This window comes from Gadus chalcogrammus, chromosome 9 (assembly GCF_026213295.1).
Source record: "Gadus chalcogrammus isolate NIFS_2021 chromosome 9, NIFS_Gcha_1.0, whole genome shotgun sequence".
NCBI lineage: Eukaryota > Metazoa > Chordata > Actinopteri > Gadiformes > Gadidae > Gadus > Gadus chalcogrammus.
In genome coordinates, this window is record NC_079420.1 from 7,544,336 (window position 1) to 7,801,835 (window position 257,500).

At 45.6% G+C, this 257,500-nt stretch overlaps 22 protein-coding genes and 1 long non-coding RNA gene across 37 annotated transcripts; 15 read left to right on the forward strand and 8 right to left on the reverse strand.

The window, feature by feature from the left end:
- The first annotated feature begins 12,569 nt into the window (after positions 1-12,569).
- tmpob (thymopoietin b) lies at positions 12,570-18,813 on the forward strand. Of its 2 annotated transcripts, none has more exons than XM_056598505.1 (6): positions 12,570-13,477; positions 13,678-13,795; positions 14,200-14,283; positions 15,291-15,394; positions 15,645-15,751; positions 16,799-18,813. In XM_056598505.1, the coding sequence occupies exons 1-6, from the start codon at positions 13,241-13,243 to the stop codon at positions 17,226-17,228; spliced, it is 1,080 nt and encodes a 359-aa protein (XP_056454480.1). In that variant the 5' UTR covers positions 12,570-13,240; the 3' UTR covers positions 17,229-18,813. The 2 variants fall into 2 exon arrangements, with proteins under 2 accessions (XP_056454480.1, XP_056454479.1); XM_056598504.1 differs by having other exon boundaries at positions 14,122-14,283; positions 16,799-17,255.
- A 2,222-nt stretch (positions 18,814-21,035) lies between these two features.
- ldhbb (lactate dehydrogenase Bb) lies at positions 21,036-26,047 on the forward strand. The gene is made up of 8 exons (XM_056598512.1): positions 21,036-21,143; positions 22,628-22,764; positions 23,141-23,255; positions 23,480-23,653; positions 24,084-24,257; positions 24,767-24,884; positions 25,131-25,254; positions 25,340-26,047. Exons 2-8 carry the CDS (start codon positions 22,636-22,638, stop codon positions 25,505-25,507), a joined length of 1,002 nt encoding a protein of 333 aa, XP_056454487.1. The 5' UTR covers positions 21,036-21,143; positions 22,628-22,635; the 3' UTR covers positions 25,508-26,047.
- A 240-nt stretch (positions 26,048-26,287) lies between these two features.
- LOC130388917 (spexin prohormone 1-like) lies at positions 26,288-28,117 on the reverse strand. Its single transcript, XM_056598518.1, has 6 exons — positions 27,644-28,117; positions 27,364-27,426; positions 27,239-27,284; positions 27,035-27,088; positions 26,685-26,773; positions 26,288-26,574 (listed from the first exon to the last, which is right to left on the reverse strand). Exons 1-6 carry the CDS (start codon positions 27,647-27,649, stop codon positions 26,551-26,553), a joined length of 282 nt encoding a protein of 93 aa, XP_056454493.1. The 5' UTR covers positions 27,650-28,117; the 3' UTR covers positions 26,288-26,550.
- Positions 28,118-28,306: 189 nt separating this feature from the next.
- Positions 28,307-30,727, reverse strand: golt1bb (golgi transport 1Bb). The gene is made up of 5 exons (XM_056598517.1): positions 30,572-30,727; positions 30,153-30,244; positions 29,781-29,959; positions 29,594-29,675; positions 28,307-29,081 (listed from the first exon to the last, which is right to left on the reverse strand). Exons 1-5 carry the CDS (start codon positions 30,594-30,596, stop codon positions 29,043-29,045), a joined length of 417 nt encoding a protein of 138 aa, XP_056454492.1. The 5' UTR covers positions 30,597-30,727; the 3' UTR covers positions 28,307-29,042.
- A 498-nt stretch (positions 30,728-31,225) lies between these two features.
- Positions 31,226-34,966, forward strand: slc35b4 (solute carrier family 35 member B4). The gene is made up of 10 exons (XM_056598511.1): positions 31,226-31,500; positions 31,757-31,870; positions 31,984-32,086; positions 32,184-32,233; positions 32,357-32,438; positions 32,600-32,660; positions 32,830-32,939; positions 33,244-33,319; positions 33,462-33,537; positions 33,958-34,966. Exons 1-10 carry the CDS (start codon positions 31,424-31,426, stop codon positions 34,211-34,213), a joined length of 1,005 nt encoding a protein of 334 aa, XP_056454486.1. The 5' UTR covers positions 31,226-31,423; the 3' UTR covers positions 34,214-34,966.
- Positions 34,967-35,140: 174 nt separating this feature from the next.
- On the forward strand, positions 35,141-42,919 carry chchd3b (coiled-coil-helix-coiled-coil-helix domain containing 3b). Of its 2 annotated transcripts, XM_056598497.1 has the most exons (9): positions 35,141-35,332; positions 36,086-38,348; positions 38,843-38,936; positions 39,233-39,413; positions 39,954-39,968; positions 40,200-40,283; positions 40,418-40,488; positions 41,017-41,155; positions 41,583-42,919. In XM_056598497.1, exons 1-9 carry the CDS (start codon positions 35,252-35,254, stop codon positions 41,604-41,606), a joined length of 2,952 nt encoding a protein of 983 aa, XP_056454472.1. In that variant the 5' UTR covers positions 35,141-35,251; the 3' UTR covers positions 41,607-42,919. The 2 variants fall into 2 exon arrangements, with proteins under 2 accessions (XP_056454472.1, XP_056454474.1); XM_056598499.1 differs by lacking the exon at positions 39,954-39,968.
- A 9,377-nt stretch (positions 42,920-52,296) lies between these two features.
- Positions 52,297-63,054, forward strand: LOC130388914 (secretory carrier-associated membrane protein 5). Of its 2 annotated transcripts, none has more exons than XM_056598514.1 (7): positions 52,297-54,047; positions 56,993-57,061; positions 57,283-57,402; positions 58,245-58,401; positions 58,798-58,899; positions 59,383-59,500; positions 60,265-60,510. In XM_056598514.1, the coding sequence occupies exons 2-7, from the start codon at positions 57,055-57,057 to the stop codon at positions 60,493-60,495; spliced, it is 735 nt and encodes a 244-aa protein (XP_056454489.1). In that variant the 5' UTR covers positions 52,297-54,047; positions 56,993-57,054; the 3' UTR covers positions 60,496-60,510. The 2 variants fall into 2 exon arrangements, with proteins under 2 accessions (XP_056454489.1, XP_056454488.1); XM_056598513.1 differs by lacking the exon at positions 52,297-54,047 and adding an exon at positions 55,911-56,065 and having other exon boundaries at positions 60,265-63,054.
- Positions 63,055-63,194: 140 nt separating this feature from the next.
- On the reverse strand, positions 63,195-70,414 carry LOC130388911 (ubiquitin-conjugating enzyme E2 Q2-like). 4 transcript variants are annotated; one of them, XM_056598509.1, is made up of 13 exons: positions 70,169-70,387; positions 68,568-68,672; positions 68,328-68,450; positions 68,183-68,239; positions 67,901-68,044; positions 67,671-67,755; positions 67,320-67,380; positions 67,133-67,223; positions 66,974-67,032; positions 66,694-66,742; positions 66,460-66,555; positions 66,242-66,308; positions 63,195-66,150 (listed from the first exon to the last, which is right to left on the reverse strand). In XM_056598509.1, exons 1-13 carry the CDS (start codon positions 70,325-70,327, stop codon positions 66,119-66,121), a joined length of 1,128 nt encoding a protein of 375 aa, XP_056454484.1. In that variant the 5' UTR covers positions 70,328-70,387; the 3' UTR covers positions 63,195-66,118. The 4 variants fall into 4 exon arrangements, with proteins under 4 accessions (XP_056454484.1, XP_056454485.1, XP_056454482.1 ...); XM_056598510.1 differs by having other exon boundaries at positions 63,199-66,150; positions 67,901-68,041; positions 70,169-70,409; XM_056598507.1 differs by having other exon boundaries at positions 63,199-66,150; positions 67,886-68,044; positions 70,169-70,386.
- LOC130388909 (neuroplastin-like) lies at positions 68,710-83,059 on the forward strand. Of its 2 annotated transcripts, XM_056598502.1 has the most exons (10): positions 68,710-68,725; positions 72,315-72,344; positions 75,682-76,029; positions 77,000-77,174; positions 77,755-77,849; positions 79,145-79,278; positions 79,954-80,227; positions 82,395-82,416; positions 82,712-82,788; positions 82,962-83,059. In XM_056598502.1, exons 1-9 carry the CDS (start codon positions 68,710-68,712, stop codon positions 82,770-82,772), a joined length of 1,155 nt encoding a protein of 384 aa, XP_056454477.1. In that variant the 3' UTR covers positions 82,773-82,788; positions 82,962-83,059. The 2 variants fall into 2 exon arrangements, with proteins under 2 accessions (XP_056454477.1, XP_056454478.1); XM_056598503.1 differs by lacking the exons at positions 68,710-68,725; positions 75,682-76,029 and having other exon boundaries at positions 72,060-72,344.
- A 3,459-nt stretch (positions 83,060-86,518) lies between these two features.
- LOC130389091 (potassium/sodium hyperpolarization-activated cyclic nucleotide-gated channel 3-like) lies at positions 86,519-98,017 on the forward strand. Its single transcript, XM_056598756.1, has 8 exons — positions 86,519-87,180; positions 91,175-91,598; positions 92,367-92,528; positions 93,020-93,238; positions 94,566-94,712; positions 95,049-95,289; positions 96,088-96,252; positions 96,414-98,017. Exons 1-8 carry the CDS (start codon positions 86,519-86,521, stop codon positions 98,015-98,017), a joined length of 3,624 nt encoding a protein of 1,207 aa, XP_056454731.1.
- A 2,533-nt stretch (positions 98,018-100,550) lies between these two features.
- On the reverse strand, positions 100,551-110,891 carry LOC130389288 (pyruvate kinase PKM-like). 2 transcript variants are annotated; one of them, XM_056599001.1, is made up of 11 exons: positions 110,758-110,891; positions 109,510-109,664; positions 108,655-108,746; positions 107,296-107,427; positions 106,799-106,985; positions 106,219-106,489; positions 105,941-106,091; positions 105,564-105,716; positions 103,675-103,841; positions 102,305-102,486; positions 100,551-101,995 (listed from the first exon to the last, which is right to left on the reverse strand). In XM_056599001.1, exons 2-11 carry the CDS (start codon positions 109,652-109,654, stop codon positions 101,889-101,891), a joined length of 1,587 nt encoding a protein of 528 aa, XP_056454976.1. In that variant the 5' UTR covers positions 109,655-109,664; positions 110,758-110,891; the 3' UTR covers positions 100,551-101,888. The 2 variants fall into 2 exon arrangements, with proteins under 2 accessions (XP_056454976.1, XP_056454975.1); XM_056599000.1 differs by having other exon boundaries at positions 110,754-110,876.
- LOC130389289 (ribonuclease P protein subunit p25-like) lies at positions 110,832-114,572 on the forward strand. Its single transcript, XM_056599003.1, has 2 exons — positions 110,832-110,971; positions 113,803-114,572. Exon 2 carries the CDS (start codon positions 113,881-113,883, stop codon positions 114,340-114,342), a length of 462 nt encoding a protein of 153 aa, XP_056454978.1. The 5' UTR covers positions 110,832-110,971; positions 113,803-113,880; the 3' UTR covers positions 114,343-114,572.
- Positions 114,573-115,280: 708 nt separating this feature from the next.
- Positions 115,281-117,515, forward strand: LOC130389368 (cytochrome c oxidase subunit 5A, mitochondrial-like). Its single transcript, XM_056599119.1, has 5 exons — positions 115,281-115,447; positions 116,061-116,177; positions 116,822-116,943; positions 117,144-117,261; positions 117,357-117,515. The coding sequence occupies exons 1-4, from the start codon at positions 115,285-115,287 to the stop codon at positions 117,255-117,257; spliced, it is 516 nt and encodes a 171-aa protein (XP_056455094.1). The 5' UTR covers positions 115,281-115,284; the 3' UTR covers positions 117,258-117,261; positions 117,357-117,515.
- Positions 117,516-117,610: 95 nt separating this feature from the next.
- LOC130389367 (AT-rich interactive domain-containing protein 3A-like) lies at positions 117,611-128,074 on the forward strand. Its single transcript, XM_056599117.1, has 9 exons — positions 117,611-118,781; positions 119,379-120,038; positions 124,160-124,237; positions 124,355-124,427; positions 125,065-125,248; positions 125,697-125,938; positions 126,206-126,451; positions 126,586-126,675; positions 126,811-128,074. Exons 1-9 carry the CDS (start codon positions 118,755-118,757, stop codon positions 126,939-126,941), a joined length of 1,731 nt encoding a protein of 576 aa, XP_056455092.1. The 5' UTR covers positions 117,611-118,754; the 3' UTR covers positions 126,942-128,074.
- Positions 128,075-134,307: 6,233 nt separating this feature from the next.
- LOC130388606 (uncharacterized) lies at positions 134,308-134,740 on the reverse strand. The gene is made up of 3 exons (XR_008896441.1): positions 134,721-134,740; positions 134,538-134,607; positions 134,308-134,352 (listed from the first exon to the last, which is right to left on the reverse strand). It is a non-coding gene; the product is annotated as an uncharacterized LOC130388606 (long non-coding RNA).
- Positions 134,741-138,596: 3,856 nt separating this feature from the next.
- On the forward strand, positions 138,597-143,628 carry edc3 (enhancer of mRNA decapping 3 homolog (S. cerevisiae)). 3 transcript variants are annotated; one of them, XM_056597913.1, is made up of 7 exons: positions 138,597-138,777; positions 138,996-139,162; positions 139,413-139,639; positions 139,938-140,285; positions 140,931-141,084; positions 141,606-141,823; positions 141,940-143,628. In XM_056597913.1, exons 2-7 carry the CDS (start codon positions 138,999-139,001, stop codon positions 142,272-142,274), a joined length of 1,446 nt encoding a protein of 481 aa, XP_056453888.1. In that variant the 5' UTR covers positions 138,597-138,777; positions 138,996-138,998; the 3' UTR covers positions 142,275-143,628. The 3 variants fall into 3 exon arrangements, with proteins under 3 accessions (XP_056453888.1, XP_056453887.1, XP_056453889.1); XM_056597912.1 differs by having other exon boundaries at positions 138,603-138,777; positions 138,978-139,162; XM_056597914.1 differs by having other exon boundaries at positions 138,603-138,777; positions 138,978-139,162; positions 139,413-139,579.
- A 230-nt stretch (positions 143,629-143,858) lies between these two features.
- On the forward strand, positions 143,859-154,255 carry LOC130388563 (tyrosine-protein kinase CSK-like). Its single transcript, XM_056597915.1, has 13 exons — positions 143,859-144,249; positions 148,351-148,417; positions 148,524-148,637; positions 148,829-148,941; positions 150,376-150,595; positions 150,920-151,013; positions 151,330-151,395; positions 151,566-151,665; positions 151,758-151,848; positions 152,067-152,140; positions 152,281-152,476; positions 152,575-152,661; positions 153,091-154,255. Exons 2-13 carry the CDS (start codon positions 148,403-148,405, stop codon positions 153,256-153,258), a joined length of 1,338 nt encoding a protein of 445 aa, XP_056453890.1. The 5' UTR covers positions 143,859-144,249; positions 148,351-148,402; the 3' UTR covers positions 153,259-154,255.
- A 24-nt stretch (positions 154,256-154,279) lies between these two features.
- On the forward strand, positions 154,280-158,191 carry adal (adenosine deaminase-like). The gene is made up of 10 exons (XM_056597917.1): positions 154,280-154,421; positions 154,499-154,629; positions 154,893-154,953; positions 155,046-155,133; positions 155,220-155,301; positions 155,477-155,603; positions 155,684-155,764; positions 155,858-155,996; positions 156,357-156,457; positions 156,614-158,191. The coding sequence occupies exons 1-10, from the start codon at positions 154,377-154,379 to the stop codon at positions 156,803-156,805; spliced, it is 1,047 nt and encodes a 348-aa protein (XP_056453892.1). The 5' UTR covers positions 154,280-154,376; the 3' UTR covers positions 156,806-158,191.
- On the reverse strand, positions 155,777-165,191 carry nat10 (N-acetyltransferase 10). Its single transcript, XM_056597911.1, has 29 exons — positions 165,078-165,191; positions 164,765-164,888; positions 164,552-164,643; positions 164,291-164,462; positions 164,069-164,191; positions 163,918-163,979; positions 163,594-163,708; positions 163,386-163,493; positions 163,039-163,172; positions 162,649-162,742; positions 162,435-162,533; positions 162,125-162,261; positions 161,786-161,910; positions 161,478-161,628; positions 161,113-161,209; positions 160,882-160,998; positions 160,593-160,694; positions 160,258-160,332; positions 160,046-160,162; positions 159,518-159,651; positions 159,373-159,421; positions 159,146-159,242; positions 158,919-159,026; positions 158,289-158,461; positions 157,868-157,987; positions 157,653-157,751; positions 157,496-157,569; positions 157,266-157,346; positions 155,777-157,185 (listed from the first exon to the last, which is right to left on the reverse strand). Exons 2-29 carry the CDS (start codon positions 164,876-164,878, stop codon positions 157,071-157,073), a joined length of 3,084 nt encoding a protein of 1,027 aa, XP_056453886.1. The 5' UTR covers positions 164,879-164,888; positions 165,078-165,191; the 3' UTR covers positions 155,777-157,070.
- Positions 165,192-165,394: 203 nt separating this feature from the next.
- On the reverse strand, positions 165,395-173,527 carry caprin1b (cell cycle associated protein 1b). Of its 5 annotated transcripts, none has more exons than XM_056597921.1 (18): positions 173,372-173,527; positions 172,737-172,901; positions 172,496-172,558; positions 172,313-172,399; positions 171,868-172,106; positions 171,681-171,763; positions 169,263-169,481; positions 169,103-169,152; positions 168,886-168,969; positions 168,591-168,770; positions 168,393-168,501; positions 168,213-168,274; positions 168,028-168,120; positions 167,627-167,740; positions 167,308-167,482; positions 167,000-167,188; positions 166,529-166,638; positions 165,395-165,959 (listed from the first exon to the last, which is right to left on the reverse strand). In XM_056597921.1, the coding sequence occupies exons 2-18, from the start codon at positions 172,899-172,901 to the stop codon at positions 165,873-165,875; spliced, it is 2,109 nt and encodes a 702-aa protein (XP_056453896.1). In that variant the 5' UTR covers positions 173,372-173,527; the 3' UTR covers positions 165,395-165,872. The 5 variants fall into 5 exon arrangements, with proteins under 5 accessions (XP_056453896.1, XP_056453895.1, XP_056453893.1 ...); XM_056597920.1 differs by having other exon boundaries at positions 167,320-167,473; positions 167,627-167,764; XM_056597918.1 differs by having other exon boundaries at positions 167,627-167,764.
- A 3,280-nt stretch (positions 173,528-176,807) lies between these two features.
- On the forward strand, positions 176,808-182,281 carry lmo2 (LIM domain only 2 (rhombotin-like 1)). Its single transcript, XM_056599409.1, has 3 exons — positions 176,808-177,380; positions 178,388-178,603; positions 180,018-182,281. Exons 1-3 carry the CDS (start codon positions 177,340-177,342, stop codon positions 180,241-180,243), a joined length of 483 nt encoding a protein of 160 aa, XP_056455384.1. The 5' UTR covers positions 176,808-177,339; the 3' UTR covers positions 180,244-182,281.
- A 17,625-nt stretch (positions 182,282-199,906) lies between these two features.
- Positions 199,907-216,927, forward strand: alx4b (ALX homeobox 4b). Its single transcript, XM_056598309.1, has 4 exons — positions 199,907-200,589; positions 207,831-208,147; positions 213,351-213,479; positions 213,786-216,927. The coding sequence occupies exons 1-4, from the start codon at positions 200,253-200,255 to the stop codon at positions 214,104-214,106; spliced, it is 1,104 nt and encodes a 367-aa protein (XP_056454284.1). The 5' UTR covers positions 199,907-200,252; the 3' UTR covers positions 214,107-216,927.
- A 5,910-nt stretch (positions 216,928-222,837) lies between these two features.
- On the reverse strand, positions 222,838-254,803 carry tspan18b (tetraspanin 18b). Its single transcript, XM_056598310.1, has 9 exons — positions 254,550-254,803; positions 237,728-237,811; positions 230,368-230,463; positions 228,021-228,215; positions 227,270-227,344; positions 227,053-227,151; positions 226,473-226,649; positions 225,213-225,296; positions 222,838-224,919 (listed from the first exon to the last, which is right to left on the reverse strand). The coding sequence occupies exons 2-9, from the start codon at positions 237,728-237,730 to the stop codon at positions 224,872-224,874; spliced, it is 777 nt and encodes a 258-aa protein (XP_056454285.1). The 5' UTR covers positions 237,731-237,811; positions 254,550-254,803; the 3' UTR covers positions 222,838-224,871.
- Between the last annotated feature and the right edge of the window lie 2,697 nt (positions 254,804-257,500).

A 257,500-nucleotide genomic window follows, 5' to 3' on the forward strand; every position in this document is an offset into this window, starting at 1 on the left:
TATTGCTGTGTGTGCCGCTGTTTAAAAAAAAAAGAGAAAAGAGTGTATAACTTGGTCTCCATGGGCGATGACGTTTGGCCTTTTCGCAACATTGTTCAGCCAAGATACACCAGGTGAAATGTACATTTTTATGATGTGCATAACCGTTTGTTTTTCTTCCTTTAATACAAGGTCGGGGTTTTTTCACTTCATAATTGAATTAGAATGCCCAGTCACAACCGCCTCAGGAGCACATCTGACCAACTTTGAGCCCAGATGCTGTCAACCAGGTTCTGTGTTCCAAGCAACACACACACACACACACACACACACACACACACACACACACACACACACACACACACACACACACACACACACACACACACACACACACACACACACACACACACACACACACACACACACACACACACACACACACACACACACATAGTTCATACGTGTATGAGCCACCGTGAAGATCACCCCCATTCCCCTCAGACCTCAACCCTCTTGCTTTGATTACAGAGTCAGCGTCATCCTTGCCGAATATACAAAAATATCTTCAAACGGCCGATTCTTTTTACGTAATATTTGATTCTGGGGTTACTCAATATCTTGGTGACATGGAGTGTGCGGATCACACACGGTCAACACTCGGTCACCGTACCCCTTAACCAACCAGTCCCAGACCTGCAATGTGCCAGAGCCAGGCTCTATGTGATCAGAGAGAGGTGATACGAGTTGAACGGTGGAAAGGGGTCGTGACACTCCTCCAAGAGAACAAAATATGGGTTTAAGATCGACTTTGCTTTATGTCTTTAGTCATGGGTTTTTATCCCCTTTCAAGGGCTTGGCGTGAGTGAAATAGTGGCTCCAGTATGATTTTACAGGTTTTGGATGCAGTTGCTAGGTTGTGGATACACTGTGATCTAGATCAGTGACGGTAATTCATTTAACAGGGAGGCAGTGTTGAAGTGATAGATAAATTATTTTGTTTTGCAACCTCGTAAATGCAGTTTTTGAATGTAGCTGGATAGATGGCTTGCTTTTTTATATTGGGGTGTATATTTTTTCCAGAAACCAGAAAAAAATACAAATAAAGTATTTTGTTAAACATTGTGGCATTCAATATTTTAAATATATTAAATAGGATAACTATTAATGTGAGTTAACTGGCCTACATCACCACAAGAAAATGCCATTTTGTCTCAACCCTTTTGCGTGTGTCAGGTAAGTGTGTCAGATAAGTGGGCAGACTGAATTAAGCTCCTTACTTACCAGTATTAGAACTGTAAGTGTAACTTAATGATTTGCTGCTAAATAAGGTTTTCCTGTCATGGGCAGTTTTCCCGTCTTTATTTTCTTTGCCCAAAAGTCTCCCTTTCCAAACTCAACATCTAATCCTAGTGAAACTAAAAAACAATACCACAGGTCACTGTGTGTCGCCATGAATCCAATTACAATTAAGACCAATTACTATTAGTTCTGCACAAGTTCCGCACAACACATCATTGTGCAACTGATGGCTGTAGCTTCTCTGTGAACATCCTGTTGGTCCAAACTCCTGCCCGGTGAAGAGCTGAACACATCCAATCCTAACCCCCCAGCAGCAGTGGCAGTGCCATCAGAAGACCCCGAGCTGTGTTGGACTATAGAGGCAACACACAGGAGGCCGTCCGCTCCAGCTAGGTTTTCTTTACCTGGGCCCTCCGCTCTTTAAAACACACAAACCCTCAGGCTCTAAATGACCTGTTCATCACACTGTGACAGCAGAGGTGATTCTGGACTCTTGGTGGGCCTGCAGGTGTGCATGTGTGTGTTTGTGTGTTTGTGTGTGTGTGTGTGTGTGTGTGTGTGTGTGTGTGTGTGTGTGTGTGTGTGTGTGTGTGTGTGTGTGTGTGTGTGTGTGTGTGTGTGTGTGTGTGGGTGTGTGTGTGTGTGTGTGTGTGTGTGTGTGTGTGTGTGTGTGTGTGTGTGTGTGTGTGTGTGTGTGTGTGTGTGTGTGTGTGTGTGTGTGTGTGTGTGTGTGTGTGTGTGGATCAGGACAAGCCTGTGCCCCCCCGTTGCCAAGGCCTTGTTGGCATGGCGACGTGAGGACCCGTGGAAAGTTCTGGAATCTGTCGCTGCTGGCAGGGTGCTCCTGAGTAGGACCGGTGTTGGCTTTGCCTCCAGCTGTTTCTTTACAGACATGATGAACGCCAGCCCCAGCCGGGGGCCAAGATCAACGCAGCGCACAGTCTGGCCACACACAGGGCACTTATGCACACATATACACCACCCATTTACATAAACACTCACACAAACACACAAACATCTTCTGCAGCCGCCCGCCTGTTTCGGCGGCAACAAGCACACAACAGGCATGTGCGCATGACGGTGCACACACTTACGGTAATCTTTTGCGGTGTTTGTCGAATTTTGTGAAAACACAAACAAGGTCGTTTGCAGGTTGTAAAGGTATTTCCTGTAGTGCATGCGTTGCTTTGGTGTGTGCTGTATAGGGGCACAGGTTTTCTTGAGACGATGTGTGTTTTTTTATGAACTCTCACTCAATGGCTGCAATAACGAACTTGAGTAAATAAACTTGAATATTTTAACGCATTGAGTCAACTTATTAAATCTTATCCAAATGCACCAGGATGATATTTATTTTATGAGTTTTTTGTTGAGATGATTTTATACTTTTTAACGGAAAATGTGTCCATTGGTAACAAATGACCAGAGCAGGGTACAATAAACAGTATTCTTGTATTCACACTCTAGTCAACCCAATGGCTCACCAAGCCCCTGATTGAGGAAAGTTTGAAGGCAGTGCCGGTGAATAATCGGCCCGTTGAAATGGCTGCACCACAGAAAAATAAACCTGCCATCTTTGTTTTAATTGTGTGGTGGATGGTAATTCATTAAATAAAGAAAAATGTAAGGGGCTTTTTGGGGGGTTGCTTTTGTTGTTATTGCTAATTCATTACATTCTTCTCATGTGGGAAAGTGGTTGCGGAAATTAAAATTTATTGAAATGTGTTTGAGCAGTAAGGTTGGCTTTGTGCCGTGGATAAGCCCGTTTTAATCAGGAATGTTGACTTTTAGGCGCTAACTGGGGTGAACTCTCTGTGTGGCTGTGACTATGGTCTGTCCTGAGAAATACAGATGATTAGGTTATTAGTGATTTTGTGATTTTTGGTGATTTGCTCCTGATAATGCTTTCTGTAAATGAAGGACTAAATAATACATTTATGGATGAATGTGCATATTAAAAGTAACATGTAACTTAAAATACATAGGTGAGTTGACCAGTGTTGAGGAACATTTTTTACGTTGCTTGACTAACTTTTGTTACTGTTTACACCAGAAGGGAACAAGTTTCTTAGTTCTCTGTATTAGAAAGTAATGGGCATAAAGTTACTTAAGACAAGGGTTAGTAAGGTTAACCCTAACCGTATTAAATGTACGAATGAACTTGTAGCGTTAACTATTAACTTTTAGTTCATGCTTATTACTGCATTAACTAGTAGTACTTAATGGTTAATTAAAGTACCCTTATTGTAAAGGGTTACCGTATAATGTTTATCGTCAGGGACAACGGCTCCCCTGCTACTGGCCCATGATACTATGTTCAGCCCTCATGTTAAATAAAGGTTTGAAAAATAGATCTTTAACTTCGTTATTGTTTCCGCACTTTGAAGTTCTCTGCCTTATTCATCATGTGGTCCGTAGTTCTAATAGTCTTATTATCTTAGTATTATTGTCTAAGTATTTATGTATAGTTGTATTTCCTGTGTTACTATCCTGTCCTTCTGTGCCACCCTTCATTACCTTTGGATCAGTGAAGTCCATCGTATAATATTTCTATTGCCCTGATGGCAAACGGCAGTTCCACCTCCTGTCCACCAGGGTGGCAGCCTGATAGCCTGCTGAGATGAAGTACTGCCAGACAGACTCCCAAGACTTCCTCTGCTCTGTCCCTCCTCGCTGGGCACCGAGTGGGCGGACACGGGCCGCGGCAGTCATAACAAGCATTATTCAACATGAGTTTCATTTGATGACAAGCGCGGACATATTGAATGTCCTACAGGGTTTCTTTTTTGCTCCGAGCCTCTGATGATCCCGTCCAACAAAGACTTGCTTCAAAAAAAGGGGGGAAATGGAAAATATGTTATTGGAAAATGGTGCAGAAAGCACTGTTGTGTGTGTGTGTGTGTGTGTGTGTGTGTGTGTGTGTGTGTGTGTGTGTGTGTGTGTGTGTGTGTGTGTGTGTGTGTGTGTGTTTGTGTGTGTGTGTGTGTGTGTGTGTGTGTGTGTGTGTGTGTGTGTGTGTGTGTGTGTGTGTGTGTGTGTGTGTGTGTGTGTGTGTGTGTGTGTGTGTGTGTGAGTGGGTGGGTGGGTGTGGGTGCACATACACCCTGCTTTGCTTGCATATTCGTACAAGGCACCTTTCATTGTGTTCACCTCAGGTAGTTTTGTTTTCAAGCTACTGTTCGAGTGATTTATGATATGAAATTAAGTCTCGAACGTCAAGTCCCCCGTGGCTCAAGGGTTTTCCCTCTCCCTGTCTATCAAGTCCTTTCACGATACGAGGCCTTCCATTAAACCACACATGCTCTTAGAGAGCCTTGTGTGCCTGTTTGTGTGGCTTCTCTGATGCCACGATACCGTAATACAATATTGATGCAGTATGTGGGATATCACCACAAACATATTTTCACTCATATCTGATCTCTCTCTCTCTCTCTCTCTCTCTCTCTCTCTCTCTCTCTCTTTCTCTCTCTCTCTCGCTCTCTCTCTCTCTCTCTCTCTCTCTCGCTCTCTCTCTCTCTCTCTCTCTCTCTCTCTCTCTCTCTCTCTTTCTCTCTCTCTCTCGCTCTCTCTCTCTCTCTCTCTCTCTCTCTCTCTCTCTCTCTCTCTCTCTCTCTCTCTCTCTCTCTCTCTCTCTCTCTCACTCAGTCCTTTCCAGTTTAAGCGTGACTTGACCACCCCCCTGGCCCTGTTTATCCATTACATCTTCTCATAATGGCCAACCTAAAAAGAAAAGAAGGTTGCCATGGTGAAAAACCATAACAGCCATAGCAAGAAAGAGGTGACAACGGTTTCCTCTTCCTGGTTTACCTCCGTGACAAGCCGGTGAAAAAAACCCGGCCGGGTCACATTGCAGAAGAATGTGCAGCGCCTGTGTGAGTGCGCTATCCCCTGCGGGATGCTGTGGCATGTTTGGTCTGGCTCTTCACAACATCACCTAAGTGTTGCCATTTAGGGGCGAGCAGGGTACGAGCAGGGAAGAAGAAGAAGAAGAAAATGAAGAAGAAGAAACAAGAGCGTTCCTATATTTACACTTGCAAAAAAACTAAATGCCCGCCAAAACCAAAGAGTAGCAAGGTAATCAGTCTCCCTCCCAATGCTAACAGTATTAGCTGACCTTAGAATCTGTTTTGCTTTAGTCGGGCATTCGATGTCCCGCGCATAATTAACAGCAAGGGCTTGTTTTAATGTTTTACTCATAGTTTCAGTATTCTGGTAAACGCACCCTTATTGTAAAGGGAATGTGGAAATATAATGTTTAGTAGCAGGTGTGAATCCAAGCAAACACACATGAACAACCTCAATCAATACCCTGCTAACATATAGTTCCTTTGGGTACTTTGGCACTTGGTTTTTCATTTTAAACTCAGGTTAGGGAATTTCACTGAACTGGCTTTTTTCTTTTATCAAAACCATACGTACCGGTGATATCGATCTCAAACGGGTGTGTGATACAGTTACATTTGTGTTGAGAAACACACGCTCTCGCACGCATGTTCAAAACAGAAACCAGAAGACAATATTGGTCTGTGTCTCACGCACTTTGTCCCGTTCCCTAAACTGCAGCGTTGTTTTGAAATATATCGCCTATGCTGAATACGCAGGAACCGATTCTGCTCTCCTGAAAGAAAGAGCGTGTCAATAGAGCCAGGAGACGACCAATGCCCCATCAAGCCACCCAGTCTGCTATATTCTGACTGTGAATTAAAATTAAAATTGATATCCCCAACCAGGCCAATAGTTTTTTTTTTCAACCCTGCCGCTGAATGTCAGAGATTTATCATTCAAACATCCTAAGGTTTTGTGTAGGTACTTTTGGACCTCAGATTCAGTGGGTTTGATGCCCGGCCAGGGACAATATTGTACCCTTGCCAAGAGTCCAAGCTGTGAACGCTTGTCTGAGAGTTACCGTAAATCCTTCTGCTTGCACTGCTAAGAAGCTCAGAAAGCCACAGCCCTGCTATGCACCACCCCTGTGGTCCTTTCAGGTAGCCACTGAGACTCCCCAAATTATGATCTCCATGTGTAGGGGGGGGGGGGTGGGGCAGGGGGGGGGGGGGGGTAACACGCGAACAGAGCTCCATGGATACCAGCCTGCATGTTACCCCTTGTGTTCCTCGACAGATAAACACACAGGGTTCCCCTCAAACCAAAACCTGTTACCTTAATGACCCCTCCAATGTTCAATATGTCCTTACCTTTGTGCAGGGGAAATATGTTACAATCTATTAAAAATATATATTTATATTAATATATATTGACAGACATATACAACAATATATGACAACATCAAAACTTTATTACCATACTGGCAAAGGGATAGAGATTGGAGTGTATGTAGCAGAATACTAGTGTAGGCTAGGAGGTTATATGTAGCCGTATCACAGAGGTCTCACAGCAGGGTGAACACAGGTGTAGCTCATTTGATTCATTTGGGATATCTTCCTTTCTGGAATGAAGGTGCGATAATAGAAACTCAAACTAGTCAGGATCCAATACATTGATGATGTTGGTTTCTGATGTCATTCAGAATTCAAAACAATAAGGTCGAAGGTTGTATGATGTACAAATAAACACAGAGACCTCCCATTAGGCTTGAAGATGTATAATAAAAAGTTAAGGGAATGTCAATATTAATTTATTTACAAATGTTATCAAAAATATATAAACAAATGCCTTGCTCTTTACCAAGACTACGAAAACTGGTAACAATCCAAAACAAAGTCCACCTTCCAAATCCAACATTTGTGCATCAACTATTACCATAAAATACATATACCCCGAAATCGCTAACTTCAATTAAATGCAATTTTACTGAGACCGTTTGCCAGCTGGAGATCGCCAGGCGCCCAACACTGCCCCCACCAGGAGTTCCCAGGAGGCTCCCGGGTGCACACATCAAGGCCTGTCACCGGCCCCCCGACCCCTGCCCATGGGATGGTGGGGCGGTGGGTGGGGGTGGCAGGGGGCGGGGGGCAGGGCGGGGCTGGACGGAGGGAGGCGGAGGGGACAACACACCGTACCTGTGTGCGGCTGCACAGTGAGTCCATTCGCTGGTTGCCACGCTGCAGTCGACCGCAGGATTTCTCTAGTGTTTGCTTAAGAGCCGGTGCATAAGAGAAAGGTGGACCACCGGCGGTCCCCACCCGCTGGGGGCCCCGGGCCCCGGGGCCTGGAGCTCATCTTTGTTGAAAATGGCTCCGGAGCCGGCCACCTCCCACCGGGGGACTGGCCTAAATTTAGCAACAAACTGCAAGAAACCTCTTCATTCTTAAAACGCTGTTTAGGTTTCCACTGGGGGAGGGGTTCGGCGGAGGGGCTCAGGGGCCCCGGCGTGCCGCTCAGGGGCCCTCTCTCTGCCGGTGTCTCACGCTGACCTGCGCGAGATGTTTGTGTTTTGTCTGGTCATGGATGAAGTCCTCCTGAGCGAATCACATTTGACACGGTGAAACCATGTCACGTCAAAGTGTTTGTGTTTGCGTGTTGATGATTTTGAAGCCATACAAATGCAAAATAGGTTGTCCATGCATACATTTTTTTGTGAATGCAATTGTAGGCTACTAAGGCCTTTTTTCAGGCCTGTTCTAACGTGGCTGGTATCACAGTCACTCAAATGGGATCTTTTTTTTGTTCAACGTTCATATTCACCCAGTATTAGGTGTGATAGGCCTGGTGATGAAAGAATGAAACGTGATACATGATGAGTGGTGAGGTCACAGGCACACAAATAGGCTCACAAGTTCTAAAATAACCCTGAGGGATATTGTTTTCAGGCCATTGTTTACATAATCAGTTTGGAAAAGGACACCACACATTAGTCGAGTCTCACATAAACAAAAATATAAACCAAGGCACATGGTTTAAACATATATTGAAACAAAAGCAGTGCCAAGTCCTTCTGAGTGAACCGGATCACAGTATTAAGTCAACGACAAACATATTTACTGGTTATTTGCAAGTATAGCCACTTCGATATATACTCTCAATGTATTTAATAATGTTAAAGAAGTGCAACTAAACCAAATATTTTTAAACCATTTCTACAAACGTATTCCAGTCGATAAAATGTTAATAAAAAAAGTCTAAATCCTCCAGTGGCTCTTCCCTTCTGAAAATAATCAATTTGAATGTTTACGTCCCGAGAGCTGCAGTGATACTATCAAGGCTCAGCTGATTCTGTGTTTTTGCACCACACATAATGTTTTACTCTTTCCCCTTCTCTCAATGTCTCATTGAATCCAGGAAGGAGGGCAAACTCAGGGGAGTGCATTCGTATTACATGTTTTCATTTGCCCTTACATTTGCCTCAATGGTGAAACAATGCCTCTTTTTATGCCCTTGGTTCCACCGGGAGGGTGTTGAGAGGAGTCCTATGATTGGAGATGAGGGAGCAGGGAGATTTTTTCCAAGGTGAGTACCTCATGGGAGACTACTGCTTTGCTGCCATTAGCTTAAGTACAGGAGTGTCAGCTAACCCGACACTGGCACACAGAAAACGTACTGCCAGATGGGGCGAGCTGTCCTTGAAGTTTTAACAAGCAAAGCGCAGAGAAACAAGCCTTTTATTCAGCGTCGGAGCGAACATAGGGGGGAGGAGGGGAAAAAGATAACTTAGCAGGGTTACCACAAAGTGTATGTTAAATCCCTCATAGGAAAGAGGGGGATAACGGAGATTGAGGGGGGTTTTGGGGGGGGGGGGGGGGGGATTTGGGGGGGCTGGAGGGCCAAATGACCTAAATGGACGAAAGCTCAGTTTGGGTGTTGCTGACTGTATTTTTTCTTTTACTATATATATATATATATATATATATATATATATATATATCATTGCTATTCAAAATAAGCAGGGAATATAAAACAAAGCGGCGGTTGTCACGCTAAAGAGTCCTGCTGCTTAAGAGGTGTCGAATTATTGTACCTCAGCTGGATACCTCAGGTGTTGGAAGTCAAGGGGGCGAGGAGCGGTGCCAAGATCCTGCAGCTTTTGGCACGTTTTGACCTCCACCGCTGGCACGAGTGAACCACACACTGAGGAGCCCGTCTCCAGCCCCCCCCTTCCCCCACCCTGCGCGGTCCTCTACCACTCAAAACCATGAGTTAGGGCGACTCTAAGCCCATCAGGCCCACCGTCTTGAAGGACAGTAAACGTGACAATAAGTGGCGTTGCCAAATACCGCAATAACTCAAGCCGCAGGTTGTGTTGAATGTTCGGCCAAGACGGGCCGACTGCCCCAATCCGACTGTTCAGGTTGAAACCCAGAGATGGAAGTGAAGGGTTTTTGTTTTAGATTAGTGCCTGGTGGTTTAGAGAGAGGGAGAGCTGTTCGGTCACTTAGTTTAGCGGCCGAAAGAAATATATACATCCACTCCCGTACTGTAATAAACTCTGCTGCTCTTTCAATATCAGGCCCCAGATATAAGAAAAGAGCCCATTATTTCAGTGTGTCGGGGACATTACAACGACCAAACACCTCACACCACGGCCCCAGAGGGTTGCCCTGCAGTACGGTTCGGTTTGATCCACTTACCATTCTTTTCCACGCTTAATTGAAAATTAAACTAAAGCTGCGCCAACAATCGCACAGAAAGGCTGAACGCATTAGGCTATTGGCCCGCGCCTGGAACTGGCAATCTGGGAGTCCAGGGAGTGTGGGTGGGTGACTGCCGATTGTCTGTTTTTCCATTCAAAAGTCCTGGTTAATTACCTGTCTCCTGCTCACAGGGTTGAGCTCACTTCCACCCAACAGGGACGTGATCTCAGGGCGCAGACATCCGTGACGGAGACATCTTCTCTGCGGCCTCGCGACGGTCCCGGGACGGACACACATCACAGGAGGCCTTCTGAGAAGCAGCGCCTCAGCCGGCGCCGGCCCGGTACCGGCGGTTCAGCCATGCGGACAGAACCGGTCTGAGTGGAGGAAGGTCTGTCGGGTGGCTCGGGCCAACTCAAGCACGGAAATATCCCTTTCCTGTTAACTCAAGAGTCTGGCAGTCACCTGTGTGATGTTACCCTCTGGGTTCATCCCGAGCCACTCCGACCATAAGGGACACTCACAGACATCGCGGTTCCACAATGAACTATGTTTAATAAGCCCTGCGCTTTTATAAAACAAATTGATAGGCTGTTTTATAGTTTTTATTACGTTGAATCTCACACAAGACAGAATCTCAGGCCATTGTCGAAAGTGAAACGAGAAACACTTTCCCAGTTTGATGGATTTTCTGGCTGTATAAAAGCGTGCCTGTTCCACTAATAGTTGAAGTATAGGGTTGCAGGTAGTTCCTGAAGGCCCTATGGTTGCAGGGTCAGGCCCGAGCTTGGGGACAATGGATGGATTACTGTTTGGGCAGGGCCGCTGATTGTGTTTGGCACACACATGGACACTTGCTGGCAACGGTTTTGCTTCGCTGTGCACATAGCGTCCGTGATCTCTTGAATTCCAAGGTGGAGAGCACAGATCTACAGCAGCGTTGAAGCCTCCCTCTCGCCGCACGCAGTGCCTGTGTGCAGGTCACCGTAGCTTGGCGCTTTTGGCGGTGGCGGCATGTCAAACATGACTTTATTATAATTGTATGTGACTGCATTACATTAGGAAGAAATGCAGGGTCAACATGAAGTATTCCTCTGAATAATCAGACATGGCACCCCACGGGCACCTCCGGAGGGACTTTTTTCCCTCACTACACAGTTACACACACAATCGCACAAAACCACACACACACACTTATATTTAATCCAAGGCTCTGCGAAGACATGAGCAGTGTTCTCTGTCGCCCATCGCCAATCAAAACGGCCGAAAGCTCAAATCATAAGAATAATAATAACGCAAATATTTTTGAGGACTACTTAGCTGCGATGGCAGCGACAGGCCAACCGTGTGCCAAATGGGCATCAACCAGGAGCCAGAATGGGGTCTCACTTTCCCTTCCGAGAGTAACGTCCACAACTAAGTGTGTGTCCTGTGAGCGCCGTTTGGATTGTCAACGGCTGAAAATATACTGTGTGAGCACTACTATTGCTGTTCCGAAGCCAGGACACACAAATCTTAGCTCCCAGAGAAACGCTCCTCAGCACCCGCTGGTCCCGGACCCTGCCCAGCTCCTGGCACAGGAAGCCCGGCAGGGACTGATCTTAATTAGTCTGGCACTAAGGAATGACATCCGCGGAGGATTAAAGATTGTTGTCGGAGATTACGGCAGGCAAAAGAGGTAGCCACCTTTCTCCGTATAAGAGCGTTTACATGTTACTATAGGGAGCCTTGGTCTTCACATGAAGGTCTGTGCATTCAAACAGGAAATCTATGTAGCATTAAAATCACAACAAACATGGCCTACATGGTTACGAAACATGTTTGCTTTTGCGTTATATTTTCATGCCAGAGATGTATTTATTTTTTCCTCCTCCCCTTGATTTAATAAATCAGTATTTAAACCGTGTGCAAGGTATACTGCCCTTTCCGGCTATTTGTGTGTCATTTCCATTCTTAAATAAACTTATCCTGAGAATGTGAATGTTGACGATTAACGAGGGAACTTTGATCATTTTTCAGAGGCCATGACTGTTATGCTTAAAGAGGCACTTTCTATGATTCTTGGCTCAGGGCTTATTTTCTGTATAAATTACACACAAAGAAAGCTTAAGAGGTGTTTCTCGAGGGCTCCACTTTTTTTTATGCTTGCGCTCCATTGGCAAATTCTCTATGGAAAAAGCTGAACTATACTTGAAGTGCTGTGTTTAGTGTGGTTTGGAGTTGAGGTAGGGATCAATTGCTTGGTTTCTCCAGCAGCATCCCATAAAGTCCCAGAGAGGCAGGTCTGAGAGACAGGTGGGCCACGCTGCCACCTCAGACCTGTCCCAGAGGCAACCAGAGGCCCGCCACAGAGTTCTTGACGAGCCTGCTTAGACCAAAGATACTTGACCGGACTCACAAGTCTGCAGAGGGGGAGGTAGTCAGAGTGAGGAGAGAGAGTGTGAGAAGAGAGAGAGTGTGAGGAGAGAGAGAGAGAGAGAGAGAGAGAGAGAGAGAGAGAGAGAGAGAGAGACAGAGACAGAGAGAAGAGGGTGGGGTAGAGCGAGAGAGGAAGCGAGAGAAAGACTACGTGCTTGCGTGCGTGCATGCATTTGAAAGAGATAATAAAAGATAAAAAGAAGATGCACACGGTTCAAACGTTGTAGTCCTATCGGATTGGGTAAAGAAGTAGTTAATGCTGCCCTCCTCTGTACAAAAGTAGAATGTCTATCCTAAGGTCCATGTGACTTCCTCAATATGACTGCATTGATAACCACTAAACCAAAAGTGACAACATATTTCTCCAAACGTCAGCTCGGACTAGATTTATGAAAAACTACTCGGTTCATAAGGTTTTATATTGTCAGGCTTGCTCGGTTAATTTACATCAGATTTTTGGGGTTTTACTTTTCAAACAAATGTTAATGATTCACCAATAGTAAACACAAATCTCGTAAATTGATAGGAGCTGTAAACCGCTACTGAGTGTGGTTTCTTTGTGGCGACAGTCAGCCAGGGTTCCATTCATAGCCAACCAATCAGAGTGCAGTTTGTAGGGCAACGCGGCCAATAGCAGGCGCTGTTATTGTTTAGCTCCGATGCGTCTACGGAGAGACAGTAGCAAGTGGGCCGCTTTGTTGCTAACACAATTCATTCATGTTTTTGCTTATTTTATTATTAAATTAAGATAAAGTTTCGCTCGCCGGAGACGGATTTTGTTCGAAATACAGCGCACGGGTTTTTGTTTAGCGGAAAATTAAGTGAAAGTGGCTCTTTAATTAGCTAAACGTGTGTTGTTGGGCTTGGGCTACATTGTTAGCAACTAGGCGCCGTTTGACAACAGCGCTATTCGGGCACGTTGTCTGTGTTGTTGTCTGAGAGAAGAGCCAGGTACGCTTTCAACATCCTTAAGCCCAAAAAAAATCAAAATCAAACGCAATCTCTAAGAAGCCATGGCCGAATTCCTTGAAGATCCGTCGGTCCTCACCAAGGATAAGCTCAAGAACGAGCTGCTGGCCAACAATGTGGCTCTGCCGAGCGGGGAGCACAAGAAGGAAGTGTACATCCAGCTCTACCTCAAGAACCTGACCGCGCTGAACACCAAGAGCAGCCCGCCACCCCCGGACCCCTTCTCCAGCGACGATGAGCTCCCCACCCCCGTGGTCTCCAACAGAAGCCGCTCTGGGAGAGTACGTTGGTGTTGTCTTTATATTGTATTGTATTGTATTGTATTGTATTGTATTGAAAGTGGAGACGGAATCACGTGTGTTTATTTGGCGCCGTTTTTTTTGATGTGTGACATGCGCTCCTCCTCTTGTGTTGTATCGTGTTGAAGTGGGTTGGTGTGTTCACCTGGTTGGTGTCTTGACTTGTGAATGTCTCGTTTCAGAAGGCCGCAAGGAAGACGGACAGGCCTCGCACTGAGGAGACAGACGTGACCGAAATTACGGATGAGGACTTGAGGGAACAGCTGGTAAAGCATGGCGTGAATACTGGACCCATTGTGGGTGAGTTCCGATGGTATTTTCAATGCCTACCAGTTTGATCCTTAATTTTCACTGATGATCAGATATGCAAGGTAATTATTAACTGTATTTAATTTATAATGAGGCATTATTCAAATGTCAACATTGACCTTCGGTACTTAACAATGATTGTAAGATAATTAAAGATGTAACATGATTTATACATATATTTATTTACCTGTAAATAAAGTATACAATTAAGGTAAAATAAACTGAATTCTCAAATGTGTTCAATGGTCAAGCAAGTAATGCATCGAGAGGATATTGCTTGTGTGACAACATTTCCTGTGACTCATTTCTCTGTGCAGCTTCCACTCGTAAATTGTATGAGAGGAAATTGCAGAAGGTTTTGGATGAGCCCCCATCTGACAGTCCCACTGTTACAGAGGCTGTCCCAGAGATCACCGCCCTGGCAGACACTAACCAGAACGGCAACACCCATACTGACCAGTACAGTGACAAGGAAGACGGTAAAATCCTCAATATGTATACATTGCACCTGTTGTCATTGGTTTTATTTACATGATCTTTAAAATAAATTGAGTGTTGTAGGAAATTATCCTTTTCTTTGGTGACCCACTAGGCCAGGGAATATTTTACTTGTGAGAGAATTTGATTTAACTGGATTTGTTTTAAACAATTTAACTGGAAGCACCAAAGAAAGAAAAAAAAATAGCACAACATGCATAAACAAAGCAGAGCTAGTTAACACAATGTAGCGCTTTGCATAATTTGCATAAACGATGGGGTTTACTAACTAAGTTCCTTACCTGGCTTAAGGAAACTCCTAATTGAAAGATGCAGGTACCCTTGTTCAAATCAAATGTACTTCATGCAGTACCTCTGCTGGCCAAACCCTCTTATGCAAAGTTACTTCTGCTTGGGTTAAAGGGAGTAGCTATGCTTATTTGTATATTAATATTGACTCGCTGATGCCTTTTTTTTTTTGTTGCCCTATAGTTCCTAATATATATATGTTTATAGTAATGGAACTGTATATTTATACACATGTAATAAGAGCAGTGATGTGCACTACGATTGCCAGCAAGGGTAGGGACATGGTTCGTGGGGGTGGAGGCTCAGACTGGGAGGCCCATCGATCGGCTGCAGACAATGGGGTTTAAACCTTTTGTGTGAGAGTCAAACTTCCTGACCATTTCAGTATCCTACTATGCCCAATACCTATACGCTCAATAGGGTTTGACCATCTTTTGCCTTTCTGCCCTGTGCTTTAATTGATGGGTACGGTAGGTATTCAGTGTATCTGTGGATACCTATTCTTATTGTAGGACTTATTCCTAATTATTTTCTAAATGTAACCGACACTTGTTAACTGGCCATTAACGGATAATAATAAATGTGCTATAAAATGGAGAAAACTCGATGAAATCCGTAAGTCATCAAAGACGATCCCCAGTGCTGTTGGATTACTTAATTTCACCATGCTGTGTTTTCTGTTGCCCTTCATGACCACCAGAGGAGATGGGTGCTCCTGAGCCTCCGCCTGTTGTAGAGAGAGCCATAAGGAGCCGCGGCAAAATCCCCGTCACCACCAGGACCAGCAGCAGAAGGCAGACCAAGGTTGGAGCCGTTCTGGTGCCTCTCTGCCAACGGGAAACTTTACATCATGTGATCTGGAGTTCCAAAAGAACATTCCAAGCCGCCATCTTGGAACTTCTCGACCAGATATTCTAGAATAACCAAGCATCCAGTTGGTTTTATCGTGAACAATGACTAAGATTGCGACGTGCACTGTACATCATGTTCAACCCTCCTGTGGTGTTGTAGGAAGATGCCTTTTTGAATCGTATTTTCTTGTATGTGTTGAAAGGTGGTGGAGGAGACCCTGGCTAGCGGGGACCAGACGCCTACCAAAGGCAGCGAGAGTGTGGTGGAAGATATCCTTGCCAATGAATTCAGCACGCCCATGGGCATCAGGTAATGAGTTCACATATGCTCGCCTTACCTCATGTTAAATGTGAAACCATGCCAGACAGTTATTTCATCACTAAGAGTGGACTGATTCAGACAGATGGTCCATGTGTCAATAGTAGGTGTGGAGCAGAATGCACTATTCGGCAAAGCACAAATAGTGGGTTTCAGAATATTTATTTTATACAAATATATTGGTTTTCGAGAAGAAAAACAACAACAAAGATTGGTCAAAAAGACGGTGTTCCTCCTAACTATGAGTGTGGTGGGTATTTAATATATTTATATTAACGTTGATTCTCTTGTTTTCCTGTTGCAACCTGCACTAGTAGTAGGAGTAGCGGATTAGCGTTGCTCTGGCAGTGTAGCTGGTTAGCCTCCGCTCTGCTCACTCCTCACTCAGCCTGTGTGTGTCCCAATGAGAACACTTATTCCAGACGGAGGAGATTAGGCCAGCATTTGCCTGTTAACTCTCTAATTTGGCTGATACAAATTCCGTATTTAGCGCCGTTATCTAATTTTGGTCGTTTAGTGTGTAGATGGAAACAAGTTTTTGATTTGGCCGCCATGGTTCCTAATTGTTGGAATTACGTATATTTTATTTTTTTTGCAAGACCTCTGTCGGGGGTTGATTAAGGTTTGGTTCTTCACATAGCGTTCTGCAGAGAGAACCGTTTTAATTGTAATGACACTTTAGTTTAGTTTCAGTATTTAGTCTGTTCAGTGTCCTCCAATCAGGGCGGGTGGTGGCGGGGTGCACCTGTTCATGGTCACCTAGTCGTTTATAGGGTTTAGTTTATTGGTTTATGGTTCTGCATGTTTATTGCTGGGTTTATGAAAACCATAAACCAATATTGCATTTAAAGGTAGGATAGGTGGTAGCTTGCAATGATTGGACCAATCACTGCCTTTCCTACCTTTTTTTTAATCTGTTCATAACAATAATTGTTTATTGTAGAGCGCTTATATTGACACTTTAATATCCTAAAATAAGAACAACTCCTTCTCCGTGCAGCACGTTTAATTCCCGTGTCCTTTTCTTCTCCCGCTCAGCGCCACCTGCAGGCGGCCCATAAGAGGCGCGGCGGGCCGACCGCCGAAGCCCAGTGAGTACTGGCTGGACGAGTCCCTCCTGAAGCGCAGCGCCCAGAGGGAGAGCCGCCCCTTCAGCTCCGAGTCCCTCTCCAGAGGCTGCGGGGACGCCGCCTCAGAGGGCTCGGGCGGGAAGGCGGCGGCGGCCTGCTGCGGCGGCGGCGGCGGCTTCCTTTGCGGCGTCCTGCGCTCGCTACTGTGGCTGCTGCTCCTGGCGGCGGTGGCGGGCGCCGTCTGCTACGCCTACACCCACCTGGACGCCAAGCGGGTGGGCACGGAGCTCAGGGGCCTCCTGGACAGCGTGGTCACCCCTCTCCAGGGGGCGGTGGACCACGCTGTGGCCCACCTCGGCCTCGGCGCCGCCAGCACCGCGGACGGAGCCGGCAAGTAAGGACACCAGCACCCCCGCCCCGCCAAGCCCAGCCCAGCCCAGCTCCCCTGCCCCCCCCCCCCCCCCCCCTTCCATCGCCACGCCCTGTGTCATTTCCTGCCATGCGTCGACCGCAGCGCAGCAGTTAACCTGGATAACCTCATTTGATAAATCGTTAAATCAAGGACACCGTTTTACGCGGGTGGACTCTTTCTCACGCCGCTAATTTGTGCAAGCTTTTTATTTTTTCATTTCTTTCTCCTGTTCTCTCTTTCAGCTTTTGGTATTAAAAAAAATAACAGGAAGGGGGAAAGAACCACATATTTTAGGATGTTTTTAATCCGTGTGAATTGTTTGTCTTTGTCTCCATCTTACCCGTATGTGTAGAAATAGGCGGAGAAGGAAAATGGCAGTTATTATTGCATGTTTGTATTTTTTCGAGATGCCATCGGTCTGTAACGGCCGGGGCTGAGGCTTATTCTTTCTGACTGCGCGACGCCGGACACTGTGGGCAGCACCTGGTGCCCCCCCCCTAGCCCCCCACCCCCCCACCGCCTCCTATTTTCAAAGCACACCGTGATGCTACTAACCACAGCGTCTCTACCACATGTGTTTTCTATGTAGACCATAATTTGAATCTACTGTGTAGTTGTAGAGCTAGATAGAATGCCTCATTATCGCCGCCGGGCGCAGGCCGGCCCCCCTTGACCTGCGCCCGGCGGGGCACGGGAGCATACTAACCGATGTACAAGATGTGATGTTTTACGTTCGGTGACTAGTCACCGGCAATGCTCGGCTGAACGCTGGCCTCAAGGCTAGCCTGATAGAACGAGCAGAAGTTAGGACGCGAGCATCGGCGCGTAGGGCTCGAGATTTTACACTGCCAAGAGGCGATGCCGTCGAAATCTCGATTTTGAATTGAACGCATACATTCTAATAATGTGCCCAAATGCCATTGGTTAAAGGAAACGCGTTTTTGAATCCGTACCAGGCAGCGGTACGTACAGGATGTGCAGCCCTGCCCGAGTGCCCATGTGAGTTGACATGCATTGGTTTTAGTGCTTTGTTGTGCTTTTTGAAAAGGTTTCTGATCCTTCAGTCCCATCGGCAGGACTGGCTGTGCAGTGCACCCACATAATCCATCTCCCTGCCCACAGAGCCACGGAGGAAGCTCCACACGGTGGACTTTCACTTTCACTCTTGACTAAGGCTGCCTAATGTAAATCAGAACAATTTTAACAAATTGTCGGCGACACGGGTCCTTGACCACCACAAAGAGGAGAGCTTGTTTGGGTGCACGGAGGGTGCGTTCCAAAAGAATAGGTATCTTTGTTTGTATTTTCATAATTTTCTAATGCGGTGCGTTGAGACCATTTTATAAAAGCCATGTACTAAGTGAAAGCAGTATGTACATGGACCCGGAGAAACACATTTGATTTGGTCTTTCATATGGCAGCTAATTGGGATTATGTGGGTAAGGATTTCAAATCTGTTTTTATTTATGATGATGTAGATGGTATATCATGAAATAAACTTTGTAATTGAGATATTCGTTGCCATTGTGTCTTTTTGCTGCCTAGATGTAAGGAGTCCATCAAATGATAAACAGGAAAGTTGAACAAAGGCAAACATACAAAGTAATATGTATTTAATATTAAGAATCTAAACTGAAATCTCCATATTTACGGTTTAGTTTTGACTTGGTTTAGAACAGTCATTACAGATTACATAATTCAATATAGTTAATGTATCCTAAAATTGAATCATGGAACAATTTAAATATATATATATACACACTGCAGTGTGTTCACAGTCCAAACACTGGCCATAAAAGTAATATCTTGATCAATAAAACAAATACTGCATTTGACAACCACTGCTACAATGGGAAATATGAACGGTAACAAAACATCATAGAAGGTTACGCTAATCTGAGACTTGAGCTAAAGGAAATCCTCTCAGGTTTTAAGAAAAGAGGCTCTTCAAGCCTTGATTGAAGCTGTTCTGAGGACCCCCTCAGCAGTTGTGGAGCTTCTGGCCCTGGTGCCTCAGTCTAGGCCCTAGCCCTGCCATAGTACAGCACAAGAGGCCTCTTTACTCTAGAATCTAGGGTACAGAGGCCTATCGTGCTGTACTATGGTTTGTGTTTCATTCCCAGTTGTTATAGTCACCTCATCTTCATGTGGTTGGGATGGGTCAGATGATTTGTCTTTACCCTTTGATTAAGTGTGCTTTGAGTTAGGATTTAAGACTCATAAAGCTTTGTTCCTGGATATGTAGAAAGTAAAAATATAAATTTATTCTATGCTCCTCACAACACTAAATCCACCTATGCAGATTCTACCTGCAAAAACATGCTTTTGCGTTGCTGAAATCCACACCCTCGTTAAGGCCACCAGAACGTGCTCCTGAGATTATCCAATAGAGGGCGCTCTTGTGCTGTCCGGCGCTTGAGCCAAGACCTACAGTCTATTGTCCCAGAAGTCTGTTTCTCAGCCAACACACTGTGCTGACCAAGGTGCTGACCCTGCACTGGCCACTGATCAGAATAGAAGAACTCACTGATCCTACATGGATGAAAAGGCATATTTCTGGAAATGTGTGTTTGGAAGATTACGGCTATGTAATGATGAAAAAATATATATATTTATAATGGCTTTATAGACGCTGTTATACTGCTACTTTAGCGTGACGTTGTAGGTCTATACAGCTTCATTTGATTATTCTTTGATTTGTCCTTTTAATCAAATTCCCTGTCCTAGCTCAAGTGTTGTCAAAGTCACTCTCTGTCACTCTCTCTCAGCCCAAAAGTGCCTATTCCTGCAAAGTTTCCTTTTCAAAGTTCAACCGGACAAACTGGCAAGTGACCGAATGAGACACCTGCCCAAAACTCATATCTGTTCAACCAACCCCTTGATCACATTGGTTTCCGTCTAACGGGTCCATCTGGTGCCCCCCCCCCTACCAAAACCATGATTGCATGACTCCCTGAGGCCTTCAGGAAGCCAGAGAGGTTTTAGGTAATTTAAGGGACATTCCTTAGGTCCAAAAAGCAACAGCTCTGGTCATTGTGTGTTAGCGAATTTTTTTGCATGCATGCCGATTGAATTGTGCTAAACAGACTTCATTAACGGATGACTCCAGAAGGCTCCAGCATCAACCAGGATACACAGGAGGCAAATACAACATTAAGGGGTGAGTATCACTGTTGTGCTATTGCTAGTGGAAGAATAGAACTGATACATGCTGTTGGTTTGAATAAGTTTAGGCCATATGGTAGTATGTCACTGCCCTTCAACAAGAAGTCCCCATGGCAGATGTTTGTCAAGTAGACTTGAAACAACACTAAATTAATTGTAACCCCAGATCTCATAAAATGTATTCACGTATAGTCAGTGAAAAAACCTGCCCCCGATAATATAACTTCCCCAGGCCTAGGGTTGCAACAGACGCAGTCGTGTCTGCTGACTCTGTGTATCACGTTGTAGCAGAGTGGAGCATCTGTGCTCGCATCTGCGCCGTTTAAAGTGCAAACACACCTTTTTAAGCAAACACAATTCATGTGATGCCATTGGTTAGCCTACTGTACCACAGATCTGCATTTGTTACTATTGTCGGACACTTACGTTTGGCTAATACCATGGCAAAGAAAGATATAGTGAAGGATATTCTCATGTCCCCATCGTGAAAGTTTTACTTCCAAAGTGCATTAAAATCGTGTTTCGGTCTTCTGAATAATGGATGAGCTAATGTATCAATGCGTCAGAGTGATGACATTATGTTATCAATGGACTCAAGGCAAACAAGCTCAAGGGTCTTATCAGCTGAAACCCCTGCAACCATTTGTCCACAAGCCAGCCGTGAAGAATAAAAGTGTCCCACCACCACCGTCCTTTGCAGAGTCCAGCAGAAACGGTTGAGAGAAGAAAGCACGAGGTTTGTAAATAGCTTTTGAATAATTTGAAGACTTGTTAACATTGTTCAATGAAACATTAGATGGTTGTGATGACCCAGGCTACTAATCTACCACGTTAGTAAGTAACTGTCATTGTCTTAATCTGTTGGAGCAGCACTTGCTTTCGCTTGGTAGATTAATCCATTTTTGCGCGCAGCCTTCTCAATGCACTTGTTGCTAAATGGCTATATTTGAGTTTTTTGAGATTGTGTTTTAATTTTTGTTTTTATCAGGGTAAATATAGTGTTATTATTGACTAATATTACAAATATTGGCCTCCAAAATCAAGTTAGATCTATTTGACAGAATGCCCAAATATTGCACAACTTTCTTGGCTTGGATTTTACTTTTAATCTCAGATAAATAATAATGTTGGTTTAATATAACCCAATATTAAACACAGCTTTTGAGATTGAACGATTGTTATTGCATGGATATTCATGCTTTCCTCTGCCAGATTTCATTTCAAGTGTGTAAACAAACAGTTGTTTAGTGTACACACACTTCGGGAGCGAATATCTTGGGTCTCAGACCCTGTATTATACCACTCCCAAACCTGGATGCATGGTGCACAGCAGGTGGAGGCAGATGGAGGCCGGGTTAAGAGATTACACTAACTCCTCTAACTGTCTGTGGGCGCTCTGTAAAGTTCGGCCTCAGATTACAGCCTCCCTCCGTTTGGGGAGGACGGCAAAGTGAGTGTGGCTCACACACGCTGTTTTGCACGCACACTTACACATCGGCTTTCCTTGCCCGGGTGCTTTAATAATCTTGCCAGGGACCTGGACATCATTCTTGGCCCCGCCAACGTGCTGCCAGGGAGGGGGTGATGCGAACGCAAAGGGGGGAAGCCTACTGAGCGCTGTGTGTAGCGGGCGAGGCAGAGTGTGTGTGCGCGCGTGTGTGTGTGTCTCTTAGTCTCTTGGTTTGCCATGCTGATTACGGTTTGGTGTCTGTACATCGCAGCTCGGAGTATCGCCAGAGAAAGCAAGTATAAGTTGTGGCTGTCGTTGTCGAGGGAGAGCCAGGGGAAGGGGGTGTCTGTGTCTTCGTCTGCTGCAGGGGACTCTGCAGTAGATGATACTTTGTATGTGTTTTGGGTATCGGTTTCATACAAGCTGGTGGCTTCTGGCAGTGCAGGTGATCTCGATTTGGGATCCCGTGAGGTTTGCTTTAAAGCCATATGCTTAACATTGGCCTGTCCTTCATCACAGGACACGCTTTTAATGTTGGGCGAGTCGGGCTTTAGATGCGGAAGGTCATCTCTGCTGTCCGGTCGTTTGTTTTTTTTAGTTGCTTGCTTCATTATCTCTCTTCTGCTTCCCTCTATTTTCTTACTTAACTATCTCTCCTTCTTCCCTCTTTCTCTCCGTCCCCTCACCTCTTTTATCCTCCCTTATCCCTTCTCTCTCCCCTTCTCCCCCGTTTCTCTATCTCCTTCTCCCAACCTCTCTTGTCTTTGCAGCACTCAAAATGTCCTCCATTCTGCAAAGGCTGATCACGCCGCTGTTCACTGGGCCGGCGGAGCCCCCCAGGAACAAGGTGACGGTGGTGGGGGTGGGCCAGGTGGGCATGGCCTGTGCCGTCAGCATCCTGCTCCGGGTAAGAGTCTCTTTCAACCAGGGCTGAGATTACAGGACTGATTACCGCTGTGGTGTCACTTAAAGGGTAATTCCCCGGGGATCTGGCCTGCTACAAGGGAGACAGGATTACCTCTCTGTCTCTGTCTGTCTCTGTCTGTCTCTGTCTGTATGTCTCTGTATGTGTCTCCGGGTCTGTCAATGAGTTGGTTATTACACAGACACTGTACAATTGTTATATAGTTACGACAGGGTCATCCTGTGATTCAAAGCTGCGATCTAAAAAACACTTTAATCTACTTAACTGACCATACTGGCTGTGCAGCAATGTATGATACTGATTATTAACTCTGTGTGTGCGTGCGTGTGTGTGTGTGCATGTGCTTGTGCATGTGCAGGAGCTGGCTGATGAGCTGGCCCTGGTGGATGTGATGGAGGACAAGCTGAGGGGGGAGATGATGGACCTGCAGCACGGCAGCCTCTTCCTGAAGACCAAGATAGTCGCAGATAAAGGCGAGTGGCTCCCCGATATGGCCCAGCACCCAGCTGCTGGTGTTGGGACTGTTAATACCAGTGAGGACCAGTTACTGGTTCCCTGACTGGCCTTACATACCGGTATACACAGGCTGAAGGAGAAGACTGCTAGCAGAGGAAACCAACCACATTTGTCTGTGAATGTCCAGAGATGAGTCTGAAGTGTGACTCTCTCACTCTCTCTCCCCCTCTCCCCCTCTCAGACTACAAGGTCACTGCCAACTCCCGCATCGTGGTGGTGACGGCGGGCGTGAGGCAGCAAGAGGGCGAGAGCCGCCTCAACCTGGTGCAGAGGAACGTCAATGTCTTCAAACACATCATCCCTCAGATCGTCAAACACAGCCCCAACTGCATCATCGTGGTGGTGTCCAACCCAGGTAGAGTACCAGCTTCTCGTCACGCGCTGGGGGGGTTTAAACGCACACGTTGAGGTTTCTATCTCTGCCTCTCTATTTGTCTCTCTGTTTTGTCTGTCTTTGTCTTTTTAGTGTTAGTTTACTAGGAGCCATTCAGCAGAATCTTTAATCCAAAGCGATTTACAGTGACTTTCATAAACATGTCAACAATGTGCTGGTAGGAGCAATGCCTCACCTCTGCCTAGAATGTTCACATTACGGTTCAAAACTCAGAACCTTTTGACTTGGAGTCTAACCCCATAACCGCTATCCTACAGAGAAAACAAAAAATAAACATTACGGACGCAGTCTCCCTATTTCCGCCACCATCAGAAACACAAGAGAAGCGTTAGACTGCACACAGTACACCTGCTGCTATTAAACCCCAGCTGGTGTCGCCACCTGTCCACAGTGGACGTGCTGACCTACGTGACCTGGAAGCTGAGCGGCCTACCCAAGCACCGCGTCATCGGCAGCGGCACCAACCTGGACTCGGCTCGCTTCCGCTACCTGATGTCCGACCGGCTGGGCATCCACTCCAGCAGCTTCAGCGGCTGGATCCTCGGGGAGCACGGAGACACCAGCGGTGTGTAGCGTGTGTGTGTGTGTGTGTGTGTGTGTGTGTGTGTGTGTGTGTGTGTGTGTGTGTGTGTGTGTGTGTGTGTGTGTGTGTGTGTGTGTGTGTGTGGATGTGTGTGTGGAAGGGGGGATAGGTGTGTGTGTGTGTGTGTGTGTGTGGGTGTGGGTGTGTGTGTGTGTGTGTGTGTGTGTGTGTGTGTGTGTGTGTGTGTGTGTGTGTGTGTTGTTGGGAGGGGGGATGGGTGTGCGTGTTTGGGTGCGTGTGTGTGCGAGATCATGGACACGCTGTAGAAAGTGTGAGAGACGATCTGTAGGATAATCCCTAGTCACATTGCAGCCCCAAACCACCGCATTGCTTTGTATTAGACCTTATGTCCCTGAAACTCTATTAGAGACATGTTAGGGACTCTGCTTCTGCCTCTCTAACTTAATGTATAGTTACCTTACATTAACAGAGGATAAAGGAAACTTTCATGTAGCCACTAGCACTGTGATTAACCAAGACCATGCTTCCAGTTCCTGTGTGGAGTGGAACCAACGTGGCGGGGGTCAACCTGCAGACATTGAACCCTAAAATTGGCATGGACGGCGACACCGAGAACTGGAAGGACACCCACAAGATGGTGGTAGACAGGTATCCTAACAATGCTCACAATGCTAACTGCTGTTTAGAAATCTAGTGTATGTTACAAAAGTCCAACCTAGTATTACCTAATAGTCACTGTTGGGTCCCGTGCGCACACAAGCTCAACTGCTCACTATTTTTCCGCCCTATTGACGTAGGTTTGTCGATAAGTTTAATCCTACCTCGCCCTTCAGAGTTCAATCAATACAGCCGTGTTTGTGGATGACATGTGCAGGGGCTGTATGTGTGTTGCAGTGCCTATGAGATCATCAAGTTGAAGGGCTACACCAACTGGGCCATTGGACTCAGTGTGGCTGACCTGGTCGAGAGCCTCATCAAGAACATGAACCGGATTCACCCCGTCTCCACCATGGTCAAGGTGAGGATCTCACACACACACACACACACGCACCCATGATGTTGGTTGGTTGTTCTTGCTCTAAACGGTTGGGGTTGATCAACAGGGAATGTATGGCATCTCTGACGAGGTGTATCTGAGTCTGCCGTGTGTGCTGAACAATGGGGGCGTGTCCAGTGTGGTTAACATGACGCTGAACACGGCGGAGGTGGCCCAATTGCAGGCGAGTGCCAGCACTCTGTGGGCAATCCAGAAGGACCTGCGGGACATCTGAGTGGACACCAGGGGGCAGCCTAGCGCCTCTTGTTGGATTGTATCGCCAACACAATCGCAACTTTCATTTGCCGTCTCTTGTAGAATATAAAGAACAAGTATTAGCAAGCCATAAGGGTTTTTCATGTGTTTCATTGCGTAAAATATAATGTGTACAAAGACTTTACTATGTAAAAATGTCTAAGCATGTCATTGTTGAAGCAAGAAACTTTCTATCAGAAATTCTTATTTGATGTCGAATAAAGTGAATTTGTGAAAGATTGAAAGTGTGCGGTACGCTATTCATTTGGTGATGCGCCCACTGAACGCAGCATGCTTTAAGTTTCTATTTAAATGAATGGGTTAAAAGAGATGAATTCATGAACTCAGAGAAGAAAACATGACCTTCGTTTGATACAAACAGTTTACGTAGATGAGAAGGTGTCAGCCCAACTCTATAAAGGGAGAATCACAACTACAGTATGAGGCAGCAGAAGCAATTTACAAAATCTTAATGACGTAATAATCATCACTGTTGATGATGCCATTTGAATAATTTAGGCTCTAGTCTAGGGCATCCCGCACACATCATTGGCTAAGTGTGCTGGATCTACTCTCTACTTTTACAATTTTGAACATTACTTTACGATGGAAAATGGCAATGAAATGGAACGATATTCGTCAAATTGCCTCAAAGGCTTTAATAATACAATACATAAATAAATAAATACTACATCAAATTAATTTGCCCCACAGCACAGTAGGCTACATCATCGATATAATAAAATAATTGAATTTATGTAATTCAAATATTTAATGAATGGTACAATCTCATCAGGAACCCTAGGTTGCCACAAATAAAAAATTTACTTTGCATATTAACACAATATATGGACCTTTTAATAACCTCACAATAACAAACCACAGCGCACATGGTTTTGCTGGCAGTAAAACACACTTCAAGTTCAAGTTGTATTCATGATGAACATCTTATTTAATGTTTGAAGTCTAGGCAGGATGTACAAAGGCTTTGTTCACAGTGATTGCTTTTCAATTGCAATTGATTCAGCCGGCTGGAGTTTTCTCTACCTAAACACAAGAACAGGAATGCATACCAAATCAGATATAAGTTGACACACAATCATAGTGGAAGGTGTCAGGAAAAGAAGGATCACTATAATCTAAATATGATTTTGTACCTTTTTGTGGTACTTAGAATGCAGCATATCAAGAAGAACGGACGAAGTGTGAAACATCGACAGTGTATTTCTGTTCCAACTCTGTTTGACTGCAGAGAGAAACACAAAAACATGTGAAAACATAAAAAGTATGCATTCACTCATACATATTTAAAATTCTTAAGATATATTTTCTTCCTCATAATCATACTATTTCCAGTTATTAAAATTAAGTTTTTCATAGTCCTATTAGTTATTCATTCGTATTGGTTACTGTGTTGTTCCTTAAGGTAAGGTATTCCTGGGGTTTTTAAGGTGAACATGAGTCCCTGAACTGCAAAGATTAGAGCTATACATGACCCTTTACCTACCTGGCTGTACTACATCCTCTCTACCAGAACGCTGCATGATTGGCCGATGTGCCGCTGAAAGAGAACGATCATGATCACTCTGTCCTACAACGTCCATTTGTTGTGACTCTCAAGGTCTGTTACAAATACAGTTGCCAACTGGGACAATTGCTTCATCTTGTTTATATGAAAAATACCAAAATAATAAATTAATATGTAACTTACTTGCTCCTTTTAGATATAACATTGCTTGGGGAGGCCAGTTCCTCCACTGAAAAGGGTGGAAGATACTTTTACATGATGCTGTAACTTTGTTGAGCAATCTATTAATTGATTTGTGAGTCAGTCACCTGGCGGGCAGTCCAACAATTTGAGACCAATGAAGCTAAAAGCAAGGGAACCATTAGGGCACTCTGTAAAAAATACAACAAGAAACCTTTAGGAAATAGCTGAATTGCAGGATTAATTTAAATTTGCAATATTCTTTAATATATTAACTTTAACAAATCACATCAAACACATCAGTGCAGCAAATATAATAGCCTAATAAAAAATTGTTTTATATAGTTTTATGAAATAGATGTTTGAATTAGGATGCAAGAATATAAATTAAATGATGGCTGGGTTTACCTTCATTTCTGTCCAAGTATTCCTGAGACGCAGGTTTGGTTTGATGTTGCATCCACCTGCTAGTGCTAGTACTGCAAACGGGGGAGGGGGGGGACGGACGGCTTATTTTAACAAGACCGGGAAGTTTATATTTAGACGCATCTCGTACGCAATTCAAAAATAGGAATGAAAGGTGCTGTTAAAAGCGTCATCCTTCATTCATCAACTTTAATAATTTATCGTAAAAAGTAAACATCATAGGCCGAGTGATGAACAGAAGCCAATTATCAATTTTTCACAAGTTTAGCAAATGGCGTCATGGGGGAGTGTTTTATGAATGGAACAGATGTGATGACAGAATGTGTGTGATTGTTCTGTATTCTGTCATCAGAAGCCCAAGGGCTCCACACCACATGGTTGATCTGGCACATTGACAGATTATAAAAGGGCTCTCCTGGTAGATTAGATGACATTTAAATAATATATATTAATTGCCATGTAGTTCAATGCGATGAAGGGAATTCTTAACATAGTGACTTAATAGCGAAGACGATTTCTTAGATAAATATATATTGATAGCATATTATATACTTCTATATATATATACACATTAATATTGTGTAAAATGCCTTATTACTGAAACATTACTCTAACCATGTACAGGGATGAACTGGTCATATCTTACAATAAATATTAACATTAAGACCTGTTTTGTTTGGCTTCCCCACCTATATTTGATTGGTGGATATTTTTCCGCCCTATGAATGTAAAACAAAAGGCTAGAAATTAAACTTTGGGCTGCACATCAAAGATTAGGAGTTACAACCCAAATACAAAGGAAATAATACACTTTATTCCAAACAGGAACTTTACAAAAGTTACATCAAGTAAAACAGTTCTCTCCGACAGAGCTTTTGTCATGTATTTAAATAGAAAATGTTTGAAAAATGTCAACAAAGGAATTATTTTTAACAGTGGTCACAAGCAGGATAAAAAAAATAAAATAATAATAATAATTGCAAATCCAGTAACATGTCTTGTCGGTAACAGGCATCTACAAACGCTGTCTCAGTAACTTGTCTATTGGTTGTAATGGTGGTCACAGCTCCCTCCCGCCCTCCTCTGTTCCAGCCTAGCCTAGCGCTTGGTCCCAGCAGTCCCATTTTAGTGTACAAAAGACAATTGCCATCCGCCATTAAAAACCGACTCCTTTTTTAACAATGTCCACTGGCAGTAAGATTATGATCCAATTTCATTCAGTGGTGGAATCTCCTTGAAGACATTGCAAAGTGTTTTATGAAAAATGCCTTCTCCCCTCCTGGACTGAGAGTTTTGGCATTTTCCTGCCCTAGCAGCACTTGGCTATAGCTATGAGGATCAGTTACATCATAATTTACTTTATACATAAAAAGAGACCGTGTTATACCATAGTGTTGCTCTCTCCCACTTTGTCCACCAACTGAAGGAGAAAGAAAAGTCAAATATTAATGCATCTTTCATATATTGAATGACAGACATCCAAATTGTATGTTGTATTGGATTAGCTAAATGAAAAATTGATGTTTAAGAGACATTGAAGGCAAATGAGAAACAGGAAAATATAAACATATCTTTCAATACAACCATTGTAAGATGCACGGGAAACAATGAGATGAAATGATATGAATACAGACTTTGAAAAATGACTAACATGCCATAATCTTGGGTCAAAGACCATAATTCTCAGTTCGTTCAACCTCAACTACCTTCATGTTTCTCTACGGCAATGGCTACAGCACTTAACTTGACCCTCGCTCATCGGCCAAAGTTCAGTGCTAGATTGCTCAAGGCAAATTCATCACATTCGCACTGTAGTGCTAATTGACTTCTAACATCCGCTTAGGCCTGCCCATGTGATGTGTGACCTGGGATGATAACCGTAAAGAAGAGCTTGCATGCATGATTCACTGGGGAGTGGGGACGTTTACTTACAGTACTAATTCCTGGTAAATTTAGTATGGATCCAAGGACAGGCACCCGCCTGATGAAGCCTACAGCCACTGGGAAGAAGCCCCTGTCAAGACAGAACAAGAGGACTTAAAGCTAGAAGAGGACGCTAGTACCAGGTAGCAGAAAATGTCATGGGACAACTTGAATGATACATGATAAATAACAATACCTGAATAAGAGGAAGAAACCATAGATCTCTAACACAACTCCAATGATTGGCCAGCCAATCAGAACCACTAACACGCCCCCGAGAAAGAAGCTTGTGGCTTTTATTTTGTGTTTCTGGAAGAAGAATCTGAAGGTCCTTTCCCAGCCGATGACGAAAGACAGCCCTGCGACAAACAGGATCTGCAGAAGAAAGCAATACACGTGCACTGTCTGTCTGTACGACTTCCATCAGTGAAGCGCTAAAACAATTCTAGATTAAGAAGCAATAAATAATAATGGTCTGAAAGCAGATCTCCTTGGATTAAATATATATGACCGATACAATATGCTGCAGTGACGTTATTCAGTTTGAAATGTTTTGATTTTGACTCACGTTTCCAATGGCAAGAAGAGCTTTATCAAAGAACAGCATCATGCCAAAGAAGAGGAAGAACACACCGAACCCCGTGAGCCCCATTCCAATTTCTGTAGATTTCATGGAAGAGAATCAATTTATTACGCTTTATTTGGCAATTTCGGATTATAAAACTGCAATGTGGACGTAAAACAAAAAACTACGTATGACTATCAACTTTGTTTAGCATCTGAGGCTGATCAGTTAAAATATCAAAGCACCCAAAATGAACTATCCCTTAAAACAATAAGAAAATAAAACCAATTGGCGTTGACTGCTCCATCACCACACACAGTCTCATTTATTCATTCATTCATCACTCGGGTTCATAATAAGTTAGCATCACACTGTGCATTTGTAACGAATAACACATCAGGAACCAGGCAAATTGATCTTACTTTGCGAATCTGTGAGGGAAATCATATTGGACGCGATGGATAGGCAAATCACAGAAATAAAACTATTATCAAGTTACAGATGAAGTTCTCAGCCACAGTACACAACCAACTAGCTAGCAAAGCTGGCGCCACGTCTTCCGGAACCACAGAGACTCGCACTGCGGGCCAGCAGCGCCCCCGGCTGGCGTTAAACGTGTTAACTGCACGTTTACCTTCAATGTATCCACATTGAAGGTAATGTACACATTGTTCCATAATTCAACTACCATTTCTGATTCATCTATTATTTTATTGTAAAATGTCGTTTTAATTTCCCGCTGCTTCATGAGAACGTGAAATTATTTGTGACTTGTTTGCGATATATGTTGGAGGAGCCATAGAACTACAACTCCCAGAAAGTATGGCTACGAAAGAGATACTTACGGTTTACGGCATTTCTCGGCGCGTACTTGTTTGTAGTTCCTTTGCGCCCACACGTCAAATTACGATTTATAGGTATTGTTACGGTTTATGGGTATTTTTCTAAATAATTTTAATTGTCAAACTACAAACTGAGCTCGTATTAAGGTTGTTTTATTTTCCTTAAATGTTAAACTTAACTTAATCATTGCTCCGACACATGAACGTGCATCGTGAACTGGGGTCGCAACAGAGTGCACGAGCACGTCAGCCGGACGCAAGCTCCATACGAAACTTCCGCGGATTTGGACGAAGCTACACTCAGACGTGGACAACTAAAATAAATTAGTTTTTCATCTTGGTGTCCTCTTAAGATTATGTGTTGTATCACCGTGCACCGAACCAACCCTTGTTTAATAAAGTAACTTTTTACAATAAGCTTGTAAGTCAATTATGGGTACCCTATTAGCGATACTTCTGGTTTTTGTCGGTTGCTGCACTAATGTTGTGTTTCTGGAACTACTTGTAAGGTCAGTGTGGATTAACGTGATCATATGCATTTATTCTCTGCCCTATTATGCATATACCAGCTATAACTGTATGCAATTTATCAATATTTAAAATTTGACGCTGTGTCGATTTGTATCTACTTGTATCCCTTCTTGTCAGGGGACAAGAAGAGGTAGTGCAGTGTTTCAAAGTGCAGTCTTGTAATAACAGACTGTTCCATAATTGTAATAGGTTATGTGTAACACCCCAATTGACACTCTTATGCTATTCACACAGAGATTTTCCAGGATGTGGGAACATCGTGACCTTTGCCCAGTTTGCATTCATTGCATTGGAGGGGTTCATTTTCGAGAGCAACTTTGGGAGGAAGAAATCCACAATCCCGATGCGGTATTAAAGCCTACTGATTTTAACCAACAAATCCACCTGTGCGATTGTATCTCCTTGTTGCACAACGGATATGCTAATAATTATTCTTCTGTTTCATCTATTTTGTTTTTTAGAAATTATGTGATCATGGTTACCATGTTCTTCACAGTCAGTGTGATCAACAACTATGCCCTTAACTTTAACATTGCAATGCCATTGCACATGATTTTTAGATCCGTGAGTATTTGTTTTTCTGGTCTAAAGAAGCTTTCTACCATCCATAACTAATATTTAGAATGAAATACTGTAATTAATTGCATGCCTTTGTTTACAGGGATCTTTAATAGCAAACATGATCCTTGGAATTATCATTCTCAAAAAAAGGTATTCCCACTTCGATCTCAATTGTAATGATTTTACGTTTTTGAAAAATTAGAACTTCAGAGACTTAATTAGTACCATCATGGCTCATTCATTTAATCTCACTGTTTCTTCCACTCCTTGCAGGTATTCAGCAAGCAAATACATGTCAGTCGCACTCATCTCTGCCGGGATCTTTATATGCACCATAATGTCTGCTAAACAAGTGGTGAGTCTTCCACAGACGTTGTTGTTGTAGTATATATATTACATGCAAATCGTCCTGATCGAAAATCACATATCCCTGATCCTGACCCTGTTACCGAAGTGACTCTGGATATTATCTGTTTTGTATTGTATGCTCACTGTTGGGAAATGTTGTGTTGACAGAATGTAGCAAATAATCCTTCCGATGAAGAAAGTGTCCACACCTTCATACACTGGCTGATAGGTGAGGGGTTTTAATGTGGTCTCATCATACTTTTCACTCTATTTGTTGGTTCATGGTTTATGTCGACTGACTTGACATGTGTCCATGGAGCGAAGTCTTAACAATGTCAAACCGTTTTGAAGGATTCAGATCACACTGACATGCATCTTCTGAATCATTCTACCTGCAGGGATTGCCATGTTGACGTTTGCTCTACTGATGTCTGCCAGGATGGGCATCTTCCAAGAGACTTTATACAAACAATACGGCAAGCACTCCAAAGAGGCCCTTTTTTATAATGTGAGTTAAACTTTCTCTCTCCAGTTCATTCCTCCAAAAAAACATGCCTAAATCAAATTGTTGCTATCAAAGGGATCGCTCTTACATTTTTTTGTATGAACATGACATGGTAGTCAAATAGGCCACTTGACTGAATAAAACAGCATTGTTGATTATTCATTAGTACAAATATTCTGCTCTCTTTCTCTTGGATCCCTCATGTTAATGAGGATTCAAGTTTAGAGGAGTTTTTCAAATCGCTTTTTGAAGGGTTCCCCTTGAGACACAAATAGATTAGGCATATGATCTGTTCCCCCCCCCCCAGCACTGCTTGCCGTTACCAGGGTTCCTGCTTCTCTCTTCGGACATCTATAACCACTGCATACACTTCAACCAGAGCAGTGAGTCCATCTGTTCTTTCACACTCATGCTCAATATTCTTCTGCCGTACTGCAGCAGATAGACATGCAACCGTGTGTCTCTTTGTAAATCATCATGTAGCGACTGTAGGTGCGATGTAAATGTCAATGTTTCTTTCCTTAGCTCCTGCAGAGATCCCTGGGATCGGGCTTACTGTACCTGTGATGTGGCTATACCTCCTGATTAATGTCATCACCCAGTATCCTTACAAAAATAGCATTTCAAGTGGACATTTAGTTCGCCATTGCCTTTCGTCGGGGCACTGTGGATTTGACCAGTGCATAAATGTGTCCTGCAGTTGGTATGTGATGTTGACAAGCTAAGGCTACAATACTACAGTACTGTTTTGTTAAGTACTGTGTTCATTCCAGAGCTGAGCTAACATGACAGTCCAACTACAGGACATCAAGAGCAGCATTATTATTACCCATTTTAATCGTGTATCAATTCTGCGTCGCCCTGCGGCCTGAATTTTTCCTTTTGAACATAAAGTTATCTAGAGGTTCCCTCATGTTCATGGACATTACTGTCTACGTTATATCAAAACGATAGCTTTCAAATAGCCCTTCAATGGTCCCTGTACTTCCCCAGAGTGTGTCCCCTGACTCCCGGCCCTCAGATACGTGTGCATCCGCGGCGTGTTCATCCTGACCACGGAGTGCGCGTCGCTGACCGTCACCCTGGTGGTGACCCTCAGGAAGTTCCTCAGCCTCATCGTCTCCGTGTGGTACTTCCAGAACCCCTTCACGGTCTGGCACTGGGTGGGCACGGCGGTGGTCTTCCTGGGAACACTGCTGTACACGGAGGTGTGGACCAGCGTGCGGGCGGCCCTACGGAGGGCTGACGTCAAGGGGGTGGAGGCGAAGAGGCAGTGATCAGGCAGCCTGGGACTGGTCGTCGCTGACCTGCGCTGTCATGTCCGGAGATTTGGGAAACCAGATACATTTTTTTGGAGATTTTTGTCTTTTTTTGTTTGGGTTGTTCCATCATTGGTTTTGGGTTTTAGCTTTATTGCACAATTCTATTATTGATTTGTAGCTACAATACCTCACCAGCACTCTGTTTACAAATGTGCCAATTCTTATTTTGGTTCTTCCTCATTTGCTTGTTGACAGTTGGTTTCTTTTGTTGTGGTAATATTTATTTGGATACCTGACTTTTGAATGACACTATTGCGAGACTCTGAGATTTGTTTTGTGTGAACAAGCCCTCGTCTTTACAATTGCTATCAGATTAACTGCCAATATAGCTCCTATCGTGTCTTCTCTTTGTAGATAGAGGAGGCTGCTGGAAGGAAAAAGGCACACTGTAACGTGACAACATTTAGACATGGCAATCTGTTTGGACCGCTGGTCATCTGTTGTGTCTCAGAGGTATTAGACCATACTAAATGCCACAAAGGTTAGGCCATACTAAATGCCACAAAGGTTAGGCCTTTTGTACATGTGAAACCCTTGTATTTGGAATAGAATAAAAAAAACATGACAATAGTCAATAGAAGAGTTCCTTTTTGTATGATCAGTTATGGTAAACATGAGTATATATTCTGGGGTCATGTACCGGATTATTTATAATATGCAAGTAATACAAGAACGTAATAAATTGCAATTGCGTGCAGAAATTAATCTTAATTTATTTATAAGTACACAGAAAGGATTATTAGGAACACAATGTACGTTCACAGACTCATCCGTCATCACTGCGACTATCGACCAATCAAGATGGATGTTGTTAAACACCCTCTGCAGTCGTCCAATAGAAATGGGTCATGCTTCCGATATTGAGAAGTGGGAAGGGCTGTTTCACAGCTGTATGAAGAACTCGTGTGGACGCTGACTGCATGGGTTTGACCTATGTTGCAAAAAACATTTACATAGTCTTCTGTCAACGATTTTTATTTATTTCGGGTGAATATGGGAGGTAATGGTCCTAGCCAATTTGCACATGAAGGCGATGGTGAAGGCGGTGGAGTGTCTTTTGTGAAGGGCATTCGGGTGAGTTCGTTGTGAAAACTAATGGCAAAATGCTCGTACAGTAAAGTAAAACCCAACTCCCAGCAGGAATAATGTGTAGGGGGCTACTGCTCTGACCTTGTGCGTAGCATCTTGCAATGCACTATCATTGATATGCACAATCCTATATGTTGATATGGTCTATGTTCCCCTAACTAAAACAAATAATACAAAAATGAACTATAACCTCAAATTGCTGAATGCTTCGACATTCCATAACATGCCACTAAACCAACCAATGCTTTGCGTGGTCGAACCCTATTCCTTCCACTTGAATAATCCAGAACCGTGGTAACTCCCTAAGTGGAATGTCTGACCCTTTACGGTGAAAAAGTTAACTATCTATTAACTATAACTATTGAGGATTAAAGGTGCAGTGTGTTGGACTTCGTGAAATCTAGAGGAGAGATAATAGATTGCAACCAAGTGAATACTATGACGCATGGGGATGCATCATAGTGGGCTCTGTTGTAGATATAAAGGGCTCATTCTAAGGTAACGAAAACACAATCCTTATTTTCATGGGATTATAAATTTATTAAAACATGCTTATGAAATAATACCAAATCTCCACCCACCAAATTATGTTCCCTTGGATGGCAGTACATTTTACACCCTCAAGCTTTTAAGGATAATAAATAAATAAGTTTCAACTGAAAGATGAATTTCTTTCCCTAGCATTCGATTATTTATGTCCCCCATAAGCCAATCTGACGTCCTCTTCCATTTTCACAGCTGTCAGACCGAGTTGTCCACAGAATGAAAGAGTCTCAAAAGGTGGCCAGACCTCATCCATCTGATAATAAACAACAAGCGCCCTCACACCCTGAACCAGAAGCAACAGCGCCCACAGCCCCGGCACCTTCTGCTGAGCACGTCTCAACACCGCCGGAATCTCCCATAGCTCCACTCATCCCCACCCTACCTGCCCAAGAACCGACGGCTGCCTCAACACCTCCCATCGCCCAGCCCATAAAACTCACCACTCCTCCGCCTGTGAAGTTCCATTCGGCCCCTCCCCCTGTTGCACACCAAGAGCCTATAATGGAAACCACGACGGAGCCTGTTGCCATAACGATGACCTCCCCTGTCCCCGAACCCGAGGCAACATCTAAACCGCTTTCTGAACCTGAAATGGTTCTTCCCACATTAGTGGAACCCATCACCCAATCTGTACCTCCTCAAACTGAAACTGCTCTTCTTACCCTGGTGGAACCCATAGTCCAATCTGTACCTCCTCCCCAAACTGAAACATCTCTTCCAACCATAGTGGAACCTACAGTGCCTCCTCAAACCTTAGTGGCTCCTCCTACCCTGGTGGAAACTATAATCCAATCTTTATCTCCTCCTCAAACTGAAACAGCTCTTCCTACCTTGGTGGAACCTACAGTCGAATATGTACCCCCTCCTCAAATTGAAATGGCTTCTCCTACGTTGGTGGAAGCCATTGTTCAATCTGTACCTCCTCCTCAAACTGAAACATCTCTTCCAACATTGGTGGAATCCACAGTCCAATCTTTACCTCCTCCTCAAACCGAAACAACTCTTCCTACATTGGTGGAACCCATAGTCCAATATATTCCCCCTCCTCCTCCAACTGAAATGGCTCTTCCTACCTTAGTGGAACCTATAGTCCAATCTATAGTGCCTCCTCCAACTGAAACGGCTCTTCCAACCTTGGTGGAACCAAAAGTCCAATCCATACCTTCTCCCCAAACTGAAATGGTGCTTCCTACGTTGGTGGAACCCATAGTCCAATTGGTACCTCCTCCTCAAACTGAGACAGCCCTTCCTCTCTTGAAGGAACCTATAGTTCAATCTATAGTGCCTCCCCAAACTGAAATGGCTCTCCCTCCCTTGGTGGAACCTATAGCCCAACCTGTGCCTACTCCTCAAACTGAAACCGCTCTTCCTATGGTGATGGAACCTGTAGTCGAATCTATAGTCCCTCCTCAAACCGTAGTGGCTCTTCCTACCTTGGTGGAACCGGTAGTCGAATCTGTACCACCTACTTTAATTGAAACAGCTCTTCCTACATTGGTGGAACCTATAGTTGAAGCTATATCCTCTCCCCAAACTGAAATGGCTCTTCCTACGTTGGTGGAACCTATAGTTGAATCTATACCCTCTCCCCAAACTGAAACAGCTCTTCCTACCTTGGTGGAAACGGTAGTCGAATCTGTTCCACCTACTTTAATTGAAACAGCTCTTCCTACATTGGTGGAACCTATAGTTGAATCTATATCCTCACCCCAAACTGAAATGGCTCTTCCTACTTTGGTGGAGCCTATAGTTGAATCTATACCCTCTCCCCAAACTGAAATGGCTCTTCCTACTTTGGTGGAACCTATAGTTGAATCTACACCCTCTCCCCAAACTGAAACAGCTCTTCCGATCTTGGTGGAACCCAAGGTTCTCCTCTCTGCTCCAGTTGAACCTCCAATCCCTACTGAGGCTGAAGTCACTACTCCCTCTCCACCTCATCCCCAAACATTGCAACAGTGCGCCATAGTCGAAGAGCAACAGGAGACCCCATGTGCTACTCCAGTGGCAGAACCTACTCTCAATGTACCTCCCATTTTCCTCCCGGCTCCAGTTGAAATGGAGACCTCTCCCCCCAAGCCTTCTGAAGCCATCCTCGTTACCACCAGCGTCGCTCCATCTGTGGGAGACAACATCACTGCTGTTCCAGTTCTATCCTTTGAATCTGTTGCTCCTCCAAGCCCCGCTTTCATCGATATCGAGCACTGTGTGGTCTCTCAGACGGCAGTCTCCGAGCCTCCAACCCCTGCAGATTTACCCCAACCCTGTCACTCCATGGAGGTTTCTCTCTCAACCTATGAATCGGCGGCAGCAGAACCCCCAACGGAGCCCATAGACATGGAGCCGCCCCCGCAAGACGCCGAGGCCGAAGTCCAGAGCTCAACTTCCCTTCCTGTTACTGAGGATCTGTTTCCTGTATTCATCTTGCGCCCGCAACCTGTGCCTGATGTCACAGGTGCGTCTCTCTTTCTTTATTTTGTATCACAAACCTGTGTAAGGTAGCAACAATGCAGCAAAAATCATGTTGGTTTCGACACGGGCCCTGTGAAGGCTGCCTTGCATTCCTCACATCTATACTGAACCGGCTTGTTATATTTATACATTCAACATCCAATGCACACACACACACAAACCAATTCAAACAATTACCACACTGCTTTTGTTTCATGTAACGCATTTACATCTTTACTGATATTGTACATGGTTCTGCAAAAAAAAAATTGCACATTTTTTTTGTGGGAGTTGTAGAGTTATGTTTGAGTTACGCAATGTTTACTTTTTGGAGGTTGCCATTGCTGGTGGAAGCCATCTTGTTTCCCGACACCACAGTAGTGGTATCCATCAAAGACTCCATGTTAAATTAAGATAGGATGTCACTAGCCCCATAACCCTGTGGACTCTTATTTAATCGAATGCCCTGGCTGATGATGTCCTCTTGTTTATCCTCAGTGGATGAAGACGAGCTCAGGAGGAAGGTCAAAGAGGCGCTGCAGGAAGGTCTGGCTGAGGAGATCACCCAGAAGAAACAGGAGCTTCAACTACAGTAAGGAAACAGTGGGGCACAGACCAGGGTCTTGTTCACGAGTTACTTGTTCTCTTTGACCTTTACATATGAACACATGTCACTCTATGTAAAGGCCTGAGATATTTTGCACATGCATCAATCATGTGAAAGTGGCTATGGTAATGTGTAGTTTGGATAATTCTAAAGGCCAAGTCAAGTGCAAATGCTCTTACACAAAATCAAATACGTTGGAATGCAATCATAAATAATAAATGTTGTTCATTTTAGACGATGGTCTTAACACTACGTGTCTGGTTTTCACGTCTCTCTCCCAGGCTGGAGGAGGCCAAGGCAAAGGCCAGGTCCGAGGCGTGGGCAGCAGCACAGCTACAGATCCAAGAGCAGGTGAAGCAGACCCTGGAGGCAGAGAAGGCCGGCCACGTGGAGCAGCTCAGAAACGCTCTCCTGACCGAGCGCATGAAGTGCGAGGACGAGCGGCTGATCGCTCAGGTGTATGTAAGTACACAGGGGTGAGGTAGTGGTGTTCCTCAGACTGGTTCAGGCAGGGTGCAATATGGCAACCCGCCCCCTTGTGGAAGTGCATGTCGTATTTCATAACCTTTTTATAGGTCGTTTTTTGTTCAAGACGAAGCTCTGCCGCCCTTATTCTCTCCCTCTCCCCATCTTTGTTTTAATTATGTCCTTGTGCAGCTTTTTCTAGCTCTTCGCATTTGGCAAGAAAGCGTGCTAGCACCATTCCTAAGATAGCACTGCTCCTAAGATAGCTCCGTTCCTACTGGCTGACCTAGGGGGCGGTATCGTTGTCTATAGCATTACCCTCGCATAGAATGGAAGCCTCAGAAGTGTGTCAGTTGGTGTTTCTTGTTTCATAATTGCAGGGAATTGGATGTATCCAACCACATTTAACTTACTGCACCTAATATAATTTGTAAAGGTCTACTCCCTGGTGCGTGTCTGTGTTCTGAACTGGAAAGCTGCTCGTTTTCATAATCTCACCACCCTCCTTTGTTTCTCTTGCCATGTTCCATGGCTCAGTTGTTGGAGTTGAAGGTGAGCTTCACTCATGCATGGCTGACTCCTTCCGTTTTTCCTTTGTCAGATTGCAACCTTGGTAGGGTACTCTTTGTTGCATCATGCGTTTCATTTGCAGAGCGTTTTCGTTTTAATCCACACGTTTATCCAGATTACTTTTGGCTCGAGGTATTTTGAGGTGTGTTTGCATGAGCCGCTTGTGATATAGTAATCTCATAACTATAAAACTGTTTTATTCCTTTTTTTTAGGCCCATAAACTCGATGAAAAAGAGAGGGCATTGAAGGAACAAGACCAACGCTTCAGGGAACATCTCGACAAACTGGAAGAAAAAGTAAGTGATCGTCCTCATAATATATCCCTGTGTCTATTATTCTCTCTGTCTAAACTGAACGTACACATTCCCTGTCTCAGTGATGTCTCATCCCACTCAGTAAGGGTTTTTCGTCTGCGTCTCTTTTTACACAGAGGTCTCAGTTCTACAAAGTCAGCGCCGAGAACTTCAAGAAGGGACAAGAGGAGACTCACGCTCGTTTTGCGTGAGTACATAATCAAAGACAAAGAATTCTCCATTATTCGGGGGGACGATGCACGTTAAACGTGACATATTATATCATGTGTGAGTGTGATTGGCCGTTGCAAGCCGTTTTGTAAATCGGACTATTCTGATATCACAAGTGGGAGTGTCTACCTAGATGTATGACCGATACACGGACACGCCCACTTGTGATGTCAGAAGAGGCAGATTTTCACAAGTGAGTTTCTTAGTACAATTTATCTCTTATCGTGAGTTGCGTCTCTGTCGAGCCAGGTTTTCCCAAGAAAGCCTGGGTATGTTCAGCGAGTTTCGTAGTATACCCCACTGGTGGTATAATATGTCACCTTAGATATAAACTGCATTCGTTGTACTTACTTATGCAATGGCAATAAAGTTGAATCTAATCTACTCTTTAAGCGCTACGAAGCTCAGTCTTCCTGTGTGGCTGTTTTGAAAGTGGATGCTGGTCGCCTAACAAACAGCGTTCTCAACCTAGAACTCCCCCCCCCTTCTTATCTTCTGCTGGTAGGCGCTACAACGTCAGCCCGGCATGCGGTGACCTCCAGAGTCGTGTGATGAACTGTTACCGGGACAACGCGGGCCAGGGCCTCGTCTGCTCCCCCATCGCCGCCGCCTACATGCAGTGTGTGGCCGACGCCAAGCTGCAGGTGAGCCTTCCCCCACGCCCCCGACGTATCTCCCGTCACACCCCAACCACTGCCGAGGTCCTCTTGGGTCCGACATCACACATGGAAGACTACTCTGTCTTGTACCCTCCCTGATGGTTGATCAAGGGGCCGGGTAGTGGATGGTTTACATCGCAGCTGAAAGCTAGTGGGTCCACAGTCTACCTGTAGACCTCTTTGAGGTCTACAGGTAGACCTCTCTCACCTCCCCCCCTTACCCCTTACCCCTGCTCTTTAATGTCATGCATCTGAATCCCCACGTTTGTCTCTTTTGATCAAACCAACCACTAAATGACTAGAACGAGCAGTGTTACATTGCACGCTCTTCAGTGTTACCATCTTGTTCTCACCGTATTGTTTCTAACCTTCTTTTTTTTTTTTTTTTTTTTTTCTTTCCTTCCACCATTAGAACAAGCTGAGCACCGGAGGTTAGCGCGGTCTGTGGTAAGGACTTTGCATATTGTGTCACTCCTTGCGTGCACAAGAAAAAGAACAAGCACAGGTTCTCACACCGCAAGGGAAACGGAGGACACGCATCCACAAGACGGCCGACGGCGAGATTCTTTTAGATACAGAGATAGTGACGCACGCCGACCCAAAGACTTCTATCCACTCGTCCATCAGTCCCAAGCGTTCCTGGGGTTATTGTGTGCAGTGATGACGGTGTGCTGTTAACTCTCACTGTAAATATTCAATACACTCCATGCTAATGACAACATCACCCTTATCACCTGTTACATTGAGTGCTACGGCCGTCACAAACACGGCCCTCGACAGAAGAAAGTGAGAATGATCAATTGAAATTTAAACCTCAGTGTCATAGAGTTTTAGATTGTAGTTTTTCTTTCTTGTGTGACTTAAGATAGGCATTTATTTTGTTTGGCTGATGATAATGTAATGAAGTATGTGTTTATGTTTTGTAATCCAACATTTGCACATGTGCCTTATCCTCTATTATGATCAATGTATTGGAAACTGCGTTTGTTGATTGATTGAAAATGATTTGAAACACCTGCAGCCGTGTTCTTTTTTGTCTTTCAAAACACGGTCAATGTTATCAATCTATATTTATTTTGGTTTTATCTTGAATATAACGTCAGATAGTACTGCCCTCTTGTGGATCTGAAACAACTCGTGGAATTGTTTTTTGTTCAGAGCAAGTAGCCTGCAATGCCGGTGAGTGAGGTAAGGTTTGTTAGTTATCCTGCGGCAAAGGGCAACACTTTGATAACGTTCAACATTATTCAAGAGGATAGTGTGTATATTATTATATAGTCGCTTGTTTGGGTTATATTTGGGTCATCCTGTTGGGTTGGGTATTTGTCGGGTTGTTTTCCTGTCGGGGTTATTCAATGTTCTAGTACATATGGTCGCCAGATTGTCTCCAATGCCAGCGTACTCTTCCTGCATACCGCCGCGGAGGGCAGAAGCACCTGCCAAGGAAGCGCTTGTGCGGTACAATGACAATGTAAGTTTACATATCGACGTGTGCTGATCTGTAATCTGCTAGATTCAAGTCCAGGTTGTGAGATTCGAAGTTAGGGAAAATACGACATGTTGGTTATTTGGTTAGTGAGAGAGGGACCCAACCTGTAGATGATCAGGATCCAACAATTGTCAATATTGGTGTTCAGACCGAATTTCGTGGTGGATGTTTGTTTGCATGCTCGCCATTGGTAGATGGTGGATATTCATTTAGCATTATAACCTCATTCTGTTATTAATCCTTCATTTATTTATATATATATATATATATATATATATATATATATATATATATATATATATATATATATATATATATTGAACAGTAGTCTCAAAGAAGAAAATAATTTAATTACTTTTGGATGAATAGGCTAACGTGGAGCTATTGTGATCGACGTTGAACTTATTTGACAATATCTATCTGAATCTCATTTGTTAGTCAAAAGGTTTGGATAGGCCAGACTATGTTGTTGTTTGCTTGTTGAGCATTATGATTAGTATATGCATGGATAGACAATGATATTAGAAAGAAAATTGAGCATATGCAGGATTTGCTAGAATTGGGTTATGTTTTAGTTTTTATGCATCTAGTGTGGCTGTTATATAGTGCTTCCATATGGGATCACTTTTCAATATAAAATGTCATTATTCAAGGATATAATCACATCCATAATCCTCCATAAATGTAAAGGCCCACAGAACACTCTGGATAAGCAAACTGTATTAACCTCATGACAGGCTTGAATGATTCATGATTATTGAGGTGTTTTTTTGTTTTGTAGAAAAAGTGTTAGATATAGCTCTGACTCATGGCAAGCCAACATTTAGGTGCTGCGTATGCAGTCAACGTCACACGGACATCTTTCCAATAATAATCAATTATAACAGTGGGGGTGGACTGCAGCTTTCACAACCAGTGCTCATGGACCTATTGGCAGCCACGCCTCCCTCGTCTATAAAAAGGAACTAAAGTTCCCCAGTGATCTGATACAAACAAACCCAAACACCTAGCATGTTAACACATGCTAAAAATACCATAATGTTCCAAGCCTTACTTCCCCTGATATTGTTTGTTGATTCTCAGCCTTGATTTGATTGAATAGGGACCAATTATCTAGTCTTAGCTGAATATGTAAGAGCTGTTCTCAAACAGCTCTTACATATTCCATGTCAACATTGGTTCAAATTATGTTTAGATAAAAAACTGTTTGTTTACATGATGGCCTTGTGTTCCTTGTCTGATTCTAGTGAAAAAAAAACATGTTATTTGAAAGTAAGACAGGATGTGTGTGTGTGTGTGTGTGTGTGTGTGGGTGCGAGTGTCGTGGGTGCGAGTGTGTGCGTGTTATGTGAGTGTTACAGTTTTTTGTTGGGGTTTGTTGAGTGTGCGTGTAGAGCAAGACAAACGGATAATGGTTTGGTAATCATTGCTCGCTAGTATAGAGTCTTGACTCATCCTATTTCCATTCCAAGTAGGCCACTTATTTAACCTATTTTTAAACACCATGTTTGACTGTTGGTTTATATATATGATTTTATGTGAGTTTCTTCTTTTGCTAAACCATTTGGACACAAATGACATTGACGTCTAGACTGTATAAGATATGTTCGTTTTGCAGCTCGTTACGGGGCAAGCATTCAGGGAAATTGAGTTTGAAGTTGGAGTATGTAAGTAAGTAGTCAGTAGTAAGAATGGACTTCAGGTTCTCCAGGTTCCCAATGGGGTATAATATCCAACTCACATTCAGTGTATTGGTATGTTTACAGGGTTAATTCAATGCAGTATGTATTTGTACCAGTGTGTAAACCTCTGATGTTTTTGGCAATTTCATTTGAAAAAGGTCTCCTTAGAATATATTGTCCTTTAGTGAGCTATTCAAACCTTTTGAGCTTTATCTTGCTCTCTCAAACCTTTGGGATGGCTATAAACCACATTGAAATCCCTTAATCTTTTGATTCTACGAACAGGGGGATATTGTTGCAGCCAGCATGAACGTGTTGGACAATGCAAGGTGTTTGGATGGGGTGAGAGTGTTTGGCATGGCAAGTGTCGGTCGTGAAGCAGCTCATAGTTGGGGAACGTTTAGCCTAGTAACATGAGTAACATGAGAAACCTAACAGAGATCTGATGAGATTAATGGCGCCAGTGTCGCAGAGGTTGTAGACGTTGAAAACAGGCATTTCTCAGGTCAGTGTTTTTCTTGGATGTTTAAGCAGATATAAGTGATGAAAAATAGGGGCTGACTACAAAACAGCTTGTGAATTTATATTTTTTAAAACGGGAAATAGCACTTTTTGTCAAGTTGTATCAGCATTCATTGTATCTGTATTCTTCTTTATCTTTTTACTTTCGTGCTGCAGGTTTCCATAGTTTTACATGCATTTCTTCATAATCATAAACAGAAAACCTTGATAAACTATAACCTCACATTCAATTACATTTGAATTTCTATAACATAATATGGAAGTTGTCTTAGATTATGGTTAATCGACTGTAATTTAAGGGTAAAACTTTAAATGACAAATATCTGTAAAGCCGCCGTCATTTCAACGTTTTATGGAAAAATCTGTAAAAATATATATTTCTACAGTGTAAGCCAAGTTCAAAGGACATTTGGTTCATAACAGGGATCCCAGAGTCATTAGCAGCCCTCCAGGGCGGCTGTCCCCGTGGTACTCTGTTACCTTGAATAGCTACCTTCTGAAGGCATTGAATTAGCTGTTACGCAACCCTGTCCCTTTCATTGGTGGCTATAGTGATTGTTACCAAGGATGCATCCAAAGACTGCATACCTCCTGGTTGGCAATCACATAACACCAGTGTTTGCGGCTCTTCGTCTAGCCTGGCAGCGGCGACAAGTGGAGGAAGTGTTAAAATGGTTATCAGTATTATTATTGTTGATATTTAAGATGCTGTGGTGGAATTAGGAGCTATTATTTGAGAGTAATTTGTTAGAATTGGCATATCCGTCTGCAAGCTATTAGTGAGTGAAATGTGCTGTGGGAATATCTGTTTGAAGTAGACTGAACCTGTCTCGATGAGCCAATTTAGATTTGACACTGCTCTTATGTCATTACTGACAAATCGGGGATTCTCGTCTCTGCCTGTCCATCACAAGTATGTGAAAGGCAACACACTCACTTTACAACTCTCGAATCATACCTACAGGGGGTTTAATGCATATTGGAGCCTAATACATTGAGATTCAACCACTTTCATGAGGACAAAATGACAGTGACAAGATGTCACCCTCCCCCCCCCCCCCGTATACATAGATGACACATTTGAACGTATAATCACACGAGAAAGAAACACCTTTCCGGTGGACAAGCAGAGCCCCCTGGCTTCCAGGCAGGCTCTAATCTAAACGAGGTGGTGGTGAACACATTGATATGCAAATAGTCAGCGAGGACCCAAACACTGCTCGATTATCCCCTGCTTTACACACACGCTGAAGACCCGAGCGGCCGCCGACACATAGATCCCTGTCCTCCTGGCACACGCACGTCACCGCTGTTATGTAAAGAGCCGCTGATGCTGCTGCAGCCGTCTGAACGTGTGTAGTCCGACCCTCCCCCCTCCGATACATCTTGTCTCTGGGCACGCCGTGGCGGGCGGACGGCGGGGCTCAAAGACGGATGGCGTACGAAAACGGGGAAGCACGTCGGAAACGGCTTCCCCTTCCCCTGACTGAGAGCTCATTCCGCACAGTTGCTCTGGAGGAATTATCGGTCGCAGGGCTGTCAGAGAGAGAGGTTTCACCGCATGGGACGGGACATTAACCACCAGACAGGTGTTATCCTGGGCAACCCTGTGTGGCTGAGCCTAGATGGGAGGAAGTGGAGACGGCACAGCGGTAAGTTGGCAGCAGGTATAAACAAATACACACCAGAGCTGGACGGTGTCACAGCACCCACGCTCATCTCATCCCAGTATATGGATGACTCAAGACTCACCTGTTCAGAGTTTAACCTAGACTCTGTATAGCCAACCCCTCCCGTCCCACCTACCTATTGTATGTTGTACGTCCTGGCACTTAATGTACGCACTCATGGTATGTCCGACTTAGTTATAGTACTGAGTTGTGTAGCATCTTATCCTAGCCATCTTTGTTGTATATATCTTACTGTAGCCTACCAACAGACATATATTGTTTCACCTTCTTCTGACAAATGTACTTATTGTAAGTCTCTTTGGATAAAAGCGCCTGCCAAAGCCCTACATTTAAATGTAAAGATGGATGTGTGAATACACGGATAACACGGATGGATAGATCTATAGTAAACATGGCCGTGGTAAAAGCTGACAACCGAGGAGGATGGGATGGTTGGGAGGGGTGCTACAGGGCTGGAGAGTATAGCGTGGTAGGGGCAGGGGGGGGCTGCGATCCGGGCCAGAGGTCAGAGGGGGTTCTGGAGCTGCCTCTGAGTCAGCCGGCAGCATCCCGTCCGAGGCGTCCTCCCGTCGGAGACATGAAAGGAAGGAGGGGAGGGGGAGTAGAGGAGTCATGGAGCTGTGGTCAGCTGACTCACCGGTAGGAACGGCTGAGGAGATAGAGGGGAGATAGAGGTGTGTGTGTGTGTGTGTGTGTGTGTGTGTGTGTGTGTGTGTGTGTGTGTGTGTGTGTGTGTGTGTGTGTGTGTGTGTGTGTGTGTGTGTGTGTGTGTGTGTGTGTGTTGTATCCTTGTGCTCCTGACGGATGCACCAATTATTTAATTTCCTTTTCCCGGTGTTGGAATGCCGGAGCGAGATTCCTGTGCTCTGAGTGTTGGCCGCGTCACCTATCTCCACCACCTAGATCCTGTTTCATCCTCCCTGCCCCGAACCCGGGACTTTCCCGGTGTTTTGCGTGGCCCGAGATTGAGGAAGTGAGTGAGGTTTGTGGGTTTCTTGAGTGTTGAGTGTAAGCCCCGGATAGTGTTTATTCTGAAGAATGAACTGGTTGAATTGTATTTCTAGGGAACCATCACCACAGATTGTATTTTCTGGGGCTGCTTACAAGAGCTGTGGTGTAGAAGGACGACGTGTGGATTGGAGCACATGGTACGAGGCGAGTGGGCATACTGCAAGTGTTTTAAGATGGTGCGGTAGAGAAAGGTGTTTTACAAAGGTAAATCATGGTACGTGTTTGTTTGTGTGTGTGTGTTAAATAAAAAAATAATAGTAGGTCACTAGGTGTGGTGTGTGTGTCTATATATGTTTATTGTTATTAATAATAATAATGATAATAATACATCATAATCATAATCACAATATAAGGTGTGCAGTGTGCTTGTCTGTGTGTGTGTGTGTGTGTGTGTGTGTGTGTGTGTGTGTGTGTGTGTGTGTGTGTGTGTGTGTGTGTGTGTGTGTGTGTGTGTGTGTGTGTGTGTCTGCGAGGAGAGTGTGTGCGTGCAAGAGGAACTAATTTCTCCCGCACCTCTTAATGTTAAACTTTTTAGGGTTAATACGCCGGCAAACACACCCAGGATACGCCGGCTGTGGGTACACATGGGTGTGCTTGTGCGTTCTTGACGCGCGTGTGCACAGCCGATGCACCGGCGTGGTGAGGTGAATGAACAGAGGAGGAGGATGTAGAGCACCGCGGAGGCTGGCTGACTCACCACGAGTCACGGTGATCGCCCCAGACAAGCGACTCCCTTTTACTGTAAAGAGGTGACAGTGGGTGGGGGCTGTGTGTGTGTGTGTGTGTGTGTGTGTGTGTGTGTGTGTGTGTGTGTGTGTGTGTGTGTGTGTGTGTGTGTGTGTGTGTGTGTGTGTGTGTGTGTGTGTGTGTGTGTGTGTGTGTGTGTGCATATGTGTGTGTATAAATATGCACATGTACCATGTGTGTGTGGGTGTGTGTGCACGTGTACATGTGTGCGTGTGTACATGTGTGTGTGTGAAGGGGCAGTGCTCTCCCCAGCACCTTTATCTCATAACTCTTGTGCGTGTCAGAATGCCGGTCCTCACAGAGGAGGGGAGAGGGAGAGAGCAGCACACAGGGAGGGGACTGGGGGCCCTGTGGATGGAAGACCGTCGCCCACCGACGGCCAGCGAGCAGGAGGACGTCTCATGGGTCAAAGGAGAGGACATCTTGAGGTCTAGAAGTAAGGTCCAGCTTGTGCATGTGTCTTCTGTGTTTGTGTGTGTTAATTGTGTTTTATGTTCCTGTTTGATTTTGACCCTTTGTCAATATTTCTGCTTGTCTACGTTTAGGGAATGTATTGTTTGGTTGCTGCGTGCGTGTGTCTGTGTCTGTGTTTGTGAGTGTGTGTGTGTGTTTTGTGTATTAAGCCATTTTTATATTTGTATATTATTAAAGTGTTATTGTTGTCCTATTTTCCTACTAAACCTTAAAATGCAGGAGCTTTCAGGGAATTCTGGTCCCCTTGACATTTGTAGCTAAGAATCGATGTACATTGATTGGTCTTTCAGCACGCTTGCGGTAGAGTGACGAGTGACTAATGGCTTCATGGAACGCCGCTGATGTGTAAACATGTCGGATAACACTTGTGTCCGACATGCCCCCCCCAACCGCCCACCCCCCTCCAGAGTGCTTCAGGTTTCATAAACATCTGTCATCATGACCAGTAGCCACCTTCTCCCCCCCCTCCTGCCACTTCCCTCTCCCTCACCGCCGTCAACAAGCTCCCATTGAGGCCAGCCATGTGGAGCAGGATGTGGTTTACAGCCTCTCCTCTGCGTGTGCAGTAGAATTCCTCAGCAGGAAATCCACTGAGCCCGACTCCTGTCTGAGTCCAGTTCAGGTTGTGTGTCACCGGACGATTTCATCACTGGTGACGCAGACACATGCGCACACCCCTGAGATGTTTTCCTTGTTCTCTCCCTCTGGGCCTGTGTGCTGTATTTGCCTGTGTTTACCCTCAGTCGCACGCATAGCCCCCGCCTTTCCATTGGCCGGTGGTTTAATCACAGGTATGACGTGTGTTACGCGAGAGAAAGTGTTTAAAAGTAGTGAGTGGTTATGGTTCTCCACACCCTCACAGAAATTAGTTTGTCGCACTTTTTTGATGCTTCAAGATACACAACGCCACAATTTAGATACAAAAGTAAAACCTACAGATATATACAGAGTGCAAAGGTACACACATGTAAACATTGGTTACAAACGGTGTCAGAGGAAAGCCAGTCAAATACTAACCGGGGTTACCACACGCAGAGTATGATGTCGTTGACACAGGGTGTCATATTTTCGGCCTGACCGCTCGTGTATTTCTGTAACATATGTTCTGTGACAAGATATTACGTTTCGTCCCAGCCTTGGAGGTATGTGAGATTTATGGCCGGCGAGCTGTGTCCCCCCCCCTGCCCCCCTCATCCCTTTGCTCTGCATGGAAATTAACCATTTTCACTTTCCCTTTGACTCTCCCCTCCTCTCCCCCATTCACACTCTCGATTCAAGCGTGTGATGGAGGTCTACGCTCCCTCTCTGTTCCCCCTTTCGTGGGTTATGTATTCGGTAACAACTTACATGCGCATTGGGATCCATTGTAGTATATAATTAGTCATTTTGAAGATGGTTTGTGATGATTTCTTGGGCGAAAATGAAAAGCAGCTCTTGGGAACGGGTCTCATCGTGAACAATGGGCCGTAAGGACAGCCTGGGATTATTTCCAGGAGGTGGGGGTTGTTGCTATGGCGTTGATGGCTCATCTCAGGTGGAGGAGGTGGAGGAGATTCTTGCAGGAGATGAAGGCTACACCGCTCTAGTCTACAAATACCCCTCCATCCACAGCATTCATAACACAAAACCAGCACACCCAAGACTTCTCTTTTTGCGTAATTATGATCTATTCTACCTCTAAAACCCTATTCCTTATGATATATACTATCATAATCCACTTTTCCTCAATGTGACCCATGACTTTAATCGTACAGAGTTGTATGATTCTGTTAATTGGGGTCATAAACACTGTATCTCACATTCATACGTGCAAGAATTAGCATCGAGAGAACTCGGCGCCAATACGAGACATGCACCCGGGTGATAAATGCCAATGCTAAATGCCATTCTTCACACAAAAGTTCCCCAGAATGTGTGTCACTGTGTCTCTGTGCATATGTTAAGCGGCTGGGTGATATTTAAAATGACGCTTGATGCGAGACAAAAAAAATAGAACTCGCATTAGCAGATTAGCAGATTCTATACACATCCAACCTCTCCACGCCCACCCCCCACCCCCACTTCCCCTTTCTCCTTCTCAAGGTCCTCGTCTGTCCTCTGTCTCTGTTGTGGACACATACACTAACTAACACACACACGTGTACATGCCCATGCATATTCATAGCGCTATCAGGGCCCCCATTAAGGATAATCGCTCTAGTTGGCCCATGTATGAACTCGCCGGTGCCACAGCTATTGAGCACTAACTTTACACGTGGATCGAGACATGCACACACGAGGAACATTACCTTCGGGATGAGCTATGGCCAAAGGTGCATGCAGGATTCATAATCCTCCGACGCTGGGGACGCCCATAAATCGCCTTTAACGCGCCCCCCCCTCCACAGAGTCGCCTCTGGTGCTACTGCTAAAGCTAGAGCCCGTAGGGGCTTCGTGTTGACAGACTCCCGTACCTCTCAGGGCTGATGGGGTATGCCCCCCCCCCCCCCCAGCCGAAGGACACAGGCACAGGGAGAGCAGGGAAGATGGGTTCACTGTGCTTGTAACCATTGGCTTGATATCTCCAGGAACTCTTGTGTTTGTTAGCTATAAGAAAGGCAATCAGATATCTGTATTCAGTTAGAATGCCAGCCATTGCTCTCTTTTTTTGTGGTTTTGAGAATACGACCAGAGTTGTTTTTTATATTAATGTCTCCTCTTGTGGGTCCTTTTTCGACTTATTGTATTGTGTGGTGCAGATGCCAAGATGACTGCATCAGAATAAATGTTTTCCTTGAATGGGCAGTAGTATAATTGTGCTAAGTTAGATCACATTACTCATTGTGCGTGCCGTCAGTGAGCTGAGAAAACCTTGCCAGCTTACTGATTTTGCTCATTAAAACAGATGGCAGTGTATTGAAGATGTCTTTTGATAAACCCTTTATCCAAAAGAATACCAATCCGAAACCACATAGTGGTTATTTTATTAATAAAGGAAACAAAACCTATTCTCCATCCATTCTCCTCCATGTATTTCTCTGCTCTGATTCTTTTTTGTTATTCCTTCATCACAAAGTGTTATTATGTTGATGATGACGACAATAAGGACTATAGTATTATGATTAGGTTATTACTCTCTTTGAGGCAAGCTGAGCAGTGATGCTCCATTTGTAGCAAGGGGGAAAAAAACAACGGGCCCCTGTCTATTTCCAGAAGGAGCCATCGAGGAGGTGAGCCATATAATGATATCAGCGTTGGACATTTGCCCTCCACCTTGGTTGCACATTAACCCCCCTGCACTATGACCTCCCTTTGACATTTGCACCAGCAAACAGGAACTAGCAACCCATTGACCTCCACAAGTATTGGGACATGAGCAGCACAGGTATAGAATTTGTGCTATGCATTTCCATAGCAGGTGCAGTACCCAACAAAGCCCTCTGCACCCAGAACCTGATTTCCTCTGGTGGTTTAGGTGTTGCTAATTACAGTCTAGCACCATATGAAATCAGTGTTCTTGGCTGCCGGACTATCAGCAGGTAGCGCACATGAATGTTAATAAGTAAAGGCTACACATTTATGTTAAGAAATGGATGTATCCCAAAGAGAAGCGTGTTTGCATGATATGATATGCTGTTGGTTCTGTGCTTAGTCTGTGTTTTGTTGCAATGGATAGCAGCTCAAGGAGCAGTAAGCTAGCAGCAATAGGAAGGATTTGGAGGAAATTCCACAAACCGACAAGAATTTGAAGAGACAGGAGCCAAAGGAAATAGAGAATTTCCTGATTGGTAGGTACAAAACCAGCCCTGATGGTAGAATCATGTGCCAGAACATTAGATTGACAGATAGCTGCTGGGACGTGGTGGCTGATACACCTTTAAGGAGAGCACCACCCCTTCAGCCAGTTCCCAAGCAGGCTCTAACCTCACTATTTGAGTAGCAAATTATGTCCTAAAAACACTGAGTTTGGGTTCCTCTTTCACATTGTTGAGACACATGTATCCTTTCTATTTAATTTGCATCTTCTCAAACCATTAATTAATTAAATAATAGGAAATCTAATGAATAAACTTAATTTGCATCAAGTACTGTTTGTAATTACCATATCACCTCAAGTAATTCAACAAATCGTCAAATAAACATATCAAATAAAGCTTTGTTAAGTATGATGTGTCTTTGTGTGTGTGTGTGTGTGTGTGTGTGTGTGTGTGTGTGTGTGTGTGTGTGTGTGTGTGTGTGTGTGTGTGTGTGTGTGTGTGTGTGTGTGTGTGTGTGTGTGTGTGTGTGTGTGTGTGACTGAAAGGCTCCCATGACAGTAGAAAGGGCCACTATGCTCGTAGCATGATGTCAGCCACCATCCATCAGGTGAGTGACAGAAGTCCTGATTAAAGTGTAACATGTGGCCCTGGCTGGGAGGAGGGGCCCCTCCCCTGAAGGCCAGGGAGATGAGCTCCAAGGACACCCTTCATCTCATACCAGGCCCTGCCCCCCAGATGACGAATCTTCAATTGTCAAGAAGAACGGTCGATCAATAAATGTGGATGGATTAGATTTAGCAGCCTCACAATTCACACTATTGTTTTCGTTTTTTAAGAAATTAAAATTATTATGGGTTTCAATATTTGATTTAGCACCACCTGCTTGGTCATGAATGGAAATGATCACATCACATAACTTACCTTATGTATATAAACTAAGTTCATGTTTTTTAGCTCAGAAGAAATTGATAGAATATATTATAACTAGAAAATTCATATCCTACAGAAAATGCGTTGAGTGCTGTATACAAAGTGAGGTTGAAAATATTTTTTGAATAAAGCCACATAGATTAAGACATAAAGAAACGTTAAATGGCTTAAATCAAGTGAAGGGATTTGTCAAAAGTCTAAATGTAGTGAACAATGTAAACATGCACACCATTTTAAAAAATGTAAATGGTTGGAAACAAATAACACAGCTGACAGCTGAATGAAAAGCGCAAAGCATTGCTAAAAATGCAGAAATGTAAAAGGAATTGAACTGAAGAATTGGAAATAGCAGAAATTGTATGTACTCGCCTTATGCTCATTTTCCAGCCTAATTTATTAAAAGTTGTCCAATTGGGCGGGAAAATCGCCCAATCTGGCAACGCTGTCTGAACGTCGTAAAAAGTAGTCCAATTGAGCGAGAAAAACTGCCCAATCTGGCAACACTCCCTGCACGTCCTCGCGCTCTAACCTCAGCCTAATGAGACCAACTGAAAACAAGCCAACATGGAATTGTGATTTGAAAAAAGTATAAAGGTAATCGAAAATCTGTTTTCAGATTATTGAAGATACAAGTGTTGGTTTTTTAAACCTTGGAACGAAGGTTAACGATAAAATGTTGACCAATGTACGTGTGAGAGAAGGGGCGGACGGCTCCGCCGTCCTCCCATTGACATCCATTGTAAAAGATAGTATTTTAAAAGTAGAATATCTTAGAAAGTATAAAATATTTTAGAAATCTGAAAAACATTGCGGGATTCCAAGCTAATATGAACATTTTAAAATTGGAATGGAGTCTCTAGGTGAAAGATTGAGAAAGGAGATTTTGTAGAGCGAATAATAAATAAGAAAGAAAGAAACAAACAAACAAACAAACAAACAAACAAACAAACAAACAAACAAACAAAGAATAAAACTTAAGAACAATAGTAGAGCGCTAAATGCAGAGTTCACCTAACTATAATAAGTATAAAATATGGAACACATTTCCATCAGGCTGTTTGTATTGTGTAACTGACACAGTGATTGTTGCATTATATTATCAGTGTGTAGGCCGAAGTATGATTTTGTTCATTGTTTTCATGAGAAATACGTAAAAATGTATATTTTGTTGATGTGGGTATTAGGCGCGTTCATCGTCCTGGTGTAGGCCAGACGGTTCGCTGATGACGCTCACGCTTAAGCGTGTTCCCGACAGCGACAGTTCATGTGCACTGCGTTGGGAATCTAAAAGTTCTTCACAGCAGGATTTTATAATCCAATAAAAAACATTCAGAACTAAACATAACTTAGTAGGATCAGTTTTAAGTTTGCATGCCTTTATTTCCTTGATGCCTATCACCTACTATTCCTTTTGCTTTCAGTTATGAGAAGCACATACAGTATTGCCACTGTATTGAAGGCAACACTTGCCGTTATCTAAAGCTGGTTTACCAATACACAACGTTTACAACTGAGCAAAGTCGATGCCAACAGACGGTTACAACGTCAATCAATAGTAAAGTATGTGATATGATGGTTGATTATTTTGTATTGAGCAAAACGTTAATGTTCCGCCATGTTCATGCAAATGGAGTTTTTTCAAGATTCGGACAATTTTAATTGTAATATTATCCTTTATTGAAATAATGACTATAAAGTAAAGTTTGAGTATTCGCCAGGCCTCCATGTAGGCTGTCTGGCACGCCCCCTTGTGGAGAAGAACGAAGCAACAATAACCCAGACCGTGGTCTGTCCATCTTAAAAAGAATACACCAAATACCTAATAATATAGAAGAAAGAAACGCACTTTGAAGGTATACATTTTTATAGTGGCTCCTGTATATGCATCTCAAAGATTGTAGCACTATGACCTACAATGACTATGCTTGTAATTATTTTGGAGGTGGTAGTTTTTATTTACCCTCAAGCCCCAACAAAAGGAAACCCTAATATCAAAACATAGAACTAAAAACCAAACCCTGATAAGATCCCTAACCCCAACCAAACACTAACCTGACCCTATAGGAAACCCTGCCCCTACAACCAAACCTTGAGCTTATAGCCTACTTAACTGTATAGAACCTAACTCTAAAACCTGACCGTGAAACCTAACCCTTCAACCGAACCATGCCCTAACCCCTTACACATACCCCTTAAATCTAACCCCAAACCAAACCCTAAAATCTCACCCTACAAACTAAACCCCAACCCTACCCTGACCCTTAAACAACTCCCTTAAACCTAACCCAAAAACCAATCCCTTTAACCTGACTAATACCAAACCCTTATGGGTCTATTGGGCTGACATGAAGGCCCTCTCTGAAGCTTCAGCACCGTGGAGAGCATCGGCGAGGCAGCAGAGGGTGGAGTCTGCAGCTCCAACATCCTGATCTCCTCGTAGGAGGGTGCGTACACGTCACGTGACCGTCCTACTCATCCATTCCGCCAAGGAACAGATTGAGTGGATGCGAGAACCGAGAACAATTCCACGAATGCATTTCCTACAAAATATCGCATCGAATTCAAGTCCGAACCGCAGAAACATTGTAGCACCAAACCGCTGGATCATTTAGGTAAGATACATTTTTGCGATATTTTTACAATTATACGGCCTACTTGATTTCTAGGGCGCGAACGAATGGTTGTGGCAATTCTATATTATTATTATTCGGTATGCATTCATCCCGAACGATCGATTCACCGAGTCACGAGAATGCAAGGGCTCGATTTGTTAAGCGTTCAAAATATAGATGGTATATAGGTCTACACATTCCCGGTCGCAGGCTGCTCCTCTTGAAGGACGCTGCTCCATTGACACCAGCCTGCACGATGCCCTGTATCCCATTGCAGCATCACGACAGCAGCCCTTTTGGAAAAATGCATTTAAAACCGGCTCGTTCGTCTATGAAACGATCCCTTCATCAACTGTCTTCTAAAAGATCGTCGTGTGGCGGCAGATCCCTCCTCCGATCAGTGAACATTACAATGTCCTTGATGGCCCGTGGTTGTAGTAGGCTATAGGCTACATACTCCATCACTTGACTAGATTTGGGAGATTATTCGATTGAAAACAAAGCTCTTTTTTTAGCTCAGGCCTGTAGGTTTACCACAACAGAGGTGGGCTTATACCAATCGAAGAGGGCATAATGATAACCCTCTGGTTATTTAAACAGCTCTTAGATCTATCTGTTCGTGGTGGCGAGAAGGCCATAGGAATGCATTGCATGAGGCAGCTCTTGTGCATGGTGAAATATAATGTATATGTCATATCGATTCTATTTTTAGTGTTTTCTACTAAATGTCCTATAACGTACTGCATAAAAGTGATATCACCGATTTATTGGGTGTAGTTAATGCTGGAAAAAAAGGAAGAAATGTCGACCAAATGAACACACATTCATATATGTGTGCTAAAGGCCTGTGTAATGCTATATGTGTGTTGTTTACTACTGGATCATGTGGTAAGGCATGGCTGTAACCAATTGTGTAATTCTCTGCAGTTTAATCCAACAAACTACCTAAAGACAGAAGTGGCCATTTCCACAAGTACACGACAGGCACAATGGCAGGTAAGCACAACCGTGAAACAATAATTGGAACACTATTGATGCTTTCCATTAAGCCGAATGTATGGATTTGGAACAGTACTGTTCTAAATACCTACACACTTGCAACTCATGTTAAGAATGTTAACCAATGAAAGTCATACGTGTAAATGTTCTATGTGTGTGGTGTTAAATTGACTTTGGCTCATCCTAAGTTCCATACATGTTGTGTTTGCTGCCCCCAGAAAACAACTTCCCACCCCTGCCCCGTTTCATCCCCCTGAAGCCATGCTTCTACCAGGACTTCAACGAGATCCCGGACCAGCACCGGACCATGTGCAAGAGGCTCTACTACCTCTGGATCTGTGAGTTTATCCAGCGACAACTCCATAGTCCACCGGGCCTGTTGTTGCCGTTTTGCATTAATGAGCCAGTATGGATGATCTATGTTTATCTCAGCTTGAGAACTGCTATCGTCCTGCCCAGTGTCGGCAAATGCTCCCTCGCTGTTTTCTGTTATGCAGAGCATATTTTTTGTTTTGCCCAAAATATTATGAAGCGTAAACAGTAGAAACATTCTGGTATAGCCAGTTTACCATGTTTCAGCAAAGACAGCAACATAAGATGAGATAATATATACTTGATTGATCCGCACATTGATTCCATTTTTCTTATGTATTTCAATAAAGGCTGTGCGGCTTTCCGTTATTTATTTATTGAAGTAGCTGGCACAAGAATCCTTAAACATTTGAAATATTTGAACATGTTTCAACATGAACATGAATTTTGAGGCCAACATTGTGTAACCTAAGACTCTCTTCCTTATGATTTCCCTGGATTAGTAGCAGATCAACCTATCATGGATTACATATGTGTAGAACACTTACATAATGCATTCAATATCTGTTTCATCATCACATAGGTTCCACGATTCTATTCTTGAACGTAAGTTTAATGTTTGACTGTAGAATTAACCTCAGCGTTTGTTCGCCTACTGTAGAGTACTTCTTGTTGCGTGTACAAAAGGTAGCATGTAGCACTAGCATATATACACCTAACTTAGTCATGTAGTTATATTCTAGTGGTAAATCTAGTAGTATAATAGTGGCAGACTTACAACCCTTCTGTAGTTTTAGCTACAGATAACATATATGAATATGATCAAGCACACTTAATCAATTTGTCTTTCGGTTTTCGTCCTCCATAGTGAACAGTGCCACACTGGCCGTGAATCTCATTGGCTGCTTGGCATGGATGTGCGGTGGAGGCGGAGCAACCAACTTCGGCATGGCCATCCTGTGGCTCATTCTGTTCACTCCCTGCTCCTATGTGTGCTGGTTCAGGCCTATCTACAAGGCCTTCAAGTAAGTCTTCATAGGACTTACTCTGTGTAGTAGTCTGTAGTAACAGTCCGTTCGATTTTACGGTTTAAACTAGCATCTGTAACAAAGGTATATGTTATTCATAGCAGCGGTCTGTTATTGAGAAATAACATACAGAAATGGACCAATAAGAATCTAGCATTCCACCAGGCAATGCAGAAATGAGTAATAAAGTTGCAGATATTATGTCATTTCTAGGTCTACGTAAGCCTTACACAAACAAACATTATTGAATTCCTTAATGTTGCTGACTCATGCGAGCTTAATATGTAAAATAACATTTGCCATTCTAAAAACGATATCCCTTTATCTTTCTTAAAATATGTCTCTTGCAACCCTTTGTGATATTGTTGTATGTCTGCTCCCCTCACGTCGCAGGACGGATAGCTCCTTCAACTTCATGGCCTTCTTCTTCGTGTTCATGGCCCAGGTTGTGATCAGCATCATCCAGACAGTAGGCATCCCAGGCTGGGGGGTTTGGTAAGCACTCAGACCAGACACTGGTCTCTGCATTTCCCTGGTGTTGAGCCACTAGGCTCAGTGAGAGAACACTCGATGATTAAAGGATCAAGTAATTATGTAAGAACATAACATTTCAGCTGTGGTACCAGTGGTGAGTCTAGTGGTGGAGGGATGAGTGGAACCTGCGCTGTGTGGATGTTGTAGGGTACAATGAAAACATAGAAGGAAACATAAGACTACTTCCAAAAGGGGATGTTGTTATTGCCCTTCAAGATCAATACATATATTAAATATGATATTAAAAAGTACTAGGCGTTGCAAATCATTATGTGTCAGTTGGTTTGTGTGTGTGTGACATACACTGAAATGTGTATAAATAATAAATAATACCCATTCAAAATAGGCTTACACAAGTAGTGTTGAATGTCGCACCATCATTAGGTTTGGTAATGTGCAGTCTTGATTCTCACGCCTCCCTCCTCTTCCTCTTCTGTTCCCCAGCGGTTGGCTGGCCACCATCACCTTCTTCAGCACCAACGTGGGCTCAGCTGTGGTCATGCTGATTCCCACCATAATGTTCACTGCAGTGGCCGTGTTGTCTTTCATCGCACTCACCAGGGTACGGGCATCGCTAAATACCTCTTAACAAGATCGATGTTGGCCATGGCTGAAATGTACCGTCATACATCGGCGCAGTCATACAAAACTCGGATCAAGTTTCGTCGATTGTGTTGCAAAGGCTCCGCCTACTCTATTGTGAAGGCCGTTCTTCTTTTCAAAACAAACAAAACAATTTTCCTTTATTCGTACCCGGAGCAGGGTTTAGTGTGCCTCTGCTAGAAAGCTCTATTCAACTCATTCAAGCAGTGGGACCACAGTGGTTCCAATGCATGTACTTGTACACGTGCATACATCGTTTAATAATTCACCACTAGATCATTTACCGACGCTTTAAAAACAAAGTGCATCCCTCCCCTTTTTGTTTGGTCTTTGATGAGCAGATACGTCTACAGCGTCTAACTCCTGCACTCTGATGAATGATGTTCTAAGGAATTTAACTATTGATAACTGATGTATATTTTTGATAAGGAATTACACATCAGTAAGTAGGAAGCTGATAAACCATTATTGATCAATAATATAGGGGGAAGGGGTGAGATTAAACAAGTTTTTCTTCTTCACACCCCTTTTTGAACGGGTAAAGCAAGTGTTAGACAGTTTCCTTTCATTTGTGGTTTTCATTGTTTGCAAATATTACCTAATTCTAACTGTCCACTTGTTTCATCATTTTATTTTATGGTTTATTATTGCTTCTTTTTTTCTTTTACTTCAAAAATATATATATTTTTTCAATGAAATTAAACTCTCAATGCCTTTGCACAGGTCCACAACCTATACCGCGGCAGTGGCGGCAGTATGGGCAAGGCCCAGGAGGAGTGGACCACGGGCGCCTGGAAGAACCCCCACGTCCAGGAGGCCGCCCAGCAGGCAGCCATGGGAGCGGCCCAGGGCGCCATGCAGCAGAACATGCAGCAGCAGAACATGCAGCAGCAGAACCCGCAGCAGAACCAGTACTCTGCCGCCCCCACCTACAACTACGACGAGCCCATGTAGGAGCGGGGAGGCGGAGGGGGGTGGGGTCGTGGCGGGATGTTAGGGGCAGGGGGTGGGGGTGTGGTATGGGAAGCCACAGCGGGATCGATTAAGAACACCATTCACAGTTAGACCCCCCCTTCATCCTGACGATGTAGAGGCCTCCGTGTGAACGACACAGGTAGAGCAGTGGATATGCATAGAAGGGGATGCCAAACGTGTCAGTCATACTTTACTGGGTTTTGTTTTGAAATCGACTGCTGGTTTTAAAGGGGGACAGGTGGGGGGGGGGGGGGGTCGTCCTTTCGCCCCCTACACAATACTTAGGTTTACTGTTCTACAACTACAGGTCATTTAGTCCAACGCACTCCTTGAATGCTTCACAGTGGTAATCCGTTTTTTTAATCACAACGCTGTAAAAAGAAGAATGTTTAGTAGCATTACCTACTGCCAAGATTAGCATTTATTCTCTGTGTCCCCCCTTTAAACACGCGTCCTCCTTCTTTCCATTTTGTGAAAATCTGGAATCTAAATTTTCAATTGTAATAGAAACTAGAGAATTTATTAAAAAACGTCTCAAATTTGCAATTAGTCTCTTATGAATACATTAAGATGTGTAAACGATTCTAAATTTTGAGTCAATACATATATATATATATATAAAGATTGACATTTCTCTTAATGTCTCTTATTATAGGATGACCAAGTTAGATCATGTAGATGTTCGACAGCTAGGCTGAAATTGGCTCACTATTTTAAAGCCATTTAAATGTGTTAATTCTGTACCAATAAGAATCGTCCTAGCCCTAGTATTCCTCTGTTTTAAAGCATCAATTACTTTCTCAGGAAAGTGTGTGAGTTGGTTTTAGATCTACATGTGAAGTCACAGTCTGTCATTGTCCTTATATTCCAGCCCTGTGGGCTATTTTTTTATAGTTTGAACCTTGTGATTACATAGTGACATGTTTGTCTTGACCGACGTCGTACACTGACTTTGTGTTCGGAGCAAGCATGTCAGGATGTAGACCAATGACAGTTGAGAATCCATCCAAAAGTGAGGCCCACAACATGTTGACGTGTGTAGTTCCTTGGATAACATTCCAAATTAATGTTGTACAGTTTGAAGTTGAGGAGTAACCAAGACACTTCTGCCTTCTGAATGGCAGTGGGGTACAAATAATTGATGTTGTGCGTGGTCCAAGCAGTGTATTAAGTGATGGATGTTATACTTGTTGACTAATTCTCTCTTAACTCCCCCCTAAAACCCCAACTGTAAATTATTACATGGCTACTTATTTCTCAACCTCTGGATTTTTTGGGCGTCTATGTATGGCTGTTGTTATTCCATGAATAGATGTAGTATGGTATATATGATAATATTAAAGGGTATAAATCCACTAAAATATACAATTTTGGTCCTAAAAACTAGAACAGGTGAAACTCGATTCTTTAATTTCAAGACTCTACGGCTATTCTTTGCAGTGAGTTAATAGTTAGACTCAATTCTCTTTGCTACCAAGTTGGCTTGGAGATGTGTTTTGAGGAGTTCATGATTATTACAGTAATCCAGTGTTAGGCTCGACACAGCTGTGAAGCGACATGTCGGATTGCTAGTTAATTCAAAACCTTTAAATTGTCTTGTCTGATTGTGCTGTGGTATATAAACAGAATTTTTATTTTTCCGTTTCTCCACTTTGTTGTTTAGTATAGACTTTGTTATGTGTTACGTATGATGTGTGGGTGTGTTTGTGGCACATGTCCTGTGTGTCTTCCCATAGCTACCTGCTACAGATTTAAAGCACCTTTTAGTTTTTTTAAAGAATTCATGCTTACACTGAGTGAACTTAAAACTGCTGATCTCAGTGCCAACCTAACTCGGCATGACCGCATATGCAGTAAAGGAATACAAACCGAAATCTATATTTAGAATAATACATGTAAGGATAAAATAATAAATGTCCTTTCCTGTTGGGGGTATAAGTGTATGAAAATGTATACGTGACCAGAAATATGGCGCTAATATTAAGTTTGTTTAACATGCTGTGCTTTTAGGTGTGAAACTGTGAACATCATGCAAACGTCACATAGTATTTGCACCAACAACAGTACACAGGTGAATAACTCATAACTTTTACTCGCACAAAGTTCATCTGACGGTTATAAACAAGCCGGTAATAAACATCTGACATGCACAAGGAGAACCTGGTTATCCGTATGAAGTAAGATAATTCCAGACGTAAGAAAGACGCATTGAACCATTACACCACATCTAAACGTGTGTTAACGTCGGTACGCATCTCTCATTCTGTATTGACCCGTGATGTCACCGAACCTTCATTGTTTTCTCCCATCGACTGTGTGGTTTGGTATGTATTGCAATGTAAGAGATGAGTTATTGCCATGGATAGAACACACTGTAAAGGAACACGATCCCCGTGGTTGGGTTGGTATGAGGAGATTGTGTCTCCAAGCCGAATGACGTAAAAAGGGAATTACATTTTTGTGTATGACTTTTGTATAATTTGGTCCTACCCTAATAGATATTAAACAGTTCTTGTTGCATCCTGTCGTCTAGACTCTTTATAAACTGCAATATCTCAGACATGGGAAGAACACATTTTTTCAGTATGAATAATACATGAAAAATGTGTATATGAATTGGGTTACTTGGGTTAGGTTTTATTGGGTTAATTGCCTTACTAAAAATCTGTTGTTTTTCCAAGTAAAGGAATATTCACATGTTTAATGCTCAATAAAGTAATCCCATAGCAACATTTCAACTAATCCATAGAACAATATGAATACTTTTTACCCAAAATCCCTAAATTGAATGATCAAATTAACTGGCATTTGTCCTCTTTCTGTCATGAAGCAACCGTTACACTGCATTTGTGTCATTAATTATGGCAGCTTTTCAGAATACAAAAAAATAGATACAACAGCATTAATCTTAAAATTCTTTATTTATAAACTTGATGCAAGTTTACAAATTACTGTACATGGTCAAAATTATTTTAATGGAAAATGAAACAAATGAAAATAAAACAAAAACCAAAGCATGCCAACAGTGCCAAACTCAGTCCATCGTCCCTACGTTGGTGCCCGAAAAACGATTTCACAAGAGAATGATTAACCATTTCAAATACACTGTCCAGTTAAAGAGAAGCGTGCAATTCTATTCATCTTGGCATGAGGATGAAGAGTGAACAACATTTAATTATTCCCATGAACCCGTTTTGGCATTTTGGCAAACTGTTATTGTGATCGGACTTGTAACAAATAGATGTTAGCACATGGAGCTGGGGAGATTTTTCAAATCATTACACTGCCTCTAAAAATTGTATTGACTTCCATAGGCACATCCTTACCATGTGTGCAAACTGGTTACCAAAGCAAAAGGATCCTTTATATTTAAGACCTCCCAGACTATGAAATGCAACCATACACAACCATAAACAGAAACAAAAAGGAAAAAGAAAATACTACAGTGGATTTCAATGAGCCATAGCATGGGTTACATATATGCTTATACAATCCCGCTAATGTTTGGTCACTCGATAGAGAAGAAGAAATGCTCTGCAAATGCCCACCATCTTATCTTATTTTTTACAATGCATGAAACACACCACAGGAAACCTCGGGTGAAATGGAACCCATAACATTAAGATTATAAAGGTCTGACAGTCAATTCTTTGAGGAAATAAAGGTCTAACTCAGACGAGGTACAGAGCATCATCTTATGCATCAAATGAACTGTGATCAGACCTTTTTATTTTCTATGCACATATTACCCCTCCATAACATGGTTTTATTTACCTGAGTTATCATTTAAAACAAATTGTTGCAGACAGTGTTAAATAACTGCAAGTGTTCATAAATTGATACAGTATCTGCCCTCGTTTTAGAAGAACCAGCATACTCATTTTGGGTTATATTGCATGGGGAGAAGGAGGTTAACGTCAGACTCGATAGTACAGGGCCGATTCGCCTTGCTTACGCCACAATGATCCATCCAATCGCTCACCGATAAAAGCCAAACAGCGCCTTGGGGACACCCAGCTCATGTTTCCCTTGTGATTTTACGTTGTGTATATTTAATAAAAAGGTATCCTCAACTGAATGTCCAAATTAAAACAAACGGGGGGGGGGGGGGGGAAGAGAGAGAGCTGACCCATTCCCCGCCGGCGGCCTCCAAGCCAAGCCAAACGCCAAGCTTCCTGACCACAGGATCTTCTCGCTCTTGGTCAAATCACGCCATGGTCCTCAATAAAAAAATAAAAAATCGTTTGAATAAAGCCGTTGCTGCAGAAATGACCCACGACATCAGGATCCAGAGTGAGCGGTTACGGAGCGGTTGGGTTGGGACAGAATCGAATGTAAGAATGCAACAGCAAGAAGAGCTAAAACCGTAAATCGGGCAAACCACTACAACCGTTTTTTTTTTACAGAATTGTTAAGAGTTCAACATTGTGTTGTGTTGGCGGGATTAGGCGAACACATCCCGGATTACTCTTGGAATCTTTGGAGAGGTCAACGTTGGAATCGCCAACCTACGCTGTTGGTCTCCCTGGTGGACAAATATGAGACGGATTCTTCTATCTTTGTTTTAGGCTTCTTTATCACTCAAAGATTGCCAACATCTGAAGAACTAGAATTTATTTGAATTAAAACCCCACTGCACGGTGGGTAAGTTCTAGAGAGATGAGCCCTCCACCTGTCTGAGGGAGCACACCAGAAAGACAGCATTTGCTGTCCTAAACCCTTATCTACAGCCAGCCTATTTGTATGCTCTTATGAAACAGGATGTCCATTCATTCGGCTCTAGTGAACACAAGTTGCCGTACTCTTAGGTACCATGAGGGCCTCACTCGACCCAATAACATTTGTGTCCGAAAAATAGCTTAAACCATTAGTTATAAAATGGCTGTATTTATCTGGGCAAACCATATTGGCCATTCACCCAAATCTTCCTTCTGAAGCAGAGCCTACATTACTACAAATTTCCACAAAAAAAAAAAAAAGAGGGTGGAGGGCGGTTCGATAATGACAAACAAGTGGCGCGGTGACGTGTCTCTTTAAAGATCTTCCATAATCAACCTGTTTATATTCGGTCAGAAGCCCATGCTATGGCTGCAGAGGTCTGGGGTGTTGCAACTAAAAAAGATTGCTTCTCTTTGGGGTCAGCACTATGAGTCCAGAGTTACGCCCCCACACCCCCCCTGGCCACGAGTCGAACGGCCAGTTTGTCACGCCCACCAGGTCGAAAGCAGAGGAACCAAACCAACACTTCTCCACGCCGCAGTAGAATGGGGAAATGAAAAGGTTTCGGGTTTTTTTTTGGAAGGACGAACGATCAAGGACAGAAGTGGGACTAACATGATGTGTCCCTCATGTTATATCTCCCCCAGGGGGGGACGGGGGACGGGGGGGCAGAGTACACAGTCCCATGGTGGAAGGGGAGAGGGTGGGGGAGTAATACTTGTTTATTGAGACAATGAGATGGGGGAATATTTGCCAGTTGGTTCCAAGCGACGAATGTTATATCCCCAATGAGTCAGAAGGAGCAGGGGTGGGATATTCCAAAGAAAAGCAAGATATTTTGACCTGCTGACACGTGTTCCCAGTGCATAGTGGTGCGAGGTCCTTATCCGTCCTCTTTGGGAGGTGTGTACCAGCCTGCAATCAAGAAGGACACAAAAACACAACAGCTCTATACCACTAGAACCATCACAGACACAGAGTACAAAGTCATCCTAGAAGTACTTACCATTTTTCTCGTGGATCTGCACAAGAGATTTGTATGACTGCTGTGCTCTGGCAAGATTGTACTGGTTCTGTTGAAAAATAAAAAATAAATGGAGTCAGGTTGGAGTGCTTGATATTGTTTACAGCACAGGCAATAGTGAGATGATCCATGAGCTTCTGAATATGAAAAGCATCCGCATGACATGGCAAATTAATTTATGAGCGTAAAAGTGCACGTACCTTATTGGCTCCAAACTGCACCCTGGCTTTTCCTTTGACAAGGGTGGCATTAATCTGCATGATGACAGATTCTATGGAATAGGCACTGCTCCAGCCCTTATCAAAGGGAAGAGAAACCAGGAATTACACCACGTGATGGACATGAACAAACAACGATGTACCTAACGTACCAATAGATATCATCTTATAAAGACAAATAAGATCGACTTAATGTAAAATAAAACATCAACATACCTGTTTTGTTAAAAGTTCCATGCAAAGGGCCCCTCCTCCTAAAACATAGCTGAAAAGGGAACAAGGAGCATTAGACAATAATAAAAGATTTTAGTTTTCATCCTCCTCATTTTAAATCCCATGAGGAACATTGTCCTTATTTCCGGAAATTAGGACCACAATTCCAACTACTATTAATTATCTTGCCACCGAGAGGTACCGTGGCTGGGGCATTCGCCTTGAAGAGCAGCAGCGAGAGCCACTGATAATAAACTACTGCACAGATCTTCAATGTACTCACCCACCGGAGAGCACAGGGGACACTACCCGCACGAAAGGGGGGTCAAAGGGAAAGTTATCCTGAAGAAGGAGGGGAAAACACAGGGTGGTTAGATCCCTCTTCGTCGAGATGTGGGTCATCAGTGAATGTGTTTGTTCTCATTTCAACCGCAATACTCACTTTATAAGAGAAATTGAGGAGGATGTAGTCCACCCCCTCCTTTTCCTTTAAGACCTGCAAGTCACTATGCAGGGGACTATCAGGGTCTACCCTGGGGTTGAACAAGGAAGGAGGGAACATGTTAGACATGAGCTCGCTTGGCAGCTTATAAAATATGGCTACGCTTATTATCCGCCGAAAAACTTACGTCCTTATTTTGACATGCCACTCATAAAGGCTGTCGTTGACTAGCTCCACTGAATAAATACCTACAAGGGAGACAACAATTTTTAACTCAATATCAAACAATAAAACAATAACACTGGCCCGACAATTAATATTATAATGTACGTCAATCATTAAGCAAACAAGGTCAATCTCAACTAACAGATTATAATATTTTTTACTCATACTGTGTATAGATACAGATCATTAAATATTCCTATTACTATGCATCGGTCTCTTTTTAATACTTATTGTGGTCTTATACTACTGCACCCACATTTCTCATCTGGGATCGATACAAAGGATCAATAATGGAGCAGGTCTGCGCGCTCACCTGTCTTGTAACTTTGTGATCTGTAGATTTCCCTGAGTTCCTTCATGAGGCGGTCTGAGGCCTGTACCGAGCCAGAGACTGCCCCCTGTGCCGGGGCACAAGATGACACAACGCACAATTCAGAACCACAGATGCCAATTAAACCTGCAAAGGAAATTACGCAATTTTTTGTGTGTATGTGTACGGGAAAAACAAATAAATAAAAGTGCACCTACCGAATGAGCACTTACGTTTAAGTGATCCTGCCTCTGGTTCTTGCGGATCTTCTCCAGGATGGCCAGGTTCTCCTTCTCGATGCCGTCGTCCTCAGACTTCTTGCCGTCGACCGGCTCCTCCTCCTTCATCTCGTAGTGATCGAGGTCTTCGATGTCCTGCTGTCCGGGAGTGTCGGGGGCAAAGACACACGGACACGAACCATTACGATCGACTTGGAAAAGCCGTATATCAAGACAGACTCAGCCGCTAATGCTGTGGATCCCAAGAGCGATCAGAGAAATGTAAATATTAAGCACCTCTCCCATCTCTTCCTCCTCCTCTTCCTCAGATGTCACCTCATCCGCTGGCCCGATCTGTTGTGTGGGCAGAAAGCACGGCGGGATTGAGAGGGCCGACGTTTAGAAGTACGTTGCATTGTTTACATCGGGGCGCCATGCCTACCTTTCGCTCGGGGTTAATGGGCCCAGCGGGGAGAGGCTGGTCGAGCATCTCTACATCGGGATGTTGGGGGAGGTTATAAAGCCGACAGAGATCACAAATGAGACGCTTCAGCTGCTGAAGAAGCTGTGGAAGGAGACGGGAATGAAGAGTAAGAAAATCCATGTGAACCGTCGTAGTGCGATACGATTCTTACGTTTGCATAGTTCGGGAATCAAGTTTCCCATTTGGTTACAGACTTACCAATGTGCTGCCTTTCCTCACATCTTCCAGCCGCTCCAGAACTTCAGCCAGACTAGGGTCATCAGAGTCCACAAACCATATCGGCGGAGTAGAGGGGTAGGATTCCTGAAAGGGTGGGTAAGCCGGACAAGAACATTTAACAATGGTCAACGGTAACTGTTAGGTCATTAAAGATGTAGTGAATAATAGAAACTATACCCTAACCTAGAATGAAATACATATTGGGTTAATTCGGTATAATATGAAGTACCCACCCGAAAAAACAATTTATTAAACTTGTTGACTGCTTGCTAGAGCTGTTAAAGTCGATATGTTGCCGTAATTCCACACCAATTATGAATAAAATTAGCTACTGCATTTGCTAAATTATAAGCAATCAACGTGATAATTACACATCTCTCTGATTGCAAAGCTGAATGTGGGCTTAGGATTTGTTTTGCAATGTGGAATAATCACTCAAGAATAACAAGTTATCCATTCTCCTCTGCAAACACTATGCAAAAGATGATGCTGATCGAAAATGATTAGTGCGTCACCCCACAAGATGCGTAGTGTCAGTGACATGCAATAGAGCCAGAGAGGACATGGACTGAATCTCAAGATGCATTCAGGTAAAATCGGGCTGCTGCCCAAAATATGTAGTCGGACAACTTAACGTAAGCGCAAACATGACATCATTTTATTTTTTATTTATTTTTTACATCTCTTGTCAATAAAGACTAAAACCCGGAACAAACATTAGACAAGAGGAGAGAGTGGCTTTAAGTAGAACATAAAAAGCGTCACTGATGTGTCCTGCCGCGAAAGGCTCCTAAAACATGGATGCAAGTTGCATGACCCTTTCGGTGGCATTCTGTGATTTTGCATTGAAGAAATCCAACCAGATCCTACAAGCTAGAAAGGGATTTTTCTAAAAATATAATTAAAACGGAGGATCCAAACACGTTACATGACAATAACCACAACAGTCATCCACCAAATGGTCATGAAACACAGTGGGATATGGATTACACGCTGGCGCACGAAAAGTCGATGGTGAATTGTAACGCACACAACACGATGTTTACATCTTTAACGATAAGACACACGACCCGTCACGGGACGAGTCTATTTACTGGAGGATAAACGCGTGTATGGTACAACTCTTCCTCCAAACATGTTCATCTGCAGCACACCGTCCCTCTCTCCGTGAATCCCTCTTATACAGAAGACCCATGTACACCAAATCCACCAGAGTGCGGGTTAAAAGAGCTGCTGTCGTGGGCCGACATCAACCCCGCAACAGCGACGCAGTTTATTTCCCCAGCTAACCAAACTTGTAGCGTCACATTTTCTAGCTAGCGGGGAGCTAATGTTGCTACACGAGAAGAGCTAAGGCACTGAAACGCAATGTTTTAAATGTTGTACAGTCATTTTTATCCCAGGGGGAGGTCGTTTGATCTTGGAAAATTAACCAAAAAGGAAAGCGCAGAGGCCCGGAGCCCAACGAAACGAGGGGTAGAAGGTGTAAACAGAGCGGTGTGTGCGGTGTTTTCGTGTCGGTGGTCGATAGTCCGGGATTCTCGCTAGCTTATGTGCGCCACTCGCCCTGCCGCTCTTACCGTGATGTTGCAGTGGATGATCAACAGCTTTTCCCCCGTCACGTTAAATTGGCAACTAAGCTCATCAGGCTTCCAGTCTATAATTCTAAATCTTTCGTGGTTTGGGTCAAAGATTGACTCCAAAAACTTCAGTTCGGCCTTCAGCCCCGACACCGACATCTTCCACTCATCTCCGACCAGGCCGCGGGGAGAGAGGGGGAGCTGGGGCGCAGTGCGACCGCGCAGCCTGCGCACGTCAGCGTGAGAGCAACAACAAAGGGCTGGCTGGATGTTTTTTTTTTTCTTTCTTTCTCTAACATTCAGCCCCTTCAGCTATTTACAGTAATATTATTATTACTTCAGCCAGGAGACCAGTTTGATAGCATAGACTATGTAATAAGGTTCGTCCATTGATTTGGGGGTGGATACAACAGCTGACTATACTTTTTGGATTAAACAATGGGTGATTTGATTGAGTGGCAATTTTGTTTAATCCTTATAGCAGATACAACCCAACGTTCATTGCTAGTAGGTCCCTGTAAAACTATGATACATATCCCTGTTTGAAAATATTGTTTGTGTTACAGAACTAGTCTGTCTCTCTATGTGTGCACAATGGCTTGCTTTTCATTTCATCAACACAGACAGTAACCAAACCCTTTAACCAAACTACAGGGACAAAAGCAAACCAAACAAAACACAGGTCTGTTACTGATTGGTCGAAAATAGTGCTAGGTGTCATACGGCTCTCACTATGCACTACATAAATACCATTGGATCTGGTGATATATATATTATATTTAAAAATTACTATTTTACAAACCAGCTGGTCAGAGTAATATAACTGCACGGTTTTCCTCAACACAAATATCCAGTGATGGAAAACCAGGAAGTCAAAGAAAATAGGTTGGGAAAACATTTATAAACACCTACATCTGAAGAAGAAACAATTATACAACAGTGAACACAGGGTATATGTAAGAATATTTATTTACAGATTTTGATAGGGACAAAGATTATTTTCCTGCAGAATTTAGAAGAAAATAACGTTTTCTATTGCGACATATGAAAGATCCCACATTGAAAAATGTCATCCAGAATCGGCCAGTAGCCAAATAATGCCAATGTATTCATGTATGTGTCCCTGACCCCCCTCCAGCGAGTCTAGTAGTTATTCCACCAATCTTTTGTGTGCATATTTTTGAGGCCAAGTCAACAAATTACCTATCTAACAGATAGACAGTGGCCGCCAGGCTGTCCATTCCCGTTGGTACTAGTGGCGTCGATCTCTGGTAATTTAGTGGTTTGAACAGAAGGGGGCAGTATAATGTCGTGTAGAGTCATAGTCTGCGATAGAGAAATTCATTATAATAATAGTCACTATTTATTAATGCATTAATAATGCTATTACTTTTTTTGTAACTATTTTTTGTCATCTTTCAACAATAATATAGACCAAAAAAACATAAATTTCTACATGCACTAATGTAGCTTTAGAACTTAAACTTTCTTCTTTCTTTTTTAATCTATTTTTTAAAACCACTTGATCGGAGGTTTAGCAAGGTAGTATGTATTGGTCGGCTATTCCTTGGTTGTTGTCCCCACCATATTAGCCCAAAGCTGGTTCAAAGCGAAATAGGATTTAAAGTCTTCTTAAATCCAGAGTGGCTGTTGAGGTCAGAGTTTAATCAGGTGTGCTGAGTGACCTACAGTCCTACACCATAGGTCTGCTATTCCTTAACTACTGTTTTAACCTATTTATTAATGCAAATGTACACACGTCACACCGGCGCGTCATAATAAAAAATGTGTGTTTTGCATCATGGATGTATGTAAAGATAACCATTATTGTACACGCTCATGGTGGAGGCGTCGTAAATCTCGCGGGATTTGACTTCAGTTGAAAAGGTAGCTCCCTGTTGCACCGGGATGACAGAAGACTGTAGCACAGGTAGCTAGCTAAGTACTACTTTACCTAGCGACGCCTTGCGTGACCCGATTGGTCACATCGGCTGCCTGCTGCATTCAACCCCTCACCATATCTAGTCCGGGATCACGTCGACAGCCTCCTCGTCCGTCGACAGCCTTCACCATACATTATCGAAGATGTTACCTGGCAAACGGAGAACGACGATCATGTCTTTGGCGGCTGCGGTATTCGGAGCAGTGATGCTGCAGTCCGTTTCTTCACAGAACGGTAGGGATCCGCACTCAGCCTGCACACTTTGAGCGCAGTGTTCTCACCGGGGCACCAGTGTGTGTGTTTTTAAACGTGGATTCCATCCATAATCTCAGTTATGAATGATATTCAATAAAAAATAAATCGATCTCGGGCTGCTCATATATTTGATTATTGAGAGGGCTATGCATCACGAATGCAAGCTGTAACCACCAATCCTCCGTTTACCGAAAAAATACATAACTGTACTTCTTATACATTTTTGCATATACAAAGAAGACATTTAACAGGGGCGCTATAAAATGGAATGCATCTTACATGGATATATTAATATTATGAAATGGTCCCAAGAGCCGGAATGCGTAGACAGTCGGCCGTCCATCGTGTACGGGACGCTATAAGTGTGAGCGTGTCCGCGCGCGGGCCTGAGATTGTCCCTAAAATGTCCTTTGAAGTGTGGCGCTGGATGCCGAACTGGGGACGGGCCCTTCGCTGGGCAAGGACAAGTCCTGTACATAAGGTTAGGGAACGAGAGGGCGGGGGTGGCGGTGTCGTGTGGAGCCTTGAATAATCCGCTCGTTAAAATCTCTGTTTTCATTTTGAGCTGATCTACACAGCCATCCAGCAATGGTTTTCAGCCTCTATCCTACGCTCGATGGCATTCATAATCAGGTCGCGGGATACGGAGTATGAAACGTCAAGTCGGACATTCCACCAGAGCGGCCTAACATGAAAGCAATTAGATCAAATAGACCGTGGCTCTAAATAGCACCGGTCCGTTTTGCGGCATGTTTCTATTTTTAGAGACGAAATGCTGCACCGTGAAACCCTGGCTTTAATGTTGCTTCTTGCAAGATTGAATCTGTGAACTGAATCTGTGTCATTATCCACCTGGTATCGGTGGATAATGACACTGGACTTCAAGGATTGACAGGTGAACGTGAGCTCACGAATCAAGACCCCAACGAATAATAGGACAGCTGCTGTTCTGAACTAGTTCAGCTAAGCGCCCCTTCTCTGTCCCTCTGTCCCTCTGTCTCTCGCTCTCCGTCTATCGGTCTCTATCTCTCTCTCTCTACGACTCTCTCCCTCGCTGGCTCTCTCTCTCTATTTCTCTCTCTCTCTTTCTCTCTCTCTCATCTCTGGCTCTCTGTCTTTCTCACACTCCATCGCCTTCTCAGCTAGTGAGAGAAATAATTCACCCTTGCCCTATTCGGATCGATCCGTGGTAATGAAACAGTAACATATATGAAAAAAGGAAATCTATTCTTGAACATGGAGGATCCCGATGTCCTCTGGCCTGCATTAATCGTTTGATGTAAGGACCACAATTCCTTGACCGTTGCATAATCATGTAGAAAATGTTAGATGACTGCAATAAGTTAACTACTGTTGGCATCCAAATCTGGTGGATATCTAAGCCCTACATTCAATCTAGTGTGTGTGTGTGTGTGTGTGTGTGTGTGTGTGTGTGTGTGTGTGTGTGTGTGTGTGTGTGTGTGTGTGTGTGTGTGTGTGTGTGTGTGTGTGTGTGTGTGTGTGTGTGTGTGTGTGTGTGTGTGGTCACTAGCCACCAGGGATGGGTCATTTTCTGTGTTAATGGCCAGTGATTTGTAAAGTAGACATCCTGAGGATGTAGGTTTGAGACGTTATCATGAATGCACACTGATAGACTTGGTATTTTAGCCAAGGGCTGTGCGGGTATGTTTGCTTCAATTAATTACACATTTCCTGCTAATCTGAAAGCCATTAACAAGTTGTTTGCGCATGTGATCGTGTTGCTCAAGAGACAAGACCTCAACAGTGGATTTAAATTAAGTTACTTTAATTATCTCCAAGTATGGAGGGAGGGAGAGAAAGAGAGTGAGACAAAGTTATTGTTTACTTAAGTTCGATTCTTCGCAGCATTGATATGAATCCGTAGTGTCAGTTAACCTATCGCCTTTTGTCATCCACATTTACCTTACTGGCAACCGTTTCAGGTTCACTCTGATCTGCTGTAATGGTATACAGTACGTTGAAATTAAATGAATCCTATTCATTCATTTCACCACAGGTTAGACTGCTGTCTTGCAACAATCATGTAATAACAGAATTCATTGCCCAGCCTTAACCAAAGTAACAAACATAGTACAGACATGTCCCTTAAATCAGTTCATATTATGAGTCTTAAAAGCATGGCAGACAGGAGCATGGACGCACTGCTGTGATTCCGACAGGTGTTAGGACAGACAGGCTGCACTGGCTTGGGTGTGAGGGGCCTGGCCGGCCCGTCGGGGAAGGTGTGTAAGGAGGGTGTTGTGTCATCCCGCTAAGGCCAGAACGCGAGCAGAGCATTCCGATTATTTTTATTTTAAGCTGTCAAATTTTTTTTATCATCAAGATGAAGCTCACCGGTTTGGCACAACACGGCTCTTATGGCGCCATGTGGAAATGGTGACGTGGGTATTTCCCCCTCGCTGTAATCCTACCAGACCTGGCTGGTTGACTCTCTCTGGCTGGCTGTGGAGTGCTTCTATGGAAACAGAAGGGTCTATTGCCATGCGCCCACACTCTCCCCAGGGACCTGGATCGGCAGCCTCTATAAATCTTCCCCTCAATCTAATGCCGCGTCCACTCTGCCTATATACACTCCCCGCCAGGCGTCTAATACGCTGTGCAAAAATTCAAATGATAAAAGCAGGCCCTTTTATTGTTTGGTTGCCGTATTACGTGTTCATTTTAGATGGACTATGCTCTAATTGTCCAGTGTGAATATAATATATTCAAAAAAGTGAAAAAACGTTTTTTTTAATTATGGGATGGACAGACATTTTGTACGTTTTGTTATAAGACAAGGTCACTTGAAGGACATAGTGGAGGATCCGACACATGAAAATGTTATTTGACTGAAGTTAGAGGATATTATCACGCTAAAGGAGTATAACCTCATGTCAGGCTGCAAGAGTCTTCTCCCTGTTGTCCCCCAGCCGTGGTGATGGGTTGTCTTCTGGCATCCTGCCTCTGACGTTGCTTTACCCTGTTTGACATTCTGCTTGGCTCAACATTTTCCCGACACACGCAGGGTTGTGTAACAAACGATCCAAGACACTCCCATCTATCGTTCGATATCATTTCTCCATCACTGTCCTGTTTCTTTTTAAATTGCTTTGCTTAATCTTTCTTTTCTCCTCGTCGAATGCCCTCCTCTCCAACCGCCCTACTTTTTGTTCACATTTTCTGATTTTGTTTCTTTCTGTCTTCTACACCATCCCGCTCGTTTGCTCGGTCCCTCGGCCATGCTACCGACACACCTGCCCACGACCCCCCCCCCCCCCCCCCCCCCCCCCCCCCCCCGACCCCATACCCCCACCAGCGGGCTTCATCAAGTCCCCCATGTCCGAGGTGAAGCTCACGGCCGACACGTTTGAGCTGTACTGTGACGTAGTGGGCAACCCCACCCCGGAGATCCAGTGGTGGTACGCCGAGATCAACCGAGCGGACTCCTTCAGGCAGCTGTGGGACGGCGCCCGCAAGCGACGGGTGTCAATCAACACGGCCTACGGCGCCAACGCCGTCAGCGTGTTGGGGGTCACCCGTCTGGGCCTGGACGACTCGGGGACCTACGAGTGCAGGGCCAGCAATGACCCGCGCCGCAACGACCTGCACCAAAACCCCGCCACCACCTGGATCCGAGCGCAGGCCACGATCACGGTCCTGCAGAGTGAGTGGTGTCAGTCTAGGGGAGAGACTCCACCCCCAGGACCCGTAGCCCTCCCCACCCCTCCCACCAGCACCTGTTTCGTGTTGACCCCCTCCCGCCCGTCCTCGTAGACTAGAGCTTCAATCGTCTCCCCCCCACCCTGAAGCAATGTGCTGCCACCACAATGCTCCTAAGTGAATATCCACCTGTCACCTTCACCTAACTAACTCTACCCTTCTTCTCCGGATTAGAGTTGTATTAGGTTTGTCTCTTTTCCTTCCATTTCCTTATTACCAACGCTCCCTTTAGCCTCCTTTCTGTTGAACCCGTCCTGGGTATCCTCTCCCGTTGGATCTCTTCCTCCGTACTGCAGCCATTTCATCTAATACCTTACCTAGTTTTTGTGACTGGTGATGTACTGTGATGTACGTTGTATTGGAAGTAGCTTGATGTTGTGGTTCAAGACTACAGTTACATGCAATCGATATGTATTCTACGACACCTTGTACATTATTGAATAGGTGTGTGTTGCAGAACTTTTGCATCAGAAGACAAACCTTAAGGGATCCACTAGGAACACTTTATTATTGAAAGCAGGTCAGAGAGATGGAAGGCTAGGCTTACCTGTTTTAAAATATTATGTTTACGTTTGCTTTATTCAGTGTATACCACAAAATATTTTTTATATTGGATGACATATTTTTTTTTAATTGTTTTATTGGACAATCGAATGACATGTAACTCAAGTGTTCAATCTTTATGTGATTTTATGTGTGACTCCACCAGTTACCGTGCCAGTGGTATGTAACAACGTCTCTTTTACTTGACCCTTTGGATCCAATCATGGATCCAAGGCCTAGCTGTACATCCCGACCCTTGCAATCCTCAGGGCTGCACACTTGTCCTTTTTTTAGTTCCCCTCTCAACGTTTTTCACTTTTCTCCATCGAGCCGCAGATCCGTCCTCCAACGGCCTGTGCTTGACGTTTCAGAGCCGACCATCGCCTCCTCAGAACACACCACCCTCCCCTCCGACTCCCACAGCCCCCCCATCACCCTGCAGTGCAACCTGAGCTCCGCCCATGGGGCCCACGAGGAGAGCTTCTGGATGAAGAACGGGGAGGAGATCGAGGAGACGCGCACCGCCAACAGGAACACAGAGTACAAGTGAGAGCTCGGGGCCACTACCGCAACCCTACGGAATCCCACACGATACAGGCTGCGTCCTATGGTCATACGTTTAGGGGTTGAACTTGCGAGTGTGTTTTCCTCCAAGGGGGGTTAGAATTCCCAATTTCTGATGCATGGTTCCTGTAGGTGTGCTTGAGAAATTTGACCTATAACCACCACCTGCTGTGTGTAAATATCCCAATAATAAATTGTATTGATTATGCCATCGGCATGATAATGTCCCAGTGTTCGCATGAGGCAAATGAAACGTTCATAAGCAAGCGGATTCCCACCTATTCCTACTGTTTAACTTTTGTTAAAAACTGGTATGATAGAATACCTGTTGAGGAAACCATATTTTCAAATTCCAGTTTCATTGCCGTACATAGTCAGATCAACGTTTAAAAAATGCATCATAGCCGTTGTTTGCTATGCGTTAAGGGATTAAGGGGATAAGCCCCGCCCACTAAAAAACCTTATTGTTTCACAACATAAAGGGGTCTTATGTGTGAGTGATTTAGCACTAGCATTCAGAAACGTGTCTGTGTGAGATTTCCTTTGGTTTTGTCCTGTGCAGGCTAGTGAAACCAAGGGGAGACGACGCCGCGAGCTACATGTGCGTTTACACGTTCGAGACCGCTCCTCCGGCCAACGCCACCATTGAGGTTAAAGGTATTAAGGCTGTGCACCACTGTTGTTGGTTTTCTCTGTTCTCTATTGAAGAGCAGCCTGTTGTAAATGAGCGGGCAGTGCTGACACCTTGAAGAGGGGCAGCCGAGTGTCAAGTGCAGACCTTTTTTATGTATTTTCTTGGAATAGGGGGCATCTCATCGCCCTTGCCGCCTCTCGCTGACCACTGTGCCTGGCTGTCTGGTGCCAGATGGTGCCTTGTCTGTCTGATGGCCAAGGGATTATGTCTCAGTGGTCAAATCTGCCCGGCCTTTTTTTTTTTCTCCTGCAGTCAGACGTGCACTGCCTGCATTTGGAGGCAAATTGGATTTCTGATAGTGCCAGCTTCCATTTTACAGACTCTTCTGCCTGTGCATGTAGAAAGGGTTTTGCAAGGGTGTATTGTTCCCGATAGCCATAAAGGAAATATTATACTATTGTATTCATTTATAATATTGAAGGATAATTCAAACCATAGTTCGAATGCTCATATTGCATGTGAATAGGTGAAAAGGGTATTTCAAATGATAACAAGGCAGTTATTAACATGATAATATTGAGAACCGCAGTCCATTCCTAAAGGATTTGGCCGGGTTGTGAAGACCATTGTTTATTGTTGACATTATGTCGAGATGGTAAATCAGCCATGATTTCTGTTCATTTCACCCCCTCTCGCAGTGTACACGCGATCCAAAATCGGGCAGTTGGCAAGCGCTGTCGTCCATTATATTCCAAACGAGTGTTTAGCGGCTACCATAGCTGTAACTCGGATTCAAGCAAACAACAAAGCAAACACTGCCACCATTTGGCTTCAATTCAAACCAAATGCTTGAACGGAGTGACGTTGTCCCACCCTGTAGTGTCCCTGTGTCATGTTATTGTGGGAATAATGTGGATTCCTCATTCTTGTTTAATAAATAAAAACATAAATGGTTACCGTTCCAATCAAAATGAGACCAACCAAAATGTTAAGCACATTCTCCAAGTCCAGCTGCTAATTATAACCTGCTTTATTTACCTATTCACCATTTCCTGATTTACCAAGATATGCAACTCCTTCTAAGGAAACCTTACCGATGGTTGCATTGCACTCCAAACACAAACAAGACAAGTTAGCTGGGTCCTCTGTGTCCCCAAAGATGTATGAGGTGTATTGCAATCATGCTGATGAGGATCACATAATCACGAAGAACTGGGAAAATGTAGTTCAATCCAAATGAACGAATTGCACCCCGGACATGAAATGAAACCTCATCCTCAAGAACCAACATGGCTAATCGCGACGTTCCTCGTTTCAGCCGCCCCGGACATCACGGGCCACAAGCGCAGTGAGAACAAGAACGAGGGCCAGCGCGCGGTCCTGTACTGCAAGTCGGTGGGCTTCCCCTACCCCAACTGGACCTGGCGCAAGCTGGACAGCGGAGCCTTCATGGTACGTCCGTCCTCCTGGAAGGGGAACATGCTATCCACACTGGCCTCGATCTATCGCTGCTAAATAGATGTTCCCTCTTTTATGTACCGCGAGAGGTGTGACTCGGCACACTGCGGTGCAGGTGCCGAGGCAAAAATAAGTATTTTTGCATACACATTTTGAATGCATACACAGTATGTATTCAGTAATATTAGTTGAGGTGTTTTGTTTCAAATTTCAAATTAATGCGTGTTCGACGCTGGAACGGTGCAGCATAATGATAACGATTTTCTCATGTTTAAAGTTTGACTTCTTTAGAAGACAACACAGAGCACTTCTCTAGTAGACCGCAGTAAACTGGAGTCCAGCTGTGTTGATGTCGGAAGCTCAATTGGAAAAACAAATTAAGCAGACACACTAACCATTTGATTCGCTGCATGAAATGTAGGTAAAACTAAGTGGATCAAAAAAATCTCTCTAAAGCTCAATGAAATATTTGTATATTGGGTATTTATTTTAACAATGACTAATCAACCCTGACACACACACACACACTGACACGCACACACACACACACACACACACACGCACACGCACACACTATTGCGCTTCCCAGAGAAACTCCCAGCTGATCCAAGACTTTGCCCCCAGCTCCCTTTGAGCTACCGGCGTTAACCTTCCTGCTCCTCCTCCCAGGACATCGACAACTCGTCCGGCCGCTTCTCGGTGAGCAATAAGGACAACTACACCGAGCTCCGCATCGACAACCTGGACATCAGCCTGGACCCCGGGGAGTACCAGTGCAACGCCACCAACATGATCGGCACCTCCTCCATCACCTCCATCCTCCGGGTGCGCAGCCACCTGGCCCCCCTGTGGCCCCTGCTCGGGGTCCTGGCCGAGGTCATCATCCTGGTGGTCATCATCGTGGTCTACGAGAAGCGCAAGAAGCCCGACGACATTCAGGACGGTGAGTGACTCGTAGCAGACGTCACAGCGACACGTTTAAAGACGTAAATGTGAATCACACAAGTATGATATGTTGCGTAACGGAGGGCGTTGCTGGCCCTTCTGGTTCCGAAGCATGCGGGGTGTGTTGATTCTGTCGGGCCCCTGGTGAGGCCCCGGGCGATGGCGCTGCTCCTTATGGTGTCTGCTGATGTAATCTCCTCCACAGCGGAACACCGCCTTACCCCCGTCACCCGATACACACTCCCCGCGCTGCACTCAATCATCTAGTCTGACCATGTTGGCTAAACACACACCAAGCACGCAGCGTACACACACACACACACACACACACACACACACACACACACACACACACACACACACACACACACACACACACACACACACACTGGGAAACTGGGATAAACACACACACACACACACACTGGGAAACTGGGATAAACACACACACACAGGGATCAACACACACACACACAATGACACATACAGTGTCACACACAGGGACGCACACCCACACAGGGTCACGCAGTGACACAAGCAGTGACACACGCACATACACACAGGGAGAGACACAACACGTGTATGCACACACACAGAGGGACAGCGGCATCAGGTCATGCCTCGTAACCTGTTTCATCCATTTAATATTCATCAGACACATGACACCCCACGGTAGCGAGAGGCGGACAGAATTCAATTATTTATGGCTTTCAAGGGACTCGTTGTCTCCCCCCCCACCCCCCTACAAGTGATCCAAGTGGGACCGCGTTCTGAGTGCGCTCCGCCTCGCCAGTAGGCCCTGGGTGCTCCAAGCCCCGCCCCTCAGGCCCCTGGCGGTGTTTTTAATGTATGCACTAGTGATATTTTGATGACCTTTTCTCTTCAAACAGCATTGCAGCGTTGTCACATGTTGCAGCGATGAGCAGTGGGTAGGAGACACAATGCATCACAGAAGATCTGATTCATTGTAGTCCTCAACGGAATTACTATTGATTTCATGGGCAGCGCCAGTTTGTTGCCAGATTGGTAGACTGGATTGCTTCGGTTTGGCGGGGGTGGGGTGGGGGTGTGGTGGGGGGGGGATCTTCGTTGTGTTTTTCTTCTCAGAAGTGCAGCACATTCGAAAGCATTCTAGCTGTGGTTCTAGGAATAGTAATCAGGTTATGGCTTTGGGTGTTGACATTTTTTTTAACAGATTACTATATTATTTCCCATCCTCCCCCCTTCCCAAATCGCATAACCCAAAACTCATTTTTGTGGTAAGTGAAAGATTGTGCATGCCTCGTGAATTTCTTAACAAGCCTTCAGTGTCATCTTCTGCTCTCAACTGACTGCATTACATCATAATCCATACAACTGCTCTTAGCGCCTCAGAAAACAGATCCCACTTAAATTCCCTTACATTAGTGTTTACATGTTTAGATAAAATGCAGCACACACGTTTATTCCAGACCTGGATACATTAGCGGCTTCTCCAATGTTTCTACATCTTCTCAACGTGGTAGCATGCTCATTCTTGTAAGCCGCAAGTATTTTGCTTTAACCAACTTCCGTATCGATTCACTATATCTATGGTGACTTTTGTAAGAGCGTCGTCGTCGATACAAACGGCTGATCGCTTTGTGAGCAATGAGTGTCTGTGCATGAGAAAGAAAAACGACTTCTAAACGTCTACACCTTCTTCTGCCTGCCCTGAGCGTAATTGTGCATAACATGCTGATTGGTTTCTGACATGTGCTTTTTGTGCTGGTTTTCCACTCATCCACGGCGCTTGTGTGTGACTTCATGCCAGTTTTAATGGTGTCTTCATACACAAGGCCTGTTCACTGTACAGCCTCTTCCTTTGACCATTGTCCTCCCATGAGCATGAAGGCAACCTCTGAGTGAAGGAGGGCATTGAGCCCAGGTGTGCGCCGTTACAGCCCCTGCTGTAGCATGCTGACGTGTGTCATGCTTGAGCTAAAGTACAGAAATAAGGAGTCAATTCATGCATACATTGTTTTGGTTTTTCATTATAATTATTATTTATATTTATTGAGTTGTTTATTTTGACGTTTGATTATTTCTGATTATTCTAGTTGTTTCTTTTGGTAACTCTTCTATATCCCCTTTTCTGTTTGTATGTGTGGTCTTCATTTCTCCCTGTGTTCCCTCTGTTGCTTCAGATGACGAACCAGCCGGGCCAATGTGAGTGTAACCAAACAGTAATAACCTGCTTTTTAATATATTTTATCCGTGACGGTTTATTTCTGTCGCAGTTTGAATTGCTCTTACGTTTCATCTGCAGTTTGGTCAAGCAGCAATAATGTATTTATTTCATTCCTTTTTTTTCTTTAAATTGTTTTGAATGAAGTTAGAACCGTTAGTCGGAGACAGACATTTCCCAGAGTATTTTTTTCTGCTCAGTTTATCACCGACCATTAGTACCCACTTTCGGTGTTTACGGATTGTTGAAATGCGTATCGATGGCTTCTGGTTTCAGGAAAACAAACTCCACCAACAACCACAAAGACAAGAATCTCCGTCAGAGGAACACTAACTGAGCCGAATGTCCCCCATGTAAGGCTCTCAAACCTCCCATTGCACCGAGACACATAAACCCCACATCCGCCTGACATGAACCGGCCCTGGGTGCCGGTTCACCGACGGTTGTGGTTGAAAGCTTGGCTGGTGATGTCGATGTAACACACTATACTAACGTTACTTTCTCTCTTCTCCTGGTTTCTTTACAGATATTATAAAATATGTATTGACCACATGAAGGTAAACAAGATGAAAGTGCATAGGATTTTTAAGTTAATAACAAATATCTGCCATTAAAGTATGGATGTGTGGGGGGGGGGGGGGGAGATTAAATGGCTGTACTGTACGAGGCATGCCTTATGAGTTTATTGAGTGAGGTGGGGGGGCTACTTTGTCATGACGTTGTTCATGTTCACTCCATGGTTGCTGCATGCCGTTGTTGATGTTTATTTATAGAGTTTTCTTCAGGTTTGCTTTTCTGTCACTCTTTTATTTTCCTAATTTTTATTTTTTGGGATCAGTCCTAAAGGAATAATGCATGCAAGATTTGGACCTTCTGTTTGATACAGAAAAGGCTTTCTTATTTATTTATTTTTTCGAGAGTGGCTCATTTAAGATAATCTGTACCGGGCAACGTAGGGGAAGGTCAGCTCCGACCGCGTGAGAACACAAGGCCACCGTAACTTGGTATGACAGCTGTGTACAGTTTTATCATTTCACTGCATACCATTTTATAAACTTCTAAGCTACCTGTTTCATTTTATCATACGATTGTTACCTTTACATTTTAAGGGCTTTGCATTGTCCCTCTGACCATCGTTTGTTTTACTTCATGAATGCACTGTATGTATTAAGTCACTATAACTATGTCGGCGGTTAATATGAAAAGTACGCAGGTAATGCACTTAAATGTTGAGACTAGTAGAAAACAGTATAAACTTAAGAAAATCTGTACTCATATCATGCAAACATAATGGGTTTTTTAAATCATCTGTATTGTATAGCATGGCGATTATCCTATGCAATTAGGGCTCATATCAATATATTATAAATGACATTGCAGCTTTTAATTATCCGTGATAAAGCTTTAAACTAGTTAGGTAGAGCGTCGCCGACATACTTCACGGCTGCATGACTTCTCTTTAGCTATAAGGAAAGAGTTTTAAGAGGACCCGTGTCTGGGCTGGCAAATGTAAATCATTCCCGAGATCTCATTTTTAAAAATAAAACATAACAAAATAGATTGTGTCATGTATTCTCAATGTGTGTGTATATATGGGTGATGTTGTTTTGAACGTTGATATGAACATTTACTACACTCTGCACTGGGAAACGAAAACAAGAGCTGTCTGTCCCCCATTAAAGTAGCATTGAGTACTAACTTTTAGTTTAAGCTATTTGTGGAAACGGCGCCCCCTAGGCCAAACATGTGTAATTGAACATGCATATTTCCTAAGCAAAGGGGAAACCATTTTGTTTATCGATATCCAAATTTCTAGGGAAATATAGAGAAGTAAAATCGAGTCTCTGAGCAATAATATTATCGAACAGCTAGTCAGCTATAGAACAAACATTGATCCTACATCTTGTTCATTTTAATTGTGTTTGTGGTGAATGTATCTTGCAATTATGCTTCTCTGGTGAAATTACTTTTCTAAATTGCAGATAAGCCAATTTCAAATTGTTGAACATTTGATGTAAGAAAACAAATTATTATTGTTATGTTACTCGGGTGAAGAGAATTGTCATATTATACTCTGCATTCATCAATTTATCAATTAACAAACCTAAACAGTGTATATATGTATTTAGTAAGGGCATTAGATGTTAATATGAAGCAAAACAAAAGTTTACACAATTCTCAAGACTCAGCAGACAAATTTAAACAATCAGAAACAAAGATATCCCAGGCCTTTTCAATTATTCAAATTTTATATAATATATTATACAATTATAACTTTAAAATGTTTTTTGGTTTAAATCTCCTCAATAACACATTGGTTGGCATATAAGGAACATACGTAGGCCTACTAACACCAAATCAGAAGACCATCAGCATTACATTCTGCAAGTGGTAGACCTTTACGCTAACACAATCATTTGCTGTTATTTACCACTAGAGGTCACTATTTAGGCCTTGCCTAAATGTCTCAAAGAGCCGAAGTAGTTATACATTTGGTTGTGATGCATGGTAAGTAACCGATAAGCCAGGATGAAGTGTAAACAAAGGTGTGAATTGTATTGTGCATAGCATGCAAACCTGACTTGTCTTATAATCGGTTTTAGTGTAGGCTTGAGCTTAGGACAACATTTGGTGATATGCAAAATAAGACACATGCTGTATATGTATATATATATATATATATATATATATATATATATATATATATATATATATATATATATGTGTGTGTGTGTGTATGTGTGTTAATATAAAGGAGGTTCAGGAATGAGCAATTTGGAAATATATTTCTAAATAAATATCCATCTTATCATTCAGATCTATTAATACATGACATCTAGAAAATATCCATATAACATATATAGATCTAGGCTTATAAATATCCATAAAACATATGGATCGCTATTTATCCATATATCTGACACCATTTAGTTCTGTTCAGAACGAAAGGTATTTTTATGGCTGATTACCATGGATGAAAGTATTGTTTTATAGGTTATAATTGTTCAATCATTATTGCCATTAGAACATGCATATCATTGTCATACACATATGTAGATTTGTTTTTTTCCCAGGAGTGATAAAATAATCTTTTGAAATGTGGGCAAGCAGCCTATAGGCCTAATTGATAAACCTGTGTTATAGCCTACTGTTTATTTGTACCTGAACACTTCACTTAGGCTAGTGTGGGCTTTCTTGGTCTAATCCAAATGATTTTCAAACGTCTCTGATAAACTACCCTGACTACATTGACTTGCCAGATCATCGGACACCAGTATGTCTGCATGAGCTGATATGTGACAGCAGATGTCGGACCACAATTAAAGCATAGTTTCTAAAGATCTAGACCTCATCCTTGAAGCATCCTCTCAGACGGCCAGGTGATGTGCGCGCACGTCTCCTATGGCAACCCGATGGATGAGAGCTGCTGATATTCACGTTATTCTCTGGAGGAGCTACCAGGTTGATGAAAGCAGCGTTGTTTGAATGCCGATACCTGCGTGTGTGTGTGTGTGTGTGTGTGTGTGTGTGTGTGTGTGTGTGTGTGTGTGTGTGTGTGTGTGTGTGTGTGTGTGTGTGTGTGTGTGTGTGTGTGTGATTTTGTACGTGCGTGATTGTGTACGTGCGTGATTGTGTGTGAGTGACAGTGCTGATGACAGCTCTCAGCTCTGGTATTTGTGCGGGTTAGGAGAGGGGTGGGAGGGGGTGGCGGGGGGGATCATGCTTTGTCATTGAAGTCCCACTTCAGCACGTCCGATGCTCAGCATGCTGCATCCCGATGCGCTCGCACGCGGTTCGGACTATACACCTGCTGCTGGATTAACATGCGTTCCCACTGCCGCCGTGTCCAGCACTACATGACCAACGTTCAAGATTCAGCCAGCCCAGCGTGCACTGGACACATCTGCACGTCTGAACTATTTTTAGGGTAGACAGAGGGGTGGAAGTGTCCAGGAATATTCGACCTGTCCTGCGGATGCGCCGTCACTGTTTGGTGCCTCAGTGCTCCCAGACTCAATTCATGATCGATCACTGTGTCTTCACAGGTTCTCCTTAGGGTCGCTCGTGTCCGTGGTGGCAGAGATGGAGAAATTTCAGAATAACATGCGCAAACGGCTTTATAGCTTGCCGCAAAATATTGGGCAAAAGCCCTGCGTGGTGTACGAAGGAGACAACGGCGACAAGGACATGAAGAGGAAAAGTATTGGTCTGAAACACATGCCCTCTCGGTCTCCCGCAAGCAGTTGCAAAAGCAACCAAGAGACCACAAGTGTAGACATGGAGACAGACGTCAGTGTGAGGGCCAACCTGAATGGAGACTGTCGCTTTTTCAGAGCGAGCATCTCTTCAATCTCTGGACGGCACCCCCTCGGACCCGATCCGGCAGAGCACCGGCGCCTCATCCCAGAAGCAGACGCCAGCCTCACCGAGGGCTTACCGGGGGATCACGGCCCCTGGACCCATGGGCAAGAGGCATTGGGGGACCCGGTTGCAACGCCGGGTTCGTCGTCTGTATTTGACCAGACGTGTTTCATCAAGTTGGAGGGGTCCGAGCAAAACATCGCCGCCGAGGACGAAAGGTTGTACCAAGCCGGCTTCATGCACCGGCAGTTCGGAGCGATGCTCCAACCGGGAGTCAACAAGTTCTCCCTGCGCATGTTGGGGAGCGAGCGGGCCGTGGAGCACGAGAGAGAACGCGTAAAGTCTGCTGGGTTCTGGATAATCCACCCCTACAGTGATTTTAGGTAATTGGTAAAGAATCATATGCAATGTAGTGCAGTACATTCGCTGACATCAACTCTGTTAACAGGTGTCAGGGCTGCAGAATTATTGCCAATTGGTTTTATTGCCTTAAAAAATATTCAGTGTGACTTCTTTTATTTGACCATGGTAAAGAATTTACCTGCCCTGCTTAGTCACACATTTATAGCCAAACTATAGCATTTCCTTTCCATTACGAGTTTTGTTTGTTTGTGTGTGTCTGTATTTGTGTCCGTGTCTGTGTGTGAGTGTGTGCGTGTGTTTGTGTGTGTGTGTGTGTGTGTGTGTGTGTGTGTGTGTGTGTGTGTGTGTGTGTGTGTGTGTGTGTGTGTGTGTGTGTGTGTGTGTGTGTGTGTGTGTACATATATGTATTTTAGTGTGCATGTGTTTCCATTGTGTAATTGAGCATGATTCATAGTGATATTGAATGAGTGTGATATCCGCCTGTGTGTGTGGGTCTGTATGTCTATGACTGTTTCCATTTGTGTGTGTGCGTCTGTGTGTGTGTGTGTGTGTGTGTGTGTGTGTGTGTGTGTGTATACTTTACATATATTATATATAGATATATATATGTTTGTGTTTTAGATTACATGTGTGTCCATTGTAGTATTGAGCATAATTCATAGTGATATTGAGAGTGAGTGTGATATCTGCCTGTGAGTGTGACTCTGTATGTGTAGGCATGTGTCCATGATTGTGTGTGTGTTCCTGTGTGTGTGTCCCTGTGTCTGTGTGTGTGTTTGTGTGTGTGTGTGTGTGTGTATCTGTGTGCATCTCTGCTGTGCTGTTCTGTCACTATGCTTGCATAATATGCATTGCTCTACAATCTCCCATGAACTACATTTCGTCGCATGCTGCACAGAATCCCATTGCATGTTTTTTTTCGTTTATTTTTTCATGGGTGCCATGAAGGGATTTTTCATAACATTTAACCTTGAGGCCATCCTCATCATCATCCTCATCATCAGCATCTTCAGCATCATCATCAGCAGCAGCATCATCATCATCATCATCATCATCATCTTCTTCATCATCACCTTCAGCATCATCCTCATCATCGGCAGCATCAGCAGCATCAGCAGGATCATCGTCATCATGTACCGCTGGCCAGTCGTACATGCAGATGTGTGTCACCACCTGCACAGTTGTCAGTGCACTCATCTCAATGAGACTTCTGATCATTCTGCGACTGCCCGGGATTACAGTGGGAGACCAGGGGTGGGCGGGGGGGGGGGGGGGGGGAATGGGGGTAATCAAAAGAGGGTAGCATGACCATCGGAGATATTAGAGGCCAACATCAGTGCAGATTATTAGGCCGCAATTAGTCTAATGGAGCAGAGATGGTGTGGGGTGGAGGTGGGGGGGGATGCAGAAAACACACACACACACACACACACACACACACACACACACACACACACACACACACACACACACACACACACACACACACACACACACACACACACACAGAAGAGGGAGAGAGATGGATAGAGAAAGAGAGAGAAAGAGAGAGAGAGAGAGAGAGAGAGAGAGAGAGAGAGAGAGAGAGAGAAGAGGAGAGAGGAGAGAGAGAGAGAGAGAGAGAGAGAGAGAGAGAAGGTGAGAGAGAGAGAGAGAGCGAGAGAGAGAGAGAGAGAGAGAGAGAGAGAGAGAGAGAGAGAGAGAGAGAGAGAGAGAGAGAGAGAGAGATTGAAATGATAACGAGAATTCAGGACGTCCAGCTGACCAGATGTTGAGTGTGTGCGTGTGCGTGCCCTCATGTGTGAGTGTGTGGTGTCATTACTTTACCTAGTTTCGGGTCATGCTTCACAGCTGAGACCCCAAATGTCTTCCCGGGGGCTAGGCTGTGTGTTAAGTGCTGGCTCATCAACATTATGTATTTGTTTTATTTCACATGCATGCATGTATATTTTTTAATGCACTTTAATATGAATGATATGAGTAGATGATTGTAATGTAAACAGCGTTCATTCATTTGTGGGCAACCACTGTCCATTGTTAAGTGGTCCCTTGCCTGCAGCCAGCACCAGTCGCGGCGCTCCGCTGGCACACTAATGCAAACATTGTTAATGTGATTGCTGGTCAGCTGGGCCTGTCCAGGTGTGTGGTAAGCCACTGAGCCGACTGCAGGCTGTCGTGCTCTGACTGCTCTCTGGCAGCCCCAGTTAAGTATCTCTTGTACAAATGTGATCCCTTTTTCAGCTGTCCTGATTGATCTAAGCTCCTTTTCCCCAGTTTTAAGCCTTTTTGTTTTCACTTCACTTGTTTTAAACGGCCTTCTCTGGCTGCGCGCCCGTACACTCGGAACAGAGAAACGCACTCTGTTCCGCAGTAGCACGTAACAATCTGTGGTTCTGCGGTGACCGGTCCATCGACAGACACCTACGTCTGGATGTCTTGCTCAGTGCAACCAGTCCTCCTGCGTACGGCAACAGCGGCAGGTCCCACTGATGCTGCTGAGCCTGATCCGGCCTTAGTCCGCACAGTGATGACGAGTGGCTCCTACAAAAGAGCAGGACAATGCGTGCTGTCAGCGGATGTCCCCGCATGCCAGGGCAGACTGCCTGGGACATCAGTATAATGCACCCTCTGGCCCCTCGCGGAGCTCCAGCTGTTCCCGTGTGTGCCGTGGGGCACGGTGACGTGGGCGGGGCGGGGGTAATGCCGCTAACTACCCAACATCTGGCCGATGGCGGGCTGACTCTTGGAGATAACACGGGTTCCCGAGGGAGATAACAGTAGATTTAGCCAAAGAGGGGATGTGCAATTAGGACCAGTGTGTCACCACAGAGACAACGGGTCGGATGAACGAGAGGCAGGACTCCAAATGCTTTGTTTGGCAGTGGACAACAGAAAGCTGATTAGCGCTAATGGAAGCCCCCACTGATGGGGGGGGGGGGATAGGGGCAATCCACATTAAATTAAGTTTTAATGTGGTGGTTTGAACATCGAGGTCCGCATTCTAAATGAGTGCTTGACGCTTTTAATTCTTAACTCTCGGTTGTTTTATGTCTCAGCGCAGGGAATAAAGTCCAATAAAATTCGAATCCCTCTGCGTTATAGTACACTGGTACATTGTCAGCACAAATGTGGTTAAGGTGTGTGTGTCGACACGGTTGCTATCGAATTACAGTGAACCAGATTCATTGAAACCCTCTGATAGGTCAGTATCTTGTCTGTTTACCGCTATCACCGAGGCTCCCGGTTAAATAATATAACTAATAACAGCTCACGGCCGAACGCAAAGGCATGCATTCAATCGAATTAGCTTTCACTGGGGCTGTCGAATTACATTTTAGATGCCTTCTGATGAATGCATTGATTCATATATTGTTGGCGTGCAGGCTCAATGCCATTCAACACCTTAAGTGATGAACGGTTTGGATCATGATTGCACGGCTGTAGTGAAATTCATGCTTTTATGAAGGCACACATTTTGCAGTCAAGCTCTTCCATATCAGTTACAGAATACGAAAACAACAGCTCTCCATGAGACAAGTTCAGCATGATAATGAACCTGTTGGCTACAGAGTAGGCCTACATCAATGATTGTTCCCCTTTTGGTTAATCTTCATGCCTTCTATCTCAGCGATTATTAATAAGGCCAATGCTAATAAACAAAGGCTCTCAATGTTTGAGACGGGAATAGACGACATCTGGTCACCAAATACTGTTGAGTTGTCTCAAGGCGTGAAGTTTTGTGTTTTATCACATTGTGTTTATTTGTGTGCACCACGCGACTGACTACCAAACATGGCAACAATACTTAGATTAATAACGCCTCTTCTTCTTCATTTTAACTCTGTGGATACGGATGATATCAAGCCGATGACCTAAGATCACTTATCAAGCCGAATGTTTTACAGCAAAGTACAGCAAGGACTGCTTTAACAGCAAGTACAAAAATGTGTAAAATAGAGAAAGAGAGAAACCATGGCGCTTCGAATTCAGAGTGTGTGTCCCTCTGTGTTGCAGGTTCTACTGGGACCTGATCATGCTGCTGCTGATGGTGGGCAACCTGATCATCATCCCCGTGGGCATCACCTTCTTCAAGGACGAGCACACGCCCCCCTGGATCGTCTTCAACGTGGTGTCGGACACCTTCTTCCTCCTGGACCTGGTGCTCAACTTCCGCACGGGCATCGTGAAGGAGGACAACACGGAGATCATCCTGGACCCGCAGAAGATCAAGATCAAGTACCTGAAGAGCTGGTTCGTGGTGGACTTTGTCTCCTCCATCCCCGTCGACTACATCTTCCTCATCGTGGAGACGCGCATCGACTCGGACTTCTACAAGACGGCCCGGGCGCTGCGCATCGTCCGCTTCACCAAGATCCTCAGCCTGCTCCGCCTGCTGCGCCTCTCCAGACTCATCCGCTACATCCACCAGTGGGAGGAGGTGAGGGGGGGGTGGGGGGGCCCTGGGCCGGGGCGTCACAGTGGAACTCGCCGTTTAGTCGGCCCCTGGGGGTTCTGTTAAACAGTGACAGCTCTCGTTGTCTTGCCCCAAGATGAATAGCTCAACAACCGCGCCTTTTAACCGGGAACACTGAATCCTGTGTGAGAGTGTTATGCCGCTGTGTACCGTTACAGGGAAGCGGACGTATTTTATCTGAGGCGCCTTACAGTTCATTCAGATAGATATCAATGAAGGGGCAGGGCTGGCTTTAAGTACAGGCACAGGGAGGCCTGTAGTGGTAGGCGGCAGACATTGGAGTCGAGCTCCTTAGCCATGACACTGTTAGAGCTATAATCTTTGCTATCCCATTCGCCCTATCCCTTTTACACGACTATTGCTATGCAAGTTCTTGAAAGAGAGAAATGCACCACTGAGAGTAAAGGTGGGAGTAAGGATTCCCCATTCAATGGAACTAGTCACATGATAGTTCTTTTATATTGTACTGTCTGTCTCGTATCTCTCTCTAGCTCCCCCCCCCCCCGCCCTACCCCGCCTCCCTCCCTTTATTATCTTTCTATAGGGTCTCTCTAATCAAACGCAAGCAGGGCGGCCATTAGTGATGATTGCAGATGATTATATAACATCTGCGACACAGCACAGAAGATGAACACGATTTGTTTAATCTTGCGTCGCTACACGCTGGTCTGATTTGTGGTACGGTTGGTATTAATCTTGCATTCATCTGTATGGTCTGCGACTGTGTCCCAGGTATTTCACATGACCTACGACCTAGCCAGCGCCATGGTGCGCATCATGAACCTGATCGGGATGATGCTGCTGCTGTGCCACTGGGACGGGTGCCTCCAGTTCCTGGTGCCCATGCTGCAGGACTTCCCCGCCGACTGCTGGGTCACCAGAAACAAGATGGTGGTCAGTGTGGATGGTCACGAGATGGCCGACTCCTGAGCATGTAGTGGTTACAGCAACAGCCCTTTTCTTATGGCGCACTATGACACTGGCGATGCAGTTCTTTGCTATAAGCCTCTTGTGTAGACTAACAGGGTTGCAGGAGTGTTTCAGAAACAATCAGGATCCCCAAGGAAACCCATGAAACAATTCATTTGCCCACATATCATACAATATCAGGCAATTGCAATTAAAGTGTGGTTACCACAACCGACGAGCTCAACTAAAGTGACCAATTTTCGGAGCACAATTTGAAAGCATCCAATTGTTAATCTTAAGCTTTGGTTGTAATACAATACAAGCAGTGCTTTTCAGCTTAGTGGCATTAAGAGAACCAACAGTCACATTCAGTCACTTTTGTTCTGTTGGAAAGTAGCATTAGTGCAAAGACAACCAGAGCCTCACCCTCCTCCTGTCCGCCCCCTCTCTCCCCACCCCGCCCCCTCTGTCCGCAGAACGATACGTGGGGGCAGCAGTACTCGTACGCGCTGTTCAAGGCCATGAGCCACATGCTGTGCATCGGCTACGGTCTCTACCCCCCCATAGGCATGGCCGACGTGTGGCTCACCATCCTCAGCATGATCGTGGGCGCCACCTGCTTCGCCATGTTCGTGGGGCACGCCACCGCGCTAATTCAGTCGCTGGACTCATCGCGGCGTCAGTACCAGGAGAAGGTAGGCCTCTGGGTTTGGCCGTGTGGAAAACGTGGCCAATCAATATCCGACATCTAGTCCTTGTTGGATGTCACAGTGAGAATCTTTCAAGACACCAGGAACACTTTATTATTAAAATGTCATGACCGTGTTATATCCCTCACTCACATTATATATAAGTTGATACTTGTTTCATAGTTCAATAAATAAATGTCAGTGACTCAACAAATGAATATGTTTGTTAAGACCTCTGTTAGGACCTATGATTAGCCATTTATTATTTTTTAATTATCTAGTTATTTAGATGTGTCCAACAGTTGTCTGGAGATAAGCCACTTTTTATGGAGGTTTTCTGGGTAATAAATCAACTTTATTTCTGCCAAATAGGAACGATAAACATTCAGCCAATATCCAAATGAAATCCAAACTCCGACTGGATTTCCATAGCGATATGCACAGGTGTTCTTTTGGCTGTCACTCATGCCATTAATTATGGGTCTATTAATCTGCATGAATCTGTGCGCACCTTCCGTTACACCAATATGAAATAGGTCCAATTTGGGTAAATGAGACATGAATTTAAATGAGGCAGGCTGTGGGATGCCTGTCAACAAGGACAGAGATGTATAGAGTCTTAGTAAGGAAGGAAGGTAGAGCAAGAGGAATACTAAGACAATGGTACCCAACCTTGGGGACGGGGCCCATTTGGGGTCCCCTTATATGCTTATGGGATCGCATAATTTTACTCACATGAGCTAGATTTTGAATCTCCATTTTAGCAAACCATTTATTTTGATTTCAAAGGTCTCACAGATAGAGTGTAGTTGAGCGATTACATTCGCCAGAACATTAATATTAACGTCATGTGTTGATCCAGCAAAAATCGAATTGGGTCACAGGCCAAAAAAGGTGAAAGTGAGGGAACCACAGCTGTTAGGTCTTTACTGACCCGAGTGAGGCTGATGAACGCGGTGGTGAAAGCCGTCTGCCAGCCACTACCAGGCCTACATACTGTGTTCAAATGTCACCGGAGCACACACCTAATATAACAGATCTCTTCCTTTCTCTCATTCATTGTTTCCTTTAATCATCTTTTCTTATTTTTTCAGATTCTCAATTAGCATTTATTCCTCAATATTAATTCTAACATTAATTATAAAGATATATAAGATACATAATTATATCAAAATATTTTTAACAAATATGAATACAAATATTCATTATTATCAATGAATGAATTCATTCTCAATTTATATTATTATTTATGTATATATTTATGTATGTTTTTTCAGATGGTAAAATAACCATCAACAACAAACATTTCAAACGACGTGTTGTTGTGCTTCAGTACAAACAGGTGGAGCAGTACATGTCCTTCCACAAGCTTCCCGCCGGCATGCGACAGAGGATCCACGACTACTACGAACACCGCTACCAGGGCAAGATGTTCGACGAGGAGAGCATCCTGGAGGAGCTGAACGAGCCGCTGCGAGAGGTCCGATGTCCTCCATCCATCCACATCCTCATCTTCTTCATCATCACGTCATCCTGGTCTTCTGCTGCACAAGAAATGTTAGCGTTGTTTGGACAATTGTATCCTAGGAGACTGACAGTCAACTCAGACTCATGACATTAAGAAGCAGGTAGGCCATCTTTGATCAAGAAGGCCAACAGGTAAAGCTGCAGAGATCTGTGATCGACCCCGGTGTGTATCGGGCAAGGTAGCGAGCTCGCTAGGTGACGCAACACTCTTGTGTAGGAATAACCTGATCTTATGTTAACATTCGACTTAACTAGTCTGTCCCCACATTAACCGGGTCTGTCTCCGCAGGAGATCATTAACTTCAATTGCCGGAAGCTGGTGGCGTCCATGCCTCTATTTGCCAACGCTGACCCCAACTTTGTGACGTCGATGCTGACCAAGCTCCGCTTTGAGGTGTTCCAGCCCGCCGACTACATCATCAGGGAGGGCACCATTGGCCAGAAGATGTACTTCATCCAGCACGGGGTAGTCAGCGTCCTCACCAAGAACAGCCAGGACACCAAGCTCTCCGATGGCTCCTACTTTGGAGGTATTTGACTTGTCTTTGTCTGGCCTGACTCTGCAAGAGTTGCAATCCCGGTTATCTTTGAGCGAGGGATTTGATCCACGGGGTCTTGTGTGGCCTGCGAACAGGGGCTAGGATTCCCAAAGCCTGCAAGGGGACTTTCCTCCCATAGCATAAGCCATTGATTCGGCAGATTAACTTCTGTCGGACTGTGGGAAAACAGCGGCCATCATCTCCTTAAAAGCGGGATTTAGTGCAGAGTGAAGCTTTGTGAAGTCTCTCTCCTCCATTTGGGTTCAGAATGTTAACACTGTGCATTTAAGCTACTCTTCACAGGCAAGTTGTCACACGGTATTGAACAAAAAAAACATACTGCCTAAATGTACAGCATTGGTGAACATAAATGAAAAAAGAGAAAGCTCATTTTCGGCTTTATCCTTTCTCTTTAATACATATCTGTCCTTGGAAATGTTTCCGCGTTTCAAAATAGAGCAGTCTTTCATTAGTTATTTATTTATTTTCTGAGCTGGCTGGACAGATGAGGTCAGGACAAACTGTAAGCTGTTAAAATTGTATTAAGTGCTCCATCTGCGAAGTTCAGGAGCAATGGCAAACGATGATGAAAAGTTGACGCCAAAAAGTATTTCGTGAAAAGCACTGACGACACTTTAACAGGCTTTGCCTCGCGTTCGCCGACTCAGAAGTATGAATAGGTGCTAAGGCATACCGACAAAATATCGAGAGAGAACATTCAGTATGGAGAATGTCATCTGTCATGTCTTTCACTATTTAACCATTAAAGATAACCCTTCCTCAATGCAGAGATCTGCCTGCTGACTCGAGGCAGAAGAACAGCCAGCGTGCGAGCCGATAACTACTGCCGCCTGTACTCCCTGTCCGTGGACAACTTCAACGAGGTCCTGGAGGAGTACCCCATGATGAGGAGGGCCTTTGAAACCGTGGCTCTCGACCGCCTAGACCGCATCGGTAAGATCTCAGCGATAACATCACAAAGCTTAGCAGCTGACACTGCTGATCCTTTGTGGCGATAATGCCTCCCAACAGGCCTGATTGCAACCAAGCTAGTAATACCTATTTTTTAATAAACCCCAGTTTAAAAACGTGTCATTATTTTTCTCTTTCCACAGGTAAGAGAAACTCTGTGCTTCAATCCAAAGTCCTGCACCACCAGAGCGCAGGCACCCTCAACCTGCAGGAGAATGAGATCATCCAGAGGATCGTCCAGCACGACCGAGACATGGCCCAGTGCACCCAGCTCATCCAGAAGGCCACCGCGGCCGCCCAGAGCCTCAGCACCCTCCCGGCCTCCCCCTCCCCCACCTCCGTGATCTGGGCCCCGCTGCTCCAAGCCCCCCTTCAGGCTGCGGCGGCCACCACCCCCCTGGCCCTGGCGTTGGCCCACCACCCCCAGCTGCCCCCCATCGTGTTCCACCACCCCATTTTGCAGGGCTGCGCCTCCTTCGGGGACCCCTCGGGACCCCCCAGGAGGTACCTCACCGGCGCCAACGTGGCCGCTGCCGCCGTGGGCTCTGGGTCGCCCCCCAGGGTGAGCGCCTCGGTCCTGGCCTCCCTCGGGGTGCAGCATCTCTCCGCGGTGGCCCCCACGTCGCCCACGCTCCCCTCTCGCCCCGCTTACACGTCCGGATCTCAGGCCTTTACCCCTCTATCGTCGCCTCTACCTCAGTCCATCCACCAGGCCTATCCCCACCACCCTCCGGCCCCTCAGTGCAGCATGCCCTCAGCCTTCCCCGTCAGCCAGGCGTCCCTCTCGTCCATCTCCTGCACCGCTCAGCTTCACCCCCATCCCCGGCCCTCGGATTCCTTCCACCTGCACGGCCCGCCAGGGAGGCTGCCGGGGAGGTTCCCCGCCCCCTCGACCCCCACCGTGACCCCGCTGATGTCCGGCCCGGTCAGCCCCGTCCTGGGCCAGATGCAGCACAGCCCTCACCACCAGCAGAGCTACCACGCCAGCGCTCCCCCGACGGCCGCCTGTCACGAGAGGGCGGCCAGCAGCACGTCCAGCGGTCCGAGCGTCTCTCCCTTCCCCATCGTCACCAACGTGCAGGACGCCGCGGGTGGACACTGGGTGGCGGCAGAGCCACCGTTGGCCGGATCTGGGAACGTGTACGGGGCCTCCGCCTCGCTGACGCACCAGGGTCTGACGGGCCTCCAGTCGGCCTTCCTGCCCCAGGTTCTCACGGAGCACTCGGCCCTCGCCTCGCTGGCCCAGTACGGCTCTAAGGAGGGGTCCCCCTGCTGCACGCCACCGGTCCCCAGTCCCAGCATCCAGAGCCCCGTGAGGGCGAGGAACGGGCCCCCGGCGGATTCCCCCTCCAGCCCCGCCAGCTCCTACGGCCCCCTGTTGACTCCTCAGACCTTATCCCCCTCCTGGGTGGCCAGCGGCCCCAGAGAGAGACCAGAGTCCACTCTGGTGGATCTCCACAGCCAGGAGATAAAGACCATCTCGGGCTCATACCAGGGGGCTGTCGGTCCGAGCTCTTTTGCCGACGTGTCCGGGGGTCCGTCGTACATTACCTTCTCTACATCAGCAACAGCCAGCAATAAAGCTCAGTTCAGCGGTCAGGCGAGCCCCGTGCGTGGAGCACTCTTGGAGCCCGGGGCCGAGCCACACAACCAGTACCTGGGGGTCCACCGGTCGCCCGATCGCACGTCACCCTCAGAGACCATAGAAATAGAACACACACATTCAAAACTGCCCTCCAACTTGTGACGTTGAAACACATCCTCCCGTGTCGTGGTGAGATGTTTCGTTCAACTGTTTTTGGAGTTTTGTTTTTAAGGACGTGGCGGGAAGGTGGGATGTGAACTATATCACAGAGCGACGTTGGTCTTTTTTTCTACACAGAGTGGTCGGACAGAGGAAATTAATGGACAATGCTGAGTATTTTTCTACAGGATATTGTTACTTTGAATATGGTAATAAGGTATATAAATCGAATCCCTCATGAAATAATGTATTGACTCATAGCCAGCTTATGTTGTATGTTATTTGTTAAAAATGCTCTTGTATGATTATTTTTTGGTGTAAACTTTAAGCTACAGGTGTTTTATTTAGGGATGATCAGGAATCCCTGCTTTCCTTCCTCAGTCCTCTCATGTCGTGTGAATGTAGGTTCAAAGAGAAACAGACTTTTGTGCACCTCTGCTCCAAAACTTCAGAGCTCACCCACTGCGACTCTGTTGGCGATGGTATGTCTTCCAACGTATTGACTGCAATAGCTGTGACGCAAATGCTTTGGTAGCGCATTCACTTTTCAAAGACCAACGGCATTGAAGTTTTGAATGTCACATATTGTCGACAGATGGTTATGCACTTTAAAAGAGAAGAGAAGTGGTTTCTAAAGGATGTTTTAGAGAGGTGATGGTGGGTGTATTTCCGGTTGGGTTAATAGATAGAGATGATATGACAGAAGATGTATTATAGAGGCTTGATGATAGAGGAAGTGTGAGAGAGGTTGTATGATAGAGGCTGTATGATAGAGGCTGAATGGTAGAAGCTGCATGATAGAGGCTGTATGATAGAGGCTGTATGATAGAGGCTGTATGATAGAGGCTGAATGGTAGAAGCTGCATGATAGAGGCTGTATGATAGAGGCTGAATGATAGAGGCTGTATGATAGAGGCTGAATGATAGAGGTCTGAATGATAGAGGCTGAATGGTAGAAGCTGCATGATAGAGGCTGTATGATAGAGGCTGAATGATAGAGGCTGTATGATAGAGGCTGAATGATAGAGGCTGTATGATAGAGGCTGTATGATAGAGGCTGAATGGTAGAAGCTGCATGATAGAGGCTGTATGATAGAGGCTGAATGATAGAGGCTGTATGATAGAGGCTGAATGATAGAGGCTGAATGATAGAGGCTGAATGGTAGAAGCTGCATGATAGAGGCTGTATGATAGAGGCTGAATGATAGAGGCTGTATGATAGAGGCTGAATGATAGAGGCTGTATGATAGAGGCTGTATGATAGAGGCTGAATGGTAGAAGCTGCATGATAGAGGCTGTATGATAGAGGCTGAATGATAGAGGCTGTATGATAGAGGCTGTATGATAGAGGCTGAATGATAGAGGCTGTATGATAGAGGCTGAATGATAGAGGCTGTATGATAGAGGCTGAATGATATGAGGTGGTAGGTTGATGGCAGGGAGGTCACTTGCACACGTCACCTTGTCGTCGGGCTGAAGTGCTCTCTCTCTCGCTGTAGCGTGGGAGATTACTCCATTACTGTTGCTAGGTAATGTCCCGGTGGAAAAAGAAGGTATAGAATATATACGCCTGAACCAAAGCTTGGTGTCCAGTGAGCACTGTATGCAATAATCAGCATATTTATGTTTTGGGTTGTTTTTTCGAATTAAAAATGTGTTATACTGTGAAATGAAGCACATTTCCTTTTAAGAGGGAAATTGTAGAGGGGTCGGTGCGGGAGGAATGGAGGAAAGAAACCGTCCGGTGGCTGCCAGCTCTTTGCACTGTGAGTGATCTGAATAGTTTCTCGCACCAATCTTAAGGGCTAGTGTTGGTGACTTAGTGACGTAGCGCTCATGAGAAAGGCCCCTCTATGAATCATCCTGCTGCATATTTGTATAATATTGTTTCCATCTTACAAAGTTGAAATCTGTAAAAAAAAAAAAAAAAAAAGACGCCTGGCAAGATATGTTGAATCTATACTCCGATAGCTTTTTTTTTTTACTTTGATTACTATTTTTCTCAAGGAATCCCGCTTTCCCAAAAACTGTTCACATCCTCAACACCTTTATGCTAGATCTTTAATTCCATGTGGTTAACGTTGCGTCCGTTCCGGCGCCGCTGATTGACTTAAGGAACCGCCATCCGTTGGTCAAAAGGTCAGGCCTCTCTCTGGGGAAGACCCGCCAGGGACCGACGGCTCCTGGTTGCTAAGCGACGGGGCCCGAGGGGGCCGGCGGGTGACCCTGCAGTGAATAGAGTGATCAAATCAGTCAGGAGCTGGTCACCACCAGTGGACCAGATCAACCCCTCACTCCTCATTACCCCCCCCCCTCCATGCCCACTCTCTCTCTCTCCCTCTCCCTCGCTCTCCCCCCTCCTCACTGCAGCATCTGGAGAGGGCTTTGGCATGAGTTTAATATTGTGTTACATTGAGCTCAATTTTATTTATTTATTTATTTATTAGTTGTGTTGTTTTTTTATTTCAACTGGGAGAGTCTGCCCGTGTCGTGGGATTTGGCTTTCGGCATCAACAAGTCAACATCTATTTATTTATTCAAGCATTTATTTCATTTGTATTACTTTGGGCTGCCTTTTTGACTTACCAAATCACATTATTCCATCACGTGTGTGTTGTCGGTCTTATACATTTATTTTAGCTATTGAATTCAATGCAATAAAATAACATATGGTACATACGGCTGCCGAACCAGATTTTATTTGGTATTTAAATACATCGACATGTGTATTATAACATGTTACATGAGAGAGAATCATGTATCATGCGGAGGTCCCTAAGCTTAGGGTGGATTAGGAGCAATTCACAGCTACAGCATTGTCTATCATTAACATGGACAAAGTCTGGGTTATTCCATGCAATTTCCTTTTGTGGTTTATTACAGAGAAGCTGCTCGGACACGCTACCACAGCGATCCCCACCGGGGATTAATTTACAGAGCTGGTTCGTACAAATGCTGAGGCCTTGGGATTCTACCGACTGATCCCTGAACTCAACACTAGATGGTGTGTTTGTTTTAGGTTCGGTGGATCCGGTGTCTCTCTTAATGTAGAATCAATAGTCCGCAGGGTGTAGTTTACTCAAAAAATCAACCATGTATTTCAGATATAAACACTCACTAAGTGTGTTGTCTAAACAAGACAGGAAGATAGATAGCTAGATAGATGGATAGATAGGCAGAAAGACAGATAGATAGACAAGACAGACAGACAAGACAGACCGATAGATATATAGATTGGTAGACAAACAGAGAGATTGATAGATCGATAGACAGACAGAGAGATTGAAAGTTAGATAACAACAAGAAAGCATTTGATGTTAATGTTTATTTTTAAATCCATGTCACGTCACTTCCACAATCCAGATGGCCACTGAACTGAACAAATGTCTGCATTAGAACTCAACCACATGTTCACCTCAAGTACCCAGCTTCCAAACCAAAAGGTCTGACATGGCGTTCTGTGGTAACAATGCAAAATCAATCAGACACAAACTAACATGACAAAATAGAGATGACAGAACATCATAAAATAATTTGCATGTATTTCCCTCAGGACAGACACACACTAATGGAAGAGGACCCAGACAGTGAGTAACACATCTGTAGATCACACAAGTGGAATCAGGGCGGGTAGGTGGAGGAGGACTGCGGGTTACAATCGGGTGGGCCTTCGTTCTGCTGTCGTTCTGTGTGGGGTGACTGTCTCAGAAGGCTCGGGGACCGGCCTTGTGGAGGTGGAGGTGACCAGTGGTCCTCTATAGAAGTTGGACTGAAGGGGGAGGAGAGACGGAGGGCTTTTCTAATGCCCCAGGAGGGGGCGTGTAGGGTGTGGTGTGGGGGGGGGGGGGGGGGGGGGGGGGGGGCAGGGCGTGGTTCAAGGCACCAGGACAACACGCATGGTGTTGGTGTACCCTGCGCCCGGGCGCCAGCCGGTCACTACCAGGATGACGTCGCCGGACTTCAGGAAGTGGTGGTGCTTGCCTGGAGGTCACGCAACAGAGGAGGAGAGTTCAGAGAGATGTTTACAACGCAGTTAAAGATTCCCAATTTAGACATGTTAGTGTCTCTGCTACGATGTTCGACCCACGGCCGAAAGGCACAGGGTTTGATCCCGCGTGGCTGAAAGCAACTTGCTTTTCAAATTAATTATCTCAAGTATCTAAATTCCCTGTAAGTCGCTTTGGTTAACCAAATTCCGATTAATTACTGAATAGCTAATAGTAAAACCATTCCCCTTCGCACAAGCTGCATAGGACAGCGGTGGTGGTTGTCATGGCGACGTTCGCTCACCATACTCCAGGGCAAAGTTGACCCTCAGGTCCACGTCCTCGGCCCAGACGTCGTTGGCGGGCTTGGTGTAGAGGACGGGGTAGATCCCGCGGTATAGGTGGGCCTGGCGGGCCGCCTGCCCGCACCGGGTCACGGCGATGATGGGGGAGCGGGGCCTGTACCGGGACAGCAGGTGGGCTGACCTGTGGGCCAAACCAGCCAATGGGAGGCACTGCTTAGATACACATTTTAATCCATGTTCAAATATCTGTATTTCTATATATATGTAATGATATATGTTTGAAGGAATAGATTCGAGGCATTTATGTACCATATTCACTGAAACAAAACAAATGTATGAAGCAGTGCTTAGATACACATTTGAATGTACAAAATATTTGTATTTTTACATATTTGTAACGTTTTGCAGAAATAATTCAAAGCATGTATGGATGTTGTTCAGTGCAACAAAACAAACGTATACTGCAGTATCTGTCCTTGTGGAATAACGTGTACCAGCAGGCTGGACAGGCTGTGACTGCATGCGTGAACTCAACAGGGAGGGTGATATACAGAGGGAGATAAAATTAGCTTGGGGGAAATGCTAGGGTTCAGATCTCCAAAGGTCAGCGAGGGAGCCATGCAGCAACTCTCCTGTGCCAGCCGCCAGGCCTTCTGTTAGGGGGCCTGGGGACTTATGATCGGGCACTCAGCAGAGGAAAGACTGTGACTCAGAGGACGGCATTCCAACAAGGCTCGTACAGCAGACTGCATCATGGGACTGCTTTTGGCGATACTGCGCTATTTTCTGATGCCTCGGGGTGTGGTTGTGTGTAGTAGTAGTAGTGTAGTAAATAACCTAGGCTAATTAAAACTGTTTTATTTTACCATGCTTCGAATGAGTAACCCCGGGGCGCTTTCAAACACAACAATGTCTCCCCATAATCAATCAATCACTTCAATGTTCAAAACACAATTATTACCGATAACATTCCTATGCTCCTATACATCCGAAATGGAGGCGGTCATTATGATTTTCACGTCCCGTTTTACAAGCCCTATAAGTGCTTTAATGTTACTCTACGGTTTATATATTCCCACACAGAAAGTGTTTTGGGGATCTTTCAACCAGGCCATGAAGAAATATGGCCATAAAAGAGTCTGAAAGTTGTCCCAAATCGACAGCTCAGCTGTCCCAATTCCAAGCTGCTTGTTCTACTTTACCTACCACTCCGCTCACTGACTGCTCCTACACTCGAAGATAAAGTGAACGAGCCACAGGGAGCGAGAGGTAGGGAAACGTTTTGGAATGGAGCCGGAGGGTTAGCGTTGCCATGGGAGTGGGTGTGGGGGTGATGGGGAGGGGGAGGGGGGGGGGGGGGCGTACGGACCTGCCGGTCTTGGTGAGCACCACGATGGCGCTGGCGCAACACTTGAAGGACGCCTCGACGGTGCCGATGGCGATGGCCTCTGTGGGGTCGCGCGTCAAGTGGGAGGTGCGGCGGAGCTCCTCGAACATCTGCCTGTGGTACATGGCCGCCTCGGCCTCACGGGCGATCTGAGGGGGAGAGAGGGAGAGAGAGGGGGAGTGGGGGGAGGGAGAGCGAGGGGGGAGGGAGGGAGAGGGGGGAGGGAGGGAGAGAGAGAGGGGGGGGGTGGTGAGAGAGAGGGAGTGAGGGGGGGAGAGAGAGAGAGAGGGGGAGGTGAGGGAGAGATAGAGAGAGAGGGAGGGAGAGAGAGGGGGGGAGTGGGGTGAGGGAGAGAAAGGGGGGGAGAGGGAGAGAGGGGGGAGAGAGAGGGGGAGGGAGAGAGAGAGAGAGGGGGGGAGTGGGGTGAGGGAGAGAGAGGGGGGAGAGGGAGAGAGGGGGGACAGAGAGAGGGAGGGAGAAAGAGAGAGGGAGCGAGATAGAGGGGGGAGAGAGAGAGAGAGAGAGAGAGAGAGAGAGAGAGAGAGAGAGAGAGAGAGAGAGAGAGAGAGAGAGAGAGAGAGAGAAGGGGGAGAGGGGGAAGAGAGAGGGGGAGTGGGACAGAGGGGGAGAAGGAGGGGGAGAGATAGAGAGAGAGAGGGAGGGAAAGAGAGGGGGTAGAGAGAGACAGACGGACGGACAGGACTTGTGAATTACAAATAAACCCCTATCTTAAACTTATTTAGATGTTAGTTTAATACAATATACCAATGTAACACACTTTAAAACCTATAATATGCCTTGTCCTGCCTCAATCCCACCCCTGTTGTAGTTGTCCTTGTATTGGTTTTAGTGATGCAGCAAATAAGGACAGTTGGTGATGAAAGAGTTAGGTTAACACAAAACAGTCAGCCAGTGCTGCTGGGGACACCTGCATACCTGGGATGCACAGCGGGCCCTGAGACTAACGTCCGGGTAGCGCTGTGGTTCTGCGCTGCGGATCCAGAGAGCCACACAAAGCCAACGAGCAGCACAAAGCCACACACAAGCATGGGTGAGAGGGGACGCATAGGTGGGGTGAGGTGGTGGTGAGAGAGAAACAGAGACAAAGCTGGTTCAACACATCATGTACGAGCATTGAGTCATAAATCCAGTGGTAAGCATTAGTCAACATTCCATGCACGCACGCACCAAGGTGAATAACGATGATGCGTTTTTTATCACATAATCTAGAAATACAAAACATTTCAGCAAGAAGGATGCAAATGTCTAAGGATTTATTTTGATGCATTGTTTGGTTTGTACATCGTCTTAAAAATCTTCGACCTTGCACCTTTCATCAATAGAAACAGCCCATGCCAAAGAAATGAATCATAATGATGCATATAGTTTCTGAAAATCATTTAAAACAAATCTCCCAACCTCACTTCCCTGTTTCTCATAACCACTCTGCATTACGTCGACTTGTTTTTAGATACATGCTCATGCAGCATTCCCGTTGTATGAATCGATTGATCTCAGCCAAACATCTCTGCTTAATGACTAATACCACCTCACCACCTACTGACAGTAGTCATTAATCAGCACTTTTGCTACTTCTGGGTGCCCCTGATTCTGACATGGTTGTGTGTGTGTGTGTGTGTGTGTGTGCGTGTGTGTGTGAGTGTGTGTGTTTGTGTGGTAGCGTACCCTTTGCTGTGTGATCAGCGCTGGCATGCGTGTGCGTGTGTGTGTGTGTGTGTGTTCGTTTGCATGTGCGTGTGCGTCAGAGTGTGTGTGCACTAGCGTACCCTGTGCTGTGTAAAGCGGCGGTGGTGTGCGTGCGTGCGCGCATGTGTGTGTGTTAGTGTGTGTGACTGTGCGCCCTAGCGTACCTTGTGCTGCATCATCACGGCCTCCAGGGGGTAGTCCCCCTTGGCGGTCTCCCCGCTCAGCATGATGGTGTCGTTGCCGTCCAGCACGGCATTGGCCACGTCGCTGGCCTCGGCGCGGGTGGGGCGGGGCTTCTTGATCATGCTTTCCAGCATCTAACAGAACCAGACACGGACAAATGCATGTTCACAGCTTAACCGAGCCGAAGTGACATCACAGTGACGTCACACACTGTTAGTCTCTGGGGTTTGTGTTTTAGGACAGCTATGGCCATCTTCAAATGAGTGCAGCTCATGTGTCTTATTCTTTGTACGTCGTCATCTTGTCCTCAGCCAATCGGGTTCCACTTTCACAACAGCGGAGAACGTGGATCACACACCTGTGTTGCACACGTGATGGGCTTTCCGATCCTGTTACACCGGCCGGTCATCATCTTCTGGGCGATGAACACCTTCTCGGTGGGGATCTCAATGCCCAGGTCGCCGCGGGCAACCATGATGCCGTCACTGACCTCCAGGATCTCGTCGAACCTTTGCAAATCGATAAGCAATCAAAGACGTACGTTGTCATCATCTTCCATTCATCAACTCACATCCATATTCATGTCACAAAGGAGCAGGTAGGGGGATGGGCGTCCATCTTGAGAATACCCCTCACCTGCGCACGCCCTCGTGGTTCTCCAGCTTGCTGATGATCTTGATGTTCTTGCCCTTCTCGCCCAGCACCTTGCGCACGGCGTGCACGTCGTCGGCCTTGCGGATGAAGGAGGCGAACACCATGTCCACGCCCTGCTCCACGCCGAACTGCAGGTCCTGGACGTCCTTCTCCGACACGGCGGGCAGGTCCACCGCCGCGCCCGGCAGGTTCACGCCCTTCTTGCTGCCCAGCAGGCCGCCGTTCTCGATCTCGCACAGCAGGAAGTCGCTGCCTTGTAGTCACAGGGACGTACACAATATTAATAACAATAATGTCAATCAATGTCCCACTTTTCTGCCGTTTTTGCACTGGAATCAATCGTGGCTGGTACCACTTGATCACTTATTTTTACATATATTTACATATTTTTATCTATTTACTTTATATTGAATTGTTGCTGCTATGTGGCAGTTGAGGAACGAAGCATAATCATTTGACTCTGTATATAAGATATAATGAAAGCAATTACGATTCTGATTTGAGTGGAATTGCGAAAGGGTTACAGCTGCTTCGGCTAGGAATGGGTTTCACGTGAACCTACCGATCTCCTTGACCTTTAGGGACATCAGGCCGTCGTCGATGTAGATGTGGCTGCCCAGCTCCACCACCTTGGTGATGTTCTTGTAGTCGAGCCACAGGTGTGTCTCGTCACAGTTGTCCATGTACTTATCGTCCAACGTCAGCTTAATGGTCTCCCCCTTCTTCAGCTCCACCTCGGCAGTGCCGCTCTAAACCATTGCACAACAACAACGTTCAGTCAACAGAAGGCTGCGGGTAAAAAGCTCAATGTTTTCCACGGCACGTCCTGGGCAACATTTGACACCATTAAATGGAATCATTATTTTGTATTGTTTGTTGTTATTGGTTCCTCTCTTAACAGAACAAAAGAGGGGTAAGCCATCGGACACAGGGACAGTGAAAGTATTTATTTCTGAGATCGTGATGAAGATCAGCATCAGGCGTGGTAGCTGTGTGTAGCTAGCTCAGGGGAGCTATCTCAAGCAGTGCTCTAAGTGTGGTTGTTGATCACTAACTCACCCCCTTGATGAGTCCGGTCCTGATCTCAGGTCCCTTGGTGTCCAGAGCGATGGCCACGGGCCGGTACTCGTTTGAGCCGGGGACAAAGCTCTCTGCTGCGTCACGGACGTTCTTGATGGTTTCGGCGTGGTACTAAACGTTTGGAGAAAGGATTTATTCAATTGCGTGCTGATTTGTTTTTTGCACTGACTGCATAGATTATGTAACGGTTCCATTTTGAATCATGAGCACTATTAAGCTTTCTTAAAGACTCATATATGAGAGAGAAAGACATATGTACTGTTTAACTATTTAGAAACTGACTCAAGAAACTGAAAGTTTCTTCATTAGATGAGGAACAGACACGGCTGCTCAAGGTCATATCGCGTGACAACATACATAAAAACGCTAGCCTAGGAAACTGCGACACGTGACATTGGCACGTGCCATTGTCTAATTTTAGTACTCAAAGAACAGCCTTCAACAGACTCTATGAGGTGTTGTTGATCCCTTTGTGTGGTCATAAGGCTAAACCTCAGATCACAAATAATTGCACAATGCTAATTTACAAAACTGAAACTAAACCTAATTAGTAGTTTGGAAAGAGCTCATAATGTCGCCGGCTAATGAGGGATAGCCGCTGGGTCCACTGAACACTGCTTACCCGCTGAGCTAGGCTAATAATAGCCGTGCCGACAACTGACACACCACGGAAACGGGGGTCCAATTTCATCTGGCCTCCTTTAAAAACTTTTTCCTCGACTTTATTGTGGGATCCTAGACTGATACTTTCCCCCATTCAGTTGTGCTTCAAATACGCATAAGAAAGCAAGGGTTGGAATAAAATAATTAACAAGATAACAGGGGTTCTCAGTGTGCAAATTAGCTTGGCCAGATATAAATAAAAGGATAATAATTGATTATACTTAATTATCAAGCATAATACATTAAGTATCATGGAATACAAATGGTTTTGGAGAGGTGATGATCAAGTACTCAATGTACTCTCTTTAGTAGTATCACAGCTGGTGGTGGTATCATCATTTCAGTGTCACCCCGTTTAAAAAGGTAAAAAGGCATGACTTTTAAAGGCTAAAGGTGGGTGGTTTTAGATCCAGATACTTGCTCCTATCCAATTGGATAGTGCTAAGCTACAGCCAACACGAGACGCTGAAGGGCAAATGTAAGAATAGCACTCTCAATCGCAGCCACCGATTTGGACTCTGGGACGTGCTTAAGGTCAACTTGGGAGAGAACTTCATGGAGAAATGATACTAGTGATGATGCAATTGATGACCGACGGAAATCAACAAACTCGTCGACAAAATGATGCTTGAGTTGATAAATGTCGACTGATAAAGTGTATCCCTCCAGACTGACCTCATGGGTTCCATGAGAGAAGTTCATTCTGGCGATGTTCATCCCAGCCTTGATCATCTTCTTGGCCATCTCCACGGACCGGGAGGCCGGCCCTGTGTGGGGACGGGGAGGAAAGGTCAGGTGTCAGCAAATAAAACACACTCCAAAACCCACCCCGACCCTGGATGGGGGCAGGGAATGTAAGATACACGGGCATCCTTTTTGTCCTTTTGTCATGAATCAGAATGTATTTATTTACCTCTGTATATTGCATTAGAATTATTTTGCACATGGCGTTTTGTTTGCCAATTTGAATGTGTGTTCTTATTTTATTTAATGCTGAGTATTAAAGTGTTATCTTATGTTATGTTAAGTGTGGGTTTATTATAACTGGGTACTCAAACAGAGGAGGGTGTGTTTCCGCGCGTGTGCGGAGGGTGGGGGGGGATGGTCTGTGCGTGTGTGTGTGTGTGTACTACGTACGCGTGTGTGTGTGTGTGTGTGTGTGTGTGTGTGTGTGTGTGTGTGTGTGTGTGTGTGTGTGTGTGTGTGTGTGTGTGTGTGTGTGTGTGTGTGTGTGTGTGTGCGTGCGTGTGTGTGTGTGTGCGTTCGTGTGTGTGTGTGTGTGTGTGTGTGTCTGTGTGTGTTCGTGTGCGTGTGTGTGCGTGTGTGTGTGTGTGCGCGTGTGTGTGTCTGTGTCTGGTGTGTGCGTCCGTGCTTGCTTGTGTGCATTTGTGTGTGTGTGTGTGTGTGTGTGTGTGTGTGTGTGTGTGTGTGTGTGTGTGTGTGTGTGTGTGTGTGTGTGTGTGTGTGTGTGTGTGTGTGTGTGTGTGTGTGTGTGTGTGTGTGTGTGTGTGTGTGTGCATGGGGGCGTACCGATGGTGCAGATGATGCCAGTGTTGCGGGACACAGCCGGCTCTGAGTCGATGTCCAGGAGGCACATGTGTTCCAGGTGGGTGTCGGCCATGGCAGCCAGGAGCTGCTGGGTCTTCATGATGGCGGCGCCGGTTTCTTTAGCCATGACTGGATACCTGGTGGGAAACAGGAAGACCTCAGGGTGCCGACAGACCCACGGTGTGCTGAGCTGAGGCCGGTATAGGACTATTTGTAGACATGGAACGATTGAAACCTTGATATCTCAGGCCTTATTGGCAGGCCCCTTCTTAAAGGCTTGATGTTGACAGTGACAACTACTATGGCTTTCTATCTAAATTCCCAGTCCAGGATGTGACAGAAATGATCTCAGAGGGAAATGATGGCATTATGGCATCCAGCAGAGACCAGAAGACCAGGGATGGTCGAGAATGAGTTCGGAAAGATCTTGTCGATGCTACAGATGCATGAAACATAAACAGGCCATTAAAATGACTTCACCTAGGTGACTGACAGAAATGCCCTTTGCAAAGCGCAACATAAACAGTAGGTCTATACTGGCCTGCATGACTGCACACAAGCTACTCTGCATTCCACTGGACATGTAAGCTGAGCAGTGCTGGTTAAGGGAGACTCACACACAATGTCTGTTGATATGATTTTCATCTTCAAAGAAATATGGGACTTGTTTGCACGCAAAATATTATATGTACCTTTCACACATATCCAATGTATACTGCTGTCACAGGTTTAAATGAAAGTGAGAATGAAAGTGCCCTGTACCGTCAAGTTGTACAATTCAAGTTCTATAAATCTCTATTTTATCGAGATTAAAGTCAATTTCATCTAGTAACAGCTTTAAGAGACTGTTAGATCTCCCAATGAAAATCATAATTGTTGGTACTGGTGATTTTCTGTGAATCTTTGGATCAGGGCAACAGTTTACTTGAACATAGATTTTACATACATTTTATTTAGCGCATACATAGATACACTACAATTTCTCAAACGATTTACCCATATTTCATAAACAGGTGAGATAAGGATCATGTTCTCAATAGAGACGGCGGGTCTCTTTTTCATTGTTAGTAATTCACATTGATTTTGACATAATAAATGCGCTATTAAACAAACCTGCATAGGGAAGACATTAGAGGTATAAAAGCCATTCCTCGAAATAAAATAAAAGTCCTTCAACAATAACAAAAAAGATGTGAACCCAAATGTGATATAAGAGATGGACTCACCTACTGGGAACTTGCAGGGACCAATGCACCGATTGCTTAGGCGCGCTTCACAGTTATTCAACCAACCGGCCGGGACTACTTTCAAGTGCGACAGGGGGCAGCAGTATCCATCCGATGATATTGGAGTCGCTCCTGGGAGGGACTCACTTTCGAAGCCCCTATTATTGTTTTGTTGAATGTTTCGTGTAAAAGTTCACATCTGAAACCTGAAATACCAGGTAGGACAAGTTTGTATTCTAAGTAAAATAAGTAGGCTAGAAGTGCGCTGTCTTATTGACCAAACAAAAAGCACAGGCATGTGGCTCCAGAGGGATCTGTAGGCCTACATGCAATGAGTGTAATCGATATGTTGGGCTATGAACATAAGGCAACAGCTAGCTTTCAGATGTCTTTTGAATAAGATGGATCACAAGTACGTCTTAGATGTTCTCTTAAACTATTCTCAAAATTGATATGTCTCTCTCTCTCTCTCTCTCTCTCTCTCTCTCTCTCTCTCTCTCTCTCTCTCTCTCTCTCTCTCTCTCTCTCTCTCTCTCTCTCTCTCCACGTGAACCTCCTAAAATGGCGCAATTTGATTGGTTCGTTATCTCAGGATAGGCGAATAATTTTCTGCGAATAATTGTTAAATATACTGACTTGCTACACTTGGGAGATGAGGAGTCCTCTATGTGCACAACTTTCCAGTTCCTGATACCTTATGAAGCGGACTTTTGAATCATGGAATCATTTTCGTTAATTACCATATTTCGACCAATAAAAAAAGTTGTGTGACAAATAACTTGTGTGTCATTTGCACTTGTGGTTATTTAGAAGCAAATTTGAGAAGTATTCCCAATAATTTCATTGTAAAGGCAGTTATAAATATCCCTAAAGACGGAATTGGTCCAAGAGTCATTGTTTAGCATCTAAAGAGGCATGTCTACCAAGTTTTAGAAATGCTCCTCCAGTAGGGCTGCATGGCTGGTCGTTTGACAGTTTGAACGTGTAGTACAGCGCCCCTTGTGGACGAAATGGTACCATAACGTTACTGCAATACAAATGCCATGGACGTACTTGAAATCGTTTGGGGAGTTAAAGAAGTACAAACAGTATAATAGATGTCCTCAAAAACTCTCTGAATACCTAGGCATTTTCAACCTGGAAGTACCTTGTTTGATGAGGATCCTGTCCAAAGTCTATTATATTACAATATAAGACAATACAATGTCAGACAATATAATACATCTATTATTTTCTATTGCAGTCTATTTTGTTCTATTTGTGTGGGTAAATTGAGTGTCCCTCAGATGTTTGTCACTCTATAAGGCCTAAGCTGAGCATAATATAATGATAATTAGGCTCCCGGTACCTCCAACCAATCACGTTGCTCCGCACTCTAAGACGGTCTCTCTGGTGTTGTTAAAGGGTAGCAGGGCAGAGGATCACTAAGTGACAGCCAGATGGCCACCCTGGCTATCTCCTTTAACCATCCTGGCTATTCCACTTGACCGTTTGCTGGCAACTATTGTGGTTTCTTTCCTCTCAATCCATGTTTAATAAATCTAAACTCACCGTATACTTTATTCAGATGACTCAAGTATTACTGGCTTATTTAACAAATGAATGAAACCAGAGACAACTTTATTTAAATTGTACTGCATGTCGATCAAGTCGAAGCCAAACACAAACACAAACATAGACAACAAAATGAGCTTGGTAAAGAAGTCAATTGTAATCAAACATCTCTGTCAATTTTAAAATTCTGTTGGCAATATCAGAGGTACAGTGAAATATCAGTGATGTCCAAAATAAGTGGACTTATTGTACACCCAATGCATGTCTCTGCATGCATGACTGAAGTTTTGGTCAAATTTGTATCAAATGTGATCACTTTGAGATGGCTAACAGAGGAAAATGCAGGGAAACTCACTAGTTGTAGGTAGGAATGCAAAACAGTGGACCTAAATATGAGCACAACGGCTGCTTCATTTACCAACTCTCGGTCACTAAGACCAACACATCCCTAGAACACATATTTCCTTTAAAGCTATTCTGCAATAGTATTGTGTTATAAAAGCTTTTAAAATATCACTTTCCTACTCACAGTAAGCCTGTCTATTTTGAAGAAAGCTATTGGAAGTGGAATTCAACACAAATTAAATGGCAAACGTTTTCTGGGTCAGCCCAGTAGGCCTTTGGGCTGAAGGGAGGAGAACTGTGTGGATGGTGCACTAGCCCACGGGCACACATTTCTAAAAGACCATATGGCTCTCTGATGATACAGCAAGAGGAGAGGTCTGTCTTATAAACCATACACTGTACATTTTCTATAGAACCATTGCTGGTTTAATTGTCGCACCTGACTTCATTTGATAATTATGTCGCTTGTATAGTTAAACGGGTCAAGAAGGCAAGCTCAGAATGCAACGATAACAGAACGATCGGGTAAAAAACTAATGTAGAACAAAGCATTGTTTCAGTTACATGCCTCGTTAGACCAAATGAACTCATGTTTAATCAGCCACGCAAATTAGTTAGCGCGCAGAAAAAATATGTCTCTCAGCCCTTAAAGGTTCCAACACCACCCTCCCCTCACCATAAAAATGAACTCGCACCATGCTGACAGACATCTCTCAAAGAAGATAAAGGTTGCGTGTGCCTTTAAGAGAACAATGTCCCACGCTACATGTCTCGCTCTGAGCCTCATATGTGGTGGTTGGCATCAGCTGTCCTCAGTGCAGTGGGTAGTGCAAGGACATGTTTTTCCTTCATATTGTCGGAGCAGGGTAAATATTGGAAACATCTACCGATCACAGGGCAAAGAAGGCGACATAAGAAGAGAAAGAGAAGAGAAAAGGATAAAAAAAAAAGACAAGAATTGAACTTTTTATTCAAACAGCCTAGATGGAAGTTGATGAGGCTTTTTCTTGGGGTAAATACAATTAGACACTGCAACAACAAGCAAACCAGGATTGCTATGGAACCACAACCTGCCTCATTCCTGGTTGCTGTCCCGTGTTTCCCACCCCCACCACCACCACCAACGCATCGTCCTCCTAAACTGGACCAGAGCAACTTCAAGAGGGTCGGACGCAGAGAGGACCCCGATCCCCACCCCATCCCGGGGCTGCCAGCGGACATCCTCCACATGAGGGTGAAGGAGGGCAGCAAGATCCGGAACCTCCTGCGGTTCGCCACGGCTCGCATGCAAGGTCCGGGCCAGGGCGGCGGCGGTGGCGGCGGCGGCGGGGGGGCCCTGAGGCAGGTGGTCTTCACCGGGTCGGGCCGGAGCCTCACCAAGACCATCACCTGCGTGGAGATCCTGAAGCGCCAGGTGGGCGGGCTGCACCAGGTGTCCAAGCTGTGCAACAACACGGTGAGCGAGGCGTGGGAGAGTCTGCGGAAGGGAGTGCCGGGGGTAACCATATGCCGCACGGTCCCGGCCCTCACCGTCCTGCTCTCCATGGACCCCCTGGACCCCCAGGAGCCTGGCTACCAGCCCCCACAGAGGGACCCTCATGGTCCCCCTTCACAACATATGGCCCCCGGGGCAAAGAGGGTCCGCCTGGAGGAGGGAAACAGAGAGCTACCCTCCACGTCGTCGGTTTGACTCGGTCCTAAATGACGCCAACTGGGACCGTTTTTTTCGTAGAGATGTTGTTAAAATGTTGCAGCTTTGATGTTATTACATTTTTTGTAAATGCTGGAGGGATGACAATTTAAATCACAGTAATAACTTAAATTGAAATATTTGGGATATCTGTTATGCTAAATTGAATAAATAAAGCACAATATATGTATGTTCATGGCGTGCTTCATTATCTTAAACTATATGTATCTCTGAAAGGAGCGTAGGTCTACTAACCATGCAAACACATGCAGGGACGGCATAGTAACCATGCCAACACACAAGACCACAGCAAGGAGCAGATCACAGGTACAGAGCCTGCACTTTAGGGCAATGAATCACAGCTTTTCGTTTTTGGTTTTGCCTTTTCTTTAGGTTTCAGTTTCACTTTGAAATATAAAATGTTCCACTATATTTGGTTTATATTTGGTTTATAGTATAGGCCAACTCAACAGTGATACATTTTTCACTTTGTAACTATTTTACTGTAGATAATAATAATAATAATATAATAATAATAATAGTACAAATATAAATAACCATAATTATAATTATAAATATGATCAAGGTCTATTATTGATTTCTTCAGGAAATTAATGAGGAAAAAACGTGTATTTAGTCTCCTGTTTTGACTTTTAAAAGTACACCTTAGAAGTACGTATTAGCATTATCTTTGTTATGAGCTAAATATCCAATATATTATTTAATTTATAACAAATACAATGTTTTACTTCGGAATGAATGACGACGGACGACTATACAAATTAACTGAAAATTGATTTAAAAACCCGACAACAACCCCCCGACCGTAATATCGAGCTAAAAATGTACTGCATTCATCCTTGACAAAACTGGACAAATAATTGGCCTGATTAATCAATACAATAATTTCTCGGTCCATGTTTGGCGCTTGACGTTTTACGCATGCGCATTGTCCACATCCCTGTGGTGTACGTGAGCAGCGACCAGGGTCGTGTATTCTCTCCGAGCACGCCGCAGTCCTCCTTAAACATCATGTTCAGAGCAGCCGTCCGTCTCTCAGTCTCCGGGATCCGGAGTTTAACACGGCCGCAGCCAGGGTGCCAAGGTATTGTCCATTCATCTACCATGATTCTCTTGTACTTGTGGATTAACACCGGCTCCTTGCGATGACTTATCGGCTAACATGTGAGCTAGCTAGCGTTAGCTCCGTTGAATGAATGTTGCGCAAAAAGGGAAAGTTAAAGACTGTCAGTACGTGAACTACCCGACATTGTCTATGTTGTCATTTGTGTATGTGGTCTTTGGAGGTGGGGTGTTGAAACGGTCACATTTGTGGTGAATAAGGTGTGTGTCCTTGCCGTGACCCATTCGGGCCCTGCTAGCTTCTAGCTAAGCCACAACAACACCGCTAGCGTCCACTGAGCCGATCGTAATGCGTCAGTATACATGGTACTAGTCGTTAACTGGTGACCTACATACTAACCGATCATGGTCCTTAAATACACCTTGTCGGGCTTTCCGAGTAGCTCATACCCCAGTCTTTCTGGGTAGCCAGGTCACGTCCATTACGTTGGCATAGATCCAGCTGGAAGGCAACGTTTTACCTTGCTTGACCTTAGATACGTTATGGCTGTGCATTGCTTGGATTTGCTCTGTAAGAGTGGACTATTGACACCGTGTTTCCGACCTCACTGAACTGTTTGTACTTCACCCTGCAGGTGCCTTGGCCGCCAGATGTTACTCCCATGGGAAGGTGGAGACGGATGAGGAGTTCGATGCGCGCTGGGTTACCTACTTTAACAAGCCCGACATCGATGCATGGGAACTGAGGAAAGGTAAGTGCAGGAAAATGGCTGTGTACACAAAGTATTTAGCCTTTGATACTGAGAACAAAATGCTGCTCTGTCACTGCTTTAGTGGGGGTGATTGTCTAGGGGGCAATGATAAGGTAAAAGGGTGGATTGGCTTTGTTGTTACCGTAGCTGTTAATTCAGCCCATCGCCACTCCTTTTATTCATTAAATTTAGCATGGAAAATAGTCAATGTCTTACACAAAAGCATCGGGGTCGAAGACTTGGCTTTGGCTTTCTGCTCCAACCATTTCACAACAGAAATGAGTTTGTCCTTTGCTGCACAACACAAAACAGCGAAACAGGAGTAGGATGGTTTTTACTTCCTTATCTCAAGAGGCAAGATGCGCTATCAGATACGCCTGGCGAGCTGCCGAGGGTTCTGTTGAATGTGAGATCTTGTATGATCTTGTTTGACCGTGGTGAGTACAAGAATAGCCAATAGAAGTGTTAAAGTGGGGCATAATCAACTTTGTTATGGTCAACACCTCCAACACTTTATGTATCCTTCTTCATTTAGCATTTCTGCACACCGGGAGTGATGGTTGTATCAAAATGTAAATAAATGCTGTTATTTTGTCGTTTGTGTTGTGCTCAAACTAAAGTTTTCTATCCTCGTCCTTCCTCAGGGATGAACACCTTGATCGGGTATGATCTTGTTCCTGAACCGAAGATCCTTGACGCGGCTCTGAGGGCCTGTCGCCGGCTGGACGACCTAGCCAGCGCCATTCGCATCTTGGAGGCTGTTAAGGTACTGAAAAGGAATTAAGGGTTTGGGGAGTTTTTTACATTTTGGAGGCTGTTAAGGTACTGTAAAGGAATTAAGGGTTTGGGGAGTTTGTTACATTTTGTAATTGATAATGGGGAAATGGACCCTTCATCTCTGTGATATTGGGTCAATATTGGTTGTTTTGGTGGAATCAAAGTCAAACTATGTTGATTTTCCCCCAGGACAAGTCTGGCCCCCACAAAGCGATCTACCCGTACCTCCTTCAAGAGCTGCAGCCAACTTTAACAGAGCTTGGAATTTCCACACCTGAAGAGCTTGGCATTGATAAATTATAAACGGGTATGTGTTAAATCGTCTATTGTTTTTTTTTCTTCTCGGCTCTTTCACCCACCCAAACCTTGTTCCAACTCTCACTTTCTTCTACTTTATTTCAGTTCTGACAAAGTGGATACCACCAAAACCTCTGTTTGGGACATCTTGTGTTTATCTTCGCCTTTTGGAATTGTGTGCTATTTAATTTGGCCTTTCATTAAGTTCTTATGCTTGTAATATATATTGATGAACCTAATAAAGGACTATTGAACTAATAGAAAGGTATTTTTGTGTCAAAAACATGTGTTTGGGTAACTTATGTAATTGACTACAATGGCATACTCCTGTTTGTCCACTAGAGAGCAGCATTTCCTGTGAATGTAAAAGCAAATCATTTTACTGTACGCTTCCTCAATCTGCATTTCAGGGAAAATGACGTCATAATAAACTCGATTCAATAAAATGTGTTTTTAGTTTATTTTTGTACGCTTGCTATTGAATGTTGCAAATGTTTGGATGAATTTTTTTAATTATATCCTATAATCATACTGCTACTTTATATCCATGTTAGTAAATGGCCGATGTGTGCAATAACTTAACTACATTATTGTGTAATTTTATTTATGTAGGGTCTAGAAATACATTTAAAAAATGTTGAATGAAATGAATCTAAAATGTGAGACTTGCATTGGTCTATTCAAAACGAACAATTACTTGGCCTTTTGTGGTATTTTAAAAGTTACATTCATTTAAGTTCGGCATGGTATTATTTTCATAGTATCAAATAAGGGATTTTTCGTTTAAATGAGCACACCGTACTTTCTCTGAAATATATTATGCTAAATTTAAACGTTTTCTTTGCGGTTTAAGAAATATAATTGAATAGAGCTCTAAATTTGGACTTTTTAAAGAGCCACATTTAGTGGGACAGCGAATTGTAGGCCTACTTCTTCTAAAATCGCGTTGCCACTACCACCCACGTAGATTGCGGTGACTTTTCAAAACCAGTGTAGAAGAGTGACAGCAAATCCAACTTGTGAAATGCAAGCGTGAAATTGCGATTGGAATGGCATTTCTAATTTTAGAAGAACATTAATGGTCCTGCGTCTCCTGTCTCCCCACTACTCCACATTAACAAAGATCAAACCAATCCATGCCTACATGTAGGTGGTCAACTCATGTTGTTTCTCCTCTACATACAGTATCGTGAAAAGAGATGCATAGGAAAGCGGTCTCCAGGCGCTTGGGGCGGGCCTTTCATTCATTCAAATTGGGGGTGTAGACAATCACACAGACAATCAAAGATGTGAGTGTTTCCACGGGCGGTGACGAGCGAGAGAGGTAGACTCAGCGCTTACTATCCTTTGGCTCAATTTCACCGGTTTCCCCCCCCACCCTATACGTGGCTGTGCGCTTCACAACACATAGAATCGGTGGGATATGTATTGTTCTTGATATCAACCGTGGCTTGTTATTTGACTTGAGGAAAGAAGCGACAACTAAGAGAAGGCCCTCCGGTCATGATGGATTACTCCAAAGCGCAAATGGTGAGTTTCGACTAACCAGCGAGAGAGAAGTCTAGTCGAGTTCGTTACAGAAACAAAGCGAGCTAAGAACAAGTTATCAGGAAGATATAATGGTACTGATACATTTGGTCCTTTGTAAATATTTTGTTTTAACATTGATCAATTATCGAAGCCGCGTCGTGCGTAAATGGACGAACTTTAAAAAATGTATGGCGACCTATAGGCTCTACTGTCCGCGGAAATGGCTTTTCTATACGTGTTGTTGCGGATTCGGTCTGTTGCCAATTCAATTAACGAAGGTTCTTCGTTTTATTATTCCTAATGTTGTAATACGTGTTCTGGTTGGGCTTACTTAATTTAGTTGTTTTTATATCTGTAACCCAGTTTCTAGCGAACACGTTGTAAACAATGTACTCGAGTAGACCTGGTTTAACCATGTGACTTTTTAAAGCCATTTCTAAGCAGCCTATTGGTGGTTGAGGGGGAAAAAGAAAAAACAAGGCCCATTTCTTTAAATCTTGCCCTTTGGCTTAATGGAAATGTTGAGAATTTATTGAAACGGATTATTTATGTAACATTTTGTATTCCAATTAAAATGTTCTTCCCCCCACTGATCAGGAGGGTAGTTCTGCAGGAGCAGCGATCCACCAGGGGAACCCAGCCGGGGTGAAGCTGGAGGCAGTGATGGAACATCTCCAGAGGCAGCTGGAGGCCAAGTTGGACCACCCAGACAAGCAACTCCAGCAAGCCCAGCTCCTCTTCGCCAAACACTCCGCCGAGGCCCGGGCCTTCGGTTCCATCCCAGACTCCTCCTACTTCGGCCGAGGGGCCGCAGACGTCAAAGCCCACCGGGTCGGTGGCGGGCACCAAACGTACGGCGTGGACCCGGGGCTGCGGAAGGGGGACCTGGGCGAGAGCTACTATGACGACGGCGGGGACGAGGAGCGCAAACTGGACGAGAGCGAGGGCACCGACGAGATGGACGAAGAGGACGACGACGATGACGAAGAGGACGACGACGGGGAGGGCGTGCCGGGGATGCAGATGAAGAAGCCGCGTCTCCACCAGGACTCCGCCGCCTACTACTCGGCCCTGTCCCTCGCCGCCTACTCGGCGTCGTCGCTGGCCGCCGCCGCCGCCAAGAGGCCGGCCTCCCCGCCGCCGCTGGCCGTGAAGGAGGAGCCAGAGGAGAAGGAGCTGGCGAGCTCGGCCGAGCGACAGGGCTTCACGTCACCAGATGGCTTCGCCGACTGGAGCTTTGATGAATCATCCAAACACGTAAGCTCCTCCCCAGTATCTGAGTGGCACTGCTGCCTGGCTTTTATGGCCCTAACCCTCTTTAGGTCTGTACCCCCCCCCCCCCATCCCCCCTATAGAACGTGGCTCTAGCCTCAGGACCCTAATGCGTCAATAGTCATCAAGTCATGACCCAAAATGAAACAAGAAAAGGTTCTGCCAATATGGTAGCAAGCCACCGTACATACCCTTTTGATAAAAACATGGAGCGAGCAAAAATCTGCAGCAAAAGGGGCTAAACTTAAGGAAATAAGCCATTGATACGTGACTTAACGGGGAATCATTAGTTAATTCATGGGCTTCTTTCAAAAGATTAGGGTTTGCATATGCTCTGTGACCCACTTAATAATGCCCTCGCGATTGGCCGAGACCCACCAGTTGAGAATCACTACTTTTGAATATGGTCTTGCAGGGTGGGTAAGGCGGTTATTTGCATAATCACGGTAAAGCACAGGCTTCAAAATGAATCTCTTACTTTCAATACGCAAGTGTAGGCGTTGTTTATGTGTGTGTGTTTGGTGTTAGTGCATGTTTTGTGTGTCTGCTTTCATCACTGTTGAACTTGCACCTGCTGTGTGTTTGGGCCATTTTTGCATGGCGCCGACGTAAGCGCAGAGTTCTTTCTGGCAGAGTGCCCATCGCAATGGTGTTTATTTAAATAGCCGGGCTGGGATAATGGTTTCTGCTGCATCCAACCTCGTGTCCCCACTCATGGATTTTCTAAAGGGATTTTTTTTTTTGGAGCTGACTAAGCTAATTAGACTTGGCTCTGGTCCAAAGCTGGCTGCTGCTGAGAGTTTTTAAGGCGTAGTATAGAATGGGAAAGTCAAACTATAAGGGCAGAGAAAAGAGTGTGAAAGAAGCTAAGTATTTGATGTAGAATGGCCAGAATAGCTAACACAAAATGGTTTTAGTCGTTCTTAACTCCAAATGAAACGTATTGTTGGACTTTCTTTGGCATTGTTCCTCAGCAGAGTCTAAACTCGACCGGGATCAAAAGGTTATGAACATGCGGCTTGTTTTTTCCCCCCAACTCCGTCTAAATGTGTTTTTCTTTCTCATGGTTGGCTCTGTGATTGGTTGTAGGCGATGAGGCACCACTGATGAGGCCCCTCATCAATACAATAACGATTAGCAGGGGCCTTCGGACAGACAGACAACATGTCACAGCTGCACAGCCCATCCGAGTATGAAGTTATTTACCGTACGCAGCATAGTTATTTTTTATCTTAAGCTGTAAGGTCACCTATTTTGATCACTCAAATCACCCAGCAGGTTTTAGCAATTCAACCACTTTGTCAAAATACATTCATAAACGAGTTCCTCGTTTATTGTTGTTGCATGAGGCATTTTTCCCAGGCTTACTACATCCCCTGCTGTAACCGTGTCGGCCCATAAGGATACCATTGCATAAATTAGCTGTCGCTTGGCAACACTTAATGGCAGCTTGACTCAGCTGCATGTAATCAATAGGGACTATTCCATTGTTATTGAAGGCAGGGAATGAGAATAGTGGCTCGTTTCCTCCGGGGCCGGCACGCGCTAAAGATGAATTGCGTTTCTTCAAAATAATTCATTTAAGTAGCGCAGCGCCATGACTAGTTGTGCAGTCTATTTTTAGATTGGGAGATAAATCAATGATGTGGCTTTTTACATTTTAAAAATAAATATCTGGGATGCAGCCTGGATACTCGTTTACAGTAATGAAAGGCTTTTTGATGGGGGACTCTGAAGAGATACGAGATGGGTTGGAGGGTTAAACAAGATTAAACTATTCTCAGGTTACATTGGCTTCTGGAGCACATTCAACCCTGGATGCTTACTGATTATGTAGCAGTGTAGGAACAAATGGGTGGTATGGCTCAAGAAATGTGTCATACATTATTTAAGGCTTATTTTAGGCCTAACTTAAGGCTCAGGTAGACCACCACCACTGAGGCTGCTACTCTAGAATTGTAAGGAATAATTTAGGAATTTATAGTCTTTTTGTTTTCTTGTTTAGAACTTCTCTAAATTATCTATTTCTTTTGTATTATTGATTAAATAGGGATCCATTTTGACAGAAGTAAGTCATGTTTCAGGTAGATGCAACTTTGTTTTTAGCGGTTGAAAATACATCTGGTTTCAGAGGGCGCTCTTTTATAATGGGGAAATGTGAGGCCTAGTTGTGCTAATTGGACTGTTATTTAGCCAACCTCCTGTTGAAAGCCTTTGTTCGGCTCCCAGGCTGTTGAATAAGCATTGTTTAAGGTGTGGTTGACCACCACCATTAAATGGGATACAATGGTGGATAAAAAGCCCTATCTCCTTACTAACCCCTCACACAGCAAGGGGCCGGATAAGTGATTTCTTCCAGAGAAACAAAGTAGAGGCCCTTTAATTCGATTTGGATAAAAAATTAACCCTCCCACCCCCTGTGGTTAGTGATTTTGAGGGGGCGGGGGCGGGGGCGGTTACAGAGATGGGGGATTTGTGTTTTTATTGGCACGCTGCCCGGACAGTGGAATGAGTATAACGAAGCCCATAAGGGCTGCATTATGAAACATTCTAGAGTTTGTTGTCTAACATTTTCAGAATATCTTGGGCCATATCCGCAGGTTTTCAAGCCAACAATAAAAAGTACAACAGAAAATGTCCCCCTACAATTTAGAGAAAGACAAAAAGAAGGGGAGGGAGTGGATTGGTGGGGGGGGGGGGATAAAAAGCTGAATGAATGGAAATGTTCTCCACCGTAAACGTTGAATGGTATCTGGACTCCCATGGCTGTATGTGTGAAAGCTCTCGGAGCCATTAACTGAAAGGTCTTTGTTGATGGATCCACAGTAGGTCTCACTTGGTCATCAATAAAAGCTGGGAAGAGGGGGGGGAAGGGATTTATTTACACTTGATGGCCAAAAGCCCGAGATGTTTATCTATCTTTGCCATCAATGGGGCGTGCTGGGGAGCTGGAGACTCTTTCATTAGAACGGCCGGGCCGAAGCCATTAGATGTGTCAACAACCCCTAACGCCAAGATGGCTCCTCGGGGGTTGGTGCGCTGGTGTTCTTGGTTGCAGCTCCAGATCTCAGAGCAGATGTGTTAAAGTTCTTTTGTTTCAGTTTAGGATATAGGAAAATGAAATGTTTTAATAGTGTTTTCCTGAACTTGTACTCTTATATGATTTACCATTTGAATACATGCAATTAAATATTGCAAAAAAAAAGAAGAAGAAATTACAATTAAATATTGATGAGAGTTTCTTTAATTTAGTGGCAATAACCGTAACGCAGCACACATTGATGTAAAACAGACCAACTGTAATTCTAGACGATGGTATCCAACCATGCATATCTGTAGTCGATTTGTAGTTTTCTTGACATTTCTTTAGTTTTATTGACTGTTACATATTAAGAAGTGAACATTGAGAAAACCCCGTTCACGATATATTTTGTGTGGTCTTTTCGTTTCACGTCATACTGTCGCTATGTGACACTTAGTGCTAGTTAGCAGACAATGGCTCTCTGCAGGCTTTTCCACACTGTTGCACACAGCAGCCTCCCACTGTTCTCCACTCGCATTCTTTAACCTCTAACTGTCACCCAGAATGCAATGGGGGGGAGGTGACAGAAGCACAACGTGTCACATTAACTGTTTAATGAGGGCCGTGCCCTTTTATTAATCCCTGTTATGTTATTCACTGGTGATCGCCTGGTGTTCGCCGACATCCGATCCCATATCATGGTGGCAGCAGGCCTAAAACCATGAATATAGAAGCCTGATGGTCAGTCGGGGAGCACAGCCTTTCTGTGTCTTTTTTTAAAATGTCTGGAAGGTTGCTTTTATATAGTGTTATATGTTTAACTCCTTGAGGGGAATAAACAAGGTTATGGCTCATTTCCGCTCATCTGACTAGGGGCATGAGGGTCAGTGTCCTCTGGCAAAATGCGATGTTATATAATGATGATATGTTATGTTATATTAAGGAATAATGTAAAGTAAGGGTCCATTTTGCGAGGGTTCGATGAAGATCATACAGGCCCTTCCTGGACTGAGGAAGTGGATCAGACGAGGCTATCGCAACCTGCAAACTAGCTAAATAATGTTTGCTTCTTTTCTGATGGCAGAGAGCCAGTGCTGCTGACCGCAGCGAGGAGAACGAAGGAGGGAAGGCGAGGGGAGAGCCGTCCAGGGACTTTGCAAAGGTCAGTTGGTTTTACAGTTGAACAGGGTTTAACTGGGAAAAAACGGTTAATGGTTAATTGTTGAAATGATAATGGCTGACGGCACGACGCTTGAAACAAACTCTTTTGACCTTCCAGCTTTACGAGATAGACGGCGATCCGAACCGGAAGGAGTTTCTGGACGATCTGTTCATCTTTATGCAGAAACGCGGTGAGTTGTGCAAGATGGTAATGCGTTAACGGAACATGGCCGCCGCAACAACTATATAGGCTAATCCTTCCAAACGGACCTTTTTTTAAACCACACATAAGACTACACGTGCTCGTACTTATTCAGGCACGCCCGCACAACCCTGCCCCTACCTTTCCTACCACAAGCCTTCCTCCCCACACCCAAAGCAAACTCAACTCTAGTCTAGATTTGAGGGGGAGGTTAGGGGGTTAAAGGTTATTTCCAACCGGTTTATATACAATGGTTTAACCCTGATCGTTACTGCAAGCAAAGAGGTGAAATAATACATTGACACTCAGTACTGAAACCCTCTTGTGTTCCTTGCATAAGCCACTAATTTCTTCTAGTGTCGAGGTCAGCGGTTCATCTCACCTTCATCTCGGGACCCAAAAGACAATTTCAGAGAGTCTTTGGTGGGACCAAACTGGCCTCAGAAAACCCGAGCTCAACCCGAATTTGTACCAATTGAACTGTAGAAACGCCAAAACACCAATCCTGGCATACTCAAGAGTTTTCTGAGGCCAGGTTGCGTCCAAGGTTGCCGCTCGCCATGGTTCTAACAAACCCTGGTGGTCTTAATGGTGGTGTTTTACGTTGTCGTCGTTTCAACACACAGGCACTCCCGTGAACCGCATCCCCATCATGGCCAAGCAGGTGCTGGACCTGTACCGCCTGTACAAGCTGGTGACGGAGAAGGGGGGCCTGGTGGAGGTGATCAACAAGAAGATCTGGAGGGAGATCACCAGGGGACTCAACCTGCCCACCTCCATCACCAGCGCCGCCTTCACACTCCGCACGCAGTACGTTGACGTCGCCTCCATTTGTACTTTCATTGTTCTGATGGTTCTTTTTCATGGCTAGTTTATTTATAAAGGTGGTGTAGATAAGATTTGAACAGTTTCAAAGAGAGCATAAAGTAGCGGCAGAAGGCAAGATTTGGATAATGGAAACGAAACGACGTTCCCTCCCTCCTTATCGTCCTTCGCCATTGTTTCACACAGCTGTGTTTGACATGCACGATGGATTCCCGAACCAATCAGGGAAGAGATGCTCAGACATGAGCAGCAGGCACACAGTCAATCAGAACAGATGTCATCGGAGGGCATTTCACTCCCAAATTTGTAACAGCTAACAATGAAATGCTAATCCTATGTAGTGCTATCTACAGCACCTTCATTCAAATCCCCCGTTGTTTAACTGATTGGCACAGACGGCACATCTGAAATACAGCTGTCTAACCCCCCGCAGGTACATGAAGTATCTGTACGCCTTCGAGTGCGAGAGGAAGAGGCTCAGCTCTCCAGGCGAGCTCCAGGCGGCCATCGACGGCAACCGCCGCGAGGGAAAGCGCTCTAGCTACACCAACAGCCAGTACCACTACTCGCCGTCGCCCACCGCCGCGCCCCGCTCCGCCCCCCTCAGCGTCCACGCCGCCATGGGCCACAACGGCATAGGCTCCTCCCCCAACGCCTCCTTCAAGATGAACTCAGGTGTGTGTGTGTGTGTGTCTCTTCCCCAATCGTATGATGCAGCCTTCTTCTAAAATGGATTGGTTTTCTTCCTACGCTGTACTTGTCAACCTGTACTGTTGACTTTGTGTGGAAAAAGTAACGTCAAACATTGTACAATTAAACAAACACGACACCACAGTGAATAAGTGAAAATAACAATGTTACGCAGGCGCCAGAGGAACAACATCCTAAAACCCGAATGTATTTTTTGAACACTTCCTTTAAACTCTCTTTCTCCCTCACCAGTGGAGTCCTCCACGCCGACCCGTTCCAACGGGCGGCCCATGGTGCTGGCTCTGGGGCAGCAGCAGCTGGCCCAGGCCGCCGCCCTGGAGCACCTCCGGGAGAAGGCGGGCGAGGGCCCCGACAAGACCATGGCCCGCATGGCGGAGGAACACCAGCGCCTCATGCAGCAGGCCTTCCAGCAGAACCTGCTGGCCATGGCCTCCCACTTCAGCTCCATGAACCACCTCAAGCCCAGCGTCACCCCGGGTGAGCTGCGGCCATCTAGTCATTCCACTAAACCGGGGGGGGGGGTCATTCCAGTGTAGCGGAACGTCATTCATGGTTCATATGACTCGTGTTTCCTTTATGACTAATTTTCACGCTCTATGTTCCCATCCCAGAGAGCAAACCAGACCTGTCTTTGAGTATCGGCACCAACGGGGCGGCGGGCATCAATGTGTCTGTGGAGGTGAACGGCATCGTGTACTCTGGTGAGTCATGGGATTACACTGTTCTGGCCCTTTCTAGATGGATTGATCTAGCTTGATCTACAGGCCATACAAATCAGCTCTTGACTCCCCCCCAGTGGTCAGTTTGAGACGGTGTTTCTTTGTGTCCCGCTGCAGGAATGCTCTATGCCCAGAAGGCGGGGGGCGCGCCTGTGGTCTCGCAGAACGTCACCCCAGCAGGGACCAGCGGCTTCAGCGCGCTCTCCTCACACAGCCCCTCCTCTTCCTCCTCCTCTTCCTCCAAGTGAAGCGGGGCCTCTCGGACTTCTGTCCAATGAACACACCTGTAACTGATCTTGACACACACACACACACACACACACACACACACACACACACACACACACACACACACACACACACACACACACACACACACACACACACACACACACACACACACACACACACACACACACACACACACACACACACACACACACACACACGTTCCTTTCTAATCACCCGCTGTATGGCAATCTTAGTGAATTCCACACACAGTTTTGTTTCTGTTCATGTGGTCCTATTAAAAGGGTTTCCAGGTTATTTAAAAAATGTAAATTCAGACAACACGTTACCTCTTCTGTCTATTATTATATACTATTTTCAAAGCTAGTATCCTCCTTGGAAATGTTTGCTTTTAATACAGTATTAAATGCTGCATACCGGGGACACCCATGACAATTACTAACTCCCACTCTGCATATCTGTATATGTATTAAATGTCTGTCAGTGGCTGCCTGAATACTCGTGACCACCTTTCGGATATAACCACAAGAAAACAGAACATGAGTGACAAAGTGCAGCTAAACCATAACCAAAAAAAAGCCCCAGCTTCATGTTGTGCCTCTCTTTGTGTGACCTTATTCTTAACTCGGCAGTGGATTCAGGCAGGAGTCCCACTACCGAGAAAGCCTACAGGATTTGATATGAAGGGTTATCTTTCATCAGGGAAATGCGTTTACCATTAATACCAGTTTTGGGTGGGCCCATAATCAATCATCCGTTTTGTGTCTAGAAGTTACGGTTTAATATGCATGCTTTTTGGAATCAATTGTATGACGATGGCAGTGATGGAGAATTTAAATCAACAAGACTTTGGTGGAAAGTCGCTTTCTCAGGAATTAATTGGTAAGCCAGGTTCTTTCATCAGTGTCGTTTTGAGTCTCTACTGGTGTGTTCGTTTTTTACTGTACTCAAGAGAATATATGTTTATTGACCTCACATTTTGACCTTCAGAATATTTTAGGTTTTGTCAAGTGAGCGCTGAAACGCACTACCTCATTCCTTCAGAGTAATACATAAGTGCAGTGAGTTGGTGTTATGTATATTTGGACAATCAAAAGGACATGAATCTCTCAATGCAATAAAATGTCTTAACTGTGAAAGCCTGGCTGTTTTTGTCTTTGACTAATGTAGTTTCTGCATGAACATGGCCAAATTCAACACATACACACACGCATGCACACACACTTTAAGTGCATGGCAGGTTGGTGGTAGCAGTAGATCCTGTGAGTACATTTTATATATTTAGTTTTAACGAATATAATCAAGACTGAACACAACCTCACACAATTTTCTTTACTTTATTGTAAGATAATTATTATGGTTCAGGTCATGTACGCATGTGTGCATGACCTGGAAATATGTATTCCTTTTCAAAAGGTTGGATATTTCAGAGACTAACAAGGGCAACCACACAAGTATGTGTGCACGCATGTGAGGGAAGAGTTAGAAGTCAAATCCTGTCACTGCGTGGTGGTGTGCCATGCATCTAACTCAGGACTGGATACATTAACGGAAGCAACAGCTTGTGATGGGGGATGGGCTCGTTCTGGTTTACTGCAAGGGTGGACGTTCCTCCGGCAGGGAGGAATATAGGCTTCCTGGATTACCGCCGCAGATACACTGCCGTCACAACGATGAGATATTACAGAGTGGACCGCCCCTGCCACGCCCCCCTCCCCCCCCGCGCGCGCTTCGCCCCATAGCCAGAGCTCGCTTGGTCCCACTGGCGTAGAAGACTGATGTCCTGATGCAACAGGACAGCTTGGACTACAAGACACTCTTCCATCCATGAAAATTGAATGATTCATCATTTTTTTGAGACGTAGATGTAACTTCTTAGAATGTGAGATGCGTTGTTTACTATATATTTGTGTTCTTGCACCCGCCAACTGACCACTCTGTGATGTCCAGCCATCCAGTGAGCGTGGCGGCCGCCAGAGCAGGTGTTTGGCTTGTGTGACTGCAAGACTTTGAAGCCACTTTGAAGCAACATCTCGGACCCACCCACCCAGACCCCCAGCTGTTCCTGAGACCGGGAGGCGTTTCCATAACCAGAATGCATCGTTTTTCATCAACGGAGAGAATAGTAATCCTCTCTTGAGTGGGAGATGGACACGGCGTGAGCAGATCCGCTGGGTCCCTGTGTCTCTCAGGATATCCTCCCTCCGTCGACACCATGCCGTACCATGATGAGGATCACCCCGGCGAGCCGCTGTGGCAGTCCGTGCTGATGTTCTGCTGCAAGGGCATGATCGAAGGCATCATGGTCATCCTCTTCTTCTGGCTCCTGGTGCAGGTCCTGTTCACCAAACAATTAGAAGGTAGGGGTCCCCGGTCTTCCTCACGGGGGAACGTCTGTGAGTATGTTTGTAATTTCAAGGTAGCACATTGTACGTCAGGGCTGGGAGGGTCCTCCATTATTCCCATTAGCTGCACAAAGATATTTGCGCTTCTGATACAGGAACTCGTTAAGACACTGTGTAAGAATTCCTTAAGATACTTATTTTTCCCTTTTTTGGATCTCCCTCCCCAGTCCAGCTCCAGATCCTCCTCTTGTCGGGCCTGATAGTCTTCTGCCTGTGTCTGATGCTGGGCTGTGCCCTCTGCTGGCGGAGCACCCGGACCCCGTCGTCCGACCCCAAAGAGTGCGGGACGACGGTCGCCCCGGCCCCCGAGGAGCCCGTCGCTCGGCCCCAGGACCCGCCCCCGCCGGCTCCCTCAGCCGCCGCCGCCGCGGGGCCGCCGTACGACGAGCTGGACGGCGACATTCTGGAATACCCCTCCACCTCCTGCTGCTCCACCCCTTCGGAGGACGTGTTCGCCTCCCTGACCGCGTCGCCCTGCGGCACGCCGCTGTGTCCCTCGGCCCGGCCCACCGAGCGCGGCCGCGCCTCCCTGCCTTCCTTCCCCAGGCTGGGGCTGTGGTCCAAGACGCGTCGGATCCTGGAGCGCCGCTGCACGGTGACGGGGGACCAGGTCTCGTACAGCGAGCGCCTGTGGCTCACCGGCCCCGGGGGGGCCTCCCCTCCCACGGCGGAGGAGCCCATCCCCCTGGCGCCGCTGTACTACGGCTCCGGACGCGCCGCCGCGCCTGCCGCCGGCGCCGGCGCCAGCCCCTGGATCCACTTCACCGTGGCCTTCTCCCCGGAGCAGCGCGCGCTGACCGTCACCATCCACAGCCTTACGGGAACCAGCTACCGCCTGGAGGACGTGTGGGCCGAGGGCAGCCTGTGCCCCGGGACTGGGAAGGCCTCTGGGCATAATGGCGGCCTGGACTCCCAGCCCCAGAGTCTGGTACTGGTGCTGACTGTGAGCTCTGTGGAGGAGCTCCGACGCGGCACGCTCAGACTGTCTCTGCACACGCAGCATCGCCCCCCCTGGCCCGAGGGCTCCCTTCTGGGGGAGCTGGAGGTCCAGTGTGCAGACAAAGACTGGACAGCGGATCGTCCGATCCACTTCACTAAAGAACTCAGTGGCACCAAGTGTGCACGGAAAATGGTAATGGCCTGCTGAATGTACACGCACAAGGAAGATGTGTTTCTGACATAGATATGCAGTGGGATCTACCATTGCAAACCTAAACAAATGTCTTCTTTGTGGACTCAAATGATTTGTTTCCAGAAGAACAACATATAAAATGCTGTATGCTCTAACAGGATGTGGTACTCATGATGTAGTACTCCATGCGTCGTTCAAAGCACCAGCCCATATGTACTGCCCTGATTATGTTCTCTCTCTATCTGTATCCCGTGACCTTGTGTCCTTTCACCCCAGAGTGTGAACTCCGTGGAAGCGCCGCCGTTGAGCAAGCCGGGGCTTAGTTGCTCGCCGCAGATCTTAGCTCAACTCTTCATTCTGCTTCAGTATCAGACCCTTGCCCATCGCGTCAAAGCCATGGTCCTTAAAGTAGCCCAGCTAGACAGCCTCTCCCACTGGCCTGCTGCTCCAGGTAAGGGAATGGCGTGACGTCAACAGTGGATGTGTCAAAACGGAAGGCAGCGGACTCGGATTTAACAGAGTGGTTCAAAGGGCATGCAGGCGTGCACTACTGCTTTACAATAGATGTATTATGTAAGCAGCGGGAGTTGCACTCGATTTTTCTTTTTAAGCGCAGAGGTAAAGTAAGTCCCTATGTTTGCTTTTAATGTTTGGAGATTAAATGTTGTCCTACAGCATCAGACAGGATGAGGATCATCCCCCTTTTTTAATGACATGGTCCAGTAATCCCTCTCTCACTATTTACAATCCTCCAGACAATGTCCCTGGGCTCTGTAAAGAACACATCTCTGATTCAACTCATCAAGCAGAGCTCTGACATGACATTAGCCTGTCCCGGCAGACACACATGCCATATACAAACTGTTTATCTTCCATTAACAATGACTGGAAGGTCAATAATATCACATAATTAATCATAACTAGTAAAAGGTTTATAAGATAAGAGCAGATGGTACTTTATTAATCTCTGACGGGGTTTTCAGTAATATATCGTTGTGGGAATTGGGGAAAGAAAATGTCAACTATTGAAATTGAAATGATCGCAGGACAATTAGAGAATGTGCTAGGTTGAATAAAATACTCTGTCGTCAATCATGCAACAGTTTGCGCCTGTGTGTATTGCTGTAGGCTACCAGATGGTGATGAACTTGCACCATGAAGGCACGTTGATCTCCACCAAACAGACTTCAGGTTGGAACACCCCTTTCCTCTTTGACCTCCCTCCAGGAGAACTCAGTCTCATGCATATAAACCTGGAGCTCATCGTTATGCAGGCAAGTATCCCCACATTGAGATTACAATGCAATGCATTCAAATGTACACACACACACACACACACACACACACACACACACACACACACACACACACACACACACACACACACACACACACACACACACACACACACACACACACACGCAACTTTCAACCATAAACATTTCTTAATCTCATTGTTTCCTACACGGGCAGAACCAGAGCACGGTGCTCGGTCGAGTCCTGATTGGCTCAGAGGCACCGGAGGCGGGACGCGCACACTGGAGGGAGATGTGCAATCAGGGACAGGTGGAGCGTGCTCAGTGGCACACCTTGCAGCCAGAATCTCTGTAGACGTCGATTCAGACATTCGATTCAGATATTTTTCGTACAGCCAGTCTTCGGTGCATCTCTTCTTAGGTGGGGGCCACACTCTGGCGGCAGAGGAGGGGTACCTCACTGGGACATACAAGGGTCAAGGTGCACTCACTCGTGTGTTAACCTGTTAGGTGCATGCATGCGTTGTGTAACAAGTCTCAGTACTGTCATGACTTGTACTATGGAACACATGGGGACCGGTTTGCGACCCGGTCCCCGTGTTCCATTCTGAATGCTGTGATAAGTGTGTTACAAAAGGGATACGATATTATGATTACGTTTTTTTATTACGTTTTTATGAACATCATACTTGCACAAACGTTCACCCACTTGGTTATGTCACACAGAACAAAATCATAATAAAACCCTAATGTCGATGCAACCAATTGTATAAAAGCATATTTATTTGTCATCATAGTTTGTCATTGTAATTCCCCAATTTCGTTGACTATCAGCTAACAGCTACGGTCAATCTAGCTAGCACATAAAAGAGGAAAGCAACACATCGAAGCCATTTGACCTGATCCCGCCTGGGCTCTAAATCCAGCTATTAACCCAGTGAAGAGTGAAATGTGTGAGATTACAGTTACACTACAGTAAGCATCCATGTGCAGCAGTGATGCTTCTGAAAAGCAGCAGGGATTAACACTCTCTGTGTCGGCACATGTGAGTTTCTGTCTGAAATGCACTCATAATCTACTCATCGTGTGTGTGTGTGTGTGTGTGTGTGTGTGTGTGTGTGTGTGTGTGTGTGTGTGTGTGTGTGTGTGTGTGTGTGTGTGTGTGTGTGTGTGTGTGTGTGTGTGTGTGTGTGTGTTGGTTACAGTCACAGTTACAGCCTACAGATGCACTAACTTATCACTAAGGGATGTGGTGTCGGAAAGAGAAAGAGAGAGAGAGAGACATAATGAATGGTCGTGAAGAAGTTTGACAGGAAATGTGACATCATGATCATGAATTCAGCCATCCTCCAATCAACTTTATTCAAAGTATTTCGACCCAGCTGCTCTGGTTGTGGAGTGCACTAGGCCGGTTCATCATTGCTCTTGCTGTGTATCTTTCTTCTCCTCCTCCTCCTCCTCCTCATCTTCCTCATCCTCCTCAGATACAGGCGCAAGGCCTGAGCCATAAAGCTCATTTCTACACCTCAGTAGCTCCTGTTGTCGTTGACTCTGCAGTGTGTGTCAAACATGGAAACAAGATTTACAGCCCTAAAGCACTTACACTGCATAATTATGCATAGAAAACGCATTACCTAATATTTGCACCAAAGTGGTTCCTAAGTGTCTTTTGTACCTTGATGGCTTGGGACTTGGTTGCCAACTCTTGTTGTGGACACACGTGGGTTTGAACCGCAGGTTGACTGTCACAGGCCTTCCCCGAGTCTTTCCTCTCTTTGAAGAGGTTTTTTAACTTCATTTGAGACAAAGACAGATTTTCAACTTAAAGGCGGTGTGTACCAAACAATGAAAGGGTGAATTTTTTATCTGTTGTTCTCACCTGCTCCGTGACCATTCTGCGCTGCCTGTCGTGGTCCACTTGACTGATCGGTTTCGTGTTCTGTCTCTCTGAAGATGTTCTATCATCGGTATCCTATGCAAGGCAAATATGTTGGACTTATTCAAAGAAAACATTTTAACAGCATTTCTGTTAGCAGCATTCTATTTACCGAGTGAACTTGGTGTGTTTGTAACCCCTGAACAGCGTTCAACTTCACAAGCTGTAAGCTCATCAGAAACATAAAGTATGAAATTAAATACACATTACCAACAATTGTTATTTTTGTTTTTAAGCATATTTTTCTTAACATGACTGAGAACTGAAACTCTACCTTCAGTTTCAATGCAGAAATCGTACTTTCGGCCTCCGACTGCTCTGCCTCTCTCAGTATTTCTTGGACCTCCAAAGCATGCTCCCTAACACATGAAGGACTTTAGTTACTCCAACAAATCCCAAACAAATCCTACCATAGTCATAACCAATAATAATCAATCTGTATTCACTTTACATACTTTTCCTTCAGTTCCACCTGCATGTTTGCCAGCTGTTGGGCCATACTTAAAGCCCCAATGCTTTCCAAATTAACCTGCCAATATAAAAGAATAAACACACTTAGTTTAGACCCTTAATGGCATAATTCAGAACAAATCGCTCAATAATGGGAGGGACTTTGGTCCAATGCAGGTCCAATACATTCTCCTGTGCTGGCATCCTCCGGTCTAGATGACCACTCATCTTCTAGAGGAGGAGGAGGAGGAGGAGGAGGAGGCGGCGGAGGAGGAGGAGGAGGAGGAGGCGGCGGAGGAGGAGGAGGAGGAGGAGGAGGAGGAGGAGGAGGAGGAGGAGGAGGAGGAGGAAGAAGATTAGTGCATATTTGTTTATCTGTGTAATAAATCCACTTATGCCTGTTTACTCATCCTTACCGGTGAAGGATCATTCAGCCTTCCATCGGGGTGCATCATTGGCTGCCCCATCTTGGGTGGCATGCTGAATCTTAACAAACAGATAAGAAGACAGGCTTCAGAGACAGAGCAGAGAAACAAGAAGAGAGTGTATGGGCCGATGACATATTTATAAATGTTTACACATTCTTGGTTTACACTTACATCGTCATCGTCTCTTTGTCTACCGTCTGCACAGCCTCACCAACTGATAATATACACAAGAGTTTAAGAGATTAAGTCCCTCTATTCACTTTTATTTGACTTGTCTTAACTGACTCAATACATTGATAGATGTACCTGGGCGTTCACCCCTCTGTGTGTGAACCAGCTCCTTGTTCCTGTTCTTTTCCAGTTCCAGTTGTTGTTTGCATGCGTCCAGTTCAACACGCAGTATTGAGTTAGTCTCCCTCTGTATGCAAATATAATAGTCATGAAGGAGTCTCTGTCTCGGATAACAGTCATTAGTTCCAGTTGATAAAGATGTAAGCCTTCACAAGTTACCTTCGTCCTTTTAAGTTCTGCCTCAAGGTTTGCTTTGTGCAGAAGCAGCGCCTTAATTTCTTCTCTTTGAAGGGAAAATTATTTTAGTGACTGAATGCGTTCTTACCAATAGAGATTGTGTGTTCAGTCAATTTGCTCACTTGTCTCTATCCTGCTCAGTTTTAAGTCCTTGAACCTCAGCAGCCAGTCTCGTAGCTTCCTCCTGGAGCTGAAATGATTCAGTTCAGAGACAGAATCATAATCGGTTCCAGTGCAAAGCAATTATAGGCAAAATAAGAAGACCAAAGATGTGAAGATCAGACCTGACTCAAGGCCCCGACATAATATTTATTGGGTACTTTCGTTTTGTTTCATTTATTTTTTTGTATATACTTTCAAAAGGAACTGGAGATGCGTCTCATTTGGTGCAGAACAAAGTCTGAACATGGAGTTGTTTGCACACAGCCAGTCTAACCTTGTGTCCAGGGTCCTGCTGTTTCATGGCCTCTAACTCCCTCTGTGTGGAGCTCAGACTAAGCGCAGCCGCCTGCCATTTCTCGTTCCAGAACGAGGCCGAGGCCCTGAGCTCCTCCTCGCCACTGAGTCTCTCAGACTCCTGCTCACGAAACTCCTGCGCCTTCACGCAGAGCTCCTCCTCCTTCGCCAGGACCTCAGACTCCAAACACAGACAGCGGTCCTGGAGCCTCTGGTGGTCTGCATGCAAAGCATCCAAAGTTTCCCTGCAAAGATGTGTTTTTATGACATATGTTTTTATGACAATGTTACTATTTGCTGCCATTAATTATGTACTTTTTTAAATTGATCCCAAGCAGCTAACAGTGAATTCTGATACATTAATTCGTTTTTGGCCATCATCTTCCTCTAGACTGCCTACAAGCAAGCTTTTGACAGTCAGAATTGAACCTAGTACCTTTCAGGTGGATATCAAAAACCCATAGCCACTCCGATAGCATGTTGCCTGATGGATGACCTCATGCATGAGTGACGTCCCTATTTCACCTGAGCTTTCGGCGCTCTTCCGTCCACTCGGCTAGCTCCTCCTCTCGTCCACGTGTATTACGGTCGCCCAGCATCTCCTCCTTCTCCTGGATCAGCTGGGTGCATTGGGCCTTGAGTGCAGACATCTGACAGGCCTGAGTATCTCTCTCCGCCCTGAGCTCACCGAGCTGAGCCTGGGACGTTTCCAGGCTTTGCTTGACCACCTTGAGTTCACTTCTCAATGTTTCGTTGACCTGGCGTTAGGCGAGAAGCAAGAGTGTGACTCATGTGCGGAGGATGTGGTGGAGCTAGCGTGTGACTGCATCCCAATCGCCAACCTTCTCACCTCTTTGACGGATTTCAAGGCCTCCCTGATCAGGGCGCTGTCCTGGGCCTGGTTCTCCTGCTCACGGAGCTCAGCAAACGCCTCCCTGTTGTACTGAGCCTTCCCTTGCTGCCTCAGGCGCACACCCTGGGCATGCTGCTGGAGGTTTGCCTTCTCCAAGGGGAGACACATATATGCATAAAAAAGCATGCGATCCACTAGCAGACGACAGTTTGTTACATTGAAATGACTGTTGATGACTAAGTACTGATAATGTAACAGCAACAATGTACACACTCATTCAGGGTCTGGGTAAACACATTTCAGCAGATAGGGAGGAAATAAAAATCAAGACAATGTCGCTAGATGTCACAGGGTACTGCCAAAGGCAGTCGATAGTTGATTAACATATATAATGTTAACAGGATGTCTTGTAATAAGACAGGGGACAAATGCTACGATTGAAATAATTGTACAGAGCTGAAAACACATTTCTCTCGAGGTCCCATATCTATTCTATTCGTACCTTCTGTTTCATGTCCAGGAGTTGTGCTGTAGTCTTAATGCTGGGCCGTGGTTGGCCTCTGCTCTTCATGAGGTCGTTTGTGTCTTCCAGACGCTGCTGGGCCTCCTGCAGCCTGTGCACCAGCTCCGCCCGCCTGGAGCCCCGTTCTCCCTGGGCGGAGTGGAGCTCCCCCGCCCGCGACGGGTCCAGGGGGAAGCCGGGGATGAGCTCTGGAGCCAGGTCTGACGAGGACATCCACTGCCTCATGTTTGGCAGCGTCGGTCCAAAACCAACAGTGCTGGTGAAAGGGCTGCTTTTAACAAAGAATTTGAAAAAGTTCAAATCCAAGGCAACAAGAATATCTGATACATCGTTTCACAGACCACTCACTAGCAGTGACCTGCATCTTTATTTGAACAGCATGTACATGTTTTTCCTCTCACCAGTGGTTCGACAGAAGCCCTAACCCAGAGACAGCAGCCATGCCACTATGTGCTGAAGACTGTCAAGAAAAATAAACCAAAATTAACGGATCTGAACTCTGATCATTTTACAATTACAGAATCACACTTGAACCTACGTAGGTAACACTCTTGTCTTGGACGTGACCCCCCTCTCACCTGGGCTTTAAATAGACACGCATCGTCCCATACATCCAGATCTGCAAGGGCCAGCCGGCCGGTAGGTTTGAAGGAGCGCGTGGAGCTCTTGGAGAAGCTGGACTCCCAGTCATTCCTGCTCCTGGTGTAGGACAGGCTGCGGTCTTCGTCGGCCCACATGTTGCTTCAGAGTGCGGGATGGGGCCAGGATGCTTGAGGGCTAGATGATGATGATCACAGTCTCCAGTCGTATAGCAAGTGTGACACTATTCTCGGAGATGTGACTGGCTTTTTCCACTGCTTGTTTGCTTGGTAACTAGAAACAAGCTGTCAATTTGAATTCCCTGATTTTTTTTTTGAGTTTCTGCAATAATAACGTCTGAATGTATCCCCCGCTGTCTTTTGTTTGGAATATGGTTTCATTGTATGTAAGCCGCTTAATACATTTGATTGTGAGTTGGTCAGCACACACACACACACACACACACACACACACACACACACACACACACACACACACACACACACACACACACACACACACACACCATCATCACAGTATCTATGGTAAACATAACACACAGAAATATTTGGTTGGGTGTGCTGTCCACAGAGAACCTCACCAGCTAAATCTGGTGTTCGCTGTTTGTTATTAGTGTTGAGATCATCTCTACGTACTATGGTGTGAATCAATAACAGACTCAATGACCTCTCTGAGAGGGGCCTGCATCTCAAACAAACAGTAATGCGTAAATGTTTAAAGATAGAGAGAACTTAGTGTTAAAATCTATTGTGTACTAATGTTAAGCCTATATAAGTAACATTATCAGAAACTATATTCGTTTTAGGCTGTACATTTTTTTTTTAAAGTGTCTTGGTATAGTATGCATATGCTATTGTTACAGCCCAGTGTCAAATACTGCATGCTCCTGGCTCAATACAAAGTCATACTAAAATAATTAGATTCAACACCTCAATCGCTGTTTGTTCTCTTTTATTAATATTACATATTTAAAGATATTTTCCCTTTTCAAATTTCTTAAATGTATTAAAAATAACCAAAGTGATAAAATGAAAACATAAACTTTTAATTTGGAAACACACAATCCCTACTTTTACTTCGAAGAAAAATCACGCAGAAAACGGAAATGGAAAGCGAAACACCAGCAAACAGCGGGTGACGATACACGAAGCTAAGTGGCTAACAGTTCAAAGGCGAACATTTGTTTTCCTTTGGCGTTTCAGTCACAGGTTCAGACACAAGCAGTGGTCGAGGCAAAACAAAACCTCCATTATACCGTTTCGAAAAAGGTAAGACTCAAATTCTGCGTATTCCTGCCGATGTACGTGATTAGAGCAACAGGAACGGCGCTAAGTTCAGGCAACAACACCGCTAGCTAGCATCGAGCTGCAGCTAAACGATGTGCGAACAGATGAACACTGATATATCCTCTAACGTTACACACTCAATCAAACCCTACACCCCGTTATATTTTCTCCTTTCCGAACAGCATTCCTTGTCGTTGTAGGAGATGGCAGCCGATTGGTTGGGTAGTTTGGTGTCCATCAACTGCGGTCCGACGCTGGGAGTGTACCAGGGAGAGGTGTCCTCCGTGGACCAGACGAGCCAGACCATCTCCCTGAGACAGCCCTTCCACAATGGGGTCAAGTGTTCCGTCCCCGAGGTCACTTTTAGGTAAAGGCAAAATATATAATACACATTTTCTATGTAATGTAACGTTATGAACTGTCTCCACGTATTTCTGTCTGTTTATGTACTGGATATATCTATAGATAGATATGATAGCATTTACAGATATCTATCATAAATATGATGGATAGATATGCAAGTTATGTCTAATTTATATTATATCCATCCATCAAATCACTGTTGTTGACCGACAGCATAGTTATTGTTTTTAACGGTGAAGTTATGTCCTCTTCAGTGCGATGGACATCAAGGAGCTCAAGATTTTGGACATTAGTAATGGCTGTGCGGTGAACAGCGCCTCTGTGTCCAGCAAGACTAGCAGTGCACCGGTCGCCGTGCCAAAGGCTGACCCCAGGGCTCAGGGGAGACTCAACTCTCCCCAGCACTGCTCCAAAAGTTACGGTGAGCGACATCTGGATGTGCCTGGCCAACCCAAGGCTTTCCGTCGACGACACAACTCATGTAAGTGTCGATGCGAAGCGAGAACCGTTAACGGATGCCATTACCCACCTCAGCCTCAACGTCAGTAATGTAGAATACAATAATGTGACATTCACATTCTGCGTGTACATTTTGTTATTACTGCTCATGTGAAGTTTATAGCTATTTTTTCTTCCTCTTTGGCATCATTTTAGTTCTGTGAATATGTGGCTGAGAAAGTGTCACCCAAATTACACATCCTCAAATAATTAACTAAGTGTATCTCATTCATGATTTATGAGGATTTATTCAAATATATTGTATTTCCCCGACCGTTCAGGGTCTTCAAGTAGTCGAGGGGCGAACCAGCCGACCCCCAAGAAGAACGGGGTGAAGAACGGGGGCGGTCCCATGAAGCAGCGGGACGACGAGTGCTTCGGGGACGCCATAGACGACGGCCTGGACACGGACTTCGACTTCGAGGGCAACCTGGCGCTCTTCGACAAGGCCGCCGTCTTCTCGGAGATCGAGGGCTCGGATCGCCGCGGCAACGGCACCAGGTCGCGTGGCACGCCCCAGGAGCAGACGCCCACGCGCTACCGCCACGATGAGAACATCCTGGAGAACAAGCCCGTCGTGTACAGGCAGATCAAGGTGCCGCAGGCCGGAGCCAAAGAGTACTGCACCGGTACGTCCCTCCACACTCTGTCCATCAATCAATCAATCACTTTATTTAACCAGGTGAAAATTCATTGAGATTAAATCACTTTTCTAAGAAAAGAACCATGCCAAGAAGGCATCACTCGTTAAAATAAGCACAATCAAAATTCAAACGAATATTAGGCATCCCTTAATATTCAAACCTCTTATGGGCAGGCCAAGAGGGAGAGACGTCGGAGAACCCGACACAGTCTATTCATAATATTGTAATGACCACGGACGAGGCAGTGAATGAAGTATTGATTAGACAGCGATTTATTAGAAACCTAATAAACCGTTGGAACACGCAAGACCGGTAACCATAGCAACGCCGGTAAACAAACCTCGCAACGCCCAATCCAGGTCTTACTGAAGGCATTTAATGGTCAAAATATTTGTAATAAATATTCAAATATTAATAAACAAACAAACTTCGAATATGATTTTTGGATCATGTACAATTCTCATAAACCACATTCATTATGTGACAGCATTAATAAATATTCAATAGAAGATTAGGGACCAGACTTTGTATAATAACTAAAAAAATTGTATTGCTAAAACATTTGTTTTAGCATTGCATAACCTCAAGGTTGGTTGGTTTCTTGACCGTGTCCCTGCCTCCTCTGGCTAGACTCGGGGCTGGTGGTGCCCAGCGTGTCCTACGAGCTCCACAAGCGGCTGGTGGCGGCCGCGGAGCGCCACGGCCTCTCGCTGGAGCGGCGGCTGGAGATGACGGGCGTGTGCGCCAGTCAGATGGCGTTGACGTTGCTGGGTGGGCCCAACAGGTGAGCACGTGTACACCTGTAGGCCTCTAGGTAGTCACGTTAAAGTCACTGTGGGGGTTACAGTGGCCGTCACTACCCCTGAACCCCTGATTGGCTTATATAACACATTCCCCTGAGAGGGAAAAGATGCTACAAATTTGAAGTGGTATTTACTTATCAGAATCAAAGATTGTGGTTGCTTAATTTAATTCTAAAAACAAATTAGGCTTTCATGTGTAGTACTTTCTCAAGTAAATTGCTTTGAAAAGACTGTCACTCAAGATAATTATCTCTCTAAGAAATAGCCAACGGTATGCAAGTAAGTCACGGTTACATAATGCTTCCTATGCTAATATCGGCACAGCAACCACATAAGACCTTCAAGGCACCAAAGTATTGGAGCCACAGAACACGGGTGAAGCCCTGAGGCGCATCAAGATCCCAACATGACATTCATCCCTGTGGCAGTAATGTCCTCGTGAGCCCCTGCTAAATATAGGAAGACAATTAGTCTCGGTGCCTCATTCGGTGTCTTCCCGCAGGCTCACGCCCAAGAATGTGCACCAGCGCCCCACGGTGGCCCTGCTGTGCGGCCCGCACGTCCAGGGGGCCCAGGGCATCAGCTGTGGGCGGCACCTGGCCAACCACGAGGTCGAGGTCATCCTGTTCCTGCCCAACTTTGTGAAGATGCTGGACCCGGTCACCACAGAGCTCGCAATCTACAGCCGGACCGGGGGGAAACAAGTGTCGAGTATTAAAGGTACAGCCGAGGTCTATGCTCGCCGTTTATCAGAGATCACAAGCGAAGGTTTCGAGCTAGGTCAGTTAAGAGATGGGGGGGCCACATCACACCAAACGTTCGTCCTCTCTCCACAGACCTGCCCGACTCCCCCGTGGACCTCATCATCAACTGTCTGGACTGCCATGAAAACACATTCCTGATGGACCAGCCCTGGTACCGAGCAGCCGCCGACTGGGCCAACCAGAACCGAGCGCCGGTGCTCAGCATAGACCCTCCGGTCAGCGGACAGGGGCTGGCCGTGGAGGCCAAGTGGTCCCTGTCCCTGTGCCTGCCGCTGGCCCTGGCCGAGGGAGCCGGCAGGGTGTACCTCTGTGACATCGGGGTGCCCTGCCACGTGTTCCAGGAGGTGGGCATCAAGTACCATTCTCCCTTCGGCTGTAAATTTGTCATTCCTCTGCACTCTGCGTAGCGGCTCTCCCGATTGGCTACGAGCCGATATCTTCTCACCACCGTTGGCCGTTTGGGTATTTCAAGCCTTAAATTCCATAGGGTGTACTAGTAGTGGTTACTAACATTCACCCAATTTACTCAAGCATTGTTGCATTGCTCAAGTGCGCTCGTACTAAATGGCCATTGTCTGCTCCCCGTCTGTTTACGAAGGGCTATGGTATTAATCCTTGGTTATTTGTTCAGTTGTTGATCGATGGACAAATGTGTTCCTGGGTAACACGTAAGCCACGTTTAAGTTGCTCATTACGACTACAGTCGCTGTGTAGCGTCCCATGTTATGAGCATGATATTTTCGATGTTGGAAAAGAAGGGCCATTGACAGTCTAACAACTATTGAATCTGTTTGAAAAAGGTTTAAGTGCGGTGGTTATTACGGCACATTAAGCTGTTATTAGTTTAAGCTCTTGCCATTGAGGAAATTGCTATTCAATCTCTGCCATGTGCAATCGTCGGGCTGTGAGGTTTTGTATTTCTGAACACATTGGTTTTAGGATAAGCTGGTTGAAATCATTAATTCAAAAACAATGTTTTCTTGTGTCCCTCCTTTTTTTGTACACCTGGTCCATGTTTTCAGCCAATTGAATTTTTGTTTCATATTACAGAATGTATTAGATACAAAAAAAAGCATTGACATCTATGACCTGTTCCTAAAAACAAGATCTATTTTCTATCAGGCAGCTAGTATCGCGTTAAAGCGCTTTCCACAGGTATACGGACACATTGCTATTGGTGGGTCTCCAGGTCACTTGTTACCTGAAAACTATGTCCAATGTTTTTGACTAAAAACTAAAAAAAACAAGATAGAAATAATTTAGTTAAGTGGTGTCCGTCAGGATTAAAGCCACTTAAGAACCTTTTTCAGCTTTTGGAATATTGAAATGTGAAGAATGTGTAGTAAGATGGACTCTTATCTCTGTGGCATTGCCATTAAATAAAGTATGTCTTCATCTTAAACAATGTGCTTTAATTGCATATGCGTTGTTCCCCCCTAGTTTATCAGTTTGAAATATCTTTTCAAAAAGATTATTTTGATTGAAAAATCGGATCCACGTATACCATTTAACTGTAAATATCCGGATGAATGCCTTAAATAAGGGGTTTAGAGACAACCAGGCGCTTGCTGTTTAAGGAAGATTCAGACAAGATTTCTCATTTGATGTATTCAGTTTATGTATTTATTCATTCAGCCACCTGGTGGCAATACAACTACATATATTATGTTCTATAATATATATATTTTTGCCTTTTCAACACTACTTCCCTCAAGGTGATTCTCATATCTAACGATTTCCATAAATGTAAAGCATAAAACACCAACAAATTTTCTGAATAGTTATTTTGAGCACATTTTTCATTTGTTTATCAACCATTCTAGGCATAGTAAGACAAACATTTATTTATTATTTAACACGAATCATTCCTTAATGAAAGAATGCATTTAACGAGAAGATAAGAATAGATTCAGTTATTTATACGGATTTAAAGTCCGATGAGCAGACGACGAGATACAAGGAAACTGCATCGATGAGCAATCTACCGTGACTGCGCATGTGCAGTGAAAAATGAAAGGTGGGGCAAAACTTGAATGTTTATAATGACAGAAGAATGTTCGCTGTTATAGTTTGTAGAAGTGCAGGCATTTCCATATGCGTTATTCCCTCCTAGCTTATTTGTCTAACCTCGGACTTAAAAAAAGATGGCGAGATAAACATTTAGGGAATGCAAACGCTGCGTAGTCTTTTTTACTAAATGATGTCACGGAGTGCGCCAATATTTTCCATTTGCCTATTTTTTTGTGACTTGTGTCGGACATCTCTGTATCGGTTATAACACGGTTCTCCACTTTCGGGACTTGATGCATCCTGCTGAACACGGACGCGCTACCGTAAGCAGATCTTCTCCGTAGCCTGCTCTCCGGACAACTTTATTCCCAGGTAAGCGCATTGTCCCCCCCCCCCCCCCAATCTCCATTCTGGACGTCAACTAAACCACTCTGAAACTTGAATTACGGCTACAGCTGCTATCGATACAGCTCAACAGATCTCACTAAACGGAGCCCTATTGTACACGTTGGGCTTGTTTCCTGTAGGGTACTGTGTTTCCGAAAGAGTAGGCACATTTCAGCCATGCAGGACCTGCAACAATATGATCAATATCTCAATGCTTTCTCTCAATGTTCTCGATACTTCTCCAAGTTACTGAACATCAGTGTAATTATTAGTGATTATGAATACTTAATAATTCAGACAAACCCAAATATAGCAACAGCGCATCTTTTTCTGTTTGTCTATCTATCTGTCTGTCTGTCTCTGACTATGTCTCTCCCTCTTTCTTTCTTTCTCTCTCTCTCTCTCTCTCTCTCTCTCTCTCTCTCTCTCTCTCTCTCTCTCTCTCTCTCTCTCTCTCTCTCTGACACACCTGAATGCCTGACAACTTAACTTGTAATTAGAAAAACATGCCACAGCAAGGCCAAGGCATCACCCAACATGGGACCGTATTAAACAATAGGCACCCTTTATAACGTGTTAGGGTAATAGATTGTGTTGTGGAGGAAACTCCACTACCTAAACGAATAGACTCAGTCCCATGGGCACGTTACGAACTTCGGCCTGGCAACTTGTTCCTGTTTGCACGTCATGCCTCCACCAAAGTCTTAGACTTGCAAAAATAAGTGTTATTTGGTGAAAGTCCCTGTGATACTGCTCATGTGCCTCACCCACTTATGTAAGAGACCGTCATAACATGGAAAGGTGTTGTTACACAAGATTCCAGCTGTTGTCCCCAAGCATGCTGTTGATCCCCTTCTCTGTGGCTCCACCAACCTTCAGGGCTTTGGGCCACAACTTAACTTTACGGGGCGCACTCCTTCATGTGGTTCACAAACCCTAATTATGCAAACCTTTAGGATGTGGCAATAATCTCTTCAACCCTCTCTGTCTCCTCCTCCCTCTCCCTCTCTCTCCATTTCTCGGTCTTGCCACCCTGATGCTACCGCAATGATGATAATGATGATGATGATGATGATGAGGATAAAAGGGCAGCCGCATCAAAGCAGCTGAAGAGCCATCCTCAAGGGGGGGAACGGGGACAGGGGGGGTGGGAGGGAACGGGACGGGCGGCGGGCTGGCAGGCAATCGTGAGGCCCCCTGCAGTGCCCCATGCAGTGAAAGAGACCCACAACTAGCAATTAACCGCCAAGCTCTCCATCGTCCTTACCCCTGGACCCCCATCCTATCAGGGCTGCTTGTGTACCGCACACAGCTCCACAGACAACCTCATTGATTGGCTTATAGAGCACAGTTCCCCCAGAGGGAAAAGATGCCACACATTTGAGGAGGCAGAGGGTAAGGGTTTATTTTATTCATCTCAACAAGCTACATGCTACATAGCCCCCCCCCCCCCCCCCCCCCCCCTCAGAACAGCTAGCTTGTCTTGAACCCAAGCAACAGGTTTTTTCTGCTCTTCCTCTGGTGTCTCTTACTTTGCAGGCAGAGAAGGGAGTGGCAGGAGGTATTTGAGCCTGTCTGTTCTTGCTTCGTTGTTCTGACTGCCATTAGAGCCGTTCACTTTGAGTGGGACATGGTTACCGTCATCACTGCTGACGAAGGCACGTTTGTCTTGGTAGACATGCAGAAAGCAATCGACCTCGTTTCCGTTGCGCGCACAATGTTACCGATAGATGTGGGCTGACAACGTTTGCTCTCTGTGATCTGTGGTGTCAAATGGAACATTTCTCGGTTGTTTTGTTTGTCTTAGGTCATACAGTATGTGTCTACTGCAAGTCGGTGTTGTGTAGCAATGCAAGTTGTGGGCCCAACGTTTATAAGTCATTTCGAAGAGGCTTCAATAGACCACATGTTTTTTTACATATTATATTGAGTTGTGTTTTGACATTTTAGTTATGAGTTATGTGAATAAAAAGTGTGCTTTTTATCGTATGCTGTGGGGCTCATGATCAGCACGGATAGGATGGTTTCGGTCAATACAACTCATTGGAAAGCAGATTGGCTCAGGAAGAATGGCCCTGTTTGTTTCATGAAAGGGGGAAAAGCTGTGGTTTCACAGCGAGGCCTTTTGGAAATGGAAATCATAGCTCTTACCCATTGGGGCTGTGAAACAGGCTGAGGTCCCGGCAGACTTTTTTGAGCAGGCAAACTGGGATGCATTCACTGATCCACACATGGAGAATTAAAAGACTGCTTTGTTTGCGAGGCTTGGACAAGTACATCCATTCCGCTTACAGTGACATCATGGCTTACCAACAAACTTTGCCCGAACATATCCTGTCGCTGTCAGACCTAACCGAATGCCAGCCCTTCTGTTATTTATTAGACCCGGGTGAATACGGGAAGGTTATGGGTTGGTCACAAACTGAGATAGTTTACGTCTCAATGGGTCGGGTGCGGATATACCCTCGTAGGTTGTGGCTGATATAGGCTTGGGATTAGGATGCGTGCAGTTAGTTCTGTGTGTGTGAGTGTGTGTGTGTGTGTGCGTGTGCGTTTGTGTGTGTGTGTGTGTGTGTGTGTGTGTGTGTGTGTGTGTGTGTGTGTGTGTGTGTGTGTGTGTGTGTGTGTGTGTGTGTGTGTGTGTGTGTGTGTGTGTGTGTGTGTGTTTGTCGTTGGGGGTGCAATAGTGCGCAGTAGTAGCTTAAGATGTATCTCTGTGGGGAAATGTGTTTACTTACACATTTCTGTCTGTATACTATGACAGCTGTGGCGTTTCCCGTGTGAAAACAGCCACTTCCTCCCTACAGCCCGTTAAGTCAGCGATCTCCAGAGATTACTTTTTTCTGAAGAAAAAAAGTTACAAGATGATGTGAACTGATGTATGGGAGATACTTTTGCATTGGTATTTCAATGGAAAAGTTTTGATGTGGTTTAAGATATAGGGTTTTTGAGGCATATATTGGTCACTCACTCCAATTACAAAGCTGTCTCTTTCTCTCTAAAGTCGGATGGAGTCGGTCTCTTGATACAGTCGAATCAACCGATGCAGGAAGTGCATAATGGACTCTATATGACAGGGTGGAGTGCCATGACCTTATTTGGGGAGGCAATTGGATGCAGCGCTGTGAATGAGAGCTCTCACTCCTTTGCATGGAACTGGCCGAAAGGAACTGACGCATAGAAAAGAGGAAGTGATTGGTTGGTTATATTCTGTTCTCAACCGCAGACCAATGACTATTTTTAAGCATCTGCTAGGTTGATGTGTATGGCAAGAAATACAGGAATAATACAGAAATACAAGGGTCACTCATTGTTGACACTCAAAAAGCTAATTATATCTTATTGACAAAGAAAAAATAGATATTTGGTGAAAGTGAAAAGTCCTCTGTTAAACATTTCAAAATGTTAGTATATTTGAAGCATTGTTATTGGCTCAAACATTTAACTCAACGTTTAAAAAGTGAAATGCTTATCATCATCCTGATTCGTTTTATTGTGACCACACAGTCAACACTTTTGAGACCTAAATTGGGGTTATGAAAATCCAGTTTTGCTTGGCCTAATGATTTCTTATATGGGCATTAAAAAAGTATTTAGTAAACAATCATAGGTACTGTAGAAGTACAGTGCTTAAGTAAAAAGTAATCCTGTCTTGTACACCATAATAAACATACCTATAGTAACTATGCTATATCAGGAGAAGTAAAGTGTTTTGCCATACAGTGATCGCCGGTTTGAATTACATTTCAACGATAAGAATTGTAAAAAAAACAAATTCAAGTGCAAAACTTGTCTACATCACGGAAAAAGATTAAATGCATGATGAAAGCGTGGCATGCGCTGTTAGTTCTGCTTTCTCCTGCCCTGAGCTATTTTTACCTTCTGTTCCGCACATCCAGGCTATCGCCGCTGATCATTAAAGGGCCCATACTCTACCATCGGGTTTGAGTGCGATTAGCCAATTACAAGCAGTTTCAGAATCGGTCCTGCCTTGCGGCACAGTGGCAAACTAATACAAATTAATATAAACATAGAAAGAAGAAGAATAAAATCTGTGTGTGTGTCTGTGTTTGTGTCCTGATGCAGTTAGGCTGTGTCATCTGTGAGAGGGCAGTGCTGCCTCCCCACTACCCCGAGCATGACTGAGGTCCAGGTAAGCCACAGAAATGCTTAGAATGCACCTGATCAATAATAATGGATACATTGTAAACAATGAACATAACATTGTTCATAAGCTTCTACTCTCTCTCCTCTCTCAGGCTTCATGGCCGCAGGGCACAGAGTGTGTGGCCAGGTACAACTTCAGAGGCACCACGCAATACGACTTGCCTTTCAATAAAGGAGACATCTTGACTATTATTTTCGCCACAAAGGTAATACTGTGTGTGTCTGTGAACGCCAGGAAAACGACTGCTTACGTTTTGGCTTGTGGTGAAGGATTAAATTGTATTTTTAAGTAATTAATATCAATATATATATTTCTTGTGGTGTGTGTGTGTGTGTGTGTGTGTGTGTGTGTGTGTGTGTGTGTGTGTGTGTGTGTGTGTGTGATCTTCGGTTCCAGGACCCAAACTGGTATAAAGCGAAGAACTCGGCGGGCCAAGAGGGAACCATCCCAGTCAACTATGTCCAGAAAAGGGAAGGAGTGAAATCCGAAGGAAAGCTGAGCCTCATGCCGTAAGTAAAACTCACCCGTCCGGACTCCTGTCACGGGGTGCAGGGTTGTGTCTCGTGGCGTCCCTGCCGGGTCCAAACTCCCAACGTGTGACACCCACCTGTCAGCATCCTCAAGCCACATGCCTAATCCACCAGTGTCTCTGGAAGCATCTGCTAATTACTCATATAGTCATAGCAATAATTAACCAGAGATTACCTTCTGACACATGGATTGATTAAGATCCTCTTTACACTCACTCCAATTAGGGCATTTAGCAGACGCTGTTATCCAATGCGGCTTACATCGGTTAATACACACATTGACACACCGACGGCAGAGTCAACCATGCAAGGCGACAGCCAGCTCGTCAGGAGCAGTCAGGGTTAAGTGGCTTGCTCAGGGACACATCAACACAGCTAGGAGGAGCTGGGAATCGAACTAGCAACCTATCGGTTACACGGCAACTGCTCTACCTCCTGAGCTAAGCCGACCCCACTCACTCACTCACTCACTCACTCACTCACTCACTCACTCAATCACAAACTGAGATGGTTTACATGTAACTTCCCCATATGTGTGTTGGTCACCAGCCCAGCCGCCCCTGTCTCCCCTGCGGTTGTGGCCAACATTTTTCTACCGTACCCCTTTGTCTCTGGCTGTGCGGTGGCTGGCAGGAGGCAGATGGCCGATTTGTTTTATGGCGACGGTGCTGTCAGTGCCGTGAATGTTGACCACAATTGGGTTGGGCTACGTTTGTAATTGCAGAGCACGGCTCGTTTGTTTCCAACTGTGTTGCTTGTGAACTCTGCACCATTTCCTGTCTGTTGCAGTTTCTTTCGCTCTATCTCTTAAGAAAAACAATCTCAAAAGATGACTCGCAAGACGTGTGTGTGTGTGTGTGTGTGTATCTACGTGTGTGTACGTTTGCATGTATGGGTGGGTGGATGTGTGGACGTTTGTCTTTTTGTATGCGTGGGTGTGGGACTGTGTGTGTGTGTCAATGTATGCATGTATGTGTGTGTGAGTGTGTGTTTGTGTCTTTGTAGATGTGTGGGTGTGTATGAATGCAGGTGTGTGTATGTGGGTTTGTATGAATGCATGTGTGTGTGTGTTTGTGTGTGTGCGCAGGGGTGTAAGGTGGACAGGCTTGGGGGTGCCCAAAAATATATATATAATTTTATATATATACTGTCAACAACTGTTCTCCCCCCCCCCTCAACAATTCTGGGCAGGGGGGCTGGAAGGGGGAATTCGGGGGGGGCCATCCGTACCTCTTGTATACAGGGCCCAGAATTTGGGGCTGCGCCCCTGTGCGTGCGTGCGTGTGTGCGTGCGTGCGTGCGTGCGTGCGTGCGTGCATGCTCATGGTAGTATGGGTGTATGAGCGCGTGTTTGTCCTCCTATGCATGTATAATAACTGAAATAGTGACGACCTGCCTACCCACCTGTTCTAGATGGTTCCACGGAAAGATCAGCAGGGAGCAGGCGGAGCAGCTGCTGACCCCACCTGAGACAGGGCTGTTCCTGGTACGCGAGAGCACCAACTACCCCGGGGACTACACGCTGTGTGTGAGCTGCGAGGGCAAGGTGGAGCACTACCACATCGTCTACAAGGATGGCAAGCTCACCATCGACGCGGAAGAGTACTTTGACAACCTCATGCAGCTGGTGGAAGTAAGGAGGAGGAATAAATGGGGATTTTGTGTCGATGCATTGCATGTTGTTTTGGACTAGCTCTCTATATTGTTTGCGAGTTGTCACATGGCCTGTTTAAGTGAGAGTGTGCTGTTACAGGAACCAATCCTGAACAGGAAATTTCAACAGAGGATGTGGGCATTTGAATGCATGAGTAAGGTTCATCAGTGGACCTAGCTGGATCACTTCCCTCTATTGGCCACTGTGGAGTACTACACGTGAAATATAAACCGTTTTAACGGTTTGCATCCAAGGGAATCCTATTGGGGATAATCAAACTGCTCTTTCCTGTTTTGCTTACAGCACTACACTGAAAATGCAGACGGCCTGTGTACCATACTCATCAAGCCAAAGTTGGAGGAAGGGACTTTTGCTGCCAAGGACGCATTCCGCAGGAGTAAGATTCTCACGCTCTCAACGGACACGTATAGAAATCACACCCGATATAAAACGTCAAATCACACGCTAAATCGCACTTAGCCCAAAAAAAAAAATCTTAATAAGACAGACGAACATCAATTGGAGATTCAGATTTAAATTGAAACTTTTTAAATGAAGCTCTGTTACAACAGTGTCTGTTTCTAAGGCGTGCCACGTGTGCTGGTGTGCTTCACTATTTAGTCCTTTGGTAGACTAAGTCGACATTAATTAATGGAAACCATGCATGGGATTTTGTGTACAGATCCATAACATCCTGTCATGTGATATCACAGGTGGCTGGGCACTGAACAGAGAGGAACTCAAACTTCAGCACTCGATAGGAAAAGGAGAGTTTGGAGGTAAGTACCGGTACACTCAATAACCCTTATGTAACAGTCAATACAGGGGATATGTCTTGAATGGTGTTTAACGGACCAGCTTTTTGGGAGGGTTTTGCTGATCCAAACTAACAAAAAAACTAAAAGCAATGTGATGAACATTGTGATAATCTGCTATGTGTGCTTCTCAGATGTCATGCTGGGAGACTACAGAGGGTCTAAAGTTGCAGTGAAATGCATAAAACACGATGCTACCGCGCAGGCCTTCGTGGCAGAGGCATCGGTCATGACGTAAGTCACACAACAAAGGCAATGTATTGTGGACATGGTATGAGTAAAAGCCTCAATGAAGTACCTAACAGTACTATCCTCTTTCTTGGTAGGCAACTGAGACACAATAACCTGGTGCAGCTTCTTGGAGTGATTCTAGAGGAAAAAGGAAGTCTGTTTATTGTGACAGAATACATGGCCAAGGTAGGGCAATATGAACCTTCAAAGTAAAAAGTATCAGACTTTAGATGATCAATCTGAAGTCTGATGGCAAATGAGCACAAATATGGGTTTCTCTTTCTTTTGCTTCACATTTGTTTCGACCAATCATGTTCCGGAGGCAGGGATCTAATCCTAATTGGCTATCACCAGTAAACACAAACCGGGCCTGGGACCTGATCTGTTGTGTTTGTGCTCCATAGGGCAGCCTCGTGGACTACCTGCGCTCCAGAGGTCGGACTGTGCTCAACGCACATTCCCTCCTAAAGTTCTCACTGTGAGTATATCTTCCATGTTCATCGATCATATCCCAGAAAGACTGGTTGGTCCCTTCAAAAACAATAATGGAAAACGCAAACGCCAAGTGATATTTGTGCTCTTCTTCGTCGTCTCCCCCTCCTACTCCTCCCTCTCCAGGGACGTGTGCGCTGCCATGGAGTACCTGGAGGCCAACAACTTTGTGCACCGGGACCTGGCGGCACGCAACGTCCTGGTGTCGGACGACAACATCGCCAAGGTCAGTGACTTTGGGATGACCAAAGAGGCGTGTTCCACCCAGGACACCGCCAAGCTGCCCATCAAATGGACCTCTCCCGAAGCCCTGAGGGACAAGGTATGGACCCCCCGTTCGTTTCGGAACTCAAACCCTTCGTTAATAATATGATTGCATCGAGCCTGACTTGCCTTTTCTTTTTCCTTTTCGGTGAATAGCTGTTTTCAACAAAATCGGATGTGTGGAGCTTTGGTGTGCTGCTGTGGGAGATATACTCATTCGGCAGATTGCCTTACCCAAAGATCGTAAGTCTCTATTTGCCAGACTAATTGGTTAGGCGTGTGATTATAATGAATTCCTGTGTAATGCATTGACCACAGCACTAGGTAGTGATGATGAACTTATTCACACAAAAGCCTGATAAGGCGTTGTGAATTCATGTAGCAAATATGAATGTGAATACCTTTCAGCGTAGCTTGCTGATTGATGAAATATACTTAACATCATTCACTCCTCATTGCTTTCCAAAAATGTTATTAAATAGCTTCCATGTTCAATTATTTGTAATTAGTCCTAGTCTGATGCTTGTCAAATGTTTTTGATACTATTCCACCATCATTGTTCCAGTAATATCATCATTGTCCATGATTTCATCACAGAAAGTACATCATGTACTTGAAATGTATTAAAAATGATATTCAATCCCCTACTATTCCACCATCATTATTCACCAGCCCCTGAAGGACGTAGTTCCTCGCGTGGAGAAGGGCTACAGGATGGAGGCCCCAGATGGCTGCCCCGACGTGGTCTACGACGTCATGAAGCTCTGCTGGAGCCTGAACGCCTTCGCCCGGCCAACGTTCCATATGCTGAAAGAGAGGCTGCAAAACATTGAACACTGAAGGAACGCTGAAAGAGCCACCAGGCAGAGAAAGGACTTGGAGCGAGTACGGACATATCCCCTTTGCGGACTCCCAGTGAAACGACCAAGAACTGCAATTGCCTTTAAGTATTTGGAAAAAGATAACCATTTTATTGTGATTTTTTTTTACATATCGAAATGTACTGAGAATGTCTTTGGCATTCCCTTGCCTCAGGAGGCAAGTTATAGTAACACCCTATTCTTATATTTTGTTGCTTTTCCTCTGCTATGTTCTATTGGGTAGAAGGCTTTTAGTTTTAATCGGTTATGGCGATAACCAGACCTCCTGAGGGAATCTGTGACATAAATGTAGGAAAAATAAAGAAACGTTCCAGAAAGAATCCCATTTGGGGAAAAGGCATTCCCTATACTCAACGTTGCAGATGTCTTCCAATGTTCATGCTAGTATCATTCATGGATTTTTCTCTGCGGTAGCCTTTTGCTTTCAAATCCATGGTTACAGTAATAACGTTTGTATGCACAGTCCGCAATTTCATCACCTATTGTCTTACAGAAAAAAGTGTACTTGAAATGTATTTAAAATATATACTCAATCCCCTATTGATGTAAATCGACTTGTAATGTTTTTTTGTGACTTGATGGGAAATTTGCCAAATTGGCCCATTTTACAAAATAAATATACTGAGCATAGAGTTTAAATGTGAGTACACTGTGAGTTTGCAAAATAATATTAGTTTACAAGGAGTGGGCTTCAAATATTATATTTTATTAACCAAGTATGCTTTTGTCTATTTCAGTGTAGGCAAGTGTACTGCAATAGAGTAGTGAGATTGAGTAGCCCCAAAATTAAAATAATTCAACCTAATTGAGCAACTAAGTTGATCTTGGATTGGTCGAAACACTTACAATATATATATATTTTTGAAAACACCTTTTATAGAATCCGCATTTTATTTATTTCACCCTATCTACCATGAATGTATGTGCCTTTTCAAATAAACCTTTGTTTCCTGGGGACTACATTTGTGGTTGCACGCTGAGTGTTACTCGAAATTATGCACTGAAAACAGGAAAGCTGTCAACACCATATAAGCTCTCGAAATCCTCTGAGAGATAAGCTCCGTGCGTTTGTTCAAAATGGAAAAACAGGCCGATATCTTCTATCGCGAACTTCCAAAAGTGGTAAGTGTTGAATGTCTTTCAATAACACATGTTTTTAAATTTCTTGCAAACTTGAACCTCTGCGGTGTGTGTTTTAGGAGCTCCACGCTCACCTCAATGGCTCCGTCAGCTTCCAGACCATCGAGAAGCTTATTGCACGCAAGGCTCATCTTAACATCGAGCACAACATGACCGCCATCCGCAACGGCCAGCGGAGGACAATGGACGAGTATGTCTCTGGATTATGTTTAATAAAAACAATCAACTATACAAGTTGACCTGCACTTGAATGAACATTTGGATGCACGTTGACGGTCGACCTGCACTGTAATCATGAACAGTTGCATGCACGTTGCCCTGCACTATAATGAACAGTTGCATGCACGTTGCCCTGCAATATAATGAACAGTTGCATGCACATTGACCTGCATTGTTATGAACACTTGCATGCACATTGCCACATGTTCACAGCAAGCCCTCTTATGTCCGCAGGTGTTTTCGAGTTTTTAAGGTGATCCATCAACTGGTGGACACAGAGGAGGATATTTTTATGGTAAAATAACCTTCTGTGTGGAAAATAAGACGTGTTGGTCGACGCTTTACAAATGGTCACAGCTTCTTAACCAGCTGAATGGTTTCTTTTAGGTGGCCAAAGATGTTGTGAATGAGTTTGCAGCTGACGGAGTCAAGTATTTGGAGCTCAGAAGTACACCAAGGGAGGAGATAAAAACAGGCAAGATAACACCCAATTTGCTGTATTTGTATTCCAAACCTTTTAAAACCAGAGGGGGATTATAGTGATTGTTCTCTCATTATTAGGACTGACCAAACGGAGATATGTAGAGACTGTTCTTGAAGCCGTCAAGCAATGTAAAGGCGACGGCGTAGATATTGATGTCAGGTATGTTTGCAATTACATTAACTGTATCTGACTGAAGATAGTGAAATCAACTTGACAGTTTGTGGATTGTATTCCACACAGGTTCAGTAACATTGCGTGATTTGCTTTGTATTGAGACCCAATTTAATTGTCCAAATATTTATGCATTGATTTCTCCTTTTTTCCATCCCCCAAGGTTCCTAGTTGCAATCGATCGAAGGAACGGAACTGAGGTTGCGATGGAGACTGTGAAACTGGCGGAAGAGTTCATGCTGTCCACAGATGGCTTAGTGGTGGGGCTCGACCTGAGTGGAGACCCAACGGTCAGTGAAACAACGATTGAGCCGCATGCTGCCACATGATTTCCTCTCTCTCTCACTGAGTACTTGTGTTCGGTTTTAAGGTGGGCCATGGCAGAGATCTACTCCCGGCCCTGGTGAGGGCCAAGAACTGTGGACTGAAGCTTGCGCTCCACCTGTCAGAGGTACGTGATGTCTACCCATCACGAGATGGCTGCCCATGCCGACTTCTTTCCTGAAAGCTGTTTTTTAAGTTTGGTGTGCCGTTGTGTTTTCAGGTCCCCTCCCAGTTGGAGGAGACTGAGCTGCTGTTAACTCTTCCTCCCGACAGGATCGGCCACGGCACGTTTTTGCATCCCGACGTAGGCGGATCTCAGACCCTGGTTGATGCAGTGGTGAAGAATAACATACCACTGGGTGAGTGTGAAATGTTCACGATTTGAGTCAAGACCACACCAACCGGTTTTAAAGTTGAATATATTGTACCACCAGGTGTGAGTCTGATGAGCTGTTACAAGCCGTTTTGAAAATCTGCCTCTGACAACACAAGTGGGCGGGTCCACCTAGATGTGTGCTGGATAGATTAACGTTTGCTGCAGTCCACTGGGTAGGCTGGTAGACTGATCTATCCAAGGGGACACGCCCACTTGTGATGTCAGAAGAGGCAGATTTTCAAACCGGCTTTGAATGGCTAAACACACTCACACCTGGTGGTATAGTATGTCACCTTTAACCTGTATAATGGCTCGTATTCTAAAACATCCATCTGTGTTGTAGAGCTCTGCTTGACGTCTAATGTCAAAGGTCAAACGGTGCCGTGTTACTCCGAACATCACTTCAAGTTCTGGTATCAGATGGGACATCCTAGTGTGATATGCGTAAGTCTCTGTGGCCCTATTGGTTTTGAATTTTCACAGCTCAACATTGAGTTTTTCTGAAGTTCTTAACCAAGCATTTACATAGTTCAACGGTTTTATTTAAAACAATAACTTTGAATTGCTCCTAACCAATACAATTTTTTTTCCATACAACAGACTGACGATAAGGGAGTCTTCAGCACCGATCTATCTCAGGAGTATGAGCTGGCGGCGACCACGTTCGGGCTGAGCCATGAGGACGTGTGGAAGCTCTCCCAGCAAGCCATAGATTGTACTTTTGCCCCAGAGACCCTGAAGCAGCAGCTGAGGCAGAGGTGGATTGACCTACGACCTCGTGTTTTCCGATGACATGTCATGGAGTCCTGCCCAACGCCATTTTAACCTCTGTCCAAACTTTTTATTACAAAAAAGGGAATTTGATTCTCATAGACATTAATGATAGGCAATGCTCTGAGGAGTTATGGTACCAGTCAATCCTTTCGTACAAATTTCCTTTGTTTTTTATGGTTTATGTGTATTCTGTGTTGACTAGACTTGTGGTTATTGGACAACAGCGCAAACATTGCTCCACGAGTGTATAAAATATATAAGTTCATTGGTCCAACATCAAAACTCATCTCTTCTTTCCAAATTTGGCCTTTTTGCCACCGCCCTTCTTCAATTTGCCGTGTTTTGGCTCCTCTGGAACTTCCACATGGCTTTCCACATCCAGCTTCCTCTTCTTGTCGCTGTGGGTAGTGCAAGAGTGTTAAAATCCTACATTTGCACAGCAGAAATGTGTTCAAAACAACTCTTAAACCCCACATACCTCTTTATACTGACGACAGCCGGGTTCCCCGCCTTCTTCAAGACATGGTCCCACTCGTCATCGTTTCCACGGATCTTGTACCTTAAGCAGAAAGGAAAAGTGAGTTTCAATGGGCTGGGAGAATTAATCAATTACAGCAGATACACCAATACAATGATGCTTTTTGTGTGGAGCTGCTGATTTAGAGGGAGAATTCCCCACAAACACTGCCCATGGCTTGTACTACTCACTCTTCAAAGTTCAGCTCCTTGATTTTCTCCAGGTCTTGCTTGTGTTTTTCGTCGAACTCCTTGGCAGCCTCATTCTGCCAAGGAAGAGGGCAGGGGTTGAGTGGCAGGACTTTAAAATGATTTCGCAGAATGATAACAAACAAATACGTTGAAATACCAGATCATCTGTCAGACTCCCGACTGTCGGCTCCATGGTGATTTCTTTCGACGCCACCATCTCTGCTTCGACAGCCTGCTCTTGCACGTTGCTGAAAACCTAGGAGAGGTAATAATATCTGTGACCATGTGGTTCCAACGCCTCTCTTAAAACAGAATCAACTCCGAACACAATGTTAGCTTAACACCCAGGGGCGACTCCAGGCGCCCACTCACCTGCACGATCTTGCGAATCAGGCGGTTGAACAGACCCATGAGCTGTGTGCCTGGCAGCTCAATCTCCTTCTCCAGCTGATTCACTGTCTTGTGCTGCAGCCCGACGCCCAACAGCAGCGCCTGGACGGACCCAAGAGGACTGTGAACACTCCATGGCACACTCTTTTTACATAGATAACTTTTCTCTGTTTGTTTGGGCCTCTGTCCAGTTAAAATAAATGATCTAATAATTTATTTTCGGTAACTGAAAATGCCGCCATTGACAAAACCTTCCTGAGCGGGTCTCTCAAAACCAAGATGTGCATTTAAGTGGACAGCTGACAACGTTCTTGGACAGAAGGGGGAATATATGTATACGTGTGGACGGGTCCTTAAACGACAGAATCGCAAAGAAAAACAACAGGATGGTTGGGGAACCTACACACTGGGCCGCGGAGAGGGAGATGTCGCCGAGCTGCCGGAGGAAGAAGAGGCGCGCCACCTTGGGCACCAGGTCCATGATGAGGTGGTAGTCTACCATGCTCCTGGAGTACAGCTCCATGCGCTTCAGGTCGTAGGGGCTGAAGTGGATGGCGAGCTCCGTGCTGCCGATCGCTGCAGGGAGGGGGACAAGGCAAGAGGGAGAGATGAAGGAGAGAGGAGTGAGGGGAGATGGAGAAAGTGAGAGATTTTAGATGATTTTCAGGATAGGTTTGAGCGGCGGGGGTGGTTTTGACAGCTATAAAAGGTTTTGGTTTTGGGGTCTGAGGCCCCCCCCATGAATTAACTAATGTTAATGGTGATGTAAAAGGATCTTTACTTGTAAACATGGCCTATAGATTTACATTTACTAAATCAGATTCATAAATCTATCAAAAGAACCTCATCACTTGACCCTTGGCTACTCGATGCGGTCATAGACGATGACATCGTTTTTGAAGTACGTACTGGTACCTACTGGCACCTTACGCAATAGTTGGTTGCAATCTGCGTCCTCCCCGCTAGATGCGACTCAATTCCACACACTGAAACGGCACATCCTAATAACAAAGAAGAATAGCAGCAGTCCTACTGTTGGCCGTCTCCTTGCTGTTCCGGTTCTGCAGGATGTTGAGGGCCATGCTGGGCTGGAAGCTGCTGAACTGGTAGGAGAGCAGCGAGATGAAGCGCCGCCTGAAGTCTGGGGGAAGCAGAGAAGCCGCTGTGAAGGGGTGGATCGGGGGTGTGGAGGCGGGCTCGAAGCGCGATGGGGGTGCGCTCGGAGAGACACCGGAGGATAAAAAGAGGTGGTTTGCTCACCTGTCCAAAACGCAGACAGCCACTGAGCCTGCTCGGAAGCCTCTTCCATTCGGAGATCCTTCAGCATCACACAGGAGTGCTCCCCCGTCAGGTCATTCTGAACACAGGCGCGGACAGACACAGACACTCTTCAGTAACAGACAGCATCCATCAATCATTAGAATGCAACCTAATGAATTCTCTTCAAGAAAAATACAATGACAAAATGTAAATCCTTTCTCACTCACAGGTGTCTGTCTGAGATAGACCGGGGTGTAGCCGGCCCTCTTCCAGAATCTGTCATTTGAAAGAAAATAATACACACCATCAAATCTCCGTCTGTATACAAAGGGGCTACGAACTGAGCGAACCGGTCTTTGAGATAAAGCTCACCTGAGCAGCTGGGTGGTGAGACCGTAGGACACCCCCAGGTAGTGGAGTCGCTCCGCCCTCCTCTCGCTCAGCTTCAGCAGCAGCGGAGGGAGCTCCTTCCTGGGCGTGAGCACCTCCTCGAGCAGGCCGACAGCCTGGACGACAGGGGAGAACCACAGGCGAGAGGTAAGGGATGGATGATGCAATGACGAGCAATTAACTTACAATTTATTTAGAATCCATTTATATTAAATGCCTTTTTTTATCTTCCAATTTCATGGCATCCCAGCCAAACGCTTGTCTATCATTGAGGGATACGAAAACACATTTGAAAGGTTTAAAAAATAAAAAACAGCCATCGCCCTCCTACCAAACCTTAAACTATGACAAACCCTAACCCTATAACTAGCCCTATTACTAATCCAAATCCTATTGCTAACCCTAAAACAATTTCTAACCCTAACTATTACTGACACAACCTCTACCCCTAAAATGAACCCCCATCTCTGGGGCCCTGAGGTCATCTTCATGGGTCTCTGGTTGACTTACCTCGCTGCCGACAGTCGTGATCTCACTGTTGCCAGCGTGTCCGTTCTCGGTCATGGTGGGGAACTTTCCCTCGTAGTACATCTGGAGCAGCTCCAGAGTCCTGGAGCCGTAGCCCATCTGGGGGAAGGAGCCACAGTCAGCGTTATAAAACACCTTAACGTGGGGATCAGCTACATCCAACGAACCACACGGCAGCGTGGTCTTTTTCTTACCCCTTGATAGTCGGGGTTCACCGCAATGCGCACGACTCGGGCGCCGGAGAGACCGCCAAACTCTGGGTCTTGGAACTGAAGAAGAGAAAGGGAGGAAGAGTTGAACCGAGATGTGCATGGCTAGGGTGTTACCTATGCATGAAAGTAGGTTGTAAACATTCTAAGATCGATTTGCATTCGAGTTACAGCAATTGAGATGGATTTGTGTGCACATCCAAATCGTTCCAAATATGAATCGACAGAAGCTTTACAAGAACGGAGAAGAGAAGAGAGATTCCTCTGGAGAGCAGTCCTCATCGACGACCAAACAGGGCCGTGACTTGGTGGAGGTGTACCTGTTCTGACACGGTCCAGGGGATCAGGTCCCCGGCGGCCTTCTTCCCTCTGGACAGACTGTTGAGGATCGACTGCTGAGAGATCTCCCCTTCCAGACAAACCTGGAGGAATAAATCATACTTCTGTTGGTACAATTTGGGTCGAGGCATCTCACCGGGGAGCAAGGGAACAAGCAGTCCATGAACACCCAAAATAAATGATGTAGTAGCCGTCGGAACAACAACAACTCTAGTGATAGTCAAGCAGTGCACAGCAGGACGCGATGGGGTTAAGGAGGGTCCTTCGTACCTGCACCACGGCCAGGACCTCTGGCAGGGAGTTCTGTGTTGGGGGCACGGGGGGCAGGAGACAGAAGAGGTGGTGGGCGGGCGCGTCGGAGAGCAGCTGGAGGTCATTGGGCGAGTTCTGGAGCCGGGGGGGGGTGGAGGGAAGAGGAGGGACGGTTAGAATCTCCACTAGATAGGAACCGTATCAGCCACAGAGAGCTGCACCGTAGGGAGTGGAGAGTGAACCGCTCACCTTGTAGTGGGAGGACACGTAGAGCGCCATGAGTCTCTGCAGGAAGACCTCGGAGGCCTTGTGGTAACAGAACAGGGTGTCTCTGTTGACGTAGTACCTAGGGGAACGCGCTAAGGACAACGACAAGAGAGAAAACAGCTGCAGCACTCAAGGGTGCATTGATCAGGTTAGGGCCGGATAGAGTAGTGTCAAGGGTGCTGCAATCCCCCAATGTCCTAAGCCTACCTAGGCCTACCTAGCCTAGGCATCCTTAAACAAGATGCCTTGTTGAAAATGTTCAATTTGTCAGGGTACCCTTTCCCATCTGACCCGCACAGTCATTGAAGTCGTTTCAATCTTTTTTGTTCAGCCATTGAAAAGGATACAGATCACAAGTTTGAGGCAGCGGGCAGCCAGATATGAGCCTGGGGATGTTCAGGCAGTCCAGACAGAGCAGCTCATTCAGCCACTTCTCCACGGCATCCCCTGGGCTGTAACGGATTGACTCGTGCAGCGAGACCTCATGAAGGGAGCGGGCTGCATGGAAGGGGAAGACAGAGTCACACTTTGGTGGCAGCCAGAGAGAGAGAGAGTGCGAGAGTGAGTGAGTGGCTGAGAGAGTGAGTGAATGAGTGAGTGTCTATAGTTTATAATATAGTGGTGGAATTAGGTACGGGCTGGAGGATAATTTCACCTGAAGCTATCCGGACGGTGTTGGTGCCCTTATTCTCTGCAGACATGTTCTGTTGACTGTCAGAACTCTGCTGTCGCAACTGCTGGATCAGCTTGAGGGACAGAGAGCGACCGGTGCCCTCATAGCTGGAGATATGGTGGGAGGAGGGGATACATTAGACATAAATAGATACATTACAAAATCAAATGTAAAGAGAAAGAAAGAAAGTAAGAAAGCAAGAAAGAAAGAATTGTTGTGGCATAGAGAAGGCATGTAATGGGAGGGAGTGAAAATGATGGGAGGTGGAGGACAGGTGAGAGAGAGATGAGAGCTAAAAGCAGCAGTACTGCTACTACGAACCCATTGATGGTTGAGGCCATGAAGACCAGGTAAGGCCCCAGCAGGTTCTTCACCAGGGGGAGGGGGATGGCCGCCGCCTCGTCGATGACCAGGAGCTCAGCCTGGCCAAGCTTGACAGCATCCCCCGGGTGGATGTACTGTCAGGAACAAAACACGAGGGGTGAGGTCGGTGTAGTGGCTCCTTCAAAATACACACCAACCCGAGACGGTTGCCCTCGTATAGTTTTGGAACGACGAGTGCCGATGAGCGTTCAGAAGGGCCTGGAGGCAGCAGGAGGGGGGGAGGGCGGGGGGGCGCTGGATCACCCACCTGGATGGTCTGCCGGTGCTCCTTGAAGATGTTGACCCGCACCACCGCCTTGTTGAAGTCCGGGTTCAGGGACTGGATGATCTCGTAGTCGAGGTGCTCCTACGCGTCACGGCGACCGGACACACAATAATGATGTGTTAATGTTGTCGTTTATTCATTTCAACGTATTTCAAATGGGCAATCGGGTAAAAGAGGTTCTGGTCAGGTGCCTGACCTGGTACTGGAGAGCGTCAAAGCCCTTGAAGATGAACTCAAAGAGGGTGTGCAAGTTGTCTGGGCTCGGTGAGGTCACAAAGATGTTGGAGTAGCTGTAGAGGAAGTTCAGCGCATCGTGAGAAACCATGACCTGCACTGTGACTAGAACCTATCTGTAGATGTCAGAACCGGGCTTGATGGGATATGGATAGATAAACCAACAAGCCTACCCAGTGGACTGTACCAACTGGTACGTTCAACTATTGATCATGAAGCTGGGTGGACACTACCACTCGTGATGGAACAAGTATTGATAAAAGGTATTTCAAAATCAACCCATTCAATTAAAAACAACACCCTTGGTGAAATATAGGCATTTAAAATAAAACAAACATTAACAGGCCCTTACCCGAAGGCGACGGCCCCAGCGACGGCCAGCCCCAGTGCTGCCGATTTTCCACGTCCACGGGCGGCAGTGAGCGCCACTGTGCTCCGTAGGGTCTTCTCCGAGATGGCCTCGATGAACTTCAGCACAGCCTTGGCCTGGGTGAGGAATATAACAAAGCATGTTCGATTAAGCCCACAAGGGCACACACAGGTCTGAGGTAACAACACAACACTCTGCGGGCAATCACAAACACATCCTGTGAAATCAATTCTAGATGCTGATACGACTCATAGTTCACATGCTATAACCTAATGGGATGTTGCTCTCGGGGGGGGGGGGGGGGGGGGGAGCTGCTGCGGACGTCATACCTGGTCCATGGTCTTGCAGTTGTCCACCAACACGCCAACAGGCTGCGTGTCCTGGAGAGAAGCCTTCAGGTCCTTCAACTCCTGCTCCCGCGGCGACAACAGATCGTCCTGAAGGAAGTGAGAGGGCTTTGCGGTGAGAAACATTCGACGTGACCCTGTCGGTGAGTGGCGTGCTAGGGTGAAAGGTTGACGGGGTGTTGCCACTGACCTGAGTCTTTGGAGGAACCGCCTTGATGGCGGCCATGTGGGTGGAGATGGGCAGGACGTTGAGCTGGTCGTCGATGACGACGCACATCTTGCAGGAGGCAAGGGAGAGGATAAACCTGGGGGAGGGTATGAAAGTAACTTCATGACTACGTGGCCTAGTGAATTCAAATACAGGTCATTAATAAGCGGGTAGAGAAAAGGCATGTTTTGGATTTAATCCAGAACCTTTAAATTTGGAGCATCCAAGCCAGTAGAATATCACGCCATAAAAGACACCTTTGTTACCATGAATAAATATACATTGAACCCGGCCAAATGAACGCACCTCTCATTGAATCTTCCAACCACGTCCTGATGGGCCTCAGTCCTGTATCGAGAATGGACATCCTGCAACCACAGTTTGCATTAACCCACGGCTCAGCAAGGGAACTGATTAAATACCACGTGCACAGGAGAAGAAGGTGCGGAGGACTTACCATAGACATAGTGTACAGCTGCTTGAGGGAGTTCATGCTCCTGAGCAAAATGACTACGATCCCTCCTCCCTCAACAGTCTCAACCGTCCTGGCGAGCAGGTTAGGAGTGAGTGCTTCAAAGTCCTGTGAACGAGAGAGTGTATAGAAATTAAACGCATAAGAAAAATACACTGTTTATTTTTTATAAATGGTGATCTATAGGGACTAGGTGTGATGGCTTACCTGCAAGACACACATGCCGAACGTGTTTCCTAAGATCTTATGGGTCTCTTTATAGTAACAATATCGGATGTTGGTAGCGGCGACAAAAAGTTCAAATGGATCATCCTGCTTCAGGTTAAGGGTGCCAGATTTAATCTTCTTTTGGAGTTGTCTCATGCGCTTCTTTCGATTACTGTTGAATAAAGTGACTTTATGTTATCAACGCATCGGTATATAATGATATATATATGTGTTAGGTATTGTATGGAATATGATGGTCACCTGCTGAAGCCCAGCTCTTTTTTGTAGCACCACAGAACAGAGGGTCGTGCTTTCACTGCAGCTTTTGACAACATGTGATGCAGGATAACAACCTGAAGGAAACACGGAATGAAAATAGATCAGCGAATCGTTGAAAAATGACGCTGGGCAAATGCAACCAGAATACCGTACACATGTTTTGTATTAAACAGGATAAAAATAAACGAGATGTACCTGGTCTTTTCCTCGATCACCAACAACAACGAACAGGGTCCGATGTTGCAGAGCGACACCATTCTCAATCTGAACACGAATCCGATTGTCGATCTTCTTTCGAAATGTCGCCATTTTCGCAAAGCTAAAAGCAAATTATAGTTTATATGAGATCTGATACATTAATTGCTGAAAACAGGTTAACATTAAAGAGTGACAGACTGGTGAGGAGGAATCTCTTGTCAAAACTGATGTTCGATCAAAATGCAGATTTACATAAAACATACAATAACTCTGGAAAAAAATACGTTGAGTAATTATATACTAGTATTACCTTGTGTGTCAACCTGATAACTAGGGTTAAATCATTAAAGTCCAGACTCTACAGAACTCCAGTGTACCAGCGCTCATGCTGTTGATAAACTCACGTGGGGACACCAGTTCGTGAAGGACCCCGGTGACGTGTATTCTATGCGACGTCAGTACAAAAAGCTGCCGCAACTCCAGCCTCATCGTTCTGCGTGCTGCAGGCATACTTGGAGCCACGGCGTTTTTTACTCAGATATAAGATTGACGGTCATGCTGTTCAGTTCAATCCAGAAAATTCACATAATTAAAGTAATATTTATATTATGCATCAAGGGATAGATGCGTTCTATATACACAAATGCACAGATTAGGGCAAAGGTATGCAACACATCTTTATTGAAACTTTTGAAGCAACATCAATTTACAAAGAAATGGAACCATTCAAATTAACAAAGGTTCTTTTTAACCAAACAGACAAATTAAAAGTAAGGGCTGAGAAGGGAGAAAACAATTTGTGGGGTTTGGACCAGCAGTGGCAGGTGTTTTATTCATACAAAAAAATAACTTAATGAATCTTTCAAGTTTGCAGGAGCATTGAACGTGGGCCAGCGTAAAACCCATGATTGGATTTACATTTCAAACTCAACCTATAAACGTTCATATTATATGCCGTCAACGTGGACACACCTCAATAAAGAACCAGGAAACAACCACTGATTAAAAACAAAGAATGAACATAAATGAGCCGGAACAAACATCGTTTTGATTCTTTGAATTTGCAGTGTGGTGCAAGTTAGTCACAGTCAATATCAGAGGGCGTTCAGGAGCGCAGGGCCTGAGCCCCTCCCCGGGGGGCTCCTCTGGGCCCCTGGCCTGTCCCTCGCTTGTAGTTCTGTTGGTAACCGTCCTGAGGAAGGAACCATAAACAGCCATATTAAAGAACACACCAACATTGATATCAGCTCAAAAAATAAGAAAATAAAGTATTTAGATGTGTAGCATCTTATCCTAGCTATCTTTGTTGTATACAGGGAATGGGTTAACCTAGCAATTATTGGTGCGTGGATCTATGAACATCCTTACTGCACAGCCGGCGATATATTGCAAGTCGCTTTGGATAAAAGCGTAAGGCCTAAATGTAAATATCACGACGACTGGGTTGGCCCAGTGGTTTCAAAATTGGATTGGATTACAGTGCAACATTGATCAGCTTTGGCTGAATCGTGTGCTAAAGTCCTGCCGTGAAGTGACGTAGTGACAGTACCATTAATGGTGCAGCAGAGAAACATTGAGCTCCATCAATCCAAGCAACAGGCCGTCCGTGTGTTTAAGAAAATGTTCAGCGTTACAGAAAATGTGCTGACTTGACAGGCCGAGGAGGTCGATCAATGGGGCTTTGGCCGGTTAGGAGGCTGCAATGGCGTCGGCTATCTCGATGTAGTGATCAATAGAGGCTGTTTAGTGCACTTTTCATACCCGTTGGTAGTTTCCATTGGGGTAGTCCCGAGGCGTGTTGAACTGAGTCTGACCGTATCCAGAGTTAGCAGTATTGGGGAAGGGGGTGCGATAATTGTCATTGTAACCACCTACAAAAAAAAAGTACAACGTTTCTAATGTTATCCGGATGATGGGTGCACATATACTTACGGTGCTTGTGTACGCCATCTGGTGGATGGTTTAATCTAATACAATACGTGCATACGTTCCTAATATGGGCGGCCCCAACCCCAGCTAGAGAACTACCCGTAACACCTTCAGCAAATGCTTTGACAGCCGCACAAGCAGAAGCACTGACGGGTGCCATTTTGACACCCGTCTCTTAATTTGAAACTGATCCACCTCATATCAGAAACGACAGATCAGCCTCTCTACTCCAGGCTCTAGAGCTACAAGTGATCTTATCCCCGGGTCTCTACATTAACTCTAGCTTCTGGGTCCCATTCACACCTCTGAACCCGTTGGAGGAGCCTCTGTAGCCGTTCATCATGCCCCGGGCGTTGCGGGGCCCGCCGCGAGCCATGCCCCTGCTGTTGTAGAAGGACTGCCCCTGGCGGTTGAAGCCCGCGCCCTGCTGCGAGGCCTGCTGCTGCTGCTGCTGGCCGCCCGACTGGTCTTGAGAATGGAAGGCACCGACTTCTGTAAACCACAGGGCGGTGGATGAGCACACTTCCACCGCAGTGGACTGCAGGGATAAACACGGCGACATTGCCATAGACACACTTAGAAAATTAATAAAAAAAGAAGCAAGCAGTTACCGTTGGGCTCACCGGACTGCAGCTGTTCCGACTGCATCTCGGAGGCCTCCGCGGAGAGCGGGGCCTGGCTGCTGAAGCCCTGGCTGTAGCTGTTTTGGTATTGGCTGGCCTGGTTCAAGGCCTCCGTCTCACTCGCCGGAGGGATCGGGGCGTTGAGGTTGAACACCTGACAAGTCAACACAACACAAAGTTCATAGTTGTCAAACAACGAGACACCGGTCAGTGTCTGAGTCAGGGGGTTGAACTTGTCTCCGCAGTCGAGCGATAGACCGCAATGACCAGAGAACCTTGTTTAGTATTGATATTGGGTGGGCCTTACTGTCTGCATGGACTGGAATGGTGCGGCGTTGACGTTGATCCCACTGCTGTGGGGAGCCTTGGAGACGGGCTGGAACGCCTGCGTCTGGGAGGCCGGGGACAGGGCCGTGGAGGCCTGCTCTGACAAAGACAAGGGGGTCTGACCAGAGAGGAACATTAGAACACATTAGCCATGGTATGATCAGACCAAGGTGTTGCCATCTGCATGTACAACACCAAGTTTACACCCTTGCATGTTAACAGTGTGGAGGTCTGAATTTCTAATGACTTGGACTGATGGAAACAAGTCACATGCTGCCCCCTATCGGCAAGCCGATCTGTTCATCTGCTAAATGGGCAATACATGTGTTAGCATCAAGCGGTACATAACAACGTCATGCGAATCCTTTGTGGAGTAATTACCTGAAGGGTTTCTAAGGACTCAGTTGACGGCCTGGGCTCTTGTGCGTGGGGGGTCTGGTACATAGGTGGGGGTGTAGGGGAAACGATGGGGACCTAAACAGCAGCATTCAAGCATATTAAAGCATGATCTTTGAAAGGGATTTGATACCGATTTTAAGGCGATTGCCGTCATCACGGCGACGTACTTGCGTGGGCTCAGATGGAACAGGAACGGCGTTGGGTGCCGAGAGGCGGGACTCGGTGCGCACTGAAACAAAACAGTATCAAAACATCAACCTCTGTCCTACCCACACAACGAAACGAGGCCTCCTGTGCAATGCGCAAGGGGACACGGCAACAGCCGGTTTCGGACTAGAGCGCCGTACCTGGCGGACAGACCATCTGGGGCATGTCCACAATCTGAGGGGGCTTCATCGGCTGGGCCGATACGATGGCTGGGTCAAGAGGCGGTCCCTCAAACTCCAGCATGGAGTCCTGAAATGTGGAGCCAAAGCGTTTAAACGCACCGTGTCAACCATTAACGCGTCCTCTCTGGAGACACCATCCTTGCTGCCGCCGCTCACCTGCATGAAGTTGTACGTTCCCTGCATCTGCTCCATCAGGTCCTGCACCACCTGCTTCCGGACCAGGGGGTCGCTGGGCGGGGAGGCGGGGGCTGGGGACCCCTGGTTGGGGCAGCTCTCCAGGGGCAGAGCAGAGGGTGGGGGCTGCACCGCCTGCTGCTGCTGCATGACGACCACGGCCTGAGAGACGATGGGGACGGGAGGGAGCGGTGTGAGTGGAGGCACGCAGAGGAGCACCCTGGAATAACCTCAACGGATAGGAGGTTTGACTCAAAGTCCCGCTCCTTCATCCTACCTCTGTTTCGGCGGCCCACTCGCCCGCCTGCTCTTTGTCATTATTCCGGTATGTACCTTCTGGGATGAACTGTCTGTTTACAAACTGGAGAAAGAAGAAGGCCCATCAGTAGCGACCACAACAACAACAACGACGACGACGACGACGAAAAACCAAGACGACAATACACACGGAAGGGATGCAACCCTCGAGGAAAGCAATATCATTCTAGACTTACCTCTGTGGCTTCCACCTCGATGGGCTCTATGTACTCCATGACGTCTCCTTCTGTGAGGGGCAAACATTGTATCAGTGATATGAACTCCCACCCTTCAATTCAATTGAGATTTTAAAAGAACCCTCAAACAAGCGATCGGCTCTCAGATGAAGGACCCGACCTGGCTCAACGCTGGGCTCCTGCACCTCCGACGGCTCGACCGCGGCTCCCGCCGGCACCTCCTCTTCTTCCTCATCCTCCTCTTCCTCTTCCTCCACCTCCTGTTGCTGCTGCGTCGGTGGCAGCTCCCTCACCTCACACACTCCGTTCTGGTGGGCCGGAGCCTTGTCGAAGTATCCACTCTGCAGAACCTGGTCCAAGCTCTCCTTCAGCGCCTTGTCTGGAGAAACAGGACAGGACTTGTGTTGGGGGCAAGCCACACAAGGAAACACGAAGAAACAGAATAGAGCAATGGTATCATTCCCCTATAGATGGATGGATTCAAATTGTATTATCGTTTTTTTGAGGTTGGTTATAATAGGACATATTCAACAGGATTGGCCAAGCAGTCGGTCGTACTTTACACTCCTCAATGTTGTCAGTCTAGTATCACTCCCGGATTTCAACTGTTGGCCACAGTTGAGAATGAATCATAGGCACACAATGACATTATTAGCATTTTGTCAGGCTGCGTAGTTACTTAACATTACACTTCTGTAGCGCTGCTACTCTTTGTGCAGAGGTTGTCAAATATTGCCAGCCAATTGGGGGGATTGTAGGGCTGGCATAAATACACTATTTCAAGCTCCTGCTAAAAGTAAGGTTTTTCCAACAAGAGAGAAGGAAGTACATTCATAGGGTTATTATTTTCCGAATGAAACTTTTAGTTTTGCGTTGAAAACTAATTTTCCAATAACATATGTTTAAACGAATTGAACCACTTTAAAAAGGATCAGTTGATAAAATTGTCATTCTGTAGTAGTGGTCTCGGCTGGCTCCATTTCAGACTGGGAAAGATATGCACTGCAAATTTACTATATTTTTATTTAATATCTAAATACTAATTCAGAAAACCTAACGATTATTCAAAGCTTGAAATTATTTATTCTGTCCGGCAGTAAGTTCGGGACAGTCTCCTCCCCTCTGTAAGGAGACAAAAAAAAATAAAACCAGCTTCTTTTTTTTTTTTTAACAACTTCCCTCTTCAGTCTCATCAAAAAGACCAAATACAGCACAAACATGCAGCGCCACTTAAACCTGAATAAACCGGAAACTAAGTTTCCATCAACTGGTGTAAAATCGTCCACAACGTTGCAACACCAATAGGAACTTGAGTTCAGACATTCTGTGCACAACATGGTGGCTGGTTTGTGTTGGCAAGTAATGACACAACATCAAGTATGATGTTGCTCAAGTTACTGCCAGCAGAGATTTTCCTCAGCACATGGGTCCTACACACAGCGGATCAGTTATTTATTGCAATACCCATCAATGCTGGCTTTCATGAAACACTAATGTTTGTACATCAAGACTTGAAATTAATCATTGTTGCATAGGATGGATGCAGCTGCTGCAAGGCATCCAACCACATCCATCCACACTCTATTTCATTTGTGATGCTTGAAGCAACACAGCACTAAACTTCCTCTTAGCCAACGACCCATCAACGCAGATCTCCATGCAGGGGGGAGTGGAAATTGGGTCACTAAGGTCGTTCCATGCTACAGAGACCTGGCCGGTGGTGTTACAGGCGACGGGGCACCTGGCATCCTGCCTCACTGCCGCGCCAGAATAAGCCCACAGGACCCGAGCCGACTGCAGCAGTTTATGTGCAAGTACAATGCCAGACTGCTGAAAATGCAGCAGTCCAATAGCCCCGGGGCCAATAATCCACACCTCAATGCCATGCACATATTTCCTGAACAATACAACACCAACCGGGGGGTTATCTCTGATAGTAGGGGTGCGATTCTGTAACGACCGCTTGGCTCAAAAATCAAATTACATTACGCGATATTCAAAATGCATCAACTACGTTCTGTTCAGAAACGTTCATTAATTAACAAAGTTGGACACGGAAGGACCAGGTTAAACAATGCAAAATTAAAAAGAATTGTATCCGCACTATAATATCGGGTTGTATATTCCTTGCCGATTCACGTCACTATACATCGTTAACAGGCTGAGCAGTGGGCTGATTTAGTAGTGAGCAAGCACAGGTGGCAGTGAATACATCATCCAAAACGCCCAGGCTGACGCTGCGGTTGAGCGCCAGTGATCAGCAAGTGGTACTGCGCATTGATTTTTCTTTCCATATGGAAGAAAATGGTGGACAGATATGGAAGGAAGAGTGAGATGTGGAAGCGTTACCAGGATGTATTTATAGCCGAAAGTACACTCTTTAGTTATTCAATTTTGGATGTGGATTTCTTCCTTTTATTTCTGTTTGACCAAAACTGGCATGGATTCCATAGGTTTAAAAACAACATTTGCCAAGCTACAGGTAAAACTACTATTTAGATAGCAGTTATGCTGCAGCAATAACATTTCACAACATACAGCTCAGCTCCCCTTAAGAATGGAATTTACATGTACTTACATGTTGTTCCGACCACAGCCTTGTCCCGCCCTTCCATTAAGTCCCAGAGGTGCGTAGATGCGTCCTCATACTGGTCAGCCAACCTGCATAAAAGCAGACAACATAAACGTTAACAAACCATATCCACCACAATAAAGCCAGTTGCTTTGCACGAGCCGACCCTGGACACAACACCCCCTGAACCCACCTGACGTTCTGGTCCCGGTCCGGCCCGACCAGCTTGTAGAACTCGTCCAGGGCGCTGAGGTCCGCGTCTGTGAGTAGTTGAGAGCCCCCGACCCCCTGCCTCAGCTCCTGACGGACCGAGTCGTCCCCAAGCCGGTCCAGGAGGTACTGCAGCTCCAGAACGTTCTTCAGCCTCTTCTGCTCCACCTCCTCACGCTGCAGCTGCTCCCGCCGGACCGTCTTCTTCACAGCCTTCTGGATCTGGTGGTGGTGGTGATGAGTGATGATGATGATGATGATGATGAAGACGAGTGATGATGGTGATGAGGAGGATGGGGGTGATGAGGATGATGATGGTGTTGATGATGAGGAGGATGGTGATGAAGGTGGTGAGGTCCAGTTTAATTATAACAGGAACAAAACACTATGGAACACCACTCAGTAGGGATAACTTTACTGATGCTTACGTCTTGCCCCAGCGTGACGAAGCCCTTCTGCAGCTCTCGGGCAAACTCCAGGTTATTGACGATTTCCTGGTACTTGGTGAGAGCGTCCTATAAAAGAACGGAGGGGAAATTAGAGAAAGCATGACCTGGAGTTAATAATTAAATGGACTTACAATTCATTTGTTAGATGGTTCATCGACTCACCAGCTGGTCCTGGTTCAGACGCTCCCCTTTATTTTTCTTTGCTTCATAATCATCCAACTTGCCCTGTAACAGTCAAAAATAATATAATGAAATTTACATAAACACAGCAATAGCTCAGCATGGATCAAGTATGATAGTGGGAATAGAAAACGAATATTGAAGGACTATAACAGAAATACGAGGCAATACATTAAAAGACTGTGAAGCAACAACAAAAACAGGGCAGGAGGATGTCATTCACCTTTTTCTTCTCCATGTTGCGGACCTTCTTCTCAATGACACACAGCACCTGTTTCAAAACCTCCGACTGTCCCGCTAGTGAGATTTGGCCCAATGATGCTGGAGCGGATCCCACATCTGGGCTCGCAGCCTGAACTGTCCTGTTCCCAATCATTGCTGAGGGCATCTACGAAAGATGCAAGTGTAATGGAAAAGCATATGAGATAGCGGGAATATGACAATTGAATAGAACAATAACTGGGAATTAAATCAAATAGATTGATCATAAATAGTCATTCATTGTTAATTCAGCATGCAAATTGCCATGTTAGTACCAATTTAATCCAGCAGCCTGACAATATGCATACAGAATTCCCAGCGCGGGTAATGGTTGCTACTGCCAGCCAAACAACATCCTGTCAGTAAGGTACAGCCGAAGACAAAGCCAAACTCCACTACATATATTAGCCTGTAATCACAGTAGGTTGGTATAATGGCCTTGGCCGCACTGTCGTGGATGCGGCTAGCACAGTTAGCACTGCCCCTTGACAAAGCATCTTTCTGCAAAGCTATGGTTAGCTTGATGGCCAAAATAACAGCGTGGGCTAGCTGCAACCCGGCGAGCTATCCTAGGCATAGGATCCTAATTGTACCCACCTTTATATCCTATATCCACAGGGGGCAAGGTGTTAAAGCAGTACACAGATAAGGCAAGAAGAATAGATGTGTTGCTTTATTGTTATATTTTCTCTAGTGTGGGATCCGCCCCGCCGGCCTCACCGACAACTGAGACGGTTCGGAAAGCGAAGAAACTCTTTATAAAGACGAGGGTCCGCTTTGAGGTGTCGGGTGTGTGCCTTACAAAAAAGAACCGCTCGAAATACATCATACACATCATTAATTACATTTTGTATTTTTCTCAAATTAAAAAATCTTTGGATACGGTTATTGCTTAATATTTTATCCGTACAAAATAACAATCAAATTGTTCGTTTAGTGTTTGTGCACCGGCGAGTTAAGGTCGAGTCACTTGGCAGAAAATCTGCAAAATCATTAGCATTTATTGCTGATATTTATGGGAGACATTTGTGCATGGATTTAAAATAGGTTAGCTGTGATAAAAAAAAAATGGTCTCGTACATATCAAAGCCCTAATAGTCAGAAATGTACAAACCCGAAACGTCATAAAAAGCAATATGTTGATATTGATGATATCTAATTATCTATAGATGTAGATCTATAAGTGGATGGGAGTGCTTCAAGTGGATCAAACTTTAAATCTTTATATCAATAGTTGTATGTTTTCAGCAGGTTCTCTACGTCCATGGTTGCAAATAGGTTTGTCTTTAGATAAAGGTTAGAGCTTTCAGAACATTGTGTCTCCACGCAGATCTGCATTTAGTAAAAAAAATAAAGACTAAAATACTCGAATAAATGTTCACAATATTACCATTTTATAAGAAATCAAACATTTAATAAGGATGCTCCTTTTTCTCAGTAGAATGTGTGTAGAATTTCCAGCTGCATAAAAGCTATAATTTTGATCAGCAGAGGGCAGTAAAACTCGAATATAAAAAAAAATGCTAAAGCCGTACACACGTCACACAAAAAAACATAGGGACATGACCTTGATGCAAATGATTTATAACACAAACAATGACTCAGGTTCATCATGCAAACAATGGCTCATGTTAATTGCATGACCTCTCTCTCTCTCTCTCTCTCTCTCTCTCTCTCTCTCTCTCTCTCTCTCTCTCTCTCTCTCTCTCTCTCTCTCTCTCTCTCTCTCTCTCTCTCTCTCTCTCTCTCTCTCTCTCTCTCTCTCTCTCTCTCTCTCTCTCTTTAATCATGGATTTCACTCAATACATTTTGATCACTTTCTCTTTTTAATATTGACTTGGAGAAACAAAGATTAAAACAACCAAATATTTTTCCAGTCAAATGCAGTCCAAGGGAAATAAAAAAAGAGTGTAGAGGCACCTTATAAGGCCATATGATTGTAAAACACAGGAAGCCGTAGGCGTGGCGATAGGCCTCTCTGATTGCACCCGTCTATCGATAGTGTGTTTTCTTTTCGCACTAATACTGATAGGCTCAGATGCACACGGGCCAATGAAGCTCTTGCTTTTTGCATAAGTGACTCATTTCCTCCGACTGCTGCAGTTCAACCAGAAAACAACTCTCTAACAAGGCCTGGGTAGGGCTCCGTTGACCTCTGAACCTCCATCCCTCGACCCTATTTGGCTCTACTTCCTGGCTTGTCTCACAGCTTTGTTTTAATGATATTGTAGCATTTGGAATATTCAGTGACATATCCTGAGCTTACAATAACAATAAGGCCCATTGTGTTTTTATTGTGTCATGAGAATTTATTTGACCAACCCATTGGATTGGATTATGAACAAACACAATGGTTTAAACCAACCTTTTCCATTTCGCTTTTAAACTCCAGAGCACCCTAAATGCTCTATAAATCAGGAAACCCGACATAATGTAAGTGACACAAACTTCCAGAGAGATTGTCCAGCGTTCAGACTGCTTGTATTCCCAAACTCCATGTTCAATCTGGCCACATGAATAAAACCCTTTATGGACTATATTTAAAAAACGATGTTCAAAACAGAACCCTGTACACTCACAAGTTATGGATGTGGTAATAACGACACGACACATTCCATATTTTCCTCTTTCTCTTCCTCTGGGGAGAGAAGGTGTCTCGCCATGTCCACCCCATACGTTCACAGCTCCTCTGACATTTAGAGAGTGAGCGTTCCCATCTGATGGCTAGAGGGTGGCGTTTATTCTTTATGGCGGGCTATATGTGTGGTTGCTCCTATCTCACACAACCATCTGGAGCCTGCCTGCCTATCTGGAGAGCCATGAGTGTGGTGTCATCATGACAGAATCACACAGACACACACACACACACACACACACACACACACACACACACACACACACACACACACACACACACACACACACACACACACACACACACACACACACACACACACACACACTCACACACACACACACACACCCTCTCCCCACCAGCCTCCAGGAAAGCTGCATCTGTTGGCATTCTGCACATCCTTTGGGCCGTCCTTGTCAGCCCCAGGAAGTGTGGGGGGGGGGGGGGGGGGGGTGAACAGGCATCAGAATCATTCTGACTGCAGGCTGATTTACATTTAACATTCAAAAGCTTTGGTTTAAGGAGTGTGTCCTTGTGTTCAGCAGCACAGAGCGTAGTTGAAGGATAAGAAGACACCATAGGTTTAGCCGGTTAAAACAACACACAGATAGTTCATCAAGGCAGGTGTGATGCACATACTTCGGTCATGCACTGTCCCAAATAAAGCAACAACATACAAGATAATCCTACACCTCCAATCACATCTTCTATTTAGCTGTCGTATCATACCCATGAGTTGGACCATAATAGCTTCTGACTTTCTCCTTATAGAAGTAGCCTATGGGCCACTGCATCATACAGCAGATGAGGGTGCACTGCGCCTCACACGTTTGGCTGCAACCTTCCTCTGGCTGAGGAGAGCGGTGGTAGTGTGGATGGGGAGGGTGGTGGGGGGGGGGGAGCTTTATCTGCTCGCACCGACCAACGGCTGTGGCTGGAATTCCCTCCGACATGCAGCCACAAGGCTCCTGGCCCGTGATAATAGGACCGGTACAAACTGCTTAGAGTTGTTGTTTATACAAGTTTAATACAATGAGGTTCAGGCCTACGCTTCCTTTATGATTTCCCCCCCGAATGATATTGTCTTCAGTTCATTTGTCATTTAACCAATAAGGGTACATGTTACAAATATAAAGACTTTTTCCGTCTCTTGTAGCCTATAATCTAAGTGTCAGGGTCAAGAAAAGACGTCTGAAATGCCCATTTTAATCCTGTGTTAACCACATGTTACTAGAGCACATTGCCAGCCCGATGCGTTCTGCTCACGACTCGAGTTCACTCGCGTGAACGAGAGTCGTGCACCCCGCTTGTCGTTATCTGTCGCTTTAAGAACAATTTCCTCCCATTGTCAAACAGTCGTGAGCAGGAAGAGGGAAACGAAAGCAGGGGCCAAAGGGGGGGTGTATGTATTTAAACGCGATGCTGCACAATAACGGCGATCGTCTCTTAAATTGGACGAGCCCTTCTGCCGGCAACTGGGTTGGGGGAAGACAGAGACGCCCTGAAAATATTCGGTCTACGCATGTGGTCTTTTTTAATCGGATTAAATGGACGTGAAGGATCAACATAGTTTTAAAGTCGCTGTTGGATATAATATTAGGCTCCACTTGGATGGTTCAAGTGATCACGCTTTATTGGCTCGGGAAACGACCTCCATCATCCATTTGGGATACAGCATCACAGCCGACCAAGTTTAACCTTGTGCTGTGACACGGTCCACCCGGGGCACTCAATGAAATAATATTATTTATCGACTGACACAGGTTGAAGTTGCGTTTAGCTGGCGTTTGAACAGGTGCGGTGACGGTCGTGGGACGTCTCAGTCCGCCGCCCCCCCACTGAGCACTCACACCCCGAAGATAAGAGTTGACTGTTGAAACGTGCGCTTCATCAAAATCGGATAGTTTGTTTTTTGTTTCATTCTGGAACAATGTCATCCACGATAGAGAGAAAGACGATGGACGCAAACGAGTAAGTAGGCCTATTCTGTTCTGGGCCACAACGTCTTTTGCCATGCATGCATTTCATGAGAACAGGGCTGCTGCAGGTTTATTGCAGCAGCATTTAGCAGATGCTTTTATCCAAAGCGACTTATAATAAGTGTATCTGTCAGAACAAGAGAAACAATATATCGCTGTCGGTACAGTAAATATGTTCATAGAAACAAGTGCCAAGCACAATTGCAAGGCATTAAAAACTATTTTGTTTTAACCCACATCAAGTATCATTTCAGGCAATGCATAAAGTTTCCAACATTTGACTTAAAAATAAGGGACATGAGAACTGAGTAAATATTTAATTTGCTTTGCATTTGCCTTGCAAATATTTAACATTTTTTGTTTGCAGGCCTATTATCTTCTAGCCTTTGTCTGAGAGATCACTGAGAGCTAAAGCCAGTGCTTAACTGAACACGAGGAAATGGTTCCCTCAAGTGGTCGTTTACTACAGATACCAACTTTAGCCAACTTGTTAAGGCATAACTATATCAAGCATGATGGTTATTCTACAAAATTTGGAGAACTTGATTTCATGAACATGGTTAGGCTTGACATTATTTGGGCCAATGTACAGAACCGTCAGCCTCTGTGATGATAAATTCCTGATTAACTTTGACATTGGCACCACAAATGTGTGGTCATGAACCAGAACGTGGTCCACTGTTTTCTATCCCTTTATTGCTTAATCGAGTCTGCTACATGTAAAGTGTGTACTTAGCTATCGTATAATACCCATGAATTGGACTATAATAGCTTCTGACTTTCTCCTTCTAGGAGTATGAGGCCACTGCAGCATCCTACAGCTACTCATAGTCCCTTAAAAAGTTACATATAAATTAAAGATATTATATATAATATTCCATATAATTATTGTTATACTTCAATATTTGTATTGTTGCATTGAATCGCTACTTGAATCAGGATCACTGCGGGGCCCACTTCAATGATCCAACATTGTGTCCCCTCCCCCCTCCTCCGTAGGGAGCCCGTGGACGAGGTCCTCCAGATGCCGCCGTCGCTGCTCACCTGCGGCGGCTGTCAGCAGAGCATCGGCGACCGCTTCTTCCTGAAGGCCATCGAGCAGTACTGGCACGAGGACTGCCTGAGCTGCGACCTGTGCGGCTGCCGGCTGGGCGAGGTGGGCCGCCGGCTGTACTACAAGCTGGGGAGGAAGCTGTGTCGGAGGGACTACCTCAGGTGAGCCCCAGGCTAGTCTCCTGGATCGGGGTTTAGGTTTGCGTCTGAAGTCTGGAAGGGAGACCAGGTCAAATTTGGGTGAACGTGGCGTTTCTGGGGTCGGCTTAGCTCAGGAGGTAGAGCAGTTGTCTTGTAACCGAATGGTTGCTAGTTCCATCCCCAGCACCTCCTAGCTGAGTGTTGATGTGTCCCTGAGCAAGACACTTAACCCTGACTGCTCCTGACGAGCTGGCTCTCGCCATGCATGGTTGACTCTGCCGTCGGTGTGTCAATGTGTGTATTGACCGATGTAAGTCACTTTGGATAAAAGCGTCTGCTAAATACCCTAATTGTTTATCTTTGTTCCGCTTAATGTTTGTGTAGTACACACCGTGTAGACTCTCCACTGTCAGAATATAGATATTGAAAGCTTTATCCAGCTGTTGTTTGTTTTCGGTCGAACATCTACTTCAAGAAACAGGGAAGAAGGTGTGATTTTCGCCCATGGGGTCCTCAGTGTTCGGCCCCGGCTCTAAGCTGTCACCCCCCCCCCCCAGAGGTCCTGCTCTAAGGGTCTCTCGTCTACAGGCTCCCTGCTGAGGAGGGGGGGGAGGGGACACAATGTTGAACAGGATCATTGATGTGGGCCCTGCAGTGATCCTGATTAGCTATTCGATGCAACAATACAAATATTAATAAGTACATAAATAATTATATAGTATATTATATTATATATTATAACTTTCTGGTTCATGACCACACATTTGTTGCGCCAATGTCACCGATAATCAAGAATTGATCATTGCCGAGTCTGACGGTTCTGTACATTGGCCCATAAAATGTGAAGCTTAACCATGTCCATGAAATCAGGCGGGTATATGACTGTAGGCTATATACCTCCCAGACAAAAGGGTACCTGGGTAATGTACCTGTAGGTATCCTTGAGAAAGAGACCTAACTGTATGCCTGCTTCTTGATGACTGGTAGCTGTATTCACTGGAAGTTGTTTTATAGCTGCAAAGGACCAAATAGTACATCAGTAATTCATGCATTGTGGCACCAGTTACATGTAAAAAATAAAGAAAAGAAAAGAAAAATAGAAATAGTAGGAAAATGAATTGAAGGTGAATACTATTGAGTCGCATATTGCCATACTAATCCTATTAGAAATCATAATAAAATGTAACACCTGTATGTGTAGAAATCATTTTGGATTTAGATGCTATCACAAATGATCAGTGGTAGATTCCCTATGCACTCTTGTTCATCCACTCTCCAGATGTGCAAAACGTTGTGTATGCAAACACATGTCTTAATTACACCAGCAGAGGGCTCACGTGTAGTTCCAGAAGCGGAAGATCATACGAAAGTGTTGGCTGTGTAGTGTTTCTCTTTCACAAACCAAATAAACGTATCTTTCCTTTATCCCCAACAGGCTTTTCGGTCAGGACGGCCTGTGCGCATCCTGCGAGAAAAGGATCCGGGCGTTTGAGATGACCATGCGTGTACGCGACAAGGTGTACCACCTGGAGTGCTTCAAGTGCGCCGCCTGTCAGAAGCACTTCTGCGTGGGCGACCGCTACCTGCTCATCAACTCGGACATTGTGTGCGAGCAGGATATTTTCGAATGGACCAAACACAACAGTCATAGCATGGTCTAGAGTCAGACTCAGAGGAGATTTATTTATCCACAAGATGGTGACATTATCCTTTCCTTCCCTTTGGTTGACGTCAAAGTCAACATTTTTATACCGACTGTTACGCTGATGAGCCCACCACGTAATGCATCTTTTCTACGCGTGGAATGATTACGTCTAGCTATGACTGGACTGTTCTGCAGTATGCTATGTGTAGACGATGGAAGGGCATACCAGCACAGAGAACCAGAGAACAATCAAGATGCAATAAGTCATATTTGCAGAGAGAAAATAGAAATGTAGAGTGGATAAATACAATTAATCCATCGATTATTGCAATGGTCAAACACTGTTACAAAAATCACTTCTTGTGGAATCAGGATGAAATTACAAAAAGGGGTTTTGATATATTTATAATAAAATCGGAATGATTGTATTATATTGCCAGGTTAAACTGGTTGATGCTCTCTATTGACCTAGGGAATAATTGCAATATCAATGTTATTCATATAATGGTTTTTGTAATGAAAACAGATTTACACGTGCCAATACATTTTGGATAAATAATCAATTTGTTATAAGAAATAGAACAAATAAAAGTGCACATGTTTTTTTTTGTCATCCCAACAGGTTCATTTATATTTCACATACAGCTTCGACGACAATGGGGTTGCATATATCGAGAAAAGATAATGTGAAAAAACAATTCTTGTCAGGTCTCGTACATTAAGACCTGTACATGCATGTACATAGTTCCGCCAGAAGAGGTCGTCAGAACTTTAAAATGCCATTAAAATGCCAACTGACAACAGTAGCCACGCATGACGTGCGCGCCTACATCCAAACCCGTCGAATTTATCACACAACATAATCAAGGGGTAGGCCTACAATTTGTTTTGTTCCAAATTTCTTTTCAAGCACGCACACTTCTGGGAAGACGACGTTGGTGCCCTAATGAGGCGATGATGTGACTCCATTGCAACATGCAACGTCTGAAGAATGTTCTGGTTACCGGCTGTCTGGGCAAGCTGGTACCCATCAGGGTGGTTACGCTCCTGTCTCCGTGCCTGCCAGCTGTCAGATCACTCTGTGAGCGGCCGCGAGGCACGCAGCTCGGCCGGTGCCATCCGTCAAGAGACTGCCATCCCCGGTTATCTTTACGAGCCTAATCGAGTCCATGGACACCGCGTTGTGCGCGAGCCTCGGAGTTCGACGAACAGGCTGCCTGAACAGGACCCGTGGGTAAGAGAGAGATACGGTGTTAACTGGTGTTATTAAGTGGTTAAGTAGCTAATTGTGGAACCGTTTGGATGGCATCATAGGAGGGACAAGGGGCCCTGGGATGATGTATTCTCAGAGCTGGCATTTATTGAAGGACGGCACGGGATCGAAAGAACACAGATTGGACCAGAGGAAAAACCCACCCACACCGAGAGCCGGATCCTAATGTGAAAACGAATCTGTTTTTCCCCACATGAGTCGGGATGCATAGGCTACGAGTAATGTCGGTGGGACCGGCCTTCCTGGAGGTCTCAACGTTGAGGAACAGCAGCAACACAGCATGAGTCAACCCAAGGAACCCTGTAGGCTCCTCGCTACAGGAACAAACTGGTCTACTGTCCTGACACTGCCATCCACAGAATGCACACCACTTAAAAAACCTCCAGCATTCTACCAGTACACCGTCTGCAACAAAACCACACGCAAAGCATGGATCATCGTTAACTCCAGCGCACTTGTTTTCTCTGTTTAGATCTAACGAGAGTTAGGAAGCAGAAGGAGCAGTTCACAGAGTTCACAGAGTTCACCGAGTACGGTTACTTCGGGAGAAACCAGAAAGGCGGCGTCTCGTGACATCCCCGTATAAAAACAAAACACACTGCGCTGCCTCGAACAACGCCCGTCGCGTCGGGCCGGCCCCGCTACCTGTGATCCCCTGCCAGTTCGGTTGGCGTTGGCTTCCTCCTGGCCCCTGAGTCAGGCCAGACCCACGACCCTCAGCTCTCAAAGCATCCACCAGCTAGAGACCCGGCAAAGCCCTGCGCCTCTCGTGTCATCCCCCACCAGCTGCACACAAGGCCCGGAGTGTAGTGCGGGGTACTGTCTTCGGGAGAGGGGGGGCCTGCTTCGTCTCCAGTGCCCCTGAGTGTCCCAGCGTGTCCCGTGCGGGGGTAAGAACCTCTAAAAACATTCAGCTGTGCTCATGGAAACCGAGGAGACTTTCGGGGGATAAAAACCGCGAAACGGAGAGCAGCTTGTTTTTATCAAGCCCCCCCACCGTCCTGAACTTACACAGCCCCCCATCCCCCCATCCCCCCCCCTACGCCGCCCCCCCCCCGGCCCCCCACCCCCCCCAGTGTGCCGCCACTTGGTCTGTGCTGCAGTGTTCAGCGTTGGACAGCAGATGGCGATTCCCCTCCAACGACATGGCTTTAACATCAGGTTCACTCGTGAGAAGAACATAGCGCTGTGCCGCATGTGGAGCAAACAGAGAGGCCGATACAGAGGACATCTACGTCTCAGATGAACGAAGGGGCGCCGAACCGAGCCGGCGGCGACGAACCACGCTTTCCTGATGGCGGCGCAGTCCAAGCCCCGACCCTAGCGCACGCCAAGACACGGCGGTGGAGCTGGAGAGGAAGCGCAGCAGCGTCGACGGTGATTCGTCAATGCACGGCGATGTCAACGTCAGTGAACGCCTGCCCCCCCCCCCCCCCCCCGTTCTGATGAAGTGAGCCGTCGGGTATTGATCACGGGCGCCCCTCCGCCTTCTCACTTGCACTCACACTTTATCAGATGAAGAGCCCTAATGGGGAACATACTACCTCCTGGGTCCGGCGAGATGTGTCTGTCAGGGGCCTGCATTCCTGCTCAGATTCTCCCCCCCGATAGCCGGGTTCACATCGTGCCCAACGGTCTGGGTTGAGGGGTGAGGGGTGGTGGGGGGGAGGAGAGGGGGGGGGGGGGGGGTACAGGGGGAGCCACGTGTAGGTCAGGGAGAAGGTGAGGTGGGGGCTGGAGGTGGGGTGGTGGTAGGCGAGGTGTGCGTGCGCGTGTGTGTGTGTGTGTGTGTGTGTGTGTGTGTGTGTAGGGGGGGTGGGTTAACAGGCGTGTATCCTCTCTGTGGCTGGTGAGCGTTATTCCGGCTAAGTTGAATATAAGAGCCCGGGATTTATAGGAGTCCATGGAGGGCCCGATGCAAAACGTCACATCCCTGCTTGAACCTCTGCGTCTCTCGCACTATGGAGATGCTACGATTGTTGTTTTGATGCCATCTGTGCCCAACCCCTGCTCGGTCACTCTCTCCCTCTCTCCCCCTTTTTTCTGCTGTCGCCCTCAACTCTTTCTATTACTTTGAGTCGCGCTCCCTGCCGTGGTTCTGCCGACCATGTGCACGGATGTGTGCAGGAAGTCTGTCGCTCTTTCTGTTTTCCTCTCTATTCTCTTTCGTGTCTTTCTCACACACAGGCACACACACACACACACACACACACACACACACACGAATGCACACCCGTGTTCACGCACACACAAACAAACGCACACGGACACGCACACAATCACACACAAATGAATGCAAATACACACACGAGAATACACAAGCGCACACACGCACACATACATGAACGCACACACACACACACACACACACACACACACACACACACACACACACACACACACACACACACACACACACACACACACACACACACACACACACACACACACACACACACACACACACACACACACAAAGGTGTCAATCCCCTTTCATACTCCATGTGATCTGAGATAGATTGACATGTCTGATTCTGGAACCAAGTCAATCAAAATTGACCGAGAATAAACTACCAAAATCTGTGATTCAAGTGCAGTAAATCTATTTTAAATCTATTTTACATATGTTTCTTGGGCCATAAGTCATTCTTCCCCCCCCCCACCCTGTGTAAATGAGGCCCATATGCTGAGCAGTGTTCCTGGCTCCTGATGAACCAAGCGTGCACTGAGTCGACCGGCCCAGCCCCCAAGACCTGCTCACACTGGGATTACGTTCCCTGCTCGGTGACTCCCTATAGGGACCCACCTTTGACCCAGAGAGGGGCAAATGTTAACAATGCCTCTTCTTCTCCCCCTTCTACCTCTTTTTCTATCTCTGCCTCCTCATTTTCTATCTATTCTTCTTCTTCTTCCTCTTTTTCTATCTCTTCTTCTTCCTCTTCCTCTTCTTCAATCTCGTCCTCTTCCTTTTTCTTCTACCTCTTTTTCTATCTCTTCTACCTCTACTTCCTCTATTTCTTCTATCTCTTCTACTTCTTCTTCTTTTTCTATCGCTTCTACTTCTTCCTCTTTTTTATCTCTTCATCCTCTTTCCATCTCTTCTTCTTCTCCTTCTTCCTCCTCTTTTCCCTTCTTCTTCTTCTCTTCTTTTTCTACCGCTTCTTCTTCTTCCACTTACCCTTCCTCTTCTTCTTCTCTCTGTATGTCACGCTGCACATCGAGACCACATAGTATGGACCACTGAAGTTGTGGGCTTTCAAGGGGCCCTGGACTAAAACCACACACTTATTGTTTTACATGGCTGAACACAGGAGATGAATGGACGTCCGCGGTTGAACGGAGGGTGAACAAATGAAGTTACACGACACAAGAAAACATTCCAGCGGGTAAGGAATGACTATGAGGGAGCGGATACAGTCTTAGACGCCAAAGGCGAGTATTCGTCTGGACTTAAGAGGGGAGATGCAATATCCCTGTCCGTTTTACACTCATTTGTACCCTCACTGGTGATTCCTCATATTCTGCAAATAATGACGTATGTTGGCCTGTATAATTCAGTGATTGATTCCTCAATGATGAATGGATGTTTTCTGACCCACCATATCGCCCAGTGCTAGTATATATGTATGTCGTCATGGTATATGGAACATAACATAAACTGCACAAACATTGAGCAGCCTCCCATCAAAACCCTCCCAGTATGGATCTAAAGTTAGACAACATAAAAAAGCTGACCATATAAGGTCTTTCAAGAGTCTAAGTTATTGGAGGAGCAACGAGAGCTAATGTTAAAAGATACACCAACAAAGCAGTGCAGATGTGCAAGTAAGTGACCGTGATGCCTGCTTCCGAAAAGCAGTGTTTTGCTCTCTGTGATTTCCGTCTCTAATTGGACTTCCCAAGCGATGCCTGCTTCCACTCAGAAGAGAGAGGCTGCGTCGGGCACACTGGCACATGGAGGCATTCAGGGATGATACACACAGATAACTGTCCTGTACTGTGGCCTACTACAAAAGAAACCCAGTCCATAATGTACGTCCGGAAAAATGATGAATTAACCTAGAGACAGATTTTTATTAGCACAGCAGTAAGAAGCAAAGTAAAGGGAGAAAAATAAAGAAATAATAATAATTTGGAACTTTTAATTGTCTGAGACGTTTTATTCATAAAAATTTAAGTGTAAACATTATGTTATGTTATATATTATAAAAAATTCTCAAATCGATTAAAAAATTCTAAGGGTAATACGATACTTTTTGCTGGTGTTAAAGTGTAGCAGCCCTTCAAGGGCCGGATCACCTTGTTGTCATGTGAGGGTTGCTCCTCCCAACTTAATGGAGGTTGGAAGAAATATCTTCACATGCCAGCTCCAGCACTGTACAATTGCCGGAATAATCAACGACCATCATCTCCCAGAGACATCAAGAGGAGTCGAACCCGAGCACGGACGGCGTGCATCTGCACACTAAACAACTACAGCGCAGAAAATCCCCACCGAAAGCGTTTAAGAACCAGACCATTTTGCCACCCACCACAACACAGAGGACCCAATCCCTCTCCATTCTCTACACCTGCCCTCCTGGAGCCCCTCGGTAATGCTTAAATCCTGGGGATGCCATCCCCGCTTACCAACTTCTCTTCTGGCCCGGGGTCTCCCCGCTTCCCCCCCGGTCCTCACCTGGAACCAATCTGTAACACAATCAAAGTGTCCGCAACATGAAAGCTGCGCTCTTCCCTTTGATAGTCGCGTTTCGCTCCGTGGTGGTTCTCTCTGTTTCTCTCTCTCTGTCTCTCTCTCTCTCTCTCTCTCTGTGTCTCTCTCTCTCTCTTACCCCCCCCCCCCCCCCACACACACACTCTCTCTCTCTCACTCTCCCCCCCGAGATCCTCCACCCCCCTAGCTCAAACAGCTACAGTATGTCTTGAAAGAGTATTGGTTTGATGGAGAAAAAAACAACCAGAAAAGAATAGAACAGACCCAGTTTCACTTAAAATTATGATAATTTCCATAGACGATGTGCTGGGGTGCATTCCTGTGCGTTGCAGAATAACAGAGGGTGCTATTGTCGGGGAGAGGAACAACAACAGACTCACAGGATGGAACCGAGTGGCCTGGCCCCGTTGGGAAACTGCGCACAAACACTAAAAAAAGAATAGATAAAAAGGATTTAAACAAAAAAAATCACTTTTAATCAAGCTGACGAAATCCGCTGATTCCAACGGGATGTCGATGAGAAAGGAAATAAACAAAAGCAAAATAAAACACATGCCGTCGTCTGAGTATTGGAGAGCGACTCTAAACCAGAGCCAACGTAGACTTCGGCCATAGATCGTGGAGGCGATGCTGGGCTACAGTGTGCTGAAGCACACCCGCAGGGCCCCGGCCTCACTGGTATACCCCACAGAGTACAGAGTGCAGCGGCGGGGTGATTAAACTCCAATAGCTCCTCTGAGAGGTCCAGGGGGATTTACCCCTGAGTCAACATGTCAGATCCCATTTCCTTCTTCACTCACTGCCGCCTCTCAACACCCTGCGGGCTGCGGGCCACCGTCGATCCCCCAACATACGACCCGCGAGGGCCCGGGAGGATGGCAGGACCCCAGCAGAACCGTGGCAGAACACTGACAGGAACATGGCGGGACAAAGACAGAAACCAGGCAGACTCCCCTCACACAGAAGGCCTCACGGGGGGCAAGGGCTGAGGCGGAATGGCTGGGTTTATTCTTTCTGAGTCCCAGTCAGAATTTTTTAACCTTTAGTGTTTCTGACGCAAGGTGCAACCCTGATCAACGACTAGCCGGCGAAACTCAATCTCAGCAAGGACATCGTGTTTGGACGCTTCCCACGGACAATAACACAGCAAGCGTTATCGCTTGTCCAGTGGCATGGCTTCTGAAAAAGGAAAAAAATGGGCCATGCATGCTGCTCCATGTGACTTTAATTGAGTGATTAGTTGTAATTCAATAAGCAATCGAAGGGCAGTGCGCGTGAGTTTGAGGCGTAAAGCAAAAGGCCGCCTGTGACTGAGCCCTTTGTCTGGGGGCCATCCGTCACTGGTGCTACCTTTCAGTCCAAATCACGCGCCCCGGCGGGCATGTGGCCAGGGTCCATGTTGCAGACCCCACCACCCTAATTGACCCGCACTGGCGATATTAAGAACCACCCATCTCGCAGGTTTAGTGCGTGGTGCTGCCTAGTCTCGTGTTCGCCATGTGAGTCACTATCTTTAGAATGGGCTCAAGTACACACGCAGACAACCCATACAGACACACATACTGACACACACACACACACACACGTAAATCCATATCATAAATGGTCTGGATTTACACAAATGTATTTTGCGGCATTAAAATTCCCCCTGGGCCTCTTATTCTGTGTCCAACGGCCTTGAATGTTTGAAGCAATCTCTTTTAGGTGTATCACGTGTTGGTGGATTCTGAAGTAGGAAGGTCTGACAGGATGACAGACAACTTAATGTAAAAATGATTGAAATTAAGAATATTGTGTAATTATGCCAAATGGTAAGAGCACAGATATGGAGTCGAATGACAGATTGCTCCCCCATATGGGCCCACTAGACTTTCTGACTGCCAATCGGATCCGACCCATGCACATTTGGCAGGACACGACTGGCATTACACTAGACAAAAGTGAAATATACTGCATAGCTCAACTATGACTCAGTGTCATAGTTTCACAAATTATTTCAATTCTGCTCATTCAAAAGAATACATCAAAAGCCCCTGAGAAGCTCGAAGTCCATAAAGAAATGTTTGACCGACCCAACGGAACCAGAATGATTTCTTACCAGACATTTACAACGAAAAATGCCAACCTAAGCCAATGATGAGATAAAAGTCAGGACGTTCTCGCCACTCCCTCCCGTCCTTTGTGGGAATAATCTCGGCTAATGTGCATCGACAAGTGCACTATTCACCATGTGTGTTTAACGTTTGATGCTAAAGCTTCAGCACACCCTTAAGACGAGTGCCAGGGTGACCTGTAGCAACATGGGAATCGCCTGGGAAAAAGTGAGGCAACAGAGCTGCTGGGAAGCCATTAAGGATCCGAATTCTGGAGTTTTAAGGGGAATAACGGTTGGAAGCTTCAGGGAGAAGATGTGATGATGACTGCAGTGCTGGGACGATTATTTCAGCACATTTCACCTACAAATCATACTCAGGCCAGAATGACGCTGTTTGTCTGTAAAACAGACACTAAGGGTGTAATAATAAAATAAAAAAATAGGGTTTACAAGATATCGTGTATTATGATTGTCTGCCAAGACAAACTTGGATTCTACCAATATTATCTATTGCATGAATGACCTTTATGAACAGTATTGAGACAATTGTACAAAACACAAATTATACAATTATTGTGGGTCTTTCGATGGATGATGTACACCAACTCAACTAAAATGATTCCAATTAGATGAATGAAGTGAATTAAATTAAACCTAACATCTGCACCACAGCCGTCACAAATGATAGTTATATCACAAATAAGAGCATTCAGAAATTAAATGAAAGCTCCTTGGAAAACCTATTTCAAATCTTGCTATCTTGCTAACCTTGTAAGTGTGAGACTGCAATGAGATAATTACATCACAGCCACGATTGAAAAAAGGTATCTTCAGGAGAAACCTGAGAGCAGGTGTGTGAGGCCATTAAATTAGCAATTTGGTGAATTTCCTTGATGGGACTGCAACTCAAACGTTTTAATCTCAGGGCTCACATTTCACCTACCAAAAAAGAGCAGGGGACCATACCTATTTAAAGAGAGAATTAGAGGGTGGCGTGGGAGAGAGAGAAAGTGAAGGTCCCAAACGAACAAACAAACGAGAAATAAGGAAAATGTCTGGTGGTGATGCTGCAGGGGTGAATAGTACACCGGTCCTCAGTGTTTGCTGGGAGGAAGACAAGACAGTTGTTCAACAAGTGTTGTCTGAAATGAAATGCAGATAGCATGACTCTGATTAGGGGTCCATGTGAAAGAGGCTCTTTCTTGTATCCATGTGGACATTCCAGAGAATTACAGGAATGAGTACAGCTCTGTTTGTCCCTCGGTGGCGACCTTTGTGCCTTTTGGGTCACTTGGTAGTGGACGATCTCTGAGTTACACATGGGCGTATCATGTAAGCTTTCCATAAGGGACTCTGTATTGTCAGTGCTTCGAGACTGGCTCAGCTGCTCATTGAGTAAAGAGAGAGTAACAGTGAGATGGAGTCCTTTATATTAGCATTCAGACAGTGTTTCATGGCGAAGGTATTACAAAAGGACTGTGAGGGAGTCTGAGAATGGGCCGACAGTGAAGGGAAAACTTAATTGAGCAGGTGGGACGGTGTAGCAGAAACATTACCAGCAATATTAGTTATTTAATTGTATTTTATGGTGACAGAAAATAGTAGAAGGATCATGTTGTTCCTAATGTGGATTGAGGTGAGGTGGTTCCAGCCAAATGTTGAGGTGTGGAAGTTGGCTGCAGGGTTTTACGGCATGCCCATAAAAAACAAATCCAAACCATCCAACCATATTTTTCCCTCCAAGATCAACGCTGTGTTAAAAACAACAAGAAATAAAATAAAATACATGAAGAAAACCATACATACATCATGATGTATTTTATCATACATAATTTCATCACCCCAAGCGTGAGAAACCAGGGAATGAGCGAGCGATGGTAAGAGACTGATTTAGAACCAGACTGTGTAAAACATGTACACTTGGGCTTGGGTAAAAAACCTCAAGGTGTCATTGAGCAGTTGTCCAGATACCTCTCTACAGTGTAGTTTGGTACGGGGACTGTGGAGATAGTTTTCCTGTCGTTGGGCGGTGTTATTCATCGTCGTTTTCTCTCTCTGGTGAGACGCTGTGGGTCCCACGCCCGGCAGGCTGAAGGTAATTCCAGGCTCACGGTGTTTATGAGAGCCACAATGAACGCTGGATGACCTCCCAGCGTCACCTTGCTCTCCTCTGCTGCAGCTAATGGGGAAGGGGGGGACGGCCAGCCGGCCTCACCAGCCAGACGGGGGTGGCGGTGGGTGGAGGTGAGTGGAGGTGGGTGGAGCGGTTAAGTTTGGTGTATCTCATCTGGTTTCTATTTTTGCGGGGGGGTTGGCTATTAGCTAGTAGTATGTATGTACTTAGCGTATGTTCACAAAACACCTTTCTTAGGACACAAGGCTAACTGAAGCTACCTGGTTACACCCTCTATTTCCAGTAGGTTGAGAGGAATTTTATAGTAGTAATTATCCAATGTTGATAGTAATTATCCAATGTGAAATCGACCTTTACTTTCGTAATACATCAACACAACACAGCACATAACACCTGAATTTGAAACGCACAGGAAATCTCAGGAATTCATACGCAACCTTTGGCGGGGCTGCAGGTAAGAAAACAGAGCCCAAACACCATCTGATGAGGACAGGGTAGAGGTACAGACCCTTCCACTGCTCACATCTTCCTGTTTACACACCTCGAAGGCAAGCTTCCTATTGGATTACCCTTTCTCCTGAGAGGGGGCCTGGGATGGAATAGGCGTGACTGGGCCAGAGGGGGCGAGGTGGGGGCACCACCGGGGTAAGGAGGGGGTCACCACACAAGCTCTTCAAGTGAAAGTTGAATCCGAGGTATTTGTGTTTGTTTGTAATTGCCTATGTTTGGGTCTGTTTTCTGGCATCCTGCAAAGCCCAAGGCTTGGGAGGGCAGAGGTTAGCTGGTTGGTCGCCCCAGGATTCTTGTTTTATGTCTGGGCTGGATGGGGGAACTGGCCAGCAACAGGCCAGCAGGCCGGAGATATCCACATGCTCTTTGGGCCTGAGCTGTTGAACCTGCCACTGTCCTCATCCCTAGAGTCTGGAGAGTCCCCATGAGTCCCTAGGGCCCCTATAGTCCCTTGAGTCCCTAGGGACCACAGCGTCCCTAGAATTCCTAACATCCATAGAGCCCCTAGACTCCCTAGCGTTAGGGTTACCATTGATTTCCACCGGGGACGTAGGCGCCGCGGAACGGCTGCGCCGCGGTCCCCGCTGCTGATCGCTGCCACTCTAATCAATGAAACCATCCCCACCGGGCGCGCTCCGGAACGTCTCAGCAGCGAGCATCCAGTAGAAGGGCTACGGAATGATAGCGCCGCGCCGCAGCGCTATCATTCCGTAGCACTTCTATTTTTGACGCGAGCCGGTTCTGAACTGCGTCAATTTCAACAGAGCAGATCGAGCCGGGCAGGAAGTGAAAAAGTAAAAGCCATAGAGCATCCGCTCTAAAACACAATTGCTCAGCTCATGTAGCCTATCACAACTTCAGATCAACATCACGTCATGACCGGTGGCACCAGGTCAGCAGTCAATCAATCAAAGTGTCTCAGAGGGTCGTCAACATTGACGACGAGAGACTGATTGTCGAAGTGGAGCAACACAAAATAATAAATAAAAATAAATCATCCTTTTCATAAGGACAATGTCAGAAAGGACAAAGCCTGGTATTTAATTGCCGTTTTGGGAGTGGAAAGTGAGTACATTAGGTTTAGGATTATCGCTTGATCTCATGATCTCACATGAATACGGCTGGCTCGCAAGGCAGCGCTACGCTGCCGTAAGTGCCGTTACGCGCCCGGTGGGGATTGACGCACGCAGCCGTTCCGCGGCGCATATGTCCCCGGGTGGAAATCAGGCGTTAGGGTTAGAGCCCCAGACTCCCTAGGGTTCTTAGAGTCCCTAGATGACCTAGCGTTGACCATCAGATGGTCTAAGTGTTGTCCCGAGGTCGTTCGTGCCAGACTGGAAGAGAGATCTCGGCAGCTTCTTTCTACACCTGCTAAAAGAGTATCCGTTCTTCTTTTGTGGGTTCACCTCATGCAACGTATCTCTAATGTAATGAATCTTAACAAATTTTCAGATCATGGTGAATATCCATAACCGTTATCGTAGATATTACGTCGATTGGTCAGAAGAGGCGATCAAGAAAAACCAAGAGAGCCCTCGCCCTCCTTGAGTCACTTCCTGTATACTCCTGGGGGTCAAAGGGTCAGCGGTCCTGTCAGATCTGCCCCCCCCCCCCCCCACACACACACACACACACACACACACACACACACACACACACATACAAAGCACTGCAGGGCAGAATGGTAGGGTCGGGTCCCCCCCACAGACCGACTCCCCGGGAACCTGGCACGGAGGCAGAGGAGTCAGGACCCGGCCTTACCCTTTCACAAACACAGCTGGGGTCAGAGGTCACCCAGGGAGCTCACAATCAGGCTTTCATCCTGGGGCAAGCTCATTTCAGGGGAATGTGTGGGTCCCCCTTCTCCGCCCTTCTATCGAGATAGGAGTCCCCCGTGCGGACTGTGTGGTACCTCTGAACTCTGCGTCCAGGGGCCGGGTCCTTTTTGTTATGGTTTGGTCGAGGAGGCCGCCCCCCCGAGTGTATCTCCTGGCCCGGGGTCCGCACGCTTGCTGTGGGGGGATCAGGGAGGGTCATCACACACATGGGCTTGTGTTACAATGCAAACATGCACCAGGAGTGTATCAAACAGGGAGCTGGGCATCGGCAACAAACAAACATGGCGGTGAGACTTTGGACAGTCGTCCTCTCTGATGTTAGAGGACCTCGATGGCGCTGGCTGGAGATGTCTACACGCCAGCGCTTTCAAAGGAAGGCATTTCGTCTAAAAATGTGTCCTGATTGAATGTTCATTTTACTAAAACAGTATGAAGTCCAACCGCAAAACAATGTTACTGTGTACTCTGTAATCAAGCCAAGTTAAACTGTTTGTTGAAAAGGGGAAAACAAGGGCTACAAAGCCAAGAGGTTTCACAAACAACCAATTGTAACTCGCAGGGTCGGAGGCTTACATCCACGCAGAGGAAAAGAGATTGGAAGCATTTGACTTCCATTAAACCGGCTTTTATTAAACCGGCCTAGAAAGCAAGTCTTTGTGTGAGAGGAGTAAGGAAGAGCATTGTAACATATTTTTGTGGCATGAGGCAGATCGTTTGCACGTAGGGAAACTGTTTTAGACTTTTAGTTTAGCTACCATTTAAAATATTTTGAAATAAAAATAGAATGAGAGGTTTTTGGTGTGCATGTTTGGAAAGGACCCTTAGGAACTAAGTGTCAAAAGACAGCTGGCTTTTTGCTGCTAAACTCAAGTCAGCATCACTATGGCAGCAGGACATCAGTAATATCTCCCAAGAATGCTGGCACATCGCAGCACTTTGGTCTGCAATCAATTTGCGCCACATTATGTTCACTATCTCCAATGTCGGTTCAGAACGGGCTAAACTTGGTAATCTGGTGCTAGTTTACCTTCTGGAGGCCTTGTGGCGGTCAGTAGCTCGCGCCTGATAGGAGAGAATGAACACCCACTGCTAAACACTTCTTCATGTACCGGATTAATGTTTGTTAGAAGATGTTAACGATGTTTCTGTGTGTGTTTGTGTGTGTGTGTGTGTGTGTGTGTGTGTGTGTGTGTGTGTGTGTGTGTGTGTGTGTGTGTGTGTGTGTGTGTGTGTGTGTGTGTGTGTGTGTGTGTGTGTGTGTTTGTGAGTGTACACCCAAGAGAGAAAAACACTTTTCTATGGGCATGGGAGCTTTTGGCTGTTCTCCATGATTTTTCATTATTTTTCAATTTATATGGTGATGTTTATTGCAAAATTCGTACGTGGTTCTCGCTTGTAAAATTATAGTGTATGCGTGTGCATGCATGCGTGCATGCGTGCATGCGTGCGTGCGAACGTGTGTGTAGGCGTCTTTGCAAGTGTGTGTGTGTGTGTGTGTAGGTGTCTGTGCAAGTGTGTGTGTGTACGTGTGTCTGTGTGTAGGTGTAGGTGCAGTTATGCAGTTATGTGTGTTTGTCTCTGTCTGTGTGTATCTGTGTGTAGCTGTGTGTAGGTGATTGTGAAATTAAATATACAACATGTGTTCATAATTGCCTGGTTGGACTTCTGAAAGGCGTGTTTCATGTCACCGTGATGAACATGTGCTGTTATGTGATCTACAGTTTAGTTCATTTCAGACAAGGCACTTCTATATTGTGTGGGAACTGCTCCATGCTATACTGTAACACACACTACAAACTTAAAATACTCAAAGTACAGTATATACTCATCCAAAACATATTTTAATGCCTTAGATATGAAGAATATGTCTATTGTGAGTTATGTGTGTGTGTGTGTGTTGCCCTCTATAAAACAAAATAATTCAAATCGGCCAAGCAGCAACCTTATATTAACTTATATTAACGCACACTACACAACCTCAATGGCATTAGCCAATAACTTATTAGCAATAACAATAAGTTCAACCATCTTATCGGTGTTCACTTTGGTATGGCACACAACCTCCTTAATGCTATTTCATCATCATATCATGCGGGGCACTTTGCTGGATGTAAAGTCCCGTTCTACCCCTTACCCCTTCCCCTTACCCCTCCCCCTTGTTTTGAAGGGGTAAGGGGCAGGGGTAAGGGGAAGGCCCAATCCCTACCCATTTCGACCCCTTCAAAACAAGGGGGAGGGGTAAGGGGAAGGGGTAAGGGGTAGAAATGGGATTGAGCCTTGGTGTGTGAGGGGAGCCCATAAAAGAGAGGAGAGATGATGGAAGGTCATCTCTCCTACTGCTGGCCGTCCCTCTTGCGTGGGTAAGTAGCCGTGGCTGGACCCCATATAGAGCTCAGAGATGAAGGTGCACAGGATCCCTCTGTCTCCTCAAGCTCCCTACTGTTTATTGGATTACAGATCAGTACAACCGCTGCCTTTTTTCCCCCTCCACTCATCTCCGCCTAATTTGATCACAGAATCTGCTGATGCAGTGTGTCCCCCGCTCATGTGAAAACAATTTGCGTCTGAAAAAAAACATTGGGTGTCTCTCACTGTCACACTCTCTCTCTCTCTCTCTCTCTCTCTCTCTCTCTCTCTCTCTCTCTCTCTCTCTCTCTCTCTCTCTCTCTCTCTCTCTCTCTCTCTCTCTCTCTCTCTCTCTCTCTCTCTCTCTCTCTCTCTCTCTCTCTCTCTCTCTCTCTCTCTCTCTCTCTCTCTCTCTCTCTCTCTCTCTCTCTCTCTCTCTCTCTCTCTCTCTCTCTCTCTCTCTCTCTCTCTCTCTCTCTCTCAGCAGGTAGAGCCACCTCCTCTTTCATCTGACTCCTTAATACAGTCACCCGTAGAAGCTGAACACGCAGTCTCTGAGAGCACTGAAACCCAATCAGCATAATCATAGTGATTTAACGTTTGCACGTGCAGCAGTCTTAACCCTCAACAAAGACCTCACGCCGACACACCCACAGCCTGGGTTATGGTCTAGTTGATGGAGCAAGTTTGTCGTTCCAGGGAACCCAAATCCTTCTCAAAGCTGTATATAAGGATGGCATATTCCTAGCCAAAAATATCGGTCCGTCTAATATGTCTTTCTGCTGTCCATATAGCTAGCTCTATAGATCTTGTTGATGATCGTAGATGATGCTCCATGGATGCTCCACGCTCCTTTAATCACCCACGCTTCCAAGCATGAGCTGTCCCTCCACCAATTTCACTCAATTTATTTTGGTGTCCACAGACTTAAATGTTATCCTTCTTTCCATGAACATTAAACTGGCCGTCTGTCAGAGTTAAGTTACACAGTAAATATTTTCTGATTTTCTATTTGATCTTTCCCATGAACTGTTCCTATATCTCCATATGAGGGACACACCAAAGCAAGCACATACCCTCAGGCCGTTCTGCTAGTCCCTGCTACTGCTCTCGTAAAGGCATCGGATAGCCAGGGGACATTTTTTAAGGGGCGACCCCTTACTACAAATACATTGGGGGCCATGCAGGGTGCCAACATAAACCCTGGAGGCCTCTGAGTGTGTGCGTGTGGAGAGAGAGACGGTCCCCTCCGGCACTCAGAAATACATTGACATGTTCCCCTCGTGTGAGTCGAGCCAACGGGTCTGCTGCCTTTTAAAACAGTCCCTTAGAGTGAATTGAGTCAGGCCTCCTAGAAAGGTCCCTTATGGTGCGTTTCCAGTGTGGTTTGGTATGAATAGGTGCATAACGGTTCGTGTTTCCAGCGCCAAAAGTGGGCAGAGTTCGGACTTAGCTTTGATTAGCCGTACTTATCTCTCAGAGCTCCTCAGTTGGGGTACCAAGCGGTCTGAAAGGGTGCCAACAAGTTTGAGCTACAATTGCCCTCCATCGATTGGTCGACGGAATCGTCACTTCCGTGCGACAGGGGGATAATAACAAATAAACACAGCACCCACAAGGTATTTCTGAACAAAGGCGAAAGCTTCGTTTATTGAAGAAAATGTCGCACAAAAAGTTTGTGGTCCTTCTTGGACGTCCTAAATTGTTGCTCTATGCTCATTGTGTCGTGTTCTGATTTTTCCTTGGATTTATTAGCGGGCTTCACTGTGACGGGCTGCAATGAGGTCACTGTCGGCGGCGGAAACGCGAGCTGTAACTGGGCGGCGCCTAACCGCACCTAGACTACCGGACCTTATCGTACTGTGCCTAACCGCACCCGCCGGTGGAAACGTGCCATTAAAGTGAATGGAGTCAGGCCTCCTAGAACGGTCCCTTAGAGTGAAGGGAGTCAGAACGGTCCATACTGTGAATGGAGTCAGAAGGGTCCATACAGTGAATGGAGTCAGGCCTCCTAGAACGGTCCCTTAGAGTGAAGGGAGTCAGAACGGTCCATACTGTGAATGGAGTCAGAAGGGTCCATACAGTGAATGGAGTCAGGCCTCCTAGAAGGCTCCCTTAGAACGGTCCCTTAGGATGAATGGAGTCAGAACGGTCCCTTAGGGTGAATGGAGTCAGGCTGGCCCTGGTCACTTGCAGACAGAGTGGTTTGTATTAAACGGCTGTTGAAAAGTAGAGTTCCCTCCAATGGAGGGCCTTCGGCATTCCTGCTTCACACACTGAGCCGCTTTATTTCAAAGGACTGTATCGGGATAAAAACACTCGTTCAATAATGTGCTGGAAACAGTGTTGGCGTCAACTATTGTTTGCAGATGCAGAGGCGATCTTTTTGCACGTTCATGTGTTTGCAGATAATGCACACACACACACACACACACACACACACACACACACACACACACACACACACACACACACACACACACACACACACACACACACACACACACACACACACACACACACACACACACACAAAGAGTGTTGGTGAAAATGATCAAAGATTATAGTCCTTATGTATGTATTTATTTTAGAAGGTTTTCCTAATCTAAGTCGCTATCGGATAAGCATATACCAATGTTTAATAATTGATAGCAGCCAAGCACATAAACTGACTTAAACACTTATGTAATTATTTCAGTTTGTTTTTGTTGGTTTGTTGTTGCATAAAACTGAAGAGAAAGCAAACACAACATCACTGTGGCAAGCAAGACACATATCATCATCACACTGGGACATTTTTATAGAAGCTATTTAGTGGTAAACGAAGAAATGTACTCGTTTGAAGTCTGGTAAATACATTCTTGCACAGCAAGTGAGGTGCCGGTGGTGTTCGCGTTCAAGCCTATCCCAACGCAAGCACCAGTGTTCTTATGCGGATAATTCATTACCAACAGAAACAACTCACTCGATTATCATCAGATGCTAATAATTGAAAGATTACGTAATGGTTAATCAAGCAGAAATATCTTGACATATTATTCAGTGTAAACCTATTTAATAGGACTGCGCATGAAATAATTCGTCGATTTATTAGGTTACATGGGCCTGTCCAGAATTCATTCTGATCGTTTGAAATAATGAGTAAACTTCACAACAATGTCGTTGTATAAATAATTCATTAGGCTAATTAAGAAACGACTGGGCAGCGCAATTATACTTACTGTCCTGCTAAGTGTTTGTTAAATTAGTCTACTTGATTTAAAATAAACGTTTAAACGATTTAAAACAACATTAATTATAAATTATCTTATTTTCTTTGTTATATGGAGTATTATATTACATAATTGTTTATATTGCAGGCCTGCTAAAAATAATTATAAGGGACCTAATATTGTTATAAGGCCTACACAAATAACAAAAATAACAACATTGATATTGATAATTATAATATGAATATATATAATGCAAATAATAATAATAATCATTATTATTATGATTATAATAAAACAATATTATAATCGGCCTAGTTTATAGCCTATTTTTAGAAGCTAATGCCTATAAATCTGGCTTAATAGCTTATTTAAAATAGCATATATGTAAACGCAATGGGCCAGGGAAAATGCTTAAATCTCCCTAAATTAACTTAAGAATTGCACGTAATTAATCACGGTAATTCCAAAAGCTGTGTTTGCTTATGAAATTGTATTGTTGTAAAATTACTATTCTTTTCTCAAACATTTAAATTGTATTGATACACTATTGCGGTCATCCTGTTAATGACATTATGCAACAACAACAAAAAATTGACTATTTATAATGCGACCGAGACGCATAACCTTCTTGGGCTATAATAAACAGGGGACGCCCGGGCTGGGAATCAGCGGCATTGGGCCTTCATTGCATGTTGCAATATTATTGCCCAAATTTAAATGGATTGGTCCAGTATTGCTTGCTAATGGCTTCAAACTCGAAGGCTTTCAGAGAATGTCATTAATAATGCTGAGGAGCGGCATAACCTTGTTTGTCTAAACTGTTGCAAGCATCCTCGGCTAGGCTATATAAAGACTCCTTCGGAAGATCATCACACTGCCTTGTAACTTCACTTCATGCTTCAGTAAACCGAGGTCTTCATATTTCGAGTGACATCCTACAGGCTTTATTCATGTTGACAATTCAAACTACGTATTTTAGCGTAGTGCAATATCATATTTATATTTATAATTTATATTAGTTCAGGGTTAGGGTTAGTTCTGATTTGGCCTCGGGCCTCAGTATTTACCGACCCTGACGCTGAATTGAATCGGACAAGCAGCTTTGTATGCAATGGGGAGAAATGCAGACCTGTGAAGGCCTAAACTTTTATAATACACTTAAGTCATCATCAGGCCATGTATTGCTATATTTCAATATGGTTTATGACACGTGACACCTGAAGTAAGCCCTTCCATGCGCTTAACGAATTAATCCTCTGCACCAAACAGCACGTGTGTCCCATGTCAGGACTCAGGAGTGACCCTGCGGGGGGCTCTTAGCCCATCCGCCGAGCGGCCCAACAAAACATTCAACTCGCAAAGCGATGGACCTGTGTTGGCACGGGCCTGCGTCGGGCCTGCACTTATAGCCATCCTTTAATAGCATTAGTGTCATGTGTTGTGCCTCCCGCGTGTTTACCCCCCCCCCCCCCCAGAAAAAAATGAAAAAGCAGCTTGCCTCCTCCTGAGCTTGACCTCCCATCTCCACTGAGTGCTTAATAGTGGCGGAGGGGCTTAGCAGAGGCCAGCATCCAGTCTGTGGAGCGAGAGGGTCGAGGCAGCACTGTGTGTAAGAAGGGCGATCGAGGCGGTACCAACTCCATCACGGCTTTCCTCCTTTACCCCGACGAACCTTAAGGGGGATTTGAGCATTTGTTCAGTCTACGGTCCTCTGGAAAACATCTGATTCGTTGCGTAACCAGTCCCAGATGCGCCGCTGTGGAGTGTGTGTGCGCGCATGAGTCGGTCGGTGCGTAACAGTCCGGAGAGAGTACCTGTGGCGCGTGCGTAACGGGGTTAAAGAAGACGAAGAAGTTTGGATTCTCCGTTTCACTTTTTTCGCTTTTTTTTTTTTGTTGTAGGTATGAACGCAGATACGTGCGTCTCGTACTGCGATATGACATCGATGGATTCATATTATGGTGCGTCCGCCCCGCAGGGCAGGGATCACCAGGCCAACCCGTTCAGGACGTTCCAGACGAGCGAGACCAAATACAGCCCCACTTTCCTGCCCGGTAAGGGACAGGCGTACGGGGAGAAGTCCCGGAGTCCTTACCAGCAGGAGTGCCAGTCTTTGGATGGCACCGAGGAGGACACCTTCAACAAGTACCACCACTTTATGCAGCGGCCGGCGTGCAAAACTCCTCCCGAGAGCAACAAGCTTGAGAGCGGACACAACGGATCGCTCATACCCTGCTACGGTGAGTTCAGCAACCGCGGGGATCGGAGGGGTAGAAGGACATCAAGATGCGTAGAAGGGAGTGCGATGGATTAATATGCAGTAGAATTGGATGATGGAGTGAGAAGACGGTTCTGTAAATTATATTAAATGAGGTTGCGTGCGAGCCGTGCAACATTGTAATGTTTGCGGCTTTAAACTGCTGCAGCAAATTTATGTAAAATATTCCTCTTTTTTTTCGATTTTTTTATTGGGTACATTTTTCAATTGAATAAACGCTGCTCTTCAATTATATTGTACAATACTAAAGCATATATATTTAAAATAAATAGATATCGATAGGCATTTATAATTCCGCATATACGTGCGGAAAAGTTTGAAATTGAAATAGCCAATAGTCGACCTATTTAAAAAATGTCTAATGGCTTTTGGTTTGAAGTCCTCTTCCAGCCCTACCAGGTTCATAGTTTGTTCTTCATCAATTAAATGATGGATGAGGCGCAGGACGTTTCTGGGATTGGTTGACAATTAAGTGGTTGATTGATAACTATTCTTAGATGATCATTCTCCCGGTCGGCCAAAACCTTTTCTTGAAACTAATCCACGTTCAAGATTTGTGTGTAGGCTTCTGACTTTTGAAAACTTAAATGTGATGTTCTACTACAGAACCCGCAAGGGACAACAGAATAAGTTTAGGCCAATATGTATTTTAATTTATTAACGTATAGCCTACATGTAAATCAAACTGAGACAAAACTGCAAATACCAGGCCTATAGTCACACATTTTAAAACAATAAAACGCTAACCCTAACAACGAAATTAAGCCTTCATTGATATGCAAATTATTCATTATGGACAGGATCATGCTTGGACGTCTTAAATGAGATGGATGATATAGTTTGGGTCAGTCTTGATGCAGGTCACCGTAAACTAAATATGATGATATGGTGCATGCAGGCCTATGTCTGTGACACCCACCACACCCCGCGTTGGAAAAATGATTGAAATCAATCATCAGATGTAAGATTTTGATTAGCAGGCATCAAAACACACATAAATCTTGACTTGCACATCGCGCGACTGACGTGGAGCGGAATGCAATCGTCGTAATTGTGTGCGGTGGAACCCGATACATTTATCTGGTTCCACATGTTTAGTCTGAAAAAGACCCCAACACACACACACACACACACACACACACACACACACACACACACACACACACACACACACACACACACACACACACACACACACACACACACACACACACACACACACACACACACGGTGTATATACATTTATTCAAATGATTCAACTTGACATTAATGCAGAATTTGGAGGTGCATCAAACATATCTTGTGTAGACCTTTGAGCTAAACTTACTTGGCGAGTGCAGTGACAGCCTAATTTGTCTTAACACCAACCTAAAAACCAAATAGACCATCATCTCCGCCGAGGAGCGCTCCACTCTGTTATTATTTTCAAATGTTGCAACCAGATGAAGGCCCCGTGGGTCTGGGAAGATAAGCTGGGGGCCAAACCCTAAGGCGTCAGAGGGCTTGTGTTTTGTGTGGTCCTCAATGGGGGACATGACTACAATGCTTCACTCTCATCCTCGCAAACACAGCGTGTTGCACACATGCAACTTTATCTGTTACTTTATGAATTGCGTTTGTTGCGTTATGGCTTATTCATGATGTATATTATTATATACAATCTGTAGTAGGTATATTTATTCACTATGAATTTATTTATTTTGTAGATATTTTATTTATTTATTTACGTTTATGAGTCAGTCATACTGTATAATGAGGTCAGATGTCAAACTGAAAACCACTTTCATTACACAGTCTGTCTTTTACAAATGGTAGTACTTTACACCTGGGTGTGTCATCGGTGCAATATAAACAAAAACAAAGCTATAATTACTAACCTTGAGGCCCATATTAAATATTACAATAATAAACACAACAGTTAAATATGATAGATTTGATAAAATGATGCTGTAAAGATAATATATTTACTACTCTGTTGAAATCCTTTTGTATTGCAACCACATATGGCATGAATTTAGTCACTTTATTTAAACTGTTCCGAAATATATTATTTTGTGGATTTCTTTCAAGACGTGTCTGGTGTTTGTTTATCAAACAGCTTCTAAATAATATATAACTCAACCCCATTTAAGAGAGACAGTACATCATACATTCATAGGCCTTTCCCTGCAACTTCAATGTGTCAGCTGTGCTGCTAATACATCATGTGAACGTCGTTGATTCACGCCGTCCTACAAAGCGTAAACCCAGTATACTTTGTCACCTATGAACGCAGTTAAACCTGGAGAACACATCGTGTGCATGGAGGCTTTTGGAGGAATGCAGGTCAGCACCGCAAAAGCGCTCCACATTAATCAGAGGCAGATGTGCATCACCGGCTCCTTATAGCCCCAGTTATTATTCATATTCCCCAAACACAAGCCCTGCAAAGTCACGGAGAGTCCCTGAGATGACAAAGTGGGGCTGGTTTACGTAACCCTGTCTCAACAATACCTTGTGTAAATAATCAGAGTCAAACGATGGTGATTGCCTCTGAGTAATCATTTGAGACAGCCAGAAATGGAAAAGAGCGTTTCCTCGGAAACGGATGTGGGCCCACTTTGAGATACGTATGTTTTCAAATCGACACATGAAATACCGAACAATATTGGTACATTTTGTGAGTTTCCCTCGAATGAACTTCCCCGCTCTCTGCATATATTCACATGCACACCACACGTCGGTATCTGGAGAAGCAACTGAGGGAAAGCGATCCAACATGGGGATGTGTCCTCAGAGCCCACTGAACCATGTGGTTACGCCTTGGGGTCTCGCTCTGGGCCTGGGGATTACTGTGCTACTATCAATACTCACGCACTACACCCCAAAATATGGCTCACATGGCCTGCAGAGTTGGGCAACAGTTGTCAACAGTTGTAAACTGTTATGCCCTGAAACAAGGCAGAGTAAACATCTAAGAATACAAATGGGAAAATCGTTTTGTGTTCAGTGATCCAATGTGTTGTGTCAGTGACAGGACTACATTACTATGCATTGTATTGAACGAAGTCATAATTGTGCCACATGCGTGTGTCTTTTTACTGATTACTAACACAGTGTTGGTTGTAAATACCAGCCATAAAAAAATGGAATTTATATAAAAATTCAAGATATTTGAAGATATTACAATGCTTGATAAATTGAATCATAGATTTCAATAAAAACATGATTTGTGTTCTCTGACATTTACAGATATAAGAGATTTCCTCTGTCAAATAACTGTTGCCTCTGTGATTGGTCATGGGCAGTCCCCAAAGTTTGAGTGAAAGGATGAGAAGGAGAAGAGAGGAGAGCCATTAAGAGAGCGAGAGCAAATGAGAGTGAGAAAGTAACATTGAGAGGGAAAGAGAGACAGACAGAGATAAAGACAGAGGGAGAGAGAGACAGAGACAGAGACAGAGACAGAGAGAGAGAGAGAGAGAGAGAGAGAGAGAGAGAGAGAGAGAGATAGAGACAGAGACAGAGACAGAGACAGAGAGAGAGAGAGAGACAGAGAGAGAGATAGAGACAGAGAAAACAAGCTTTGCCTTCTACTTCCTGTCTCCCACCCCGCTCCCCCGAACGTATGCTCGCCAGAAAAAGAAACGATTTGGAAATTTCAACCAGGTGGCGCATTTCACTCCCAGCCTCTTGTGTTAAGGCTGGCCTTCAGTCTTAATCTGCCCTCGCCAATCTCTATCAGAGGCTCTGTTAGCTCTGGTGGGTTCTCTTCATGCATACACACGCTATTATATGCAGATATGCATACTTCCTGTCCCATGAAAGGACTGATTGATTACTGATTGATTCCGAATTTTGAAAAGCAGAAATCTTAAGTTCATTACAACCTATTTTTGGAAATGAAAAAGCCAGGTCGAGCCATGCTAAAGATGAAACACATGGCTTAGACAGTTCTTGTTAGAGGTTTCCCTAATAGCTAATGGTGCTAAACCAGCTTGACACATAACTGCATAACTTTTTTGTTTACTCTCGTGTCGTTAGATGAAAATAAAAAAAAATTGGTGTGGAGGTTCAAAAGGAAATTTTTACAGTGTCTATTTATCTTCAGTAATTATCTATTAAATGGCCAGATAGGATTTTATTCAACCCTTATGTTCAATCATTGCCACATTTAATTAGTCATCGCTTATTATACAGAAATTAGGGTTTGGGAATCTAACAGAAATCATGAATTATCTACTATAGTAATTATGCTTGTATTGGTTACTGATTGTTATAATTATATTACATGACACTACTTGACCTCAGACAACCTAATTCAAATTATAATGCCCAAAGTATTATCCAAATGATATTTCTGTACATTTAACATAACAATAGACGCATACACAATTGAGCATATATATATATATATATATATATATATATATATATATATATATATATATATATAGATATATTTTTATATATAGATATTTTTTTTTTTTAATAAATATATGAAATGGCGGGACTGAGGCCGTGAATACGTCAAATTATCAGGAGCTGAGGTTGACCAGAAAGGTTCCATCCTCCTCATGGAACCTGCATTCCTGCGCGAGCGGCTGCCATTGATCTCCCCTACGGAGCATCTGGGAGCTTCTTCCCCGACCACTTCCAACAAGGAAGTGACATCACTTCTTATGATCGATGTCTCGAGCCTCACCTGAATATCGTCCAATAAACAATTTACCCGACGGCATGGCTGCCAATCAACGGTGGGTAGCGCCTCCCAGATTAGACGCTTGAATCATTTGTGGTATCGTGCTTTATTGATGCGGTCGTATAGGGGGTGATAACGGGAATGCTATCGTGGCCAGCCGAATTCTGATTTTTTTTTTGCTATTTTAACAGAGCCTTTAAAACCACTCTGTTTAAAAGCATTCCCATCCCAATTTAGTGTTTGGTCATTAACCCTTCTCCAGGTAACTAATTTATTGTGTTTTTTTTATTTGCCTTCTCTTGACCCTCCCTATCCCATTCCATAAAAACCAAGAGGGTGTCCTGTTGCTTTACGGCCATTTAAATTACACTTTGATGTTTCCTCTCTGTTTTCGGCAGTGATTAAATTGCTGACCCTAGTAAATCTCTGAACTTTACTAACTGAAGAGGTCTGAGGCATGTCACAGGACTGCTTAAGGGAAAGGCAAGTTCAGCACATAACATCCTGCCTTCATATGTCATATATACATCGTGGAGGACTGTAGATCTTAAATCCAAAACACATTCCAAGAAAGGCAAAAACATAGAGTCAACGCACCGGAATCTTGGCTCTACAAAATAAAATAGTGTTTGATGGCTGTGTTCTCGTGAGGATCATACAGAATGCTCAGCAGGAAGATATTTGTGGCAAAGGATTTCAGCCAACATGGGTGTAACAGAGCATGAAAGATGGTGCTTGCCGCTATACAGAATAACAATTTTATAAGGTATTTATTCATGAATATCTGCAAGGGAGTCGTGAATGCGTGGTCGGGTCGATCTTACAATCATTAATATTATTCTGAAATACACTGGACATCCACCTCCACATGTGTCTCCCTTTCCCAGATGTACTCGTTGCCCTAGCAACGCTGGATGCCTTGCTCAGTGGCATAATTGATTTTCTGTTCCACAGATGCCAAACAGGGACACAAAGTTGGCCGGACCTGCCTCTTGAAATTGCCCCAGGGCTTAGAGAAATATACTGTGGGTTAGAATATGAGGCATCCATGTGTGTGCGTGCGTGCGCGTGTGCGTGTGCGTGTACGTGTGTGTGTGTGTGTGTGGATGATGTCAGAACATCTGCCTCGGTAGAGACTGTGAGAGAGTCTGACAGGTGGGCCACAGCGATATAAGGGTCATGACCCCCAGCTGAGCGAGCTGTAGTGTTCCATTAGTGTCTCGGGGGGGGACAGGTCTGAGGAGCAACAAAGGGTGAGGGGAAGAGCGATGGTTATTGACGTCTCAATGTGGCGCGGAAAAGTCATTTGCAATTCATGAAAACAAACTTGGACGTAGTAGTGGAGAGAGAGACCCCCCCCCCCCCGACTTCATCAATCCAAGATGAAGCTTGTTAAAGCCCCCCAGATGAGACGTCATCTCTATCTGCTCAGACATAACGAACACAGAGGTCCTGGACTCCAGTGGGCCGGGGGTACCAAAGCAACACACAAGGTTGTGTTGGTTCTTTGAAACCAACGATGGACCGAGTCCATGAACATGCCTTGCTCATGGGAGGTTCAAGTCTTTAATGGTTCCCGTGTCGGGAACTATCATGACACGCAGGTTCCTGACCCAGAGCCCGGGACAGGAGGAGAATGTGCAGCAGAGGCAGGAAAGGAATCAGAATACAGAACTCACTGTTGTGAGCCTGGCCCCATTCACAACCAGAGAACCTTCTGCTTATTTATTCACACAGCTGTTTGTTTATTGAAGTGGATCGGCCGGCTTTCTTCATCTCCTAAAAGGAAACCAAAAAAAATAGGCTCGCACACAACGAGACCGGGGCCAACAGAGCTAAGTCTGTCACCCACCGAAAAAGATTGCGTCCCTCCAAATTGAAGGTGACAAACACGATGTTGTTTACAAGGTGGAGAGCGCAGTGGTGCGGTGGTGGCTGCGGTGGCTCCGGTATACACAAGGCCAGCCATACATTGCTCAAGATGGAGCAGAATTCGTGAGGTTCGGGTTTCAGATGGCGTGATTGGGCGGGGGGAAGCGGAGCTGGGGGGGTGGGATTGGCGACGGGGAATAGGGGCTTTGTCGGAGGGGGCGGTGTCACAGGTCACGCCAATGCGAAGTGACATACCTTTCAAACAGAAACAGGCCCTTGCTTTTCCTCTTGTACTTTTAGACCCGGGCGTGATGGAGACGGGGCTTTTTTGAAAATAAAACCTTAGAGAGGTGATGTAAGCTGAGCGTGAACGTCGTTCAGCGTGGGGAGTGTACACAGGAGTAAACGCAGACATGTCTTTGAGTTGTAAATTAAGAAACCGTCGGGGAAATGAGTGGCCTCATTTAGGAATAGATACAAACATCCTTCATATTACTCACTATACAAATTAACCTTTGGTAAGCACACTAAAAACACATAATAAAATAAAAATAACCAAACTAGCCACCAAACTGTCTCGGACCTTGTGCATTGACTCCGATGCATCGCTATGTCAAAACATTGCTTAATTAACGACGCCATTCATTCACAGCCAAGGACAACGGCGGGCTGACCGAGTCCGAGTGCCCCCCCAACGCAGAGGCCCCGGGGATGGAGGGCAGCTACCTGAACCTCAAGGAGACCGGCATGAAGACACAGCAGCTGGAACGGCCGGGCTCCGACCTCTCCGGGCCCCTGGACAAGAGCGAGCCCGAGAGCAACAAGGGCAAGAAGCGGCGCAACCGCACCACCTTCACCAGCTACCAGCTGGAGGAGCTGGAGAAGGTGTTCCAGAAGACCCACTACCCGGACGTGTACGCCCGCGAGCAGCTGGCCCTGCGGACCGACCTGACCGAGGCCCGAGTGCAGGTGAGAACAGAAGGGGTTACTCCTGGTCGCCGAACCCAAGGTGCATGACGGGTTCATTTAAGGGTAGCCGAGATGGGAAAATCATAGCTCAGGATTGGAACGACAACATCTCAGGAATCGTTATTTCAGGGGGGGGGGGGCATGCGTGGCATGGGTGCAAGTTGTACTGCATGTGACTTCATCCGGAAGCAGCAACTCCGTGACCCTTGATTTTGGAGCTGGTCTCTAGTTTTCCCTAGTTTGAGTGATATTCCTCAACGGGGATTGGAGTGGTGAGGCTGAGCTGAATCATTGTAGTCCTGGTTTTGTTTGCATGTCAATATTCACTCGGGGAACGAAGAGAGGCCTGGAGGAGCTGGCCTCTTGACAAGAGCTTTTTTTTCCCCCCGCAACAGCAGACAGCATGGCTCATTGTTCCCCGCTCGCTCTTCCTGCATGCCAGTTTCACATCGGGAGTGGGACGGGTGGGACAGAGCAGCAATACCAAACACTATTAACTGTTACATGCTGCAGACTCTGTGACAGACTCTGTTAAAGGAGGTCAAGGGTCAAGTGTTTCCGAGCGGTGTTCTCTTCCAAAACCCCTCTCAAGTCTGCTTCAACAAACAGCCTCAGTGGACGGAAAAAACACACTGACACGAACACATAGGAAAACAATAGCTCCACCAAAAAAGTAATGAAACCTTTTTTGGCGAGGAAGTAACTTAAGAAAACACTGGGGATGACAGTTTCAATTTACAATCCCGCTCTGAGACATAGTCAGGGACGGAGAACCTGGTCTGGCGTTGGTTGGTACAGTGAAGCGAGTGCATTCACGTTGTGCCTGCACACAGAGCTATCTATTCCCACAGATGAATATAATTAACCCACAGGTCCAACAGGGGGACAGCACAGCTCACTTTAGTCGGTGTGAGGTTTGACCCATGCTTTTTAAAATCATACCTTATAGCTCCACACAATCAAGACAAAACCCTGCAATTTCCTCCCCAGACCTGTCACGGCAGAGCCCAGGGTTGGCTGGTTGCTTGTGTACCATCCAGCACTGGGAAGGTTGACAAATTCTAAATGGAATCCTTTTCATGTCAGTGAAGAGCGACGATTGTAATGGAGTACAGTGCTGTTTTCTCAAGGGCGAAATACAATTGTCAAGGTCCTCCACTTTCATCCTCAATTTGAAGACGCCGGTCTTTATGCAGTAGACAATTTTCCATAATCAAATCTTTTGGCTTCCATCCTAACTCGTTTATCCAGTGCAATTTGCGCTCAACCTCAAACTTGAACTTCACCGTGCTTCCCGTTTCCCTAACTTTATGGAGGAGCAGGCTGTGCGTCTGAGTGACTGGCCAGGCAGTCTATCAATCGCGCTGCCTCGTATGACAGAGATGAGGTGAGACGGCTGGACTTCAAAGCCCCGTTTGGAGCTCTGCCCTCCCTCCCTCCCCCCCTCCCTCCCTCGCTCCCTCCCCCACCTCAGACCCCTGCTTGCTCTGGAGCATAAATAAAGCTCTTTAATGGCACTGTAAGCTGTCTTTTGCTGTCAGCATCTTTGGCAATTACTGTATCACCGGTGAGCACTTTAAGCCCAGAGAGCTCCGAGCAAACCTTCCTTGCAGATGTCTACTGGGTAAGACAAACAAGGACAGCGACCGGGGTTAAAGTTTGGCCCCTTTTCGTAGTGTCAGAGCGAGTAAAGAGATAGTATATCCCAAACCACCGCCATTACATCAAACCAGCACACAGTGTGGCTGATGATGACTAATAGTGATCTATGTCCATTGGAATGATGCCTTCGAATGCGAAGATACCGCGAGTCGCCATTGGAGCTCTACGGGTGTGGGGGGAGCAGGAGACACATGGAACAACCCCCCCCCCCCCCCCCCCCCGTGCAGATGATCTCGTCTTTAAACTATTTGGCTGGCGTCTCGACTTGACCGCCATTCAAAAGCCTCTGAGAAACATGACACACAGACCCGTGGAACCAAGACACACTGCACGCATGTGCTCAGGTGTTGTTGGTGTAGAACACACAACATCGTTTTTTTAAAAGAACGCAAAACATTTGGTAGATGTAGACTTAATTGGCGCTACAGTCAAATGTTTTCATTTATAATTGCGCTACATATATAGGTCTTCTGTGCAAGGCTATGTGTTTATGCGTGTGTGTGTGTGTGTGTGTGTGTGTGCGTTTACATGTGTCTGTGCGTGAGTGTGTGCGTTCATATGTGTGCGCGACAGTCGGGCCGCTGCTTGCCTGCACGCCTCTGAAAGGTCAACAGGGTTGGCGGCGGAAAGCCGAGGGCTTAGGCGTCAGGAAATTAAACATGAAATGAAAACAAGCTCCAGTTTGAACATTCTCCCATCTCACTCTCCAATATCCCCACTTCCCCCGGTCCACTTTGGGGGAGGAAGAGAGACGCAGACGGAGGGTTCCAGGGGGAGGAGAGGGGGAAGGAGGCAGGCCTTGGGATGGAGGACAGAATAAGAGGATAATAATAATGAAGAGACGGCGAATTAGCACATGGATTATTTAATGGACTAATGCAAAACCTCAAAAGAAAATGTATTGTGCATTTTAAGTACATTTTGTGTTTATATTCATTTATAGCTATTTATATTAGTATATTTATTAATATGTATACACATACAACGCCCTACTTTGACTTAAGTTAGGCCTTCAAGAAACATGGCCATACTTTGCAATGCATACTGGCAGGGCCGTTGCGCTGAATTGTTGACGGGGGGGGGGGGGGAAGGAGCAATTGTTGACCGGGGAGAACAATTGTTGACGGGGGAGGGGGGGGGGGGGGATGGGGGTACTATGGTAGTACTATGGGCTGGTGATATAATAATAATTTAGAATATTTTTTTTTTTTTTTTGTGGGCCCCCCCTGGGCTGTGGGCCCCCTGAATCGTCATCACCTTTCACCCCTTATCGACGGCCCTGCATACTGGTGAAGGGGAGCTGGAAGAGAGCAGTCCTCAAAGGTCTGCTGGGGAAAAGGTTGTTGTGTTGTCCCGATCGCCTTGATGGGAAGAGTTCTGGCACTGGTCCTTTCAACAGGATTCCGTGATCATTTGATCAATGGTTGCAAATTATTGCAGTCATCTCTCACATGCCACATCTTCATGAAAGCATCTTGAGCAGATCTCTTGGAAGTGTGCTTCCCAATGTACAAGCTTTAGTACAAAGTGTTACGGTCAGATACAAGCCTTAATAAACAACTCGGGAAAACTTTTATCAATAGCAGATCCTCAAGATGGCTGGCTGTGGGACATAACATACGCTCTGAAACCCCCTCAAAGCACATCATATAACTCTGAGGGCAAGAAGCCTGTGACCTTGACATTGGGGTTCAATGACAAGCGAGCTATCGGTTTACATCTTTGTAAGGGTGGGCTGTCTTCTAATGTCCCTGGGACTTCCATATAAGGTGTTTACTGTGAAAAGGAAGCCAACAACTAGTTTCATCCCTTCACAATGACGGGTTTATATGCATTCCTTGGTACTTAGCTGCCCTTATCTGATTTGATTAAAAATCCACCGCAAAATCCTGACTTAAATCCGCAGTGCAACCCTATAGGCTGTGATGTCGGTGCATACAACTCAAAGACATCATATTTGAGGTAGGAATTTGAACGTTACAACTTTTCTATTATTCAACATTTCATTGTGTGGGCGTTTGTGTGTGTGTGTGGGGGCATGCATCTATGTGCGTTTAGACTGTGTAACAGAGAATGACATACGAGGGGAGGGATTTCAAGAGGTTGAGTGAGGGGAAATTGCATGTCAGGGACTCTATAAAAACCACAGGCTGATTGGGCTGGGAATCTTCCCGCAATCCAAGTTCAAACCCCTGTGATGAGGCCGGATTGAGCTCTCTCTCTCTTCCACGCTCACCCACCCTCTCTCTCTGTCTCTCTCTTTGAAGAAGGCTCTTCCTTCTCCCTTGGGATGATAGTATTCAGACAGCCAGCAAATAAATACCGCAAAGAAATATGCAGAGTCTCACTTTAATGCTGTGAACTCTGATGTGACAAAAGCAATCAGAACATGAAAACATGTAAACGTCAAAACTGATTGTGTAAGCAAATGAAAAGGGAGGAAATCTAAATGGAAACAGAATTTATTTGTTAACGAGATATCTACACAACGTTTAATCTTTTGACAAAATCTGACAGAAAATCCAAAAACATTTTGGTAAGCAATCAGTCACCTGAATGGAAAAACAACTGAAATAATCTAACTTCTTTGCTCCGAATTGATGTTGGACGTTTATGAACGGATCTTTTTCAGCTCTCGCTGTAGCGTACAGGTCAACTTGTTTTCAGGTGTATTTTGGTAGAGGACACTAAACCAGGGTGCAATTGTGTACTTTCTTGTGGTCTTCCAACTGTCCTGCATATCTATAAGTTCTTGCCAACTCCATACTCTCCTCATCTCCTCCATATTGTCCAGGCCATGCGGCCCACTGAGTTTCAAACACACCTCATTCCGAAAAAATGAAAAAGTTATCGAAACTCATCCAAAAGAACGTCATTCAAACTCACCATTGAGCATTGACCGCTGAAAGCACGCGTGTAGATGTTGACATATTATGCTTCTTTAGGTACCAAGAAAAAAAAAAAGGGAATAAAAGTCTATCTGGCCGGTCGCTTACTCTTTCTTTCAAGTAATGTGCAGAAGGAGTCATCCTCCCCTCCATTCATCAGCTGTGTTGACATGCGAGAGAGAGAACACCTTTCTGGGAGTGATTTATGGACCACGGTGGGCCCAGATGTGGATCCGTCTGCGCTGGCAGAGTGAGGGGGAGGACAAGATGGTGGGCTTTTTTTCAAAGGCAGGGGCAGAGACGGGCAGAGCCAAGGGGGGAAGACTCAGCGTCTTCACATCAAGAGATCTTAAAGACACGTCAAGCTGTTAAACCTGGGCCTTGACATGTGCAGGGGGGGGGGGGGGGGGGGGGGGGGATTTATAGTCTGCTCCGTCCTCTGGTTTTCCATGGTTTCTCCATCGCTCCCTCTCCCTGCTGCCGAGTGGACTGATACGGTGCCATTTTTGCTTCTGAACAACATTGGCCGTTGTAGTTAACATGGGTTTTAAATGAAAACAAACGAACATAAAAAGGCTGGTAAAAGAAGAAGAAAATGAAGGGCATACCGTGGATATTTTCCTGATCTGATATTTTCTCTCTCTCTCTAAAAGGTGTGGTTCCAGAACCGCCGCGCCAAGTGGAGGAAGAGGGAGCGCTTCGGGCAGATGCAGCAGGTCCGCACACACTTCTCCACCGCCTATGAGCTGCCCCTCCTCACACGACCAGAGAACTACGCACAGGTACGCAACGGTCGCCGTCGGTGGATTGTGTTCAGTGATCTTCTCAGATCCGCTCTGGGTTTCAATCCAGAGGAAGATCTGACCCTACGCTGTTTAGTTAGTTGGCAGTTGGTATCCAAAGTGAAAGCCCCTCTGAGTGAAAACAGCTAATTAATGAGCAGGAAGGGGTGAGGAAGCTTTGCTAATTGTACACATGGGCGAAACGACACCCAGTACCTTGGGTCTGGTCGCCGACCACACCTCAGCCCCTACAACGCCCTGTCCCCCGTCACACAGCCCCCCCTAACGCCTGGTCCTCTCCCACAGATCCAGACCCCGTCATGGATCGGGAGCAGCAGCGGGGGGTCCCCGGTACAGGGCTGCGTGGTCCCCTGTGACTCGGTCGCCTCCTGCATGCCCCCTCACCCCCACGGCCCGGGAGGTGTCCCGGACTTCCTGGGCGTGTCCAGCCCCGGGGGCGGTCACATGGGACAGACGCACATGAGCAGCCTGTTCGGGGGCCCGGTGATGGGCGGGGGCATCAACGGCTACGACCTCAACGTCGAGCCCGACCGCAAGTCCTCCAGCATCGCGGCGCTGCGCATGAAGGCTAAAGAACACAGCGCCGCCATCTCTTGGGCGACATGATACTCCAGACCCCCCCCGACGCCAAGCCCGCCCCCCTCTCCCCGCCCTCCTCCTCCTCCCCCCTCTCCCACAGGAACGGCCCCCCCCCCTTCTTCTCCGGAGCGGAGTTTGGGAGGCGTCAAGGGGGAGGAGGGCCGGCCAGACAGCACTAATGATAACGCAGGGCAACGGACCTGGAGGAGGGGCCCCGTGGAGATAACAGAGGTTACTCTAGGGAGGGACAGGCCACCGATAGCAACACAGATAACAGCCTGACAATGACAGTCAGCAGGCACCGAGAGAGAGAGAGAGAGAGAAATAGAGATGCTACTTTGAACTTTGATTGAGGTTTTCATTGAATCGTGTACATTCTTCATTCCTTAAACTCTCAGGTTTTGTAATTTTCCAAATGGAGGATGATGGATGATTCCTCCTTCAATGGGAGTCGTTTGCCTATTAGATGACCTGGTTCAGATGTGCAAGGCTGCTTGCACAGGGGGGACAACCGTCCATTATATCACGTAGACGCCTTGCCTGGAGCGGAATAACAAAGTGTTTTCACCAGCTAACATCTAACAGATATGACACATTCAGAACCCTATTGTTTGCTGCCTTCCATAATATATTTTCCTCTTTTCCTTTCTTAAACATGTTCCCAAAGCTCCTCCCTCCAAGGCACATATTTGTGTGACTCACCCAAATCATAAATCACTAAACATCCAACCCAGAAACATATAAAACAAAAACAGGGATACTCCACAGCACCAAGGGTACGTGGGAGTTTAGATTTCTGCTGCACACTGCCCAAAAGAACAAACCAAATAATGGAACCAAACAGAACCCTTACTTTCACCTCATGCTCTGCAAAAGGTAAGGCATGTAAACCTTCACGACATGACAAGAAAAAACCAAGTTGAAAGCCTGAACGCAAACAGAGTGCAACTGATGAAGGGCAGACATGGCTGGGCCAATTTAGTCAGGGAGGACGCAGGCGTTGGATTGGCAGTAATTTCAAACGAACGTGTCATTTCCTCCCCCAGGCCTGCCTCCAAGGGCTGCCTTCTCCTGGGTACTGGGGGGGGCTTCGGGTTACAGGAAACGCCGTCTGCGCGCCGGTGCCAGACGGCAGGCCCCTGCATAACACACAGCAGCAGCCTTCAACACCAACTTACCCCGCCTCGCCCTAATCAGCAACCAACAGGAGTAGACTCTCCCAATTAGCGTCAAACCACGGCGTCCAGCCGCCGCGCAATCACCTAGGAGAGTACATCACGTCGCAGCGTGCTGCTGCCGCCCGCGTGGACACAACGCCACCCCCCCCCTCCCCCTCCCCCTCCCTTCCACACGTTGTAACGACCAATCAGTGTGGGGTTTCAGGAGGGATGATTTCCCATATTCCCCGGAGGCACAACGTCTGTCCGTGCAATCTGTCACTGTGCGGGGGAGGAGGGGGGGAGGCCGTGGGTCCCGGGTCGGTGGAGGCTCCGGGAGCGTTCTGGGAAGTTTAGGTAATGCGATGACATGAGAGCGGAGAGGCAGGAATGCCGTGAGCCTGTCCAGTGATTGCTGGGATGTCTCTGTGTGTTAGCCCCTCTCTGGAGGACGGCTGTCACCAGAGCCGCTCGGCATGCTGGGGGATAGAGGCTGGGGGCTTCATTAGCCTCCGGGCCGATCCCGGAGGCTGCGGAGGCCTCACATTCCGTGGCATCCCCTGTTGGATCCTGGCTCCCCTCTTCGTTCCCGTCACCATGGCGACATGGGTGGACCCATCACACTGCCTTCAGCCCAGTTTTTCTTGGTTTCGCTAAAAGCAAACTGACATAATACATTTCTGGATAACAGAATAAAAAAACACCCCAATGAAGCCATACATGTATTCCTTTTCGCAGTGTTGATAATATTTGTAACTAGTAACCTGATTTGAACCGTGCAAACCTAACCCTAATATTTATTCCGCTAATCATGTCTTTAACAACCACAAACACGGGCAGTCGTTTTACAGGACGGTATATTGAGTCATTACTAAATAAAGACAGATGTGAAGAGGATGAGAAAAATGTGGGCTTTTTTTCTAAAAAGCAATGCGAACAAAAGGAATGAGTTAAATTGTACAGCAGGGATTTGATAGGTTAACTGCTCAGAATGTAGTACTATTTGTAGTAGTATTTGTAGTACTACATGTAGTCATGTGTAAGAGCCCCCCTTTCCCCCCAGCATTCCACCAATCAGCAGCTTCCTCCATGTTTATACTACTGAGAAAAAGCAATTAATCGTTTTTTTGTATTAGCATATTGTGTGAATGTGAGTTAGACTTTTTTAATTTGTTTTTTTTGTACATTTGTTTTGCTTATTATTTGTAAAATAATGGACCTCTCAATGCTAAACCAAAAACGTATTACAACATTGCCAAGAAATGGAAGTCAGAAAAATGAATTTCTGACTGACAAGTTGCGCTGGATACATTTGCTTTTCAAACTCTTTTTTTATTTTTTTTTGTTATATTAATCATGTATTTCAATTCCTGATATTGTGTAATATTGTTCCACTGCAGTAAGTTATTGCACTTACAATGTTGAAGAGACATGATTGACTTGCATTGGCGTATTGGTCATTCTGAAGCCAGAGTTGCCGTATAGAATATACCTTTAAGAAATGGGCTCCATGGCTAGCATCGCTGAGTGACGCTCAAAGTGCTGGTACTAATGTTTGTAAAGAAGTTGCTGTTCAAGTTTGTGATATCTTGAAATAAATTGATCTTATTATTTACTGAATAATTAAAAAAGGGGTTCTTCTTTTAAATAAGGTATCCGCAGATGAGGGCACATCGTCAAGATACACACAACCGCACAGACGCACGCACACACGCTACTCAACAAGTCAATCACAGAGACAAGAACACATGGGATGGGATCGCTTCAGACTTTTTAGCAAACACTTAGTTTCACAAGGACAGAATTCGTAGACAGAAATAGCCGCCATCAATCAAACCCAAACGCATCTTGCTCACTCATGTTGTCTGAGTGTGCGTGCGTGCGTGCGCTCGTGAGTGAGTTGTGCATCGTTGAAAAATGTAATGCGTGCTGGAGAAGAAAGGTTGAAGATGTGCAATTTTTCACAGCAGTTTCCAGATGGGACGCTGGGGCGATTATGCCCAACGTGAAGGATCTAATGCCTCAAACGGACGTTAAACACCACCAGGTGCTCTTCCCGGACCACACGCTCCTACACCATGGTCACGTTCAGGGGCAATGGTATAGTTATGGTTAGATTTTGACGCAACGCAGTGATCACGCACTCATTTCGACGCAGTCGTGAACCTGTTTTGGTTCTTGGTCGGGTTTAAAATTTTAACGTTGAAAGAAAAACTTTAAAATGGCGGCGTTTAGAGAAGTGAGAACCGGAGAAGCGGATTGCCGGAAATGATGTAGTTAGCGGAACAATCCCAGCCCTTGCTGCTGCGTTGCCTCGACGCAAGGTTACGATTTTTGGGAGGCTGGCGTGAAACCCACAAACCCAAAAACATCATCATCTCAATCTGATCTATAATAAAAGTAATGTTTGAGTTGCAGTGCAATTCAAGGCAGTACATTTTCCACACACACACTTGCGTACATTTGTGCATGGATCGGGTTACAGCTGAGGAGGGCCACAAACAAACACGTCAGATTGCGAAGTTCATTCCATGGCTGACGCCGTTCTGTCTCTCCATCCTGAACGTGGGCAGCAGGGATCAACAAGCCAGCGCAGGGGAAGAGCAGCGACCCACTGTGGCCCTTACAGCACTCGTTAAACATAATAGGCTCAGCCAGGCCCCCACTGACACCCCTAATGGAGGCCTCGGAGAGGTTAAAGTACCATGAGGAACATTAAGGTCCCTTCAAAGTTCACCCCCCAAACCCTTACAACACTGGATACAGGCTATGGAGGGAAAAATCAGGAGAGGTCCAATTCAGTATTCCACCTTTCCTCCCTTCTTTTCCATTTGTCGGTGTGCCAATCAAACTGCTCCATAAACAAATTGCTGCGATCTCGACGGGTGCTCATTAAAGGGCCGTCATTAGCGAGACCGGGGTCGTAAATCCGCACTTAGATTATCTTTTAGCGAGACATCTCTAATAGGGTTGCCGGTTTGATTTGACACCCGAGCCAGCGGTGTTTAATGATCACATTTACATTGCAATAAAAATGCTTAGAGTACTGTAGTAAATCCCACAAATTCCTCCCACACACTTTTTTGGCAAGAGAAATAACTCCAGAACACTGTGGATCTCAGGAACACGGAGCAGAAGCCAAATGACTGCGTGATCAAAGAAGGAGCCAATGGGATCTCTCACCGAGGGACTTGTGCGACAGGTAAAGTGGCACAAGCAGAAGCAGAATGTATGAGCCAATGAGCGAGGAGTCCAGCTCCCTTACGTGACCCCGAAACCACAACTTGAGTTAGGGGAAAGCCATATAGAAGATATATGGATGCTGCTGTATGGAACATAAAAGCAAATGGCATCGTCTGCCGTGGTCATAAGTCTCCAGGCCCAGATACAAGTGCAGGAGAGCAGCGAGGAGACAAAGCGCGGCATAAATTAACAGAATTCTCAGAGGAAGTCAACCCTCAGAATGACGCTAGTAAACGTCTTGAAATGAGCCGAAGTTCACTTAATTAAGATAATCTGCTGTCGGCATTTACATTCCAGTGATTTTTGTCATTGCTCTGTGATACCCAGCCAGTGGCAGACCAATGCTAACCGATAGAAGTCTACGGATGGCTCCATTCCCATGTCACCTTCTAATGGTCCCTTTGGCAGTTGGCCACTGCATAATAACTACAATCTCCTCCATCAAGGAATTAGCTCCGTCTCTGCACTCATAACGCCAAACACAACTGTACTTTAGGTACACACTTTTGTCCTGTCTGCATGACAAAAACAACATTTCGCTGCCTCATTTTAACGATGACATGGTTTCCATACTATTCTGCAGGGGTAGACTTCAGCTCCAAGGAAGGAAATTAAACCAGGCTTCTTCCCATGCCTAGGGGCTTATCAGTGTGCGTTGTTTGGGCTGCGGCCTTGTGGGTGAGCTCTGCCTATATTTTCCCATCGGTTGCTAGTAAATGCCTTTGTGCTGCGCTAGTTGCCCATCAGGCATCTCTGTGGTATGTTACCATGGGGACAAGTTCCTGACGTCTTGCATCATTCCATCCCCAAGTCCCAGCCATAAAACTGTGCTTTACTGCCACACGGAAATGTCTTTTGTGGCTTCGTGACATGCGAATGTCAACAGAGAAGGTATAAGGATTAAAAGTGGCGCCGACACATGGAAGTAGGCTGCTTGCAGGGTAAAAGGAGGCGAGTGAGCCTCTTCATCATGGGGCGAATGTGTTAAATCAACACCAAAAGGTTCGGGTCTTTCATTAACACAATATAAAAAGAGAGGCAATAAAACTATTTGTTTTACTCCTAGTTTATAACGTGGCAGAGGGAGACTCCCAGCACTGTCTTCTAAGCCCGCGACAAAACAAACAAGGCCCTTGAACTGGCTTTCTCTTACTACTATAATGAATTTTAAGTACCCGCCATAACATTAATGGTCACAAAGTAGTTGGTTAGGGTGTTTGGTGGGGAGGTCTCTTTTGCCCCTCGACCTTGAACCAAATAAGCCTCTCTCGTTACCTTTGGAAACGCTGCAATCGGGGTAGTGTGACTAACCTCCTCACCCCAGCCCCTCGGTTGGGCCATTGCTGGGCCTCCCCCACAACATGTTTCCAATTAGGAATCCGGCCAATACGGGGTGGCAATGCGTCCCTCCAATTCATCATGCTCTCAATATTCAGATCTTATTCCTTTACACATCAAGCACTCATCCACACTTCCCCCCCACCACCACCACCCACACCACCACCGGCCCTGTCACCAGATCTCTTTCTCTTTGCAGCTCTGGGGTCAGAAACACTGACCTCTCCTGCGGAGGTTGATGTGAGCTTGGGTTTCTTAGGTTCTTGATTGACAGGCCGCGCATAACAAACCCCATAACAAAAAGCCCCCCAGAGGAAATGAGTGTAATGAAATGATGACATATTCACTCCACTTTAAGCATTGTCCTGCTATACCATGGAACAGGGGGCGGGGCCAGGCCAGGGGCGGGGCCTAACTGATAGAACGTCAAACCCCGGACCGGAGATATTGTAAACGCGGACTAAACTACGAGACGTTGACTGCCTGTCAACAGAACGACCGCTGGTCAGGGAGAATTATCTTTAGCTCGATGCGGTGTGGTGCGCACTCGCCTAGGGACAGAACCCGGACCAGGTCTATTTGTAGTCACCAGTTAAAACCCGGTCCTGTTGACGAAAAACACATGGCCCTAAACGACTGTCGGGACGACAAGAGGGCTCTCATGGAAGAGGTGGTGACGCTCGGTCTGAGAAAAATCCCATCCAAACACTCATTTCCTGCCAGTTAAGTCACACTTCCTGTTTCATGCTGGGCCCATCGCTCGTTCGGGGACACAGAAACCGCCAAACCGACGTTTGAGGACGAGACGTATTCTGTGGGACGTTGTCAGTTCCACCACAACAACCGGGCTTTGTCCCGGAACACAGCTCATCACAGAGGAGCTGGCTTCCAATGAACTGAACTACGCTACTCAAGGCCTTTCTGCCTCTGCCTCGCCGTCCATCAGAGTTAGGAGGCTTCGTCAGAACTGAACAAGGCCACTCCAGCCCTTTCTGCCTCGCGGTCCATCAGAGTGGAGCAGGCTTCCACTGAACTGACCTAGGCTGCTCTAGCCCTTTCTGCCTGGCAGTCCATCAGTGGAGCTGGCTTCCACTGAACTGAACTATACTCTCGCCCTCTCTGCCTCTGCCTCGCAGCCTATCAGAGTGGATCTGGCTTCTACCGAACGGAACTGGGCTACTCTAGGCCTTTCTGCATCGCAAGGTTGTTTCTTTTTCTCTGATTATATTTCTGTTGCAGAGTGATCCTCAGAGTTATGAGGTTGGGGGTGTTTGGGGGAGAGGGACTCCCAGGCCCCACCACTCCACCGGAACTCACACCTTGGGCTGTGGATAAACACAAGGGGGAGATGGAGGTTTGATGTGAGAGCGGGGTTCGTACATGAAGGGGGGAAAAGGACTTTTGTAATCCTCTGGGAGTCCCAACACTCATATATCAGCAAGCATGAAAGTTGAAAAAAGAGATGGGCGTTAGTGTGGGGTGGGGTGGGTGGAGGTAGAATAAACTGAACACACCGTTTCCAGGGAAACACATCAATCCGCTATGCTCTCGTCTCACTCTCCGGTCTGAATTTGTATGAGCAGATAATAGATACTAAATAGATACTAGATCTATTAGATATCGTACTATACTATAGGCGCTAACACATAAAGGCTACATGTATATCAGTGACAAAATAGCTACATGCTAAATACTACCATACAGAGAACAAACTATGTCATGGAATTACTGCAATGAAATAAACATAATCTAGTCTGGACACATGAGATTTCACATGAGAAAAATAAGAGTTAAGCATTACATACTCCTAAACTCTCCCCCCTCCCCCCAAATCAGATTTAGACATTTTGCGCTAATGGTTAGGCTGTGTACTCTAATGTTGCACTAATTGACAATGCGGACAATGCTTACAGGTTGACAAGTTCGAGCTAAGACACTCAATTTCTAACTTCATCCAATTTGAGCTATTGATCTCAACCTCGGACCTGCTTGTAAAAAAAAAGCGATATCTACAAGATATAAATAACTCAGATATAATAAGTTCAGGGTCCCTGGGAAGTCTCCAGCATACCCACGCCGTACCGGTGCAGACGGGACTGATGATCGCGTACCTAGTCGAACACTAATAGGACACGTGTGGGGTGAGTCCTGGGCGTGTGGCTGGCGTGTGTAAAACACTCAGCTCTGTAGCCCAGAGCTGACCACCAGTAACACTTAGCAGCTGCTAAATGCTCCGCAACATCTTGACCCGAATCAATGCCGACGTTACCTATAGGAGGTTACGGGGGGAGAGAGACTGACACACTTGGCCGCTACTGCAGGCCTGTGTTCTCATTCAGGACAACATGTGAGCTGCAATGCAGCCGAACGGCAAAGACACACTGTAGTAATTTATGGTTGTCATTTTTGGGCAGTCGATCCAAATTTTGCTTTGTTCGTCACAAATATTTTTGAAGGATACAATCTTGAACTCTAAAGCCCTTCGAGGGAACTGATTCAGGAACATTTTTGATGCCGAGACTCAGGGGAAGAGAAACAACTGGCAACATCTGGCAACAACACACATACAGATGCTGTTGAGGCCAACATGTGGCAAGTAACAACAATAGGTTAACCCAATTTAAATAATGAGTCAGAATTTGCAAAGGATGACTAACCTTTCTTAAGGGCGGAGACAAACTTTCACTGCTTGACATTTGGAAGAGAATGCAAACATGAGTCAATTGAGAATTTAATTGTTCTTCACCGGTCTTAGAAATGTCCCGTAGGCATAGCTCGTAACTTATCTAAAGTAGGAAGTATTCTACTGCCCCCATGTGGCAAGATTGTATATTATCACAATAAGGTGTATATCAAAATACTTCTAATTGTAGGGTTAACCCTAACCCTAATAATGCACTCGGCATGAGTTTTTTTTATTGAATAATGTATGAATGAATATCGCTTTTAACATTAACACTTCACCTTACCTTAGTTAAAATGAACTCCACTAGTAAACATTATTGTAATTTATTTCTTACCCGCGAAGAAAAGAGAAAGTCTTTCTGGAGGTCTTTAAAGAAGACTGACTCTCTCTTCGGCATGACAGCAAACCGACAGCATACTGACAGATCCACAACCCAACGTTTCAGGGGCCAGCGACAGCCTTGACAACCACACGTTGATTGATTGACACCCACACCAGAACCAATCAGTGATTCAGACGCCTGGTGCGTTTGTGTTTTTTTGATTAGATTAGGTAAAAATGAGTGAACATTAGTGGGTCAATGTAGTCTAAGTACAATATTATTATTATTATTATTATTTTAATTTAGGTGGAAACATGCGAGTGTTTAACAAATGTCTGAATCTGACACCCGTCCGGGATGATCCCTCACAAACCGGTCTGGTCACACTTAACTTTTGTATTTTGACATACTAGAGCTGTGTTAGCCACAATCTAACACAAAAAAAGAACTTGTCTGTCATATTTTTGGGATAGGACTATATAAAAACATGTCTACCAAGGCACGTGTCTGAAACCTGCAGCCAATCACCAAACAGAACAGGCCCCTTTCACAGGTGTGGCTCATTTAATTAATTGTTGGTCCGTTTTAATTAGGTATGGCAGTCAAATGTGGACATGAAACACCGTGTAGCAGCAATGACGTCCAGAAAAATAAAGCTGCCATGACTTACTCGACCACAGAGTGGCGCTGCTTCGACTGGCCAACTTGGCGATTGACGCTGCGCTTGCTTGAGCAGTTATTTAAACGTGAAAAACATTTTAAGCTGACCCATGAATTCATATTAATGAAGTAACCGCTAATCAAATAAATTATGATTCATTTTTTAAGACATGAATGTGTTTGAAATTGTGTTGTTAAAGTGGAAAAATGCAGAAAAACTTTTATTTTCTTGTGTTATGGAGCGTACATTTTTTGGTATAGCCTATGTGTAACGCAAAACCGGTGCCAATATGTGTATGTTGTTTTACTGTTTCTTTGTCTAATAGGGACATTAGATTAAAACACATTTACTCCCTCTAGTCACAAAATAGGAAACATGACAGCATTTTCCCCAGTGTAAGCCATAACATGTGCTATTGTTGTAACTTGACTTGAAAATTTAAGAAAACACAGGGACAGAGATTTACAACAGCATTTTATATCATTAATCTTTTCAAGAACCTAATACAAATGCATATACGTACATACATTTTCACCAGCTAAAACCACATATAACCACGATCGCAATAAACATCACTTTACAAATTGAAAAATAATCCAAAAAGTTGTTTTTTCAAGCATGGAGATGGTCATGAAGGGCCACAAACTCACATGCACATAAAAAACTAGTTCTCTCTCTCTCTTGCTCTCTCAAACACCTGCAAACACACACACACACACACACACACACACACACACACACACACACACACACACACACACACACACACACACACACACACACACACACACACACACACACACACACACACACAGCTTATAATACAGCAATTAAAACGGTGTGGCTGTAACAATGGCATGTGAAGATGGGGGAGGGAGGGAGGGGGGAGAGGGGGGAAACAACCAAAGTGTACACAAAACACACATTTTCCTTACAGTTAAGCCAACTTTACTCAGTATAAATATTCTTCATCCAAAAGTCAGTGCAGTGCCTTCTGCTTAGGCCTCACCTGGTCCTCATCTTACCCCCCCTCCCTCCCCCCCCCTCTCCGTCTGTTGCGGCGCTACGGCCGGTCGGCGTGAGACCTGGTCCACAAGAATTATGGTTGTTCCCCTTTGCTCAAACATTTCTTATTTTTTGTGTTGTTTTTTCGTTTTGTTTTTTTACATCAGTTTTCTGATCTCCCATTTGCTCTTAATTTTTTGTCACCCATGTACCTCAAAAGTCCAGCTGTGAAGTACACGAGTTTTAAAAAGGTTGTCGTGATCCTAACCAATTAAGACAATATAAAAAAAAGAACAACAAATTTACAAGTGTTTTTTTCTGTTTCTTTTCTCCTGATTTCCCTTTTTGAAATAAAAAGTTCCCGGATTTTGTCGGTAGTTCTACTGGATTCCTCTGAACAGACACATGGCGAATACCATGGCGAAGAGCTGCGAGAAAACAAGGGAGAAACAGTTAAGAACGTAGTCACGTATCACACAACATGCTGCCAAGAAACGTGTTGCAATTCCCTTTCTGACCCATAGATGGCAATGTTGTGATACACATTTACGAGGCTACTGTACATATCACTCAGAACATCCACACCGGGCAGCTAAAACACCTCTGTAATAAATATAACATCCATGGATAATATTCAGGACTTCTTCCAATTAAAAAACGCACAAAAGACATAAACATCCAACAAAAAGCAAAGAATAAAAAACAAATGACCGATCAGTACCTCGATGGTAAGCACCACAATGGCGGACGCTCCCGCCACATAGATGTACAGCTCAAAGTAGTCGACCACAGCGGAGTAACAGCCCTGTAAACACATCAACATGGGAAGCAGAGAATCAATGAAGGCCTGCTGAAACAGCATCAATCAGGTTATCGTCACAGCATTCACTCAACCACTCTCTCAACAAAGACCTTGTTGAATGGCAACAGGAAGTAGGGTCCGTCAACCTCATTTGCCTTTTAATAAGCGCTCTTTGTGGTTGTGAAATAGGAGACGGATGCCTTTGGGCCATCTTGTTTGCATCCACTGGCTTCCACAGGCGCTAGTGAACAGGTGGATACCACTGGAATCATCCATTTCTTTCCCCCTTGACATGAAATCAATATCCTGTGTGGGGAATAATATTCCACATATATACATTATATATTATACTGGTGATTAATAAACCAGATCATATATGATCTTACTACTTGGTTTGTTGACTTCAAATGCTGCATGTGTGTGTGTTAAGGTTATGGTATCAAGGAATGCACCTACGCTTATGGTGCCTTTCAATGTCAAAACACTAAACAGAAAACACATTTAAAACTAAATTGATTCCACACTTTTGCATTTGCGATGCAGATAAGTCTGCCAGCTCGCCAGCGGCTCCACACTTGACACCCACGGTGAGGCGTCCCCTGACACCCGGAACAGGGAAAAGCACTAATCAGCCATGAGTACCCAGCAAGTCCCTGGACAACAGCAGCAGCTCTCCTGCTCTAATTAAGCAGTGGGCCGGAGGACACTTTGGGGGAGAGAGAGAGCGAGAGAGCGAGAGTGCGAGAGAGCGAGAGAGAGAGAGAGAGAGAGAGAGAGAGAGAGAGAGAGAGAGAGAGAGAGAGAGAGAGCGACAGAACGAGAGAGAGAGAGAGAGAGAGAGCGCGAGAGAGAGTGAGAGTGAGAGAACGAGAGCGAGCAAGAGCGAGAGCGAGAGAGAGAGACTCCGGATTTGGATGGAATCAGAAAGATAGAGATCGGAATCAGAGAGGGACAGACGGAGATAGAACGGCATGGAAGAGAGACAGAGGGAAAGAGGAAGAGAGTAGAGAAAGCAGAACGATTTAAAAATAAAGAACAGAACGAAAGAAATATAGATGCAGAGCGGAGCCAAAAGAGAGGAGGCGAGAGATGGGGGGGGGGACAGACAGGGAGAGCGAGAATAATTGGGACGGATGGCCGGCGGATAGTGGGATCGAGCGAGTCTCTGCCAGCACCCACCTTGTTATTGCGGAACATCATGTTGCCTCTTAAGCACTGTTCCTGGCTGGGGTCGGCCATATCAGGGGGCTGGCTGGGCCTCTGGCAGCAAGCCGCCGGCACCATGTCATCGTGGTTCAGCGACTTGAACAGACTTTCCTTAAAATCCTCCGGGCTGTTGACGCCACAGCAGTCAAACTGTTGGGGGGAAGGGGGGGGGGGGGAGGGGGAGGGGAGGGAGGGAGGTGAGCAGGAGAGGATGATACCCCATTTCTCAGCGCATTGGCCTGCGACCTGCCGGTTGCATGCACTACTCAACCATGAACATTGACCCAAGACTCAGGCAGCATTTCATCTATAAAGCACCATCCCTTTAAGTCCAGCATTTCATCTATAAAGTACCATCCCTTTAAGGACAGCATTTTCATCTATAAAGCCCCTTCCTTTAAAGACCAGCATTTTCATCTGTAAAATAACATCGCTTTAATCCCAGCGTTTTCCTCTATAAAATACCAAACCCTTTTGAGCTTTCAGCCTTTATCCAAAATTTCCTCAAACACCCTGAACCACAGAGGCTGACACAAATAAAAAGCGGTCTCACCGTGTTCATGATGCCGTTCCACGTGGAGGTGAACACGTCCGTGTTGTTGTAGCCCTGGTAGTGCCTCTTCAGCTCCTTGGTGAAGTATTCCCTGGTCAGCTGGGGACCGAAGGCCAATCAGAACACGTGTTCAGTCATCATCAACAACATACAGGAATAGCTCTCCCCATGTTTGTGTTGGGGCAATCTGCTCATCTCAGGGTCAGGGACAACTTACATGCTCCCGGAATATGAAGGCGAGGATGGCAGCGGCCAGCTCGGCGAGGAAGATGAGGAGGATGAGCATGAAGAACTGCAGGAGGACAGAGAGACAGATAGAAGGAGACAGGGGGAGACGGGGAGAGAGAGAGAGACAGGGCGAGACAGAGGGAGAGAGGGAGCAATTGAAAGGCAGTGTCAGCAGAACTGCAGCACAAGTCACTAAAAATCTCTATCTGCCTGGGTCCCGGACACTCTGTATTAACTATGCATGAGGCCCAATGCACAAAGGACCCGTAGGATAAAAAGCCTCCACGCCCGGTTGGATTTCCGGGAAACGTTTTCTTTTTCTTCTTCTTCTTCTTCTTCTTCTCTTTCTCGCTTTGAAACGACGAAGTCCACAGTGACTCACCGCAGACATACAAAACAGACAAGAGGACATCACAGCAGCCACAAAAAATCAAACAAATCGATACTAACACAACTAAACACACGGGTTAGGGGACGGCGGACAGTGGGACAGGGGGTACAAGGGGGGCCAACTGAACACACAGGTTAGGGGACGGCGGACAGTGGGACAGGGGGTACAAGGGGGGCCAACTGAACACACAGGTTAGGGGACGGCGGACAGTGGGACAGGGGGTACAGGGGGGCCAATTGAACACACAGGTTAGGGAAAAGGGGGGGAGAGGGGAGACGGAGGGGCCAACTAAACACATGGGTTGGGGGACGGGGGGGGGGGGAAGAAGGGGATGGGCGGGGGTCCTTACGAAGAGCAGCAGACACTTGTTCTCGCGGATGGCCCCGCAGCAGCCGAGGAAGCCCAGCAGGAACAGCATGCCCCCCATGGCCAGGACGATGTAGACCCCGGTGAACAGCAGGGGGTTCGCCGCCACGATCTCCCGGAAGCCCGTGGGGTCCACCAGCACCCACACCCCCACCCCCAGGAGGAAGGAGCCCCCCAGCTGACGGAGGAACGGGGAGAGAGAGAGAGAGAGAGAGAGAGAGAGAGAGAGAGAGAGAGAGAGAGAGAGAGAGAGAGAGAGAGAGAGAGAGAGAGAGAGAGAGAGAGAGAGAGAGAGAGAGAGAGAGAGAGAGAGAGAGAGGAGAGAGAGAGAGAGAGAGAGAGAGAGAGAGAGAGAGAGAGAGAGAGAGAGAGAGAGAGAACAACAGATCAGACCCTCTGTTTGGTACGCACACAGGTTTATGAGGCTCACAGTGTAATGGGCCCTCCCCGGTTTATTAGGCTGTGTTGTGTTGCGAGGGCCGGGCCATTATCCTCCCGTTAAATGGATTCCATATAATGAAAGGAGGTGAAGTAAACAAATCAAAATCACACACATCTAAGACGGAACAGACTTCCCCCTTTGTCTATAGTGTTCTGGCAGAGCTACAGAGGCCGTGAACAGTTTTATAACCCGCTGATATTGCCAGTCAATTTAAAGTTTTTCCATAACTGTTGGTAAATGAAATACCTCGTTTACTTCTGTTTTCTGTTGCAATATACAATCTACAATTAATCTATCTACAATCTACAACCTTTGTGACTTACGAGCTTTGATTTGCAGCTCATGTCTTTTTCACATCTTAAACTGCTGTCTCAGCGTACGTCAATATCAGCCTTCTGCATCTTCTTGTAAATTCAAATTGTTTCTTCTAAATTAAAAATGCACAGCATTGCTATCGTAGGCATGAATGGTAAACTATCATTCGCGTTTGTTTTCCTCTGCAAAAAAACCCTGAAATGTTAACAGTCAAACACTCAATCAGGTCTAAGAACAGAGCACTTCAAAGCAGACGTCTTTGATGTAGAAAAACTGGTGGGATCTCTGCAAAGGTTTGAAGGAGGATGGGGTGACAGAGAGGTAAATGCCTGGATCTCTGCAGAGCCCTAATGCCCCTCACGGGAGGCAGCTGGAGATAGCTACCCCGGCTTCGGCGAACACTCCCTACGCTCCTTCAGGTCATCACCATCATCCTACCGAACAGTTAAAGCCCTTTGGGGGTAGGGCTGGGACTTAGGTGATTAAGGAAAGAAGCTATGGAGGCAGGGGAAGAGATACGGGTCTCGCAATCTCTTTCCTCCCGTCTCCAGTGATTGGCTCGGGCTTCAACTGCTGACCGTCATTTGAGAGTGAGAGTCTCAACCCCCTCGAGCACTGAACAGGAAACTTGTTTAAGTTTGAAGTTTAAGTGTATCTTATTTATAGACTGTCTCAAAAACCTAACCAGGTTTATGTGGCAAAGCCTGGTCAGAATATTTGTCAGTACATGTCACATAGATGATTCACAAGCAGTCAAAATCAGGGACGCTATGGTAACATAGTATAATAAATAGCACATACAATGAGATCTGAAAAAAAAAAAAAAGCAAAGAAATAAAGTGGATAATAAAATAAAAGTCATGCATGCAAGTGTGCTATGCAAGTGAATAAAAAGATTGACTTGAATACGTTAATATTTTTGTCATTTTCTCAGCAAAATGTGCCTAAAAAAAAACACTACCCCAGAGAGAGAAACACACCACAGCAGGAGGTTGGAGGTTGATTTGTAAACTGTAGCAGTGGATCCAGAACGGTTACTAATTGCCAAGACAATTAATTTCCCGGCTGGTCAACAGCTGCGGTTTCATGCAAGAGGGCTGCGGCTCTGAACGAAGAGGAGGAACAGGTGTAACTCCCAACATATTGTCTTCCCCTCGCGGAGTCTCCAGTTAATGGGATTAGTCTTGATTGTGTGATAAGAGGCTGATAAAATCAACTGTCATTCACTCGGAGGTCCGTGTGGAACATTTTGGCTCAGATGTGTTCCAGCGCGCCGAAATCTAATCAAAAGGGAAAGTCGTATCGAATGGCCTAGAATGCCTTCCGAGCTAATGAAATGCAAATATCGACTCTTTAGTTGGGTGGGAAGAGGGGGAAGCGACCTGGCTCCTAATCTTCACACTGCAAGGGACTTCAAGGGGTTTATAAAGGTAATCTTTGAGGGGAAATCAAGAGTAGGATAGTGGTGGATGTGGTGGGGAACTCCCCTTAACGCACATTTGGTGCCTTGAGAAGAACTGAATAAATACAGTAAATTATCAATCATCATCATCATTGTTTGACAAATACTTACAAATATTAGGAAATTGAAGACGAACATGAGGTACTTGACACAGCTGAGGCAGTCGCCCTCCATGGCGGTCCCCCTCGCTGAAGCTTCTCCCTGCCCCTGAAACAGCAAGACAAACGGACAAAAATTGTTATTCAATGCCTTGCCCCAGCCATTTATTATAGTTCTGCTGAATGAACGGGAGTATTCACAGCAGAAAAAGGTATCCAGCTGCAAGTGTCGGGAAACGTCACCCTGTGAAAACCTACCCTCAAATTGTTTTTGTAATGAGTCCTGCCTGTCAGATACCCACGACGCCGTCGTTTTAGATAGCGCAGGCTCAGCAGAAACACCCAGCAGAAACCCTCAGCAGTAAAAGAAAAACAGCAGAAAGGCTCCCAGAGAAAATCGAATCTTGGTTATTTCCCTCTTCTCCTTTCCCCTATGCAAAACTACACACGTGACCCAAACACCACAAAAAAAACTAATTTCTAAGTTTATAGTCTAGCGCCACGAGGTGATTGGGCCCTAGTTTCCGTCTCCCTGGACCAGAGCAGGTCCCCTGCATATCAGTGGAGCTTAAACAGGCGCCGTGCATCTTTGAGCGATCTTGGGCATATGATAGCCAACAGGGGTCTCATTAACTGACAACACGTGGCCCCTTTAGTCCGGAGCCTGTCCCATTTAATTTAATGGGAGTCAGGAGCCTGGAGGGGGCTCCGAATGGCCATTCTTTTACCTGACATAAACACACTCTCCCTGATGAGGACCTGCGCAGGAAGCACTCTCACATAATGAAGAGACCCTCCTTTTTCATTATAGGAGACAACATGGGACTGGGAGACCCTCAGTCCGTGACCCCCCCCCCCCCCCCCCCCCCCCCCCCCCCCTACTAACCATACCCTCTATTCTATAGTATTCTGGCCCGTCAACAATGCGTCCCCATGTGTTGAAGGTATCTACCATCTGGTAAACAATTAAATTGTCCGAGGGAGTAAACTCAACGTCTCAGTGTTTTTCCCCCCCTAAACTCGTCTGAGGCAGCTCATTGCCCCGCTATAATTGCGATCTCTGTGGAAGACGAAAATTAATTATTTTGCAGAAACAGGCTGGCAGTCTTTACTTTGTAGTGATGATTATTTATTTGCCTTCCTGCCTTGCCAGAATCAAGCCCTGGCTAGATAAATAAATCAGACGAAAGGGAGCTGAGTCGGTTTGTTTTGGAGGAAAGAAATACGCAAACAGCAGTTGTCTGCAATTCAACACGGGCCAAACACAAGTCAGGACGGATAACCTAAATTGCCGTCTCTCACTTCACTTCCCTTCTGGGATTTACCGCACGTCCATCACGCATGACGGTTCTCATTCTTTAGGCAGCCCCTTGGACTGACTGACGCTCTGCTGCAAATCCACTCTCCTGGGCGAACTCTGTGCTCATTGCGAGCAGCGCCGAAGGCTTCGGTGGCACTGCAACGCGGCCTGGCTGCCTGTCCAACTGCCCGGGTTAGACAGAGTGCACGCACGGGCTCCTCGGGGAGGAGGGGGGGGGGGGGGGGGGGGGGGAGGAGTCGGCGCTCAACCCCTGGCTGTGGTTACATTTCACGGAGCATCCACGTTTCGCAGGGGGAAAAGCTAATAAATAACAGGTATATGGTCAGACACTGTAATGATACGCATTACTGCTGAGGCGTAAGAGGTGCACGCCCAGGATTTTCTCCTTGCACCGGCTAGTGTCCTAATGATTATTTTCCATTTCCTTCACTCTCCCCGGACTCTGGGAAATTGATTTAAGGCTGTGGTTAAACACCTCCTCTAAATCATAATGATATGCTCGGGTATTGATCATTCCAGCCCGTGGTGTTCTGAGAGCAGCAAGTGGCCTCGTTGCAAGAGATGGGTTTTAATTACACCCCTCTTCTCCCCGTGCCCTACTGGAAGGCCTAACCGGGGCACAGGAGGTCTTAATTGAGATTTGCATACATTACAGGCTGTAATGTGGAAGAGAGGCCAATCGCTCTCATCCTCCCTCCCTTCCATCTATTCAGTCCAGGCCGAGCATGTGATGGGAGAAAATGCATTTAATGGAGCGTGGGATGAAAAATGGCGGAATGGGGGGGCGGGGAGGAGGTGATGGTGGATGGCTGGAAAGATTTTGTTTCAAAGCTTAACGCATGTTTGAAACCGAATGTTTGATTCCGTTCCCGGCCTTGCCCCTTTCCCGCCCTCCTCCCACTCAGGGTGGAATCGCCGTCTGATTCGCAGCCAATCTTTTTTGAGCATTAAAATGTATTAGCAGTAATAAAAATGCAGAGCGCCGCAAGGACCCGACACAGGCTAGCGGAATAACAAGTCCGACGGCGCAGCGCTGGCGCGGTATAAATCAAACTGCCACCGGACCCTCGAGAAAGTGCAGAGTAAACAAAGTGGTGTTTCCCATCGAGCCCCTGGGAGAGCAGGTCCTCATCGATCACACCGCACCGTCTTAGAACCAGAGGGTTACCACCGCGCTGGCTCCCCTGCTACAACAACACTTCATGCAAACTGAGATAGATTACCGTCGGATTAAAAACAGATCATCATCAAGGAAGAAATGCTTTGCTGTGCGTGAGTGTTTCGATTCTGTTCGGCGTCGATGTGGAACAAAAATAAACGCAGCCGCTTCTGGGCCACGAGGATTGTTCTAGAATTATAGAAGTGTGCAAGTTGGTGAATAGGCAACATGTTTATCTAACGTTCTAAATATCATTCAACCGGGGCGAAGGCCATTAGCAAACTCTGCAGCTGTCAAGTCACCACAAAATGCCACACAGTACTAAAATATCCATCTGAACTCCTGCTTACTGTACCCCGAGTACTGATCCATAGTCAGCTGGGGCAGTTAAGCCAAGGAGGCGTGACGGATTAATGAGATGTGATCCTAAATCAGCTGTGCAGCCGTGTCAGATGCCAGTCGACTGTAAAGAGGACCAAGTCATGACCTACAATGCTTTCCTTGGATATAGTATATAGCAGAAGGACGGCAAAAACGGAGACTATAATAGACGTAGTCGTGTGATATTTTCAGTCTGAAACCGCACTAGGCCTTGCTTGAACCTTAACACAATCAGCCCCCCCGGCCAACCGAGTGCAAAAAGGAGATAAAGAAGACGTCGTAGGGGGTGGGGTGGGGGGGCTCCCCCATATTAATAGAACATCCTTGCATGGCTCTCCTTGAAGTTGACACCCTGAAGCACGATTAATGAAGTGAGCCCATATTCCCCCCGCTCCGCTCGCCACCGCCGCGCGCAAATGGATAAGCAAGACAAGGACACGGTGTCTGCATCTGAGCACCCCCCCCCCAACCCACCAGGGCCCTCCCCACCCCACAAATTCATTCCCGAGACGCCGCTAAGGCCCACTTCACCCGGGACATGCGGCCGCATACGAAACCATCATTAACACGGGGGACAGCGCTGAGCTCGTGTGGATCGACGCTTGAACCCGCCGAATGCCATTGACCCTCTAAACGATCACCTGTAATGGACCCCTGGGGAGGGTGCGAATCCCTCCTCCGGGGCTCTTCCCATGAGCAGGGGGGGGGGGGGGAGCAGGTGTCCTCAGCCCTCATTGTGCTACGACCATCCTTGAGCCACAATAGTCTCACATTCGGATGCGTCGGATACCCGCTAATTGAAGCACTCGGCGACCCCACACACTCACATACGCACGGCCACACCCTTCATCTCAATTAAAAGCCCATTTTCATCTTTCGCCACGACTTGCTACATCAGTCTCGGCGAGTGCACACCTCAAAGTGGGGAGGAAAAAGGATTCTTCCATCGCAGCCTGCGCCGGCTTCCCCCTGAGGTGCGCAGTCCCTTAATGAACCGCCAATTAGAGGGGGAATGAGCCCTGGGCCGCGCTGTCACGCGGAGGGGCTTTGAAGCGAGCTGAATGCCGATCGGCGTTATCACCCGTTTCCCCGCTCAGAGGGCATGGACTCGCAGACAAACACGGAGCAGCGCAACCGTGGAGGGAAAAGAGTCCGCTAAAAGTAGCTCAAAGGCAAACCGGGCGCCGCGGTATGTGTTGTAGCATGCGTGGGCGTAGCTTCGGGAGAGCACAGGGGTTACGGCGAGCCTGCATAGAGAGAGGCGCTCGCCAAGTCTGGGTGGCAGGCCTCCAGTGTCCTGGTGTGGCCCAGATGGGAGAAGAGAAAAAAAATACTAGCATTGGCTCGCCCTCAGGGAAGGAATCTTCACAGAGCTCAGAATCCACATAGTACAGTCATGTAGAACATGGGGTTGGGCTGTTACACTCACTCACTCACTCCCTCTCTCTCTCTCTCTCTCTCTCTCTCACCGCTGTTCCACCACAGTGGAGCCATACTCCCGGAGTAATGCTGTCTGTAACGTCAGGGCTGCGGCCGCTGTGACCGTGACCCCCGGGCCTGATCAATGCCTCTAAGTGGTGCGCCTCTGACCCCGCACACTATAGAAATTTGATTCTGTGAATCCTCCGGGGCAGTTGTCCCCCGACCGGGCAGCTGACACACTCCCAAACAATAGGCTGATTAAGTGGGGAAGGCTCCCAGTAAGAACAAACACGCTGTCAGATAAGACACTGACCATGTGTTGTCGGTAGTATACTGCAGGCTACATTCTTTCCTCCCAAAACCGGGCACGCAGCCAGCTTTTCCCTCAGAATAATCAATTCTTCATACTCCAATGCCTTTTTATTAGAAAATACAGGCCAATGAAAAAAAAAAAAAAGGCAGCTGAGAATAGTCAGCGTGTCCTTCCTGCTTGTTGCGTTGGATTTGGTGGAAGACATCTGATGAAGATGCACAGAAGGAGGCTCGCTGTTCAGCCCTTCTTTGTTGTACTACAGACTCCACATGCCCTCATTTCCAACCCGAATTCACTCCTTAATTGTGTCAGCACCTCAAACTGGCCTCATCCGAGTGGATCGATAGCAGACCTGAGAAGACGCTCGTTGAGCCATTGATTTGCTCGAGCTGCGACCGGTAGTCGCTGGAAGCCTGGTTAGTCAGAGCGAGGGGGTATGAGGCAGCGTTGAACAGTTATTACACAGACACCACGGCTGTCCGCCGGGGCCCGGGGCCTTTCCCCCCAGGGGGAGATTCACAGGATGAACGCTTTGGGGCTTTCCAGGATCCATTTGTTTGTAACTCAATTTAGCACTGAAAGGCGAATAAGTGTTAGGAGTGACAATGGTAATCTATGCATCTGTTGTGGCGGTCTCACCCACAACACGCCTCAGTGTCCAGAGGAATGGGGATTCACATCAATAATTAAAATGTGTAACAAACGTCTACTGTTGAAGTTCATTAAACGGTTCATTACCAAAGACCCGTTAAAGGAATAAGTGACAGGAAAGATCTGCCAGGAAGTGAGTCCTACTCCCAACACACTAAAGGTCTGGTCCCATTGTTGTCTGTTGTGGGGCATCATGAGTAACAAGGCTCCCATCACAGATGGTCTCATCAGGGGTGGAACAGTTGTCGGGACATGTCCTGATTTACGAAGGCACATCCTTCTCACCCCTGAGGGGATCCGAAGACAAAGGGCGACTGGAACGTGAGCACGTGTTGGAGGGCCAAATACCACACAAATGTGGGGCTCTCGTCTTGAAACGGGTCAAAAAGAAACAACCCCTTTGATCTTTTAAATTGTTAAGGCTTATTTGAAGTTAGCATATGTTTTTGTATGCATAATAATTGTATTATCTAGGCCCTGCGCTAAAATCCAGATCTATTCACTTAAGGGTCTCCAAGGCAACCCCGGATATGGGCTGAGAGTGGTCTTTGCCTGCGGAGCACTGTTTGGCATTTCCCCTTAACACCAGTTCCTGTTTCAGAAAAACAAAAGACTGCAGACCTGGGCACTTTAGTGTGAGGGGCCAGCCTGGCCCCTGCCATTTGTTTAATGAGTGATCACTCACACCCTGTTTCAGGGCCATATGGTGGCCTAGCAGACAGCTAGATCCACAATGTAAAAGGCCTTTAACCTGTTTACTGCTGATTGATGGTTTCTCTGTGTGAGAATGATTTCCGATGGCTTATCCTATGCACGGATAGGATTACAACCAAGGAAAAAGCACACAAAAAAATAACACTGCTAAAACAGCCAGAGTTTTGAACACGCTGCAGATCAAAACACAGCCTTCAGTAGTATGAGCTTCTGTGTTTGTGTTTTAGTTGGTTGCCTTAGATCAAAGCAACACTGCGTTCCCCATGTATCTGATAACACCACATATATCAAGGGCTGCGCCACAAATTGAGGTTAAGGAAATAAAGTTTTTAATGGCTTTGCATTAATAACACACATAATTGCAAAACACACAAATAATTATTATTCAATTTACCCCTAATGTTAAACTGCTGCTAGAATGGATTCCCAGGGGGGCCATGAACTTGATTACGATGAAAAAGTCAATAAAGAAATTGGTTCGTCATGGATTATTATTAAGCATATAATTCGCAACGCCTTGGATGACTTCAAAGTTGTAAATGTCAAAAACGTCTGAAGAGTGCAGCGTGGTTCAAATCAATCAGACATGTCAAATTTGCACAGCGACCGATTTGCACTTGTGTGAATGCTTGTGTTACGGGCTGGGGTGGTGGGGCTTACTTTGGGGGATGTGTCTGCGTTTGAGATCCCCTTTGACCTTGAAATCTATACATGTCTTCCATTCACGTGCGTGCTCTGAATAGTAATGCCATAGATCCCAATGCAAATCAGAAGCTACAAAAGACCAGGACTGGCCTGCTGTGAAGGCTGAGAGACTTTCCATTTTTTTTTTGTACAAGGGAACCTGGTTAACACACAGCCCTGCTCTTGATCGAATCAGAAACTAATTACATTTTTCTGCACCTGCTGTCAGTACCTTTCTCAAACCTGTCCATCAACAAGTGATTGTTGTGGATTGTTTATCCTCCAGCTTCAACACAGACAGGAATACATTTGAAGGCATGATGTCTGTGGAGCCGGCACAGCATGCACCCAAACACAGAGACTGTACAGACGCTGAAGTGAAAGTAATGACTGAAAGATATTTCTCAGCTGAGTGATTGGTTTATTTAGGTTTATTGCCAAAAGATACAGGGTTTGATACTCAATGTCTGCATAATGCCTGTAGGCCTCCTTAAGCAAGATTATTAACTCATCTTTGAGTTCATTAATAACGCATATCTGAAATAACCTCAAGTGCCAGCTAAATAACTACATAGCGAATAAACATTTCATGTAGAAATATGAAAATAGAAACAACTTAATTACATATGTGTATCATTAAAACAAATCCCATAAGCAGGTTTATTATCCAGCTATTTAAACCACAGTGTTGAAATTTCATCGTTTAATTTAAATAAAAAGGAACGCACCATGAGTATCTGCCTGTTGGTTCCACTTGTTCAATGGAAGCTGATGAATTCTCTTGGCTTTTGTTCCTCTCCTGTTTTCATGAGCTGTTGAGAGAGGGAGACAGAGAGAGAGACAGGGACAGAGAGAAAGAAATAACTGTTATTTACTAAATTAAAGGGACTTAGGCATTCATTGCAGTCCTCTTTTTCATAAGATTAATCACCAATTTAGGAGACTTCTTAGAAACGGATATAATTTATTTAACAATTGCTTCCGGCAAGAGGTAATCCAAGAGTGTAATGTTGTTTACGCCCATTTGAATACTTTTGACTCGACTTCTGCTGGAGGCAAAAATCGAACAGGGACGAGAAGTTAAGAAGCAAAAAAACAGCATGTAGTAGAAAGGATTTAGGTCATTGCTGTACAGTAGCAGTTTAACATTTCTATTCTTGCCATTAAAGAAATACAATCTCTGCACCCTCCCACACGGTTAATTATCCATTAATAATAGGGCCCGAAAATTCACCACTACTTCCATGTATAAGCCTTGATTAGCATCTGAGCTCATCCATTATTCAGCGAGAATAGCATACCTTGCTAATTATGTGTTGCTGGTTTCAACTGTCAACCACCACCTCCAACGCCTGTGTGGCTAACAAGCTTAAATGCTTTTAACTTTTCTCTCTTTCCCTTTTCCCCCTGAACAATTCAAGTGTCTCCCAGTGTCTCCCAGGTGAAAATAACAATCCAGTATGGCGATAAGGTCTAATTAAAACCACAGACATCCAAGGTTCGAGGTGAAATAAGTTGGCGTTACGGGCTCAGACTGACACCTAACACCTTCGGAGCAGGTTTCAAAGTGCCTACGCTTACAACTATGCCATCAAATACGCTCGGTGAGCCAACTACAGGGTAACAAGCAACATACAGCCTGCCACATTAGATAGGGGAAATATAGGCCATGAAAGCAGCTCCTGACAGGATGGAGCTGCGGAGAGGTCCCAGGAGTATTCTGGCTGATGGCACCAGCCACATCATCTGACACGCACACACTTGACGCACACACACACACACACACACACACACACACACACACACACACACACACACACACACACACACACACACACACACACACACACACACACACACACACACACACACACACACACACAAAAGCCAGCTGACACTGACAACAACCACAGCGCCAACACAATAAAGGACTGTGATTACATCTACCAAAGGCAATCAAAGCCAGAGTGAGGAAATGGACGATTGTGAGAAGATGTTGGAGAGTGATAGCAGCTCTTTTCTCGGGAGCCTTGAATTCAGACACTGCAACGCATCAACAGAGGAGGACAATCAATAACAGTGGGGGCGTGTTGAGGGCACACATAGTACATGTGAGACGCAGCACTTGCTAGACCGCCCTGGAAAGCAATATTTACATTTAATTGATTGATGATACGTTAGCAGAGTTTAATGGCAGAATATCCCCTGACGGCGAGCATTTGAGTCAGCTTCCCTCCTGCCTCTGAGCATTTATTTGAACTAAGAGGCGCAGATACGAGTCTTTCATCATCATTTCTGTAATGTTGCGATTAGCCGAACAGGACCATATTTCGTCCTGAAGCCTGTTGCCGAACACGAGCCTCAGATGAGTCCTTGTTGCGAGCGCCATTAGCTGGCGGAGAGAGCAACAATGGTGAGGGTCCTGCGTTATTTTTTTTGTTTCCATGGAAACGTGGTCCAGGGAAAAGCGGAGCACCAATAGAACGTCGGAGCCTTGCGCTATCGGTTATGGGGGTGAGAGTAGAGATCATCGCGGGGTGGACAGGGAAAGCACAACAATGGGGAAGGATACTCGAGGGAGGGACCAGAAAGGGCAGGCCACCGAGAGTCTGACAAAGAGAGGAAAGGACTGTACGCAGCCAGACAATAGAGCGCATCTGCATCTCCTCAACCGGCCTCCTCTTAAATAACTCTCGCTTATCAACAAGCCATTGACATTTAGGAAGTGGCGTGCGCACATGAGAGCGAGTGCAGTGGAAGGACGAAGGCCACTGTTCATCGATTCGTCTCTGTGGATATTTCCCAGCCCTGAATATATCCTGATACATCTCCGACATCAATGGCGTATCATCAATGCCCGCACTGTAGATATTTTCACATTAACAAAAAGGTGAGAACTCAACCTAACCCCATAGTGGGAAACCTCATACATAAGGCAAACTATACATGCATTAGTTATAACACCTAGCCTATATTACATATTTAATACTCCTCTATCCTTCGTTTTTTTGCATTGTTCTCGCTTATGCCACTCCATCCTGTGCATCGGCCCGGGAACCATGGGTACAAGGTTGGAGGTCGGAGGTCAGAGAACAGCAGGGGCTTTGATCAGGTGCAACTTCCTCCAGGGACAGGAAAGGGACACATAAATGACAGAGGAAGTGACTGTCCTTTCCGCTACAGGACAACAACAGAGCTTCTCCTCTGGGGCTTACAGATGTTCAGAGTTTAAGGGCCTGTTGGCTCCATGCTTTCACCAAGGTCCACTTTTTGGACTCCAAACCTAATTCATTAGCTTTTAGGGTATTAACAACATCAGAGGGGCAATAAATCCACCATAGGGAGAATGATCACTGGTGCCACAGAGGCCCTGGTCGGTGCTGAGAAAAAAACGAATTAGCTTTATTGATTGAATACTAGTGCCAGTCAAGCAACCAGGGATAAGCGTAATCCATTAGCATGGAGAAACAATCATTAGTCTAATCAGAGGATATCACACAAATAATCGTTAATCTTTTTAGGTGTTCCGAGAAGGAACTGTCCGTGGAGTGTGTATTGATTTGGGATACCATTCAGACACCCACCTAAAAACTTGCAATCATTATGCTCTGAACTTCGTCTGCATTAATGGACCTAATTCAAAATTGAACTAGGTCAGGACTGTGCTTTCCAAGCAGTTAACAGGTACGCAGCCCCTGCGCATGTGATCTACAAGGTGTTGTTCCAAAGCTCATGGAAGCTGACAAGGTGTCAGCCTCCAGGCTCTGCACAAGAGACCAAACACTAACCAGACCATTCTGCATTTAAGCGTTCCCTCGACCTGGATCACATCTCCAAAGATGTACCCGATCAGAGCGAGGACGGAGGGGTTTGCTGCACACGGGGCCCTGCATAGGCAAGACCCTTGGGGACATCTGAGGCATGTCTCTGAAAAGAGTCAACCACCGCAATTCCCTCCAGCACCACGCACCGCTCAACAGCCATGGAGATACTTGTTGTTTTCCGTCACCATCTGCCCGCCTTTCCACCCCAATCTCTCCCAACACCCCCCCCCCCCCCCCCCCCCACCCTACCCCCCACCCCCCACACACACACACACCGCACCCCAAAGTCTCTTGAGGATCTCAGGGCCTGGTGAGGGTAGGGATGGGGGGGTGCCCGAGTTGATGGGGTGCAGGGGGGGGTAATCACCCAGCAGCGCTTTGAAGCAAGCTCGTTTAAAGAGGAAAAACCTGTCCGATTGGACTAAGGGGTGAGGATGGAAGTGGAAGCGGATCACTCCGAGGGACAGGAAAGGCCCTGAATGCTGGGAGCCGGGGGGGCCCCTCGGGACACAATTAGGGCCAAGGGTTTTTTTTTTTTTGCGAGGGTTAGGAAAACACACCAAGGAGTGCAACAGCACAGCTGCTTAAGCCAAGGTAAGAGTTCATTACTACATACACAGAAGAGCCCGCGGCGACGGCTATAACCTTCATCTGGTGGTGGAATAGTGCAACCAACCGACGCTTTACCAAGTTATTAGTGAACGAATATAGCGTAGAGGTTCATACTGATTACGGAGAGTGGCCGGCACTCTGACTGTGGTTTCAGTTATGTAGCAATAGCAAAAGTATTAATAGAACAAGGTCTTTCATTTTCTGTGATGAAATGAAATGCCACAGATAAATGGTCTGGTTAAATTAGTATAGATTCGAAGAGTTGTAACAATGTGGTGTTATTACGTGGGATGATTATTGATTAACCTTTGTTGCAATCTCTAAGGAGATTATAGAAATGCAGTGTTAAATATATATAACCAGAACTACAACAACTTTTGTAGGTTCCCAATGATTCATCGCTATTGAATTGAGTCTATTCTCATGATGTGGAAATGTTTAGTGGTTGGCACAGGGAAAGTTGTTAACCAAACCACATTTAACCTGGTTTCAACTTCTCACTACCACAGATGCTCGCAGTGATGGAGGGGTAACTCTTCTTTTATTCAAAAAGGTCCGCAATTCTTAACAAACTGTTAGCGCATTTCACGCAGAAATAACAAATATTCCACCGCCTAAGTCAAGCCAAACACTAACACTAGCAGATGTGTACTTAAGATCCCATCTGGCATCAACTACTCAGAATAATTTGGAACCTGAAATAATACCATGCAGCGTGTTTTTCAAAAGAAATGCTTTTGCCGCATTAAACGCTGTGGACCGAAGAGAACCATGTTTCCCACATGGGCCAAGTTCTGACACACATGCCCTCACCCCTAGACCCAACCTGTTGCCGGCGAACCATGAAGGGGGCCAAGGGGTCACCGTGTTAACAAGCAGATTGGAGAACATCTCAGGAAACAAATAAAAACGGAAAACACACACCGTTACATGAAAACCATGTGCAATGCAACTCTTTCATAGTTTACCTGCATCAGGGGACTTCCACCGTGAAATAAGTAACTACTGCCTTATTTATATGGCAAGCTGTCCAAAAAAACAGTGATGGATGGCTCCTACCTAGGGTTACCGTTGCTTTCCCCATTTAACAACATTAGCACAATAACATTAAATATCCCAATTCAAAACCCTAATCGTGTTAGCACAAAGCGTGGCTACATACCAATATGCACACACACACATGCACATGTTGAACGGTCGAACACAAACTAAATAAAACATTTTGTGGAACACTAGAGAGATATAGCAACCTTACGGTATCTAAAGTAGTGCAGCCCATACTACGACAGCCGGGGCATCTGGTTTTCATTCTATGTGGATTTTCACTGCATACCTCTGTGTCCACCGGCATACTGTATTAACAGAGCCTGCACACTTGCAGCGGTATACAACCAGAGAGAAATCGAAACAGCGCGCCGGACATGGAATCAATATTTCCCTACCATCCGCAGAGCGGTGTTTGCCTTGAGCTCAGCAAGGTTTGCAGTCTATTAACAAAGATCTTCATTACAAAACTGGAACAAAAAGGTGGGAAACTGCAAAGCCATTCCAACAAATAAACGAGACAACTCGCGATATCCTCCCGAATAACACCGCACCAGTTAGCGTAAGCCGTGCGGTGGGTTCCCAGTACAGACTGATGGTATTCCACGTCCCAGTGGGTAGGGGAGGCCGTTCAGGAGCAGCGGGCCAGACACCCCACCGGGTTATGAGGGCCAGAAGCCTTGCATCTGGATCATTTCCTGCACCCACGGGGGAGCTCCACGCTGGGAGCGTTCTCGTAAAAGTCGCACATGTGCCGAAGAACCTCTCGCCTGTGCCCACCCCACCGCAGATGTCTCACTCCCCTGTAAGCCCCGTGATGTGTGGCGAGTGTGATGAGGCAACTCATGGCATACTGGGGATATCACAGTTTCCGCCCCTGTACCGTCTAATGCAAGGGAGTGTCTGCACTTAAATAGCAATTAAAACAATCTTGCCTAAAGGGGGTCTGTCTTACGGTTCTTAGCCGTGTTGGTCTACAGAGCGAGCCGAGCACGGTGGAATGAGGGGGGCTTACTTGAGGAGTGGCAGATGGAACTGCGGCAAAGTGGGACAGAGAACCAGTGCGAGTAGTTAAGGGAGTTCCAACCTTTCCAAATCACTTTAGCTCTCATTTCTTTCCAAAACTAAAAAAAAAACTCAAAAAAAAAAAGAAGTCCAATACTCAAGAGGACTAGGGGCTGAAAGATATACTAGTGGAGATATCCTGCCTTTAAACCAACCCCAGGAGGACTCCAGGAGAGAGCGTGTGGTGGAAAATACAGGTCGGACATTTTCCAAACAGCAATCTCGTGAAAAGTACTTTTTTTTTTTTTTTTTTTTTAGGAGCATTCCTTCGACAGGCTGGGAGAAGCCGCAAGCGGACAGACGTCAGGAGAAAAATCCTGCTTGGCTCGACACAAAGAGCACTTAGAGAAATGAGATGCAATCTAGTTGGCTGCAAACCAACCATCCAGATAGGAACAGGCGGTACCAGCGAAGAGAACATTAACTTCTGCTATAAAAATACATAATAAAGAGTTAGACGTGAAACATCGATATTACCAACAACGGGAACAGATTTTAGATTTGTAAACGCCAAAGTAAAAAGTGTTGGGAGTCATTTGGCAGGCCTGGTACGGGACGGGTGGGGGGGATGTTTTGGGAACCAGGGGCTTAAGTTTAACTGGCCACTCTCAAACACTTTCTCTGTGGAAACACACAAAGCTTCAATCCCGGGGTCTGTGGGAAAAGGGAGTTCACGCAGTTACATCACATTGATTTATGGGGGAGAGAGAGAAGACGGAGTGAGGATGGAAACTGAGCCGCTTGGAGGAGGTCCAAGATTAGGTCCCTTAAGAAATACAAGTCAATAGGTTTTCTCCACGAAACATAGGAGGATATGAAGCATTTGCAGGGTGGAATGTGGCCAAAGTGATACAGACAAGACGGTCCAGGCCAATGCGCCTGAATGATTTATGCTGCCCCAACCCTAAAATATGCACAGTACAAAAAAAAGCAATTTCTGGATTGCAATTACTGCTGTGCAGTGACACGCGTAGTAGAGCTCATGACACTGGATACAGATGTCAAAATAATGGGGATGCCACAAGGTGATATTTCCATTCCCTCAACTCTAGGGAACTGATGACAACTGAATTGCCAGATCGGATGCCACCGGTGGCTAATTGGGGGCGGGTGGGAGAGTGCGAGCGAGGCATGACCGAGTGGAGAAAACATAAGGCTTAGTAGGGCACCGATCATCAAAAGCACAGTGGGACATTTGGAAATAAACAACTTTTGTTTTGTACCGCCACCATCATTACCCAGAAGACCACACCGGCCTGATCTGACCGCAGCCAGGAGGATCGGTGTGAAAGCCATTATTGTGGTTTCCGCGAAAAACATTTAGTGTGCGTGTGTGTGTGTGTGACTCTAGGGAGCTCAGAGGAGTGTAAACAACATAACTATCTGGAAGTCTTTGTTGCCTGGGAAGGAGGAACTTTCACCCATTTAAAGAGGCCGTTGGAGGAGTAACTGAAGGCCATGGTTCACCTGTAGAATGCACCACATCACTGCTAATCTGATAAAGCACATAATGCACAATGGGTGGAGGATGTGTGTGTGTGGTTTGGGGGGGGGTACCCAATGACAGCTCTCCCTTCCAAGCCTTGCGCAACAGCCGAGGTGTTTCGTTAAAATGAGAAGATTTAACTCAACGGAGTCGAGCCACATTCACAAAAAGGGGATTATGTGCCGTGAACAGGAGAAAAATAAAATTGCATTTCATCTCATTAATTTCACTGCATGAGACGTGAGCTTTGATGGCTGGCATCGAACAGCGGAGATACGAACAAGGCACGGGGGATTATAAAAACGCACTGTATGTGTAATGAGCTGTGGAGGTACAATAACAGCTAAACGCTTTTCTCTTTCAGCCCTTCTCAATCTCTTCCATCCATCTCCAATGTCTCGGCGTGCATAAAACGGTGCGATAGAACTTCAGGTCGGGCCAAAGGCAATAGAATAAATAACTAGACAAGTAGAGGAGCACCAGATGTGTGATTGAGCGACTTTGAGAGCATTGAATATTGACTGGGTTATTACACGTAGGGGCAGGGGGAGAGAGTTGCTGGAGAAAGTAACAAAGTAAAACCCATACATGACACACACACACACACACACACACAAAATACGTTTGGCCATCTGCTTTATATTTGAATGAAAAAAACTGATCATGTCAGACTCCAGAATGCCTGAATGGCTGCAGCAATAGGAAGGAGGACCGATGGCCATTCAACACCCACCACCTCCTCAACATCCTCTCTCCCGCCCAGAAAGCATAATTGGCCAGACTTGATTTACTGCTCCAGAGGCCAAATTAGCTGGAATCCAATTTTTTGTAGTATTGACCAAATCAAATTGCTCCATTTACTTTTAATCCTGTTTACTATTTATATTTTGACTTCTTCCATGCAATCAAAGCAGCTTGAAGATGAATGCATTGCTTAGCACATGGCTTAGGGCAGGTGTTTGGACTCCTCTTCATGGTTTCACAGATAACAAGAAGGAACACACAACCCAGGTCTTAGGAGACACCCAGATAATGACTTTGGCTTGAACCTCGGCGCAGAGAGGCATCGCGCGACCCATCCCCTGCCAAGTGTTATCGGTCAAAAAAGATCATCCGAGCACGTTTCCCAGCATGCACGTGGTTGGAGAAGTGCCTGAACTATCTGGTGTTGCCCCATCTCGCCCCTGGCAGCCAAACTCCGCTTGCGATTCATCTCACACAACGTTTGGTGAAAATTAGTTGGAAGACTGCCCCTTCCCCGTGGCCACTCAAATAAGGTGATTAATCAAAAGCACACCATGTGTGACTATTATTTACAGAAATACACCACCACCATCCCCATCACCATCACCATCACCATGCCGCCCACCCCCAACACCACCCTCAGGTCCAAAAGACAATTTTTTTATTCACTGGTTGGAAATCAATGAACACTGTATCCAATTTAATTCAGCCTCCCTGTCTGTCGACTGCCACCTGCAGAGGCTGTGTTATCAGGGGCAGGCACACGTGCGTGGCTGAGCCACTGGATGCTCCAGTCAGAATTATTAGTCGTGAAAAGCGTTTCCATGACAATATCAAACAAGGTTCACATGCCTTCACTGGTTGCGGCTGGCGTTTTTTTTTTTTTTTTTGCTGGAGATTCTCCCCAGCTCCATCTTCAAAGACAACCAGAAGGTAGGGCTTAGGTGCCCAAGAGATTATGCCTCACAGGTGTGTGTGTGTGTGTGTGTGTGTGTGTGTGTGTGTGTGTGTGTGTGTGTGTGTGTGTGTGTGTGTGTGTGTGTGTGTGATGGTAAAAACAAAAATTTGTGGAGAAAGGCACGCTACCACAACTGAAAAATAAAATTTCTTTGTGTACTTTTAATCTTTTTGGCTATAGCGTCCAAAATGGCTCAAACCATTTGCCAAATTGCCCGATTATAAATCAAGCACATTTCTTGCACGTCTCCCCAGTAAATGTGCAGTGGTGCGGGTCTATTTGCAGCTCTGGAATTTGCCTTACGGGAGGGAGGCCATGTTCTAGTTCAATGACCCACAAATGTTGCCTATAGTAATGCACTCTCAACGGATCGGGGAGCTAAAATTGTCATAAAGCCACATCAAAAGACCATTAGGCATCCCATAGTCTTTGCCATGTAATTGTTACACACCCCAAGGTATTACAGGAGCCATAGAACCAAAGTCAGAGCAGCAGAGACCGTTCAGATGAATTAATGTGTAAGTGTGCAGGGCGATTTCCCTCCAACGACTTAAGGAATAGCTTTAGCGTCCTTCCAAACAGCCAGCGGGCCGGGTCAGACATGCGTGCCGCCCTGCTTGAGTAACGTCGATTGATAACAGGCCAGGTGAGGCGGGGTGGTTCAGCTGGCTTTTTGTCTAAGCGCCAGTGTTCAGTGAGTGGGTCTAATGGCGCAAGTTCTCACATCCCAGAAAAATAAACAGTAAACGACCCTGAATAACCAACCGGTATTGAGCGAGAACCTCGCTAAACCTCAGCGATGAGAAACGATAACACAAAAGAACTCCCTTATTACCATCACGAAACCGCACACACGTCTTGACCTCGGTAGAGGCAACGTGTTCTACTATACATTAACAAACCCATCAGATCTACTACACATTAACAAACCCATCAGTTCTACATTAACAAACCCACCAGCTATACATTAACAAACAGTTATACTATACATTAAACAACCCACCAGTTATACTATACTTTAACAAACCCACCAGTTGTACTATACATTAACAAACCCACCAGTTATAATATATGTTAACAAACAGTTATACTATAGAAAAAAATCCACCAGTTATACTATATATGACCAAACCAACCAGTTATAATATATATTAACAAACCCTTCAGTTTCTACCCTATCAAACCAACCAGTTATACTATACATTAACAAACAGTTATTAGATACATTAAACCATCCTTCAGTTATACTATACATGAACAAACCCAACAGCTATACTATACATTAAGAATCCCACCAGCTATACTATACATTAAAAAAAACATCAGCTATACACTATATATTATCAAAACCACCATCTATACTACACAATAACAAACAGTAACATATCCAGTCTGCGCCTGTTCCTATGTTGACAAGACGCCGCTACTTTGGTCCTACTCACTTAAGGCTTTGATGGCCGACAACAGTGTAGGTGTGTTGTTAGAGGGGAACACGTAGCGGGGGAGGCGTCATTAGGCCTTCCGTCTCCACCGAGGTGGACCTGGGAAGCGCCAGGGGATCTTTTTAATCAAACGGCCATGCCTGGTCCCCCCTCCCGCTAGATCTGTAAGGCTGTGGAGGCCTGCCGTTGGGAGCCTGTGTACCTAATAGACCCGTGGTAAGATACAGCCGGTGGGGGGGGACCAGGCTTGCATATAACACCGTTCTGACAAAGGAGGAATGACCAGGGACTGCGCTGGGGACTAGGTGGGTGTTGGATTCAGAGGAATCAGAGAAACACCTGGTGGAAAGGAGGGAACCATTTTTGTGAACTCCTTACGAAGCAGTTTTACGAAAAATCGGAATCCGACGAAACCTTGCACGAGTACAAAAGAGTATTATTATAAGGAGGATGTGAAGGGGAGAATAACATTAGCCCACTTGCGCTTCGGCAGTTCTACTGTACCGTTCATAATTTAAAAAAATAAGGGAGGACATCTCTGCATAGCTAAACACTTTCTGGGATACCATACTTAGGTTTCGTCTGAGAGAACTGTGTTTTGCCCGAATAAATGTACAACTGTATGTAATTCATTATGGGGAACTCCGCCAAAACAGACCAATAATGGAAACTAGGCTTATTCAGTGCATAAATATACTCTGTATCTGCAACATCTCCACACAGAAACAACGACTCTAGCCCCTTTTACACAGAGATCCTGCAATATTGCCACTAGGCAGATCGTCATTATGCTGGATTTGCGTTTCTACCCAGAACAGAAGACAAAGCCGGCGTAATGCCACCCCCGTGTATGCTTTTACATAGCATCCCGGCAGTCCGGAATCAGAGGCATGACATGCAAGACAACAGTATCAGTCTCTAGTGTGGGCGGAACTACAATGCCAACCCATTCCGTGTTTGACCGTTTTATACAGAAGGCGAGACAGAATAACGCTGCAACATTCCCGCTTTATCAGGATGTGTAAAGCACGCTTCTGTCGTCACTTACATACATTTGATAGGAAGTAGACTCGAATCACTTCAATAAGAAACTGACCCGATACTGAAATCGTACACAGTAACTAAGTATTCTCTATAGATCTATGATTCTGATTAGATCGCAGTTATGTGGAATTAATGTACTAATCACACAAACAAGAGATGCTATGGTTAATGGGATAACCGCTTGCCGACGTGCCAGGCACATTTTTAATGGGTTTAAAATGATACAAGGGGCGATTGGTTGGGGCATGTTGAACATCTAATTGACTGAAGTAACAAAATGCAACTCAGATGAATTAATTTGAGACCAAGAGAGCGAGCATGTGTGTGTGTTAGGATTTTAGAGCAACAATTATCCTGTGTAGAGGACGGTGTAGTAATAGTGTAGCAACAGTAAGTAATTAAAAATAAACAAGAGTGGGCCATCCCCTCGGGGCAAACTCATAACCAACTCAAGGTTAGAGATGTTCTCACTGGGTACTCTGATCCACTATGACTCAAGCAAGAATTTCTTATTTTCCTTTCCTTCTGTTTTTCATTAGAAACATGCATTTAAAGAAGTGGGACACACACAATAAGCAGATTTCCTCCAAAACAGAAACACAGAGAAAGGAGAAGGAAGGAAGGGAGGGGAGAAGGAAGGAAGGGAGGGGGGGGGGGAGAAGGAAGGATGGGAGGGGGGGGAACCCAGTTACCGAGGGCAGCGGCAAAGGAGGGAAAGACCAGGAGCTTGAGGAGAGTCCCGTTTCATCTGAAAAATGCCTGACTCAGGAGATGGGAGTAGCAGCAGCGAGCCTAGTGAGTCACAGGGAGAGGCTGTGAAAACAGTGCTGGACCGGGCCGGCTCCACAGAACCGCTCAGTGACAAAGAACCGAGGGTCGGCCCGTCTGGCCCGCAGTGAACCAGGAGGCAGACACTCTCTGTTATCGCTGCTTTCATTATTACTCACACAAAAACAACACAGGGTTGTTGTTATCGCATTACTCAAATGCACTTTATTATCAGTAGAAAACCATTACAAGAGTACATAACAAGAGTTCAGAAAAACAACAGACAAATGCATACGTTCACATAAGCGTCCTCTATGAACATTTACTTAATATTCCATTTTCATTACCATTAAAAACACCACAGCTATAACAATAAACATATTATCTGTGGATACGGTCTTTTAACAGACTCATAACAGGGTATAGACCCAAGTCATTAAGCCCAGACACCAAGCAAAAGGCCCACACGCTTACAAAAGCTTCTTATCTGCTTCGGTGGGGGGAGTTTGTTTTTTTCAGGTTGGCACAAAAGATGGTGAAGTAAAAAGGCTCCAATGTTAAGCAGAGCGAGATGAAAACAATCCCACACCACATTCCTTTAAATAAGCACTTCCTCTGTCTGGGGTTCTGCCCGATTAGCACACCGCTTCTTCCTGCCCCGTGTGCCAGCAGAGCCTGAAATGAGCCAACCAGGACCTAGCTTGGTGAAGCCAAACAAAAGTGGTTGTGTATCTCTTTAAAAAAAAAAAAGGCCTTATGTACTACTGATTAATAAAGGAATGGGACAGAAACTGAGAAGCCCCCTATTCCCGACGGGCATTCCCCCAGGCAGCCTTACAGAGATTGCAGAGCATCGCAGTTCAAATACGATCAGAGATTGTGTGGGTTTATGTCTCTTCCTCAGTCAGGTAATCTTGTAGTGACTGGGCCCCTGTCTCACATATCCATCAGATGCTGACTGCCGGCCAAGCCTAAGCCCCCCTTTCTCCCAGCGTCGACTCCTCAGGGCGTCCGGGGAATGAAAGGAGCCCAAGGTGCTAAAGGCTTCCAGCGATAGCATAGGGATTTACAGAGTGTGCTCGCAGTCTGTAATGACCAGTGGGCTCCGCAACCAACCCGCCTTCAATAGACACCTGAGTGACATGGCTTATTAGCTCTGAAAAACATTGTGCCAGGGAAAATGTCGCTGAGGGGGATTTCTTGGGAGAAATGTTCTTTGAACATCCGAAGGCCGGGCTGAATGTCTCCTGGACTGAGCGTCTGCCAGCCCTATGAGCCTGTCAGAGAGCCCTGCTATCTGCCAGGGCCAGCTTGTCAAATACATACCTTTTGCCTCATTACCTGCCCGGCAAGGCCATTATGGAGGGAAATGCGGCGAGTGCAAGATAAGCACAAAAGCACAAATCCTTGGGTTGGACATAAACAAGCAGCCTGCTTCCTTTTGATAAAAGGGAAGTGTCAGCAGAGAGAGAAACTCCTGGACTTCCTGTTCAGAGTGAAGTCGGAGGGTCAGCCAAAACTGCACCTCCTCTTAAGCCGCCGACTACGGAAGTTCAGAAGCGGACATTAAGAACAACAGGGGGAAAGGACGGTATGAACGGTGAAAGAAACACGGGTTGCCACCTTAGAAATGGTCTGACCTTTCAAAGTGAAGCGTAAAACATTTTTACATTAGAGCTGCAACCAATTCAACCCTCAAAGATAAAACTGCCTGCCATCTGAAGAGCGAATCTCATTTCCATCAATATTTTTTCCGACAACGACAGAGACTTCACCCTGAGCTCATTACCTACCGCGCTCTCTCCACAACACACCCATTAAGTGAAGGGTCCTAGCAATCGAGAGAAAAAACACAAATAAAGCAATTTTCTCATTGAGCAGAGAGAGATGCTCTCCATTTAGTTCTGGGCTCTCTGTGGACTGCTGGCAGCACTGAAAAGCTGATGGTAGCACGCTAGGCGCGCTAGGCGCTCACTAATGGCCTGGCCTCATCTGCCATGTCGCGTTACGCCTCTCTACATGGAACTAAAGCTCCATATGGCCAAGGACATGACCCAGAGACCGGGGTGAGGGGGATGGGGCAGAGGGGACGAGGGGTAGAAGGACCAGGGGATGAAAGGAAACCATGGTGGGCAGCGAGGGGTGGAGGCCTTTCAGACCACTGATCAAATGGGCTCGGCACAGAGCTCCCTAATTTGCAGGCATAATCAGCAGCAGATATGGAGAAGCAAGACGGTGTGTGTGTGTGTGTGTGTGTGTGTGTGTGTGTGTGTGTGTGTGTGTGTGTGTGTGTGTGTGTGTGTGTGTGTGTGTGTGTGTGTGTGTGTGTGTGTGTGTGTGACCATGTGGAACCGCAGATTGGTTAATTTCAGCCCGTAATGAGGGGCTGGTCGGCCAGCAAGGGGGACCGTCCTGTCAGTCAAACTCGACTCCACTCTCTCAGCAACAATCTGCCACACACTCCATTTCACACCATGAGCCATTAGCCAAGGACTAAGGAGACATGGGCGCAGCGTTCCTCTCGCTGCACCCCCTGCGTTACACCAACCACCAGCCTTTCCACAAAGTTGTTTTCCCTGTTTATTTTGTCACTCCATCCCTGTAAATCGACGCCGCTGCTTGAGGGAAAACATGGCTGTTTCTGAAACGTGTGCAGTGGCGCCAATACCAGGTGTTCCGAAGCAGTGGGTGGAATAAACACCTTCCTGAAGACTTCCCATTCACTTCTAATTAGATTCCCTCTCGTTTGATGTTCTACGGTCCAAGGAGGATGTCAAAAACGCACATAAATCAACGCGGCGTTGCCAGCCAAGTATTCCCGGTGTGATTCCCACCTCGTTGTTCCTCCTCCCTCGCATTATCCTGTGAACATGGCTACCGTATCAGAGGAACAAAACTATTTCCCCGGCACTGGATGAGCCAAGTCACAGAGAGTGGCTGCTGGGGGCAGTTCATGTCGCGTTGGCAGCTGTTTCAGAAGCATCAACACCGGCAGGGCATGGTCGGCAGCCACACACAAACACTCCTCTGTCTGCTGTGAACGGGGGCCCCCCTCTTTCCCGAGCCATTTCCACTCGGATTCAGGAAGAGGAGGAAGGAAGAGGAGACAAAGAGAGAAACAGAAAAGGGAGAGAGCGGGAGTGAGTGAGAGGACAGATAGAGAGGGGAAGGGAGAGGAGATCTGATTTCATCTGCGAATGTGTTTTCGTTTGGGCCTGGAGGTGTTGGACCACGACTGGAGCGTTGCTGCTGCTTTACTTTGAATGAGTGGCAAACTGGAATTTGCTGAAGCACTTTAAAATGGTTTGGCTCCAAGTTGAGAGACAATGGGAACACAGCAGAGCACAGACACTTTATCAAGGAACTGTCTGGAGGCTTTTGGAGACAATCTCAAAAGGCCATCATTATCATCGATCCACTGGTCTTAATTATCACTAGTGCTCATTAGAACAGGTCTATATGCCCTCTGTCGAAATCATAATTTAACAATACTACTATGACGTACTATATACTATAACAATTCTACTTTTACAAAATAAATGATTCTGTAGTAGACATTTTTTGAATTGTATGCATATTGATAAGTTTGAATAATGTATAAAATGTATCATACATAGGCATTTTACTGACATGACACAATGCAAGTGTAAGCATTCCCTATATCAGACCTGCCTTGCCTCATTACCATTTTCAAAAATGTAATTTGAATTATAAACCCATAGTCAGAAAACGACTGACTCAGTAAAAAAAAATACAACTTCATGGAATTCTGGATTTACAAGCCATGAAAGTCGTGGGCACAACGTTAGCAGTGAGCACCACTGAATTATGTTGAAGCAGGCTACATCAGTAGGCTATTCAGTGTCTGCACCCCCAAATAACTTATATGGATTGTGCAGTGCCGTTGGCAATACATCTCCTAATACGAAGTGGCAGTGAACTCCTGCCCTGCAGCAAGCGGGCAGCCGACAGAGACATCCGTGTGCTGACCTCCATGCATCTTTGGAGACGTTCCCAGTGATTACTTCCCCCCCACCCACCCCACTGGCAGCCCCGTCTTTCCAGGCCGTCGCTTCGCGTGGGAAAGTCGCCAGCTTGGAGACTGACACGGCTTCCTTCTCCCAAGTGTCGGCTTTCTCACAAGGGCCAGACTGATGTGTATTAACCAGAACGTGATACCGTATTAAATCAGCTCGAGTGGTATATTTCCATGTTCTTAGTTTGATACGCCAAAAACTATTAATCGAGGACGTTTGTAATATTACTATGGCATCACATACTTCGATCAAACATAGAAGCTTAATATGGCACACAAACATGATTCTTCCTCCCGAGTGATGGAAAACGGAGCGCTTCTGAAACAGCGAAAGTACTGGGAAAAAAACAGGGAATTCATTGGCAACACAAAACACGTAGAAAGGGTAAAGAATGTGGGCTGATGTCTCAGCAAACTGTGACAAATAACAAAACTGGAAAAGCTGAGCGATCGCTATTATTTAGTGCACAGTAGAAGGGGTACAAATGAACTTCAAGAGGCATATTAAAGAAGCAACGCAGTCTCACCTCTCAGCAGAGCCTGTTGGTAAATCGCTGTTTTCCCACGGAGATGTCACCAACTCTTTCGGCACAACAAACGACACAGTTTCGCAGAATATTACCAACCGGTGGTTGTCTATACGCACCCCAAAAAAGCTTTCAACTGATAAAATCCACAGCTTTCTCAATCACTAATAGACTCAATGCGTGCACGGAGTGTTGGATCAGGATCGGTATGCAAACAGTTTTCTCCCCCAACTCACTGCACGCTGAAAAGGGAGAGCAGCTCAATCCGTCCAGTTGCGCTCCAGAGGGGGCGGGCACTTTACCGACGTCCACACCCACTTTTACCTTATATATAAATGTGAGGCAAAAGGGGGCGTGAAATACTGAAATACTTTCACTCTAGTATACGACATCGGAATTAGCCGATGACTATTTCATATTTTCAACCACGTAAACATAACGAAATATATTTTTTATTTGAAAATAAATTTTGCACATTTTGTTTTGCGTTCTAACGGGAGGGGGAGGGGCTCGCGAGGCCCCTTGTTTTGGTCGCGAGGGGCCAACAGGCGTGATTAAAGTGTTTTCTTTCCCCCCTCGCGCTCCTCGTGTCACACAATCTACTACAGATGGAGAGCAAGATAAGCAGTCTCGAGCCTGATCTCATCACACACACAATGTGAAGAAAAACACACACACACACACACACACACACACACACACACACACACACACACACACACACACACACACACACACACACACACACACACACACACACACACACACACATACACACGCATGCATGCACGCACGCAAGCACGCAAACGCACGCAAACGCACGCACATACGAACACATTCGCACGTGCACCACGCACGCACTCTTTTTTCTCTTTTTCAGTATTCACGACCTCGGAGGTCGTGACACTGACATTCCCTGTGGCATACGTGATACTTACAACCCCCCAATACTAGTTAACCCGTGTATTCCTTGTTGATCCCTTTCTTATTGCTCACTCGGCCGTTTCACAACACCCCGTTTGACCACCGGTTTAAAACACAGCTTATATGGTAGCCTATCAGCGATATCGAAAGCCTTGTGTAAAGAATCACGATTGAGAGAGTATCAGGGAGCCATCGTCAGAGGTGCAGGGGCCTACTTGTGAAATGAGAGCACCTCGGGCCTTTTTAAAACAACAGCTGTGAGGTATTTTCTTTTTGGCTCCTCGGAGGGCAGGCTGCGATGTCTGAAATGAAGTCATTGTTAACACGAGCCTCCCTCCTCCCTCGTAGGTCGGTGAAGAATCCCTCTCTCAGTCCTCCAGAGGTCAGCTGGTTCTCGGCAGTTGTTTTTTTTTCAGCCCCTGATACGCATCAGCAAAGCAACAGGCCCTCTTATGTTATTTAGCCAGTTAAGATGTTATCTCACAGCCGGGGCCGCCGTTGTGATCCGTCCCTTGCTGGCCCGCCATGACGCTTCAGAAAGAATTAATTGAAGAACAATGAAGGCTTTGGATTTGTCGTTAATTAACACTCGAACAGGCAGACTGAAATAGATCCTGACGAGCCTTCCAGAGAGGATGTCAACAGTGTGGGTGCGAGACAATGAGCCAAGACATATAACGTGATATATCTAAGCATACAGTGCTTTATAATTACTGTGACCATGTTGATGCCACGTATAGCAGATTATCCAAACCATGAACCTAACCTTAGTCGTTTCTCACTTTGTCCCCGTTACAAACCACCGCCCTCATTCTATGCAGCGTGTTAGCGTAAAAATAGATTGAAAGCCTAGTATTTTTAAACGCTGGATATCTTTGTCCAATTACGGCCACACTGTGGGTCGTGGTGTTCTGAACGCTATATAGTCCTAATTATGAATCATGTAAGGGAATGGTAAAAACTGTCAGGCTTCTCTGGCTCCGGGCCTAGTCCTAACGTGGGATACACTTTCTTATCACAGACACACACCCCCTTAATTCAATTTACACAGCCCACATTTCAATTTCACACACTTAGAGTTACTCCACATGCTATCTCATTAAACACACCACGGTCATGCTTCACATAGTGTCACACAGCAAACCTCTCGAGAATCACGCACACACACATGCGCACGTGCACGCGCAAACACACACACAAAAACGCACACACGCACGCACGCACGCACGCACGCACGCACACACACACACACACACACACACACACACACACACACACACACACACACACACACACACACACACACACATACACACACACACAGACACAGTAGCAACAACTGTAATAGCAAGGCATTTTTCAACACAGCAGCACAGAAGTGATATAATGTGCATTGTGATTACATTATTTTCCTCAACATGTACTGGATAGTTTGTTTTGTCAATGTTTTCGCCTGGAAAAGAACCCCTTGTCAAAATAGAGTGCAATGGTAGTGGGGTGTAAATGAGACTGTAGTTGCACGGTGGCAGAGGGATTAGAATTCATAGTGCTGTGCTAAAAAGATGATGATTGCAGTTTACCTCGAAATTCCGTTTTTTATTGCATCCACGCAGGGAGCAGTAATACGTTATTCGTTGTAGACTATACAACCAACAGGATGCACACATTCACTGTACCGCCAAAAACCCACACAACGCTCAACCCACTGTCGGGTTAAACGTGAATGAATCTACATGACGCATAAACAAACAGACCCAGACGCGTAGGGTAGACAGGGGAAGCCGAGAGACACAGCCCTCCTCAGCCTCATTCTGTCAGGGGGCCTCAGACAGTGCCCTAGGGGCCTGTGCGTAACGTTGCCCCCCCCCCAACCCTGCCGATGCCCCCCTGGTAGGGGAGACCCACTGGGGCTGGGGCCAGAGGTTTTTATTGTATTTTCTCCTCGAGATGCAGTGCTTGTATTCGGCCTCTTGGCTGTTGACTCACCTGGCGAGAGTCCAGGAGACCACACACACACACACACACAC

Coding starts and splice junctions, on each gene's coding strand:
- edc3 (XM_056597913.1), top strand. CDS start 138,999: ATGGCAGCCGATTGGTTGGGTAGTTTGGTGTCCATCAACTGCGGTCCG. Junction 139,163..139,412: donor GTCCCCGAGGTCACTTTTAG/GTAAAGGCAAAA, acceptor TGTCCTCTTCAG/TGCGATGGACATCAAGGAGC. Junction 140,286..140,930: donor AGCCAAAGAGTACTGCACCG/GTACGTCCCTCC, acceptor TCCTCTGGCTAG/ACTCGGGGCTGGTGGTGCCC.
- LOC130388563 (XM_056597915.1), top strand. Junction 152,477..152,574: donor CCGAAGCCCTGAGGGACAAG/GTATGGACCCCC, acceptor TTCGGTGAATAG/CTGTTTTCAACAAAATCGGA. Junction 152,662..153,090: donor GATTGCCTTACCCAAAGATC/GTAAGTCTCTAT, acceptor ATTATTCACCAG/CCCCTGAAGGACGTAGTTCC.
- LOC130388909 (XM_056598502.1), top strand. Junction 77,175..77,754: donor AACAGGAACACAGAGTACAA/GTGAGAGCTCGG, acceptor TGTCCTGTGCAG/GCTAGTGAAACCAAGGGGAG. Junction 77,850..79,144: donor CGCCACCATTGAGGTTAAAG/GTATTAAGGCTG, acceptor TCCTCGTTTCAG/CCGCCCCGGACATCACGGGC.
- LOC130389368 (XM_056599119.1), top strand. CDS start 115,285: ATGCGCATTGTCCACATCCCTGTGGTGTACGTGAGCAGCGACCAGGGT. Junction 115,448..116,060: donor GCCGCAGCCAGGGTGCCAAG/GTATTGTCCATT, acceptor TTCACCCTGCAG/GTGCCTTGGCCGCCAGATGT. Junction 116,944..117,143: donor GCATCTTGGAGGCTGTTAAG/GTACTGAAAAGG, acceptor ATTTTCCCCCAG/GACAAGTCTGGCCCCCACAA.
- LOC130389289 (XM_056599003.1), top strand. CDS start 113,881: ATGAGGGTGAAGGAGGGCAGCAAGATCCGGAACCTCCTGCGGTTCGCC.
- golt1bb (XM_056598517.1), bottom strand. CDS start 30,596: ATGATTTCCCTCACAGATTCGCAAA. Junction 30,245..30,571: donor TTCCCTCACAGATTCGCAAA/GTAAGATCAATT, acceptor TGAAATCTACAG/AAATTGGAATGGGGCTCACG. Junction 29,960..30,152: donor CTCTTCTTGCCATTGGAAAC/GTGAGTCAAAAT, acceptor TTTCTTCTGCAG/ATCCTGTTTGTCGCAGGGCT.
- LOC130388914 (XM_056598514.1), top strand. Junction 58,900..59,382: donor ATCCCAGGCTGGGGGGTTTG/GTAAGCACTCAG, acceptor TCTGTTCCCCAG/CGGTTGGCTGGCCACCATCA. Junction 59,501..60,264: donor CTTTCATCGCACTCACCAGG/GTACGGGCATCG, acceptor GCCTTTGCACAG/GTCCACAACCTATACCGCGG.
- LOC130389367 (XM_056599117.1), top strand. CDS start 118,755: ATGATGGATTACTCCAAAGCGCAAATG. Junction 124,238..124,354: donor CGTCCAGGGACTTTGCAAAG/GTCAGTTGGTTT, acceptor TTGACCTTCCAG/CTTTACGAGATAGACGGCGA. Junction 126,676..126,810: donor GAACGGCATCGTGTACTCTG/GTGAGTCATGGG, acceptor GTCCCGCTGCAG/GAATGCTCTATGCCCAGAAG.
- tspan18b (XM_056598310.1), bottom strand. Junction 228,216..230,367: donor TCTTCAATTTCCTAATATTT/GTAAGTATTTGT, acceptor TTCCTCCGTCAG/CTGGGGGGCTCCTTCCTCCT. Junction 227,152..227,269: donor CCTTCATATTCCGGGAGCAT/GTAAGTTGTCCC, acceptor TTCGGTCCCCAG/CTGACCAGGGAATACTTCAC.
- tmpob (XM_056598504.1), top strand. CDS start 13,241: ATGGCCGAATTCCTTGAAGATCCGTCGGTCCTCACCAAGGATAAGCTC. Junction 13,796..14,121: donor GAATACTGGACCCATTGTGG/GTGAGTTCCGAT, acceptor TTCTCTGTGCAG/CTTCCACTCGTAAATTGTAT. Junction 14,284..15,290: donor GTACAGTGACAAGGAAGACG/GTAAAATCCTCA, acceptor CATGACCACCAG/AGGAGATGGGTGCTCCTGAG.
- alx4b (XM_056598309.1), top strand. CDS start 200,253: ATGAACGCAGATACGTGCGTCTCGTACTGCGATATGACATCGATGGAT. Junction 208,148..213,350: donor TGACCGAGGCCCGAGTGCAG/GTGAGAACAGAA, acceptor TCTCTCTAAAAG/GTGTGGTTCCAGAACCGCCG. Junction 213,480..213,785: donor GACCAGAGAACTACGCACAG/GTACGCAACGGT, acceptor CCTCTCCCACAG/ATCCAGACCCCGTCATGGAT.
- LOC130389288 (XM_056599001.1), bottom strand. CDS start 109,654: ATGGCTAAAGAAACCGGCGCCGCCATCATGAAGACCCAGCAGCTCCTG. Junction 107,428..108,654: donor TCTCTCATGGAACCCATGAG/GTCAGTCTGGAG, acceptor CCAAACGTTTAG/TACCACGCCGAAACCATCAA. Junction 106,986..107,295: donor GGACCGGACTCATCAAGGGG/GTGAGTTAGTGA, acceptor GCAATGGTTTAG/AGCGGCACTGCCGAGGTGGA.
- chchd3b (XM_056598497.1), top strand. CDS start 35,252: ATGGGAGGTAATGGTCCTAGCCAATTTGCACATGAAGGCGATGGTGAA. Junction 38,937..39,232: donor AAACAGGAGCTTCAACTACA/GTAAGGAAACAG, acceptor TCTCTCTCCCAG/GCTGGAGGAGGCCAAGGCAA. Junction 41,156..41,582: donor TGGCCGACGCCAAGCTGCAG/GTGAGCCTTCCC, acceptor TTCCACCATTAG/AACAAGCTGAGCACCGGAGG.
- LOC130388917 (XM_056598518.1), bottom strand. Junction 27,089..27,238: donor GTTATATCTAAAAGGAGCAA/GTAAGTTACATA, acceptor GTTCTCTTTCAG/CGGCACATCGGCCAATCATG. Junction 26,575..26,684: donor ATTCTAAGTACCACAAAAAG/GTACAAAATCAT, acceptor TCTTGTGTTTAG/GTAGAGAAAACTCCAGCCGG.
- adal (XM_056597917.1), top strand. CDS start 154,377: ATGGAAAAACAGGCCGATATCTTCTATCGCGAACTTCCAAAAGTG. Junction 155,134..155,219: donor AAGGGAGGAGATAAAAACAG/GCAAGATAACAC, acceptor TCTCATTATTAG/GACTGACCAAACGGAGATAT. Junction 155,604..155,683: donor ACCTGAGTGGAGACCCAACG/GTCAGTGAAACA, acceptor TTCGGTTTTAAG/GTGGGCCATGGCAGAGATCT.
- LOC130388911 (XM_056598507.1), bottom strand. CDS start 70,327: ATGTCGGTGTCGGGGCTGAAGGCCGAACTGAAGTTTTTGGAGTCAATC. Junction 68,451..68,567: donor TGAGGAAAGGCAGCACATTG/GTAAGTCTGTAA, acceptor CTCCTTCCACAG/CTTCTTCAGCAGCTGAAGCG. Junction 68,045..68,182: donor AGGAGGAAGAGATGGGAGAG/GTGCTTAATATT, acceptor ACTCCCGGACAG/CAGGACATCGAAGACCTCGA.
- nat10 (XM_056597911.1), bottom strand. CDS start 164,878: ATGGCGACATTTCGAAAGAAGATCGACAATCGGATTCGTGTTCAGATT. Junction 163,980..164,068: donor AGCTGTACACTATGTCTATG/GTAAGTCCTCCG, acceptor CTGTGGTTGCAG/GATGTCCATTCTCGATACAG. Junction 159,422..159,517: donor CTCACCACCCAGCTGCTCAG/GTGAGCTTTATC, acceptor TTCAAATGACAG/ATTCTGGAAGAGGGCCGGCT.
- caprin1b (XM_056597918.1), bottom strand. CDS start 172,901: ATGCCCTCAGCAATGATTGGGAACAGGACAGTTCAGGCTGCGAGCCCA. Junction 169,153..169,262: donor GGAGCCCAGCGTTGAGCCAG/GTCGGGTCCTTC, acceptor TGCCCCTCACAG/AAGGAGACGTCATGGAGTAC. Junction 168,121..168,212: donor TTCCATCTGAGCCCACGCAA/GTACGTCGCCGT, acceptor GCTGCTGTTTAG/GTCCCCATCGTTTCCCCTAC.
- ldhbb (XM_056598512.1), top strand. CDS start 22,636: ATGTCCTCCATTCTGCAAAGGCTGATCACGCCGCTGTTCACTGGGCCG. Junction 22,765..23,140: donor CCGTCAGCATCCTGCTCCGG/GTAAGAGTCTCT, acceptor GTGCATGTGCAG/GAGCTGGCTGATGAGCTGGC. Junction 23,654..24,083: donor CGTGGTGGTGTCCAACCCAG/GTAGAGTACCAG, acceptor ACCTGTCCACAG/TGGACGTGCTGACCTACGTG.
- slc35b4 (XM_056598511.1), top strand. CDS start 31,424: ATGGGTACCCTATTAGCGATACTTCTGGTTTTTGTCGGTTGCTGCACT. Junction 32,661..32,829: donor CTTCATACACTGGCTGATAG/GTGAGGGGTTTT, acceptor TTCTACCTGCAG/GGATTGCCATGTTGACGTTT. Junction 33,538..33,957: donor CTGATTAATGTCATCACCCA/GTATCCTTACAA, acceptor CCCGGCCCTCAG/ATACGTGTGCATCCGCGGCG.
- LOC130389091 (XM_056598756.1), top strand. CDS start 86,519: ATGGAGAAATTTCAGAATAACATGCGCAAACGGCTTTATAGCTTGCCG. Junction 95,290..96,087: donor CGATGGCTCCTACTTTGGAG/GTATTTGACTTG, acceptor TCCTCAATGCAG/AGATCTGCCTGCTGACTCGA. Junction 96,253..96,413: donor CGACCGCCTAGACCGCATCG/GTAAGATCTCAG, acceptor CTCTTTCCACAG/GTAAGAGAAACTCTGTGCTT.
- lmo2 (XM_056599409.1), top strand. CDS start 177,340: ATGTCATCCACGATAGAGAGAAAGACGATGGACGCAAACGA. Junction 177,381..178,387: donor AAGACGATGGACGCAAACGA/GTAAGTAGGCCT, acceptor CCTCCTCCGTAG/GGAGCCCGTGGACGAGGTCC. Junction 178,604..180,017: donor TGTCGGAGGGACTACCTCAG/GTGAGCCCCAGG, acceptor TATCCCCAACAG/GCTTTTCGGTCAGGACGGCC.